We start from the raw sequence: 256,068 nt of genomic DNA, 5'->3' as shown, positions 1-256,068 counted from the left end.
TTAGGTTCTGGTAAATTAAACAACTCACTTTATTTCTTGTTTGGCTTTTGAGCCAAACCCAGTATGCTAGGATTTACTCCTGGCTGTATTCAGGACTCATTCCTGGCAATGCTGAGGTGGACCATATGTGGTGCTGGAGACCAGGGGTTCAACCCAGGTTGGTTGCATGCAAAACGACCATGCACACAGTGCAATCCTCAGTATCCTATATGGTTCCCTGAGCCTGCTAGGAGTGATCCCTGAGCACAGAGCTAGGAGGAAGCCCTGAGCACCACTGGGTATGCATTCCACCTTATCAAAAAAGGTTTTGTCATGTTTTGTTTATTAATAGATTATTATCCATAAAATTTTAATGTGTACACCTCTTTTATATACCTATATATGGAGAGTCACTTAAAAATATCTCAAGTAGAGTGCTCAGGGTACTTGCTGTGCATGCAGCAGACCCAGGTTCCAGAGCCAGGAGTAAGCCCCAGCACTTCCTGGTATGACCAAAATACACCCTTGAAAGAAAGAAACATTTCTCCAGTACAAAGGGGTCTCTGAGGCCAAAATGATATTACAATGGTAAAGCGCTTGCTTTGCATGTGACCTACTCTAGTTCAATCCCCAACATCCCATATGGTCCCCGGTGCATCACCAGCAGTGATTCCTGAGTGCAGAGCCAGAAGTAATATCTAAGCATTGCCCGGTGTGGTCCCCCCAAAACAAAAACAAACCAAAAAAACACAAAGTGGTCTCAGAAAAAGCTTAAGAAGCTCTGCTCTAGAGAAGCAGAAATATGAACCTGATTTATGGGGATCTACTTCTTTTTTTCCCTCCCTTACACCTGATGGTGTCTGAGGGCTTGTGGATCACTCCTGCTGGTGCAGGGGGTTAAACTGGGCCTCCTCCATGAAAGTGTGTGCTCCAGCAGTTCAGCGCTCTCTCTGTCTCTGTCTCTCTGTCTCTCTGTCTATCTCTGTCTCTGTCTCTGTCTCTTTCTCTCTCTCTCTCTCTCTCTCTCTCTCTCTCTCTCCTTCTCTCTCTCTCTCACCCCTCCTCCCCCCTCAACCCCCAGGGACAATTTTTTCAAATTAAAGCAGTTGCAGCCATTGATGCACATACAACACACACAGAAGATGTTTGGTGCCAGGCACTGGGAATCGTAATGAACTGGGAATTGCTATGTCATTTCCTGGCTTTTAAACTATTCCCAGTTCCCAATGACCATATTAGAATCCAAACTTCTCAGTATAGCCTTCAAGGCCCTTTACAATCTAACTCAAATCAGGATCAGGCTGTGCATGTCTACAACAAAGTGTGTCGTCCTGAATTATGCAAATCAATCAGCAGATTATATGTTGTCTTCCCAGCAGGGCTGGAGGCAGACCACAGGAAGCAGGTCTTATTCATTTCCTGTCCTAGATCCCACCCATTTCCACACTCCCAAGCCCATCACAAAACACCTCAGAGAAGGTCTCATTATCTTGAATAAAGTTATTTTCAGTTGTATTTCTCTGTCAACTGGAAATTTTCATTGTACAAAAGAAACATTTTTTTCAAATGTATCTTTTGGGGACAGAGAGATAATACAGCAGGTAAAGGACTTGCCTTGCACTAGGGTGCAAGACCAGGGTTCACATCACATATGGTCCCCTGAGCCCTATCAGGAATGATCCCTCACTGTGAAGCCAAGAATAAGCCTTGAGCACAGCTGGGTGTGGTCCCAACTCCTTCACATCCCGCTTTTTAGCAATTTTCTTCCACAGAAGTGGGGGGGTCAGTATCCCAAACCACGCTCAGACCTGAAGGCCACTCTGGTGATTCATGGTAGACCAGGTCAGATGGTAAACGCTAGGGCCCAGGAATGTGGTACGTTTCCGGCGTGCAGTGCCAGGTACCACCATGACCCCCGGCAGTATTTAAGAGTCTCCAGGACTTCCTTGGCAGTCAATGCACAGGGGACCATGCAGTGCCAGAGATTGAACTGAGATTGGGCCCCTGGAAGACATGCTGCACCTTCACCTGTACTAGGCCCATGCTTGGAGGATGCCCTGTGGCTTCAGGAGACCATGTGGAGTCAGGGACTGAACCTGGCCTCCCCCATACAAAACATGGGCACAGCCCTATTGAGTCATCTCTCTGACCACATTTTTTTTTTTGGTTGGGGGGAGAGGGGTACACCTGATGGTACTTAGGGCTTAACTCCTGGCTTGAGGTGGTGCTTGAGGAATCATGTGGTGCCAGGGACTAAACCATAGTTGGCCTTGTCCCTTATTCTCTCTATCCCTCTCCCCAGCCATTTTTAAGGATACAGTTCAGGAGCATTTAGTATACACATTGTTTTGTGAATCGTCAAATGGAATTTTTATTGTTCTTGTTTGTTTTGGGGTCACACCTGGAGGTTATTGGGGATTACTCTTGCCTCTGCACTCGGGAATCTCTCCTGGAAGGCTCAGGGGACCATATGAAATGTCAGATATTGAACCCAAGTTGGCTGCATGCAAGTTAAGTGCCTGGCCCTCTGTATTGTAGCTCCAGTCCCTCAGCTGGAAATTAAAAAAAAAAATTCCCTAGGGCCAGAGTGATAGAACAGCAGGTAGGGCTTTTGCCTTGCACACAGTTGACCCAGGTTTGATTCCTGGTATCATATATGGTCCCCTGAGCATCACCAAAAGCGATTCCTGAGTGTAGAGCCAGGAGTAACCCCGAGCTTGACTGAATGTGGCCCACAAAAAAAGACTTTCATGTATTGAGGAGAGGTAGAAAGACAGAGAGAAGTCAGCCCCTCACACCCCCCACTTCCCCACACCACTCACACACACGCACACATACACGCACGCACACACATACACACACACACACACACACACACACACACTCAAGCACTTTCTGGAAGCATGGCCAGTTCTTCACCTACTATCCCTATGTGGCCCAATCTTCCTCCCTAGAATTTTCTCTGATGCTGGAGAGCTGCGTACTTCCAGGGCATTTTGGGTCAATCTGGCAATTCAGGGTGCGTCTTCCACCTTCTGGTTTTCACACTCAAACGGCACTGTCTAGTCAGTAGCCCCTTGAAGCCTGATACCCTTCTGTCCCATGACAAGAAGCTGCACGGCTACCTTCGGCCTCATCCTTTCTCCTCTCCCACAGGCATTCCCTTTTGGCCCCTTCCCTTCCCATTTTTGCTGTTGTGGTGCTCAAGGCTTGTGGTGCTCCCAGGGGGCTGAGTGCGCTTGACTGTGATATTTAGGTGATCACACACTTTCATTGTGTGACACTGAAGCACCCAAAGGGCAGTGCTGGGGAATCACACTCCAGACCTCATGCCTGAAAGGCCTTGCTCTGCCAGGAAGCTATCCTCAGGGGAACACCCCTGGCAGGACTCAGGGGATCATATAGGGTCCTGGGGATCTACAACATACATAACAAACACTACCAAGCACCCTACCAACTCTACTGTTTTTTTAATTATTATTATTAGTGAATCACCTAAGAGAACAGCACAGAGTCTCCTGTCTCCGCACCTGGCTGTCCTCATTGGGGCCCCTTGGAGGAGGGTGGGTTGAGTTTCCCTCCCCACCCTGAGCAGAGCCCCGGCAGCTGAAGACCTCTGGTTCCAGCCACAGCCATGCTTAAGACCACTCTCCACACATTCGGACTAGACTCACGCATGAAGGAACCGGCAGAGGAACCCAGGTGTGTGGGATCCAGAGCGTAGATCTCCAAGCCTGCTCAGATTGGGACTGGGCCTCCTCCACCCAGATTCCCCATCTTCCAGTATGTAGACGTTACACCCACCAACTGCCCCTGGCGCCGTGTAATCCCATCAATGGCCAAGACCCAGAAACTATAAAACACAGCTCCTGGAAGCGCACGGACGCATTTGTGGCCACGCACATCTTATTATGTAGTTATTACTCCGGAGAACCTTGCCAGGCTACCAAAAGTATCCTGCCCACACAGCAGAGTCTGGCAAACTCCCTGTGGCGTATTCAATATGCCAAAAACTAATAACAATGATGGGTCTCATTCTCCTGAGCCTGAAAGAGCCTTGAATGTGGCATTTTCTAAAATCTCAGGGCTACGATGAAGGAGATGTAACTGGTGCCTGCTCAAGGAAATTGATGAACAAAACGATGACAGTGATATAGTGATACAGTGAATCACCTTGAGTTACAATTGCACTGTAGCACTGTCCTCCTGTTGTTCATGGATTTGCTCAAGCGGGCACCAGTAACGTCTCACAATAAATTGTGAGCTTGCCAGGCTCTCCAAGAGGGGAGGAGGAATCGAACTCGGGTCGGCCATGTTGGCTGCATGCAAGGCAAATACCCTACCTGCTGTGCTATCGCTCCAGCCCAAGGTACAATTACAGACTTACAAACTTCCATGCTTGCATTTCAATCATACAATGGTTGAGTATCCATCCCTCCACCAGTGCCCATTTTCCATCACCAATGGACCCAGCATCCCTCCCACCATCTCCACCCCGTCTCCCCTCCCCCCACCCCACCTCTGTGGCAGGGTCTTCCCTTTTGCTCTCTCTCTCTCCTTTTGGCACTCTACCAACTCTACTGTTGTTCCCAACCCCTTTTCACTACCAAACCTTCCCATTTCATCTGGAATCATCTCATTCCAACCTAGGACCCAAAGCAGGGGGATAATGTGAACCCTCCCAAACCCAGGCTGACTGGTCCTCCTTCTTCAGAGATCCAGGCTGGGCATTAGGGTTGGGGTCATCTTTAGCCGAATCCCACCTCTCTGCCTGTCCAGTTTCAGTTGGCCTGGTGCACAGAAGAGATCAGTAGTATCGTGGACAGGGGCTGGAACAATAGCACAGCAAATAGGGCATTTGCCTTGCACGCAGCTGACCTGGGTTCGATTCCCAGTATCCCATATGGTCCCCCAAGCACCGCCAGGAGTAATTCCTGAGTGCAGAGCCAGGAGTAACCCCTGGCTTCACACCAGTAGCATCGCCAAGTGTGACCCAAAAAGCAAAAAAATAAATAAATTAAATTAAATTAAAAAATAGTGTCATGGACAGTGCACTTGTCTTGACAACACATATTATCCCCCAGCACAGCCGAGAGTAATCCCTAAGCACAAAGCCAGGAATAAACCCTGAGCATAACCTGGTGTGACCCCCCCCCCAAACCTAAATAAATAAATTAATAAAGAAACAGTGCTAATACTAGCCAACTGCTGAGGATATGCAAACACTGATCACCCAAGTCTTGCTTGAATAGTGGGGAGTGGGGAGTGGGGGAGTGGGAGGAGCGGGTTCTAGGCATAGTTTAAAGGACTGAGTGTGGCTGAACGGCTCCAATTCCAAGAGGTACAGCCCGCCCCCAAGGGCCTGGGTCCCTCTCTGGGCATGCGCAGCTAGAACCAGCCCCTAGAAAGCCGATTTTCAACCCCTGATCTGCATGGGACGGGCACAGAGGCCCAGCTCTGGGCAACAAAGCTGAACGGCTCCAATTCCAAACAGGAGACATTCCCAACTCCTCGCCCAGTGCCAGGGACTCTTTCCGGAGCCGCGGCCGCTAACGTGGCCGCGAAATATTTTCCCTCTACGTATGCCATAGGAACCATAAGCTACCTTCTTAGGTGGAAACTTCTCTATTTTAGCTCAGCCACTAGAAACACAGTAGCCAATAACTCATAAGCCTATCTTAACTCACACTGCATATCAAGCAGAATAGTAACAGTGAACGTGAAGGACTAAACCACACCTCTCACAATGGTAAAGCAACGCAAAAGCCCACCAAACTTTCATATTGAAGATTCTAGCCCAGATGACACCAACAGTACTGTAGTGTTAGACAACCTCTCTGACAAGGAATTCAGAAGGGAGCTACTTAGGATGCTTAGGGAATTAAAAGAAACAATGGAAACCAATGCCAATAGAAGACAAGAGGATCTGAAGGCAGAAATGAGGAAAATGCAATCAGAAATGTCAGACCTGAAAAATCTCGTAGGCGAATTGAAAAGCTCAGTGGAAGGCCTCAGCAGCAGAGTAAGAGCGGCTGAGAACAGAATCAGTGAGCTCGAAGATGAAGTTCAGAGACTCTCCAGAAAAGAGCAGAAAATGGAAAAGAGACTCACAATTCGGGAACAGATGGCAAGAGAAGATCGTGATGAAGCCAAGAGGGGTAACATAAGAATTATTGGAGTCCCAGAGGGACAGGAAGAAAACCTCAATGAAGAAGAAACTGTCAAAGACATCATCGCTACAACATTTCCAGAGCTGAAGAAAACTTGTGACCACATTCAAGAGGCCCGAAGGATACCAGCTAGAAGAAATCCGAATAAAAATACCCCAAGACACATTCTGATCAAAATGACCAAAACCTTAGACAGAGACAAAATTCTGAAAGCAGCAAGATCGAAGAAAGAATCTCTTACAAAGGAGCATCCTTAAAATTCACAGCTGATTTTTCTGATGAAACCCTCATGGCCCGAAAACAGTGGTGGGACATAGTAAAAAAAACTCAATGAAATAAATGCCTCCCCAAAAATACTTTTCCCAGCAAGACTCTCATTCATAATAGAAGGAACAACACACAGTTTCACAGACAAACAACAGCTCAGGAACTTCATAGACTCAAAACCATGGTTACAAGAACAACTAAATGGGCTACTTTAAGGCAAGAAAGGCCCCTCAAATACACCAAATTTTAACAGAACAATGGGACAAAATCCCATAACAATAATCTCTCTCAATGTCAATGGGCTAAACGCACCAATTAAAAGACATGGAGTGGCAGGATGGATTAGAAAATTGAACCCAACATTCTGCTGCCTGCAAGAAACGCATCTCAATAGTCAAAGCAAACACAGACTCAGAGTCAAAGGCTGGAAAACAATCCTACAGGTAAACAGCTCCCATAAAAAAGCTGGGGTAGCCATCCTTATATCAGACCACATCGATTTCAGAGTGAGGAAGGTCATAAGAGACAGTGAAGGCCATTTCTTATTGATCAAAGGATCTGTACAACAGGAAGAACTTACAATAATAAATGTATATGCACCTAATGAGAGACCAGCAAAGTACTTAAAACAACTACTCATAGATTTGGAAAAAGACATCAATAGCAACACAATACTAGTGGGAGACTTCAACACTGCTTTGTCACCTCTTGATAGATCAACCAGACTCAAGCTTAGCAAGGACATACTTCATTTGAGGGAAACAATGGAAGAAAGGGACTTAGTAGATATATACAGGACACTTCATCCACAAAAAGCTGAATACACATTCTTCTCAAGCGTACATGGAACATTCTCCAAGATAGACCACATGCTGAGCCACAAAACATGCCTCCATAAAATTAAGAAGGTAGAGATTGTATCAACAATCTTCTCAGACCATAATGCGCTGAAATTAGAAGTAAATCACACACAAAAACAGAAAACTAAATCAAACACCTGGAAATTAAACAGTGCACTATTGAACAACAAGTGGATTAGACAGGAAATCAAAGAGGAAATCAAAAGATTCCTAGAAACGAATGAAAATGAGAACACGAGTTACCAAAACTTATGGGACACAGCAAAGGCTGTGTTAAGAGGAAAGTTTATAGCTCTACAAGCATTCCTCAGGAAGGAGGAGCGAGCACACATAAGTAACCTAACCTCACAGCTTAAGAGCTTGGAGAAGGGCCAAAAAAAGGAGCACAACCCGAACAGGAGAAAGGAAATAATAAAACTCAGAGCAGAGATTAACGAGATGGAAACCCAAAAAACAATCCGAGAGATCAATGAAACCAAAAGCTGGTTCTTTGAGAAAATTAACAAGATCGATAAGCCTCTAGCAAAACTCACAAAGAAAGGGAGAGAGAAAACCCTAATAAACCGAATCAGAAATGAAAAGGGGGTCATTACAACAGAAACCACAGAAATTCAGAGGATCCTCAGGGAGTACTTTGAAAAGCTTTATGCCACGGAACATCAAAACCTCGAGGAAATGGATAAATTCCTAGACTCCTACAGACTCCCAAGGCTGAACCAAGAAGACCTGGAATACCTGAACAGACCTATCACCATCAAGGAAATTGAAATGGTAATAAAAAGTCTCCCCAAGCACAAAAGTCCTGGCCCGGATGGATTCACTAGTGAATTCTTCCAAATCTTTAAAGAGGACTTACTCCCAATGCTCTTTAAGCTTTTCCATGAAATTGAAATATCAAAAACACTTCCGAACAGTTTCTACGAAGCAAATATCACACTGATACCAAAAGCAGACAGAGATACCACAAAGAAAGAGAATTACAGGCCGATATCCCTGATGAACACAGATGCAAAGATCCTCAACAAACTACTAGCAAATAGAATCCAACTACTCATCAAAAAGATCATACACCATGACCAAGTAGGATTCATCCCAGGGATGCAAGGATGGTTTAACATTCGGAAATCAATCAACATAATCCACCATATCAACAAAAGAAAAGATAAAAAGCATATGATCATATCAATAGATGCAGAGAAAGCATTTGATAAGATCCAGCACCCCTTTATGATGAAAACCCTAGCCAAAATGGGTATAGAGGGGACCTTCCTCAACATATTTAAAGCCATCTACCACAAGCCTACAGCAAGCATCATCCTCAATGGGGAAAAACTGAGAGCCTTCCCTCTAAGATCAGGGACGAGACAGGGATGCCCACTCTCTCCACTGCTGTTCAATATAGTACTGGAAGTACCTGCAATAGCGATTAGGCAGGAAAAAGATATTAAGGGCATTCAGGTAGGAAAGGAAGAAATCAAGCTCTCACTATTCGCAGATGATATGATACTCTACTTAGAGAACCCAATAACCTCCACCAAAAAACTCCTAGAAACAATAGACTTGTATAGTAAAGTTGCAGGTTATAAAATCAATACCCAAAAGTCCATGGCTTTCCTATACGCAAACAGTGAGAGAGAAGAAAGCAACATGAAAAAAACAATCCCGTTCACAATTGTGCCCCAGAAAATCAAGTACCTAGGAATCAGCTTAACTAAGGAAGTAAAGGACCTGTACAAAGAAAACTACAAAACGCTACTTCAGGAAATAAAAGAGGACATGAGGAAATGGAAAGATATCCCCTGCTCATGGGTCGGGAGACTTAACATTGTCAAAATGGCAATACTACCGAAAGCATTGTATAAATTCAATGCAATCCCTATAAGGATACCCATGACATTCTTCAAAGAAATGGAGCAAACACTCCTGAAATTTATATGGAACAATAAGCCCCCACGAATAGCTAAAGCAATTCTTGGGAAAAAGAAAATGGGAGGAATCAACCTCCCGAACTTCAAACTGTACTACAAAGTAGTAATAATTAAAACAGCATGGTACTGGAACAAAGGCAGAACTGCAGACCAATGAAACAGGGTTGAATACACTGACATCTCCCCTCAATCATATGCTCATCTAATCTTTGATAAAGGTGCAAGTAATGTGGAGTGGAGTAAGGAAAGCCTCTTTAATAAATTGTGTTGGCATCACTGGACGGCTACATGCAAAAAAATAGGCTCAGAACTCTGCCTAACACCATGTACAAAAGTAAGATCAAAATGGATTAAAGACCTCAACATCAGACCAGAAACCATAAGGTACATTGAAGATAAAGTTGGCAAAACCCTCCATGACATTGAAGCTAATGGTATCTTCAAAGATGCCACACCACTGGCCAAGCAAGTGAAAAAAGAGATAGATAAATGGGACTATCTTAAACTAAGAAGCTTCTGCACCTCCAAAGAAATAGTGACCAAAATACAAAGACAGTCTACAGAATGGGAAAGGATATTCACCGAATACACATCTGACAAGGGGTTGATATCCAGGATATACAAAATACTGGTTAAACTCCACAAGAAGAAAACATCCAACCCCATCCAAAAATGGGGCAATGAAATGAACAGAAACTTTCTCAAAGAAGAAATCCGAATGGCAAAAAAGCACATGAGAAAATGCTCTACATCATTAATCATCAGGGAGATGCAGATCAAAACCACAATGAGATACAATCTCACACCTCAGAGACTGGCCCACATTCAAAAGAACAAAAGCAACTGATGCTGGCGTGGATGTGGCGAGAAAGGGACACTCCTTCACTGTTGGTGGGAATGTCCACTGGTTCAGCCCTTCTGGAAAACAGTATGGACGATTCTCAAAAAATTAGAAATTGAGCTCCCATTTGACCCAGCAATACCACTCCTGGGAATATATCCCAGAGAGGCAAAAATGTATAGTCGAAGTGACATCTGCACTTGTTTGTTCATTGCAGCACTCTTTACAATAGCCAGAAACTGGAAGAAACCTGAATGCCCAAGAACAGATGACTGGTTAAAGAAACTTTGGTACATCTACACAATGGAGTACTATGTAGCTGTTAGAAAAGATGAAGTCATGAAATTTACATACAAGTGGTACAATATGGAAAGTATCATGCTAAGCGAAATGAGTCAGAAAGAGAGGGATAGACATAGAAAGATTGCATTCATCTGGGGGATATAAAGTAACAAAGTATGAGATTAATACCCAAGAATAGCTGAGATCAGCACCAGGAGGATTACTCCATAATTTAGAGGCCAGCCGGGTATCCTAGAGGAAAGGGCAGTTCAGATAGAGAAGGGGGCAAGAAATAAAGGATGTTTGGAGGATCCTCCCAGGAGGGGAGATGCATGTCGAAAGTAGACTATGGACTGAACATGTTTGCCACTCAATGCCTCTTTTGCAGACCACAACACCCAAAAGGAGAGAGAGAACACAGGGGATTGCCCTGCCACAGAGACAGGGGGGATGGGGGGATGGGGGTGGGAGGGATATTATCCATGGTGGTGGAAAATGGGCACTGGTGGAGGGATGGGTATCTGATCATTGTATAATTGAAACCAAAGCACAAAAAATTATAAATTTACAACTGTAAAAAAAATAAAATAAAATAAAGGGAAAAAAAAAGGACTGAGTGAATGCTTTGCAGGAAGGATGCCCTGGTTCTCTTTTCAGGTACTGCATGCTCCCCTGAGCTTTGCTGCAAGCAACTGACTCCCAAGCAGAGTCGAGGGGTTGGAGAGCGGGTAGGGTGCTTCCCTTGCTATAGCTGACCCAGGTTCAAATCCCCGCACCCCATATGATTCCTCAAGCTCACCAGGAGTGATCCCTGAACACAGAGCCAGAAATAAGCCCTGAGCAATGCCAGGTATGGCCCTCAAAAGAAAATAAGAAAGCCAAAAGAAAAAAAAAAGATAAAAACAAGCACAGAGTTGGGCCTAGACCCTAGGCCTCACTGGGTGTGGTCTCCCAAATTAAAAATAAATAGCTTGGGATGCATTTGCGAACCCAGATGCCTGAGTTTCACTTCCAGGCACCTGATTTTTAAGTATGGGATAAGTCCTAGGATGTGGTTTTGAAAATCTACCCTCCGCTCCCCCCACCCCAAGAATTTGCTCCGCAGCCTCGTTTCCAAACCACAGCCTTTTACCTCCAGTGTCTCATCTCAGTCTCACTGACCTGCTATGGTGGGCAAGGCAGTCATTATTTCTCTTTACGATTCGGACATTTGGGTAGGAGAGAGTACAGCAGGGGAGATGCTTGCCTTGTACCCCCCAGGTTTAATCCCCTGAGCCACATGTGGTCCGCTGAGCATCACCAGGAGTGATTCCTGAGCACAGAACCACATATAAATCTGGAACACAGCCAGATGTGGCTCAAAAACAAAACAAAACAATTCAGACATTTGGTGCGTGCCTTGTACCTAAACCTAAACACATACCTAAATTAAAATAGAAGTGAAACAGCACAAAAACTAAAATTGAAGTGGTCTGGAGAGATAGCACAGTGGGTAGGGCGTTTGCCTTGCATGCAGCCGGCCCGGGTTCAATTCCCAGCATCCCATATGGTCCTCTGAGCACCGCCAGGAGTAACCCCTGTGCACCGCCAGGTGTGACCCAAAAAGAAAAAAAAAACCCTAAAATTGAAGAAAGAGCAAGATTAGCATGGTCCCTGTGCAAAGATTAAACATTTGTACAAGGACCATATTTGTACAAAGTAAATCTTTTTTTTATTTTTTATTTTAATGGGGGAGGTGCCGCACCCAGAGATGCTCAGATCTGATTCCTGGCTCTTGTCCTCTGGGGTCACTCCTGGAGGGTGCTCAGGAGACCTAGGTAGGTCACAGGCAAGGCAAGCATCCAGCCTGCTGTAAAAATTCTCAGGCCCCATGCAGTAAATGTTTAAAAGGATGCAGCACCAACACTTAAAGATAAAATTCAGAGGCCAGAGAGATAGTACAGCTTGTAGGGCTTAAGCTTGGCCTAACCAGGATCCCAGTCCCAGCATCCCACATGGTCCCCTGAGCACTTCCAGGAGTGACTCCTGAGGGCAGAGCCAGGAGTAACCCCTGAGCATCATTGGGTGTGGCCCCAAAACAAAACAAATTAAAAATAAAGATAAGATTTAGAGATTTTCTTTAAAATACCCATAAGAGGAAATTGTATGTTTGGGGGTGGGGGAAGCATAGGGTGGATTTAAGAAAAAAATATAATGGTAACAGAAGAATGTGGATGATGCTGAAGCCAGTTCAAATCTATGGGGATTCCCTCGGGCTTTCTGCATGTTTGAGAGTTGCCATAATAAAAGGCTTTTAAAAGTTGCCCTTGGAGTAGACTAGGAAATGTGCAGTGTTTGCCTTTGCTGTGTTTTCTAAGTTTCCTCCAGGGGAATGAAAACTGTAATTAAGTATAATCTAGTAAAGTTTATTGTGATCCATCCCACGTGATGTTGTCATAATAAGAAATCACAACCTAGAAAAAGAACAATCAAAGGTTAAAACTTTTCTGGGGGAGGGGGCTCTGTTTGGGCCACAGCCAGTGGTGCTCAGGTCTTATTCCTTGCTCTGTGCCAGGGCACTCCAATAGGGCTCAGGGAACCATATGGGGTGATATGAATCGAAGATACAGATTGAACCTGGGTCAGCTGCTTGCAGGGCAAGTGCCTTACCTGCTGTACTCTCTGGTCAGCCCATTGGAACCATTTCACTGTGTCAGTTCTGCCTGAAAAAAGGGCATCTCTTAGTAAACTGGGGAATTCAGCTCTCAAGCCTACTCTTCCAACGTAATTGGAGGACTTTCCATCGCACATTCAAGTCCTCTTAGCTCTTTAATTTATTTGTCTAAATTTAGAAATCAGGGCCTAAGAGATGACTTAAAGGGTTGGAGCACAAGTTTTGCAAAAAGGCGGTCCAGGTTTTTATCCCCAACACTGTATGGTCCCTCTCAGCATCATCAGGAGTGATCTCTGAACACTAAGATGGCAGTAGCCCTGAGCATGTATAGAAAGATAGAGAAAAGGAAAAATAAATAAAAAGAAGGAAGGTAAAGAGGCAAAAACAAAGGAACCAGGGATGTAGCCCCTGGCTTGCATGTGTCAGGCATGTGTCAGGCTCAGGGTTCTCCAGATCAGAGGCAGCACTGTATGAAGCAGAGCTCACATAAATGAGGGATTACCTCGAGGCATGAAAATGAGTGCTAGTCACAGAGCTGGGACTAAGATGCACCACAAATTCCTTAATTGGGAAGGTGGGAGCGGGAGAGGAGTGCTTTGGTCTAGTCTAGCTGGAATGAGGACCTGGGCCTTTCAGAGACCCAACTCTACCGTATGCCCTTGGGCTAATTACATAACCTCTCCCAGCCTCAAATTCCCTCTCTGTAAACTGAGTATGAAGTAAGCAAGTACACCTGATTCATGACATCATGATATGACACAAATGGCCAAAGGACATAGCTGCAGCTCAGTCTGTGGACATACAAAGGACTCGGAGATGACTTGCCTTCTCAAGTTCTGAAATGTGTTCTGCAAAGTCCTTTTGGTCCCTGGAGAAGAGTCTGTGTGATACACATAAATAAAGTGGGTCAGGCCATAGTGCTTTTTGGCTACTTTAAGGGAGCTTCAACAGAGTAACTTCTTTTACTCTGCTATGATAACTGTACTATCGCTCCAGCTCCTCAAAATGAAATTTAAAGAAGTTACTCTGGGGCTGTAGAGTTAGAACAGAAGATAGCACTCTTGCCGTGCACTCAGTTGACCTGGGCTTGGTCCCTAGCATCTCATATGTTCCCCAAGGACCGCCAGGAGTAATTCCTGAGTGTAGAGCCAGGAGTAACCCCTCAGCATTGCCAGGTTTGATCCAAAAACAAAACCAAAAAAAGGAAGTTACTCTATCGGAGCTCCCTTAAAGTAACCAAAAAGCATTATGGCCAGACCTACTTTGTACACACAGGAACTGAATCTGAATAAGACTCTAACAGGTGCCATTACCATCCAAGAGAAGGACAAACCCTCTCTGGAGAGAAGTTCCAACAGGAACAGAAAGTTATGAAAAGAATATGAAGGTAGACACCAAAAGTTCCAAGCTCTTGGGTTGTAGAGATGGTATAACAAGTAAGGTGCTAGGTACAATCAGGGTTTTTTTTTTTTCATTTTATCTTTTTTGGGCCACACTCGGCAGTGCTCAGGGCTTACTCCTGATTCTGTGCTCAGGGATCACTCCTGGATGTGCTCAGGGGGTGCTGTGGATCAAACCCAGGTTGGTTGTGCCCTACCCTCTGTACTATCTCTTCAGCTCTTCAATCAGGACTTGAACCCAGCACATGGTAAATCCTGAGGACACAGCCTGGTAAGGCTCAAAAACAAAACAAAACAAAAAGAACATCTGCCTCATAGAATCATTATAAATATTTAAATGAGAAAAGGGACAGAAAGCATAATGTCTGACACATAGCTTATACTCAATACATAGGAATCGTTCTTAAATTTTTGCTATATATATATACACACACAAACACACTCACATATATATCATGCAGGACAGCAGGACCTCATCGTATGATGTATATTATATAATATTATTATGCATTTTATGTATTTTTTGGTGGGGGGACTGGGCTGCACTCAAACCCAGTGCCTTACCTCATGAGAGATAAGCGCTATACTGCTATTCATTTTTTTAGCACTGCGTTGTAGCACTGTCCTCTCATTGTTCATCGATTTGCTCGAGTGGGCACCATTGTAAGACATCTCCATTGTGAGACTTATTACTGTTTTTGGCATATCGAATACGCCACAGGGAGCTTTCCAGCCTCTGCCGTGTGGGTGGGATACTCTCGGTAGTTTGCCAGGCTCTCCAAGACAGAAGGAAGAATAGAACCTGGGTCAGCCGCGTGCAAGGCAAACACCCTACCTGCTGTGCTACAGCTCCAGCCTTTTTTATTTTTTTATTTATAATAGTGTGTGTGTGTGTGTGTGTGTGTGTGTGTGTGTGTGTGTGTGTGGACGGCCTTTTGGGACCATACCTCTCTCTGCACTCAGGAATTACTCCTGGCATGCTCAGGGAACCATACGGAATGCCAGGGACTGAACCTGGATTGGTCTGGTGCAAGACAAGTCCCTTACCGGCTATACTCTAGCTCTTGGTCCCAAGCATGCTACTGCTGAACTTAACCCCCTGGCCCTGCTTGTTTTCTCTCAAAGGGGCTCTCAGTGGATCCCAGGGGTCCCTCTGGGCTCTGCTGCCAGCAATGATCAGCCTGGCCCCAGACAAGTCAGGGCTCAGGCACGCCCAGTGCCTTCTGTGGGTGAGACACAAGCGTTACCACTTGTGCCACCTCCCCAGATCCAGACAGATTTCTTTTCTTGTTGTTTTTTATTTATCTGTGTGGGCCATACTGCATAGTACTCTGGGAGTCATTCTTGGAGGTCCGTGCAGGACACGTGTGCAAGAGGGGCTGGATCGATAGCACAGCTGGTAGGGCATTTGCCTTTGCATGAGGCCAACCATGTTCTATTCCCAGCATCCCATATGGTCCCCTGAGAACCACCAGGAGTAATTCTTGAGTGCATGAGCCAGGAATAACCCCTGCGCATTGCTGGGTATGACCCAAAAAAGAAAAATAAATAAATAAATAAAGTGTGTAAGAGTCAGACCCTGAAGATTTAAGAGCAATCACCTATTCTGGCTACATAAATCCCTAAGAAACCCTGGGGTGAATCCCTAACAGATACTAGGATTTACAGCCCAGGCCCTGTTACTGTAAAAATCATGCCCTAATCCTGAACCATGTAAAGAGACAATTTGTGAGAGGTGTGACTCTATAACTAAAGATAAGCCTTATTGATGTGTGTCTGTAAACCATATTTTGTTTTAAATATAAGTGAGGACTGTAATCTTTCGTGATCTTGATTAATACTTTGGAACATAATTTTAGAGTATAAATGCAATCTCAGTCTTAGAATCATTTGTTGATTGGGTTTGTGTCCCCCAACCCATCACGGTCCCAGGACCCATCACGGGGAGATAAACTTCAGTCCTCCTCCTCTTCTGTGTCTCAGCTATCTCATTAGTAATGACAAACTCAGGCATAAGATCCCAAGTTACTTTCTTTTGGTTTTGTTTTTTGGTCTACACCTGGCAGTGTTCAGGGCTTGCTCCTGACTTTGTACTCAGAGATCCTTCCTGGAGGCCTTGGGGCACTGTATGGGATACTGGGGATCAAATCTAGGGGAACTGTGTGTAAAGTGAATACTGTACCCCTGTACTATCTCTCCAGCACCCCCTCTTTTTAAATTAATTTTTATCTGTCCCTTCACATGTGAATGGTAACAACTGCTCTTAGCTAAACTTGCTCCTACCCCATTCATACAACATAAGGTCAACAATAAGTCATCCACATTTTGATTTTCTATTTTTTTAAATTTGCTCGAGGCCCTCCCGTTGATCGTCGATTTGCTTGAGCGGGCCCAGTAACGTCCCCATTGGAGACTTTGTTGTTACTGTGTCTGGCATATCGAATACTCTCGGTAGCTTGCCGGGCTCTCCGAGAGGGGCGGAGGAATCGAACTCGGGTCGGCCATGTTGGCCGCTTGTAAGGCGAACGCCCTACCCGCTGTGCTATCGCTTTTTAAATTTATTTTTATTTTTTAATTTTTGGTTTTGTTTTGTTTTGCTTTGCTTTTTGGGTCACACCCAGCGATGCACAGGGGTTACTCCTGGCTCATGCACTCAGGAATTGCTCCTGGCAGTGCTTGGGGGACCATATGGGATGCTGGGAATCGAACCCGGGTTGGCTGCATGCAAGGAAAACGCCCTACCTGCTGTGCTATTGCTCCAGCCCCCTTTTGTTAATTGTTTAAATCTTTTTAAAAAATCATACAATAAAACACCCGTCCCTTCACCAGTGACCATTTTCCACCACCAAAAACCCCAGTATACCCCCCACCCCACACCCTCCCCCTACCTGTGGGGCAGACAATTTCCACATTACTCTCTCCCTACTTTGATTACATTCAATAGTTCAATACCAGACCCACCATTATTATTTGGGATTTTACCCCAACACTCAGATCTGCCGAAAAGGCAACAGTAGACAATTTGTTTTCTATTGACGATTAAGAATAACATATGATATCATGTGGCCACAGTAGTGGGCACGCAATTTTGGAATTCCGAAATTTTAACAATTAAATCTGGAGGGATTTCTGCCAAAACCTGCTGAGTTCTGAGATTTGTTCCTGAGTCTCTTGGATCATCGCCACTAAGCAGCTTGATCAAGAGCCAGAGAAGTTCTTCGTGGGTGGTGACTTGGGGTCTCTTTGGGGCGGGGAAGAAAGGGCTGGCTCCACCCCCATCCCATGAGACCCCGCGTGTCTCCTCACTGCGGGCCCAAACCTGACTGTCCAATGGCTCTGGAGGATGGCAGTCACCGAGCTGCCTTGGAGAACAGGCCAAGGCATGAAACCCATTCCCACCTGGGGTGGCCCGGCACCAATAACCTACTGCAGGGATCAGACGCATTTCTGCCAAAAGCCGCTGGGTTCTGAGATTTGTTTCTGAGCCTCTGGGATCATGGTCATTAAGCAGTTTGATCAGGAGTCAGAGAGGACGTTTGTGGGCGGTGACTCCGGGTCTTGTTGGGGCGGGGAGGAAAGGACCAGCTCCAACCCCATCCCATGAGGCCCCGCGTGTCTCATCACTGTGGGCCCAAACCTGATTGTCCAATGGCCTCTGGAAGATGGCAGCCACTGAGCGCCAAGGGGGAGGAGGTGAAGGGACAAACCTGTTCCCCCCTGGGGTGGTCCGGCACCTGAAACCCATTGCGGGGATGAGATGCATTTCTGCCAAAAGCTGCTGGGTTCTGAGATTTGTCTCTGAGTCTCAGATCACAGCCATTAAGCAGTTCAATCAGGAACCAGAGAGGCCTTACCTCCAATTATACAGCTGAGCCGGAGGTGGTTTGTGGGTGTGTCTCCCACATACCTAACTTTTGGCCGTTTACTTTCTTGGTAAACTTTGCCCCAAGTTTTTGGGATCTAGCCAAAGGCACAGCAGCAATTTTGGGTATCTGGAAGTCTGAAGGTGCCATCAGGCTGCGGACAAACTCGCCTCACAGGTACAGATTGACCTGCTGGCGGCACCATTCCTCCATTGATTTTCTATTTTTTTAACATAAAGCTTTATATTTTAACTGCATCCTCCCCTTCCCTTGGTTGTGATTTGTGTTTGTGATGATGAGGGTCATAGAGTCCTGGTTCTGTTGGTCACAAGGACTCCCATGTTTCAGTTATGGTACTTGCGTGTGTGTTTTGGCAACTGCACTATCCACATTTCTATTTTCTATCACATAACTTCCCCAGTAGGAGCATTCTCCCCTCTCAAACTGGATTAAGATTAAATTCAGATTGGGCCGGAATGGCAGTACAGCAGGTAGGTAGGGTATTGCCTTGTATACCATGCCAATGACCGTCCTCAATTCCTAGCATCCCATGTTTCCCTCAAGCACTGACAGAAGTAATTCCTGAGTGCAGAGCTAGGAGTAACTCCTGAGCATCACCAGGTGTCTCCCAAAAAGAAAAAAGAATTTAGATTATAACTCAATATCAGGACTTTGACTATTATCTTCAAAGAAATTGGGGGTCCTCTGTAAAGTTTTGATCAGAGAAGGTTTACAATCCACTTTATTTTTAGAAAGGATCACTCTGGCTATTGGCATAATAGCCTATAGGAGAGCGGGAAGCTATTTGGGCAATCTAAATTTAAGTACTTGAGAAAAAAGGGGCCTGGAATCCAGTGGTAGCAATTCAGGAGGGGAGGGATGGCTGGATTCTTTTACGGCTCTTCCCCTCATGTTGGGTGGGCTCTCCTGTGCCTGGCTGTGCTGCTCACACAGATTAAGCAGAGATTCTCGGAACTTGAACAGTTGCTCTCCAGGACCTGCACTTCCGGGCCCTGCAGCTCCCACTACTGTTTAGTTGTGGTGCTCACCGGTGGATGCACCCCCTTTTTGAGGTGCTCACACAGGCCTGGCCACAGTCTGGCCAGAAACTGCTGATGGCACCAGGGATGGCAAAGAGCAGAGCTGGCAGGATCTCCCTGGGTGCATGCAGTACCACAGGGATTTGAATTCATATACTTTTGAGTCTGTTGCTTTGAGTCACTGCACTATTTCTCCAGGCCCTGGATTCTATTCTGGGTCTCATTCGATCATGTTCAGAAGCCATTCTCAGCTTTGTGCTTGGGGATCCCTCTCAGCAGTGCTTACAGACCATGAAGTATCAGGGATCAAGCCTGAGCCTCCTATAGTAAGAAAAACATGCACTCAAGCCATTGAGCAATCTCTCTAGCCCACTAGGTCTTAAGTCCTGGAAGTATTTTTCAGGTAGAGCCAACATAAATTTGCTGATAGATCAGACATCCAGGTTAAGAGAAAAAAGAAAAGAAAAGGTTGAATCTAAGAATTTTGGTCACAGTAACTATAAAGATGGATGGGCCAGAGAGATGGGTGTTAGAGCTTGCCTTGCATATGGCCAACCCAGGTTCAACCCCCGGCACTGCCCTAAGCACCACCAGAAGTGATTCCTGAATACAGAAATAAGAGTAAGCTCTGAGCACAACCGGGTGTGGCCCAAAAGCAAACAAGAAACAAAAACACAGGAACTATAAAGATGGATTTGCCATAAACTGCAAAAAGGAAATAATGGGAGATGCATATTTGGAGGAAAAGCAAGATTTTAATCTTGGTGATATAGGTTTATGCACCTCTTGACTTAGCTAAGCAAAGAACAGAATCTCAGCCCTATCCACCACCCCAGTGATTATTACTGGTCAGTCTTTCAGAGATGCTGTGGGGGTCGGTGAGGGAAGGTTACCCACCAGCCAGAGCTCAGCATCACTTCCTGGGACAGCAAGTACCAAGGAGCCCCCCAGTAGTCTCTGCCCTTTGCTGTTCCCTGTATATTCCTTTTTCGTAGTGAGCGGTTTGGTTCATTTGGTCAAAAGACAATGAGAGGAAAGGTGATACGTCATGTTTTATTTTTTTTTTCTCTTTTAGTTTTTTGGCTGTGCTCAGGGTCTACTACTAGCTCTGTGCTCAGGGATCACTTCTGGCAGGGCTGGGGAACCACACAGGGCGGGAGGATGGAAACTGAGTCAGCTGAACACGAAGCAAGCACCCTACCTACCACTCAAGCCCTATAGTACATGATTTTTTTTTGTTTTGTTTTTGTTTTGGACCACATCCAATAGTGTTTGGAGACTGCTCCTGGCTCTTCACTCAGGGATCACTTCTGGCAGGGCTCTGGGGACCATATGGCATGTCGTCGAGGATCAAACTTGGTCAGCTGAGTACAGAGCAAGTACCCAGCCCTCTGTAGTATTACTTCAGCCCCATAGTTTTTAAGGCTAAACCATGAAAGACACTGTGGTATACTCTTCTGGTCTCTACCTTGGTCTCTTAGTCTGGACGAACCAGCTGCCTTGATTTGCGCAATTCTATTGAGGTGTCCACAGGATAAAGAACTGAGGCCACCATGAGTAAGCCTGGAAGTGGAATGTCCATCGCTGCTCCAGTGCTCAGATAGGGCAACCATGACTTGACCTCCCCTCCTGAGCAACTCAGCCAGAACCACCTCCCTGAACACTTCCTAATTTCTGATCCGCAGAAATGATGACATAATATACGCTTATTATTTTAAGCAACACGTTTGGAGAGGTGATGTATTATGGAGTAACTAGCATACCTCTCAACATCAAGTGAAGGGTGTGTTCTTAATCAGGGGCTGGCAGCCTTTGACACTGTTAGCTAGGTGACCACTCATTTTCTCACAGACCAGCAGGAAATGTCTCTAGACCAACACTGGTTCACGGATCCACCATTGAAGACCACGACTCTGGGAAAATCTTGGGGTTCCTACAAGAACAGAGACTGGAGGCTGGAGAAATAGTGCAGCAGATAGGGCATTGACCTTACATACAACCAACCAGGATTTGATCCCTAGCACCACGCAGGGTCACCCAGGCCCTGCCAGGACTAATCCCTGCACACAGAGCCATGAGTAAGCCCTGAGCACTGCCAGGTGTGACCCAGTACCCCCCCACACCCCCTGCCACTTAAGAAGGGAGACAGGTATGTATTGCAAAACCAGACCTCTGCTCAGTTCCACAACTCCTAGAGCAAAAGGAGGAGAGAACAGGATGGAAGTGGATCCACAGGGGAGGGGTCTAGACCAGGGCTTCTTTTTTGGGTGGAGAGCACACCCAGTAGTACTCAGGGATCATTCCTGGTGGGGCTCATGGGACTCTATGCAGTGCTAGTGACTGAACCTAGATTGGCTACTTATAAGGCAAGTGTCCCACCCATTGTATTCTCTCTCACGACCCTAGTCTAGAGCTTTTTAGACTTTTCCCCTTTGGGACTCTATTCATCTTTATTTTGGGCAACACTCTGCAGTGTTCTGGACTTATTCCTGGCTCTGTGCTCAGAGAACATTCCCGGAAAAACTTGAGGAGACCCTGTGTGGTGCTAGGGATTAAAAACTGAGTCTGCGATGTTCAAGCAAACAAACACCTTACTGACTGTGCTATTGCTCTGGCCTTGACCTCTCATTCTTAAAACCACAATGCTGAGACCAGAATGATAGTACTGCAGGTAGGGTGTTTGTCTTGCATGTAGCCGACCTGGGTTCTATCCCTGCATCCCATATGGTCCCCCGAGCATCACCAGGAGTGATTCCTGACTGCAGAGCCAAGAGTAATCCCTGAGAATTACCAGATGTGGCCCCCAAATCAAACCAAAATAAACAAACAAAAACCCCAAATACTACAATGCTGAAGAAGTTTGACCCTAAAAAGAAAGAGGAGAGTAGTCCAGAGCATACAAGCATACCCCCTCCACTCCCCACCAGGCACATACGCTAGGATCCTTCCTCACCCCCATACTCAATGCTGTGGCTGGAGGTTCAAGGCTGGTCAAGGCCCTTCCTCTGCCCAAGTCTCTGGAGCAGAGCCTGGATTCCCAGCCTGGAGAAGGAGGCTAGAAGGGGGCGTAAGTGGGATCAATCAGAAATTAGATGCCAGGATATTTTAAATTTTCTTCTGGGGGTTCTCCTTAGCAGTCCTGTGAACCCCAGTCCCTGGGGCCAGTTTTGGAGATACTTGGATGGAGTGCAGGCCTAACATTTCAGAGTTTTATATGACCATGAAGTGTGCTCAGGTCCAGATGTGCCGGGGACCACCAGGGCTACATTCAGTGGTGCTCAGGTGCCCAAAGGACTGTGTGGTTCTGGGGATTGAACCAGGGCTGGCCACATGCATGGCAAGCACCTTAACCCCTGTCCATTCTCTTCAGTTCCAAAGCCTCGGTCTGCCCATTGAATGATCTCTCCAGCTACTTAACTTTTCTTTCTCTAATTAGTTCATTCTGCATAGCCACTGACTGAACCCAGGGCCTCATATCTGGAAGGTGAGTGCTTTACTGCTGATCTATGTCCCCTGTACTATATTCCTGTTTTGGTTTTTGGGCCACATCTGACAGTGCTCAGGGCTTACTCCTGGCTCTGTAAGATCTGGGATCACTCCTGTCTGGGCTCAAGGAACCATATTGGATGTTGGGTATGGAACCCAGGTCAGCCATATGCAAGGCAAGCACCCTACCCACTATATTGTCTCTCCAGCTCCACTATTTTATTATTTTATAGGGGTCACACCCAGGGGGGCACACAGGGCCATTCCCAGAGACTGTTCAAATGGTAAAGTGGCCCTGAAAATTCAGTGCTCTGCAGCAAAGCCAGAACACCAAGGGTCATTGCTGGCAGTGCTGGGGTGAGGGGAAGGATGAGCATGCAGTGCCAGGGACTGAACTCAGGTCCTTGCATATGCCCATCAGGTGCTCCACCACTTGGAGCCATATTCTCGACTCCAAGATGTCAGTTTTTCATGGACCTGAATGTACTCTTAATTCAAACATCACAGGAAAACTGGGATATATCCAAGACCTTCATCAGGGAGGCAAAAAGGAATTTTGACCCAAATCTATTGAAAGTCTTAATTTTAGAAGGGGCAGGTAAGATATTGAGTCACTTGCCTTGCACATGGTCTACCCAGGTTTGGTCCCCAGCACCCTATATGTTACACCAAGTCCTACCAGGAGTGATCCCTGAGTGCAGAGTCAGGAATAAACTCTTAGCACTGCCAGTGTGGCCCCAAAATCAAATAAATAAATTTTAGACACTGTGATTTATGATACATGATAGTGCTTCATGCGTACAATGTCCTAATATCATACCGTCCACCAGAGTCTCCCCCTCCTCACACCCTCCCTCCACCATCGCCTACCATGATAAGCTTGTACAGGCCTGATCAGATGCCCATCCCCATAAGAACCCATGGAAATTGAGGCGGAGGGTGCCTGGAGGAAGTGAAGGTACAGCTTCTTGAAGTGTGGCATAGGAAGCTGAACCAGATAGATCAGAAGAATGGATATACCTTACCCTATATCTGTCCTCCCCTTACCTTCCTCCTTGGTTTCCCAGGAAGCTGCTACATCAAAGAATTTGAATGAGGGCAGAACCTGGTTATCAGATCTAGTCCCTTAAATTAGAGATAAATAGCCCTGAGGCCCAGCAAAAGAAAGGGCAGCTTCCAAAAGGCATTTGGTGCCTTAGCAATCTTTTGGTTCAAAGCTGCCGAAAGGTGGCCACTAGGGAAGGAAGGGCCCCAGATTATCTCCCTTTCTAGGTAGGACTGAGCATGAATGAGATTCAGGAACCAGGGACTGGCTTGCCTGTTGGGAATTTGGGTGGTACTGTCAAAAGTAGGTCATGCCAGCACTGTGGGTTTTGGGTGTCATTTCCATAGAGAGCATCTAACTTCCACCTCTCCTCTCAGTTTTCCTCCAAAGGGAATTCCAGTGGATTGATCAGGAGCAACACACAAAACTTGAGGGTTTTTTTTTTTTTTTTGGTTACACCTGGCATAAGGGGCTATTCCTGGCTCATGCACTCAGGAATTACTCCTGGCGGTACTTGGGGGACCATATGGGATGCTGGGAATCAAACCCGGGTTGGCGGTGTGCAAGGCAAATGCCTACCCGCTGTGCTATTGCTACAGTCCCTCTTTTTTAAAAATTAAAACAAGATTCATTATCTTTTTTGGCCACATCCAGCTATTCCCAGGACTTACTCCTGCCTCTGCACTCAGGAATCACTCCTGGTATGACTCAGGGGACCACATGGGGTGCTGGGACCAAACTTGGGTCGGCATCATGCAAGGCAGGTGCCTTTCCTGATATACTGTTGCCCAGTGGCCTCCCCCTCCCCTTTTTTTTTCTTTTAAGAAATAGGCTATAGTAGGGGCTTGAACCATAGTACAATGAATAGGGCACTTGCCTTGCACATAGCAAACCTGGGTTCAATCCTTGGAACCCCATTTGACCCCCTGAGCATCCCCAGGAGTGATCCCTAAGTTCAGAGGCAGAATTAAGCTTATGAACTTAACCAGGTGTGCCCCAAAAACAAAAAAATAAATTAAAAAAAACTAAGAAAAAAATAGGCTAGAGTAGTCATTAAATCAAGGAAGAAGTACAGTCTTGTAAAATAATTTTCTCAGTTGGAATTTGCTATATAAGGCTAATGGCTTATACTTCCTCCCTGTTTCTCACGTCTGCTTCCCAACTGTATTCTCCCTGACTTCTTTTAAAGGGAAATCCAACTCATGCCACAAATGCATGTGGAATGCTGAGAACTCCGGATGCAGAGATGACTTGGACACTTTTTTTTTTTTTGCCCTTGATGAACTCTTGGACAAACTGGCAGGCTACCGAATGTAGCCTGCCCACACGGCAGAGTCTGGCAAACTCCCCGTGGCGTACCCAATATGCCAAATACCAGTAACAATGATGGGTCTCATTCTCCTAAAGAGCCTTGAATATAATCTCAGGGCTAGGATGAAGGAGACGTTACTGGGGCCTGCTCGAGGAAATCGATGATTAACAGGATGATTTGTGATTTGTGATTGCGATGGACTCTCGAGCCAGTAGGAACTATTCTCCAGTGCAAAGCAGGGAAGGAAAGAAAATTGAGCAAGCAGGTGGTGTTGGAAAAGTTAACACCCGACCAAACGTGGAGGGGAGAGAACCTTCATTTTCTACTTTATATTCTGTGTTATCTGAATTTGTTGCAATGAACATGTGTAACTTTGGCAATTTCAAAAGCCCTATAAAAGCATAAAAACATCTAGAGTAATTGGCCAGAAATAGTTTCACAGGCTGGAGTCTGTGCTTTGCATGTGGAAGGTCCAGGTCTGATTCCTGACATTGCAAAAGTCTCCCAAGCACCACCGAGAGCCATCCCCAAGCACAGAGGCAAGAGGTAGCCCTTGAGCCCTGTCACTTGTGACTACAAAAGTAAAACAAACAGGGGCTGGAGAGATAGGACAATAGGTAGGGTGCTTGCTTTGCCTTGCCAGGTCAATCCCTGGCTCGTCATAAAGCCCCTCCCTCCCCCCTTGAGCGCCACCAGGTATAATCCCTGAGCACAGAGCCAGGAGTAAGCCCTAAGCACAGCCCGGTATGGCAAAAAAAAAAAAACACAAAAAACCCAAAATTTTAAAAAAGCAAAACAGGGGCTGGAGCCGATAGCACAGCGGGTAGGGCATATGCCTTGCACGTGGCTGATCTGGATTCAATTCCTAGCATCCCATATGGTCCCCGGAGCACCGCCAGGAGTAATTTCTGAGTACATGAGCCAGGAGTAACCCCTGTGCATTGCCGGGTGTGACCCAAAAAGAAAAAAAAAAAAGCAAAACAACAACAACACACACAATACAAAAAACCCAACCGAACAAACAAACTAAATTATATATAGGGCTGAAGATAACTCAAAGGGCTGGAGGGTAGGTTTGGCATGCAGGAGGTCCAGGTTCCATCTCTGACAACACATGGTTCCTTGAGCATTGCCGGGAGCACAGAAACAACCTCCAAACTCTGCACTCAGGAGAGGCCTCTGAGCTGGGCACCGCCCAAACCCCTCCACACCTCCCTCCACCCAAATATATCTCAAAATGAATGAAATAGAATGTGAAAGTTCTGCCCTGGGGGAAGAGAAAGGAGCCCACACTGGTAGAGCAGAGCTTTCAAATACTGGCTCATTCAGTCTTTTCAATAATAATGATTGTCCTCCTCATTATTATTGTTGTGTCAGAAATTGTGCGCTGGCCTTGTACATCCAAGGTGAGTGTGCTACTGCTGAGCCACAACCCGGCCCCAAGAAAGGTCTCTTGATCCTCATCTGAGAAAGGGAGAAATCAAGACCAGCAGAGACCAAGGACCTTGCTTCAGCTCACTAGCTTGCATGGGACAGAGACCAGGACATTTCTCCTCCTGCCATTTCCCATTTGCCAACTAAGAAAGATTAGGAACAATGGCAGTGCTCAGTGCTTACTCCTGACTGGTGTTTGGGGGACCATATGGGGTGCTAGGGACTGAACCCATTTGGCCATGTGTGAGGCAAGCGTCCTACATGCTGTACTATCTTTCTGACTCTTGAGAACTTTATTTAAAGCCTTAATAATAATTCTCTGTTAGCTATCTTGCCCTTCCTTGTCTTTTCTTTAGTGGGAAAGCAGTTGATCTCTTCAAATAAAATACGGTCTTTCCAGGCCAGACAGAGAGTACAGCAGGTAAGGTGCTTGCCTTGCACAGGGTCAACCAGGTTTGATCCCTGATACTCCGTATGGTCCCTTGAGCATTGCCAAGAACGATCCGTGAGCACAGAGCCAGAAGTAAGCCCTGAGCACCACTGATATGGGGAAAAAAAAGAGCAATCTTTCTTTTGGGGAGGCAGAAGGCAAAGCTGGGGTGCTGAGGTAGCCAGTCTTGAGGAAGAAGGGCCCTCCCATGCTGTAGGGACAGGTGGCATCCTGGGTCCATTTGGTCACCATAGCCTGGAAGCTACCTGGGATCCCTCATGGGCGCTTCTCAGCAGGTTTCACTCTCTGGGGACAATGCTAAGTGCTCTCAGATCCACTATAAGGTTCTCCCTCCTCCAGCTGGCCCAGTCTTTTCAGCTTGAACCCCAAGACTCTATAAACCTTCTCCTCTGACCATAGAGACCAAGGGGTTGACATGTTACCTGGATTAGTCCCCAAAGATCACCCAGCCTCCCTTCCTCCCGATCCCTCTCTGCTGCCTCCTTCCAAGGGCAAGAGAAGCAAAGAACAAGAAGAGGGGCTGGAGCTGGGTGGAAGGACAGATGGAGCTCAGGAATGCGAGTCCTCTACAGTCCCTGCTCGATCACTTCCATCGGCATCCTGCTTCCTCTTCCTGTTTACTGAGCGCCCGCCAGAGCAGGCATCACCCACTCAGCTCTCAAGAATGTCCCAGAATCCCAGATCACACAGGCCAAGGGTGCCCAAGTCAGCCCTGCACATGTCTCCAGAGCTATGCTGGAGCCCCAACGAAGGCTCCTGCTTCCTGTGCTCCTGTCCCCGAGTACAACATGTCCTGGGCCACAGGTGCCGGGTAGTCGACCATTGGCTACTGATGCTCCCTCAGCCTGCAGCACGGCTATCCCACTTCCTAGCAGAGGCATAGCCTTTAGCGATTGGAATCCACTGCACTGACCCAATAAGTCTCTGCCTCATGTAGAAATCATGGCAACAAAGAATTAGCTATCAAAATTTAAAAGTTAGCACCAGGGAGAATGGCCCAATGGGCTGGAGTACATGCTTTGTGTGCAGGAGGCCTGGGTTCAATCCTTGACACCACATGATTTCCTGAGCACTGACGGGGATAGCCTCTATGCACCAAGCTGGGAGTAGCCTCTGAGCACTGATGGGTATGATAAAAAGTGAGAGGGAGAGAGAGAAGAAGAGAGAGAGAGAGAGAAGGAGGGAAGGAGAGAAGGAAAGAAGAAAGGAAGGAGTGAAAGAAGAAGAGAAGGAAAGATAAAAGAAAGGAAGAGTGATAGAAGGGAGAAAGAAAACTGTCCCATACCAGGGAGTAGTGGATGCAGCAGACAGCTTCAAGGGCTGAAGCACCAGCTTTGCATGTGGGACCCCAGACCTGATCCCTGAGCACCTCTGCCTAATATCGGGGGAAAAATCATGACACAGCAACTTTCCAAGATGACCTAATGGGGATTTAGGCACTGCTGGGTCCCACTGGTAAGGCTTGTTCTGTCCCTCTGTGGTCAGAAGATCCCCTTCCCTCCCAAAGCACATGCATGTATCTTGCATACACTCACATGTCACTGCAGACACACAAAACAGCCGCAGAGCAGGCTGGCTCATGGATGGCAGCTTTTCTACCCCAGGGCTCCTGCATCAACCAGCCATCCTGCCAGGGCCATGGCAGGCCTTGGGCAGGGAACCCTACTGTCACATGGGAAGCTTCTCTGCCAGGAATTCCCCCTTTGGTGACCCAGCAGTTGGAAGGGGACAGAATCTACCTGTCTGGCTGGAGAGATAGTGTAAGGGGAGGAAGGCACTTGACTTGTATACAGCTGGCCTGGTTCTACCCCTGGTACTTCATATGTTCTCCTGGGCACGACAGGGTGTAGCCCCCAAACCAAACAACAACAACAAAGCATCCTTTGGGGACCAGGGAGATAGATCAAGTGGTGGAGCTTAAGCCCTGAAGTCAATCCTCAACTGTGCGTGCCACCCCCCCCCCCCCACTAAGTACTACAGGGTGTAACCCTGGGGGTCCCCAGAACAAACGCTGTGGATTAGAGCAGTATTGCATGCTCACCCTAGCACTGAACCATGGGACGAGAACCCAAAGTGATAATTCAAAACAAAGTTGGCCCTGGAAAGGCACTGCCCTCAGGAGGTGAGCAGGAGGTCCCAGGATACTATTTCGGTACCTTGTTCATCAGTGAACCCTCAGTGTCAGTGGTGGCTCTTTTTATTAGAGCCATGGGGACTGGGAGAAAGTGCAGTTGGTAAGGAGGCTGCCTTGTTTGCTGCCAGCCCTAATTCGATTCCTGGCACCCCTTATGGTTCCCTGAGCACCATGAATTTCACTTCTGAGCACAGAGCCAGAAATATTTACCCTACCCCAAGCATCACAGTATGTGCCCCCCAATCCCCGCCCCCCCCAGAATAAAGGCTGTCAATGATTTGTTTGTTTGTTGGAGGACACACCTGACTGTGCTTAGGGCTTACCCCCACCTCTGTGTTCAAGGATTACCCCTGGAGGTGCTCAGGGACTATATGGTGTGCTGGGGATTGAACCCAAGTCTACCATATATAAGGCAAACTCCTTACCTGCTGTACTATTTTATCCAGCACCAAGAGTCATCAGTCTCTAAGCCTGTCCCTGAAGGGGCGAGAGGACCAGAAAGGAGAATGTTCAACTGCAGCAGGTATAGATGTTGGGCCACAAGACTCAGTCCTGGAAAGAACCAGCTAGGTCTGAGGCTGGGTGAATGAAGGCTGGGTGAAAAGGGCTTCTGAGATGCACAGGGCTCTACAAGGGGACCCCTCTGAACAAAACCTTCCCCAAACTCTGTTCCTGCCAAAGAAGTGAAGACGTCCGGTGCTGAGTGAGAGAAACTGCTCTTCCCCAAGGGAGAGAGAGCCATCACCTGCCCTTTCTGCCCTTCTCACAAGGAGTTTCCTGATTCTTTTTTTTTCTTTTTGGGGTCACACCTCACTATACTCAGGGGTTAATCCTGGCTCTGTACTCAGATATTACCCCTGGTGGTAATCAGGGTACAATATGGGATGCTGGGAATTGAACCTGGGTCAGCCGCGTGCAAGGCAAACGCCCTACACGCTGTGCTATTGCTCCAGCCCCAGTTTCCTGATTCTCGTTTGCTTATTTCCAGTGCTCTCACACAGGAAGCCAAGTGCTGTCCCATGGAGCCACACTCCTGGACTTCACCTGTCCCGCCTGTAGCTGTCCTCCTAATCTGTGGGAGACGGTTTTCGATTTGGCAGATGCTGAAGGGTTAAAAGCCCTGAATGGATGCTAGCGACAGAGCCAACAGAGCCTAAGTGATTTGGGTTCCTTTTGCTTCCCCTCCATGTCTTACTGCGTTGTAGCTTTTACCAACGGGATTCTGTTTCTCGCTTAGATCACAGGCCCTACGTGGGCAGAGAGACACTGATCATGAGTGTGGCTGTAACCATGGCTGGGGGAAATGAAATGAACTTGAGCAGATGCTGACTCTTTCTTGCAACTCCTTCCACTTTGCCTCCAACTATCTCAAAAGTGTGTTTCTTCCCTTTACTGACTTCTGTCATCGGACTCACTCACTGCATATGCAGAGAGCTTCTGAGGACAGACAGTCTGGAGAGCAAAATAAAAATAGCCAGTCGCTCGATAATAGAATGGGAAGGTCTCTGAGCACGGAGGGGGAGGGGACGAGTGCTCGGGCCAGCTGGAAAGGAAGGAGGCGGGTGGAGGCAGCCTGAAAGCTCTGCTCTAGGACGGGCAGGTGTCTCCTCCTGGGCAGTGGAGGGCAGAGTTCCAAAGGGTCAGCATTCCACTTCTGTGCTGTCTTGGCCAGTGCTCAGTGGAGACTCCTGTACCCTGAAAAACAGGCTGGCTGGACACTCACTGTGAGGTCTGAAGTGAGGCACCTACCTGTAAGAGAATGGTACACAGCATCCCTAGCCCATGGACAGCACTTGTTTGTTTTCCTGATGTTTTTCGAAGTTGGATGAAGAGGTGTTTGGGCCATACCGGGTTGTGCTCAGGGCTTACTTCTGGCTCTGTGCTCAGGGTTCATTCCTGGCAGTGCTGGGGATAGAATAGAATTCGAATAAGGCACTTGCTTTACCCACTATTTTATATCTTTAGATCCTTGCTTTCTGTTTGTGTGTGGGGGTTGGGGCAGGGGGGAGGGTGGTGGTGGTAGTGGAGCACACGCCACAGTGCCCCAAGCTACTCCTGACTGCTATTTGTGGGTCCATTGTGAACAGTGCTCAGGGTATGATGTGGTGCCATTGTTGGTGTCATGGATCAAACCCAATTTCCTGCATGTAAAGCTGTGTTCCAGCCTGTTGGGTTCTCTTCCCAACAGTGCTTGACTTCCTTCCTTCCTTCCTTCCTTCCTTCCTTCCTTCCTTCCTCCCTCCCTCCCTCCTCTTTCCTTTCTTTCTTTCTTTCTTTCTTTCTTTCTTTCTTTCTTTCTTTCTTTTCTGTGGAGGTGGAGCCACATTTAGTGGTGCTCAGGGCTAATTTCTGCCTCTTCACTTAGGGATTACTCCTGGCAGGTTTGGGGGACCATATGGAGTGTCAGGGATTGAATTTGGGTGCGTCACTTGCAAGGCAAACACCCTACCCACTCTAATATCACTCCGGCCCCCTCCACCAGTGGTTTCTTTCTTTCTCTCTTTCTCTCTTTCTTTCTTTCTTTCTTTCTTTCTTTCTTCTTCCTTTCTGTCTTTCTTTTTTTCTTGGGGGGGCACACATAGCTGTGCTCAGGGCTGACTCCTGGTGGGAGTGGTCAGGGGACCATGGTGGATGCTGGGAATCAAACTAGGGTGAGCCACATGTCAGGCAAACACCTTCCCCAGCAGTGCTCTCTCAAAGAAGGCCTCTGCCACCTGCCTCCTCCCACTACACCAAGACTGTTCCTCTGGCTCATATATAGATTCTTTCTGGCTCATGCTGATAGCTTCTTTTATTTGCAAACAGTGTACCAAAAGAAGAATAAACTCAAGTGCTTGTGTAGGGAAGAGAGTAAAGACAATGGCATCTCCAGGGCTGGGGGAGAAAACTTGCTCTGAGACCTAGGGATCAGCCTGGTACCTACCTTTTGCAGTTATTCTGAGGCCGTTTGTCTCTGCTGTTCCCTAACTCGTGTGGGCAGCTGTGGTCTCCCCTGCACCCCTGAGCCCTTGGCACTATGTCCATCCATAGATGCCCACTGACAGTGAGATCAGTCGGGCCAGGAAGTAGCCTGTCATTGTTCAGCCTGGTGCTGCACCTCTCAGCGCCTTTCCACATTCAGACACCACCACGACCATTAAGGGGTTAGGGGCTCGGTCCTGGAAGGGCAGGCAACAATAACACCAGCAGCTTTGTAGCCAAAGAACATTCGCAAAGAATTGTCCTAGGCCAGGGATGTTGCTTGTCTTAGAACACTTCCTTGGTTGTAGGAGATCCTGACCTCAATCCCTAGCATAGGAGAAGAAAAGAAAGAATTGTTTTTTTTTTTCCAAGTTCAGTGCCTATTAGCTGGTCTCACACCTAGGTGGAATGGTACGGGATTATCATCTTTTTAATCGGGAGTGGGGGGTCACACCCAGAGGTGCTGGGGTGGAAAGTCATTCCCAACAGTGCTGCTGGGGGACCATACGCTTTGGACTGAGCCCAGAGATCCTACATGCAAAGCTGCAGCCCTTTGAGTAATTTCTCATGTGTTAACATTATTATTTGGGGTCGGGAGAAGCAGACCAGGTGGTCAACACAGCAGGGCTTTTCTCCGCTTGGTGCTCAGGGGACTATGCAGTGCTGTGGATCAAACCTGAGCATGCTAAGCCTGTGCTTACCCCTTAAGCCATTTCCCAGGTATCAGTGTTCTTGTCCCCCATTTCACAGATAAAGAAACTGCAACTGAGAGACATTACAACTTGCCTTGCCGAAAGTCACACAGCCTTCTTTTTCCTGGTTTTGTTTTATTTTTGGGTTTGGGACCATACCTGGTGTTTTTTCAGGACTCACTCTCAATGATAGTGAATGGCCCAGGGGCTCAGGCTGAGCCTCTCACAGCATAAACAAATAAAACCAGCCCATGAGTTATCTCTTGGGCATAGAGTCAAACATTTAAGCTGAGACTGAAAGGGCGCCTGATTTGGGTCTATGCCCAAGTTCTTCACCAGTCACCCTAGAATAGTATAACACTGTTTTTCCCTTATCGTGTTTGGAACCACACCCAAGTGGTGATCAGGGTCTAATCTCAGCTCTGTAGTCCGGGGTGGCTCCCCGGGATGCTCTGGGTACCAACTGATATTGGGTGTGTGGAGGTGTGGGGGGCGTGGTCCTATTCTGGCCTCTTGCAGGTAAAGCATGTGCTCAGACCCCTGAGCCACCTCTCCAGCCCCTGAGTGTTTTATTCTCTTCACTCTACATGCAGGGCTTTCTCAGAGCATGGGACAAGTAAATGCTGGGCGCACAGTATGTGTTTGTGTCCTAATGCAATGGGCCTAGGTAAGTACGGGTCCGTTCACAAGCGCGCATTTGACATCCTCAGTCCCCACATTATTTCCGCTCTGCTCCTGGAGGCCAAGGCCAAAGACAACCTGGGCTTGAGGGGCGGGGGGCGGAATCTTCTGGCTTTGGGACACGATCGGCGGAAACCTCCGGCCAAACCAGCTCTGAAAGCCTCCCTCAAAAGCCCGCAAGTTCCCTTTTCCCTATCAGGAAAAGCATTTTCTGGTCCCACGCGCGCAAGGCGGGCGCTGCATACCCGCCTGGAGAAGGGCCACCCGCCCGGAGCCGCGGACCGCGGGCGGCCGCGAAGGAATCTCAGAAGCGATGCCCGGCCGGGCTCCCTGCCAGGCCCGGCGCGGCGGGCGGCGCGGGTGGGCACGCGACGCCGAGACGGCGGAGAGGCGGGCGGGGCCCGGGCGGCGCGCGCGAGGGCGGGGCGGGCGCCCGCGGCTCCCGCGCTCCCCCGCCGCTCCACCTTAAGCGCCCGGACGCCCTTAAGCCCGGGCGCTGGAGCCGCGCGTCCGGGGGCGGGGCCTGCCATGCAAATGAGGGGCGTGGGCCGGCGGGGCGGGGCGCTGTCTTGACGTCAGCCCCGCGGCCCGGGCAGTTGGCTCGGCGGCGGCGGAGCGGTAGGAGCGGCGGCGCGAGCGGGGCCGCGCGGCGGGGCGCGAGCGGCGGCGGCGGCGGCGGCGGCGCGGCGGCGGCGGCAGCGGCGGCGGCGGCGGCGGCGGCGGCCGAGCCGGAGCAACATGGCGCCGGTGGGCGGGGGCGGGCGCCCGGGCGGCGGGCCGGCCCGAGGGCGCCTCCTCCTGGCGGCGGCGCTGGTGCTGCTGTGGGCGCGGGGGGCCGGGGGCCAGGGCGACCCCCAGCGAGCGGCGATCCTGGGCATGAGGCTGGCGAGCTGCAACAAGTCGTGCGGGATGGACCCGGATGGCATCATCTTCGTGTCCGAGGGCAGCACGGTGGTCCTGAGGCTCTACGGCCACCGGCTGGGCTCCATCTCCAGCAACCTCATTTCCTTCACCGAGCTGGACAGCTACGAGAGCTCCCACAACTCCACCAGCTGCCCCGAGCTCACCAAGGACCTGGTGGTGCAGCAGATGGTCAACGTGAGCCGCGGCAACACGTCCGGGATGCTGGTGGTGCTCACCAAGTTCCTGCGGAGGAGCGAGAACATGAAGCTGTACGCGCTGTGCACCCGCGCCCGGGCCGACGGGCCCTGGCAGCGCTGGATCGACAAGGACTCGCTGCTCTACATGGTCGAGGAGGCCGGGCGCTTCCTGCCCCTCTGGCTGCACGTCCTCCTCATCCTGGTGCTGCTCGTGCTGTCCGGCATCTTTTCTGGCCTCAACCTGGGCCTCATGGCCCTGGACCCCATGGAACTGCGCATCGTGCAGAACTGCGGTACCCAGAAGGAGCGGCGCTATGCGCGCAAGATCGAGCCCATCCGGCGCAAGGGCAACTACCTGCTCTGCTCGCTGCTCCTGGGGAACGTGCTGGTCAACACGTCCCTCACCATCCTGCTCGACAACCTCATCGGGTCCGGCCTCATGGCCGTGGCCTCGTCCACCATTGGCATTGTCATCTTCGGGGAGATCTTACCCCAGTCCCTGTGCTCCCGGCACGGGCTGGCGGTGGGGGCCAACACGATCATCCTCACCAAGTTCTTTATGCTCCTCACCTTCCCCCTCAGCTTCCCCATCAGCAAACTCCTGGACTTCGTCCTGGGCCAGGAGATTCGCACCGTTTACAACCGGGAGAAGCTGATGGAGATGTTGAAGGTGACCGAGCCCTACAATGACCTGGTGAAAGAGGAGCTCAACATGATCCAGGGCGCCCTGGAGCTCCGCACCAAGACCGTGGAGGACATCATGACGCAGCTCCACGACTGCTTCATGATCCGCAACGATGCCATCCTGGACTTCAACACCATGTCGGAGATCATGGAGAGTGGCTACACCCGCATCCCCGTCTATGAGGACGAGCAGTCCAACATCGTGGATATTCTGTACGTCAAAGACCTGGCCTTCGTGGATCCCGATGACTGCACGCCCCTCAAGACCATCACCCGCTTCTACAACCACCCCGTGCACTTCGTCTTCCATGATACCAAGTTGGATGCTATGTTGGAGGAGTTCAAGAAGGGTAAGGCCTGGTCCAGCGCCTCTCGGTAACCTTTGCAGTTGCCTCTCTACAATTCTTGCTTGTCTTGTGTCAGCTGATCTTAATGTTCTCTGCATGTGACTCGTCCCTCTGCCCATAACTTCTGCTGTCTCTGAGCCGAACTGTAGTTGGGGCAGCAAAGACAGTTTCCTCGCTGTCTGCTGTCTGTTAGCTGCTGAGCTCTGTGCTTCAGGGGAGTCAAAGCTAAGGTGAGACACGCTCGCCGGCTTGGATGACTGGAGGGAGGCCCCAGAGGCAGGCAGGTGTCTGGAGAGACCACCACCAGGCATGGAGAGAAGCCTGGGCCTCCCTGGCTGGGTGGGGTGGGGAAGGCGCTGGGGAGCCTGAAATGGGAAGGCCTTCATAGGGCAGGGAGCACTTGGAGAGAACCTTTGCCAGGTGGGGACACTTGGTGCTTGTGGCCTAGAGGACCCCAGGAGTTCGAGAACCTGATGGAAGGGGCTTGGGGGAGGATAGATGATACACTTGTGGTGCAGCTGGGGACCCCATTCAGCAGTGTGTAGGCTCAGATCAGGAGTGCCTGTGTTATTTGGGGGTTCAGTGGTGAAGAGCCCGAAGAGTGAGGCTGGTGGATGTGCTGGGAGCTGAGGGGGGTTTTGAGCAGGAGTGTGACGTCCCCCGAGCCCCCAGGCGCCGCATGTCTCATCTGAAGGCTTCTAGTCGGCTCCCCTCGTCGAGCAATGCCAAGTCATGCTTTCTAGCAGCAGCAGAAAGCAGCAGGCGCGTCGGTTTGGGTTTTTGTTCAGGCTCTCCCGGGCGCCAGCCTCCTGTGGTCTGCTGGGACTCCTCAGCTGGCTTGCCTTGTTGCCTGGTGTTTTTTTCTCACCCGAATTCTTGGCCCGGTCTCAGGTAGTTAAGAGAGGCGCACAGAGGGTTTACCCACCGGCCTCAAGGCACACACCCCTTTCCTGACTTCCCACCCAACTTTCCTCCCACCTCTGCCACTGTGAAGCCCTCAGTCTCAGTAAACAAGCCAATTATGGAGTAAAAGCGTCCTAGGCCAAAGGGAGTGAGGAGGCAGAAAGGGAAGCGAGGGTTTGCTAAGGGCATGGGGGAGGGGAAGGAGTGCATCCTAGAGCCACAGCCAGGACCACGTTGGGCCAAGACTGTTTTGGCTCCAGCTGGGTTCTGGGTACCTGGGAGTGGTGCCCCTCTGTCCCCAACTCCCCACGGCCTCGTCCCTCATTTCTGGAGTAGAGCAGAGAGCCTGGAGCAGACTGGACTCCTGGGATGATGGAACGGAGCAGGGAGGAGCTGCACGGCCGGGGTTGATGAGAAAAGATGTTCAGCCACCACCCACCAGGAGAGAGCTTGAGCACCTTCTTACTTCAGTTTGTCAAAGTGAGCCTCAGCAGCAGAACTAGAGGCAGAAGTAAGAAGTGTGAGTAGGAGAAGCCTCTGGAAGGCACCCTGAGTGCTGAGAGCACTGGAGGGACTTGGGTGTCTGTTGTTGATGGAGGGCATGAGAGCTTGGGGTGCAGGCCCGGGTACCAAGCCTGGCATGGAAGAGCAGTGTTTTGGAGCTTCGTCCCACACCCCCACCCCACACCCCCTGCAGCCTCCTGGCCTTGACAATTTCTGCCTGTTGGCTGGTCAGGAGTCTGGTTAGAATGCTGGGCACTGGGCAGTTTCTTCTCCCCATCTCTGGGGCTTAGGGCCGGGTGCTAGTGACACACTCTGTCCACACATTTCCTTTGTCCAGCTGGTCTGGAGCCAACCTGGATAGATGGGCTTGGCCAAACTCCTGAGACCTGCCCAGAAAGGCTGAACTCTCGGTGGAGTGGAAGCTCCTCAGGACTGTCTTTGTCTTTTGAACTTTTTAGGGTTTTTTTTTTTCTATTTTGGTCTAAGCACCCAGCAAGCTTGGGGCTTATAGTAGTGCTGCTGGTGGTGGTGGGGGGTAACCACACAGTGCCAGGGACTGAACCCAGACTTCCTGCATGCAGAGCATGTGCTCCAGCCTGTTGAGCTGTCTCCAGCCCCGGACTCTCTTTTTTGGCTTCTCGGCCACACCAGGTGGTGGTGGTGCTCAGGGGTTACTCCTGGCTCCGCACTCAGGGATCGCTTCTGGTGGGGCTTGTTGGAACCTGGGATAGAACCCAGGTTGACCGTGTGCAAAGGCAGGTGATAGTACTCGCTGTACCATCCCTCCAGCCCCGGCCCTGTATTCTCTGTCCTAAAGCTGGGAAACAGAAACCCCGTCACACCTGATAGCTTGTAGTGGACTCTCCTTATCACAGTCCCCTGAAGGGGACACTCAGGAGTCCCTGGAAAGGCAGGCAGGCTTTTGGAGATTTGAGAGTGTTTTGGTGGTCCCTGCTAATGAGCGCACTCTGGGGCTTCATAGTGTCGCTTCCTTCTGGATAGATTAAAATCTGAGGTCATCTGGGGCAGTAGCTTTCTATCTTTTCACACCTGCAGACCAGTCGACCAGCTTGAAAACCAGCGGTCTGGGTTCACGGTCTTCAGCCACCACTTAGCATGTATAGAAAGGTGGAAACCACCATTGGGGCCAGAGAGATAATGCAGTGGGTAGGGCACTTGCCTTGCATCAGCCAGCTCTTGTTTGATCCCCGGTACAGATAGGGTTCCCCCAAGTGTGGGGGTCACTCCTATCACCAGGAGTGACCCTTGAGCACTACTGAGTGTGTCCCCCAAACTGCAGCCCCCCCCCAAATAAAAGGAAAATAAAGACACTGGTCTGTCTTGGCTGTGACTAGTGGTATGTAAGCAGGACAGGTGCTGGTCGGCAGTGAAGAATGCTGGGCCAGTATGTTACACTCCATGTACATCTGCCACATAGATTTTCTTTGTGGATATGGTATTTGAAGGACCTTGTTTGTAGCTAAGAAAAGCAACCGAGCGAGGTGAACAGCAGCGTCCCCACCAGCTCTGGGGCTTCTGCATCTAAGTGGGGTCTTTGCTCTGCTCCTGCACACCTCCGGGGTAAGTGTGGACCCAGCTCGGCCAGAATCTTTCTGCTCTGTGCAGAATCGTCCCCCCAGTTCCTGTCATTTCCTAACAGCTCTGCAGATTATGAATTTATTGCGATGATTGTGTCCTCCCGCATAATATAAGTTCCAAAGGGCCTGGCTCTTCATTTTGCTCTTCATTCACTGCTGTCTCCCTAGTCCCTTTGGGGACATGGGAAGAGCTCAAAGTTTGGGCATGGGTGAAGGGCTTGTCCGTTTTTTTTTTTTTTTGTTTTATTTGTTTTATTTTTTGGGTCACACCTGGAGATGCTCAGGGGTTCCTCCTGGCCCTGCACTCAGAAATAACTCCCGGCGGTGCTTGGGGGACCCTAAGGGATGTCAGGCATCGAACCAGGGTCAGCCATGTGCAAGGCAAATGCCTGCCCCGCCCCCCTCCCCCCCCCCCCCCCCCCCCGTACTATTGCCCTGGCTCCCAGGGTTTGTCAGGTTTGAGAGAGAATTGGTCCTCTTCCAGAAGTCTTAGAATTTTGAGGCACTGAGAAGGATCCAGAACAGCAAGCGCTAGGCTGATGTGCTGGGACTTGCCATTGGCTGCCGTGGACTCTGAGCAGCAGCCCTGCAGACCCAGTGCTCGTGTTCTGGGGTCCCCAGCAGCAGAGTGTGGGGTCTAGAATATGCTGCACGGTCCTTTGGACACTCTCTAGCATGAGTTGAGTCTGCTTTTTGTTGTTGTTGTTGTTGTTCTTGGTTGGCTATTTGTTTTTGCACCACACCTGGTGTTGCTGAGGCTTCCTTGGGTCTGTGCTCAGGGGTCACTCCTGAGGGGCTGTGGGGGGTGCCGGGGATAGAACCCAGATCAGCGGCATGCACCTCAAGTGCTCTACCCGCTGCACTATGGCTCCGGCCCCTGATCATGAGAAGTTTGTACCATGTCCTTCACTGCCTTGATGCAGGCCTGCTGCTGCTCAGAGTCTGTGCAGGTGTGTGTGACCAGGCTTTCCCTGGAGACTGAGGCCAGGGGGCTGCGGCTTCCCAGCTGCCTCCCCACCAGGGCCTATGACAGTCACTGTGTGGGGAAGTCTGCTGTGCTGGAGTGAGGTGGTCAGCGAGAGTAGGATCTGGAGATCCCCGAGACTCACCTGATGACTGGGTCTCACTGGTGTTCAGGGGACCCTCTGTGGTTTGAGAGTTGAACCCTGGTTGGATGCTCAGGAGCATCTAAGGCAAATGCCTGACTCTTGGTATTTATTGGCCCCTGGTTAATTTTTGTTTGTTTGGGGGCTACGCCCAGTGGCTCTGTCCTCCTGGGTCTCTTCCTCAAATCAGTGTGGGGGTGGGGCCCGCAACCCCTGTGGCCTGAGTCTGTTGACTTCTCTATCCTGCTGTGAACACATTAGAGCCCGGATCCTTTGAGTTGAACTCTGCCTGGAACAGTTTGTCCTGTTGGGGGTTTATCTCTGACTTAGTTTCTTAAAGCAGGCTCCGAGTCTACTCCTGTTCCAGTTGCCTGTTTTCTTCATTGCAGACGCCCTCCTAGGCTCTGGAGGCCCAGGGCCGAAACCCACCTTCCCGCTTCCCAGCTTTCCACTGAGCTCTTCCTTCTGGAACATTTCCTGTCCCTCCTACGCACTTAGCCCCATCTTATCTTTCCCCACCCACTTTATAACCTCCTAGCCCCTTGGATGAGCTGGGTTTGAGTTCCACTCCGCCTGGTCATGGCCCATAAGGTGACCTTGGACTTATGACCTGTGGCAAGCTCGAGGATTATAAATGGGAGGGGAAAATGCTAGAAATATTTTGGTTTAAAAATTCCTTCTGTGGGGGCTGGAGCAGTAGTACAGTGGATAGGGCATTTGCTTTGCACTGAGTTTGATCCCTGGCACCCCCATATGGTCCCCCAAGTCTTCCAGAAGTGATCCCTGAGCACAGAGCCAGGGGTAAGCTCTGAGTACTGCTGGGTTTGGTTCCCCCCATTTCCCCCCTAAAAAATACCCCAAGAAACAAAACCCAAAACTCCTTCCAGGGATTGGAGAGAGGGCTGCATGGGCTGAGTGCATGCTTTGCATGAGGGAGGCCCTGTTCCATCCCTGGCACTAATGGTCCCTCTCACATGATTCTCTGCATACACTGGAACTGATTCCCACATCATCCTTGAACCTCCCCCTTCCCGACACAGAGCCAGAAATAGCCCTTGAGCACGCGGGGTGTGGTCCCCAAACCAACAAAAATCTCTCATATTTCCATTTCTGCTACATCATATTTCCCCCATCTACTTCATTTTATTCCAGAAACAGCTTTATAAAGTCAAGGGGGAAAAAACCTGCATAATTTTGCGTTTACTTTTGGTTCCTACCCGCTGATATTCCTACAGATCTCATTTCCCTCTGCTTGTTCATTCATTTGTTCAACAAACACCTGAGTTTTGGAAATCTATGTGTCAGACTCTGTACTAACTGTGGGGACGCAAGACTTCAACAGCCTTATTTACAGAAGTAACAGTCTGCTGGGGAGGTAGACGTGTAAACAGGCCCGGGGAGTACATGTCTCAGGTCAGGAGGGGGTGGGGAGGGTGGTGGGGGTGGGGGAGGAGAAGGGGTGGAGCCTCAGGGAGGCCGAGACCATCCCCTAAGCAGACCATCCCCTAAGCGATCATTCTGTTGATGGTGGAGTAATTGGTCCAGGAAGTAATTTTGGACAACTCAGGCTGCTTTTCTTTTTCTTTTGAAGGGGGGAAGGCACACCCCACAGTGCTTAGGACCTACTCCTGGCAGTGCTTGGGGGACCATATGGGGTGCCAGGGAGGAAACCTAGCTTGCCTGCATGCAAGGCGAGCTTCCTACCTGCTGTAATCTCTCCTCTCCTCCCCTCCGTTTCCCGCCCCTCTGCTCCCCTCTTTTCTTCTGTCTCCCTCTCCTTCCCTTCATCCTGCATGCAGGGTCACGTGGGGCTTCTCGTGGCTGTGCTCGGGGCTGCTCCTGGTGGTGGTGCTCAGAGGGCCCCACGGATGCCAAGGCTGGATGCCAAACCTCCCGTTTGCCAAACATATGCTCCAACCCCTGCGTCTGTCTCTCTGGGCCCCAGAGCTTCAGTCTCTACCTTGGGATTCAGGTTGATGATGTCACTGAGTGGAAGTGAGGAGAGGAAAGCAGAGCCCTTTTGGTGAGAGTGGAGGGAGGGTCTGGTGGCAGTCATAATGTCGTGACCTTTTACTCCCCCTCCGTGCCTCTCTTCCCCTCCCCCCCACATGCCCAGTGTGGCCTGCAGAACTTCTCACACTTGAAGCTGCAGGTGTGAGCACTGTGGGGGCAGGCCTGGCCTCAGCTGCCTTTCCGACAAGACCTAAGGTGATGCCCATGCTGGGCCTGACCCACACTAAGCAGGAATGGTTTGGGCCCAGCGCCTGTGGGGGTGCAGGGCTATAGCTCGAGGCTTCGAAGCCTGGCAGAATGTGCCAGACAGGAAAAGGTCTGGCTGAAGTGGCTCCTTACAGAGCTGGGGAGAAGGTGAGAAGGCTCTCAGGGGAGGTCAGAGAGGGCGCGGGCCGGGCGCTGGGTGCGGACAGACGGCGCGGGGACAGTTAAGTCACACAGGGCTTCGAGAGGGCAGGCGGCTCAGCTGTGCATCTGTGGCTCCACCTGGAAACTGTCTCCAACGGCGCCAGCGATTTAATCTAGAGAAGGTGCCCAGGGCCAACTGGCCTGAGAGTGACAGGAGCTGCCTGTTGGGCAGAGGTGCCAGCCGGGCAACTGACTAAACGCTGGCCGGGCTCCTCCTCGCTTGCTCTTTTGTGAGGTGCTTGTGGGCACGGAGCAGGCCACGGCGAGGAGGCTGGTGCCGTGCCAGGCAGCAGGCCACTGCAGCTCATTCCTTGATTGGCAGCCGAGGAGTAAAAACTGTGCGGCCACGGCTCGCTGGAGCGTCTCTGCACTCAGTTCTCTAAGTCTGCCGGCGGGGCTTGTCTGCTGGCGGGGCCTGTCAGAGGTCTCTAGGTCATGTCCATGCTTCTTTGCCGAGGACTGGCAGGGTTGGAGGGTTGGTACCGGAGCTAAGGTGCTTTCCTTGCGCATTGCAAAGACTCAGGTTTGCTCCCGGCACAGGGATCTGCTGGTTCCCCCAGTCCCTGAGGGGGGAAGTGATTCCCAGAGCCTGGAGCAGGAGTAAGCACACTCCTCTCAAACAAACAAACAATCAAAGCCTGCCCTGTCTCTGGAAGGGAAGCTGTCTGGCCTTTGCTGCCGCAGGAGCCCTATCTCACTTTGCAAACAGAGGGGTGTGTCCTGCAGAATGCCTGAGGGGCCTGGGGAGTGTTGGGAAGCCTGGGCTGCTGCAGATCCTTGTCTTGGAAGTTTGGGAAGATTCTCCAGAGAAGAGGGCCTCCTGGCCGGATCTCTGAGGGTGGCTAGACAGCATTTTCATGGGGCGGCAGGGTGCCTCCCGGGTGGGGAGAACTTGGACTGGAAGTGGCTGAGGATGCCCCCTTTGTCCTTGCTGCGTGTTCAAGCTGGCAGGCAAGTAGGGGGGCCAGAGGACTGTGGGTAGCGGGGATATTGAGGGAAGAAACCCTGGCCTCTGTTGGCCTTGGATGGCTGAGGCAGCAGCCCGTGGACAGATGGGCAGTGTGTCTCTCTCCGTGTGGGCCCTTCCGAAGCCTGCGTCGGCTCTGCGGAGTGTTAGTTCCTGTAGGAGGTGTGAGGGCTGCGGAATTTCCCGGGCCACGACATGGGGCACTGGTGCTGCCGGTGACCACTGGTTCCCTCTAAAGCACAGCTACCCTGGCCAGTGATGTTCCCTGGGGGAGGGGGTGCTAGCCACACCCTGGAGGCAACCTCCAGGTCTGAGCTCTGTGCTCCAGGGCTGCTCCCAGCCATGCTTGGGGGACCAGACCGTCCAGGGGATCACCTGGGTCAGCTGCCTGAAGGTGAGTGCCCTTACTACCCGCTCCTGGGGCACAAGGTACTTGCCTTTCTTGCACCTCTGGTTACCTCTTTGTCACGCCCACATGTATTGGAACATCACTTGGGGGTTGTTTGCAGGACTTCAGGTTTATTTCATTTACTTTTAGTTCTGTCCTTGTTCCATCTCTTATATGCTTTTCTGTTTATTAGTGTTTATTAGTGGTTATTGTAAAACAGATCTTACTGTTAGGCAATTATCCTTACTACTGGCTCAGTGCTTGGGGAATCACTCCTGGTGGGGCTTGGAGACCCTGTGTAGTGCTCAGGGTTTAAACCTGTTCAACTGCATGCAAGACAAGCGCCCTACCCACTGTACTATGGCTCCAGCCCCTGTTATCTTAACTTTAGAAGAAAACATAGAAATTTTATTTTTGGGGGTCCGGGGCAATAGTACAGCAGGTAGGGCTCATGTGCAACTGACTTGAGTTCAATCCTTGGCATCCCATATGGTCCACTGAGCACCAGGAACAACCCCTGAGCACTGCTGGGTGTGGTCCAAAAAAAACAAACCAAAAAAACCCCCAAAAAATAGAAAGGAAATTTCAATTTGTGTTCCTGTTTTGGAGTCACCTGATGGTGCTCAGGGCTCACTCCCGATTACACTCAGGAATCACTCCTGGTGGGGGCTCAGGGCTCCAGGATATGGGATATCCCATATGAGGATATGCATAGGACATGGGGATCTGAGATGCTGGTGATTGAACCCGGGTTGACTGTGTGCAAGGCAAACACCCTACCCACTGTGCTCTGGCCCGAAAACCCAGAAATGCAAAAAAAGCAGTCCGTGAGACTAGGGATGCTGCTCAGTGGCAGAGAACCCTACCTTGAATGGATGAAGCCCTGGGTTGGGTCTCTGGTACCCCTCTCCCCGATAGAAAAAAGTTTCTGGGCATGAGCCACTTCTAGTTGTTTATTGAAGCTTTGTAGAAATGAAGACTTCTTGGTATCAAAAACTCCCTGTGACAAACAGAAACGAAACCAGTTTCCATTTTTATAGCTGTGTTCTCTCCCATTAGCGACATATATGTATTTAACTCTTTTATAGCTGTGTTAAATTAGTCTACCCCATCCCTCAAATGTAACTCTCCCCTCCCTTGTTGCTGTGGTGGTTAGAGGGTCATACTCGGTCACGGTGCTCCCTGGGGATCCCGTGCTGTTCTGGTTGTGCTGGTTCATGCTCTGGGTGGCTGGGCTGGGGCTGCCGTGCTCACATGGGGGCTTGGTGGAGGGCAGGTTTGCTCTTCTGCCTGTGGTGCTTGCCCGTCCCCTCCCTTCCTTACGGAGCTGCTGCTCCCATCGTGACCGGGATTTGCCTGTGTTGGGTTGTGGTGCAATCCAGATGGCAGGAGCACTGGCACTCTCACTGCTAGTGGGTAGCGCTGGGCTTGAACCCACTTCTCCCACTTGTAAGGCAGGTGCTGTTTACTGCCATGCTGGCCCTGGACTTCCTTACCTATTTTGTTTTTTTTCTTTTCTGGCTTTTTTTTGGGGGGGGGGGTGTCCACTGCTACTCAGGCTTACTCTGTGCTCAAGGATCACTCAGGCAAGGCTTGAGAGGGCCATATGGAGTGCTGAGGAGTGAGCCTGGGTTGCCTGCCTGCATGGCAAGTGTAATACCTGTATTTTCATTTGTTTCTTTTTGTTTTTTGTTTATTTTTGTTTTGGGGTCACACCCATGCTCAGGGGTTATTCCTGGCCCTGCACTCAGGAATTACCCCGAGCAGGTTGAGGGACCAAATGGGATGCCAAGAACTGAACCTGAGTTGGCCTCCTGCAAGGCAAGCATCCTACCAGCTGCAGCTATCTCCCCGGGCCTCTGTGTGTATTTTCAATGAATCATTGTCTCTATCGGTTCTGGCCTTGTTGACGGGGGTTTTATATTTCTCCTCCTGTAAGAAGGGTGATCCTTTTTTATTCCTGAAATTTTAGGAGTCTCTGTAAGGATTTTACAGGCTGGAGCTGAGAAGCCCTGTGTGGCTGACAAGAAGGTGAGCCCAGAGGCTGGGGTGTGTAACCACCTGCCTGTTTTGCTGGGGGTTAAGCCTGGTGTTGTGGAACATTCCCCAGAGGTTATAGTCAGAGTCGCTTCCATGCTGCAGGGCCTATTTACTTGACCTGGGTGGGGTTCTCGAAAGACTGGTTTCCCAGCTCCGTGCTCTGCAGCTCCTGGTCTCCAGCCAACAGGCCGCTCTGAAGGAGCCTTAGTTACTAGGAGGCAGACTCACTGCCCCGCAAACCCCCGGGCCGACTCACTCCTAAACGCCTCCTCCACATTCACCTGTTTCTCATCCCCCCACAGCCACACACATACTCCCACGGGCAGGCACACACACACACACACCCACACATAGACACACACGCCTTCCACAGACAGGTACACACAAACTTTCCAGAGTCAGGCACATCCACATCCACATAATCATATATGCCTCCCACAGGCCCGCACATGTATGTGCTCGTGCGCTCACGCGCACATACACACCCCTGTACCTCCCACAGGCACATCCACACAAGCATACACGCTACACGCCTCCCACAGGCACACACACACTGACACACATAAGCACACATGCCTCCCACAGGCGTATACACACACACACACACACACACACACACTCTCCCACACATAAGCACACACGCCTCCCACTGGCAGGTACACATAAACTTTCCACAGACAGGCACATCCACATCCACATCCACATAAGCATATACGCCTCCCACAGGCCCGCGTATGTGCACACACACATATACCTACTCCTCCGACAGACACATCCACACAAGCATACACGCCTCCCACAGGCGCGCACACACACTGACACACATAAGCACACATGCCTCCCACAAGCGTATACACACACACACACACACCTCCCACAGATACACACCTCCCACAGGCACATGCACACAAACATCCCACAGGCAGGCAGGCACACACACACACACACACACTCCCACACATAAGCACACGTAACTGTCATAGGCACACACATACCTCCTCCGGAGGCACGTACAAGGCACATACACTCCCACATGTGAACACACACTTCCCACAGGCGCACCCTGTCAGCCATCAGCACCCAGTCTCCAGCAGGCACTTTCTCTTCCCTGCAGACACATGTCCGTGCACATGCAGTCACGGGTGTCCTGCTGTAATCCTGTGCTCCTCCCCTGACGTCCCGTGCTCATCACACTTCCCTGAGACAAGTTTGTGAAGTGAGCAAAGGTGTGTGCGGTGGAGCGTTTCATGAGGGCCTCAAAATAGTGACTGACTCTGGGGCACCAAAGCGTTTCTCTTTGGCCGCTGGTGATTTGGTCATCTGCATTAATGACAGTGTCCGGCTGGGAGGCTGTGGTGTGGCTGGAATGAGGTAAGGCATGTGAAGCGCTTAGCTCAGTGCACGGCACCATGTCATCATGCAATAAATGTTAGTTATTTCTCAAATTATTGTTATTACTGTCCAGAAGGTGCCCCGCTTGCACCGCGGTTCTCACATCCCGGCTCCTGTGGCCGGCGGCCCCCCTCTCTGGGTGTGGTGCCTTTCTCGGAATTAAGACTACGCTGAGGTCAAAAGAGCCCACTGTATAATTACCTGCTAATTCAGATACCATCTTAACTGGATCCCAGTATGTACATTAAGGTAGAGTTTAAGAGGAAACAAATGTGTGGAAGAGAAACTTAGGAGAGGAAATTCTCCTTGTTTACTGAATGATTTCCGGTGAAGTCGGAGAAAGTCAGATCTCCCGTGGTGCTGGCCCGTCCCTCCAGTTCCCACCGCAAGGCTCCAGGCCCTCTGCTCTGGGGGAGACAGGCAGGGCCACGGGGAGCGGATTTCCCACTGCTCCCTCCCTCACCCCTCGCCTGCCCCCCGCTGCTGTCTGCATGAGGCCGTGTGCGAAAGGCCGTGGACTGGGGAGATGTGGCCTGGACTAGCGCTCTGGGAGTGGGGAACCACCTGGTCAGGAAGGAAGAGGCCCCCTGTTGTTACTCTTTAAGAGGGGCTTCATCAGTGGCACCTGAAACTCACAGTGGGGTGGAGGTTGGTGGACATCAAGGTAACTGTTCTTACTAAGAAGTCCTGAGCTGTCTCCTCCTCCCCCCAACCCCCGTTTGTAACTGTCATTGAGGACTCCCATGGCCTTTATTTCTCCCGACCCTCCCCCCTTTCCCCCCTGTGGTGGCTGCTGTGCCATGTGGTGGTTGTACTCCCCTGGCTGTGTGTTGTGCTCGCATGGGCAGACAGGACTTGCCTTGCACATTGGGCCACGGTGCTTGCTGGGGGCACGGGGGTTGCACACTTTAGCTCTGGTACTGGACACGTTTCACGGTGCATACTGGTACTGGTTATCTTCGGCAATTCTGGCCCTTGTATTTGCTGCACAGGCACACCTGGCTGTGTGCTAGACACGGGCCCTCTCACAGCATGGGGGTCCCGGGAGCTGGAGATGGTGCTTGGCACCTGGTACAGCATTTGGGACATCCTGACTGCAGGACAGGCAGGCACCTTAGCTCTGAGCCGTCGGAGCCCCTCCAAAAGCGTTTTGAAGCTATGTTTGAGTGCAGAGATTCGGCAGTACCCACAAACTGCCTCTGGGCATTTGTTATTCCCCTATTCTGTTTCTTTATATTCCACATCTTGAGAGTCAGTCTGTATCTGACTGTATCTGTCTCTCTCCCTCTGATTGACTTCACGGAGTGTATGTGCTCTCCAGATCCATCTATGTAGTACCAAATTGCATGATTTTGTCTTTTCTTAAAGACCAGTAGTATTCATTGTGTCTACGTGTCGTAGTTTCTTTACCCAGTCATCTGATCTTGGGCGCTTTGTTTGTTCCTGACTTTGGCTACTGTGACTAGTGTTGCAATGAACATAGGAGTGCATATGTCTTTTCTGAATGGAGTTTTTGAGTCCTTTGGCGAGATGCCAGGAAGTGGACTTGCTAGATCACATGAAAACTCCATTCCTGGTTCTTTGAGAAGTGGCCATATTTGTTATTACAAGAAAAGGCTAGACCATTCGATGTTCCCACCAGTAGTAACTGAGGGTCTTGTCTTTCCCCTTCTCCCTCTTTTCTTCCCTCCCCTCCCCCCTTCTCTTTCCTTTATTAGCTCAGTGGAAAGTTTGTCCCAGACTTATCATAAGCAGAGCTGTTACCAATTTTTTAGTATGTCGTGATGGCTACCATGGGACTCACAGACTCGCTAATAACCATCCAGGCCGTGGACTGCTGTGGCCTGGTAACTGGCTGCCCACACAGGATGGAAGGGTAGGTGTTGCCCGGCAGCCAGGGACTGACTCTGTAGAAGGTCGAGGGGGGCCAAAGAAGGGGCACCTCCTGGGTGGGGTTCTGGGGTTGCGGGGAGCCAGATTCTAAGGCCGAAGGCCAGAGGAGCCACTGAGAAGAGAGTATGGGCAGACGGGAGAAGCTGTTTGCTAGAAGGATCCAAAGTTCATGGGACTCCCCAACACACCTGCCCTTGGCTCTAGGGCACTGGCCCTGCCTTTCCTGCTGAGGGTGGATCTTTCCCAGCTTCAGGTTCATTCTTCTGCTTCACAAGGGTCATTCATTCACTGCTTCACAAGGGTCAGAGCCATAGTACAGCAAGTAAGGCACTTGCCTTCCATACATCTCACCTGGGTTCCATACTTGCACCCCATGTGGTTCCCTGAGCCCCAGCAGGAGTGAGGGATACCTGAGTGCAGAGCCAGCAGTAAGCTCTGAGTACCAGGTATGGCCCCCAAACCAAACAAAAATTGCAATAGCTCTGGCTTCCTGTATGGTTCCTGACTTCTCTCTCTTGCCGGGTGGGGGTGGGGGCGGTGCTCCTCCTCGCTCTGTGCTGGGGGTCGCTGCCATCTCACCCTTGGAGATCTCATATCTTAAATGTAAATATCTTAAATCTCATATCTTAAATGTAAATATCTTAAATCTCATATCTTAAATTTGAATGTAAAACAAAATCTTTTGGTTTTGGGGCCACATCCAAGCAGTGCTCAGGGATTATTCCTGACTTTGTGCTCAGGAATTACTACTGGTGGTGCTCAGGGGATCATATGAGATACCAGGTATCAAACCCGGATGCCTGTGTACAAGGCAAACACCCTACGCACTGTATTATTGCTGTAGCCCTAGTAAAACAAAATACATTGATCACAGTGATCTTTATAACGGCTATCAGGAGGAAGAGGGGATCAAGGTTATGTACACTTGTATGAATGAAATATATGAGGCCATTCCATTTTGTAAAAGATTTTTATGACATGGGAAAATACAAGGAATGAACAGTATTTAAAGAGTAACACCCAGGGCTGGGGATATAGTCCTCTGGGGTCGCACTTACCTTGCATGTGGGTTCCATCCCTGAGAGCAAGGAATAGTAATAAAATAAGGATCCACACAGAAAACTCTTTATCTAAGGACCCTGGAGAGAGCACTGCAGGCTGAGTACATGCTTGTCTGCAGGAAGTGGGGGGGGCAGGGGGGGCAGCCCCCTGCACCACTGGGTCCCTCAGCACACAGAGCTGGGAGCAATCTTGCTGCTGAGCCTGGCCCCAAAATAAAGAACAATAAGTAAAACTCCACACATGACAAGGTTTGTAGTGAAAACATACATTGTAATTTTTCCCCCTACAAGTAAAAAGTAGGGAAAAAGGTATAAAAAATAGTTAACAAATCTTAAGAAATGGCTGTTATTAGGCCAGAGAGAGGACAGTGGTTCGGGCACTTGCCTTGCATGCAGCAGACCCAGGTTCTATCCCCAGAACCCCACGTGGTCCTCTGAGCAGTGCCAAGAGTGATCCCTGAGCACTGAACCAGGTGTAAGCCCTGAGCACCATTACAGTGTGGCCCCCAAACCAAACTGTTGTTATTATAAATGATAATGATTTCCTTCTTTTCAGTATCAGAAAATAAATCACGTAGAAATTAGATTGGGCTGGAGAGATAGCTCATCAGGCTGGCAGAGCAGAGCTTCTGCTTGGAAGGTTCAGACCCCAGTCACCACGTGGTACCCTGAGAATCACGTGTGTACACACACGCATCCATACACACACACACACACACACACACACACACACATACATGCACACGCAGCTTAAAAATTTTTTTTTACACTTTGGTGCTGATGGTCTTCAGGAATTCCACATTTAGGTGTAGTACTTCTGTGGTTTTGCTTTTTGTAAGAGCTGTTATCTTTTGGAAGTAGTTATTGAAATTGAAATCACTTTTTTTGAAATGCAAAATTTACAGAAAGCTGACAGATAAAATCTGGCATTAGCTCAGAAATATGCCAGTGGCTGTGTGAGTGGGAGTCTGGGCGGAAACCCTGTTTGTGGAGAGGAGTTAATTGTTTCAGTCAAGTGAAGGGCCCTGAGGGGACAATTATCTTACTTCCTCTACTTTCTTATATGCTTGAGATTTTCCATAATAAAAGGTAGAAAAATTAGAGACTGCTGGGGAAATGCAGAATCCTCACCTGAAGACTTGTCCCAGTGGCTTGTCAGGGTCCCCCATTTCCCGTGCCCAGTTGCATGCCCCCCCCCACACACACACATCACTGAGGGCCAGGAGCACATCAGTACCTCTGAGAGGGTTCCTGTTAGGGTTACCCACGGGTACGGTGGAGCCGGCTCTCAGGCTCCTGGCAGTGCGCCCGCCCTCTGAGCGCTGGCCCCTGTGCACTATTCGGTCCCTACAGTGGATCTCCTGGGGAGGCAGTTTGGAGAACTCTAGCAAATGTGCTGTCGCATGAGCTCTTGCACTGCCAACCGTCTTCACGGCATGGGTCAGATGCCAGAGCAGCATAGTGAGCGGTGGAAAGATCTAGAACCCGCCAGTCTCCCTCCTGGATTAAATCTGGTCTGGTGTCTCTGCCCACGGAGCACAGTCGCACGGGTGCAGAAAGGGGTCCGTGTGCTTCTGCACGAAGCTGCCGTGTCCTGGAGGCGGCTGTGGCACTCTGCTGTCATATGGGGGGGTGGGGGCTGGGGGGCAAACAGCAGAATGCCCACCGCTGGGGTACCAGGAGTTGAGGAGACCCTATCAGGGGAGGTGGGCAACTCAGTCCTGCAGGGGAGGCACTTGTCTTGGGACTGGGGGCCCTGGTCTCCAGCACTCGCAGCTGGCATGGCCTCCGCTTCGCCCTTTGCACCTTATCCAGATGCTTCTGCCCCGAGTCATGCCTGCCCACGGAGTCAGCCTCAGACCCTTACACTGTGTTATAAAAGATCCAAAAAAGTTTTTTAAACATATTTTAAAAGTTCCTCTGGAACGATAGTACAGAGGTTAGGGTGTTTGCTTTGTATGCGGCCGACCCGGATTTGATTCCCAGCATCCCGTATGGTCCCCTGAGCACTGCCAGGAGTGATTCCTGAGTGCAGAGCCTGGAGTAACCCCTGTGCATCTCCGGGTGTGACCCAAAAAGCAAAAAATAAATAAAGTTTCCTCTCACTGTCCCTTCCCTTCCTCCGCCCTTCTCCGAGAGCTCGACAAGCTACCGAGAGTGTCCCGCCCGCACGGCAAAGCCTGGCAAGCTCCCCATGACGTATTCGATATGCCAAACACAGTAACTAGTGTCACGATGGAGATGTTACTGGGCCCGCTTGAGCAAATCGATGAACAACAGGAGAACAGTGACAGTGACAGTGCCCCTTCCCTTGTTATTATGAGGCTGTTGTAATGACTGGGATCACACCCACGCCCGCCTCTGGGGAGCACCAGGGTTTGCCATCCTGTCCTTGTGGCACCTGCCCGTGTGCTCTCTGCGGAGCCTGCTCTCCCAGGTCACAGTTGTGATGCTTGCCAGGGGTCGTATTGTGCTCACTCCAGGGCTGCCCTGGGGTCTTTGTGGCCGTGACGCTTGACCACCTTTCGAGTTGGGGTCCCCTCCTTTTCATGACTGTGGTGTTGCCGGGACCATGTTGATTGCCTGTGGGACCCCAGGATTTGAACTCATGGCCACACATTGTGAAGCAGGTGTTTTAAGTCACTGTATTGTCTTTCAAGCCCCTGCACCGTGTACTTTAAATTGAAAAATAAAAGGGGTACGTGGAGCTAAAGTATAGCAGGGAAGGTGCTTGCCTTGCAGGTGGCCAATCAGGTTTGGTCCCAACGCCCCCTACAGTCGCAAGTCCCCCCAGAAGGGGGGTGAGCTGAAGGTGACTCAGAGAGGACTGTCAGGCCCTGCCCCCACCCCATGGGCAGTAGCTCGGGTGGGCTGGAGGCACAGCCTTGCTCACATCTTCCCATCCAGCCGGGCTTTCCTGACCTGGGTAGGGAGGACCCAGGAGCTGGACAAAGGTGTGGCAGGGCGGAGTGGGCAGGCTCCAAGCCAGGTGTTGGCCCCAGGAGAGCTGGCTGGTGACTAATGAGAAGACCTCCCATGCCACGCCCCGGAGCACGCGTTTCTTTTTAATACAAAAAAAGAGGAAAAGCATACTGTGGCTAGGATGTGGCTCTCTGATACATCACCCGTGTATGTGATCCAATGCAGTGCAAACAAACAGTATTGCTATTGGTGGGCTCATCAGTGCAGCTGGTAGGAGGGCACTTGCCTTGCGCATGGCTGCCCCAAATTCGATCCCCTGCATTGCATATGGTCCCCAAGCCCCACCAGGCGTGAGCACAGAGCCAGGAGGAAGCCCCGCACACTGCTGGATGTGCCCCCAAAACCAAAACAAAATGCTGTTATATGGAACTCTAAATGTCTCTCTTTTTTTAATGTATAAAAAAGAAAACAATGGCTTTCTACTATTTAAGGATACTTATTCCCCAGCTTCCTTGCCCTCCCCCTCCTTTTCTCAAGTTTCTGCTGAACCAGCCAGGAAATTAAAAAAAAGAGAGAGAAAACCAGACTGCCTTATTCCTCCTATTGTCAGGTTAAATCATATGCGATTGATATTTTGACTGGTTTGAAAGAGTCTGCAGTCAGCAATTTCATATGCATCTGCCAAATTAACATTTTGCCATATTTTTTTTTCTTTGCATCAAATGCTTTGAAGACAAGGGGAGGAAATCTATTTAAATTCTTATGTTTCAGGGATTGAGATATTTAGTGCAGCAAGCCTTGTACGCAGATGACCTGGGTTCGATCCATGGTATCCCAGATCTCCCAAACTATGCCAGAAGTGATTCCTAAATGCAGAGCTGGGAGTAAGCCCTGAGTACTAGCTAAAAGCCAAAACCAAAACACAATAAATTTGTTTCATGTTTTATTTCTCTAGCCACCACAGAAATCCAATTATGCAGTTGAGTGGATGCAAACTATTAATAAAATGAGTTAACTCCTTACTATAAAATTTTATATTAGATTTCTGTTTCATATAATGAGAACCATAAATGAACCATAAACCCTTAGTCAATTCACTTGGAAATTTAGATAGCAAATCAGTTAACAGTAATTTCTGATTTATGAAAACTTTTTATTCTTTTTTTGTGGTGCCAGGAACTAAATACAGGACTTCACACACATGAGGCTTGTGCTCTGCCTCTGACCCACGTCTCTGATCCAAGAGGCTTCTTTTTTTGGTGGGGTGGGGGAACACCTGGTGATGCTCGGGGGTTACTCTCGGCTCTGCATTCAGGAATTACTCCTGGTAGTGCTTATGGGATATGGGGGATCCAACCCAGGTAGGCTATATGGGATATATGGGATTTATGGGGATATGGGGTACCGGGGATCGAACCAAGGTCAGCCACAGACAAGGCAAATGCCCTACCTGCCGTGCCATTGCTCTGTCTGCCCCCAAGAAACTTTTTCAGTTGTTTTTGTTTTGTTTTTGGCTTTCGGCCCGGCAAGCTACCCGAGAGTATTCGATATGCCAGACACAGTAACAACAAGGTCTCCAATGGAGACGTTACTGGGCCCGCTCGAGCAAATCGACGATCAACGGGAGGGCCTTTACCTTTTTTACCTTTTGGCTTTCGGGGGGCCATACCCAGTGGTGTTCGTGGGTACTCCTGGCTTAGTGCTGGGGATCTCTCCTGGGGGCCCTTGGGGAACCATGTGATGTTGGGAATTAAATCCGGGGCTCCAGCATACAAAAGCATGTGGTCCAGCCCCTTGGCGCTTGTGGTCCAGCCCCTTGGCCTACACGCTGGCTCCTGGAAACTTCTAACCCTGAATTTCTGTGTGCTGGTTTCTCCACTCTCCCTCCCTTTCCCTACCCTCACTGGTGACCCTTCTGTCCAGGAATGGTCACATGACACTTGTGGGATACTCGACTAGAGAGAGCATGGGCTGGTGCTTGCCATATGGGGCAGCAGACAGAGTCGTGAGCTGTGACCGCCACACGGACGCTGAGCCTATTGTTGACTTTAGGTCATGAACGAATGGCCAATCTAGTGATGTTGGAGGAGGGGATGCAGTGTTGGGGGAGGCTGGTCCTTAGGAGGCCTGGGCAGAGGCCAAACAAAGGGAGTGTAGTGTCCCTGTCTTCCCGGAGAGAGGTGGGAGACTTGGTGAGGGGCTGGCACTGAAGGCAGGGAGGCCCCAGCTGGGGCTGGACTCTGGCTACAGGGAGGGGTCTGCTGAAGGCGCAGGAACAGAGGATGAGGGAACTCGAGAAGGCAGACATAGCCCCCTCATGCCCCTGTCAGCGGGGTGAATGGAGATGGAGGGGCAGGTGTGGGGCGTCCAGCGAGAGCTCTTCTCGTCAGTTGAGTTTCTGAGCCTAGAGGTCACGTGTGAGTGCCGGGCGGCAAACATTGAAGGGTTCTTTTGTCAATTTTTGGCTCTTGGGCCACACCCATAGATGCTTAGGGCTTATTCCTGGCTCTGCTCTCAGGGGTCACTCCTGGCAGGGAACTACATACATAGGTTGCTGGTTCGGCCTCATGCAAGGCAAGTGTCCTGCCCTCTGTACTATCTCTCTGACCCTCAGGGTTGCTTCTGGCCTTGAGAAACTCACCACCTTGTCCTTGGAGCCCCGTGCACCCTAAGACAGCACAGTTTGCTGTCTAGGCCTGCAGGTTCTTCAGCTGGGAGGCCTTGTTCTTGTGGCCTGAAGCCGTGACTTTTCTCTGCTGGGGACACTCATTTCTGGCTCCATGCTAGCTGAGTCACATCAGAAGATCCACCCCAGACTGGAGCGATAGCACAGCGGGTGTGGCATTTGCCTTGCACTTGGCCGACCCGGGTTCGATTCCCCAGCATCCCATATGGTCCCCCAAAGCACCACCAGGAGTAATTCCTGAGTACATGAGTCAAGAGTAAACCCTGTGCATTGCTGAGTGTGATCCAAAAAGAATTTAAAAAAAAAAGATCCACCTCATCCCCGGGGCTCTCCCAAAAGAGGCCTTCTCACCCAACTCACCCAGATTTCGTTGCTCCCCTTAATATTTTCCCTCCTTAACTTTTTCTCAACTAAGCATAGTAAGTAAAAAAAAAAATCCCGAAACTTTTTTTCAACTGAAATATAAATAAAAATATGTGTGTATATATACTTTGGTGGGCTGACGAGAAGGCACTAAGGACTGAGTGCACGCTTTGTGATTTAATTCTCCAGCACCCCATGGTTTCCGAATGTGAACCTTCCCCTTCCCTCAAACCCCTTTTATCTGTCACTGTCCTCCCATTGTTCATGGATTTTGCTCGAGCGGGCCCAGTAACATTGTGAGACTTGTTACTGTGTTTGGTATTTCGGACATGTCATGGGGAGCTTGTCAGGCCTTGCCATGCGGGCGAGATACTCTCGGTAGCTAGCCGGGCTCTCCGAGAGGGGCGAAGGAATCGAAAGTGGACGAATGGAAGGCGGAGGAATCGAACTCGGGTCAGCCGCATCGGCCGCATGCAAGGCAAATGCTCTACCCGCTGTGCTATCGCTCCAGCCCATTTTATATGTGTATAAAATGTTTATTATATAATTAAGTACAATTTGTAATTAAATATGTGTACACACACACACACACACACACACATCCATGCCAGTGAAGTGGCATGGTGAACTGGAGCACATGCTTCGCTCACCGGAAGCCCAGGCTCCATCCCTGCATGGGCTGTCAAGGGGATACTGCCAAGACTGAGCCCCTGCGCTGCCACACACAAAAGCAAACTCTGTCTGGGTACCTGCTGCCTGTCTTTCTGGCTACACACACACACACACACACACACACACACACACACACACACACACACACACAGGAGGGGCCGGGATTTGGCTCAATGGCAGAGCAGGTGTATCACAAGCATAAGGCCTCAGGGCTGGAGCAATAGCACAGCAGGTAGGGCGTTTGCCTTGCGTGCAGCCAGCCCGGCCGAGCCAGGTTCAATTCCTCTGCCCCTCTCAGAGAGCCCAGCAAGCTACTGAGAGTATCTCGCCTGCACGGCAAAGCCTGGCAAGCTACCCGTGTCATATTCGATATGCCAAACATAGTAACAACAACAAGTCTCACAATGGAGACGTTACTGGGCCCGCTTGAGAAAATTGATGAGCAATGGGAGGACAGTGCTACAGTGCTACAACAACCCTTTTCAATCTCAAAGTAAACATGCGCATCCACTAGATTATAGGAGCACATAGAGTAAGGGATAATATTATTATTATCACTCATCCCCCTCCTTTATTCCCAGACTCCCCCCACAGTGTCACTGGTGGTCACTGGCCCCTCTTCCAGACGTTTCTGTCACACTTGAGACTTCCCCTACTTCCGAGCAGACAGAGAGCACCAGGCGTTCTGTTCCAGCACTTGCCTTTCCACTAAATGCATCTTGGGCTCCGGTCCACCTTTCATCTAACCGGCCCAGCAGCATTCTCTGGCCGCCTCGTGGCCCCTGGTCGGCATTCATGCCGCATCACTATTGATTTCCCTGCCTTCTGCTTGAGTGAAGCTGATGTTCCATCCAGTTGCGTTGCCCCTCTCTCCAGGGCTTCAGCCCCTAGCTGTGACCACTTTGTCCAACTGGCCTGTGCTGGTGCCAGGCAGTGAGGGTGGATGGGCTTGAGGGCAGGCAGAAGTCCCCAGAGCTTCTGCGGTGTCTTCCCCTTCCCTGTGGTTTTGGTGCCACCCCCGGCAGTGCTCAGGGATTACTCCTGCCTCTGTCCTTAAGAATCACTCCTAGTGATGCTTGGGGGGGCCATAAGGAATGCCAGGGATCAAACCCGGGGTGACTGCATGCAAGACAAGCCCCCACTGTACTATCACTCCAGCCCCTTAGCCTCCTAACTTTAGAGGTTGAGGGGTACCCTTGTCTAGGTCCAGCCCCACTGGTCTGATTCCGTCACTCGGGAACTGATTCCTCATCTCTGGCAGGGTAGGAAACATTGGGCCTTATGGGCAACCCCATGTCTAGCTGGCAGATACCTGCCACCAACATCCATCCCTCCACCGTCCCTTCATGTTGTCCGGTGGGCCTTGCCCTCCCCAGACATCTGCCAGGGAGGGTCTGGCCCTTTCCATTGCGTCCAGACAGACGGTCCTTAGTTGTCCACCTTTCCACGTAAAAGTACCTCTGGCTTTCTTTTCCATGAAAGCAATGTCTGTATAGCAGAAGCTTTAGGAAGTACAAAAATGGGGTGGGGGCAGGAGAGAACCCTTCCTGACCCACCCCCCGCCCCCAGAGCTTCCTGCCGCCAAAAGCGTCTGTGTCTGCTGCTGCTGGCCGTCTCCCAAGCAGCCCCATGCACCAGGCTGACCCTGCTCTCTGCCCCCCGTCCCCCCGCAGGGAAGTCCCACCTGGCCATCGTGCAGAAGGTGAACAACGAGGGTGAGGGCGACCCCTTCTATGAAGTGCTGGGCCTGGTCACGCTGGAGGACGTCATTGAGGAGATCATCAAATCCGAGATCCTGGATGAGTCTGATATGTACAGTGAGTGCCCCCGTCCAGCTCAGGGCCTCTGTCCCCCACCCCACGCCTGTGTCCCTGGGGGGTTTGAAAGAAAGACCCATGCTGCTTCGGGTGCTGGTGGTCTGGGAGAGGAAGTGACCGTCCTCCCGGGGGTGGCGGGATGGGGGGGAGGGGGGGTCTCCCTGCGCGGGACCTGGCCCTCAGTCCCCAGACTTCATCTCTCGCAGCTGACAACCGGAGCCGGAAGCGGGTGTCCGAGAAGAACAAGCGCGACTTCTCGGCCTTCAAGGATGCAGACAACGAGCTCAAGGTGAAAATCTCCCCTCAGCTGCTCCTGGCTGCGCATCGCTTCCTGGCCACAGGTACGAGCGGAGAAGGGCGCCCCGCTTCCCTCCCACCGGTGGCTGTGGGTTCCACAGTATGCTGGCCTCCTCCCCCCTCCCGGTAAGGAGGCCCCCCGGGGGGATGTTCTGACTGTCTCCCCCGCAGCAGCCCAGGCTCCTCCTGCAGGACTTGTCCTCTGGCTCAGGGGTGTTCAGAGCTCTGTGCCAGCCCTCACTTTCACTGGTCCCTGCCAGGGGTACCTTGTGTGCACCATCATCCCTATAACCATGGGGTCCAAGGCCCAGCCCCCATGTGCTGGGTAGGGGGGGGCGAAGGGTGTCAGCCCGTGTTTGTGCTGCCCCACTGTGCAGACCCTGCATGTGGCAGGGCACAGGGGTGGGGCTGGCATCTTCCCACCCCCCGCCGGATCCGATGCAGTTCTCCCCTCTCCCCCGCAGAGGTGCCCCAGTTCAGCCCCTCTCTGATATCGGAGAAAATCCTGCTGCGGCTGCTCAAGTACCCAGACGTCATCCAGGAGCTCAAGTTCGATGACCACAACAAGCACTTCGTCCACCACTACCTGTACACGCGGAACAAGCCGGCCGACTACTTCATCCTCATTCTGCAGGTGGGCGCTGCTGCCCGACCAGGCTCCCCACCCCCCACATGCACCTACCCCACCCCTGGGCCCCTCCTCCCTCTGTGCTCGGGGCTCCTCTCCACTCTGGCCTGTCCCGTGGCGTTTCCTTCTCACCAGCACCCCCCTCACTGTGTCCTCTCAGGGCAAGGTGGAGGTGGAGGCGGGGAAGGAGAACATGAAGTTCGAAACGGGCGCCTTCTCCTACTACGGCACCATGGCTCTGACTGCGGCCCCCTCAGGTGAGTGGCTGCAGGGAGGAGATGCTGAACGTACCCCCCCCCCCCCCCCCCACCTAGGGCTGCCCACGTCGCACCTCTCCGGGCAGTTTGGTGGGGGGGTGGGAGGGGGCAGTGAGGTCCAGTCCTAATGGTGTGGAGGAGGCTGTGGGAAGGGTTCGGGGGCAGGGAGGTAGGTGGGGACACTCAGAGCCCATTGTGCGGGGTGGGGGCGAGAAGGCCAGGAGGACAGAGAGGAGGAAGGACTGGCCGGGCAGCTCCAGCAAGCCAGAGATCATAATGGGTGAAACCCCCTGCTGGGGTGAGGGGTGTAGCTCAGCGGTTAGAGCACTTGCCTGGCATGCGAGAGGTTCTAGTTTTGTGGTCCAGCATGGGGAAACAAAGGAAAAGAAAGATGAGTGGGAAACTTTTTTTTAATAGATTTTTTTTATTGATTCCCTGTGAGCGGGAAACTCTTAATGGCCTTTGAGTCACAGGACACCTGAGTGTGTTTGGGGCCAAGGAAGCAGTGGGCAGAGACTGAGAAGGTGCAGGGAGCCAGGGGCCACAGAGCTGTGCTTGTGGAGACTGGGTGGGGGTTCGGGCCGGGAGCTGAGGTGTCCAGTGCTCACGGCTGGGTTACTTATATTGCAGAGGGGCTTACCCTTTGGTCTGGGCTGCTGCCCTCTGGTCGGGTGTTCATTGGGACAGTGTGAAGGTACTTGGGGTCAAGAGCAGGACTGGCCTCCCTCCAGGAGAGTCTGGGAAGTCCCAGGAAGGTCATTTGGTCACCCTGGCGCCTTCTCTGCCGCCAGCTCTGTGTGCCGGGTGGACTCTGCTGGAGGCCCAGTCTCAGCTCCGCCTTCACTAGGGGGCTCTGCAGGGGACTGGAGTTGGGCTGTGGTGTGGCCACACAGTGAGGCGTGTGTGTGGTCCCTGGGCCCCAGTACGTGTCCAGGTCCCTGGACATGGGGATCCACGCAGGCCAGGGGCAGAGCAGTAGTCCAGCTGTGACAGTGCTAACCTTGCACGCAACCGACCTGGCTCGATCCCTGGAATCTCACGTGGTCCCCAAGCCCACCAGGAGTGATCCCTGAGCACAGCCAGGAGCAAGCTCTGAGCATTGCTGGGTGTGGCCTCCAAACCAAACAAAACAAAACAGAGGGGGTGAGGGGGGCATGGAGTCAGGACTCCTGAGCCGGGTTTGGGCCTGCCTGACGCCTCACCTCCCTCCCCTGCCCCTGCCTTGCACTCCTAGCATCCAGCTGGGGGCGGGGGAGTCTCGCTCATGTCACAGGCCTCAGGGGACAGTTCTCTGGCCTCTCCTCTGCTGCCTGGGTCAAGCCCTGGCCTGGTCCCTTCCCCGGAGTCCTTCAGTGGCCACTGGGAGAGAGACCACTTCTTGAGGGCTGTGGGGGCTCTTGGGGTACACACGTCCCACTTCGGAGCTGTGCCCCCAGCTCTGCTGCGCCTCCTCTGTGCCCCAGAAACCCTTCCTCCATCAGCTCGGCTTCCTTCTCCCGGTCCCGTGCCCCCTGTCCTGTCTCCCTGACCCCACCCGTCACTGACCTTTTCCTCTTTTGCTCCAGCGCCTTCAGCCCAGGCCGGGTGTCCGCCTGGCAAGCGGAACTCCCTGCTGTCCTGGCTCTCAGGTAACCCAGCACGGCTGGATGCGCCTGCACCGCCACCTGGCGCCTGAGCCCGTGCACTGCAGCCGCTCTGGCCTCCCCGTTCCTGTCCCCTGCTCCCTCGCGCACCTCCACCTGGGGGGGAGGCCGCTGGAGCAGTTGCCTTGCATGTGTGATCCCCAACACTAAAAAAAAAAGCAAAGCAAAAACAAGCCAGCGCCACTCACTCCCTCAGCTTGATCTGAGGCTTGGGGCTTGGGTGGCTTCACCCTGTGCCTGGGAAGCCCCCAGAAGGGACACTTGTACCTTCTGCTCCCCAGCAGGCGCTAGTGTAGCCACTCAGCGCCCAGAATGAGGTTCCTGTCTGGCCTTCAGCAGGATGCGGCACCTCTCAGGCTATTCAAAACACTCACCGCCTTCCCTCAGAGTCTTTGCTTGTCCCCGGCAGAGGGGCCGTGGGCTGCACGCTGCCTGTCAGACTGCGTCCCGGAAGCTGCCTTTCCTATCTGTCTTGATTTCCCGGTGTGAAACGTGGGAGCACTGCGAGTATCCACTGTTGGGATTGCTGGTGGCAGTGAGAACGAATATGAAATGTGTCATGGGAACTCAGTGATTCTCCCTCTTGTCTTTTTAAGCTTTTATTTTTGATTTTTGTTTAGTTTTACTTAGTTTTTGTTTCTTAGGCCACATCCAGCAATGCTCAGGGGTCACTCCTGGCTCTGCATTCAGGAATTACCCCTGGCATTGCTTGGGAACCAGATGAGGTGCAGGAATCAGTCCCCAGTTGGCTGCGTTCGAGGCAAATGCATTCCCCGCTGTGCTATCTCTCAGTCCCCTCAGTGGTTCCCTTTTTACTCAAAGCGACGAGGACGACGGCAACTGAGATGTGACATTGCAGTCAGACAGTGTTCAGGAAAGGGTCAGTCGTTGCTTCTGGCCTTTGCTGTGTGCCACTCAGAGTTCCGTCCCAGGAAGGGTACCGACTGTGTGGGCCAGCGGCGCTGGGCTTCACAGACTTGCAGAGGGAGGCAGATGGTGCTGGGTGTGGCAGTATTCCTGCCTGGGCTGTGAGCCCTAAGAGTGCTGGGTGTGGCGGTATTCCTGCCTGGGCTGTGAGCAGCATCAAGAGTGTCTCTGAGCAGAGGCTGGAGACACAGTGCAGAGATTCAGGGACTTGCCTTCCTGGGCTGCACCTGGGGCAATAGTTTGAATCCCTGTACTGTGTCCCGTCTTTTGAACTACCCAAGTGTGACTCCTGAGCACAGAGCCAGGTGTGGCCAACAGAAACATGTCTTTGAGCAGGTCTTGGGAGGTAGCTCAGAGAGAGACGCGAAGGGATGGAGCAGATAGATGCTTTGCCTGTCAGAGGTCTACGGCTTCATCCCCTCTACCACATGTCCCCTGATTCAAACTTCCTAATGCAAAACCTTTTTCTGTTCTGGAGCCAGAGATATATAGTAAAGGAGGTAAGGTGCTAACCTTGCACATAGCTGGCCCGTTTGGATCCCCGGAACCCCATATGATCCCCTGAGCACTGCCGGGAGGGATCCCTGAGCACAGAGTAGGGAATAAGCCCTGAGCAGCACTGGGTATGGCCCAAACCTACCCCTCCACCAAAAAAAAAAAAAAAAATCCCACCAAAATACTGAATATTTTATGTTTAAGATTATATTTCTTGGGCCACTTGCCTTGCGTGCATTGACCTGGGTTCAATCTCTAGCACCCCATGTGATCCCCTAAACCCCACCAGGAATAATCCCTGAGCTCAGAGCTAGGGAGATAACTCAAAGGACTGAGCATATGTTTTGCATGTGGGAAGATCAAGTTCAAGTCTTTGGCACCAAATGGGTCTCCTCAGCACTGCCAGGAATGACACCCCCCCATCCCCCAGCACTGAGCCAGAAGTAGCTCCTGAACACCGCAGGGTGTGGCCCACAAATTTTTAAAATTTGATATGTTCTATACTTTATGCTTTATTTTGTCCTTTACTCTTTTAGCATTGGAATTGCCTAGCCAAACCTCTCTCAGTTTCTGTTCAAACCTCTTTCAGTTTCTGTTATATCTGTTGTCTGGTTGTAATTCCAGAGGAACATTATTTAGAAAATTGGAACAATAGAAAGTCATAAAATATTAAGAAGCATCATAGTTCATCATTCATAGTTCATTCAGAAACAAACACTCCATATTTTAGTATGTTTATTTTCAGGATCTCTGTTGAATAATCACTGTCACTGTCTTCCCCTTGTTCATCAATTTTCTCGAGCAGGCTCAGTAACGTCTCCGTTGTGAGACTTTGTTGTTACTGTGTTTGGCATATCGAATACGTCACGGGGAGCTTACCAGGCTTTGCTCTGCGGGTGAGATGCTCTCGGTAGCTTGCCGGGCTCTCCAAGGGGGGAGGAGGCTGAATAATATGCCTAGTAATTTCTCTACAACTTAGAGGCATTACTTAAACTAGAATAACTATTATTTTTTCTTTTTTGGTCACACCTGGCAATGCTCAGGCATTACTCCTGACTCTGCACTCAGGAATTACTTCTGAGGGTACTTAGGGAACCAATGCTGGGGATCGAATCCAATTCGGCCGCGTGCAAGACCAAAGCCCTCCCCACTGGACTATCATTCCAGTTCCAAATTAGGATAACTTACACTTGCACATAACCTTCTAATATACTTCTGGAGCGATAGCACAGTGAGTAGGACATTTGCCTTGCATGCAGCCAACCTGGGTTCGATTTCTCCGTCCCTCTTGGAGAGCCCGGCAAGCTACTGAGAGTATCCCGCCCGCACGGCAAAGCCTGGCAAGCTACCCGTGACGTATTCAGTATACCAAAAACAGTAACAAGTCTCACAATGGAGACATTACTGGTGCCCACTCGAGCAAATCGATGAACAACGGGAGGACAGTGCTATAGTGCTACCAAGTCATAGAGTAGCCCGACTGTGTTTTCCTAGTTTTGTGAATGGAAGCTGAAAGAGTACTGCTTAATTCATTCTCACTTTGTGAAGCCTGTTCGTCATTCAGTCACCCAGATACAAAACATTTACTTTTCACTAGTTAATTGTTAGAATAGCTAAGTTGGTAGTTTTCTGAGTATATCAGCATATTCCATTTGCTGTTTGCTTATAATGAACCAGCATACCTCCACAATTTACTTCTTTATGCTTTTTACAAGCAACAATAATTTATGTCTTCTTCGTGTTCTCAAACACAAGAGCTGATGATGTTGGAGACTGTGTACCATCTCTTTTTCAAAATAACCAGTAGCCAGCACCTTCCTTGTCCACCCAGCAGAGGCCTGTGCTGCTCCCAGTGGCAGGAAGAAGTACTACCACCCCTGCCTTAGTTTTCACCTTTTTGTGAGGGGACTGGGAGCTAGAGCTCCTGGGCCTCTGGGTTTCAAGAGACCAGTTTTCTGCCACTGGTGCCACCCAGGAAAGCTAGGTGCAGAACCCATTTCCTTTTTTTTTCTTCCTTTTGCTACACCTGGCAGTGCTTAGGGATCATTCCTGGCTCTGCACTCGGGGAATCACTCCTGGTGGTGTTTGGGGGACCCTGAGTGGTGCCAGAGGTCAAACCCAGCTTGGCTGTGTGCATGGAAAGTACCTTCCCACTGTACTATTGCTCCCGTCCCAGTGAACCCACTTCTGACCTTCTTGCGCCTTCTAAGGTCTGCTCAGGGCGTTGTGCTGGTGGGCGGGTCTTCCTGGTCTTCCCTTTAGTATTGGAAACGCCATGGTCCGCATCCTGGCAGTTACTGAGACAGGCTGTGTTGTTGTCTCCCATGGGAGGGGTTGCTCTGACTAGGTGGGCTGGCAGGTGTCTTCCTGCATCTATGGGGTCTTTGGTTCTTGTTTTCTGCTTTCTTCCGGGTTGACTGTTGTGCTGAGTGTGACGCGCCCTTTGGTGAGCGAGTGAGCCCAGCCCTTGCGCTGGCGCGGCCTCCCCCTTCCTGGTGGGGGTGCTGCCTCCCCGGGGGACATCCTTGGGACTTGGTCAGACCCAAGGCTCGGTGCCTGACAGCCCTCTCTCCCCACAGACCGCTCCCCGTCCCACACCACCCCGCTCAGCCGGTCCGCCTCCCTCAGTTACCCGGACCGCACAGACATCTCCAGCCCAGTTCCCCTGGCAGGCAGCAGCAACCAGTTTGGCAGCTCCATCCTGGGCCAGTACATCTCTGACTTCAGTGTCCGGGCGCTTATGGATCTCCAGTACATCAAGGTGAGCCGCCTTCTGGGTGCTGCCGCTTGCATATGTCACTCAGCAGTCGGCAGCTTCTTTCTGGCACCCTCAGCCCGGTGACCTGGCAGGCTCAGACCTGAGCCTTGTGTCCTTGTTCCTCTTCTGTGTTTTGTCTCTCTCTTTGGGGAGGGGGGTGGGAGGTGGGGGTTGTATCCTGTGCTACTCAGGAGCTCTCCTAGCTTGGTACGTGAGGGCTATTTGTGGCAGTGCTGCAGAGGGAGCCCAGACCTTCAGCCTCCTCTGAGCTGTCTGCTGGCTTCTGCATCTTTCTCCTCCTTGCTCCTGAGACCTCCCACCCCCTCTGGATCTGCAACCTTCAGCCTGCCTGTGACCCTCCATCCTCGGGGTGCAGGCTGGGGTTTGCCGCCCAGGCCCATGCTTAGCCTCCTCCTGTCCTCCGGCAGATCACCCGGCAGCAGTACCAGAACGGGCTGCTGGCCTCCCGCATGGAGAACTGTCCTCAGCTGCCCCTGGACGGCTGCACCATTTGCACAGAGAACATGGCTGAGAAGTCTGAGCTGCCCGTGGTGGACGAGACCACGGTTCTTCTCAACGAGCGCAACTCCTTGCTACACAAAGCTTCCCACGAGAGCACCATCTGACAGGAGGGCCCGGGGTCCCCCGCCCACCCTGCGGGGGCCTCCCCAGTGGGCCCGTCTGAAGATAGGGAGCCTGAGAGGCGAGAAGGGGATGCAGACCGCCCCTCTGACGTGGAGGCCAAGGGCCTTCATCCGGCAGGGGGTCTGGCCTCTGACAGGGACCTCTGAGCCGTGTACTTGGAAGCGGCGCCACCTGGACTGATGGGTGGGCTTGGGGCCGGCTGCCATGAGCAAGGCTGGCTTTTTTTTTTTTTTTTTACAGAATTTCTAAACTAGGCTCATTGCTCCTTTTTTTAGATATCATTGGGGAAGGGAACAGGGAAGGGAAGACAGGGTTAAGGAACTTTATTTTGAAGAGAAAGACTTTTTTTTAAAAAAACAAAACAAAACTGTACAAGGGGGTTGCTTTCTCACCCTGGAAATGATAGCCATAATATCCCGGCCACGACCTCTCTGTCCCTGGCTCAGGGCCCCCACTCCTCTTGCTTCGCCCAGAGGCCTGCAGGGGTAGCACCCCCCCTCGGGAGAATGTTCTTCCGAGCAGGTGAAGAACTGAACAGCGCCGAGAACAGCCACCGAGGCTCAATGAGGCTGGTCTTGCCATCGCCTGGCCCGCGGGGTTCTAAGCAACGGGTGCCCAGAGCGCAAGTGGTGCCTGTCCTGTTCGTCTCACCAGTCACTGGATCTGGCCACTGACTAGGACCCTGGGCTGTCCACGGGCTGGCTGGGAGGTGGGGCTGGACTGAGACTCCATCCTGCATCCCTCGTAGTTGGCCTCAATCCTGCCCCCTAGGACAACTCTTTTCTGTAACAGGACTGACTCAAAGTGTTAGGTGGGGGTCTCAGACCTTCAAGATTGCCCCCTCCCCCACACACACACTCCAGCCCCCCCAGGCCCTGCACTTGCTCTTACCAAAGGTTCTTCCTGCCTGGGTTGGGTGTAGGGGTGGGGTGGGAGGGTACGTGCATTGGAGGTGATTGAACCAGGTGGTTCCAGGGCAGAATACGCTTCTGGGCACCTGTGTGGTCAGCAATCAGCACCGCACAGTGAAAGCCAGGTCTCGCCGCTAAACTATGAAGTCCTCTCTGGACTTTTTACGTAAGAGTTCAAAGCCCACATCTCGGGGCTCATGGGCTGGAGGACATGTGGGAAACCCACCCAGGCAGCTTCTCCAGGCCCTCTGCTCCGTGACAGAGGCCACCCTGATGTGCTCACTCAGAGCCCAGCCGATGTCTCCCACCCAGGGGACCCCGCGTCTGTGTGATCCTCGCGTGAAACCATCATCCTGGCTTCTGTTGGAGTTAGTGGTCCTCCAGGGACCCAGCTTTACAGGAAATTCCCTCCCACCCCCCAGCGCCTTTTCCCAGCCTCGACCAGGGCCCACTGCCAATTTCCAGGCATCTTCTTCCCGGGGAGCCAGGTGGCAGGGGAAGTGGGTGCTTGGGCCCAGGCGAGAGAGACTGGGCCGGCCTTCCCACCGAGTATTATTTATTCACTCCTGTCTTCGACCGTGCCACACCTGGCCCTCGCTGACCTCTGCTCCCAAGACCTACGAATCCTGACTCAGGGCCCCGAGACTTGCCTCGTGCCAGGTGCACTGCTGCCTGGTGAGTCCCAGGTCTTCCCTGGTCTGAGTCTGGCCTAGAAACTGGTGACCTCGGTAGTTTCTTAACCAAAGGGAAAAGGGACAGCAGCCCTTAGCTCCCGGTGTGGGGCAACCCCTTCACTTTCTGAATCTGCCGGAGGCTGGCCTGTCTGGTTCCTGAGAGACAACCATGCCACGCGCAGCATCCCACGTTGGCCCAGACCCAATGAGTGTATGCAAAGGTAGGGGAGCGAGCAAGTGCGCACACTGCCAAGCTACCTCTTTGCACACACAGTGAATACCAACACACAGTGAGATCCCCCTCCTCGCCACCCACTCTGTCCCTTCCTCTTTTTATAATCACTTCTTGCAGAGGGTCCTAATTTTTCCCAAATATTACCGGTCCGATGACTTCCTCCTCCCAGTGCAATTTTTCACTTCCTTTTTTCCAACCTCTGGTTCCTGGGCTGAGCCACACCCTGGGACCCGACACCCCCGCATGTCCTCCCGGGTCTGGGAGACCTTCACAAAGGGCCTCCAGATGGGTCGGTGAGTCACAGCCGCCACAGTGGAAAACTCCTATTTATTTTGCATAAGATTTTAATTTGTATATTTTTGTGATTTATTTTGGCATTGTTATAAGTTTGACTCTCGGGGAGTTTTGTTGTTATGACTCTTGTGTCTTTTGTCACAAAACAATGATAATATTTGCTAAACAATATATGGAATTTATTTTTGATTGGTAATAAAACAATGAAATATGTGTAAATGTCGGTGAGTCTACAGTGTTCCTATCTGAATATGTCAGTAGTGGACCATTTTTGGGGGTGGGGCCTCACCCGGGCGTGCTCAAGACTTACTCCTGGCTCTGCACTCAGGAATCACTCCTGGTGAAGGTCAGGGTACCATGCGAGTGCTGGGAATCGGGCCTGGATCAGCCATGTACAAGGCCAGTCCCTACCCGCTGTACTCTCTGGCCACAGGACCTTGCGGAGAGTTCGAGCTCATGCTTGTGCTTGGCTGTCATCTGTGACAGCCAGGGGTGGGTCCCTGTGGGATTGTTTAGTGAGAGGGAAACAAATCAATCCTATGAAATAGACTGTCAGCAGAGGGAGAGTTCCAGCTTTGGCTGGCCAGAGCAGGCAGCAGGTAGCTCCTGTGTGACTGAGCACAGGCGTAGTGAGTCTGACTCCCTGCACTGCCTGCCTACCCCGCCCCGCCCGAACATCACTGGCTTGGCCCGCCTGGCCCCCAGACCTCGCCCAGCCTCAGCATGATCCCATGGTCAGGCCCGAGCAGGACCTCCTCAGGCTAGCACTGCCAGGCTCATCAGCGCCAGGCATGACCTCAAGCCTTCTGAGCTCCACTGAGGTGACCCCTATAAAATGGAAACAAAAGCACCCTTGGGAGACTTCTGAACAGACACCAGCGGGTCTCCTGGCTGCACATTCAGATGAGCAAGTTGCCCTCCTTCCTGAGCATTGACAAGAAAGGAGCGTGCTGTGAGTCCGACTGACTGTTTTATAACTGCAGTTGTCTATTTTTAGCCCTGCCCAACTCCCCCACCCCCCACCTTCCTTGTTACAGATGCTGTGATAACCATGGATTAGATATCCCTGGCTGAGATGCTTGCACTGTTTAGTGGTGCTCAGCTGCAGTGCTCAATGAGGTTCAACTCCTTTTAGTTGTGCTTGCATGGGTGTGGGAGTGTGCAGTTCCTCAGTTATGTTTTAGTGCTCATGAGAGACAGTGGTGTGCTCACAGAGGTCCTTGCTAGGGGTTGTCCTTCTTGGCTCAGGTGCTGGCTTGCACATCTTTTAGTTGGAAGACTTTGTAGTCTCTTTCATCTGTCATGCTGACACACACCTGGTTGTGGTACAACTAGAAGTCACCTGCAGCTGCCAGGATCATTGGGAGCTGTCAGGATCAACACTCGGTGCATGTGGGGTGCCAGGGGTTTGAACTTGTGACGCATGCTTCCTTACAAGGCACATGGTGCTGTAAGCTCTAAGCTGCTATTCCTCCAGGCCAGGCCCCTGAGAGGACGGTTGTCCATATTTCTCTGCTGGTGGTGTTTCACAGTTGGGTGCTCAGCTCTTGACAAGTGCATCTGAGAGTTACATCTTTGCAGTGGAAGTTTCACTGCTGAAGAATCTGGTGTTGCCCAGGGTGCCAGGCTGTGTAGACATTTGGTGAGCCAGGGGCAGGGGCTCAAGCTCGGGTTTAACAGCAGAGAAACTCAGGACAACGTTTTAAAAAAGGGAGGCTCCTAAGGAAGCAGAAAGGAAAAAAAGAACTTTCCAGATAAATAATAAATGTGAATACTCACATGTAGGAGGGTTAGTGTAACACTCCATGCCTGGGGCACCAACCCCTGAGATGAAGAGGACAGTTCATGAGGGGTGGGGACATGACTTAAAAGGCCTTGGCATTGCATGGTTCCCCAAGAAACCCTAGGGGTAACCCATAAGCTCATAGCTGGGGGTAGCTCAGAAATTTAAAAATAAGCTTTCCCCTTCTGGAGAAACCTCTCTTCTCTCTCAAACTCCTCTCTCTTTCTCGCTCGCTCTCTCCCCTCACATTTCTCTAAGTAAATGTCTCTAAATGAAACTATTTTGCTTCACTAATAAGAGTTTAAAAGGACATTTCATAAGGACCTTTTGACTTGCTCTCTTCTCTGCCTGGGATATTCTGAAAGATTGGTGAAATACACTATTTGTGAGGTTCATCTCTTTATTTTATTTAAACCTCTGTTTAAATATCACTTCTTTCGAGAAGCCTTTCACAATAACCTGGGCCGTCACATCCTTTCCCAGTGGCCAGCTCCTGAATGTTTTTCCCTTTCGTCACATTTGGTGGTACAAGGGGCTACCGGCAGCTGTGTGGTGCTGGGGGTTGAAACTGAGGGTGCGTGCAGGGTATGTGCTCTAGCTCATTGACAGTTTTTTTTTTTTTTTTTTTTTTTTTTTTTTTGCTTTTTGGCAAAAAAAACCCCTGGCGATGCACAGGGGTTACTCCTGGCTCTGCGCTCAGGAGTTACTCCTAGTGGTGCTCAGGATGCACCATATGGGATGCTGGGAATCGAACCCGGGTCGGCCACGTGCAAGGCAAACGCCCTACCCGCTGTGCTATTGCTCCAGCCCCTTGACTGTCTTTCTGACCCGTCTCCTTTATCTTGCCTTGTATTTCTTCATTGCACTTGGGATGTTAAAATACGCATTTCTACATTTTGTTTGTTTTTGTGTGTTTGGGGTAATGTACTCAGTACAGTACTCAGGGGCTATTCCTGGTTTGTTGCTCAGGGCTCTCTCCCTGCTATGATTGGAGTACCACGTGGTGCTGGCAATGGAACTCAGGCCTTCCGCATGCAAAGCAAAGGGCCCAGCCCAAGACTTATATTTCTGTTGTCTTTGTGTTAGATCTGAAGCTCCAGGAAGACAGGGACTTTGTTCCCGTTAGTTGCAGCACGGAAACAGTTCCTAATACAGTGTAGGGACACAGTGTGGGAAATACTTGTCGAACGAATGAATGGACTGGTCTTAAGTACTGGGTGCCTTTTTGGCAGGGGTGAGGGTCAGGCACAGAGGATAGAACTTCCATAACCTTGACCCAAGCTGGTCACGATGATCTAGGTAGGCAGCTGGAAGAATTAAGAATTAGAACATGCAGACTTCAGGACCTAGAGAGAGACAGCACAGGAGCTAAGGTGCTTGTCCTGTGTGCAAGTGATCAGTATTCAATTTCCAGCACCACATGTAGTTCTTTGAGCTCGGCCAGGAGTGATCCCTGAGCACCATTGGGTGTGACTGCCTCATAAAACTAGAATTTTTCAACTTCAGAGATAAACTAATACTAGTCAGTGAAGTCACATGCAAGTTATGGGTTAAGGGGGTCAAAGAGATAGTACAGGGTAGGGCACTTGTCTGATCACGCAGCTGACCCAGATTCAATCTCTGGCACCACATATGGTCCCCTGACCTCTGCCAAGAGTGATTGCTGAGCACAGAGCCAGGAGTAAGCACTAAGCATCGCTGGGTATGGGACACCTCCCCCACCTCTTACCCCTCACCTCCCCACCAAATAAACAAGTTATGGATTAAAAACTCAGGACTGGGAGATGATTCAGAGGCTAAAATGAAACCTTGCGGGCCTGAGACCATGGGTTTGATCCCTGGGGCCCCTGCCATGTGAGTGTGAGTCCGGGGTCTGTGGACACAGCCTGCTGTCTGATCCGTAGTGGCTCTGCAGAGAGAGCACCACAATCAAAGTTGCATGAGCACCTTGGCTGTGAGTGCCAACCAGTGTAAAGCAGAACATGCACAAGACCAAAACTAAAGGATGTGATTTCTGGTGAGCACTGCAGCTGAGTTTGGGAGCACCCCTGCCTGAAGCGTGACTCCTGGTGAGTATTGCAACTAAAATGTGAGTGAGTTTTGGGGCCGGAGTGATAGTGTAGCAGGTAGGGTGTTTGCCTTGCATGCAGCTGACCTGGGTTTGATCCTAGTCATCCCATATGGTCCCCAGAGTACTGCCAGGGGTGATTCCTGAGTGCAGAGCCAGGAGTAACCCCTGAGCATCGTGGGGTATGACCCAAAAAGACCAAAAAAAAAAGTGAGTTTTGCAATCTAGCATGTGTGTAACCTCTGACCAGGGAAATATCAAAAGACAAAAGGAGTTGGGGGGATAAAGTTCAAAAGTAAGTATTTAGATAAACTATGAAAATGTCTGGTAAAAAGTGACCAGTAAGCAAGATAATCCAGGGAGGGCTGGAGAGATAGTACAGGCATTGAGGCTCTTGCCTTATCAGAGGCCGACCCCAGTTTGATCTTCAGCACCACATATGGCCCCTAAACCCTGCCAGGAGTAAGCCCTGAGCATAGCTGGGTTGGCCCAAACTCTGCCTCCCAAATAATAAATAATAAATGGACTGTAAGGTCAAGTCATAATTATCTGCCATTGATTCTATGACTGTAGGGGGTGTGGGATATATCATGATCCAGAGCCAAGGAAGAAAGAAGCAAATAGGTATTGTTGAGGTTTAACAGAACCACTCCATGAGCAACTTTGTGTATTTACAGTTTTGGGGTCACACACTGGGATTTCCCTTGGGCTAATCCTAGTTTTCCTAGTTTTGTGCTCAGGATCACATGGTGCCAGGGATGGAACCAAGGTTTCCTGCATGCAAAGCACGCACTCAGGCCTCTGGCCATTTTCCCAGCCAACACCATGGACAGTTTTTTATGTTTTGGGGTATTGGCTCAGTGAACATTTCTGTTTCCAAATGTGACCCAATTGCTCTCTTTTCCTAAAGTAAAACAACAAAAACAAAACAGTGTTATAATTTTCCCTGAGACCAAGAAGAAAGAAGCGTGTGTAAAGCCAGAGCCCTGTCTAAATCCATCAGGAGCTTTTCTTGCTTTTCTTCTGGAACTGCTCTTTGCTGGTTAATAACTTCACAGGCACATGACTCATTCATCCATTTTATCGCAAGGTCAGCGATAGAACTCAGCCCATAGAAGAATGAAGCAAGATGTGTGTGTGGGGGGGGGGGGGGCGGGATCCATTATTTATTTTCCTCAAAGGAAGCACTCTGATCCAGTGGAAAGGCTAGTATCAGTATCGCTTCTGCTGGTAGCTTTCTATAATCTGCAAGTGAGGCAGATTATCCAGAGGGCAGAGTACCATTTGGACAATGAAATCTGGAAGGCAGGGGATGCACTTGACCCAGCCATAGTGTTGAATTTACAATGCAAAAGACACAATTGCCTTTTTTTTTTTTTTTTGCTTTTTTTGGGTAACACCCAGCGATGCACAGGGGATACTCCTGGCTCTGCACTCAGGAATTACTCCTGGTGGTGTGCAGGGGACCATATAGGGTGCTGGGGATCAAACCCGGGTTGGCTGTGTGCAAGGAAAATGCCCTACCCGCTGTGCTATCGCTCCAGCCCCACAATTGCCATTTTTTAGGGCGGTCTTTCAAAGGGCTGGTATGCATGCCTTACACAGGGAAGGCCTCAACTACCCTTTCAGTAATGTGTTGGGAGTAACCCTTGGGCCCTTGGACATGGCAGGGAGTGAATGGACAAAAAGCAGCTATTATTATTTTGGTTGGGCCACACCTCCGGTGCTCAAATCTTGCTCCTGGCTCTGCATTCAGGGATCACTCCTGGTGGTGCTGGGGAAAAGTGCCTGGGATCGAACCCAGTTTGTCTACAATACAAGGCAATGCCTTTCATATCTACTGTACTGCCTCACTGGCCTTACAAATAAATTTTAATATGAAATTTCTTCTGTTCTTTTGTTATAGATGTATTCCATAGCACTGCACGATAGCGCTATCCTCCTGCTGTTCATCGATTTGCTCGAGCTAGCCCAGTAATGTCTCCATCGTGAGACTTGTTGTTACTGTGTTTGGCATATTGAATACATCACAGGTAGCTTGCCAGGCTTTGCTGAGATGGGGAGATACTCTCGGTAGCTTACTCGGCTCTCCGAGAGGGGCGGAAGAATTGAACCCGGCTCAGCCAACCGGCTGCATGCAAGGCAAACGCCCTACCGCTGTGCTATCGCTCCAGCCCAATGGATTCCATATTTTACTTAATTGTAACCACAGAGCATATATTGTTAATATTATTTTCATGACATAGCAAATGGGTTGCCATAGAACTTTTTGTTTTTGAGCTACACCTTGAGTTGCTCAGAGTTTCTTTGCATTCAGAGATCATTCTTGGTGATTGTGGGGTGCTGGGGCTCAAACCCCAGTTGCCCACGTGCAAGGAAAGTGCCCTACCTGGTGCACTGTCTCTCAGGCCCCTAGAGAACTCTTTATGAGAGTCATTTAAATGAGAAGTTAATTATTTTCTTTGAAAATCTACTTAGAAAATTTGAAGATACTTAAGCTTCAGGCAATATTTATATAGGAGGATTCCGGATACTTTTAGTAGTTTACAGGATAAACAGGTTAGAGGGTGTTAGGTCAACAGGTGTCTAAAACGTGTCTTCTAAGTCCTTCCTCTTAAAACAACTTGTAACACGTCTTAGCCCCCGCGGAACATTATCTTTAGAGGTGCTGAAAATGAACCCAAGGTTCCTTTGTTTGGGGACCACACCCATGGCGCTTGGGGGACCATTTAGTTCTGGGAATCCAGCTCAGCCTCTTGGCAGCTCAGCGGGTTATTCTGCAGGTAAAAGAAAAGGCAAGCAGCTGGGCGGCTGTTTGAGAGATCCAGTTTGCCGCTCTTCCCTGCAGTCAGAGATACTCATTGTCCGGGCAAGGCGGTTCCCATAAAAGCGCAAGCGAGACTTATCTTTTGTCTCCACCAATTTGTTAGGAAGTCCTGTTCCTTCAGTTAGGGTCATATCAGGTAGCCCTGTTCCTGGAGGGCCATAGTTTCAAACACGTCTGCAATCCATCTTAAGTTCCCGCGGCCCAATCACCACCGGGCTCCTCCTTCAGCCCTGCGGGGAGAACAGCGCATCCCCCAAACACCGACCGCTCCCCGCTTTGCAACTTCGGGCTCGCCCGGTGCCCTACTTCCACCGCGGCCCGGGCCTTTTGCCGAGCACGAGCCTGGCCTCCTTCCTGGCCCGAGGAGACGGCGGCTCCGCGTCCTCCGGGACCCGCCGCCCCGACCTTGGGAGCCCGGGCCTAGCCAGCCGGGCTTAAGGCCCACGCCCCCACCCCCGGCCCGCCCCGGGCTCGAGCTCCCGCTTGTTTACTCCCCGGCGCAGCCTAGTCCGAGCCTGGGGCCCGCCCCCGCCCGCCGCCTATTGGCGGAGGCGCGGCGGGGGCCCGGCCCGATTGGCCCGCGGGGAGCGGAGGGTAGGCTGCGCGGGAGGCCGAGAGGGGGCAGCGGGCGATGGCGGCGGCGGCTCGGCTAGGCTGGTGGCTCGCCGCGCTCTGCTGGGGCAGCGCCGCGGGGGAGGCGGCGCCAGGGCCGCGAGTGCTGGGCGTCTGCCTGGAGGAGGACGGCGCCGCCGCGGCCGGGTGGGCGCGCGCCGGGGACGGCCCGGACGCGCCCGCGGCGGCCGCCTTCCGCCTGCGCCTCTGGGGCACGGGCTTCGCCAACAGCTCCTGGTCCTGGGTGGCCCCCGAGGGGGCGGGCTGCCCCGGGGGCGGGCCGGCCGCGGCGCCCGCGGAGGTCGCGGCGCCCGCGGGCGAGTGGCGCGCGCTGCTGCGCCTGCGCGTCGCGGCCGAGCGCCCGCACTGGGCGCTGCTGGCGGCGCGCGTGGAGCCCGCCGAGGAGGCGGCGCCGCCCTGGGCGCTGGGCCTGGGGGCGGCGGGGCTGCTGGCGCTGGCGGCGCTGGCGCGGGGCCTGCAGCTGAGCGCGCTGGCGCTGGCGCCCGCCGAGGTGCAGGTGCTGCGCGAGAACGGCTCGGAGGCGGAGCGCGCGGCGGCGCGGCGCCTGGAGCCCGGCCGGCGCTGGGCGAGCTGCGCCCTGAGCGCGCTGCTGCTGCTGGCGAGCCTGGCGCAGGCGGCGCTGGCCGTGCTGCTCTACCGCGCCGCGGGCCAGCGCATCGTGCCCGCCGTGCTGGGCAGCGCGGGGCTCGCCTTCCTGGTGGGCGAGGTGGTGCCGGCCGCCGTGAGCGGGCGGTGGACGCTGGCGCTGGCGCCGCGCGCGCTGGCGCTGAGCCGCCTGGCGGTGCTGCTCACCCTGCCCGTGGCGCTGCCCGTGGGGCAGCTGCTGGAGCTGGCGGCGCGGCCCGGGCGGCTGCGCGAGCGGGTGCTGGAGCTGGCGCGCGGCGGCGGCGACCCCTACAGCGACCTCAGCAAGGGCGTGCTGCGCTGCCGCACGGTGGAGGACGTGCTCACGCCGCTGCAGGACTGCTTCATGCTGGACGCCGGCGCCGTGCTGGACTTCGGCGTCCTCGCCAGCATCATGCAGAGCGGGCACACGCGCATCCCGGTGTACGAGGAGGAGCGCTCCAACATCGTGGACATGCTCTACCTCAAGGACCTGGCCTTCGTGGACCCCGAGGATTGCACGCCCCTCAGCACCATCACGCGCTTCTACAACCACCCGCTCCACTTCGTGTTCAACGACACCAAGCTGGACGCCGTCCTGGAGGAGTTCAAACGAGGTAAGGGCTGGCCGGGAATGGCAGAAGGGACGCCCGCGACCTCGGGGGAACGGGGCTGGGAGCTTCCTGGCAGCCCGAGGAAAGTGAGCCTCCAGGTTCCCATGTCAAAGACCTTTGACGTGATGGGCCTTTTGAAATGTCAGTTAAAGGCCACGGATCAGAGGGATCGATGATGCGGACTGCAGCGCCCCTTCCAACCCTCTCCCTGTTTCCCTGGTGGGCCTCGCTGTCTCAGAAGGCCAGTCAGCTTGACCACAGCCCAGCCCCTTCTCTCCATGACTGGTCTTGGTCGGGTTTTGTTGCTTTGGCTTGTAGCAGGTCCAAAATCTTGAATAGAGACCAACAAGACAAGAGGATCGGATCGATCCCCAGTAATGGGTGCTAGCATCTACATCGATGTCAAGTAACCTTGGCCTGGGATATTTCCAGGCCTCTTCTCCACTGTTTTGGTTTCCTTTGTTGTAACTGTAGTTTGGGCAGCGAGGTTACAATAGTGTTAATCTTTGAGGCTTTGATGTCAACCCAAGGTTACTGTTGCAGGTTCACAGTCACTAGAGCTTAGGGCATGGCTCTGCTGGGCGCTGTGGGGCTTCTCTCCTGATAATGCTGAAGAGAAAGGTTCGCACATGATGTTTGCAGGTGTGGGGGAAGGAGTGAGCGGCTGCTTTGATTTCCCCAAAGGCAGTTTCACAGAGGCTGATGTAGTCTCTTTTCTGGTGTCTTTTTTTCTTCTTCTTCTTTTTAACCCCTATCAACTCCACTTTCTTGCCTTCACCGGTCTTGGTTCTCTGAGCAACCTTAGGTTGCACGCAGGTCAGCACCAAACCGTCCCAAGACAGTGGTGCTGATGCATCTGCTGCCGTCCATGTTGCTGCCTGGGAATGTGCCCCTGTGTGTAGCTGCTCCCCAGGACCTTGCTTTGCACCCCGAACTTCTGCACAGAGGGGAAGATGCCCAAGTCTCTGGGTGGACTTGGCTAAAGAGTGTATGAGTGAGACCTCCAAGAGAGCAGAGCCCCAGGAATGCCAGCCGGGAGGGTCCCTGTGAGCCCCTGGACTGTCAGGGTCACGAGGCAAGGCTTTGCTTAGTGCTCCACCTGTTCTCCTGCACTTGCTTTGACATGCACGATGGGCCTTAATCCTTGGAAGATCAGGGAAGCCCGAAGGTAAGGTGCCTGGATGGCATCTCTGGCCGCATTGCTAGACACTCTCAGTGCTCCCGGCAGCTTCCTCAGGGGAACCTCCTAGTGGCCTCTGTGATGGTGACTTTGCAGTCTGGGGTCAGAGGGCGAGGGGTCCAACCCAGCCTGCTGCTGCCTGGCTTGTGATGGTGGCGGGGCCAACGGCGCATAGAAGCCTGGACACAAGAGTGTTTGAAGGTGTTTTGTGAGGATTAGCGGAAGACCAGTGAGGAGGAGGTCTAAGGGAGCTGGGTTCCTGGAGACAGTGCTCCGGTAAGGAAAGGAAAAGGCTCTTTAGGTGAGTCTGCGCCACTGGACTTGGGCTGTGGGTAGCCCTGGAGACACTGGCATAAATGGCAAGCGAAAGCTGGCGGCAGAGAGAGGGTTGCACATGGGAGCCCCCTTCTGTCGTGAGAGAAGAGGGTTCTTGCTTCAGTCCGTCAGATCCTGCACCCCAGCCTCAGGCAGATTCCTCCGGCTCTCTGAGCGGACTTGGGTTGCACGTCAGCACTAGGCGCGCGTTCAGCTGAAGGAGGAATCGGGTGGTTGAGCTCTCCAGTCTCTGCTTTCTCTTCAACCAGCTGAGTTCTGGCCCATGTCTGTCAGGAGCCACAGCATTGCCTCTGCTGAGCTGCCAGGCGCGTTCACACGCTGTTTCCCTCATGGGCCCATTGGTTAAAAATTGGAGCCCGAAAACTAAAATAGAAACTCAGCTGGGTTTTCAGAGCACCTTGTCAGGGGGTCTGTGGCACCTGTTGCAAGTGCAGTTACTCCTCTCAGAGAGTGAGCCAAGGGATGCCTCGTTTTCCGAGGCTCCCTTTATGGAAGAAAAACCAACCGTGTGCAGTTGGGGTATACTTGTTGTCAAGTAAAGGTTGCTTTTTGGACAAGCACTGAGTATTTTTTTTCTCTGAAATGGGGGGCAATAGGTCAGATAAGATTGGGAACCACTGCTTTAAAGAGTCTTGCTTGAGGGACTGGAGAGACAGTGAGTCAAAGAAGTGCTTTGCATGTCAGAGAGCTGGGTTCTATCCCCAGCACCTTGCAGCACCCCCAGCATAGAGTCTGGTATGGCCCCCAGGCACAAGACTAAATTGTTGCTCTTTTTTTTTTTTTGCCTTGGATCAACTCCCCAGACTCTACTTTCTCCTTTTGTTCTGGGGGGCAGGTTGCAGAGAAGCCATGCCCGTTCTCTGGGCACTAGAGTGTGAGAGGAGTTGGTCCATGCTGGCACCCTCCTGGGCTGGGCGCAGAGAGCAGGGTTCCTGGGCACTGTGGCTTCCCAACACCCCTCCTGGTGCCCAAATCAGCACCACCTGGAGCATACCCTTTCTAAGATGTCGTTGCTTTCTAGCTTCCGCTCTCCTCACCAGTAGGAAGCACCCATGAGCAGAGAGGACAGAGGGCCACTTGGGCCCCCAGACCGTGGGCTCCGATGGGCCAGTTTCCCCTGTGCCCTGTGAGTCCCTCCGAGTCGACACTGTTCTAAGTCTCCTGCATTTCTGCAGCTGGTGCCCTCACATCTGCTGGCCTGCTTTGCTTTAGGCTGTGGGGGGTATGTGCTTGCCTAGACCATTGGTTTTCATTCTTTGGCCCATGGACTGGTGCTTGTCCCCAGCCTGTGAAAAGGTCATTGTTCTGAAACTACTACATTTCTCAACCCCTGGTCTTTGGGCCGATGGTGTGGCCCACTAGTGTGAAAAGGTGCAACACTGGGACTAATACCAGCGCTGCCCTGGCCAGATAGGTGGCCACACTCCTGGTAGCTCCTTTCCATGGGAGAGTAACGAGGCTCATCTGCACAGCCAGCTGGAGTCTTTGTCGGATCCTGGAGTGTCCTGCTTGGTGGCCACTCTGTGTAGGACCGGCTTGAGGAAGGTGAGTGAGCCTGTGATGGCTGTGTGACCTGAATGTCCCCCGCCCCCAGGGAAGTCCCACCTGGCCATCGTGCAAAAGGTGAACAACGAGGGTGAGGGCGACCCCTTCTATGAGGTACTGGGCCTGGTCACACTGGAGGATGTCATTGAAGAAGTCATCAAGTCAGAGATCCTGGATGAGTCTGAAGATTACCGTGAGTTAGGCTTACAGCATGTGCTGTTGGGGGTGGGGGTGGGGGTCGAGGGGCTGCCAGCTTTGAGTGCCAGGACCGTCCTGGGCCAGAGGGCCCTAGTACCTACCTAGCACCCCCCTGGCATCCACTCGGGACTCTCAGCAGCATCTGTTTTGGAAGGACCCCTCCCTCCGCAGTGATAAATGGGGTGAGAGCCTGACAGACTGAGTATATGCTTCCAGCCCCGGGGACCAGTCTGTCGCCCCCAACTCCCCATCCACTCTCCCTTGGCATTCTTGCCTTCTCACCTCTGTCACTGTGGGAATTCCTCAGAGAACTCCTCCCTCTCCATCACTTCCTCCCTCTTCCTCCTTTTTCCTTATTCCTTCTTCTTTCCTCTGGCCTCATCTGAGGGTGCTCAGGGCTTACTCCCAGCTCTGTGCCCAGAGATCATTCCTGGAGGGGCTTGGGAGAGCATATGGGGTGACAGGGTGGGGGGTGGGGGCGTCAAACCTGACTCAGCCCCGTGCAAGGCACGTGCCCTACCCGTGGAAATGGCTCTCTGGTCTCCCCATTCTGTTTTGACTTCTGGGGTCTAAATACCTTGCTGTGCCCAGGGGACCATGCAGTGCCAGGCCATGAAGCACATGCTCAGACTCTCCAGCTCTCTCCCCTACCCCAGAACCCCATTTTCACTGCTGGGGGGCGGGGGGAGCGGGGAATCTTCCTGAAACAGATGAAGCTGGGTCCCACAGCTGTGCCTCAGACCCTGAACTCTTGGGCGGAGGGCACTGGGGCCACACCTCAAGGCTGGTACCTTGTCCTGACTCTCGGGCATGCATGGTCCACCTCTCTGTTCACCGGAGAACCGCTGTGGCGCTGAGGGTCCCCGGACTGCAGTGGTTTTAGTCTGGCTTTCCAGCTGCTGTGGCCTGGGGCCATGCGCTGTCAGACCCCTGTAACTCTGGGTCCGCACCTCAGACAGTGCAAGGGTCTGTTGGTAGCCAGACTGAGTGTTGATGAGGGTGAGCAACTCTGCTTCCCCGAGCATGGTGTGGACGGGCCCCACTGCCCCCCGTGTGTGTCCTGGGGCCCAGGCTGCTGCCTGGGTACAAGACCAGGCACCCCAGAACCATAGGTGGCAGGGGTGGGGCTGGGACTACCCAACCAGCCTAGCGGACCCCCGCAGGAGACATGCCCGTGAGGAGGAAACCTGCTGCCCTGAGCGCCCCTCCGCGGCGGAAGGAGGAGTTCTCCCTCTTCAAGGTATCTGAGGACGACTGCAAAGTCAAGATCTCCCCGCAGCTGCTCCTGGCCACCCAGCGCTTCCTCTCCCGAGGTGAGGGCGATGGGGGAGCCTGTCCTCGCACCCCTCCCCGGCCCGCCAGGACAGCCGCCAGGCACTCCCTGCCTCTCTGAGCACGGCTGGTGCGTCGTGGAGAGCCAGGGCGGGCCCCAGGACCTGGTGGACACTGATCTGTGTCCACGTGGGCAGAGGTGGACGTTTTCAGCCCGCTGCGGATCTCGGAGAAGGTCCTGCTTCACCTGCTGAAGCACCCGAGCGTCAACCAGGAGGTGAGGTTCGACGCACATGACCGCCGGGCTGCCCACCACTACCTGTACCAGCGCAGCCGGCCCGTGGACTACTTCATCCTCATCCTGCAGGTGACCCCGCGCCCGCCTCTCCCATTCTGGGAACCGGGAAGGAGCTGGAGGGCAGGGAGGACCCCCCCTCCCCCCCACCCAGCAACCCCACTCCCTGAGTAATGGGGGCCGGCTCTTTCTCCCTGTGCTCTCTTCCGGCAGGAAAGATAATTTGTCCACATCTGTGTCTCTCCTGCCCTCCTTCCTCCCCTTTCCCCACACCTCCCAGGGTAGGGTTGAGGTGGAGATCGGGAAAGAGGGCCTGAAGTTCGAGAATGGGGCCTTCACCTACTATGGAGTGTCAGCCCTGACCGCGCCGTCCTCGGGTAAGTCGGGGGCTGGCTCGCCACGGCTCCTGGGTCCGGGGTTCTGCCTCCCTCTCTCAGAGCCGGGGCCCTCTCAGAACGTCTGCCTGGGGGGTCCATGAAGGTTGTGTGGGAGACCCGCCTCTTGGGGTGAGGGCAGGCTGCTTAGCTCCCGTCGTGGTGGTCTTGGCACTGGCACCAACTGCCCCTTCCTGTAGTTCACCAGTCTCCGACGGCCTCGCTCCAGTCCATCCGCCAGGACTTGCCACCCGAGCCCGCTGATGCTACCCGGCCGCCCGCCTACTGCCCAGACTATACTGTGCGGGCTCTCTCCGACCTGCAGCTCGTGAAGGTGACTGGGCTGTTCCCCGCCACAGTTTGTCCCCCCCCCCCCCCCCCCCCCACTGCCCAAGGCCCTGGTCACAGCAGTTGTGTGTGTGTTGGTGGGGCGGGGAGGGGCGGGGTGCAGCAATCCTCTGGACCTGTCTGCCTGGTGTCTTTCTGTTTTTTCGGTTTTCTTTTTTTTTTTTTGGTCACACCTGGCGATGCTCCTGGCTCAGCACTCAGGAATTACTCCTGGCAGTGCTTGGGGGATCATATGGTGTGCCGGGGATCAAACCCTGGTCGGCTGCGTGCAAGGCCAACGCCCTACTCACTGTGCTATCACTCTGGCCCCCAGTATCCTTTTGAGATCTGAGAGTTTGTCTGGGTCTGAGACACAGCTCAAGCACTGCCCGGACCCCAGCACTGGCAGGTGTGACCCTCATGGCCCAGACTGGGAAAGGGCCCAGGCTCTCCCCAGCTGCTCTGCGCTTCTCTGCCCTCTCTGGGCCAGGGCAGGTGCTCGTGGGCAGGTGGGAGCAGGGCGAACTCGCCCCCAGCACCTGTTCCCGCTGCTCTCCGCCCTGCAGGTCACACGGCTCCAGTACCTCAATGCACTCCTGGCGACCCGAGCCCAGAACTTGCCCCCGTCGCCCGAGAACGCGGAACTGCAGATCATCCCGGGCAGCCAGGCCCGGCTGCTCGGTGACAAGGCCGCAGCCACCACTGTCGCAGGTGAGCCCCGAGGGGCCCCACTGGTGGCATCAGCCCGGGGTTTGCAGGGCCCTGGCAGCGCCTGTAGACATCCGCTCAGCTCCACACTCTTCTCTTCCCCCACCCCCTCACCTTCTCCTCAGTCAGCATTTCCTCCTGGAGCCTGTTAGAGAGACGTGGTCAGAGAGGAAGTGTGATGGTGTCACACTGCGGGCTTGGCAGAGCGCAGAGAGCTGCCCCCACCCTGGGCTCCCCAGAGAGAGGGAAGGGGGTGTTGGAAGACTCTGCGGGCCTGGGAGATTCCCAGAGGGCTGGAGCACAGGCTTTGCATGGAGGAGTCCCGACTTCTTTCGCAGGCCCCTCACTCACGGCTCCCTGAGCATCTCCAGGAGCCGCCCTGCAAGCACCAAGCCAGGTGTAGCCCCTGAGCGTTGCCCGATGTGGCCCCCGAAACCAAACAGGAAGGAAGGGAGAGACTTCCCCTTGTGCATGGAGACAGGGCTTTGGGCAGGAGTGGTGGAAGCGGGGCCTTCTGTGCCCTCCTCCAAGAAGGCGCTCTGTCTCTCTCCTGTCCCGCCCCTCCTTTTGCTGGCACTGTGGAGAGCAGAGCTCACGCTCACGTTTGGCTGTGATGCTCTCGGGGCTGCAGTGCTTGTCGGGAGCACACTCCGTTAGTAGCCGTGCTCCCGAGACTGGACGCTCGCCAACAGTGGTGCTACGGGGACCACGTGGGCCTGGCGCGTGCGGGTGGCACAGAGCATTGAACTCCGGGCTAGCTTGCAGGTAGGCGCTGTTTGCTGCCACTCCCCCAGTACTTTTGGTTGAGCTTGGGGCGGGGGGCGGGGGGGGGGGGGTCAGAGATGATCCAGATCTCAGCATTCTTGGAGGAACTGGTGGGACTGCTGCAAGGTCCCTGGCAGGCCTGGCGTGACCAGTTTGTGTTCTCTGCGCACACTCCACTCCCAAGTTGGGCTCAGGGCATGCTTGTGCTGTGCTCCCTGGGAAGGGCCCCACAACCCCTCGTCCACCTGGGGAAACTTCCAGCAGCTCTGTGGAGGAGGTCCGTCCAGATGAGGAGTTGGAGGGAAGGGGTCTGGGCTGGTGGCACGCTACGCACTGACCAGGGCAGTAGGTACTTGGCTGACGCCCTGAGCGGGCCAGGCACACAGCCCTTCTGCACCCACAACCACACTCACATGGGCTCTACCTTTGCAGCATTGCCCACAGCAATGCCACTGTGTAGCCTTATTCACGCCTTCCTTGAGAGCAGGGGATCATGCTTACTGGGCCCATCTAGCCCCTGCCGCGTTCTGGTGATCCCACCTGAAGGCAACACTGCATCTGGCTTAGGTTTGGTTTTCTCCACATGGGCGCTGTCTGTTGTTTTGTTTTTGAACACCTACCATTGTTGTGTTCAGGGATCACGCCTGGTGGAATCTGGGAGTGCCTGGGATGCCGGTGACCAAACCCAGGTCATCTGCCTCCGAGGCAAGTGCCCTACCCGTTGTACTGTTGTTCCAGCTCCCCGTGATGAACCTTTTGGGTTTGGCTTCTCATGTGACCCCTGTTCCCTCCCCCAGCACCACCCCAAGCTGCTCAGGCTGCTGAAGTGAGAGTCAGAAACAGTTTCATTCTGCGCACATGGGCATCCCTTCTATTGTTTATCGCCTTCTCAGAGTTTTTTTCTGGGTTTTTTTTTTTTGGGGGGGGAACAAACCCAGCTTGGGGCTTACTCCTGCCTCGCTCAGGGATCATGCCTGGTGGGCTCTGGGCATCCTATAGCATACGGGGGATTGGGTTGTCTGCGTGCAAAATCCCTCCCCACGGTACTATCACTCTTGCCTGCTCAGTGCTTTTGATGCCCTGTTCTGCTTGCCCCAGCCCTGGAGTGATAGCACACAGGTAGGGTGGTTGGTTGCCTTGCACGCCGCCAACCCAACCAACCCGGGTTCGATTCCTCCTCTCCTCTTGGAGAGCCTGGCAAGCTACCGAGAGTATCTCGCCCTCACGGCAGAGCCTGGCAAGCTACCCATGACGTATTCAATATCTCAAACACAGTAACAACAATTCTCACAATGGAGATGTTACTGGGCCTCCTAGAGCAAATCCATGAACAATGGGAGTACGGTGTAGTGTAGTGCAGTTCTGCTCACACCACCTACAGGCAGTCGTCAGGGACGCGCTCCTCGTGGCTGTGGCCGGGTGGAAATATTCCTTTTCACCACAGATTCCCAAGTCTGCAGGGGCATCCCCTGGATCCAGACAGCCCGTTGCTAACCTCATTGGGGGTCACTACCCCATAAATGCAGCTTGCCCTCTCCCTGCGGCTCTCTGGTGGTCTGCAACCAGACATATCCCTGCCCAGGAGAACTCCGCATTGCCTCCTGCAGACCTCAGAGCCGTGTTCCTTAAATCACTCACTAGATTCCCTGGCAGAGAAGTGCCTACACTGAAATGCTCCTGGAGTAGGAGAGGTGGTACCAGAAGGAAGGTACTTGCCTTGCTTGCAGCTGGGATTTGATCCCAGGACTTCTGAGCAGAGTCAGATGTGGCCAAAAAAGACTTGGAAGATGCGGTGATTGTTTGGGGCCACACTGGGTGGGGCTCGGGCTATTCCTGGCTCTGCAGGAGTCTCCCGTGGCGCTAGTACCTCTGTGGTGCGGGGGGATTGAACCGGGGTTGGCTGCATTCCACCCCTGTACTCTCTTGGCCTTAGGCATAGTTATTTTTGATTTTTTTTTTTTAAGTTTTGGGGCTACACCTGGAAGTGTTCAGGAATCACTGCTGGGGATTGAACCCAGGTCAGCTCTGTGCTAGGCAAAGCACCCTCCCCACAGCACTATCGCTCCAGCCCCAGGTATAGTGATTTTTAACCACCTGTAGCAGGGGCTTGCAAACTGGTCCTAGGCTGAATTAGGCAGCTGCTTCTGCCTTACAAAATAAAGTTTTGGGGTTTTGGGGGGTCCAGAACAGAGGGAGAATAGGTCAGTGCTCAGGGGCTCCTTTCAGTCCTCCCAGTGCTGTATTTGGGGGATGATAGTTGGGAATGGTGCCTGGGCCTGCTGTGTGCATAGCACACGTTCAGTCTTTGAATCTCTCTGGTCCTTGTTAACAGACTTTATTGTGCCCTCCTATCTGTGGCATACGTGTGTGTGTGTGTGTGTGTGTGTGTGATAACTTTCTGGGTTTTTTATCCTGTACACTGGGGCTACTTCCTGCTCTGCTCAGGGGTTACTCCTTGCTTTGTGCTCAGGGAACCAGGCCATGTCTGGGATTGAGCAGACCATGTGCCCATGGCCCCTGTGCTCAACTTTTGTGCTCGAGCAGCCCAGTGGCCCTTGGGATCCAGTTCGCTGAACCCCATCATATGCCAGTGCCAGCGTTTGTCAGAGCAGGTGTCGGCCCTCCGAGGGTGCTGGAGTGATCTGGGAGGAGTGGGTGGGCAGCAGTAGCCTGGGGTGCTGTTGTGGGGGCCTCTTCGTTCTTGCCCTGGGTGGCGGGGGCGGCCTGGGAGGGGCCGTGGGCCCTCTGCTGTCTGGACCATTTGAAGCTTGATTCTCGGGGTCCGCTGCAGATGCTGTGCCCCCTCTCCCCGTGTGGGCTGCGCTCAGCTGCTTGTGTCCTCTCTCCCTCCCTCTCTCTGCTCTCTCCAGACCTTTCCCTCTTTGGCACATTCAGGAACTGCAGTTGATAATGACTGTGGACTAGACTTTTTTGTTTTAAGAGAACACCTGAGGTAATTAGGTAATTATCTGTTCATTTGCTTTCCCTTTCACTTTTCTTGCCCCCTGCCCCCCCTCCCGCCCCCCACTATCTAGCTGCTGGGTGGAGCACTGAAGCCTGCTCCTCCCCCCTCCCCTGCTGGGGGTGTTGTTCCCTGTGTGTGTGTGGGTGGGGGGGGAATGCCCCCCTTTTTTCATCTCTGGGAGACCAGAGGAGGAGTCAGGTGCTTGCTTCCCTGTGTGGATCAGGACTCCCCAGTCGCCACAGCCCACCTTGATGGTGGCCTCCTCTCCAAACTGGCTTCCTGTCGAGGTCTTCAGCTCAGCCTTGCCTCCTCGGCGGGGTCCCGAGACCCCAATCTCATCCCTGTCCCTTCTTGTCCTAAAGGGGATCCGCGTGCTTGGGGTATGTGGAGGAGAGCAGGGACGAGCTCGCTGCTTCAGTTCTGACCGTGACTCTCCCTCTTTCCTCCAGGGTCCAACCACAGCAGACCTGGCCTCCCGTCCGAGGACAGCCCTGGGCGGAACCCGGGGGTGTAAGTGCCACCCAGGCGGCTGCAGGCCCAGGCAGCGGAGAGAGGAGAGAGGCGAGCAGCAGTTTCCTGCCAGAGCGTCCTGCTCCTCCAGGCCACGTTTTAGATGGCCTCGGAGGTGTGGGTCCTGGGTGGTGATCCTCAGTGTTAGGCACAGGTGCCCAGCGCCCCCGGCGGATTCTGTCCCAGGAGCTGGGCTCAGCCTGGGCACTCCCCTTCCTGGCCAGCTGGCGGAAGGAGAGAGGGGAGCAGCGTCCTGTGCAGCACCACGACCTGCCGAGGGCGTGCGTGTGTGTGTGTGCAGGGTCTGTGCCCACACGTGGCTGTGTCCTGGGCCTGCTCGGCTTTTCACTTGCCAACCTTCTGCTGCTGGCAGCACTTTCTGTGGGAACCCCGCACACCAGTTTGGACTGGGCGGGGAGGTGGGGTGGGGGGGTGGGGCAGGATTCAAGTCCGTCACCTTGACCGTGGTAAACTTTGGATTTTTCCTGAAATGTCCTGTTTTGTAGCACATGCCCCAGCCCCACTTTTGTGCCAAACCTTGGAGCACGTGTTCCCCTGAACCCCACCCATTCCCACTCCTTCCTACGGAAGTTTCTCTTCTGACCCCATTCGTGCACTCCATGCCCACCCACCCCCCCAAAAAAAAATTGGCCCCAGGGGATTGAAGCACCTGCTCGATTCTGCCTGTCTTGCTTTGTCACCACTAACAGTATTTGTTATCCTGTGTGCTCTAAGAAGAGGTCACACGAGGAGGGGTTAGCTGCTCTGCCCCTGATCGCTGGCTGGGAGAGCTCTTAGCTGCAAGGCCGTAGGTGGGGCTGTGTTGGGAAGAGCCTCGAGGGCAAGGAAGGCTGGTGTGGCCCAGGGGGCCACCACCACTTTTCTTGAAGGAAGGGACGTGAAATTGAGGTTTCTCTCATATTCCAAATATGCCAAGCTCGCTGCTTTCTGTTCCTGCCTGTGAGGTTTGGAGAGAAGTGGCAACCGGAAGGTATTTCCCCTTTTCCAAACTCTGGTTGACCCCAGCACTTCATGAGCTTGGTAAAACACCAGGAATCAGAGTCTAGATTGGGCAGCAGGGCGGACCTGGAAACTTGGACCGGGAAAGTCAAAGGACAGCGGAAGCTTGGCTTAGAAGTGGGGTTACGGGGGTTCTCGCTAGAGCATCCTACTTCCCGTGCAGGAAGTAGGCACTTTAAAAATCTCTCCAGAGCAACCGTGGTTGCACCTGGGCATCTCCTGGCAGACTCAGGTGCTGGTACCTGGCGCCGACCTGCAGCCTCTGACAGGGTAGCAAGAGTTTTCATTATCTAAGCACCTTTAGATTCGTGGCAGAGCTTCATATGCCCTTCCCCCAGCTTCTGATGTTAACCATTGTCATTTATCAAAATTCAAAAATATATAAAACTATGAACTAAAATCATGGGCTTTTTAATTTTTTCTTTTATTTTTTAATACGGCCAGTTTTTTTGCCCCAGTAAATGTCTTTCTTTCTGTTGCTGAATCTGGACCAGGATGGCAAATGGCAACTTGATCTTCTGCTTTTTTTAAAACTTCTCTACCTAATTTCTGGTCTTGAGATCATCGCGAATTCACAGGCAGTTGCAGGGGGTACGCTGCCCTCTCCTCTCCCTGGCCTTGTGTGCAGCGGGTGTGCGTCTCTCCCCTCACCTAGGAGGAGGCACTGCCCAGCCTCTGTTGGGTTACCCCAGGGTTCCTCCATTCCCTGCCACTGCTGACCTGGTCTTCATCTCTGCTTCCGTTGGGCCTTCCTGTCCGGCGGGATCAGGCAGCAAGTTCTGTGTGGGCCTGGCGTCTGTCCCTTAGAGGATGCTCTGGTGTCCCCTGCTCTCTTGGACCGTGTGAAGTTACTCAGTACTGCAGGGTGTCCTCACTTATCTCATTGAAGGATGTCGGGGTGGTTTTTGGCTAGTTTGAATAAAGCTGCTATGATCCTTTCAGTAGGTTTCAGTGTAAACATGGTTTTTTTCCTCTGAGATTAGAGTTCAGGAATATTGTTGCTAGACCCTGTGGTGTTTACGTTTTGCTGAGTGTGTGCACGTGTGATTTTATGTCTCCCTCTCCTCGTGTGTCTGCATGACCTTGTTTCTCTGGATTCTCACCCGCATTTGGCACCTTGTTATTTTAGCCGTTTCTGGTAAGTCTGTAACAACACAGTGCTGTGGTCTCTCACTTGTCTCCTTAATGTCTGGTGTCTGAATTTTCACTGAATGTTTTATTTTCCTTTGTGAAGTAACTGTCCATGTCTTTGCCCATTTTCTAGTCAGATTGTCGTCTTAACTGTTGAGATTTCAGAGTCCTTTTCATATATATAGGTATATGAAAAACTATATAAAAACATGTATATAGATATATATGTTCACATATATATATATAAAATTTGTGTTTGCTTTTTGGGCTATAACTGATTGTTCTCAGGGCTTACTTTACTCCTGGCTCTGTGCTCAGGGATCACTCCTGGTGGGGCTTAGGGGACCTTATGCGTGCTGGGGATCGAACCTGGAGTGGCTACATGGCAAAACAAGCACCCTCCCCACTGTGCTGTCGTTGCAAGCCTGATATCTATGTTCTTCATCAATACTTGTTTTTGGTGATATCCAGCGCTGCTCGGGGCAGTTCCTGGAGTGGTGCTCAGGGGACCATGCAGTATGGGGAACCCAACCTCTTGCATGCTGAGCAGCCTGTGGTCATCTCCGTGGCCCAGTCTGGCTGTCTTGATTACAGTAGTTGCTGTATAAATGTCTTGAAAATGAGTAGAGCGATTCCTTCCAATTTACTTTTTTCCTTTTGGCCACACCCAATGGTGCTCAGAGCTTAAACCTGGCTCAGGGATCACTACTGGTGGTGCTGGGGACTGAACCCAGGTCAGTTGCATGCAAGGAAGTGCCTTACCCACTGTGCTTTCTGGCCCCTACACTTTACTCTTTTACAAGAATGTTTTAGGTTAACATTTATTGACCTAATAGCTACAAAAATCTTGTTGCAATTTTGGTAGGAGCGTCATTTAACACATTTGATAAGGGGAGAATTGATATCTCTTACTATGCTTTCTCTTCCAGTCCATGGACACTTGTTTTTTTGTGTGTGGCGCAGTGGGTTAACCCACGGCCTCACTATATAATTATTGTATTTCATCAGTGATTTGTAGTTTTATTTATTGTTTTGGTTTGGTATTTGGGCCATACCTGGCAGTGATCAGGGCTTCTAACTGTGCTCAGGGATCATTCCTGGTGGGCTCGGGGACCACCTGTGGCCAGGGATCAAACCCAGGTCAGTTGCATGCAAGGCAAGCACCCTACCTGAGGTTCTATCTTTCTCATTCAGACCCCATTGTAATTTCTAATTTTCCCACTTAAGTCCTTCATGCATGCTTTGTTAGACTTATAAATAAATACTTCATTTTTTGAAGAAATTACAATGATTCACTGTATTAATTTTGGTGTTCACACACTGTTAGGACATAGAAATAAGTTTTTGTGGGCTGCAGCGATGGTACAGACGTACAGAGGTTATGGTTCTTGCGTTGCACCTGGCCAACCTGGGTTCAGTTCCCCAGTACCACATACGGTCCCCCAGCACTATCCCTCAATCCTGCCAGGTGTTAAGGCCAGGTGCCTGCCTTAACACAGCTAGATGTGGCGCAGGAAGGGAAGGAGGAGAGAAGATAAGAGTTTCTGTATATTTTCTCTCATACTGAGATCTTGCTGCACTTCCTGATTCTGGGTGAGATTTAGGGGTATATACCCCAGGGATTCTGATTCAAATTGTCTGAACATCAGCTGCCAAAGCGGAGAACCACTGCTCTGTGAACTTGCCTAGGAACAAGCACATAGCTCTGGAGCACAGCAGCCACTGCCACACACAGGCCTACACAGGCTGCCCCTGGGCCCCTGCTTGCTCTCAGGCTGCTGTGGCCAGTAGGTTTGTGTCTGGCTGTAGTAAGGGTTGGGAGCCGGGAACCCAACAGACGCCATCCCAGTCCAGAACAGATAAGGACGCTGCAGTGGGTAATCATTTTAATGGAACAGAAAGTATTGATGCGTATAAAAAGGTGCTTTTGTCTTTCGTTAGGTGTCCCCATTGTCTAGATGGGGGAGTCGTCTTCTCCATGGACTCGGGCCTGCCTCCCAGCCCCCGCATCCTGAGTGTGTGCTGGCAGCAGGGCAGGGTTGTCCCCTGGAGAAAGGTGCTTGGCCCCTGGGCTGGAGCCCTTGTCATCAGTGTCACAGTCAGAACCGTCTTATTCTGGCCCCAAACAGGCTGCTGCTGCTGCATAGTGGGCCACCACTCTTCTTCCCGCCACTTCTCAGTGCTCTCTGGTCCGCAGGACCCGATCACCCAGCGTGCAGGCCTAGGATAGCACTGCTGGGCCCAGGAGGGGCCAGGAGGGGAGGGGCCAGACCAGGACAGCCAGCAGAGACCCAGGCTGGAGGGATGCACTCGAGAGGAGCAGGAGTGGGGCGCCTGACCAGTCCCTGCTCCCTTGGGGTTGAGGATCTCCATCCTGCCTGGATTTGGGGGAGAGCAAGTGGGTGGCCGCAGGACATTAATGCCTTCCACAGGCCAGGGGCAGCCTCAGCACCCAGACACTTCGGCCCCAATGGGCGCTCCCCAGTGGCCAGCTGGGGTGACCTCCGTGGTCCCGCGTCGGGCCAAGGCTCCTCTGTGCTACTGGGGGGGTGGGGTCTAGCCCGTCATTCCCAGCCCTCTGGGCAACCAAGGGTGGAGCTGGGTTTGTGCCACGGGAAGGCCGCATGCCTGCAGAGCAGCCTCCCAGCTCCAGGCCCGACTCCAGAGACCCTGAGAGTGACATCCAGTACCCCCGCGCTTACCAGGGTTGCTGCTGGTAAGAAGGCCCCAGAGAAACCTGCCTGTGGCCTGGCCGGCTACGGGGTGCTTGGGGAAGCCGTTCACTGTGCAAGACGGAAGGGGGCGGACAGGTGTGACCTGGCCCGCAGCTCCCGGGGACAGACGTCTTGCCTGGACTGCACTCACCCTGGCTTGGCCCCGCCTGGGCCTGTCTCCCACAGTGCTCTACCTCAGCCTCTCCTAGCTGCCGCCCTGGCAGGGACAGTCACCCTGGGCATTTAGCCTCCAGGGAACCCTCTCTCTGCCTGCCTGGGCATTCTCTTCGGTCCTGCAGGGCGCCCTGAAAGTGGAGGGTGGGGGGGCGCTGCAGCTGGCCGGGGCTCCTCTGGGTGAGCCTGGAATGGCAGTGGAAGCAGGGCAGCCTGCCGGTGCGTGTCCTTGCTAGCAGCGGGTCCGCGGGTGGCCCACATGGGCCTGCAGCGCTTCGCGGATGCCCCGCTGCCAGTCTCGTGCTAGCTGCACCGGGGTCATGGACGCCTGTGGACAAGGATGCGCCCTCTGAGTGGGCTTCTCCCAGCTCCACCTCCGAGGCCTGGCACTCCACCCCTTCAGCCCCCCAGACTCCCAGCCCCAGCGCCCACCCCGCTCTGCAACCCTCCCAGCCCCCCTGAGCCCAGCACTCACCCCGCCCTGCATGCCTTAGACCCAGTGCTCGCCCCCATCCTGCCCTGCACACCCTCCCAGCCCCCCACCCAGCCCAGCATTCACCCCGCCCCCATGCCCCCCAGCCCCTGCTCTTACCCCGTTCCGCACGCCCAGCCTGGCCCCGTACAGCAGCAGCACCTTGATGGCCTTGTAGTGGCCGTGCCGCACCGCTTCGTGCAGCGCCGTGTCCCCTTCCTGTGGAGAGACAGGAGAGGTCATGTGGGCGCCTGGGGGTGCCGGGGGTGGGGCCAGCCCTCTGGGAAGGCCCAGCACCCACCTTGTCCTGCGCGTCGATGCGGGCCCCACATTCGATGAGGTGCTGCAGGCAGTCGCAATGCCCCGTGCGTACCGCCACGTGCAGGGGGGTGCTCCAGATCTAGCAGGGGCAGGAGGAGGACGAGGGTCAGCACCCCAGCACCGCTGGCCCCCCCGCGCCTGACACCCACCTTGCCCCCCCCCCCACCTTGTCCTGGGCGTTGATCTGGGCTCCCTGGTTCAGCAGTTCCTTGAGGATGTCTAAGTGTCCTCCTCGGCATGCCCAGAACACGGGGGTCCTGTCCAGCTGCGAGAGCAAAGCAGCACAGAGCTGGCATTCAGGCTGGGCAGGCTGCCCCCGAGGGGTCCCTGCTGCCCCCTCCCCCTCGAGGGGTACCCAGCCTTGCCCACTGCTCACCAGGTCCCGCGCGTCCACATTGGCGCCTGCCTCCAGCAGCTTCTTCACGAGCTGCAGGTTTCCTTTCAGACTGGCCCAGTGCAGGGCAGTGCGGTGGAGCTGGGGGTGGGTCCAGAAGTGAGACATGGGGGGTGGGGGGACAGGCCAGAGCCACACACGAGCCCCCACTCCTGCACAGCTGCCCACCTTGCCATGTCCCCACCCCCGCCCCTGCATGCTACCTTGTCATGGGCATTGGGGTCCCCGCCATCTGCCAGGTACTTGTTGATCGGGGCCTCCTGGTTCTCGGCAGCTGCCCTCAGGAACCTCTCCAGGTCCACAGGCTCCAGCAGGGCCTTGGGCTGCTGCTGGGAAAGATGACAAGCACCTGGTGGCCATCGCCTCTCTCTGCCCTGCCCAGCGCTTCCCAGAGACTTTGGAGAAATGATTCCCCCCGCCCCAGAAGAGGTGGCTGAGTTCTCACAGGGGTGGATGGCTATGGGGCTAACATGTCCCCCTGCATGGTGCCCCCAGGACTGCAGCCGGACCTTGTGGGAACGGAGCTGCTAGATCCAATAAGGGGAGCCCTCCTCTTGCCCGACGGGGTGCACAGGCTCCCACGCAGAGCACCGAGGGGAGGGGACAGCCAGGCTGGAGAAGAGGGATGGCAGCCACCTCTCATGGGAGCCACATCTCACCCCCTGGCAGTGCCCAATTCCAGAAGGGAGAGAAGCGTGGGTCTAGAGCAATAGTGAGAGGGCGCTTGCCTTCCACCTGGCTGACCCAGGTTCAACCCCTGGCATCCCATATGGTCCCCCAGAGCACCACCAAGAGTGATTCCTGAGTGAAGAGCCAGGAGTAACCCCTGAACATCATGGCGTGTGGCCCCCAAACCAAACCAAACCCAGAAAGGAGAGGAGAAACATGGGCTGTTTAAGCCCCATGCTATGCTCTGCAGTCCCGGCAGGGCCACCGGACAGATTCCTTGCAGCTTGAGGGACACAGGTTTCCAGGGCCCACATGCCCCCAACACCCCCCAGCCCTGGAGCTGAGGCATGCAGTCCCCCCACTCACCTCCTCCAGGTGCTCCTGTGCCCTGGGGGGAACTCCTCTGCGCTTCAGTTTCAGTCTCTTTTCTCTGCGTCTCTGAACTAAGTTTTCCAAGTCAGCCAGACTCTCCAGGTTCAGCCTGGAGCTGTGGAACCTCTCCAGCTGGGCCGGGAGAAGACCAGAGTCTGTCAGCCAGAGGCATCCTTGCCTGCCGCCTGCCCCAAGCCCTACCTGCTCAGGCAGCTCCGCGAGCCAGACCCTGGTGTCACTCACTTTCTTCCTCTTCTCTTCCTCCAGCCTCTGTCTCTCCTGGGCATCAGCCTCTTGGGGTCGAAGCCCCCAGCCACTGGGCCGGCCTCCAGGATCAGGAACGCCATGTCTACACGCCAACATTTTCCTTTCATCTCTTGCTCCACTTACCTGTGGAACAGGAGGGCGTGCGCGATAGCACAGGGGGAAGATGCTTTGCCTGACATGCAGCCAAACACAGTTTAATGTCTAGCACCACATACGGGCCCCCAGCCCTGCCAGGAGTGCCAGGAGTGATCCCCGAATACCACCAGGTTTGGCTCCCTAACCCCCATCCCTCAAAAAAAATTTTTTTAAAAAATAAAACCTGCACGTTAGAAGGAGTGGTCAGAGCCATGCACTTCCATGGAACCGACCCACATGAGTTCTGGACCTGAGCTGGGCTGGCCGCCTGGAGCAGGCAGCTCCCTCGGGCTCCCCAAAGAGCATGATGCCACCTCTATTTATACCTCTGGGCTGCTGCCAGACAAGCTCCGAGCAGGTGACATGAGCTGTGTCCTTACATTCCAGCCAGGTCACAGCTCGGGGACAGAGGCTAAGCCTCCTGGAATTCCTGGCTTCTTGTCGCTCAGAAGCAGCTGCCTGTTCCTTGATCAGTAAAGTGGGCTCAAACTAGCTTTCTTACCTCATGCTTCTACTAAGAGTCCAGGCGCTACTGGGGACTTGTGCCCAGGGCAGAAATGCCCCTTCCCAGTGCCCATCCCCCCTCCACACACAGACACAGGATCTGGTCTTTTCTTCCCTTCCCCAGAATTTGGGAGCCCTGTGGAATGAACACATCTTTTGGGTTCTTTTTTTTTCCCTCTGGGGAGAGGAGGGGCGGTCAGGCTTCACTCCTTGCGGCGCTCAGGGGGCCCCTCTGCTGCACTGGGTTCATGGTGGCCATCCAACTGGGTTCGGCCACATGCAAGGCAAGCACCTTCCCTGCTGTACTCTCTCTCCATCCCCAGAATGAAAATGTCAGGGGAAAGAAGGCTGGGTGACAGAGTGGCAAAGCCCAGGGCTCCACGCACAACTCCATCCCCTTCTCCAGCAAACTCTCCACAGACTCACAGATCCCTCCGTAGCTGCCTCCCAGCAGATGCTGGGTCAGGTGGGGGTAACCTTGCTTCCCCGGAGCCCTTACCACCACCCCCACCTCCCCATGCTAAAACAGACATACAGGCATTGTTTTTGTTTGTTTTTTTTGGGGGGGGTCACACCCGGTGATGCACAGGAGTTACTCCTAGCTCATGCACTCACTCGGGAGTTACTCCTGGCGGTGCTCAGGGGACCATATGGGATGCTGGGAATCGAACCCGGGTCGGCCACGTGCAAGGCAAATGCCCTACCCGCTGTGCTATCTCTCCAGCCCCTAAAACAGATATTCTTAAGTCAGTTTTCTCACCCTGCCCCAGGAACTGCAGAGCCCCGGCTCCCGGCTATATGCCCCCAACCTCACCTCTCACTTCCAATCCGCTGCTAGGGAACCCAGAGCATGGCACTGTCCCCTGTGCTCCTGTCCAGCTGACCCACGCAGCACCCAGCGCATAAAACCTGGGGTTCCTGGGCCTGGCAGTTTTCCTGCCCTCTTCCCCCCTTGCTCTCTACCCGCCTTACTGGGGAGCGACAGACCGGAACAGAACCATGTGCTTCCCATTCCACCTCCACAGGAATCTGTCCCCAGAAAATGGCTCCCCGACCCTATTCCCTCACGTGTCCTTACCAAGTGCTGGATGCTGATGAGGTCCATGGTCCCCCCTTCCCTGCACTCACCCCACACTGAGATGCTGAGTTGCTGGTCCCTTTTATACCAGCTCTTGTCCTGGGGGCAGGGTGGGGGCTGGTGTCTGCGACAGATGACTCTGTGGCTCTGTAACACCAACCAAAATATCCCTGTGACACAGAGGCCTGGCTGGTGCTGGCAGAAGGGGCTGCTTGAGGCTGAGTCAGTTGCCACCCCCGGGCCAGCCCCTGGACCCACTGAGCCAGTCTAGTGTTTCAAGCTGGGCCACCAGTCCTGATGCTGCAGGCCTTTCCCCTCGCCTACACCCCAGCTTCCAGATTTCTGTAGGGCTGATGGTCCAAGTCCCACCCAACGGTCTTAGCCAAAGGCCCATACTCCAAGGAGGACCCCACAAGGATGGGGTGTGCAGTGACTCCCGGCAGGGGACCCCATGATGCCTGCACAAGGGACCTCCAGTCTCCAGCCAGTCTCCAGGCTGCCCACGCCACCTGCCTGTCCTCTGCTGATTCAGAGACCCCTCGCTTCAGGGGCTGAGAAGATACTCAGTGGGCAGTAGCGCCTTTGACAATGGGAGACCTGGGTTCCACCGGTATGCTGCAACTGACCCCCCAAGTACTAAGCTAACAGACCCAGAGCATGGCTGGGTGGGGTCCAAAAACCTAAACACCAACCCACTCAAACATAGCCAAACCCCAAGTCAGTCCATCAATAGCACCTCACACATTTGGGGCTGGCAGGTCATGTGCTAGCTCCAGGCCACCAGCTTTCCTGGGCTTGAGGACACAGTCCCTCAGGGAAGCCGGGACAGAGCTGCTCTGGGCCAGGTGCAGGGTGCTGACCATTAACCCGCCCCAGTGTGACTTTCCCTCCCTGTCCTTCAGCCTCAGGCTGTACTCGTCTGACCTTTGAAGGAAACCTGATCACTGGTAAATAATACCTGGAGTTGAAGCTGTAGGAGCTGTGATTGCTGAAAGAACTCGGGGCTAAGGGCAGCCCAAGGACACCAAGGACAGCCCCCAACACACACACACACACACACACACACACACACACAAACAAGGACAGTCCCCAACATACGCACACACACAAACACACCAAGGACCCCAACACACACACACACACACACACACACACACACACACACACCCTTCTTGATAAGTATTTCCTAGTTTGGGGACTTGGGGAATCCAGAGAATTTAAAGGAACTCAGTCCTGAGGCTGAGGGGAGCTCAAAAGGACTTTGCCCAGGAGGTCTGGTTCCATCTTCAGCACTGCATGGTCCTGTGGCTCTGGGATCAACCCCTGAGCAATGACCAGGGGTATTCCCTGAGCACTGCTGGGGAGTCCTTTGCCAAAAGAATGTCTTTTTTGGGTTTTTTTTTTTTTTGGCTTTTTGGGTCACACCTGATGATCTCAGGGGTTACTCCTAGCTCTGCACTGATGGCAGTGTTCAGGGGACCAGATAGGATGCCGGGGATCAAACCTGGGTTGGCTGCATGCAAGACAAATGCCCTCCCTACTGGACTATCATTCCAGCCCCAAGAAAGAATGTTTTAAGGGGCCGGAGCCATAGTACAGCAGGTAGGGTGTTTGCCTTGCACACAGCTGACCTGGGTTCAATCCCAGAATTCTATAAGGTCCCCTGAGCCTGCCAGGAGTAATCCCTGAGCTTAGGGCCAGGAGTAACCCCTGAGCACCAGTGGGTGTGTCCCCTCTTCCCCCCTCCCCTGAAAAATCAGGTATTAAAGAAGAAATTCAGGGGCTGGAGCAATAGCACAGCAGGTAGGGTGTTTGCTGTGCACGCGGTCGACCCGGGTTCGATTCCCAGCATCCCATATGGTCCCCCGAGCACCGCCAGGAGTAATTCCTGAGTGCATGAGTCGGGAGTAATCCCTGTGCATAGTCCGGGTATGACCCAAAAATAAATATAAATAAATAAAGCTCTGCCAAGAGTGATTCCTGAGCATAAAGCTGGGAGTAAACTCTGAGCACCGCCAGCTGTGGTCCAAAACAAAAATCAGAAACAAGAACAAAAAAAACAACCCAAAAACCAGTCAGAAAAGACTTTAGCTCTGAACCCAAATGCTTCTTCAACGTGCAAGCACAAGGGCACGGAGGTGGGGTCAATTAGGGTGTTTGGGGCCACACCCAGTGGTGCTCAGAGCTATTCCTGGCTCTGAGCTCAGGGATCACACTCCTGGCAGGGCTGGGGAACCCTATGGGGTGCCGGGGATTTCAACTGGGCTTGGCCACGTGCAAGGCAAGTAGAGCCTTGACCCTGTACTATCTCTTTAGCCTCGACAAGGACATTTTGTACCAAGTGCCTTCATCTGAAATTCTCAACAGAAAATTAAGTTTCAGAATCAAGGATCTTGCCCAAATGGTAAAATATATCCCTGGCACCTGGCCCCAAAAAACTGCTGGTTTGATAGCACCACCAGGGGGTGCTGGAGTGGCATTGGCAGCATCCTAGGAGCAACCCTGAAGCACCAAGCTGAAAGTAGCCCCCCACCCCCGTACCACAGGGTGTGGCCCCAAACTACCCCCCAAATATTAAAGAAAAAATTATTCCTTTATAAGGCCAGAGCAATATTACAGCAGGTAGAGTATTTGCCTTGCATGCATCTGACCCAGGTTTGATCCACGGCATCCCATATGCCACCAGGAGTGATCCTGAGTGCAGAGGAAGTGCCGAGCACTGCTGGGTAGGGCCCAAAAATGAAAAATGAAGTAAAAATCTGGGGGCTGGAGAGATAGTATGGAGGACAGGACGCTAGCCTTGCTTGCATACTGTCGACCCAGGTTCAATCCTTGGCACCCCATATGGTCCCACAAGTGCTGCCAGGAGAACTCCTGAGCATCGTTGGGTGTGGTTCAATAGCAACAACAAATTCCTTGTGAAAGATCCAAATATAGCTAAAGTCCCGGCTAACCATCTTGCCCCATGGGCGGGGAACCCCCAAGGGCATTTTACAAATCCTATTTCTTCTGTGTCCTGTGAATGTACTTTTCTCTTTTTATTATTTAAAAAATTTTTGGTAAACCTGGCAGTGCCTGTGGGACCTTGTGCTGTTGGGGTCGGCCCCCTGCAGGCAGCCTGTGCTCTGGTTGGCTGCACTCCCTCCCCTCCACACACATATTTTAAGAGGCTCGCAGAGACCGTGACTCAGGATTGTCCACAGTGGCTGACGCCGCAGTTGCTTCTCAACACTGAGTGCTAGAGCGTTCTGTTCCGCAGCCTTGTCCTTGCCCCCCCACCCCCGCCCCATGCTGGGGTGCCCGTGACCTGGGCTCACACCTGCACTTGGCTGTGGTGCTCGCTTGAGGCATTCCTACATGCTGGCACCTTTTTCACTTGTGCTCGTCACATGCCTGGCGTCGGCGCTCTGTAGATGATGCCATTTGCGGTGGCACAGGGATGCCAGAGCCTGCCCCCCACCCCCGACCATGTCTGGACCCATCGCAGCCTCACCCTGACAAGGGAGGCAAGTCTGCCACTGAGCCCACTTCCTCTCTGTGGCACCCACATTGTTGTAAGTGCCTCTAAATAACCAGCTCTGTGTGCACAGATGTTTCTCTGGGTAGCTATGGAGGAATCGAATGAGCCCATTTACATTTCGAAATTAAATGCCAAGTGGTAGGACAAATGCTCCGGCTGTGCATGGCGCTGCTCTCAATCCTCAGCACCACAGGCTCTCCCAACGCCAGGCCCCACACTGTGGTGCGGCCCCCACAACAATTAAAAGCGAAACAACAAAGTTCAAAACATAGCTGTTCTCTACAGTGGCAGTACAATCTCCGTGAAGAGATACCAACAAATAAAGTCAATAGTATGAAAGAGAGATATAGCCAGAACTTAGACTCCGAAACCATAATGTACAACTTCTATGAATCAATAAAAAGAAGAAACAAGTTTAAATGAGCATGGAGAAGTTCAGAGAAGCCAGGTGTTTCATTTCAACAGGAATTAGCCATGCAAAATCAAAGGAATAGCACGTCTAAAATCTATCAGATTTTATTATTATTATTATTATTTTTTGCTTTTTGGGTCACACCTGGCGATACACAGGGGTTAGTCCTGGCTCTGCACTCAGGAATTACTCCTGGCAATGGGATGCTGGGAAACAAACCCGGGTCGGCCGCGTGCAAGGCAAATGCCCTACCCGCTGTGCTATCACTCCAGCCCCTAAAATCTATCAGATTTTAGATACTGACAACTGACCGCAGTGCAAAAGCAAGTATTGGGGCTGGAGGGACAGCATGGGGTTACGGCACTTACCTCGCACATGGCCGAGCCTGGTTCCAATCATCAGCACCATAAATGTTCCCTGAACACTGCCAGAAACAGTCCTGAGCTCCACCTGGTGTGACTCCAACCCTCCCCAGTGAAAAGCGAAGAATAAACCAATGTGGATGAGTGGGGATGCAGCTCAGGAAGAGAACACACGTGTCACAAGTGTGAGACCAGGGAGCTCGAAACAAAGCTAAAAGACCCCAGTATTGATAAGGCTGCCCCCCACCCCCGACTATGTCTGGACCCACGGTGGCCTCACCCTGACAAGGGAGGCAAGTCTGCCCCTGAGCCTGAGCACCCCACTTCCTCTCTGTGGCACCCACATTGTTGTTTAAGTGCCTCTAAATAACCAGATGGCGTCATCTACAGAGCGCCGACGCCAGGCATGTGACGAGCACAAGTGAAAGAGGTGCCAGCACGTAGGAATGCCTCCAGCGAGCACCACAGCCAAGTGCAGGTGTGAGCCCAGGTCACGGGCACCCCAGCATGGGGCAGAGGGGGAGAAGAAAGCTGCAGAGTGTCCCAGAGCACGTGCCAGTAACCAGCTCACAGGCCGACAATAACCTGCATTGGAACACAGCAGATGCTAAGTGACTTTGACCAAGATAATCTGCCTAGACTGCAGTTTTTATTTTTTTAAATTTTCTTGGTTTGGGGGCCACACCTGGCGATACACAGGGTTTACTCCTGCTGGGCTCAGGGCGCCTGGGATGCCAGGGACTGAACCTGGGTCAGCTGCATGCAAAGCAAGGATCCGACCTGCTACACTATCGCTCCAGCCCCTAGGAAGCGGTTTTCAATCAGTCAACATTCCAAAGTTTCTTTCAATAGATCATTTTATCTCCACGTCTGGTCTTTATTCCAACAACTGCTGTGTGTGCGCGGAGCAAAGGCAGTCTATAAGGAGACGAGGCTCAATGCTGTGCTTTCCCGGCGGCTGTGTTTTCCTGCAGACCCGCCATGTACCAGGAGGCAGAGCCACTCAAACCACCCTCGTCTCCATGGCAGCCAGACAGGTCCTGCCCGCGTCCCGCACTGCAGCAGCCAGGAGAGGGTATCCGTGTTCCTGTGTGCCAGCAGGACAGGAGGGGACTCAGGTGGCCAGCAGGTCCCACAGCTCACTGTTGACAGGCAGAAGGTCACAGGCCAGTCTTGCCTTCCGGTCCCGAATGGCCTTCAGGGCCGGGCTGTGTTGCAGCAGGAGGGAGCAAATGTCCACATGGCCCTTTTCAGCAGCCTGGGGACAGAGGCCTGAATGGACAGAGGCCCACCAACAAGAGCCCCTTCTTTTCTCCCTGCTGGGCATCTCTGCTCCTAACTCCCACCTCAGGGAGGGGAAACAGTGGCTGCGGGCATAGGTGGAGATCCCCCAGCTACTGCAGCTCAAGGCACGAGCTTTTGGATTCTTCCTGGGTCTTCCTCTGTCCAGGTCAGGGGGAGCTCTGTGGGTTGGACACAGGCTCTGTAGGCACAAGACCCAGGCTTCTCCCCACACCACAGAGCCCTGTAAGCCCTAGTGGGTATGAGCCCTGAGCACAAAGTGGGGAAAAGCCCCCAGTACAGCTGAGTATGGCCTAAGATCCAAAATGGAAAAGAGAGCCAAGTCCAGAACCTTGGCTATCAAAGTGTTCTCCACACACATGCAGCTCACCCACAAGGTGCCAGGCTGGCCAGCCACAACTCGCAGTAGCAGCGGAGAACAGTTCCTGAGATCCTAGTATGCGTGACAATTCCTCACCTACCTCCTTCATAACAACCCAGTGAAATGATGACTCATGTAGTTTCTATTCCTCAACTTTTTTTTTTAGGGGGGGGGGAGGCAGCACACCTAGCGGTGCTCAGAGCCTCTCCTGACTACAGAGTCAGGAGTCAGGGCTCACTCCTGGAGGGCTTGGGGGACCATATGGGATACTGGGGATGGGACCTGGGTTGGCCAAGTGCAAGGCAAGCGCCCTACCCGCTGTGCTATGACTCCAGGCCCCTCTTCCTCAACTTTCACAGTAACTGCCGGAGGTAGGAACTAAGGCTGCTCTCAGGTTACAAATAAAAAAACAAAAGCGAAGCTTATGAAAGTACATAGGACTTGAGGCAAGGATCAAGAGCAGAGCACACCCCTTGCATGCAGGAGGCCTTGGTTTCCACCCTGACATCAACATACACTTGGAATAAAGGCCAAGTAACTTGCCCAAGGTCACAGAGCCAGCATTGCTGCTGGAAGTTAGACTTCTTTTCTGGCAGTTCCAGAGATCGAACCCAGGGTCTCGGACATGCAAATTTCAAAATCTGAACTCTCTGTACTTGTACTCTAGCATGATATTTCCTGCTATTATCAACAGACATACTATGGACCACAGGAGCTTTTGCTATATCTCAAACATTATTTTTGCTGGGGGAGGGTGGGGTTGGGTGGGGTGGAGAGACAGTATAGTTAAGATACTTGTCTTGCATACTGCTGTTGCTGGCTTGATTCTCAGCAACACAAACAACACCAAGAGTGAGTCCTGGCCACCGAGCCATTAAGTAAGCCCTGAGCAACGCCAGGTGTGCTCCCCACAAGAAGGGGGGGAGGGGATTGGTTTTGGGGTGTTAGGGGGCTCTTCCTTGCTATGTGCTCAGGAGTAATCCCTGGCGGTGCTCAGAGTACCCTCTGCAGTGCCAGAGGTCAAATTCACATTGAGTGCGTGAGACAAGCGCCTTAACCCCTCTAGTATTTCTCTGGCCCCTTAATTCTAGTTTCTACCCACGGGAAACTGCTGGAAGAGTGCACATGAGTCCTCAGCAGTGACAGACGAGGGCTGCCGTCACAAGGGAATCTTCAGTTCCCCACCAGCCTCCCCGCCTGCTGTGGTGGGCGCAGCGGGGCTGGGTTAGCTTGGTGGGCGAGGGGATGTGGTGTGGAGGCCGGGACGCACCTTGTGGAGGCTGGTCATGCCGTCGTCGTCCACCAGCCTGGGGTTGGAGCCATGGGACAGCAGGAGGCGGGCGATATCTGTGTGGCCGCAGTAGCTGGCTCGGTGCAGAGCGGTGGCGCCCCCGTGGGTCTGCGCGTCACACTTGGCACCACTCTCTAGCAGGAACTGGCACACGGCGTAGTGCCCGTTGCGGCTGGCATAGTGCTGCATGGGACAGGCAGGGGGTGTCACACAGCGGAACCCGGGCAGGCATCTGGGGGGTGATGGGCAGTGGCCATCCCCACTGGCTGCAGGCGAGGCAAGTGCCTTCCCCAGAGGTGCCAGTTTCCTCAGCTGGAAAGGGGGGCAGGGAAGGTAGCACTCTCCCCTCCCAGGCTGTTTCCAAATCAGTGACTGGTGCAAAGCACCCCGAGACCAACATAAGAACCCCGTTCATACCAAGACAGAGAAACTGTCCTGGGAGAGAAATGAAGAGGGGCCGGGGCAATACTAGAGGGTCTCACAGAAGGCTGAGTTCGTGCCCCAGCCCCCCAGGAGTCCCCCTCCCCACACCCTCCAACACTGCAGGGTGTGGCCCCAAATGAAAATCAGGAAAAGTCCTGTCCCCACTGAGAAAGGCCCTCCCCGCCAGGCGAGGTCTCTCCCCAAGCCCTGCTCACCAGAGGGGTGTAGCCAGCCGAGTCAGGCTCACTGGGGTCCGTGGACTTCTGGACCAGGTACTTCACTCGACCCAGGTCTCCATTCAGGGCTGCTGACCAGATCCCTGCAGGTGTGGGCAGAGAGCGATGACGAGGGGCCTTTCAGAGCCTGGCTCCCCCTGCCTGTCTGCCCGCTGCCCTCCCATATCTGCGGCAGTGGTGGGGGGTGAGGGGCACCTCAGCATGTGGGCAGTGCCGGGGACTTAACTTGTAGCCTGTCCCTGCAAGGCAGTTGCTCCTCTACTGAGCCAGCTTCTGGCCCTTCCTTTCTCTCTCTCTCTGCTTTTATTGTTGGTTTGCTTTTTTGTTTTTTGTTATACTTGGTAGTGCTCAAGGGTTGCTCCTGGATCTGCAGTCAGCATAAGTCCTGGTGAAGCTTGCTTGGGAGACCATATGGGACGCTGAGAATCAAACCCAGGTTGGTGTCGTACAAGGCAAGCATCCTACACGCTGTACTATCACTCCAGCCCGGTGATCAGGGGCTGGTCCTGGCAGGTTGCTGAGGGTTGCTCCTGGCGATGCTCAGGGAACCACTGTAGAGCAGAGGACTGAACCCAGGCTTCCTGAACGCGAAGCATGTGCTCAGTCCACCGAACTCTCTCTCAGGCTCCTTCACTGCCCTTGTCTCTTTGCTGGGGACCTCAGACCATGGGTGGGGAGGATTGCCCTGGGACCTCCCACCTGCCATCTTCAAAATCCCTTTTCACTGAACCCCTAAACAGAGCTACCAGGACTGCATGCAGGCTTGCATTCATGACTCAGCACTTGCCAGCAAAGGCCTGAAGCCCCCGCACCATCTCCTGGGCTCCCCTTCCTCTTCACCCACACCCTCATCTATGAAACAGTGAGCTTAGTCAGCTCTTCCTGTGCCAGGACTGTCAGAGATGCTGGCGCAGTAGCTGCGAACAATGCAGGTAAGGGGCTCTGTACTCAGTAGGACTGCCTAGATGCAGAAGTTCCTCCTTTCCACAAAACAAGCATTACTTACAAAAAAGCCTAGAATGCATGAACACAGGATCAGAGAGATACTCCTGGAGCTAGGTGGAGCTGGAGACATAGTAAAGGGTCATCAGATACTTTGTAGGAGGCCTGGGTTCAATCCAGGCACCCCAAAGACCCTTGAAGCACCTCCTGGGGTAACTTCTAAGCTCAGAGCTGGGAATAGGCCCCAAAACAAAGGGGGTTAGAGTGTACCCAGAAGCCCACGGTTCGATCCCTGACCCTGACATGGTCACCTGAGCCTCGCTGGGGGGCTTGCCCACAACCACCCAAATCCATAACTAAATAAAACTTAAAAAAAAAAAAACAGGCAGGTGCCAGAGCCAGGGCAGAAAACTCATCCCAACAGCAGGCAAGTGCTGGCTCAACTCCAGAGAGTACTCAGAGGCCGGGGTTGCACTTCCTTCCCAAGCGTCAGGCTCTGAGCTCAATCCTGGCACCCCAAAATCAAAGCAGGATCATCCGGCTGCACACACATCAAGCGGCTTTGAGCGAAGGCTGTCAGCCAGGTGTGTGGCACGGATGGGAGAGGTGGGTGCTGGGCAGTGGTTCATGGAGCATGGGGTGGGACAGCTGAAACTCTCTGCCCTAAACAATGGGAACCACAACCCTGCCTGGCAAAGGCAGAATTCTTAGCCTGCATTGACCTGGGCCAGGCACTGGCATCAGTCACAAGTAAAATACTGACACCCAGATTTAGGCCTAGGGTCCTTACACTTTGTTGCTCTTGTTTGTTTTGGGGCCACAGCCAAATGGTGCTCTAGGGCCACTCCTAGCATAGAGCCTGGGGGTACTCCGCTGGTTTTCGATGTTGAGCCCAAACTTTCCACAGGCAAGGCATGCGATCCAGTCTACTGAGCCATCTCTCTGGCCTTAGGTTTTATTTATTATTTGAAAAACTTATTTTTTTTTTTTTTTTGCGTGTGTGTAACATCTAGCAGTGTTTAGGGCCTGCTCCTGGCTCTGTGCTCAGGGATCACTCCTGGCGGGGCTCAGGCGAATATAAGGGTGCCGGAGATTGAACCTCCCGGAGACTGAACCTCAACTAAATGTATGACAAGTGTCATACATTTAGTACATCAGTATATATCTGATGTACTCTCTGGCCCCTCCTAAAGAAAAAACTTGTAAAGGACAAGAGAAAAAAGGGGGCTGGCAGAAGGCTCAGTGTCTGCCTTGTAGGAGTGAGATGGAGATCTTATTATTTTTTTTTAGATGGAGATTTTAATCCCTGGCACCACGGCATGTTGCCAGGTGTGATCCTGGCAGTGCTGGTGAGATCCTGCTGCCATTTCCAGCCAAGCTGAAGCAAGGCCTGTGCAAGCCCCGCGGCCACAGTCTGCCAACCCCAGGGAACACCACTGCTGAGCGTGCAAGTCCTGATGTGCTGCCCCAAGGCATACCATCACTAAGTGTACAAGCACATGTGTGAACCTGTCATCACAACATCAACAGGGAAGAGGAGGAGAAAAATTCAGTATGCAAGGAGCAAATCCCCTCTCCCCTGCAAAAAAAAAAAAAAAAGAAAAAAATAAAGATGATAAGAGCATATAAAAACAAAAAAGAGTCAGCAGGCCACAGTACAGCAGGTAGGAAACTTGCCTTGTGTGCATGCAGCTGACCCAGGTTTGATCTCTGTCACCCCGTAAGGTCCCCAGATCACCACCAGGAGTGGCCCCTGAGTGCAGGGCCCTTAAGCAATGCTGGCTGTGGCCCAAAGGTCAAAAATAAAACAACAACAAAAAAGAAGATTGTTAAAGAATAACAATCAGATTATCAGTTGATTTCTTCGCAGAAGATAAAGGAATAATATTTACTAAGAACTGAAAGATGTGGGAACCCTTTTAACCTATACCTAACTAAGCAAGCTATCAAAAAACATACCTCAGAAGTAGCAGAGAGAGGTTCATCCTCCCTCCCCCACCACTGGGAGAGGCCCCCCAAACAAATAAATGCCACTTAAAAAAAGAAGAAAAAAAAGAAAGAGAAGAAAATCATCTTTCAGGTCAATGAATCCAGAAAGAAGAAATGGTCTGAAGAAATCCACACCACAAAATAGATAAAGCTCTTTCCAATGTATAGAAAACATAAACCAGCCAGCACGCAACATAATGTCTCATTTAACAGATCTGCTTTGATGAAAGCAAGGCGATGGGGATCTGGTGGTCTTCAGGACACAGCCCCACTCACATGGAGCAAATTTCTCTCTCCACAGCATTGTGACTGGCACTCACATCCAGCCAGATCCTGCACTGAGGGGTCCTTCCTGGGGTCTGGGTCCTATGGGCTATCTCCTTACAGACTGCAGACTGGCACGCCCTCCCAGCCCTGACAGCCCGAAATGTCTCCAGACACTGCCAAGGTCTCTGGGGCCAGAATGGTACACCGCGGAAGCTGTCAGAACGGGGTGCTCAGGGTGGTATATGCTGGAGGCTCAGGAAAGCACCCATGGCCCGGAGGATCATGAAGGAAGGGCACCTGCCTGGTTGATCTCTGGCCGTAGGAACTAGTCCAAAAAAGCCAAGCACCAGCTAACATAAAGCTGTGGGAACTTCTGGCAAGAACATTTGTCTCTGTTCCCTGCTAGGGCCACACGAGACCATGCTTTGTGTGGTCCCAGGGGCTTGCACACCTAGGCAGGTGCTTTCATGCCTCAGCCTTCTCCCCCATCACAGAACAAGGATCTTGGTTTTGTTTTCCGGGTGGGGGGGTGGGGGGTGGATGCCACACCTGGTGGTGGGCTTGAGAGGGCCACATGGGACGCCAGGGATCAAACCCACTATATCCTACCCTTTGAACTATGGTTCCAGCCCCAGGACAAGATCCTGAGGCAGGAAAAGGCTCTGCAAGCTTGAGAATTTGCTAAGAGCGGACCAGTGACGGGAGGAAGAAAAGGAGAAATAAAACGGGGGGGGGGGGGGGGGGGAGGGATACAGAAGGAGGGTCCTTGGGAATTAGCTGACAAAGAACTTGGTCATGTGGGTAGGTAGTGGGTTTATTCTAAAATCAAGAAGAACATCTGGAGGCTGGAGCTATAGCACAGCGGGTAGGGCGTTTGCCTTGCACGTGGCTGAGCTGGGTTCGATTCCCAGCATCCCATATGGTCCCCCGAGCGCCATCAGGAGGAATTTCTGAGTGCAGAGCCAGGAAGAACCCCTGAGCATCGGCGGGTATGACACCCCGCCCCCCCCCCAAAAAAAAAGAAAAAAAAAAGAAGAGCATCTAGTAGAATACTTGCAAGAGGCTCACGGGGTCGGAGGGCGCAACTCCCGCAAACCACAAGGGGGCAGCGCGGGTCTGGCCACTGGGAGGCCACGACGGGCCGCGGAACACTCAGGGCCCGAGGTCCGAGAAGAGGGGCTCGTTTGGCCTTCCTCTCTCCTTCCAGGAGACCCCAGCTTCGTCTGCTGCTCCGGGCCGCTGGTCCCTCCCAACGCTGCCCCCGCTGCCCCCTCGTTGGCCAGGTCCCTGGAGGGCCTGCAGGGCGCCCCCGGCCGCCAGCGCGCGGCCCCTGGCCAGGCCTGACTGCCCCCCGGCTGCGGAGCCCCGCGCGCCCGCCTCACCCCGCTCGAAGTCCATCTCGTCCAGCGTCTGCTGCACGCCGGCCGCCGCCGGGCGGGAGCAACAGGCACCGTCAGCGCAGGGCCGCGGCGCCGCCATGACGGCCCGGGCCCGCCCCCGGAGCGCCGAGCGCCGGCCCCGCGGCGGCGGCGGCCTCCAGCCAATCAGGCGCCAGGCCCGAGTGCCCGAGCCAATGGCGCAGAGGGGCGGGACTTGCCGCGCGAAGCGGCGGCGGCCGCGCGAGGGCGCCCGAGGCTAAGCGGAGTTGCGGCCCCCTCGGGGGGCTGGGGGACGCGCTCCCAGAACCCAGGCCTGCGGGCTCCCGGTCTTTTCCGCCCGCGCCCCCTGCGGGGCCCCGCTTGGCAGCGGTTGCCTGGCGTGCCAAAGCCTGCCCGCTCCCCCCCCACTCATCCCCTATGGGATGGGCCTATGGGAAGGTCTAGGGACAGCCGCCCTCGGGAAGCCAGGGCAAGGGGTGGGCCCCCAGTTCTGGGCACTGCACGGTACACCATATGGAATGTGCATCCGCAGGGGTTCCGCAGACCCAGCCCTCTCCCGTGACCCCTAACTGTCGAGTGCAAGGCACTTCACAGAACCGAGGCTGGACAGTGGCTGCACGTGGACAGGTGCCTAGGATTCCGTGTGAGGCTTCATCCCAGGCGCCACAAAAAAAAAAAAAAAAATCCCCAAACGGAGCACTAAATACGAGCATTTCTGGAGCCTGCGCGGAAAGAGTTTCTCCCTGAGCAGGCTAGATCCGCCTCTCACACTCCTGTACCCCCCCTTCTGGGCATGGCCCCTCACTCCCGCTCCCAGGGTTCTGGGGACCCCCCACCCCCATGCGTGCCTCTCCCTCTGGCCTGAGGCCAAGGCTGGCTCCCTAGAGGCTGTGGCCCTGGTCTGGTTCCCAGCCACACAGCCACTACTGTGGGAAAATGCTTTGCCCGAGCTCTGTCCCTCTCTCGGGAGGGGCACAGGCTGGGATAACCAGGGGCAGCTGCCCAGTACTCAGCCTATGGAGCCTTCCCCAGGTCCCCAGAGGCTTCTGCCCGCCCTCCACTGTGTTTTTCTCGGGGGGCGGGTGGGGGAAGGCATTCAATGGATGCAGAGGGACCCTCCCAGGCCTATGCTGGGGTGCTCATGGGGGTGGGCTGTGTGCTAGACCAGGGCCTTAACACCAGTCCTCTCTCCCTGACCCCACCCACGCATCTTCTCCTTAGTTCATTTTGTTCATTTTATTTGTCAATATAAAAATACTCAAGTATTTACAACAAATAAATACGCGGGGACACAATAAGTTACACTGTTAGCGCTCCTCCTTGGGCTGGCCCGGTGCACAGCAGCCCACCCTCGCCCGCCCCCCTCCCACACAGCCTTTCCCAGCCCGCCAGGGAGGACCAGTATAAAACACCAAACCCCAGGGTCAAGAGGGAGGCCCTCCCCCCACCCCCCCAACACACGGGAGGCTCATCTCCCTCCCCCCCACCCCAAAACATTCACAGCCCTTAGATTAGGGGCCGGCGCCCCTCAGAGCCCTGTACCCCCCAAAGGGGCCCACACCCTGCCCAGCCCCCCCCCATATATACATCACTGCCCACCAGGGACAGATGGGGGCAGGAGAGGCCAAGTGATAACGACCCCTTCCCCTTCATAGCTCCAATAATATACCAGGCGGACCCCCAGCCACAGGAAGACTCAACAGAACAGGAAGACGGTATCTTTCGTCCATGCACACACACACACTCACACACATGCACACGTATGTACAAACACACACATGAACGCACACACCCAAGTCCAACTTTCTGCCTTGGAGAGTTTTGGCTGCTGGGGTCCGTGTGTCCGTGATTCACAGCCCCTCCTGGAGGAGGCAGAGGCTTCCGTGAGCTGGAGCCCTGGTGAGCCACGCTGGCTGGCAGTGCCCATGCTGAGCAGAACAGGTCCTCATGGCCCGATGGCGCGGGGTGGCCTGTCCCAGGCCGAGCTGGCGCCCGGGCCATGTCCCTGAGGTAGCTGGTGCCTGTGCAAAAAAAAGTCGGGGCCATGCCTCCCACGCTTCTGCTGCGGGGCAGCCCTCATACGGAGGACTCCTCGGGGTTGGAGTCCGGCAGGGGCTGGCGCTGCTGCAGTTTGCGCCGCAGTTCGTCCGCGAGCTCAGGCAGAGGGTGCCCAAGCCCGCCCCGGTCTTCCCCTCCGAGCTGTAAGCGCACGTAGCCGTTGGCATTTGAGTTCCGGCCGCCCCCCAGGTGAAGCCGCGTGGGAGACGGCAAGGGCTGGCCGGGGATACCAGGGGGCGAGGAGGGGGGCCCGCCCCCCGGTTGGCAGCGGGCGTGGCCAGGCACAATCTTGAGGGAGCCGTCCGAGTAGTAGTAGCCAACAGGGTCCCAGAGTTTCTCGTCTGTCTCAGGGCCAGGCCGGAAGGGGGGGCTGCTGGGCTCCTTGGGCAGTTCCAGAGGGTAGACCAGGGTCCTCTCCGCAGTCTTGGCACCTTTCTCGAGCTCTTCCCGCAGCCGGCGGCGCAGTGATAGCACCAGCAGGAGCAGAACCAGGCACACGGCACCCAGCGCCACCACCGCCAGCCACACCAGCCCCAGGCTCTCCAGAGGGGCCCGGGCCTCCAGGGTCACCGATGGGTCGGCCACCACGGTCACCAGGTAGTCTTCGGCAGCCAGTCGCGTGCCCTGCTCCTCGGAAAAGCAACGGTAGATGCCCGCGTGGTGGGGCTGGGCAGCCATCACGACCAGGGCCTGCAGGCGGGCGTCGTACAGGAAGATGCCGGGCTGCTCAGGCAGGTCCCGGCTCCTGAAGGTCCAGCGGGCACGGGCCAGGTTGGAAGAGAGGTGGCAGGGCAGCACGAGGTCTGTGCCCGCCACCACCGTGATGTTTTTGGATGTGAGCTTGACTGTTGAGAGAACGGAGACCGAGTTAGTGCAGGAAGGCCCATGGGGTTCCAGGCCACGGGGAGGCGCCACAACGCGGCAGCTCTCACCTTTCTTAGTGCCACGGACGTTACAGATCCCCGAGGTGTCGGAGACCGTCACGTGCTGGAGGAGCAGGGCTCTGCAGAGAGGGGAGAGTGGTGGCCCATCAGCTCCCTCGCCCGCCTGCCGTCCTCCCTGGCCCACTCTGTGCAGAGCCCCACTCACCCCGGGGGGCCACCCACGGCCACACAGCGGCTGGTGTTGACGTTCCAGGCACAGTAGGGGTCGCGGGCGAGGACGCAGTCGGCACAGAAGCGATACTTGGTGCAGTCGGCCAGGGGCACCTGCACCAGCTGAGAGCGGGAGCCGGCAAAGAGCAGCTTCTGCGAGGAGAGGCCGGGCCAGGTGAGGAGGGCCTGTGGTGCTCAGGGATTCTGGCTCGAGGACCCTGCGGTGCCCGGGACCTAACTAACCCAGGTCTCTCCACTTGCTTTGCCTGCACTCAGCCCACTGAACTCTCTCTGGCCCAGTTTTCCAGTCTTGAGGGAAATTTAAGGACCAAGGAACACATGAAGAAAGTGCTTACTATACGCCAGCTACAATCCTAATTAAGCACCTCGCTGCTGTGACCTTATTAGAAAGGCAGGCTCTGTGTGCACACACGCACACAGCTTCAACACAGTACAAAGGGAACAGGAAATCCACTTCCCTGCAGCCCCTCCGCGTCACGAGAGCATCAGCACAGCAGAGAATGTTTTCCTCTGTGTGAACAGCAACTGCCAAATGGTAATGCCCAGAGATTCTCTTTTTGTCATTAATCCTGGTTCTGGGGGTCCACATGAACCACACAACCTAGTGAGGGGTGGGGGGTGGGGTGGGCCCAGGAGATTTCCAGGTCCCCACCACGCCAAGACGGGGAGATGATGCATCATGCCAGGAGCAGGAGAGGCTGGGCCCTGTATTGTATGCCGTGGAGCCCCGGGACAACCTCCAGAGATCTGAAGATGACCGCGAGCAGTTAGTTGCCAAGGCTGGATTCCGGGAAAGCGCCCCACAGGGAGCTGCTATATTTAACGCTGCAGAGCCCAGATTCCGTTAGTTCGAGGATTTCCTGAAACTGCCCCAAGTCAAGAGAGATCCCTGCCCCCCCCCCCACCCAAAAGAAAGGGTTGAGCAGTGGTGGGTGGGACACAATGGCTACCTTTCTCTCGGACAGGACCAAGCTCTCCACAGGCTCCTGGTCGAAGACCTGCAGCTCCTCGATCAGGTGGACCCAGGGCCCCAGGCTCACGGCCTTGAGCAGCGAGCCGTCCTCTGTGGGAGCAGGCAGAGTGAAGGCGTGAGGGCAGGGCTCCTCTGCCCTCCTGGCCCCACCCCTGCACTCCCATGTGGCCACTGTCACTGTCCTCCCGTTGTTCATCGATTTGCTCGAGCGCGCCCAGTAACGGTACCTGTGCCAATAAACAGCACAGTGTAGGTGGTGCCGTCCAGCCCGGTGACTCTGTCAGCAACCAGGTGGGTGAAGTTGGTATCCTTCTTCACCAGCAGTGGCCGGCCCCAGCGAGGGGCCACCTGCTCCTCCATCAGCGGGTGCTTCTTGATGAAGTTGAGAGTGTTGTCGGGCAGCTCCAGGGAACTGGTGTAGCCGTGATGGCGGTGCCAGTTGTTGATACACTGGGAGGTTGGGGCGGGGGTGGGGGCAGTCGTCAGTGAAGGGGGAAAGGCCTGGATGTGGGGAGGAGTAGCGTGCTAGGTGGGAGGTCTCACCGAGCCTGGCCGAGGACTGGGCACTGGGTCAGTATAGCGGCCCCACTTCTGGGCTTCTTCTCGGTACTCCTTGTAGGGACCCTCGAATACCCTCTGGATCTCTTCCAACTGGTACTCACAGACTGCTGACATGTCCACGTCACCCCTGTCACAGCGAGGGGAGGGCCCAGGGGTCAGGCTGGAGTCCTTCCCTTCAGCTCAGGGTCATTAGTAGGAGGGCAGGACCCAGCAGAGATGCCTCACCACTGCCCCCCACCCCAAAGCTTCACAGGGTCCCTGGGGGTCAAGAGACAGCAGAGTGGGTAGGGCATCAGCCTGGCAGGCGGCCTACCCCGGCTCTAATCCCTCAATCCCTGCGACCATATAGCGTCCCCCTGGCACCACAGAGGGCTGGTGTACCTGAGCTGGGTGTACCCCAAAACTCCACAGTAAATTAATCAACCAATAACAGTGCTGGGCTGGGGCTGAAGAGATAGCACAGCGGGTAGGGCGTTTGCCTTGCACGCAGCCGACCGGGTTCGATTCCCAGCATCCCATATGGTCCCCCAAGCACCGCCAGGAGTAATTCCTGAGTGCAGAGCCAGGAGTAACCCCTGCGCATCACCAGGTGTGACCCAAAAAGCAAAAATAAATAAATAATAAAAAATTACAGTGCTGGGAGTGGGTAGCTATGTTAAGTGGCGGCAGGCCGGCCTCTCCAGCTGTGTCAGTACCCCACAGACCTTCACATCGACATATCTGCCACCTGACTTGTTCCTCACCGGCCCACTCACCATCGTGCCCGAAACACCCCAAAGAAGGTGGTGTTGTGCCACGAGGTGGCCTGTAGCGTATAGAGCGCCCGCAGCTGGTTCAGGTAGAGCTGCCAGCGTGGGGCCGCACACACCAGCCGTGCTTTCAGGAATGTGGTCCACTTCCGCTGCAGGGTTCGTGCACCTCCCATATCCCCCTGATGGAGGGCAAGGGGACATGAGTGTTGAGGCTCAGGCCCGGACCACCCCCCGACTCCCCCAGGCAGCCCAGGGGGACCAGTACCTTGCAGACTCGGGCCACACGGGCCACCACCTGCTCAGCGTAGCAGTCGTACTCCACCGCCCGCTCGCTGAAGAAGAAGTAGACCTTGTCGTCGTCCCCCGTGAAGCTCCCCACACTCTCCGGGATGTAGGCAGAGCCCACAAAGTGAGGTTCTAAGGGGAGGGACAGGAGGGGGTTCAGGACCGCACCTCCCACGCATGGCCCCCCCTGGCCCCAGGCACTGGACAGCCTCCTCGGGGCTCACCGTTGAGCCAGAAGGCCAGGTACTCTGTCTTCATGGAGTGGTGAGGCCCCATGTTCCGCAGGATGACAGGCTCCGTGCCCAGGAAGTTGTTGAGTGTGGCTGAGTACAACTCACCATCTGGGAGATGGAAGGTAGAAGGAGGGGCTGGAGCGATAGCACAGCGGGCAGGGCACTTGCCTTGCACATGACCGACCTGGGTTCAATTCCCAACATCCCATATGGTTCCCTAAGCACCACCAGGAGTAATTCCTGAGTGCAAAGCCAGGAGTAACCCCTGTGCATCACTGGGTGTGACCCAAAAAGGGAAAAAAAAAGGAAGGTGAAAGGACCAGAATTAAGGAGAAGTGACTGACCATTAGGGCACAGTCCCAGGGACAATCCCAGCCCACAGCGGGGGACAGTCGCTCACCTACAAGGAGGCCGGTATGACCCTTTGCGGGGTCATAGGGACACTTCCCCTTCCCATCCTCCAGCTCTCCACGCTCCAGGGTGAAGGTGGGCATGTCCTGGGGAAGAGAGAGACAGCAGGGGGTGAGGGACCCGAGCGCGGCAGTGCAGCCGGGTTGGGCGCGGGCCAGGAGGGAGCTACACTCACGATGTAGGTGCACTTGGGCTGGAAGGCGTATGTCCCGCACACATACAAGTGGGACGCGTTGAACGGCTGCAGGAAGCGGATGAAGTTGAAGCACTCCGTCTGTGGGGAGGAAAGCAGCCTGAGTTTGGAGGGGGCTGGAGCACATGTACTGCACGTGGGAGGCTGGGTTCCATCCTCAGCACGACCTGGTCCACTGAGCACTGCGAGGAGTGACTGAGCACCGAGACAGGAGTGCCCCGAGGAACACCAGGTGTGGCCCCCAAATGAAAAAACTAATAATTAAGTCAGGAAGACCTGGGACCCGGGGACGCAGGACAGTGCCAGCACCCTGAGCGGCATTCCTGCACACTGACACTCACCTGGTTGTTCTTCCCTTTCTGGACACAATCAGCCTTTTTCTCAGCTGGCGCCTCCCAAGAGATCTGGGGACAAGGATGGGAGCACATTAGCCCTGGTGCAGGGACAGAAGAGCCTGTGCTATAAGCATGACCTGCAGCGGCAGCGTGGGGACACAGCCCGGCCCTGAGGACACAGGGCCCCTCTCCCTGGGTGCTGTCCCTGGAGAGCAGGTGCCCTGGAAGCCCCCCAGGACAGCAGGGTCCAGTCAGCGCTGCGGGTGGGGAGTGCCACCCGCCCACCTCTAGCCTGCTGCTGCCTCCCATTCCCCCACCTCTCACCGCTCCTTGCAGGTCCAGCGCCTCCACGCTGAGGGCGAACAAGGCCTCCCGGGCCCCCACGTACAGGAGCCCGGACTGCTCAGTCAGCGTCAGGGTCAGGAAGTCTTGGACGCCTGGTCTGGAGAAGCGCCGCACCACTGAGGCCAGCTCTGAGGGGGACACCTGGGCGTGAGCAGGCCTCTCTGGCCCAGTCCTGCCACCCCAGCCCCCCTGCAAGCAGATGAAGAACCCCCCCCACGCCCCTCCAGAAGGGGCCCTGGCTCTGACAGCACCCCTGGGCTGCCTCAGCTCTTCCCAGCCAAGGGAGGAGGCAAATCTGGCCGGAGGAGGAAGGAAGGAAGGATATCTCAGCCGCAGCTTCCGGCCAGAGGAAGCCATAAGAGCCAGGCTCGCCCTCAGGGTCAGCGGCACCTCGGCTGCCTGGCTAGGCATGGCTTCCTAGCCCCCATAGGCAGACAGAGCTGTGCACCCCTCACTCCAGCTGTACCCCGGGTGCGGGGGGCAGCAAGCAGGGATGGCCACATCCCCTTGACGTTCTCATAGTCACAGGGTTTCCACATCAGCCCCCCCAAATAGCTGCAGACCTGTCCGCAGGGTCTCCCTAAATCAGCCTTCTGCAGAGTCAAGCTTGGGTGTAGCCGCAGGCACCTGAGCGGAGCCTGTGGGAGGTGAGCTCATCCCAGTCCCCAGAGCACAAGGGAGGACACAAACAGCTGACATCACTCCTACAGGTGCAGGGTGCGGGAGGCGGGCAGGGCAGAGGCCTGGCCGGCCGGAGCACGTGCACCACACACGATCAGGGCGGCACCTGCAGGAGGAGCCCCTCCAGAGACTGGGGGGCTGCGGGGTGCCCTTCACTTGCTGCCTGTCCTGGGCTCTCGGCGGCTGCTGCTGATGTGGGGAGGGTGACACTGAACGTCTTTCGCCCCTGGGGGGCAGGGGAGCCCCCCGGATCTACTCATAGGAAGGGTGGCGATCCCAGCCCTGGGTCCCGCAGAAGGGACCTTTCTTGGAGCCCCTACAATCCTTAGCCCCCTCCTGCCCTCACCCTCTCCCCAGGGGTCTACTCACCCCCAGGAGACACGGTCTTCCTGGGCACCAGGTTCCACCACACTTCGGCCCCAATGCCCAGGCCCCACAGCCCCACTACCAGCAGCCAGACAGCCCAGTGTGGGGCCATGGCACTCGCCCAGGCTCCAAGCACCAGGCCAGCTGCCCTGCTGGTGGAGAAGAAAGGGTCACAATCAGCCAGAGAAAACAGACCGGAAGGGGGCCAGCCCACACAAACCCTGCAGGAGGCAGTGAGCAGACAGACCAGGCATCCCCAGGAGTGGACAGGGTCCATGGAACCCCCTTCCAAAGGAGCCCCGGAACTCCCAGCGGGAAGAGGGAGTGCAGGCAGGGGGGGCGCGCACTGTAGGAACCCTCTCAGGCCTCCCAGCCCCACCCCCTCCTCATCCCCAACAGGAAGTTGTCGAAGAAAATCAGAAGAGGGTCCCTTCCTTCGCCCCCACCCTCAAGCTGGGGAGATCCCTTACAGAACGGTCACGGATGGCTGGGTCCATGGGCACTCCTCAGGGCCTAATCCTGGGGCGCCTAGCCCTCAGCAGGGTGAGGCTAGGGACGTGAGTGGGGAGCGTGTGGCAGGGAAAGCCCCCCGGGGGCCCTTGGTACAAAGGTGTGCGTATGCTGGGGTCCTGGTCCTTGCAACCGCTTCCCCCACCACAGACAATAGCCTGGCAGAGCCCAGGACCCCGCTCCACCTCGGCAGGGCCCTGGCAGGGCCGGGAGAAAGGGGGCCGCTTCCCCAGGCCCCTTTGTTGCCCGCGGAGGAGGCAGGAAGTGGGTGGGCTGGGCGTGGAAATGACCAGGGCCTCATCCTGTTCCTTGCTCGCCCCTAGATCACTGGCCCCCCAGCGCTCCGGGAGACGGGGATCCGGGATCCCCGGCTGCGCGCAGGCCGGGCGGGGGGCTTCAGGGGGGTCTGCGCGGGCCGGGAGCCGGGGATGCCCGCTCGGGTGGGCTCCGACGACGCTTCCCAAGTCGGGGATGGCGCCCCGGCAGCCCAGAGCCAGGGAGGCCGTGTGCAACCAGTCTCCCCTGCTCCGACCCCCGCGGCAGCTGGGGGGGCCGGGGCACCCCCAAACAAAGGGTCCCTTCCAGGACCGGGTCGAGGGTCCCCCCGCGCGGGCCCTCCCCTCCCCCAGCTCCGGGGATTTGAACGCAAACAAAGCGGCGGCGCGGGGAGCGTGGCGGGGCCAGGGCCGGCGAACGCCCCCTGTCGGCCCAGGAGCCCGGCGCGGGCAGGGCGGGGGTACGCGGGGGCGGCTCGCGGCTAAGTTCGCCCCCGCCCTCCCCAAACACACCCCCAGACCTCCCTCTGCCCCCGGCTCCCCGCCCGGGGCGCACCCCGCAGCGCGCTCCCTGGGACGTGCCGGCTCCGCGGGGCCACCCCCCAGCCCAGCTCCTCCCAGGGCGGGGGAAGCCGGGGCAGCCCGAGGTGGTATTGCAGGGTGCGGCGCCCGCCGCTGCGCCCCTCGTCCGGCGCGCCCCGCGGCTGCAGGCTCGAGGGCTCCGGTCCGGGACGGAGCCCCGTGCCCAGGACCACCGCCTCCCCGGCAGCGGCCGCGCGGGGGGCCGCGGCGGGCAGATCCCACCCCACAACCGGTCCCAGCCCGCCCTAAACTTTCCGAGGGGGCGGGGGGGGAGCGGCGCGGTTCAGGGGCCGGGGGAGGTTCCGGCCCCGGACCGGACCGTACAGGCGGCCCCGTGCCCCTGAGCCCCGCTCGCCGAGGCCGCCCCGCGTCCTCCGGCCCCCTGCCCCGCGCGCCACTCGGAGCCCCCCGCGGGAGGCGCAGCACGGACTCGGGGTGCCCCGCTGTCCTCGCCGCCGCCCCTCCCCGCGCTCCGCTCCCGCCGCGGCCGCTGCCCGGCTCCGGGGGACAAAGCAGCGGCCCCGAGTCCCGCCGCTCGGGCCTCACTCACCTCCCGCTCGCGGCGTGAGTCCCCAGCGCCGCCCCGGCGACCCGCTCCCGCCGCCGAGCGCCCCGGCCCGCGCCCGCCCCGCGCTCCGGCTCGGCTCGGCGACCCCGGCTCGCGCTCCCCGCGCCACCGCGCCGGGCGCCGGCTCTTTCTCCGCCGCTCCCCGCCGCCGCTCTCCGCCCCCTCCTCCTTGACGTCAGGAGGGGGGGTCGAGTGCAGGCCGGGGGCGGGCGGCGAAGGCCCGCCCAGGAGGGCGCCGCGACCCGCAGCGACCCGCCGGCCAGCCCGGCCCCCCGCGCGGCCGCCGCGACCCCCGCCCCGCCCCGCGCCCCGCGCCCCGCGCCGCCGCCCCGCGCCCCGCGCCGCCGCGCCGGGAGGTGGGGCGGGGAGGGACTCGGCGCTGCCGCGGGGGAACCGCGCTCACCGGCTTTCCCAAGTGTCCCCCGGAGGCCCGGCTCGGACCGAGGGGCTCCCTGAGCGGCGGTGACCTGGATCGCCGCCGTGAGCTGCCTCCAGGAGAGAGTCGGAACGGGGCGTGCGGGGTAAACCGAGGCTTCTCTTCGGGCCAGTCCGAGAGGTCCGTCTGTCGGCCCCAGGTGCGGCCCCAGACCCTCGCGCTCGGAAGCCCAGAAGACCCCCGAGTGCCTGCAGTCAGTCCGCCCCGACTGGTGCGCGTCCCGGCGGAGGGATGGCTGGGCGCCCCTAGCCCAGTTCCCCGTGCAGACAACCCTCTACTCAGGTTGCAGAGCGCCTACCCCCAGGCCCTGAGTCTTGCGGGTGCCATGGGGAGGCTAAATAACAAGCGACAAGAGCCCTGATGCTCAGATGAAAGGGGCCGAGGGGGATCCACGCTTGGAGGAGCACCGCCACCTCTGGAAAGCTGCCTCCGCCCACAGCACTCCTCGAAGTAACTTGCAGCCCCGGCCTCCTGGGTGGGGCTAAGCGCTGCAGGCGCTGCTCCTTCCAGCTGCCCTTCCCAGACCCTCAGGTGGCCAGAGGACGTCCAGAGCAGCCACCCCACCGTTCCCCGGGACAGATGCCACCCTCTGGTTAGGTGACCGAACCCAGACTTTGGGGGCGGCTTCCAGCCACACAGCCCTGGAGGGGAGGTACACTTTAGGGCTCAGTCAGCAGATCTGGATTATAAATCAGTCAGGACAGGAGCTTTTGTTCTGGGTTAAAACTTGGCATCTGAGAAGTGGAGACCATAAAGTAGTGGAGAGAATTGGGAAAAGCAGCGTGGTTTGGATTCAGTAACAATTGGGTCTTCGCGGGACACATTAAGGCTCCCCCCCTTCCCAGGGGTGGGTGTGTGGTGGGGGTAGTGGGGGGCTGGGTAGTTTGGCCTTGGAGATGCTGGTGAGAGAGGCCAGCCTGACAATGAGCGTGGAATGAGGAGCGGGGCTGTGTAATCCCCTCCCATATATTTGTCCTGTGCTTCAGACTTCACCTGCTGTCCTGCTGTCTGCAGACCAGCCTCTCCACCCATCTGACCTCCCTTTAAAAAGTAGGTATTGTTTCTCTGATTTGAGAGATAAAATTCTCAGAAAGGTTCCAGTGAAGCAACCTGTTTACTGTCACGTATCTCATCAAGCATGGTCAGAATTTTATCTTTGATGTAAAGAATGATGTAGTGAAGGGAATAGTTTTAAAAAGTAGGAGAGAGGAGGCAGGAGTCCCAGCAAGTAAGCCCTGCTGCGAGACGGAGGAGAGTGGGGGCCCGAGTCAGGCTTGACCATCAGCTCCTGGGCTCCTCCTTCCATGCTCCCCCTGAAAGTCACAGCGTATCCTGACAAGGTGGGAACTTTAAATTCACCATTTCCGGCTGTTTTCCTCCCCTCTCCCCCCACCGTTTAGGTGTGAGGATTATCGGGGGAGACCTGAGCTCCTGGCTCCGCCTGCAAGATGGCCCCAGTGGAAAGTTTCAAAACATGGTTTGGTTTCACTGGCAGGGACAGTCAGCACCTCATGGGGCTCCAGCTGAGATGCTGGTTGCCCTCTCCTCTCCAAAACTCCTTCAAGGCAAGGACACAGCTTCCCGCCCCTTTTCTACCTTTGCTCATTTCCTGTCGAATCCAATTCCTTTCCAACATTGACCTACTCCAAGGGTGGGTGGGCAGGGGAGAGTTTCCTGCATGACTGCTTGCTCATGATTCATACTTTTAATAAAAGCACAGCAGGTGGAAAAGGAGGATTCCTGGGTCTTAAATTAGGAAAAAAGCATTGACTAATGCAAACAACCAACCAGGACAGCCTGAAGGCCCATGGGGCACAGTCTAGGGAAGGGTTCTTCAGGATTTAGGTCTTTGTTTTTGGGTCACACCTGGTGGTGCTCAGAGCTTACTCCTATCTCCTATCTCTGCACAGGGATCATTCCTGGCGGTGATTAGGAGACCCTACGGGGTGTCAGGGATGAGACCTGGGTCAGCTGTGTGCCAGGCAAGTGTGGCTTACCTGCTATATAAAGTTCCTGCTTTAGTCCAAGGTCTAAGTCTTGACAGACTCTCATACGCCACATTTGCTCAACCTCCATTGGTTAAACCACAAGAGTGGGTTGCAGGCCCCTCCCTCTGTTCTCAAAGGGTCTCTGGCAACTCAGAGCAGACCCTGCATTGCCACACACGCATCTTCCTCTTGCCTCTTACCGCTGCAGTCAGGGCATGTGGCACCCCTCACTTAAGTTTCCTACCATCCCACCCAGCTCTGTGGCAGCTTTTTTTGTGGGGGGGTGCACATGTGGCAGTGGTTATAGGGCTACTCCTGGCTCGGTGGGGGCTGCTTACAGGTCTACCACACGCAGAGCATGTGCGCTGGCTGGACCACCACACCAGGGCTCTCAGCCAGGGGCTGCAGTGAAGCCCCTAACCCAAACCTGCACTCCCCTGCACATACACTTCGCACAGGACATGGGAAAGCAGGCCAGTCACCCTTCAGGGATCTGAAGGTCCAGCCAGGGTGAACGGGGACATAGGAAAAGGCTGTCCTCTGCTTCCTCCTGGGGGAGTTATCAAAGGCGTCCACCTGGGAAGCCCTTCCCTTCCCAGCCCCTCCCCGCACCCTCTCCAAGAGGAAGCAGGAAAACATCCGTCATCACAGCCCCGGATGCTGCATTTCCAGAGGCCTCAATCAGGATATCCCTAGGTCTTTTCCCAGGAGCTTGGGATCTGAAAGGGCAAGTGGCGAAGTTGTTGGCCCACTGTGGCCATCTGGCCTGGAGAAGACTGTCCAGACAGGTCTCCAGGTCCGGGAAGGGTCTGGTCAGCTCCAAGCTGTCCCCAGGCCGCAGGGGTGCCCCTGGGTGACCTGGAAGTGTACCCCTCTGCTCAGATTACAGCTTGGTCTCTGGAGGGAGAGCTCTCACCAAGGTCTCTCCCCTGTGCCTTTTTTTCTCCCTAGAGGCTGAAGTGTTTGGGGAGCTGGGGAAGACTCAGTGTGGAGAGAAGGAAGGGATCCCCACGCTCAACCCCTTTCTCAGAGCCAAGGAGGGCGCAGCTTCAAGAAGCGGAAACTCCCAGTTCAGCCTCTCGGGCCTCCCAACTCCTTGTCTGCCCTTGGCAGTGAGAACAAAGGAGGGAAATTTCAAAGGTGATTTCCAGGTTTCCAGAGCAAACCGAAGTGAAATGCTCCCTGAGGCTTAACTGGGAGGGAGGCAGGAGGCAGTGTCCCGACAGGGGCAGCCCCAGGGGCCTTGGAGGAAGGCTGGCTCAGCAGCTCCCACTCTTTTATCAGAGCATCTTTCAGGCCTACCTGATGCCTCGGTGCCCTGGCCAAGGGGCCTGTGACAGAGCCAGGAATGGAAACCAGAGGAGCCAGGAGTGGAAACCAGAACAGCGGCCGAGCCACCTGGGCATCCAAGAGAGCATGGCCCCGTGTTTCTTTGACTTCTCACTTGGCAGAGGTTCCGAGGCACGGGGCCATCCCGCATGGTGACTGGTGACCCGAGCCCTGCTGCATGCTCTCTCTGAATTCTAGCTGTCCCTGATCCATGCTGGGGAGCCAGCGAGGGGAGCAGCTTCCAGGAGGTGAATGAGGCACAGGCTTTCGAGCCAGGAGCCCTGGGTTTGATCTCTGTGCTCTACGGTCTCCTGAGCACTCCCAAATTAATCAACAAATGGAGGCAGGAGAGAGCTCAAAGGACTGGAGCACCCTGAACACTGCCGGGTGTGATCTCTGAGCACTGAGCCAGGAGTAGCTCCTAAGCATGGCCTGTTGTGGAATTCCTCCCCACAAATATATGAAACACATCTAGGAGGGGCCAGAAAGATAGTACAGTGGTAGGGCATTTGCCTTGCACACGGGTAGTCCCAGGTTCAATCCTTGGCACCACACACGGTCCCTGAGCGCAGTCAGGAGTGATTCCTGAACTCAGAGCCAGAAGCAAGCCCTGAGCATTACTGGGTGTCACCCAAACACCACCATCAGCAACCTTAAGGAAACACATCAGGGAAATGACACTTCAGTCTGTAAATGGCTCAGCTGGCCTAAAGGTCCTTGACTTTAGGGAGCCCACCCAAGCTTGTGGCCCAAAAGGGCCGAGCCCCACTCAGTGGTCTGAGGTGGCTCAGATCCTGCGGCTGGGTCTTCCTGCCACTCCCAACATCCAGGTCAGGAGGGGCCAGAGAACAGAAATGTGTAGGGATCTCCTGGGGCACAGAGGCCTGCTCACTTCTCATAGGTGGCTAGGTCCTGGGTGGCACCCCTCTGGGGCAGCAGGCCAAGCGGGCGCAGAAGCTGAACGGCAGCTATCTTTGGGCACCACCCCCACTGCTAAGTCCAGGAGTGGATTTCAGAACTCAACAATAAACTGAATTAAGGGTAATTACAGCCCTGACTCCCAGCCGCTCTACAGCTCCTCCCCAGCCGGGGGCGGGGAGTGGGGAGTGGTCTCAGGTCTGGTCTAAACAAAAGTTTCCTCTCCCTGGCAGCAGGGTCTCGGGGCTGGGGGCGGGGCTGGGATCCGGTCACATGTCATCGGAGGCGAGCCCGTCGGGGGAGCCTAGGGGAGACGCGAGAGTGGGAGTCGTAGGATGCGATGCGGAAAGAAGGCTTTAGTGTGCACAGAAGCTGCGGGAAGCGGCACCGGAGGCTCAGGGGCAGGGAGGAGGAGGGCAGGAGAGGGAGAGGCAGGGTCCCGGCTGCAGGAGCAGGGTCGGCGGAACAGGCGCTGCATGGTCCACAGGGCTGGCCTCCAGTGTTTCCTCCTGGACCCTGAGCCCAAGGCGCTCCTGCCTGCACCATTCATTACGTCTCTTTCCATGGGCTGAAGTACTGGGCCTGTGGCAGAGGATAAGACCAAGACAGTGGCCTGGACTCAGATGATCAGTGGTCCAGTGCTCCCACCACCCCACTTCCCGTAGCCTCAGACACAAGCTCCCAGCCCCCAGCTCTGCCCGCTCCCCTCACCCTGCACCAGACTGGACGGGGTGGGGGGAGGGAGGCCACGAATCACTTTTCCTTCTTAAACAGTTTCCAACCAGTGACAAATGTGATCTGGTTCCTTGGGGGTTGAGGATGAGGTTGACTCTCAGGCTTTCTCAGAGACTTGTGAAATCTGAGCTCCAAGCCGCAGCCTGTGGCCGATGTGTCAGCCCCATGTCAGAGGTTACAGTGGAAGGCCAAGCAGGGAGGTGGGGGCAAAAGTCTCCTGAGACCCAGCTCCTCCCATGCAGACTGGGGTGAGGGGGGAGGGGGCCCTCACGGATCCTGGAGCCAGGAGGCAGCTGTCAGGCTGGGCTGGACCTTGTGCAGGTGCCAGGGGGCAGGCCTGGAAATCATGCTTGTTCTGACATTTGCATGCAGCCTGTGCAACAGGGCTAGGTACTGCACTTCTTGACTGGACAGCACCTTGGTGAAGATGGGCCATCAGGGATAACCTCAGGGCTGCTTGTGGATTCGTGTGGGAAAGGGGCTTCATCCAACACAAACCAGCGCATACGAGGAGACGGGTGCAGAGGCTGCGGTAGCAGCAGCGCCATTCCCCTAGCTGAGGAGGTGACCAGGTCACTGTCATTGTGCATTGTGACACCAGTGCTCCGATGGGCACGGCTGGAAGCTGGTGCTGCTGTTCATAAAGTCCCCTCTCTTCCCAGTCAGCAGTCAGGACGGTTTTCTCTGCATTTCCCCTGAAGCTGCTTTTTCTCTGCTCCCCCCCCCCCCCCCAATACACACACACACTGAGCTTCTTCCTTGAAAACTGAGGAGTCTTCCTGGTATCTCCCCTCAGCAGCTCCCTCACACCTCAGCAGCTGCGCCTCTGGGCAGCAGCCTGACCACTTCCCTCCCTCAGGCACAGGGGCACCACCTGAGGCTGGCAGAGGGCCAGCAGCTCCTGCCAGCGGATGTAGGTCTGGGCAGCCAGGTCCTTGAGCTTGGTGCGGTGCATGGCCTGGGGGCTCTCCCGGATGTGGGTGCTGATGTGGCGGTCCAACTGCATGCACAGCAGCTGCAGCTCGGCCTGCACGGGAGGCAGGGAGGGCTGCTGAGTGCCCCACAGAGGCTGGGCAAGAAAGGGAGGCTGGGCGGGCGTGGCTTGGGGGGGACATAGGGCGCGGGGCACTCAGCCTGCTCCTTCCTCAGTCCCTCCACCTCCGGGTGGGCTACGGGGCTACGGGCCTGAGAGGGCTGGGCACCCCCTCCCCCACCTCCCTGGCCTCAGAGCACTCACCCACTGCTCAGCAGTGATGTCCTGGCAGCTGACCACCACCCCGGCCAGTGTCAGCAGGCTGTGGCACAGGTAGCAGGCCTGCAGTGAAGACGCATGGTCACGTATGTAGGGAGGCACCTCCCGGGAGGGCCCTGGGCCCCCTCTCTCACAGCCCCCGTCTGAGGTGTGGCTTCAGGAAAATCAGGGCTCTCTGACCCCCAGAGCCCCTGACCACAAGGAGGGTCCTGACAGGGCTGGACATTCCCTCCCAGCTGCCTTTGGGGCACTCACCCACTGCTGTGAGTGACATCCTGGCAGCAGAGCCCCGCCCCAGCCAGCCCTGTCAGGACCCACTAGGCCCCGGGAGGGCACATTTAGACCAGGTACCACTGTCCGCAACTGGGGGACATGCCTGCCGGGCCGACAGTCACCCCACGTGGATGGGAGCGGGCAGGGGACGCAGGGAGGCCGATGGGGTACAGTGTACACATGTACACATGTCTCCCACCAGAGCTCCTGCAGGAGAGAACAGAGGGCCAGCCCGCGCAGGCATCATTCTGTGGCGGAGGCCAGGAGGCACAGAGACCTCCAGACAGTGAAGATGCCTGCCCAGCACTCTCAGCTTGGGGTGTGCACCCCCATTCACTTGCCTCTGAGATGGGCAGAGTGGGAGGCACAGCCCTAGGGGCAGGTAACAGCCTTGAGGCGGGGCTGCTGGGGAGGTTCCACGCTCAGTGACACTGCCTGGACCTCAGAACCAGTCCCAGTCCTGTCCCCTCACTTCCCCTGCCCTAATCATCTTTATCAGCTCTCTGTAGAGCACCGCACAGTACCCCAGAAACGACCAGGGTCTCTGCACAGATCCAGGAGGCTCTGAAGGTCAGAGATGGAAGCCACTCGGAGTGCCCAGCATGGATGGCCGGAGAGAGCGCACAGGATTAAGGCATTTGCCTTGTACATGGCCAACCATGTTTCCATCCCCACGACCACACTGGGTTCCCTGAGCACTGCCTGCCATGAGTAGCCCCTGAGCACAGAACCAGGACTGAACACCACTGGGTGTAGCCCCCAAATCAAGCAAACAGAAACAATGCACTTGAATTCAAATGCCAGGTGAAGAGGCCCCCGGGGCCTCCTGTGGCACTGGGGCAACAGGCACTCTCACACAGGTGGTGAGCAGAGAAGCAGCAACAGAGTCAAAAGGGGGCCCCCGTCTTCCAGGCCTGGGGCCGTGGTGCTGTGCAGGCTGGAAAAAGCCCAGCTCCCTGGTCGCTGTGCCCCTGGGTCTTCTTCCCAGGGAGGTCCTTGACCGCTGCAGCTGGGCAGGCGGCTCTCTGTCCCTCCTAGTGCAGCCCAGGGCTTGTGTGCCAGAACCGAGCACCCTAAGGCACGGCCAGCAATCACAGTGGACATTGGCTTCCCGCGGGAATAAGCAGAGAGAGTCTGCCTGCGGTCCTGGCTGTGTGGTGGGTCGGAGACTTCAGGGAGGAAGTGACTAAGCTAGGCTAGGCCTTCACAAAATTAAGGATTTGAGATAAAGCAGCAGGGGGGAAGGGCAGGGTGAAGATGACCACACTGATGCTGAAAACTGCCCTGAGTCCACAGGGTAGGGTTGCTGTGTGTGTGTGTGTGTGGGGGGTGTGTTGGAGAGATGCTGGGGTGGGGTGTGGGTGGGGGGAGAGGGGCTGGAGTGATAGTACAGTGGGCGGGGCACTCGCTTGCACGTCCCTAACGTAATGTTATAGCCTTCATAGCATTGATTGCGAGAGTGAAGCATGGACGTTATAGAGGAGCAGTTGGACTTTTTTTTTATAGGTTGTTCTAGGACCCTTGTAGAAAGGGATATTTTGGAGGCCAGTGATAGTAAAGAGGAATATTGCACTTGCCTTGCACACGGATGAGCCAGGTTCAATCCCTGGCACCATCTATGGTCCCCTAAACCCCACCAGGAGTAATCCCTGAGTGAAGAGCCAGAAGTCCTGAGCACCACCCTTGCAAAAAGAGAAAAAACAAACAGGGGTGTCGGGACAGCTCTGGGTTGGGTTGCAGTGAAACTGGGGAAACCTCTGGGAATGGGGGACTGGGCCTTTTGGGGGATGCAATGAGGCTTTTTGGTTTTGTTTTTAGAACGCATCTGGCTATGCTCTGGGCTTACTCCTGGCACTGCACTCAGGATCACTCCTAGCAGGAATGAACCTGGTCAGCTGAATCCTAGTGCACCCTACTTACTGTACTACTGTTCGGGCCCCAAAATCAATCTCTCTCTCTCTCTCTCCCCCTGCCCTTCCTTCCTTCGTCCCCTGCTCCTCCCTACCTTTTGTTTGTTTTTTGGGGCCATACCTGGAGGTACTCAGGGATTACTCCTTCTCTGTGCTCAGGAATCACTCCTGGTGGGCTTGGGGACCATATATGGTGCCAGGGGTCAAATCAGCCATGTGCAAGGCAAGTGCACTATCGCTCTGCCCCCCCCCCCCCATATCCCTTTCCACAAGGGCCCTAAAACAACCTAAAAAAAAAACCAACTACTTCTCTATAATGTACATGCTTTACTCTCACAATCAGAATGCTATGAAGGCTATAAAGTAATGTTAAGGGCCCGAGTGATAGTATAGGCTTTAAGGCATTTTCTGGTTTGATTCCTACACCTACGGTCCATCAAGCACCACCAGAAAGCCCCTGAGCACTCCTGGGTGTGGTCCACCTCCCCACTGCTCTGCCTGCCCCCACGTAACATTAACCATGGAGATGGTTCAGTTCTTTCTATCCTCTTTCTATCCTTGGCATAGCATGGTCCCCCAACACTGCCAGGTGTGGCCCCCAACCAAAACACCGATATATATATATATTTTTTTGCTTTCTTGGGTCACACCCAGCGATGCACAAGGGTTACTCCTTGCTCATGCTCTACTCAGGAATCATTCCTCGCGGTGCTCAGGGGACCATATGGGATGCTGGGAACCAAACCTGGGTTGGCCGCATGCAAGGCAAATGCCCTACCCTCTGTGCTATTGCTACAGCCCCTACACCAATAATTTTTAAAGAGGTAATGTGAACAGTCACTGACTCAGCCCGAATGCATTAGGGGAAGAGCCCCTGAGCCTTCGGAGGAGCAATGAGCCAGGACTCTCCCGGGCCAGAGTCGCAGCTTGGTGGGGGCCAGAAGGTGGGGAAAGTAGCCTGGAAAGGGTGTGGCAGGGCCCCCAAAAGGGGGGTACCTCTCAGGCCCATTACCCCCAGCCCTCCAATCCCCGGGCCGCTGTGCCACCTGCAGGCTCCAGCTGATCTGTGCTCTTCCAGGCCCCTGGGCTGTGCGCCACAGGAGCCAAGAGGGCCCTGGAATGCAGCCAGACTGAGGCTCGGCGCCCCACACTCTCCTATCCCTCTGTCGGCAGCAGAACTGATCTTTCAAGTAGGGAGGCGTATGTGGGGGCACGCCCCGGTGGGGTTGGGGGCAGGACCTGAAGAATAACGGCGGGGATTTACTGAGAAGAAAAAAAGTGTAGTCTGTGAGTATGAAGTTTCACAACTTTGTTTTATGCTGATTCCCATAACTGAATCTGGAGGGAAAATCCCCGGAAACTGTTGTGTGAGTGGGTGTTGGGGTCAGTGGGGAGGAGGGGCTAGCGAGAAGGAAAGCGAGTCCTGAGAAAAGCCCTGGGAGCCACACTCACTCACTACAGTGATTTTCCAAGTTTCGGGGGAACCCTGCAGTACCTCCTCCAACAGGAGGGGAACCTCTGGCGCGGGCCAAAGTGAGAGGAGGCTGACTAAGGAAAACTGCTCCAACTTCAGGAGAAGGGGGTCGGAAGTGCCCCTCCCAGAGGCTGCAGAGCCCCTCCTGGAGGCCTTAGGCCTCAGCCCAGAGAACCAAGACAAGGTTTGTCTGTGCCTAAATCTGCTCTGACCTGGGCGGGTAGGTCACTTGTTTGGCCCCTGGCACCACACAGATGGTCTCGAAGCCTGCCCTGAGTGATCCCTGATCACAGCAGGGTTTGACCCAAAGACAAACAAAGATCTGCTGTGGCCTGGCGTGGGGGCGACCCGGGAGCTCTGAGGCCCATCGAACTGTAGCCCCCACCTGGCCTGCGCTGGCCCCCTCTTGCCCCTCCTTCCCAAGGTGCAGAAGCCACCTTGAGCGGGCCTGCAGGGAGTACGGGCAGGACGGGGTGGGGAACCTCCAAACAGCCAGGTGTGCTCCAGCACTTCCTGCTCCGTGACCAGCCCCTGAACTCAGCAAGCCCCATCCTGCTCCCGCTCACAGTCCCCCTGCCACCCCAGGCACCATCTTCGCTCCCTTTCAAACCACTGCAGAGGGAGGATGGCAGGCCTGAGGCGCCTCACCCCTGCGGGTGTGAAGGACCCTTCTCCCCTGGTCTCCAGACTCCTGAAGGGGTGTGCACAGGGCCATAACGAAGGCTTCAGAGTCTTGTCGGAGGACTGGGTGCTTGTCAGTACAGATGGCCAGGACCACCCTCACCTCCCCACCGGGTGCGAGTGGAGACTGGGAGCCCCCAGGGGAAACGGGAAGCCTCAGGCAGCCACTCAGGGAGAGGCAGAGGCTGAGCGAGCGCGATGACTGGGACGTGCCTGGACCCAGTGCTGACAGGATGGAACCGTCCCATGGCTGCTGCCAGCAGGGCTCCAGGCTCCCACGTCCTGAGCTCCCGGAATCTGCTGGGAGAAGTTCAAAGCCTGACCCTCCTTCCTGGCCCAGAGCCTGAGCGCCCTAAAGAGCCCCTCTAAAATGGACACGGGTGAGAAGAGTGGGGAGGAGGCGATGTGGCTCTCCTGAGGGTCAGGGGGCTCCCCTTGCCATGCTTCTGTTGTAAGATGAACCGGAAAGGGGTGGACAGTTCCCAGGAACTCTTCTAGAAAATTCCCCTCCAGCTAATGCCAAGGGAGCTGGCCGGGTGTGACCTGGGTTATTTGCTCCAAAGAAGGGAGAAGGGAGAAGGGAGAAGGGAGAAGGGAGAAGGGAGAAGGGAGAAGGGAGAAGGGAGAAGGGAGAAGGGAGAAGGAAGAGGATCCCAGGAAGCCCCTAACAAGGCCCAGAGCATGCAACCTCTCGCCTTCCCTGAGGGCCCGACCCTGAGTCCAGTTTTCCCCAGTCCACAGACAGTCCTACCCTGGACTCAGGGCAGGGGTGCAGGGGGTGGGGCCACAGACCAGGACAGAGGCAGGAGCTGGGTGGGAGCAGGTGCAGCTACGTCTCAGGTCAGATGTGGGGGGCAGGAGGACGACTGACCAGGAACACTGCCGAGGAGACAGGAGGCCTCTCCACAGCTTGGGCCCTAAGGCTCAGGCAGCAGGTGCTCCCCTCCAACTCCCCGGAGCAGCTGCCTCTGTTCACTTCTCGCCTGGCTCCTAGCTCCCGGGGACCTGCGTTCATGCACACTCTCACTAAGCCCCATCTCAAGGTCCTCCAGGTCCAGCTTGGCCTGATGACCCAGGACGGGAATTCAGGGCTGTGTCTGGACCCGCCAGCTGTAGCACTCCGGCACGTGTGGTCTGGGCAGGGCAGGCGCAGTGCTAGCTCCATGGCCATTTCAGAACCAAGGTGCCAAGGTGGAAAGCTGGGGCCTTTGGGCTTCTTTTTTCCTTTTTGACATAAAATTTAGTACAAGTTGCCTGACGGAACCTCAGGTCCATCCCCCACACCACATGGTACCCTGAGCAATGCTGAGCAACCTCCGAGCACAGAATCAGGAGTAGCACCTGAGAACTGTCAGATGGGCCCCCAAAATCAAATTAAACCTGTAGCACCATTTCACAGAGTCCTCAGAGTTGCTTGGTCTGAGGCTACCACAGATGCTTTCTTTCCTTTCAGCTGGAGAAGAGGGGGCTGTGTGTGAGAGTATGAGTGTGTGCATGTGTGAGTGTGAGTGTGCATGTGTGAGTGTGAGTGTATGAGTGTGTGCATGTGTGTGCTTATATGTATGTGAGTGTATATGAGTGTGTATGTGTGTGAGAATTTGTATGTGTACATACGTACCTGTATGAGTGAGTGCATATGTGAGTGTGGATGAATGTGTATGTATAAGAATTTGTGTGTGTTGATGTGAGTTGTGTCTGAGTGTTATAAGGGCACTTTGACACTGGAGCCACCCTCAAAGGCAACCCAGGGAGGGCAGTAGGCCTCAAAGCTGATCCCAAAGGTACAGCTGGCACTGTACCCCAGGTTAGCGAAAACACAACAATGATGAATCATGAGGCAGCCTGAGTGAGGGCCACTTGCAGGACGCAGAGCAGGAGTCTCAGTCCAGCACACAAGAGCCAAAGCCCGGGGCTGGAGCAATAGTAGAGCAGGTAGGGCACAACCCACCCAGGTTCCATCCCTGGCACCATATATGGTTCTGATCCCAACAGGAATGATTCCGAGGCCCAGAAATAGGAGTTATCTGTGAGCAAATCACCTGAAAACAAAAACAAACAAAAAAAGGAAAGAAAAAAAGAAAAAGGAGCCAAAGTTCATCTGGCAGCCTCTCCTCTGGAACCCAAGATGACAGGGGATGCCCTTCTCCATCCTGTAGTATGCCACCTGCTGCCACCTATAAGATGCCATTTTTTTCTGCCCTTAAGAAGGAGCATTCCTTGACCTCTTCCATGACCATTCCATGACCGCTCTAAGGTAATGCTCCCCCAAAGCACCAGGTCTGCCTCCAAAGACTGTGTCTGAGGAAAGGCTGACGTGAACAGATCAACGCCTTCCCGGGGAGCAGGAAATGAGAGGATGCACGCGCAAATCATTAGGAAATGAGCAGTGACATGACACGTCTTCCTCATGGGGTCCCCAAGGGCATAGGGCAGAGAGGCCAAGGGACAGACGTCACAGGCAGACAGGCCAGATTCACCCCGGGAAGGGCGGACAGTGATGCTGCAGAGGACACAGCTTGTTAGGGTGAGGGGGTGGCTGGCACCGGAACGGGGAGCAGTGAGGCCGCCAGGAAGGATTAGGGAGGCAGGCTGGTAGCATCTGGACAGGAACCACTTCCTCCCAGCTCAGCTGCTGGGAACAGCACTGTCCCAGAGGGTGCAGAGTCAGAGGCTGCACGCAGCAGCCCCCTCAGAACTCCCACAGAGGCTCCTGGAGGAAGGGGCCTGGAGAGCTGAGACCCTGAGCCCACTGGAGAGGCTGTGGGATTCTCCCTCAAAACGTGCTGTGCTGGTCCCTGGTCATCAGATCGAGGTTTGGGGCTCGGGGAGACCAAGGCACAGAGAGGCCACTGGGAAGCAGGGAGCTGGACAAAAGCAGGAAAGCCGCGTGTGCACTCAGTTCCCATGGCTGAGCCGCACAGGGTCATCTGGGAGTACCTGACCCATTCCTAGGCCTCCTGAGGCAGGAACTGGGGGGCTGCAGGCAAAGCCTGTCTGAGTGCTCCCACCCAGCCCACCCTTCCTTTCTGGCTTCCTGCTGACCACAGGGGCGGGGCAGCGAGAGGTCATGGTCATGGGGTGCATGACAGCACTTCCTGCTCCACCTGTGAGGTTTAGAGCCCATAACCCTGGTGACTTGGTGGGCATGGACCAAAAGCCCAGCTCAGCCAGAGGGGACACACGTGCAGGAGTTATGTGGGGGGCACCTTGTCTCAGGGGGTGAGGCCAGGGTCGGTGAGGCCAGGGTCAGAGAGGCCTCTCAGCGTCGTCCTCCCTCCTGCAGCTGGGCTCACTCACTTAGAGTCTCGAGTCTCCAAGCGGGCAAGGTCACCTTCCATGTCAGGATGAGAGTCCATGGCCCTATTTTGTGGCTGAAGACCCAGCGGAGGCCATGGCTCACGCCTGGTTTCCAGGCATGCGGGGTCCTGCCCACTCTGTGGTCACAGTGTCCCAGGGTGCTGTCATTTCCTCAGACTAAGCAGCCTGGACCCCGAATCCAGGGCAGGCCACAGATAGGATGGGCCACTGATGCCCAGCAACATGAATGGCTTGGGGGTGAGGGCATCCACAGCGCCAGGCCAGTCAGCCTGAAGGTTCTGGGAGCTTGGCGGGAGACGGGCCTGGGAACAGAGCCGAGGGCTGCAGAGTGCTGCAGAGACAATCCAGGTTGCAGGCACTGCTCAGCCCTGCCTCCAGCAGCTCGACCTTTCAGGATGTGTGTGCGTGCTTCCTTCACTATAGTCTTGGCAAAGACAGGGGACAAGGGACAGGAAAAGGTGAGCAGAAGGGCAGAGGGGGAAGCCATGGCTGCAGGCACTGTCCTCCAAGAGGGGACAGCAAGTGAGGCTCTGTGTGGCGCACTCAGGTATGCGGTGGGGAGTATTGTCTAGTTCGGGGTCCCAGGCTACCCCTGCCCTGGGATGAGGTGAGAAATGAACAAGCCCAGGGCCGGACCCCGGGCTCTGCATGCTGGAGGCCAGCTTCCACGTGGCCTTTGGTACCATGTGACTTTTTTTGTTTTGTTTTGGGCAGTGCTGGTGATCCAGTCCAGGCCTCACACACGAGGTAACCATTCTCCCACTGAGCTGGCCGTGCTGTAGTTCTGGTGACCTGGGAAAGGCTCGAGACTTGCCCTCAAGATGATTCTGTGTATGTGGAAGGTTCTGTTGTTGTTTTTTGGAGATGGGTGGGGTGGGGGGATGGGGGCCACACTCAGACATGCTCAGGGCTTACTCCTGGTTCTGTGCTCAGGGATCAATCCTGGCAGTACTTGGGGGACCAGAGGGGATGCTGGGGATTGAAACAGGGTTGGCCATGAGAGGGTAAGATTGCTGCAGTCGGTTTACGTGTGTGAAGCAATGTTTGGACATGCCACAGGTAGCAGACGGCCCTGACTATAGAAATCCCAGGGCAGATGACAGCCCAGGCACTGCAGGAAGGAGGAGCAGCAGAAGCCAGAACGGAACCCCCACAAGCTTGCGGCGTCTGGGTGTGGGACAAGCCCTGGGGTGGGGGCAGAGCCCGCTGCTCGTTGAGAGGCCACCCTGGAGCAGCTTCTCCCTAGTATGGAGGAAATGAGAAACAGGGGAAGCGACATGGTGGGGCGGAAGGTCTGGAGCAGGCTCCCATGTGGTCCTGAGGAAGATGCGCCAGGGGGCAGGCCAGGAGCCACCCGGTCACCCCATCTCTGGGCACCAGTCTACACAGGCTGGTGTAGAAGCCCACATTCCTGAAGCCTGGGCGCTGGTGATGTGAAGGTGCCAGCAGTGCCCTAGGTGGGGTGTTGTGCGGCCAGGCTCCCAACAGACCCCCTCAGGTCAACGCCAAGCTTCCACTTAGAGGTTTGTTTCAAAGACCGCTGAGGTTCCTCCTCTTGGAGGAAGAGAAAGAGTACCACAGACCAGCAAGGGAACTAACTCGGGATCTGTTTGTCCTGAATATCTGTGTTCTGTTCCTCAAAACCAGTCTGCTTCCTCCCAGCCCTCCTGTTCTTAGCCTGACCATGTCCCCCAGGGCAAGGCCCTCCCAAAGTGGAGGGTGAGGGGCTGGACAGCAGCTGGCCGGCCTGGAGTGGGGGAAAGGGAAAGCTCTGGGGCAGAGGGCAGGGGGCAGGGGGCAGGGGATGGGGAGGGAGGCGTGTGCCTGCAGGTCACCTGGCCAGGGACAGCCTAGCTGCATCAGAGCAGAGCAGCAAAGCGGTGGAACTTGTTCATCCACTCTATTAGCACAGGGCACAGCACAGAGATCTAGGAGATGCACCCCAACACACTCAGAGAGGCCCGTGTGCTCTGCACAAGTGCGGACACCCCAGAATGAGCTCAAAGGAATCTGGGTGACCACCGGGTTGACCTCAGAGCATCAGTGACCAGCTCAGAGCTCACGACTGTCCCTCCCCCACCCCTATCTCTGTTATTCCGCGCGTGCCCCAGCTTGGAGAGGGAGCAATGAGTCCCTTGCGTCTGGCCTTGCTGTCTGGGTGCTGGCCCCATGCTGCCCCAAAAGCAGAAGGGGAGACAGAATCCTGGCGCCTCAATCCAGCCCCAACTGTGGGACTTCTCCTTTGGGGGAATCTTGGTTCACTTCCCATGTAATGAACAGGAGTTCACTTCCTCACCATATCCAAATGGGCAGGACTCCCACCCACCATACAGCTCTGGGTGCACAACCCTTCCGAATCCCAGAGGGAACAATGGAACCTTCTCGCTCCTTCCCGGTAGCAGCTGCAAGCAAAAGGCCTGGGAGGCCTCAGCCAGAAACAACAGCCTAGCGTGGTAAGCAGGAACAGAACAGACTCATCAGATTTAGCAAGAGCAAAACAACCAGGAACGTGAATGGGCCAAGACGCTGCGATTGGACAGAGGCAGCGAGAAAAAAATCAGGTCAAAGCCAGTTTACTCAAGTCAGCTAAAAGGAAACAAAAAGTCCAGGAAAGCCCTGGTTCTGGGCGGGAAGGCTGAGTGGGTCACTTTGAGGGACAGAGGAAAATCAAGACCAGTTACGCAACGCTCATCTGCACAGCAGCCAGAAGCAGGGGCTCGGCCGGTGGTGCTCCAGAAGGGCATGTGGAAGTGATGGACACTGGGCAAAGGGAAGCACCTGAGGCCAGCTCTGGGTGACCGGCCACTTAGCAGGCCTGTCCGGACCCCCGACTTCCCATATGGCTCTGACCTTGAGTTTCTTCTCTACTAGGAGAGGCCAACTCAGGCAGGCCAGCACAGCGGGGCCGAGACCGGGCTCCTGACATGAAAATCTTTACAATTTGCAGGAGAGGGTCCAGGGCACACCAGGTGGTGCTCAGAGGCTGCTCCAGGCTCTATACTCAGAGGTTACTCCTGGCGGTTCTAGTGGGAGCATTGCCAGGGATGGTACTGGAATGGGGCTCATATAAGACAAGTACCTTAACCCCTGTATGGGACAGATATGTGGCTCAGGGGAAGAACACTAGCTTTGTACCTCAAAAAGAGGGGAGCAGGGGCTGGAGCAATAGCACAGCGGGTAGGGCGTTTGCCTTGCACGCGGTCGACCCGGGTTCAATTCCCAGCTTCCCATATGGTCCCCTGAGCACTGCCAGGGGTAATTCCTGAGCGCAGAGCCAGGAGTAACCCCTGTGCATTGCTGGGTGTGACCCAAAAAGAAAAAAAAAAGAGGGGAGCAGAGGGGAGGGGAGGCGAGAGGGAAATCTCTCCAGAGGGAAATTTGGAGCTGGAGATAGTTCAACAGGTTAAGCATGTGCTTTGTATATGGGAGGTCCAGTTTCCATCTCTAGCACTACATGGTCACCCAGCACCTCCAGAGTGACCCCCAAGCACAGAGCTAGGAACAGCCCCTGAGCACTGCTGGCTATGACTCCTAGGAGAAACAAAAGTAGTTCCCATGGCCCAGAAGACAGCAGGGAAGCTAAAGTGCTTGACTAGCATGTGGAGCTGGCTGCTAAGGGCGTTAATCCCAGCGCCACATGTGACCCTGAGCCAGGTGTGCTCCCCGACTCCTGGCGCCCAATTCAATTCAGGGCCAGAGAAGCAACATAGGGGGCTTGCCGTGCATGCAGCTGAACCAAGTTTGATCCCTGGTACCCTATATGGTCCCAGAGACCTGCCAGGAGTGAGCACAGAGCCAGGCATAAACAGCTGTGTGTGGCCCAAAGGCAAAAACAAACAAAATAAAACTTCATGAAGTACTAAAAGTACTGAATTATCTGGCTGGGAAGGGGAACAGGTTAGAGAATTGGGGCCACATCCAGACCCAATTCAAGGACTACTCCTGGCACTGTGCTCAGAGTGACTCATGGTAGTGCTTCGGGGAACATTTGCAGTGCTGGGGATAAAAACTGGGTCGGTCATATGCAAAGAAGTGCCTCACCCCTGTACTATGTCTCTGACCCACTAATCATCTAGTTAAGAAGTGGATTTTGGGAAGAGGGGGAGGGATACTGAGGACACTGGTGGTGGAAAATGTACACTGGTGGTGGACATTGTATGACTGAAACTCAAACATTAAAATTTTGTAACTGTAGTTCACAGTGATTCAATAAAAAAAAGTGGATTTTTATGTTTATTTGCTTCTGGGCCGTATCTAACAGTACTCATTAGTCACTCTTGGTGCAGTGCTCAGGGAACTATGCAGAACTGGGTACTGAACCCAGGGTTCCTGCATGCAAAGCTAGTGCTTGATCCTTTGAACCATCTCTGTCACCCAGAGATGCGACATTTTTTTAGAGGGGAGGAAGGACACTGGACCACACTGGCTGGCTCACTCAGTGTGGTCAAGGGACTGTATGCAGTGCTAGGCATCTAACATGCAAGGCAAGCACATTACTAGTGTACTATCTTTTGGCTTGAGAAGCAGTATTCTCCCAGAGTGCTGCCCTGATTTACTAGGACACTTGGTATCTTTGACCTAGCTGGAACCACCACAGCCTTCTCACTTTTTTTTTTTTGGCTAAATATTCTTATTTAGCTCATTCTTACCTCTGGCCCTTATCCTGGAGGGGCTCAAGGGACCATATAGGGTGCTGGGAACTGAACCTGAGCCGGTGCATGCGAGGCAACCTTACCTGCTCTGGCACTGTCAGCTTCTGCCACCGGAGGACCCCTCTGCCCCCCCGCCCGCCCCACCATATTGTAGCATTTCTTCTACTGCATTTGATGGCCAGGGTTCCCATGCAGGCAGGTCATTGAGTTATAATTATAAACAATGGACCATGATTGGTCCTTTCATAAGCAGGTGATACTTCTGAAGTCAGGGCCTCCCACAGCCTTAGGCCGGGCTATAAACCCTTGTGGCCTTAATGAGACAGGACCTTACCAGACAGATGCTGGTTACAGGGCGCCAGCGGGAAGGAGTTTTCCATAAAAGGGTAGGCGGTTGGGCAAGGGATGGATGGCCAGGACGGAGCAGAAGAGAAGAGCTCAGAGGCAGAGAAAGGCGAACGGCATTCGTATGCCTGTTCCTTCCTTCCTTCACTTATTCACCTAGAGGCGGACATGTCCTGTGAGCCCGGAGACACCAGCTGTGCCCACAGTCTATGTGGGAGACAAATCAAAGGACAACTGCAAAGCCACAGGCATGGAGGAGAAAGCGGTGCCTTGGGCGCCAGCAGCAGCTCGCCAGCTGGGGTGTGTGTGAAGGGGGAGGCCAGGCGCTGTGACTGGACTGCCCCAGGGAGAGGGGACTGGGCCAAGGGCCGAGGCGAGGTGGGGCGGCCAGGAACGGCTGTGGGAGTGATTATCTGCAGGGCTGGCAGGAACAAGAGGGGCCTGGTGCCAACTCCTTCCGGCCAGGCTCACGCTGGCCTCAGTTTCCCCACCATACCGCACCTCACCTCGGAGACTAAAGGGCAAAACTTTGAGCTGCGGGGATGAAAGGCAGGAGGCCCAGACCACCGCTGCCTGTAAAAGCAGGCGGTGACGCCGCTGCTCCTTGGGGCTGCCCATCTTTGAAGATGAAACATGCTGGGGCCTACGGAAGAGTCAGTGGGCTGAGGGGGAAGTGTGGCTGGGCCGAGGCACGCCCCTGTCTGGGGAGGCCCCAGGGTCCCGCCCTTCCTTAGGCAGCCTAATCCCGGGAATATCATTCCGGCACTTGGGGACAGGCACCACACAAGACCTGTTAGCGCCTTCAAGTTCCCAGGCCACGCGGGTCATCTCCATGTCAGAGCAGCCAGGTCGACCCTGTGCTGCCTTCAACGAGCTCTCCAAGGCAGGGACCGCAGCTCGCAGGCGCCCCTCTTTTGGGGTGGTGAGGGGCCGGGGGGCCGGGCAGCAGGGCTGCTAGCTGAGGTCACAGTCGTGGCCCAGAGGGCCTCCAGGTCACTTTGTCACTCAGGCAGACAGAGACGCAGCCTATTCTCACCAACCCCTCTCTGCTCCTTTTCCCTGGCCCCCAGTGTAGGCGCAGGGCCTGGCTACCTACCCTGCCAGAGTGACCACCAGAGACTGGCACCCCCACCAGCCACTCAGTCTCCATCCAGGATCAGCTTCAGCTCCCTGGAATGAGCTCGTAGAAATGAAGGGGCTGGCAGAGAGCAGGTCTCACCCCTAAGGGCCCTGGTATCAGGCACTACCCATAGATAACCTTCCCTCCCAGCTCCAGCAGCAGCACCCGGGGGGTTGGCCTGTCCTCAAAATAGGCCTCTGTGTTCATTAAGTCATTAATTCCGCTTATCTGATCTGCAGAATGATGCCCAAAGGCTGGACTTCTGGCTCCTCAGCAGCCACCCTCCAGGAGCTGCTGGAATTCGCAGGGAGGAAGATGGTATCTGTGCTCTTCATCTACTGAGAGGGCGCCCCCAACCCCTCCTGCCTGCGCCCTGGAGCTGGTTTGGGGTTCCTGCCTGTTTCTGTTGCTTCGGTTTATGGGCTGCCCCCTGTGATGCTCTCTGTGTGCTCGGTGTGTGTGTGTGTGTGTGTGTGTGTGTGTGTGTGTGTGTGTGTGTGTGTGTGTGTGTGCTCGGGGTGTGTGTGTGTGTGTGTGTGTGTGTGTGTGTGTGTGTGTGTGTGTGTGTGTTGGGGAGGTATATAAAGCATGCAGGCCTCTCTGAGCCACCTCTCCAGTCTGGGGCTTCCACCTGGAGTTCCTGCACTACCCTTGCTTGGTCTTGTCCTCAGAGCCACAGACTTAAGCATTCTATATCCCACAACCGGCAGCCTCTGGGACACCTGTCATTCGTGACTGACCCAGGTGCAGCTTTTGGTGGAACTCGCCAGAGCCTGGAAAGTCAGTCAGGGAGAACTCCTCCTCCCCACAGGCTGGCTCTCCCACCTGGACACCCTGCATGACCGCCTCTGTACCCCTTCAGCACCTCAGCTCCTACTCCCTTTCAGACTGCGCTGGGGGCAGAGGGAGGGGACAACCCCCCTCCTTGGGCCTGCAGGCAGCACCTCAGGAGGGGCATAGGTCACAGAGGGGCTGAGAGAGGGAGCAGCTTCTGCCGGGGTGTGCAGGGGCTAGCAAGTCCCACCCGCTGCACCTCGGGTGCCAGGTCTCACCTTGTGGTCGAGCTCGGCGTTGGCCCTGGGCTGTGGCTCTTGGCAGGGCTGCACAGTCTCAGCTCCCAGGTGCTGCCTGAGGGAAGATGGCCTCATGAGGCTGAGGAGCCGGCTGAGCGAGGACAGCTGGGGAGAAGAGGGAGCCCGTCACACACAAGTAGCAAGAGACCTGGGGACACCCTGGCTGGGGGTGCTGCGTCATCACGGTCTCTAAAACCCCTGGTAGCTTCCAAGACCGGGAGGCGCCTGGGTCTTGTGGTGCAGACAGGAAGTTGAGGTCCTGTCTGCACCACAAGATCAGCACAGTTTTCTCCAGGAGAGAAGGATACTCCACATGGAACCTGCCCGGGAGCCCCTCTGAGGCCAGGCAGGAGACTTCCTGGGCTGGAAGTGAAGCCACTTTCCGTGGGAGCAGACAGAGCCAGTCTCCTGGGCACATGCAAGCCCCTGCATCTGTCACTGTGTGTCTGGGTGTGCATGTGAGCACACAAACACTGCTGAGAGGCTGTTCCCCAGACCCAGTGAGCCATGACAGCACATGACACCATCCCACCAGCCCGATTCATCACTACCTCCACCTCTGCCCTCTCACTTCAGAGGTTTTGGTTTGTTTATTTGTTTTGGGGCCACACCTGATAATGTTCAGGGATCACTCCTGACTCTGCAGTCAGGGATCACTTCTGGTGGGGGTTGGGGGACCATATGGGATGCTGAGGAGTGAACCTTGGTTGGCTGTCTACAAGGCAAGTGCCCTATCTGCTATACTATCTTCTAAGCCCCCATACTTCCAGAAATTTTAAAGTAAATCTAAACATCAGCCCATCTTACCCCAAAATTATTTCTATTAGAAAAGAATAAGGATCGGGGCTGGAGAGATAGTATAGCGGACAGGGCATTTGCCAAGCACATGGCTGACCTTGGTTCAATCCCCGGCATCCCATATGGTCCCCCAAGCACCACCAGGAGTACCGCTGGGTGTGGCCCAGAGAGAGAGAGAGAGAGAGAGAGAGAGAGAGAGAGAGAGAGAGAGAGAGAGAGAAAGACAAGAATAAGGATCTCCTCACCCCCATCCAAACACAATCACAGCATCATTCTCCTGACTGACAAAATGTCAAGAATTCCTTATAGGATTCAGCACCTGCATGTGGCTTTACTGGTTGTTCAAACATACAGATGTCTTGGTTGAATGGAGATTCTTCCCCAGGTGCACACACTGCACTTGGCTGAGGTGCAACACATGCATATCACATGTGATCCGCTAGTGCTGCTTCCCTGCAGCCAATGAGGTCGGCACCCCTTCCCCCACCAGGGCCAATGGCTGGTTTTAGTCCAGACATCTGTTGCTGGCCACTCCTTCCAGGTCACACCCTGCTTTGGATAGCCTTGGCTGCGTGGGCCCCAGCAGCAAGGACTGTCCAACTGCCCTGGAGCTAACTTGTGGCTCTGGTCCCCGGGCCCTCTGAGGTGACATCGGCCCTGGGGCAGCAGACAGAAGGAAGAAGCAGGGCAGCAGGGCTCCTGCAGTCTCTTGAGCTGCAAAAGATGCGAGGTGGGGCACAGAGGGCCAAGGCTGAGAGCCCATCCCTAACAGCACACCTGGCCTCCTCTCCTGACTCACCCGCAGACACCTGCTCAGCACCGCAGTCAGCCCAGGGCTCCAGAGCCCACAAGAGCAGCTGGGCAGCCGGGAGGAGTCAGGCCTGGGGCCTTGGCTCCTGGAAAGGATCCAGAGCTTCCTGGTCTACTGTCTGATCCCTTCTGAGGCCAAGAAGAGGCAGCAGGGAGAGGGAGACAAGGGAGGTTCTGGGCGGCAAAGAGAAGCACCACCTGCAGCCTCAACCGAGCTGGCCGCATGCCTGGCAAGCATGCAGGAAGTTTTCCCGAACAGCCCTGCCTGCTTGGGCTCACAGCTGGACAAGCACTGGGGCCAGCCTGCAGTCCACATCCCAGGAGCAGCTCTCTGGCAGGCGGGCCTCGCCCCAACTGGGACCCTCCCAGCTCCCAGAGCCCTGGGTGTGGCAGGACAGGAGCCAGAGGCAGCTCTGAGCTCCCAGAATTCTCTTCACTCCGCTGCGCACAGTTTCACGGGCTCTGAGCAGCTGCAGCTCCTGCAAGCTGCCTGCTGCCATCCAAGGGCGTCCTGGCCCACATACCACGCCAGCCAGCACTGCCTCTGTACACACAGTCCTCTCCCGGCACAGGGCTGGTCTGGGCTGAGTCCTGACAGGGCCAGTGCCCAGCCACATCTCTCCACCTCACCTACTGCTACGAGTGGTCTTTGCAGATGCTCCCCCCAAGGACAGATCATCCCCCAGGGCTGGAGAGCTCAGTGGATGGATCAGTCTTTGCAGGAGGCTCAATCCCCAGCACAGCCGGGACCTCCCAGGACCACAGGAATAGCCCCATTTCCCATTTCCCACCTCCAACACAGAGCTGAGTACTGCCAGGTGTGGCCTCTTCCTCCCTCCCCGGAACAAACCAAAAATAGTCACACAAGAAGATCAACCTGCACAATTCCCGCAGGACAACTTCCCACGCCACTGGTCACTTTTTTTTTTTTGGCTTTTTGGGTCACACCTGACAATGCAATGCACAGGGGTTACTCCTGGCTCAGGCACTCAGGAATTACTCCTGGCGGTACTCAGGGGACCATATGGGATGCTGGGAATGGAACTGGGGTTGGCCGCGTGCAAGGCAAATGCCCTACCTGTTGTGCTATTGCTCTAGTCCCCTCCACTGGTCACTTCTGAGCTCTGTATCTGGCACAGGCGCCCCCTTGCCCCGTGGAAAAGGCCAGGATCAGGGAGCATCTGGAGACCCTGAAAGGCTCTTCCTGCTTCGTGCACACAGCCACTCTCTGCTCAGGCCTCCCAGTTCCCTGACTGCCAATTCCCTACCTGCACTGTCTGATTCCAACAGCACTGACCCCCTTTGGACAGGCATGGAAACAACTTATTGATCAGGTTGATTTTACTATCTTTCCCCCTTTCCTGCCCCAGGACAGATAGTAAAATAGACTAGACTGGCAATTCTGCTCGTTGCAAGGTCCCCAGAGCCCAGAGTGGCACTGGATATGTGAGAGATATGTAACAGATGTTAAAGGGATGAATGAGAGGGGAGGCTGAAGAGTACTCCGAGAGGTGTGTCTGCTGTGCTTGCAGGGAGCTGGGGTCCCTGCCAGGGAACTGTGGGAAACAGCTGCCAAGCAAAGCCAGGTGTGGCATCCCTCCTGGCGCCACTCCCTGAAACAAAAGGCATGAAGGAGGTCCACTCATGGTGGGCCAGGGCTGTCACCAACCTTTCCACAGTAGATGCAAACCCCTGCTTGGTCACTTGAAGCCTCGGTTTTCAAACTCCAGACTAAAAGACCTGACATAAGAGACTTCAAGAGGTGACCTTATGATTCAAGAGGTGACCTTATGAAATCTTATGATTTCTCCTGACTTCTCTGCAGACCTGTTTGGCCTGTATCTCGCCTTGCCTAGAAAAGGCTTCACGCCAGCTGTGCAGTCTGTCTCTCACATACACAGGAGTCTCGGGTTTGAGTCCTGGCACTGCAGGGTTCCCTGAGCAGCCCCTGAGCATTGCCAGGTATGGCCTGAAGGGAGAGAACACACACACATACACATGCCTGGCCTGTGGGAGGCACCAAGGTCCACCTGGGCACTGCATGGCAACCCGAGTATCTCTGGGTATCCCTCACAGCCCCTGAAAAGGACTCAATATGGGGTCAGCACAGGTCACAGTGCCCAAGCACTGCCACCTCCGGCTACACACTCCAGGAATGGCCCCAGGCCTTAAGCATGGTGGGGTATGGCTCCTCATGCAAATTCTGAACAGTGATTAGGATTCTGCTCTTATTAAAACCTTCCAGTGGCAAATCAAAGATGAATCAGGGGCAGATGATGGCCTGTTTTGCTGGCCCGAGGCCTCAAGTTTGATCCCTGGCACAGACCACATGCTGAGAAAGATTCTGGAGCCCCCTTCTCCAGCCTTGTCACTGCAACCACCACAGAGGGAAAGGAAGGGAGAACATGAGGGAGACTGACTGTGGCCTGGCATGCCCAGCAATTCCCCTCACCTCGCACCACAGGGAGTCTGGCAGAGGGATCCCTGGTCACCTGGCTGACTTCCACTCTTCCTGCCCCGCCCCACTTCCTCCCCAACCACAGAGGCCTCCCTGCCCTGGGATGCTCTTCCCCTGGCCTCTGCTGCCCCAGGCCTGTGCTCCATGCCCCTTCTCCAGTCACCCTGGGGAAACAGCCTCCTCCCAGTCCTCTCTCACTTCTTTTCTTTTTTCTTTTTTTTTTTTTTTTCTTTTTGGGTCATACCCAGCAATGCACAGGGGTTACTTCTGGCTCATGCACTCAGGAATTACTCCTGGCGGTGCTCAGGGGATCATATGGGATGCTGGGAATCGAACCCGGGTCGGGCGCATGCAAGGCAAACTCCCTACCCGCTGTGCTATTGCTCCAGCTCTTTTATGTCTTTATTCACTTATTTTGGTTTTGGAGCCACACTCGTTGGCTTTTCTCTTGCTCAGGGGTCACTCCTGGCAGTGCTCAGGGGATTAAATAGTGTCTAGATGGAACTGGAGTCTGGTGTATTGCAAGACTTACCCCCACATCATCTCCCTGGCCCATCTGGCTATAGTTTATTTTTAAAAAACTGGAATCCTTCAAAAATCTTTATTGGCACAGGCGTCTCCTTGCCCCTGGAAAAGGCCAAGATCAGAGAGCATTTGGAGACCCTGCTGAAAGGCTGAAGGCGAGCTGAAGGCACACCAGCATCTCCATGACTGAGGATGAATGCAGACCTGGTAAAGATTCTCTCCATTTGCTTTTCTGAGGTCACTCCTGACAGTGCTCAGGGGAGCATATAGTACCAGGGCTTGATCCTAGGTTTCCTGTATGTGAAGCAGACACTCTCTTTTTTTTCTTCTTTTTAGGTTACCCTCAGCAAAGCACAGGAGTTACTCCTGATTGTGCACTCAGGAATCACTGCTGGCGGTGCTTGGGGGACCATATGGGATGCGGGGAATTGAACTCGGGTCCGGTGCGTGCAAGCCAAGTACCCTACCCGCTGTGCTATCACTCCAGCCCAGGCACTCTCTTGAGTTATGTCTCTGGCCTGCTAATATTCTCTTAAGCAACTACAAAAAAAAAATGTATACCTTTGGGTATACATATGTGTGTGTGTACATATATATATATATATATATATATATATATATACTTATTTTTTCAATGAAAGCAAAATTCTCTAGGTTTGCAGGAAAAAAAATTCCAAAGTGACTTCAGTCCATTAAAACTAGCATGTAGCAGCCGGTGCCATCTTAAAAATCCAATTCAGGACACAAATCCAGAAAGAAAAATATTTCCTCTAAGAGAAAATCTTTCTCCTTCCTGTTCAACTTCCATTTATTCCTAGAAGCAGCCCAACACTCTCTATCTGCAGACACATCCCCACTCAGCCTCTGCCTGCCTGTCTCTGAAGATTCCCGAGGAGGGTTTCTTAGGCATGCTTGCCCTAACGAGCACCCGGAAGCCGACCCCCGCTTCAAAGCCGGCTTTCTGGGAACCTGCATATTACACTCATGTGGACTTCAGCAGTGGCCTCGGGGCTCAGTGCAGGCGCGCCATGAGTGAACCTGGCCAAGATCCAAAGGCCAGGCTGGACAAAGGGGGCCTTTATGGAACAAAATAAAATCAAACACCAGGGCCAGCTCGAGGGCTCGGGGGTATGTGGCCAGGGTTTCACCCCCTGCACTGCATGGTCTCCTGAGCACTCCCAGAGTAACGCCTGAGCAACAAGCCACGAGTAGCCCCTGAGCATCGCTGGATATGGACCTCCCTGCAACATACAACAAAACCACCAACACCTTTTTTACCTCCTGGATAAAAACATGCAGCAGCTGGCACCCATCTCCTAGCTGCAACCAGAGTGTTACCTCTTGCCCCCCTTTTGCTGTGGAGGTCAGAGGAAAGATGATTTGGCTGCAGTTGTTTCCAGGCACTTGGGGCTGAGGGCATGCTTCAGGTCCAGGCTGGCTGAGTATCATCTGGCCCAAGAATACTGATTTCTTCCCTGATGGCGGTGTTCCTCTTCCCTGGTCTATGATTTTCCTACCTTGCCCTCTCTGCTTAGCGTGGCTGTGCATGGGGCATCGCATCCGAGATGCGGGGCTCACACACTTGCTTGTGGATTCTGAGCCCGTGCTGCTGGGCACGTGGACGGCTGAGACTGTGGCCTTGTGCCTGCAAGGCAGATCCACTTCAGGCCTGGCCTGAGAACCACAGAGGAGGAAGGAAGTGGGATCTGAAGCACAGTGGTCCTGACGCTGAAACCCTGCTGTGTCTGGGCAGTTCCCAGGGTTCAGTGGATGACCCCCAGACCCTCAGGAACGCACAAGCCTTGAGGCTGTTACATCCTATCCACCTACAGACACTCTGCCCCTCTACTGGGCCTCAGGGACTCCCCGCCCCCCTCCTGCTCAGCAGCCCTGCAAACTCTCCACCCAGCTGTGCCCCACTACTGCGACATAGGTCTTTGCTCAACCCTGGATAGTGAACACTTGGTAAGGTTGATTGAGCATTTATGCTGTAGGGAGAGGGAGGGACAGGGCAGTCCTGTTATTTAGCACCAAAGCCAGGTACAGGTGGGGCACCCAGGCTAGCCAACAGGGTCCAGGGTGTTACCCACAGGTGCTAGGAAGGGGTGTGGGTCCCAGCTTCTCGACTCTCCATTGCACTTGGCCAGCAGCCCGAGAAGGCCACTCTGGTACCCACCTGTGCAGGGGCCTGGCTTCACTGCCACTGTCTGGGCTGGCAGCAGGGGCCAGGGCTCAAAGCTGAGTGTGGAGGGCAGCTGGGTGGCATGTCCTGAGGGAGAGAAGTTGGGAAAGGGGATGTGGGATGGTGGGGGTGGCTGGGGGTGAGGGGCCCTTTGAAGGTGTGTTCAGAGAATCCGTCTGACAGGCCCAACTGGAAAGGGGAGCGCCCGCAGCCGGGAGAGCGGGAGGCGCGGGAGCAGCTGGGGCTGCAGCCGGCCAGGGGAGCCTGGAGGAGCTACGGGCAGGCCTGAGCGGGCCCTGCCTCCCCGCTCGCAGCCCTGCACGTGGAGCGGCCGCAGACGCCTCTCTGCAGGCTAAGCACTGACTCACCCTGGAGTCTGCTGAGAAGCCGCTGTGCTGCCGGGGGCAGAGCTGGTCCAGAGCCCTCAGTCAGGCCAGCTCATACCTGGTCCCTCATACTCCTGGGGTTCCTGAGGGTCTCACATGCGGAAGGGCTCTGCCCTTACTGGGCCCTGTGATCCTGGACCCTGGAGAGGAGGAGCTCCTGCGGACCCTCAGCGTCCCTCCAGGCCCAGACCCCTCTTTTCCTCCCTCACACCTCCCCTCTGCCTGCCCTCAAGCCTCCCATCCCCCTGTGCAAAGGCTCTGGCAAAACCAAACCAACAAAATTCTGAATCCTGGACTGACCTTGATATCACAGTACCCTCCCTCCCTTTCCTTTCTCCCTTTCTTTCTTCTTTCCATTCCTTTCTTCTCCCTTCCTTCCTTCTGTTTCTGTGGGGCCAGGGGCCCTCACGGTGAGTCCGGCACATGGAGCAGCTGCTGTGGGACTCGCTCACCCCTCTGGCTCTGATGCTCTCCCCCAGGCTGTGCTTAGCCGGCCCCTGGGGACCCCGATGCTTCTCAGCTGCCTCTGCCTTGCAGACTGGGCACCTGAGACTTCCTCATGGAGACTGACTCTGCCATCAATCCCTACTTCTGGGGACCCACTGCAGGCCCCTCCTCAGGTCCCACCTGGGCACTGTCTGCTCAGGCCACCAATGTGTAAGGTATGTGTGAGGGGTGAGCAGAGCAACAGAGCAGAGCAACAGGATCCTCGCTCCTAAGGAGCTGCATGTGTGTGTGTGTGTGTGTGTGTGTGTGTGTGTGTGTGTGTATGGGTGGGGGGCCACACTACGAATGACTGCAAATGGGATGGTGGACTCAGGGCGCTTTGAATGGGCAGTCAGAAAAGGCCTCCGTGGGAGCTGTAGCAAGTGACATATTAGCAGCAACTGGAGCAACAAGTCTCCTGTGATGCCAAGTCCTGAAGAAAGCATTTAAGGCAGAGGCCAGGCGCCTGCCCAGGAGCCGGTGTTGCCCTCTCTGGTCTGGGCTCCGCTGCTGAAACCAGGGCCTTATGGGCTTAGCCACCATGTCCCTGTCAGAACACCCTCCCAGCGCCCCAGGTAGGGGGTAAGTGGCTGGGGTTTTGCCCTTCTCCCACATGGCTGAGTGGGAGGGTTCAGATGTATCCTTGGAGTTTAGATTTTTCCAGGGTGATTCCTGGGGCAGGGTGTGAGCATTTGCCTCCTGGACTCGGAGCTGCACTGAGGGTGAAGCTGGAGTCCTCTGGAGAGACGAGGAACAGGGAAGTGAGGACGGAACCGGGCGGGAGGTGTGGCAGCCATGAGCCGTTCCAAGTGAGTAACATTTATCCTCATCTTTGTTGTTTTTCCACCTACACAGGATAGTATTACCAGGGGCAGGAATAGGAGGGAATGAGGAACTTTCGATGTGCCAGGAATCAAACTCGGAACCTACCACTGAGGGACATCCCTTGTTCTGGGAACTGGTGTTTAGCGAGTTCTGTTTAGGGTGATGGAACTGTCTGGAGACAGCTGCAAGTGACAGATGTACAACAAGATGAATACAGCCAAGGTGCTCAAGGGCTACTCTGGGCTTGGTGACTTGGAGTGCTGAGGATCAAGCATGCACATAGCCTTCAGCTCTCCCAACACACACACACACACACACACACACACACACACACACACACACACACACTAACCATATGCATCTATATAGATATATAGATATACACACATACATACACACACTGTATCTCTAGCTACATATCTATATATCTATACACACACATACACACACAAACATACACACACACTTCACACACTTTTCCTCTCACTGCTCTATCATCAGCCCTAGCACTTAGAAAGAATACAGAAAGTTACAGACCACCAAAAGAATTCCAGTAAGAACTTCAACCTGGGCCCAGAGGAATGGAGCAATGGCTGAGCTCTGGCCTCTGCACGCCTTGGTTATGAGTGCCCTGGAACCAACATTCCCTGTGCAGTTTTGCTGTCTTCAATTTTAGGTACCATAAGCAACTTCCAACTGCACCAGAAGCCAGCTGTGAGTGCCACATAGGGGAGTACCACTCCAGGCAAGTACATCAACTAAGATGATGTGTGAGGGCCAATGAGAGAGAGGGAGACCCAGACAAGCGAGCCCAGAGTCACCAACCATGTGCCTCAACCAGGAGTGGCAGCCTGAGTGACTCACCAGCCTCAGTGAGCAGCACAAAGCTAAACATTCTGAGTGCCATGTCCAGCATGTATGCATGGCGCATGTTCCCATCATCATCACCATCAACAGCAACAAAGGAAGGTCGGTGAGAAGGAAATTTAACACAAAAACCAACCAACACAAATGTACCTCAGCTCTCCTGGTGTGAGGCTGCCAACCTTTGGGGAAACACCAGAGACCGCAGGCCTCAGGCTGAGCCTTCATTCCCTCATAGGCATCCCCCCACAGGCCTCAGGGGTGATGGAGCAGCAGAGCACTCACTCACTCACCTGAGCCTTCTCTTGCCAGACAGGAAGTGTATCTTGTTGGTTCAGCATTCGGGCAATGATCAGGAGGCTGAGCTGGCCGCGTAGCTGCCTGCAAGAGAAGGCCAGAGAGAGGCTGGGTGAGAGCAGTCCCTGCAAGGGTTGTGTGTGGAGATAGCTTCCATGTGGGAGAGCTCCTCTGGGGGATCCTAGCAAAGGGTTTTCTCTCCTGGTTTTTATCATTTTATTTCGAGGCAATAAATATGCATGGGGTTGGGGAAATGCATCCAAGGGCAGAGCAATGCTTTGCATGTGCGAGGCCTAGATTTGACCCGACATATGGTCCTCTGAGCACTGCTGGGAGTGATCCTTAAGCATTGAGCTTGGGAGTAATCCCTGAACACTGCCAGGTACCCCCAAACCACTTCCCTCCAAAGCAAAACCAAAACCAAAACCAAAAACAAAGCATGCATGTTGGGAAAGTCAAATAAATAAGCAAATGAACTTAGTGTTTAGAGAGGACAGAGTAGGAAAGAAGTCAAGGGGAGAAGAGGAGAACAAGAAGTCATGGGTGAACGGGCATCAGGGCTTCAGTTATTTAGTTATCCTGGTGATAGGGTGAGTGTTGTAGCCATATATCCAAAACACAGACTTAACAACACTGAAAACATGAGAGCTGCGATCATCAAAACTTTGTAATGTACAAAGGGATGGGGTTGGGGTTGGGGTGGGGGTGGAGACAGGGAGGGAACATGGAAACACTGGTGGAGGGAAGTTGACACTGGTGGTGGGATTGATCTTAATATATCATATACCTAAAACTCAATTGTCAATAACTTTGTAACTCATAGCTCTTAAGAAAAATAAGCAAATGGAAAAAAGCAGTGACTGGCCATTTCAGAGCAACCACAGTGCTTTTCTTCTCTGTTTTGTGTGCACACCCAGTGGTGCTTGGGGACTACACCCAACTCAGCACTGCCAGGTCACTCCCACCGTGCTCAGGAGAACAAATGGTGCCGGGGCCCCAATCCAGGCCATCTGCATGCGAGCATCACTCAGCCCGGACTCTCTCCCAGCCCAGGCCCCCTTTTCTTTTCTTCCCTGTCTGCGTTGATCTGTGGACACAGAAACAGGAAGTCACAGTGCCTCTCACAGATCCTTGCCGTGGATCTTTTTCACAGCTTTAGAATCTTGAGCCTACATAGGTGGTAGCTATGAGGGACCCAGCATGCAAAAAGAGTCCTTTGGGGAGCCCCTCCCCTAATCTAAGCCAGAGCTCCCGGGTGGCTCATGGTGAGGCCTGTCTTTCCAAGAGTTCCTGTGTCTGTGAGCAGAGGCAGCTATGTGGCCAGTCTAGGTGCCCAGCATGCATAAAAGTAGTGGGCAGGAGAGGACCTCTCTGGCTACTGAGCCTGTGGACGAAGTGCAGGACAGAGGCCTTTCAGGCCTCCAGCCCTAGGCCACAGAGCGGCTTCTGAGTCTAGAGTCCCTTCAGCTCATTCAGCTGTGCTGGGTTCCCGAGTCTCTCCCCAAACAGCCCTGATTCACTCTGGATGCAGCTAACATCTTCAGTGGCAAACAGCTGGGCTGGGCTTCTCCCAGGATGTGAAGGCTGGGAAGGCAGGGTGGGAGAGGCAGGAGGAGGCCTGTGACAGGGAGCCAGACCAGCAGGAGGCCTACAGCCCCTCCTCCCCCACACTCCCGTCCACAGCCCTAAGTGGAGGGTGACATGATCCAGGCACCACCACACACTGCTGGCCCCCGAGGGCAGCAGACACCCACCCCAGCCCCATCCTTGACTCCTGAACAAAGCTGCCACGGGGGATGTCAGGCTTGAAGATGGAGGAAGCGTAAGAGACTATGGCATAGAACTGGCGTTTTTGGGGGTGGAAGTGGGGGGATGGAGTTGTTGAGGCCCACCCAGCAGTGCTCAGGGGCTATTCCTGGCTGCGCTCAGGTGACCATGTCACGTAGGGGATCAAACCAGGGTCAGCTGCGTAGAAGGAACTGCCTTCTAAGAAGAGACGGGTTCAGGTACCCCCCAACACCACCAGCAGATCCCTGGAAGGACCTGATGCATGAACAGTGAGCCTTGGGAAGCCCTCGGGAATGATGTTTCCCTAAGAAAGGACTCAAGGAGCAGGGCTGGACGGCTGCTTCCAAGCTGATGTTGAAAACTCCGTCTGCTGTAACCTTGGGCCCTGCTGCCATAGAGCCTCCAGCGGGGTGTGGGGGGCGTCCTGGGAATAGACCACTGGGGCAAAGTGGCCTCCTCAAAGCTGGGAGCAGGAGCAGGGTCAGGAACTGGGCCAGACCCTTGTTTATTTTTGTAGATAGCACTCAGTCCAGTAAGTCAGCTCAATCAACAAAGCAAGGGCTCCTGGTTAAAAGGAGAAACAACAGGAGACAAGACCAGCAGATAGTAGAAGGGTGGAATGACAAGGGCTGGGATGGTCTCAGCAGTGGGGACACTCACACAGCTGTGGATGGAAGTGGGTGCAGCCACTCTGGTTGGGTAAAGCGACAGAAGCCACCTGAGATACGCATGTGCAGATTCCATGTTCCCAGGAGCTCTGTTCCAGAGAGCAGAGCTGGTGCTCTAGGAGTAACAGACCCAAGGGACAGTCCAGGGGCTGGGTGGGTGAGGCGTTTGCCATGTATGCAGCCAATCTCCCCTCAATCCTGCTATCACATATGGTCTTGTAAACACTGCCAGGAATCAGGAGGAGCCTTGTGTACTCTCAATAAAAGGATGGAGAAATAACCAGGACACTGTGCCGCACCACTCAGCCATCCACGTGAGGATTGTGAAGGAGCAGGACAACACCACAGGACAGGGACGATCAATAATGGTACATGTGAAAGCAGCTAGAAACAAAAGAAGAGCCATGTATGTTTTCATTTATACTAAGTACAAAAGTGGGCAAGACCAGCTGGTGGAAGTCGGGGGCAGGGATGGAGCGGGGAAGGAGCAGGGAAGGGGGAGGGGCGGGGGGCGGTTCTGTTCCTGACCTGGGTGCAGGGGCACAGGGCCATGTGTGGAGACTTGAACCAGGATGGCCTGCCAGGCTGTGTTCAGTTCTCTCTACCGCAGTTCAAGACAACTCTACTTGGGGAAGACTGTCAGATGGGGGGTGGGGGTGGGCATCAGATTTAACCAATAAAAACAGAGGATACACAGCTGCATTTGAATTTCTCAGAACCAAAGGATAATGTTCTTTAATATATGTCTGGCGCGTGCAGCGCTGGTCCAGGGACCAGCCCTCCAAGCCACACACTGACCACCCTGCCTGCCTTCGGGCTGAACCCCTTTTTGCAGAAGCCCGTTCCCAGAGCCCTGAGGAGGGGCAGCCGTCAGCTGGCCGGTCCCATGGGAAAAAGAATGGGCACTCCTTGACCAGCTCTCCATCTTGGACCCCTGCCCCTCGCCCCTGCCCAGTCTCTAGTTTCTCCCTGTGGGGTGTTGGCTCCATCCCTACCCCCTCCCCCGGCTCCCAACAGCCAAGACCTGCTCTCCAGCTGTTGCGGGTGCCCAGCAGCAGCTGGGCAGGAGCACAGTGGGAGGTAGCTGGCCTCTTTCAGCCTGTGAGCAGGAGCAGCCCAGTTAGAAGGACGCATCTGGGCTTCATTAATATCCCCCACCCAGGCCTGCCTGCCAGGGAGCGGGAAGCCGCAGGGTGTGTGTATGTGTGTGTGTGTGTGGGAGGGGTTGGGGGGGATGCTGGCAGCCCTAAGCAGAGCCGGGGGTGGGTCCCGAAGGGAAGAGGCAGGCTGGGTGGGTCAGGGCAAGGCGGTTGTCCAGAAAAGAAGAAAAGTCCCAGAAAAAGCACAGAGGGGATGGACGGATGAGAAGAAACCCACATCTGAGCGGGGCGTGCCCTCGCCGGCCGCCTGCCCACCACTGCCTTTCATTTCATCTCAGGCTGCCCCCTGGACACTCAACTGCCACCAGCTCTCTGCCTTTTGTAACTCAGGGACCAGTTCTGCCCTTCTGAAAACTTACTCCACTGAGAAAGAAAAAGAACTCTGCCCAAATTGTACAGTGGGTAAGCACAGGGCCAAGAGAAGGCGGGTAGGAGACTCTCTCCCCTCCCCCAGCCAAGGCAGTGGGCTGGGGAGGAGGCCAAAGCAGCCCCCAAGGCCATCCCAGTCACTGTCATATAAGGCAACACAGGCAACAGCTCTGTGAGCACCAGGCCACCTCCCCCGGGCCTCCGCAAGACCAGGACACTGGATCAGCGCTTGGAGGAGCCCCCAGACCGCAGGAAGTTCCCTCCTCCAGCACTGGCCAGGAGCAGTCCTGATGGACGCTGATGAGGGGGCTGTCCCAGGAGCGGGAGCGGGGGAGGCCAGGAAGGTGAAGCCAAGCACTTGAGGACAAGCACTCAGGACACTGCTGCCCTCTCTGGCGGCTGAGTCCCTCATCTTCTCTCCTTCCAAGAGGAACACAGCCCTGCCAAGGCTGAACTACCCTAAAAGGCTGTCAGGCATCTGGCCAAAGTGAGCTGCCTTTTCCGTCTCTCCGGCAGTTCAGGAAGCAAGTGCAGGGCCTGTTCCGCTGTGAGAAGGCTGCCCAGGACGCCTCTAGTGGCACCTGTGCCTGAATCCTGTGCCTCCCAGGCCCCCTTCCAGGAGGAGACAGCAACATCTGGGCTCAGAGGCTGGGGGGCATCTCTGGGACCTGTCTGGCCCTCACTTGCACAGGAAGAGGGCCCCACAACCAACCGCTCATTGGCCAGTGAGTCCCAGATTCAAGCTGGCCCAGGAGAGCTCGCGGCAGGTCCATTTCCAGCCAGCTCCAACAGGAGGGACACATCCGGGCCTGGAGGTTGAGGAAGGCTAGGGAGGGGCATGCAGGCTTTTCTGGGGTGTAGGTACCACTTTGTGCTTACAGGTGGCCTCTGCAAAAGGGGACCGAGAAGCCACTGAGGAGATGTCCTTTTCTGAATAAGGTTTATTTATTTATGCAGTGCTGGGCAGGAGCCCAGGGCCTCTCTCGTGCGCATGCTCCAGCTCGAGCCTCATTTTGGTCTCCTGGGAGCATTTCTACTACCTTCGATCTCTGCCCACTATGTGTTCATGAGATTCGCTAGCGCATCAAGCTCATATGCACAGTTGCAGCCAGCGTCCATCCTCTTATCTCCCTCCCTGGCCCCCACTTTGCCTTCCTCCCTTTGGTGTCATAATTCAATCCCAAGAACCCTCAACTTAGAAAGCACTGCAGAGGAACTGGAGCAATAGTACAATGGTGGGGAGAGGAGGGACATCGGACTTGCATGTGTCCAATCCCGGTTCAATCCCTGGCATCCTGTATGGGATCGGGGTCAAGGATGCGGGGGAGGGGCAGGAAAAAGAAGAGAAAGCAAGCAAGCAGTGCAGAGCACAGAGACCATCAAATGTCACCTGCTCCGTTCCTTCCCAGGGTCCCCACGCCTCTCTAGGAACAGCAGTCCTCTCTCTCTCTCTCTCTCTCTCTCTCTCTCTCTGAATCTCTCTCTTGGAATCTCTCTGTATTACTCTGGGGGGCTTAGTCTTACCCTGGTGACTGTCACGTTCCCAACAGAGACAGCCAAGAGAGGGAGGGAGTAGGATCCCCTCATTTCCTGGTAGTACTCTTCTCCCTCCATGAAACTGCGCCTGCAAACAGATTGAGTCCAGAGTCTTTTTCACATGTCTTGCTGTTGGATTCTTTTTCAGACTCAGTTCTTAATTGAGCAGCTGGGACTCTCTTCTCCGCTCAGCTCCCCCATCGAGTGCTGCTGAGGACTTTCAGGATCATTGCTTTGCTGTCAGCCTGGTTTGCCCTTGTGCCCTTAAGGCCCGTTCCAGGACGCTGGCTTTGCTGATCAACTTGAGAGTGACACTGAGCTGGTAGCACCTCTGATGGCCTCCATCTCCCTGCCCACCTTTTAGCAATGCCTCTTGCTGCTGGCCATAGGATGTGATCATCTACCACCCAATGGAGGGCAGCGAGTCCACTCCCGCACTGCACTGGCTGGACTGCTGAAAAGTAAACGCAGGGGCAGAGCAATAGGACAGTGAGCAGGTTACTTGCATTGCATGTGGCTGACCCAGGTCTGATCCCCAGCACCCCTTAAGTGATCCCTGAGCAGAGAGCCAGGAGTAATCCCTGAGTACTGCCAGGCGTGGCCCCCCAACAACAACAACAACCAACCAAAGTAAGCAGCTAGTTTCCACAGTCAGCTGTCCAGGTCCTACCCTTCCAGTCCTTGAGGGAGCACTTCTTTTCCTCCATCTGTGCTCATCACAGCCCCCTCCCTGGGCAGGATCATTCTGAGGGCTGCTCCTTCCCTCATCTCCCTTCTGGAGGCCACCACAGAGGAGGGAGCTCCTCGGTCTCCATTTACCAATGGACGCTCTGCTGGAGGGGCCCACTAGGTGCTGTCATGGTGTCCTCCACTATTTCCTACTTCAAACCCGGTGGATCTATATTTGCAGTCAATGAAACTGCTGAACTGGGCTGGAGCGATAGCACAGCGGGTAGGGCATTTGCCTTGCACGTAGCCAACATGGCTGACCTGAGTTCGATTCCTCTGCCCCTCTCGGAGAGCCTGGCAAGGTACTGAGAGTATCTCGCCCGCACGGCAAAGCCTGGCAAGCTACCCGTGGCGTATTCGATATGCCAAACACAGTAACAAGTCTCACAATGTTATTGGGCCCGCTCGAGCAAATCGATGAACAATGGGAGGACAGTGACAGTGACAGTGAAGCTGCTGAACAGAAGCCAGAAGCCAGGCAGGCACTATGGCACAGAACTCAGCTCTATGTGGGGTTTGACCCGGCCCACCTACGTGGGCTGCCTTTTCAGAACTGTTTAGCAAAAAGTGTTTCTCCCTCTCTCAGAAATCTGGGCCCGTCGCTAAGGATCCTGACAGCCAAGCCTCATGAAGCACAATGGCAAAAGGGGCAGCAGCGAGGGTCCTGGGTCAGACGGTTCCTTGAGGAGACGATGCTGAGCTTGGTCTGTGCCTGGCCGCAGAGGGTGAGGAATCCTCAGCCAGGCCAAGAGCAGGAGGCAGCCAGGAAGGAGGCCTCCAGGAAGGGAGAGGCAAAAGCTCATCAGGAGCTGGGTAGCTGTATTGTTTCAGAGTGAGGGATGGGGTGAGGAAGGCAAAGGGGGAAAGTAGCCACTGGACCCCCATGCCCCAGTAGAGGGTCTGCAAAGGCACCCTTGCAGGGGGCGGGAATGGGCCTCCTTGGCAGGCAGGGGCTTCCATTCCGCACACAATGAACTCAAAGCATTTGTCCACATGATCTGGTGGTTCATGAAAGTCCAGCCAAAAATACTGACCTGGTCACTGGCTGGAGGGGACAGTGAATCCGGTGGTTTTGTTTTGAGTGCTGCAGGGCTTCTCAGGATGGCAAGCGTCTCGTCTCACCTCCTCCAGAGCCCCCTTTGCACCTCTTAGCGTTGTGGCTTTTTCCGGAATGGGGGAGGAGGGGTTTGGAGGAGCGGAGGGTGAGAGCTGTGGGGGTGGGGGCGCCAGCTCGGTGTGCAGGAGGTGGCAGACAGAGGGAAGGAGGATCCCTGCTGTGTCTGGGACTGCAGCGCTGTGATGAAGCTTGGGATCCACCCGGGACCAAGGAGGCTGCAACTCACAGTGGCTCCTGGGCAGAAAGGGTAAGGGATGCAGGGGAGGGGCAGGAAATGTGCTGTGTTCCCATGCAGTTTTCATAGTAGCAGACCTACAGAATGTGTAGGCAACAACTAAGGAATACAGTACAGCTCAGATGAACATTATAGCTCTGTGTGTGTGTGTGTGTGTGTGTGTGTGTGTGTGTACACTGGTCATCATCAAAGAGAGAAAGGAACGGGAAAAATCACGTATTCGTTTTTTTTTTTTTTTTTTTTTGGTGGAGTCAGAGATCAAACTTAGGATTTCACACAAGGCGCATGCTCTACACTAAGACACATTCCCAGCCATTAAAATCTTGATTTAAAAAGCTAAAATGTTGGGCAGGAGACACAATACAGAGGGAAAGGCACACACCTTAACCCAGTTCAATACCCAGCCCTGCTTATGGGCACCACTCCCTTGAGCACCACTATAATGATACTTGGGCACAAGTTAGAAGTAAATTCTGAGCACAGCCAGGTGTGGTCTCAAAACTCCAATAAGTAGACACAAAAAGTAAAACAGGCAATTATTCTTTAAACAAATAACTTAAAAAATCCTAGGCCGGAGTGATAGTACAGCAGGTAGGATGTTTGCCTTGCACACAACAACCTGGATCCCCAGCATTCCATATGGTCCCCTGTGCACCATCTGGAGTAATTCCTGAGTGCAGAGCCAGAAGTAATCCCTGAACATCCCCAGGTGTGACCAAAAAGCCAAAAAAACAAAAAACAAAACAAACAAACGAAATACACTGGAGGGGATGGAGAGGTAGTATAGAGGATAGGGTACTTGCCTTGCATGCATCCAACCTAGGTTCTATCCATGGCAGCACATATGGTCCCCCAAGTTTTCCAGGAGGAATCCTTGAGTGCAGAGCCAGGAGTGAGCCCTGAGCACCACTGGGTGTGGCCCCCCCAAACAAACCAAATAAACATTTCATAAATACCCTAACTAGTCGCTATTCTAGGGTAAGGTCACAGGAGGCCTGTATCGCAGGGGTGGGGTTGGGGGTGGAAAGGAGATAGGTAGCATCTAAAGAAATATCAGGAAAATTTTAACATTTGATAATTGATACACCTGTGAAGAACAAGAGTAGGATGCTTCTAGAGAGCCCCAAGGTGGGCACACATTTGGAAAGGACCATGAGGTGAGGTCTCTCAGCTGGTGACATTTGGTCAGAGAATGCAAGGATGGGAGAATGTGCACTTCCAGCCCCTGCATGAGCACCAGTGTGCAAGTGAGTGTACTGTACTGCGCATGTGTATGCATGGTTGCAGTGCATGTATACATCACTATACATGTGTCTCAGCATACACAACTGCCCATCTGTGTGCCTGTGTGCATGTCAGCACATGTGTACATGACATGATTGCACACATGTAGTCTGCATGTGTGCCTCTGCATGGTTGTACACATGTACCGGTGTGCATAATTTGTATGTTTGTGCATAGTCATCTGTGACTGCACGTGTGTGCCTGACTGTACATGTGTATACATGTATGTCTGCATGTGCATGGTTATAAATATGTGCCTGAGTGTAATACGTATTGATTGTACCTGCATGCATGTTTTGTATGATTATACATATGTGATTAGACCCATGTGTTGTGTACATGACTCGTGTGCCTGACAGCATATGTGCATTATTTCATGTGTGCCTGTGGTCACGGTGGGGCCTGTGTGCCTGTGTGCACTTGACTGTACTGTGTGCATCACTGTGTATGTGTGTGCATGAGTTTATGTGAGTGTACATGTATGTGATGTGTGCATAAGAATGCATGCATATGTGTGTATGTGTGCATGTGAAGTGTGCTGGAAGGATGGGACATCAAGATGCAAGTCCCCAGTGTGCCTAGAGAAAATGAGGGGAAAGACCCTGGCCAAAGGCCGCATCCCAGAGGCCCAATGGGCCTTCTTAGAATGAATGAGAGTCCGGAGGATTTGTGATCAGGGAAATGACTCATTGTGTGGCAATTCTCTTATTGTTAAATGGTTTAAATGTGAGCATTATTGTGCTAAAATGAAAAAGCAAAGCAACTGGGATTAGGGTCAGAGTATGGGGTCTAGTGAGAGGGGAAAGTGGTGAGGGGAGGGATGCACACACACTAGGTGATGGAGCAGAGCTGGCCACTACGCTGCTCACGCCACTTCTCGATACACGAGAATTTTCCTATGAAACTTGTGTGTTTGATTTGGGATCACATGAGGTGGTACTTGAGGAACTCTGTGGTATAAGGGATAGAACCGGGGGCTCCAACATGCAAAGTACATACTTCAGTCCTTTAAGCTATCTCCCTGGCCTGTAAAATAGTTTCAAGTTGTTATATGAGGCTTGAGTGACAGTACAGTGGGAAGGGCTGACCCACGTTTAATCCCCAATACCACATACTCTGAGCCCCTCCAGGACAGATCTCTGACCACAGCACCAGAAGTAAACCTTGAGCACTGCCATGTGTGGTGTGGCCTCCAAAACTAAAAAACTGAAAAAAAAAAAAAAAAAAGCTAAAGCAGGGAGGCCAATACAGTATTTAGAAGAGAAACTGTGCTGGGGATCCAATGCAGAGTTCCCGTGTGCACAGCATGTGTTTTAGCCCTCTGGGCCATCTTCCTGATCCCAGGATATCACCGAGCTTTCTCATCTTTGCAATCCACTGGGCTGCCATCTGTGGGCAACAAGGTTGATTGGAGAGCAATTTGAGGAGGCCTCGGTACATTCTCCATCCTCCAGTTGACGAGGCATCCTGCCCACACTGGTTTCATGTCCCCTCCACTCTGAGGGACACTTGTGAGGTGGAGCACAGCAGGCGATTATGCCACTTCTGGATACCTGAGAATTTTCCTATGAAGCTTATGAATTTTCCAGTGAAACCCAGTGTGGGCAAGATTAGCTAGTGAGCATTCCAGAGGTAAGGGTCATACATCCTGGGTCCCAGGCCCTTCAGCACTTCCATGGAGCAGGGCAGCCCTCAGCCTCCCCCACACAGTGGGTTTGTCCCCATCCCACCAAACTCCGTGGACAACGCTGGTATGGTGGTCCCTCTCCCAGTAGCTCCTTGGCACTCTCTGGAGAGCAGAGCCCCAAGTCCCACAGACTTTCTTCCCAGAACTTCCTGTGCCCCATTGTCCCATTTCAGGTGCATCGCTGTACAGACTCGCACTTCTCAGAGTTAGACTCAACTTTCCTGAAATTAACAGCACCCTCCTTATAGTCTTCATCAACAAAGTGGCGGGGAGGCAATGCGTGTGTGTGTGTGTGTGTGTGTGTGTGTGTGTATGTTTCTGTGTTTGTGTGGGCGCATGTGGGTGCAGCACAAATGGTAGAATTTTTGCTCAGTAGCCTAGGATCGTGACAGCCCCTTGTACAACAATCTGCTTTCCTTCCTGGGGTCACCCTCTGCATTTTGTCCAGTGTCACAGCCACTGATAGGGGGCCTGACAAGGAAACCAGCAAGTTCCTCCAACATCTGCACCCCAGTGTGTGTGTAAGGGGGCAGGAGTGGGGAGTGGGGGCAGGTCACTAACTCAAAGCCACAGCGAGAGGCTGAAAAGAGAACCAGAAGTTATTTCTGATCCAATCTGAGAGACTGCCAAAACATACCGAGAAGCAAAAGGGAGGGCCAGGAGAACAAGCACATAGGCAAGGGGGACAGGCCAGTGGCCAGGCAAAGGCCAGGCACATGCCCCTTATCTGTTCCTGGGCCTTGTGGATTGTGTTCTACTTGAATGCTTTATCTACGTGGAAGAAGAAACACAAAAAGCACTACTCAGGAAAGACATAAATAACCATCTTTTCCAGAGGGGCTGTTCTGTTGGAGGCACTGCCCAGCTCAGGCTGTCTTTGAGCCAGGCCAAGGTTGTTCTGTGTGACTCACTGCTGCATCCCAGGAGCATAGCCCAGAGGCCCTGTCAAGGAGCCCAGTCCCTGAGGTCACTGCTCGCCTTGGAACTCAGACGACATGCATTGTGAATTTACACTTGACAAAGGTAAATTTCACATATGCTGGGAAAGGATGGATTATTCATACACCCCCTCCCCCTCCCCTCTGGGTTTGGGGAAGTGGTTTCATGGTAGAGCACTTTCCTTGCATGTGTGAGGTCTAGGGTTCTACCCCAATTTTTGTTAAGAAAATTTTGGGGGAAGGTTTGATTTTTGGATCACACCTTTGGTGCTCAGGGCTTACTCCTGGCTCTGGAGTCAGGGGCCACTTCTGGCTGGCTTGGGGGTATCATATGGGGTGCTGTGGAACTAACTCAGGTTGGTCACATGCAAGACAAGAGCCCTACCCTTTGCACTTCACTCTGGTGACACCCCCCCTTTATTATTTATTTTTTGCTTTTCCTGTCACACCTGGCTATGCACAGGGGTTACTCCTGGCTCTGCATTCAGGAATTACCACTGGCGGTGCTCAGGGGACCATATGAAATGCTGGGAATCGAACCTGGGTTGGCCGCATGCAAGGCAAACGCCCCACCCACTGTGTTATTGCTCCAGTCCACCCCCCTTTATTTTTAAGAAAAAAATATATATATTGGTGTTAGGTTTACCAGCTCCTATGGGGCAGAAAATAAAATAAAATTAGATCCCGAATTCATGCCTACAAAAAAGTTCCCAAATGGAAGTAAGGATTGAGAGAAAAAATTAACTGAGGACTGAAAGGAAAGAGAACACAGTATTTTAATTAGGAGGGCGTTCCTGTTCAAGACAGATTCAATTACAATAATAAGCTCATTATTATTCATGCTACTTTTCTATATATACAAATTTATTCTAAAATAAGAAGTTTAGGGCTGAAAAGATAGTACAGGGCTTAAGGCACTTGCCTTATATACGGCCAATCTGGGTTTGATCTCTGGTCCCCTGAGCACAACCAAAAGTGATTCCTGAACAGACAGCTATGTTCCAGAACCTTTAGCACCACTGGGTATGGCCCCAAACCCAAGATAAAATAATAAGTTTATTGGAAAAGTATTAGGATTCGGTTTTATTGTAATCCAATGATAATTCTAAAAGTTAAAAGTTTTTAGTTTACTAAAAGGTAACAGTGTCTCTCTCCTTCCTTCCTCTTTCCTTCCTTGCTTCCTTTCTTCCATTTTTCTTTTTTGTGGTCCCATGGCTTGACCCTAGGGTCTAACACATGCATTCAAAAGATACAACCCTGACCCCTCATCAAAGGTAAATGTGAAGGTATTAAAAAAAATTTGCAGCCGTAGAAGAAATAATTGTCTGAAACATATAATGAGCAATATGTAAATTAATATGACTAATAGGAAGATAAGTTAGAAGAAAGAAAAATGGGCAAGGAATATAGAGATCATTTAGAAGAAAAGAGAAACGCAAAAGATCAATAATTATGTAAGATTCTCAATTTCACTGGTAATCACAGATGCTCAACATGCTCTGCTAACAGGCTGCTTTAACTTAAGACCCAGAACATGGAGGTGGTATTGTTAATGGGTAAGAGTTTTCTGGAGACCAAATCTTAAACATATGTAATTTTGTGGGGACCACACCTGGTAGTGCTAAAGTGAGTACCTGCCCTGGGGATGAACCTGGAGCCCCTGCGTGCAAAGCTTGTACTCCAGCCCTCTGAGCATCTTCCTGACTGTTAGGTATACATCTTTTGGGACATTTAGCAATTTTCAGTTCAAGGACTTTATCCTATGGAAATATTTCAAGAGGTGCAAAAAGCTTGTACACTTGAAACCACTAGAGCAATATCCAGTGTTAGAAGACGGGTTGTCCAGATACCAGGGAAGACTACATAGCTATTATAAAGAACTGAGGTTCTCCTCCTATTTGGGGGCAATCAAGCCCCACTTAAGCCGGAGACAGACATAGCACAAGGGTAACGTGTTTCCTTTCCTGTGGTTGATCCTAGTTTGATCCCTGCCACTGTATACAGTCCCCTAAGCCTTGTCAAGAGTGATCTCTGAGTACAGATACAGGAATAAATCCTGAGCATCATCAGATATTACCCAAATCAATGCACTCCAAATATCAAAGAAGTTCTTAAATATACAACTTTAAGTGAAACAACTTGAAACAAAACTAATTTTACTACACATGAATATAAACAAAAATGTCTACAGCTTCTTTTTTTTTTCCAGGCCACAAAAGCATCATCAAATTTCTAAATAGAGACCCCATAATATATACAACAAACCATGTATATCCATTCATTGCTTTCCCATCCTACTCACTCCACTTCAGGGCTGAGTGCCCATCTGGTTCACGGTGCGCTCATCGCCCCACTCTCCCAGGGTTGTTTTTATGTTTGTTTTGGAAAGAGTCCCTAATGGGGCCCATAATTAAAATCTGGCACAAAGGACTCCTTGGTGGTGCTGGGGGCCACCAGGGCTACTCGGGCAATGCTCAGGAGGACTTGTGGAGCTGAGATGGAACCCGGGTCTGTGCACGCCTGGCCCATGCTCCAGCCCTTTGTGCTGGCTCTCCACACACTCTCTAACTGGGACAATGAACCTCCTGTATACACTTTAGGGATCCAGGAGGACAGCTGAGTCCCCCAAGAAAACCTACAGAGTCCAGCGGAGATGCAGTCAAGTGCAAACCCCACACAAATAAGAGTTCCTTTTTTCCCCTCATCAACATTATCACAAAGAAATACTGGATAATGTGTTACTCAAGGGTCCGTTGTAGATTCAAGGAAATGAGCATGAAAATGGTTTGGCTGGAGCCAACTGGCAACTGGGCAATGGGCAACCCAGTCCTGGAGGCCAGGTAAGGAGCTTGGTCTGGACCTTCAGTAGGGTGGGCGGATGGGGGAGGCAGGACCATAATCAGGGACTCCATGAAGTGCAGAGTGAGAGGAGTTCGAGATAGATGCTGCACCAACACCCAGGGGAGGAGCAGAAGGGGCTGATGGGCTCAAGTGACCCAGACGAGGTCCCGCATTCTGGGGTGACATGACAGGCACCTCTAAAGGACACTAGGACTTAGAAGGCCAAACAGAGCCAGTTGGGGACAAACAGTGATCATGAAGTGGGGGCTGGGAGAAATATCTAGAACTATGCATTCTACTGGCAGGGCTATGGGCTCCCCTCTGGGTGCTGAGCAGTAACCTAGATGCCAAGGTATGACACAGAAGGGAGGGAAAGTGTCCTGGTGGGGTCCACGTCTGAAGCCTGGGGGAGAGGTGCCTTCTGCTAAACAGTGGCACAGGAGGGAGAATGGGAACTTGACTTGGCTGTGCTCAGCATAAGGGCAGTAGCTAGATATAGGGCATTAGGCTGAGTCAAAGCCAACCTGCTCCCCAAAGTCGCATTTGGAGGCGCCATGGGTAGCAAGGGAAGGCCCCAGAAGGGTAACTGCAGGGGTGCTGGTGCCGGGGCCAGTGAAGATTTTGATGGTGGTGGTAGGGATACCCCTAAAGGGGCCCCAAGGACAGGCCTGGATGGAAAGGCAACAAATGTGGCATTCTCAGTGGGAAGAGCTACAGAGGCGCATCTGCAGAGAGAGCAGAGATGGGATGCGGTCTGCTGGGAAGGACAAAGAATTGCCCACAGTTGAGGCCAAGTGGAGGAAGAACCCCAGGACTCTGTTTCCCTTATTGGATCATTTGGAATAACTGATTGGGTGTGCCAGGTGGGTCTCTGTGTGAGCAATATGGCTGTGAGCCTGCTGAGAGGCTCTTCATGGAGGGGACACAAAGGAAAAAGGAAAGAAAAGGACAATCATTTCTGGTGCAGGTCTATGCAGAGCAGAAACCAAAACAGAATAAGAAACCACAAGTGGTGGGTGTGGGGGAGGCGGGGAGTAGGAGAATAGGGGGCCTGATTCAGCCCAGGTCTAAATGACAAGCAGGAACCCCTGCAAAGTCGGAGAGGGAGATGTGCGGGAGGAGGGTGGGGCCCAGCAGTCTGAAGCTAATTGTGTGAAGCAATTGTTTTGCTAATAAGAGCATGTTAAGAAAATTAGACTTTTTTCCCCATTGGTAATGAACTCATTAGAGGGTTGTATTTTTAGTTCTTTCTCTGGGTTTGAGATATTGGTGGAGAAGGCGGTTTGTGGAGACTGAGAGAGGGAATTCTGGATTCACAGCCCCACCCAGTCATGGGAAAAGAGTGCGTGTGTGTGTGTGAGTGTGTGTGTGTGGGGGGGGGGGAGGGTACCCACCTGCTCCGAGAAGTCACATCCAGGAAGAACTGCACGAGGGCCATCAGGTTATGGTGGTGATCTGACACGGAGCTCAGGGTCTGGCATAGCTGCTGGAGCTGTAGAGACAGCAGTGAGACCGGTTTCCACCCAACTTTCCACCTCTGCTAGCCCTGGGTGCTAGGGCAGAGCACCTCTGTGTGAGGAGCCGTGGGGGCCTCTACCTTCCCGGGCCAATCCTGAATGTTCTGCAGGAGCAGGAGCAGGAGCTGCTGGAGGTCCGTTTTGGGCAGCAGGCGGAGCCCCGTGTCCAGGCTGACACGGCACAGCAGCTCAATCAGGCCCAGGAGGTCACTGTCAGGGTAGGCCCCCGGCTGGCCAAGGGCACAGAGGGTCAGGATCTGGGCAAAAGAGAGAGCACAAGGTCAGGGGGGCCCCATGAATTGAGATGGCTCAGGGGTGTCCCTATTGCGACACCCTGGGGGTCCCTGGAGAGGGCCTGCACTCTCACCTTATAGATGAAGCTCAGGCTGGTGTCCAAGGCAATCTCCTGAGAGGGGTCCAGTGGCTCAGGCTGGCTCGGGCTGGTCTTGCTTTTCTGCCCTCTTCAGCGGAGAGGAAAACAAAGGACATAATGGAGAGTGAGGTGCAGGGGCCCCTGAGTACTCAGTCAAGGACTCTGTTGGCCTGTATGAGGCCCATTACTGATGCACGAATCCCCCTAAGTGCAGAGGATTACAAACTATAGCTTTGGGGTCTCTCCCACTGTGTGAGGCTCAGGGTTAGGGCCCAAGGTGGTGGCTGGGAGGACAGCACCTGTCCTGCAAGCATGAGGTCCTGACCCCATCTCTGGCACCGCCCCACACTTACTAGTATATGCCATCCCAGCCACAACTGTGCATGCTCCTCAGGACCAAGAGTGTGTCCCCAGCATGGCAACAGAGACAGCAATAACAAAGGGAGAAGAGGAAATCATTCAGTTAGGTTTGGTTTGGGGGCCACACCCAGAAAAGCTCAGGGCTTATTTCTGCTCTGTACTCAAGGATCACTCCTGGCGGGACTTGGGGGGGGACCAACACTGTGGGTTAGCCACAGTGTTAAGGAAAGTGTCCTACCCTCTGTACTATCTCTTGGTCCTGGAAACCCTTATTTAAAAAAAAAATCCCATAAAACCATATTGAGAGAAAAAGGAACCCAGGAGCTGGTTCTGGTTTTAGGTATCTGAGGGAATTTGTCCCTAGGATATTGAGGAGGGGGATAAAGGCATCTTAGGTTTGGGCAGGAGGGCTGTTATAAGCCCACTCCATGGCCCTTGTGTGTTGACTCCTTCCCTGACAGCGGCTTCCCCATGAGTGAAAGATGAAGCATCTTCCAGACCCCTGGCCTCCGAGAACCTGATGGTGGTAGTGACATTCCCTCCTCTCATCTGCTGCTTTTCTTTTTTCTTTTTGTTTTGGATCACACCTGGTGATGCTCAGGACTTCCTCCTGGCTCTGCACTCAGGGGTCACTCCTAGGTGAGGCTCAGGGGAACATGGGGTGACGCTCCCTGCTCTAGTTTTCGTGTTCTGGGACTTATATTCTGTTGTTCCAAGAGTTCTCAGCCCTGCAGCAGCTGTGGCAATCCCAGCCCACATGCAGCATGCAGGCTGATGCCAAGTAGTTCTCACATCAGGTTGGTTTCTGAAGGCAGCAATTAAGGTGAAAACCCAAGAAAGAAAAAGTCCACATGAGCACCCTCCCCTCTGTGGGATCTCCTTGTGTTATCAGTCCAAGCCGGGAGGCCAGAGCCGGGCCTTGTGGGGAAACCTGGTGATGGTGTTCTTCTTTCTCTTCTGATTGGCTTCTGGCCATGCCCAGTGATGCTTAGGAACTACTCCCAGTAATACAGGGGGCTGCTCCTGCTGATGCTCAGGTGGTAGAAGGAACCTGGGCCCCCTGCATGCCCACATGCAAAGCATGCACTCAGCTTAAGCCCACTAAACTCTCTAATCCCCTAAAAGAGATGCTTTTAAAGACCAGTCACGCTGAGAGGCAGGGCAGGAGATGCCCAGCAAGCACACTCAGTGGACCATGGTCTGTGGGACAGCCCTTGCTCCCGTCACATGAGTAGTGGGGACCCCTAATAAGCATATGAGCTGATGACGAGGCCCCCTTTGTGGTCTCATCCACTGCTCCATGTGCGCAATTGGCCTGGAGTGCCTGGTAATAGCAGGTACTGAGAAAAGGGAAGCTCTCAGTGATGACACTTGACAACAGTCTCTGAGGCCACTCTCATGGGCAGCAGCGTCCTGGGAGTTCTGGTGGGCTTCCCGATGCTATTTCTCAACGGGAGTTGGGGGTGGTTGGGATGGGATGGGGGGAGGGCAGAGGAAGCCCTAGCACATGGAGCAGGAGCCAGAAAGCCCAGCTGGCAACAGCAAGGCCTAGGTCTTGGCCCAATATTCTTACCAAGTTTTGCATTTGTTAGGGCCAGAGAGTGAGCAAATGAGCCGAGGTGGCATTGGCACATTTGGGGACACTCTGGGTCTGTGCCGATAGGGGCAGGAAGTCAGGATGGTTGCAGTTCAGGTGCACACACAGGGTGACTTCCCAAGGGGTGGGGGCAGTCGCTATGGCAGTGGCTTCATGGTTGTGTAAAGGGGAGGGAATATGCAGAAAGTGCAGTTGGTTGAGGTCCTGAACTTGGTCCCCTCTCCTAACCCTTCGCAAGCAGAGGGCGAACAGCATTGTAAACACAAGCACCACAGCGGGGCTTCTGTCCGTCTGAAGTGTCTGAGACTGGAGACTGCTGTTACCGGGTGCACATCCGCAGATTCCAGCAGGAGGCCACAGAACCCAAGAAGGTCCTCGTCACAAGCCCAGTAAGCCCATGTTTCCCAATGATCATGCAGGAGGCTCAATAAGTTCATTGAGGCACATTAAGTTAAACAAAGCTATGGATGGTTCTACCCAGGGTCCCTGATCTTGCCTGTCACAGCACCATCTCTGTCACTGCAGTCTTGGGGCCTGCTCACTCTGCTCATCAGTGACACTACTCTTGGGCCCATGCTGTGTGGTCTGTGGAAGATGGGAGGGGGCAGCAGTAGCCCTGCCACTCCCAGGGTCAGAACCACATACCAGCCCACACCCCAGTGACCCAGCTCAACCTGGCTGAGGTTAAGGCAAAGAAGAGGATAGAGGTGAAGTTAATGGCAAAAGAGAAGCCACTTTTACCTGGATCCAATTTCAGGATCTCAAGATAGTCACTTCCTACTTCCCATCCTTTAGCCCCCTTTGATAGGATGCCCTTCCAGTGTATTAACTGGCACTATTTACTGGTTGGCCTCTCATCCCCTGGTGACCCTCTCAGAGACCCAAGGGAAGATGCTTCCAGTTCTTAGCAACATCAGGGCCACTGGTCTTCAGTGGTCAGTCCTATGAGCTGGGTTTTGTAATTGGGAGCTGCTCGGAGAACCAGCTTCCCCTCTCTTTGTTCCCTCTTCTGTTGCCCCTTTTCCCCAGATGCCCTTCCCACAGTAGGGCCTCACTGACTCTGATGCAGGTCTTGATCTGAGGGGCTAGCACCCCATCACTGAGCTGCACTCCCACCCTGAGACAGATCTTTCTGAAAGGAAATCTTTGTTCATTTGCTTTGTTTTGGGGACACACCTAGTGGTGCTCAGGGGTTACTAGTTAATGCTTAGGATCAATGCTTAGGGTCATTTCCAGGTGCACTCGGGGATCATGTGGTGCCGAGGATCCAACCTGGGCCTCCTGCATGCAAAGCACGTGCTCAGCACGAGCTCTCTCTCCCGGCTCCTGGAAAAAAATGTGAGATGCTTCCCTAGGTGGCAAGCAATTTTCAGGACATCTAAGAATGGCACAGTAGTGACTGGTCTGTCAGTCTGGCAGCAGCTGGAAAGGCAGTCTCACTGGGAGGGCAGGCGAATAGACAATCCAGCCCCTCATTTCCCGCCTTGGCTCCTGTGAGAGCTCAGGGCGCCTGAAGGAGTTCATCCCTAGCTGAGCCCTGAATGAGGACCATTCTGGAAATCAACCGAGAAGAAACCAAGTGAACTGAGCCTGGCTAGGAGCTGGTGGAGGAGGCAGCCCCTGCAGTTTCTCCTGCACTTCAAGTATCCAGGAAGGAGGCCATACCCCAAGGAGGAAGACACTGTAATCGCTGGTGCTTCCTGACACTCCAGAGGTGTCCTCTTGCAAGTCACATATCTTGGAGCTTCCCCAAGCACAGCAGCCTGGAAGCAACTCAGAAACCCACCCCCACCCTGAACCCTTCGGGCTCAGGCCTGTCTGCGTCTCCAGGGACTGTTCGTTCAGGCCGGAAAACCTTCCTAGGCCCACCCAGTGGCTTGGCTGCTGGTCCCAGCCATTCTTCCAGAGCTATAACAGGTGGCCATCAGTCACAACTTCCGGGCCAGCTGTGACCCCTGCAGTGTCAACAGTCAGCCAAGGTGTGGACCCATGGAAAGAGGCAGAGGTGTCCAAACAGCCCCGGGGTGCATGACTGCACAGCCCTGCAGTGCCTTGGGGCAAGTCTTGGGACTAGGCAACTGCCTGTGTCCCACGAAGTGCCTGGGAAACTCCAGTCCTCGGGGAAAATATCTGAGATAGTGACCCGAAAGAGCACAATTCCAGTGACCCCTGTCCCCTGTAGCCTCCCCACTGGGTGGATCTGAGCTGAAGCTAAGGGGCAGGAAGTCACAAATCCAGGGCAGACAGGAGGGGAGTGTGGGGTGTATGCAGATCTTTGCAGAGTGCAGGCCCCAGGGCAGCACCTTTGAGCTTGGGGGCCTTTCTGCTTGCCAAGTGAACACTGGGTATGCACCAGTGCAGGGAGCTGGCTTTCCCTAAAGCCCCCCAGGCCCTCACCCCTCTGTGCAGCTCTGTTCTTGAGTGATTCTCTTCCATCTCGGCTGCTGGGGACTGGGCTCGGGCAGGACGCTAGAGACTGAGGAAGCTGAAGGGCAGGCTGGCACATGCATGGGTATTTATAGCAGGGCTGAGTGAGCTTTGGTCTGGTTGGGTTTGGCAGACAATTACTACACACAGCCATGGAACAGGTTCTTAGGAAGACTTGAACCTGACCTCCCTCTCAGGAACACCCACCCACCACAGCCCGGGAACAGCCCTGTAGTTCCTGGGGCCACGCAACAGTCTGTTTAAGCTCCTCACAGGCCCTCCAATCTCAAACAAACTTCACCAAGAATTTGCAAAAGAGAGTTCGGATGCGGTAGGGCCAAGGATGTGATCTGGTGGTAGTGCTCATATCTTGTGCGTGTTAGCCCTGAGTTCGATCCCCAGCAACAGAAATAAAAAATTAAGCACCCCTGCCTGTGGCAGGAATGATATTAAAGGCCTGGGCCTTGCATATGGCTGACCCAAATTTGAATACTCAGCACCACAAAGAGTCCCCTGAACATGGCCAGGGGTCACTTCTGAGCACAGAGTCAAGAATGCCCCTGAACACTGCAGGGCATGGCTCAAAACAACAGTAAAAAAAAATTAAGCCCCCACCTCCCACCAAGCACTGCCAGGTGTGGTTTCAAAACAAAGTGCTTGGATATGCAAATATTCACACAATAAGCTATTAAATATAAATATTTTCACAACTCAGGCCTCACTCACCCACCCACCTACAGGTGACTTATGTCCTAAGGGGTTCTGTCCCTAGAAGACAGAGGTGGGTAAGCATAACAGCATGTCAGTGCATAGACAGAGCACCCATAAAACAAAACTGGCACTCACAAGGAAATGACAAGTCAAGTTTGTCTTGGAGGACATGAGCTGACGCTGTAACTGGGGTAAGCCGGGGAATTTGTTTTAATTTCTGCTATTTTGTGGTGCCATGTTCCCAGCTCGAAGATTTGATTTTTAATGTTTTTTTAAAATGCACATACTGCTCTTCTGAGTACTGCTGGGTGTGGTTCCCAAGCTGGGAAAAAGGTGCATATTAAAGTCCAAAGAGACAGCGCAAGGGTTGAGGTACTTGCATATGCCTGGCCCAGGGTCCATCACTGGCATTCCCTGAGATCACAAGGAGCTCAGAGTCAGGAGTAAGCCCTGAGTGCCCCTCGGTGTGGCCCCTCTCCCAAAAACAAATAAAAATGCAAGTGAGCCAGGATTGTAGTTTAGTGGTAGAGCACGTGCTTCATATGTATGAAAAAGAACATAAAGTAATCACAGAAACCCTTTGGTTCTGATTTCTAACACAAAACTGAGGATGCACCAACATGCTTTGTACAGTTAATGACCAGCTGAAACTACTTTTGCATACTCAAAAAAACTTCAATGTTTTTGACTGATTGATTTTAGTTTGGGGGTCACACTTGGGTTTGCTCAGGGGCTACTCCTAGCTCTGGGCCTGAAGGTCATGAGCTAGCAATGATCAGGGGACTTTTCTGTTCCAGAGATCAAGTCTGAGACTCCCACATGCAAAGTATGTGTTCCAGCCTATTGAGCTCTCTGGACACTTGAAAATACTTTAATATCTCCCAGTATATGTTTAGAAGAACCTTTGTTTGGTGATATGCATTGCTGGTGAGATATGCAGAAATGCAACTGCACATATGTCAGATGTATTTCTACTTACAGGAGCCATTCCCTGTGGTACCTGGGGGCCTCCAGAGTTATAGCAGGTAGTGCTGGAGCTCAAGCCATGTAGTACACGTGATCTGACTCAGCACGCACTCTATCACCCTGAACTACCTGGACCATTTTACATACATTTCGTTAAGTGTTAATACTTTGACATTAATACTAAGATGCAATATGCAAGCACCTGTATGATTTAACATCTATGATTTCATGGGCTTGAAGACAAAAAAGAAGAAAGGACAGTGAGGAGGGGAAGGACTCACCTCCCACACTCCTGATCAGGCTCCTGGGGGAAGAGATGGACATCATGGGCGCCCAGGTTGTGAAATGCCTCCACGATCTCCTGGAGAGAGGGGTGCCACAGGTTCAGGTCTCCCTCTGTCAAGCAAAGAAGGGCAGAGGTGAGGGAGGTGGGGGCTGGTTACAAGGCTCCCACGGAGACACAGGGGTTGATCCTGCCTTCTGAGGCTGCAGGGTGTCATCTGCAGACATGCAGGAGCTGGAGGTTTCCAGGGCTTCCTGAAGCTTAGGGCACTGGCACTTGTAGCCTCTGTTCTTCAAGGGATAGTCACGCTCCAGGCCCAGGGCTGGGGAGTAACTGGGCACAGACAAGCTCAGCAGTCATCAGGGCATTGACCCAGCCAGGAGTTCTAGACCAGACTCCTCAAACCGCAAGACTCAGAAGAGCCCCACCTCACCACTGGCTCTAGCATGGGGCTGACGATGGCTGGGAGTGTAACGCCGACTTCTGCCACCTGGCTGCAACACTGGGATGTGCCCAGGTCCCCAGTCCCAACAGCCTGGAAGGCATCTCCTCAGCCAGCCTCAGCTCCCAGCATCCTTCTTTCATCACTAGTTCAACTGAGTATCAGTGACTATCTGGTCAGGTGAAGCCATCAGCCAACACTCTGGGCTTTCTCTTCTGTAGAACACCAAGGGGCATTTCCAGAAACAGGAGGACAGAAAACAACCAAGCCCAATGTGATCAGTGAATCTCCCAGGAAGGTATCACACAATTCCCACCTGTGTCTGCACTGTGACTTCCCACTCCTGCAAAAGGTGGGCCCAGGTCTCCACCTGTCATCACTCTGCACCATCTCATGTGTGGATTTATCTACTTTTCAATCTACTGGAATGTAAATCCTATGAAGGAGGCTCTAGTCTGAGCTGTCTGCAGACCCAGATCTTAGAGGAATGGCTGCTATGGGAGGGCTTTTTCTTTCTTTCTTTTTTTAAAATAGTGCCAGGGATCGAACTCAGGGCCTCACACATGCAAGGCAAATGCTCTCCACCTGCTGACTGCTATAAAGGAAGATGAACAAATGAATGAAGGAGTGAATGGAGAAAATTCTAATCAAACCTGACAGAGTTGTACGGAGCTATGACTGAAATAGAAAGTTACAAGATAATCTGGCAGTATCAAGAACATAAACGCTGGAGCAGGGTGAGAGAGCTCAAAGGCTAGAACCCTGAGTTTAAGAACAGGCGCTGAAAGGTCCCCCAAGCAACCCAGGGAGTGTAACACCCTCCCCACCACCACCCTCAACCCCCCAGCATCTTGGATGGTGCAAAAAGGAAACAAACATTAAAAAAAATCCGAATGCAGAATTTGATAATGGGCAGTCTTTGCAATCAAGAACTTGGAAACCGAGCATGAGGCTTGTTGGAAGGACATGCTTTGCCATTCTAATGGTTCCCTAAGGGTCCACAGCAATGAGCCCCAAGTGTGGAGGCGCCAAACATAAAGAAGTGCCCTGGGCTGGGGAGATGACTCAAAAGGCTTGCTCAGTTTGATCCCGACACCAAATGGTCTCCCAAGTACTGCCTGGAGCAGCAGCCCAATAAACAAAATAAAGAAGTGGTCCAGTGAAGATCTTGACCTCAGGGAGCTCTCAGTGTGGGAGGGCAAGGATTCCAGGCAAATAAACACAAGGGAGTTTGTGCAAAACCTAAGACAGGCAACAGAAGCAACGGGTACATGCGTGTTCAGAGATCAGGCATTCACTGGGGCAGGGGCAGGGATGGGAGTGGGAAGGAAGTGTTGCAGGCAGATAGGAAGGGGGGGCCCTGGTAAAGTACTTTTGGGAAATAATAAATAAAACTAAGGAGATTGCCTAACCCTGAAGCAGTCCAAGGCATGAAGACCACATGCAAATACTGAGCTCTTTGGAGAAAAGAAACTTAGGCCCCACTCAGAGAAAGACAGTCCTTCAGAAAAGGAGAAGCCACAGAAGAAGCTATGTGATTGTGGCAGATCCATAAACAGAGCAGGCCTGAGATTATGAGCAGACCATCAAGAGTGGAAGGTTTTCCTGTGTCAAAGCCCACATTAATTTTTATGTGTGCAAAAGCTCAGAAAAAAACATTTGGAAGACATGCATAAAAGTTCCTCCTGAAAGCCATTCAGAGGTTGCTCTTTTTCCTTAAACACGTTCTTCCTTTTTTTCTTTTTCCTCTCCTGTTACATCTTTCTAAGTAAGTTTCCGTAAAAACTACCTTGCTTCACCATTTCGCCTCCTCCTGAAATTCTTTTCTGTGAGGGAAAGGAGTGACCTGATTAAAGCCAGGCAATTCCCTGAGCACTGGTGACCGAGATGGGCTGAGCAGAAAGGTAGAAGTACTCTTCCCTAGCTACCTCTCTTGTTCCCCACTTTACCAAATCACCGGTAATAGAAGTAAGAGAAGTATGCACCCAGCAAAGGAACAGAAGTGACCAAGGCAGAGGTGCATGACCAAGCACTGCCCACCACCTCCCCCAACTCTGGCCAGACCCACAGTAAGAAGTGGAGCATCCCAGCCTAGGACTGGAGTGCTCTAAGGCTGGGCATGGCCTTTGCCTCCCGGAGGTCTCTGCTGCATGGCAGCACACAGTACCCCATGCACTGCTACGTGTGACCCAAACACAAAGCTGGGAGGAGGCCCTGAGCACCATGGGTATAGCCCAAAATAAAAAAAAAAAAACTGAAGAAGAAATGGAGCAGCCTAAAGGCATGGAGATCTGGTCACAGCAGACGGAGGAATGGAGGGTCTCTGAGTCCCATCCAAGGACGTTTCCATGGCGTCAAGTGTCTCTCTCTTTGGAAATGTATATGGGTCGGGGCTTACCCAACAAGTAATTAGACTCTTAGAGGAGGAAAAACTTTCTTCTTTTTTTTTCCTCTCCGGCAACTTAACAAGAGATCAGTAATGACAGCCCTTGCCAGCTCACAAACCGGCAGGGAAGGACGCCTGCAGAACACAATGCGGCCCGGCCCGGAGAGAGCTGTTTACCAGAGCCCTCAGGAGCCTCGGCACGTATGTGCATGCAGAAGTGGGCGGCGATGAACTTTCCAGAGAGGGAGAGACACATGTGGAAAGAGAATCAAGCCCAGGGAAGGTCCTGGGAGGCCTGGCTGGGCCCAACATCCTGTCGGTCTCACACCCCGAAGGTCACTCTGATCTGACAGCCCCCCGCCCACAGGGGAATCTGCTACTCTGAAACCTCCCCTCACCTCGGGGAGGGGGCTGGTGCCCATCAGCCTCTACCTGGACCCTGGCCTCACCCCCTCTCCGGCTCCTGCCCCATAGTCACCCTCCACCACAGTGTAATCCCGACTGGGGTGCAGGAGCAGGGGCAGAGACAGGGGCTGGGATGCCTTGGGATCCACCAGCCCCCTGAACACCCCTGGAAGTTGGCTAAGGGAGGAAGGCACTGGGAACCCATAATTAATGCTACCTCTAAAAGCAGGCCACGTGCTCATCTTCCCTCTAAGTGCCCAGTACAAATGAGCGTTTTCTGGAGAGCCAATACAGAAGAAAAGGCGAGCTCAAGGTTTCCAGCTCCCGCTTCTAACTCGGTTTCTCCACGCCCACGGCACAGTCATTTGAGGTGATTTCCCAGGGGAGCACCAGGGCCCTGAGCCTGTTTAAATGCCAGCGCTAACGGAGGGTGAGCATCTGGCCTCTGCTGAGCAGCTGAGCTATGGGCCTCCTTGTCGGCTGCTCTCCCGGGTAGGTAGGGGGAGTGCAGCTTAGGGGAAGCAGTGGAGAAAAGTATCAGGCCTAAAATAAAAGCAACTTTTCCATCTGTGCCTGTGAAGAAGCTGCGACTTCATATAAGGCCACACTGTTCTCCTGGCACTCTCTGTGCAGAATGGGAAAACCACACTCCCCGCGGCCCCCGCCCCCCACCCCGAGTCTTCCCGGAGCCTCTCCAGGTGCCAGCCCCAGCAGTCCTGGCCTGGCCTGGGACTCCAGGATTCTCTCCCACTCTCCCACCTGGTCTATCTTGGTCATAGTGTGAGATGGCTGACTCTCTGTTCTCCCACCACTTCCAACCTAAGTTACCAAGGAGCACTCGTGGGAACTGCCCTGCAGGGCCAAGCAGCTCCATCTGCCTGCTCCTGGCCCTGCCTCTGGACTCCACAGTGCCACAGCTGGAAAGGTCCCCATCAGCTACAGTGGTGAGGGCTGGGCTTCCTCAAGGGGCTCCCAGCCTGCTGGGTGAGGCCTGCTCCGAGCTGGGCTCTAGCTCCAGGCTCACCACATCTAGGGGAGGCCTCAGGTCTCACTGTTGCTCATCCTGCCAAATCTAATTACTTCACTTCTCTCGGCAGTTTGTTTTTAAATTTAAGCTTGCTTCAATATGGCTGGCTTTAGTCAATCAGTTTTAGCTTTAGTTATTTAAAATTTTACCAGTTTCCAACAATTTGAAAGTAGGACATTTCCATTTGGTCTGACTGGCACTACTTCTGGGTCTGGGAACGCTATTATTATGAATTTATATGGAAAAAAATAGAGAGTCCCCATTGCACACCACACACACACACACACACACTCAACCCATCTACAAGTCACACATACACACACACACAGCCCAACCAGACCCCCATACACACAATCAAGTATCTATGTGCATACAACTCTGACCCACTCCTCAAACAACCCCATACTCACATCCCACACACATGCACACACAGAGATCGTGTCAGCTCCTGGTCCACTTATTCATAGGAGTAAGACTGTAAGAGGGTAGGTGCCACTGTCCCTAGGCCACCTTGTAACTCACACCACCACCTGGTGTCAACTAACACCTAATGCACCCAGGCCTCTGGTGAGTAGGACAGACAAGCACTGTGCTCAACATCACATCTATTCGTATTGGTGATAACTAAGTTTAGCTATAAGGAACCGAAAACAAAATAGTAACCCACAAATAGTAACCCATGCTCACACTTAGATAAATGTAAGCATGCATGTATGCACATGCATGTGTGTCTCTGCGTGTGTCTGGTGTGTACCAGAAATCAAAGCCAGGGCTTCACACATGCAAGGCAAGTGTCCTACATGCAAAGCATCCCTGGCCCTAAATAAGTTAGAATTTTATGTCTGAGATGAAAGAGATGTCTCAGTGGGCATCCCTAGTGAAGGGGTGGATTGATCTTTAGGGTCCTGGCTTTCCATCCTCTGCCCTACCCTGCTCAGCAGCATATACCAACCTCTGCCTTCCATGTTTCCCCAGAGTCCAGCATGGCTACTAGAGGCCAGCTATTTACTCTAAGCTCCAGGCAACCAATTCCTGACTTTCTCATCTCAGCAGGTGTGCCTGCACTGGTTTTAAGGATGCAGGCTCCACTCAGGATGACTCAGAAAGGAAATTTTGCAAATTGCTTTCCCAAGTTTAAAAGCAAGAATCTGAGGAGTTGAGGATGAGTTAATGGTATAACACTTCCCTGGCATGTGGAAAGCAATGGGTTCAACTCCCAGCACTACAAATAAGAAAAAGAAGCCAGAAGTTGAGATTGATGTAAACTCAACTGAAGGGCTTCCCAGTAATATTTCAAATTGCATCAGGTTCTCACACTTTGGATTTCAGAACCTGAGATTTTTTTTTTAATATTCATGATCTCTGGAATAAAATGAAATAGAGAACATTAAATGCTGGTAAAGAGAGCAACAGGGACTCTCAATGCCGGTGGAAACACAAAATGGTACAGCTACTTTTGTGAGTCAGACTGGTGAACTTACAAAACTAAACATATTCCTGTGTACAATCCCGTAGTAGTGCTCCTTGGTACACCTCACATCAAAGCATGTGTCCCCATGAGACACTGCATGGCAAAGCTTATAGCAGCTTCGCTCACAACTGTGAAAAACCTGGAAGCAACAAAGATGTCCTTCCATTGGCAAATGGATGAGAGTATAGCAGGAAATCATTCTAGACCACACTATAACACTAATGCACCATGAAAAGACATGGAAAAACTACCCATGCACAGTGCCAAGTGAAAGAGCCAGTCTTTCCCTGCTGAGAAGCCCAGCACCTCACACCCACCCAACATCCTCTGGCATATGGACTGCCCAGCTTCACAGCTCCATGACTAATCTTGAGATTCCAAGCTGCTGAATTGTCCCAGTTCCAGAGCTCCCAGTGCATGCAGCCACAGAGGCGGCCAAGGTGTACTTTCTAATTTCACAGTACTGACAGCCCAGTAGGAGCACAGAAAATCCGATGGGAAAGTTGCATAGAAGGCAACGACACTCAGGAAGCAAGACAGGCTTGGGGGTGGGTGGGAAACTGAGACATTGTGGAGGGGGATTGGTATTGGAACATTGAATTTCTAAAACAACTGTATCATGAACAACAGCGCAGCGGGTAGGGCGTCTGCCTTGCACGCAGCCAACATGGCCGACCCGAGTTCGATTCCTCCGCCCCTCTCGGAGAGCCCGGCAAGCTACCGAGAGTATTTGATATGCCAGACACAGTAACAACAAAGTCTCCAATGGAGACGTTACTGGGCCCGCTCGAGCAAATCGACGATCAACGGGAGGGCCTTTACTTTACTTGTAAATCACAGTGTTTAAATAAAATTCCAAACATTGAAAAAAAAAGCCAGTTTGAAAAGGCTACACAGTTCTACAACACTCTGGGAAAAGCAAACAAGAGAGCCAGTAGAAAGCCTGAGGCTGTCAGGTGCTCAGAGAGAGGGAAGGATGCAGAGGTGGAACAGAGGACTCAGAACAGTGAAATATTCCATGAGACAAGTCAGTGGGAGAGGGCTGCACACGTGTGCTATGGGGAGCAGCCACAAAGTGAAGGGCAGGGTCCACTCTGCTGGAGGAAAGGCCCAACCCATGCCCAGTGCAATGGTGCTAGGCTTGTCTGCTACTTTGGGGTCTATTAGAAGCAACTTGAAAAGTGACCACCTGTCTCCTACTCTCAGTGACTGGTTTTATTCGTGTTGAGGGCATGATGCACTTCAGCTCTGGGGTTTAAAAATATTCTCAAGTGATGCCACTATGAAGTCCAGTGTGGGACACTTTGCTGCTGCAAAGACAGTTCGTGCAACACAGCAACAGTGGAGCAACCCCCACAACCCCAGTGGGTGATGAGAATGCGCCCCTCATCTTCAGTGGGTGGTGGGAGACAGGATAGTGTCAGTCCACAGGAAAAACTCAGGGGGTTCTCAGCCCCAGTTGCTTACAGGGGTCGTGTATGGAAGTCCCAGCAGTCCCCATATCAATCACAAAGGCCAAAAAGTCTTAGCCCTGGCTGAAACTGGGGCAGTTAGAGGCTGAGTCCTGAAGATCATCAACACCCTTGCCTAGAGACAAATATTAAAAAGTTGTCACCACATCAGTCAGTTCAAGCAATTTTCCTCTTTTTTGTTGTTTGCAGTGCCTGTGATAAAACCCAGAGGTGCACAAGTTCAAGGCAGGTGGTGTAGTGCTGAGACATGGCTCTAGCCCTTTGCCCTCAGTTTACCACAGCCAGCTCTGAAAAGCCTTGAACTGGACTGGGGGAAGTGGATTAGCACGGCCGCCTTCTGCTCCATTAAGAGATCTGTGCACTTGGTCTAAGCCTGGACAACCTGGATGCACCATAAAATCACCAGGAGCTTTGAAACGTCAGTGACACGTACCGTGTTCCTGGTGCAAACCCACCTGGGCCTCAGTGGTCGCCACAGAACAGGACACAGGCCCAAGTTGTCCAGGTGGTGGGTTGAAGAGGCAGTGAGGAGGTAAATGCTCCAGAAAGCCAAGGGGTCAAGAGAGGTACTAGGTGCTCACATGTGCACACACACACACACACACACACGCGCGCGCGCGCGCGCGCGCGCGCGCGTGTGTGTGTGTGTGTGCGCGCGCGTGTGTGTGTGGTGTCAAAGCATTACTTGTGCCTGAACTTATGGGACCAGGAGATCCCACAACCTGACCCTGGGGTACCAGACGGCACGTCTGAGGTGTGTGTTTCACACATGCAGCTCCACAGTTCACTGGCCCTTTGTGCTGAGGAGCTGGTGGGAATTGATTCTGGGATTTCTGGGAACCAGGTACCTGCCCTCCACCCATGCAACAAATTTTAGAATGAGTTTGTCATTTTATATCAGAAAAATATTACTGGTCAGGTCAAGAGATAGTATAGGGCTTAAGAGGTACTTGCCCTGCATATAGACTATCCTAATTCTATCCCCAACACCTCAAGAACCACTAGGAGTAATCCCTGGGCCTAGATTCAGAGTAGCCCCTGAGCACTGCCAGATATGGCCCAAACTGTGTCCCCCACCCTCCAAAAAATCCTACTGGATGGTCAGGGAGATAGTATAATGGGTAAGGCACATGCCTTGCACGAGGTTGACCCAGGTTCACTATCTGACTAGCACGCCATATGGTCTCCTGAGCACTACCAGGAGTGATCCCTGTAGAGAACCAGAAGTAAGCCCTGAGCATCATCGAGTATGGGTTAAAAAAAGAAAAATAAGAAGATAAAAAATCTTACTGGAATTTTTCTGGGATTGCACTGAATCTCTAGGTCAGTTTAGGGCAAACATATCTTAACAATATTAACTTTTTCAATTCATGAATGTGAGATGTCATTATGTTTATTTCAATCATCTTTTATTTTTTCCCAACATTTCAGTATATAAGTTTTATAACTCTTTTGCTCAGCCCATACCTAAATATTGCATTGTTTGATGCTGTTGTGAATAGAAGTATTTTCTTCCTTATCCTTCTTTTTTGTGGCTTGTTGGGTCACACGCAGTGATGTTCTGGGGTTAATCCTGGCTCTGCACTCAGGAATTATTCTTGGCAGTGTTCAGGAAACCATATGGGATGCTTAGGATCAAACCCGGGTTGGCTGCATGCAAGGCAAATGCCCTATCCACTGTACTATTGCTCTGGTCCTGAACAGAATCCCTTCCCTCCCCTTCCCCTTCCCCTTCCCCTTCCCTTTCCCTTCCTTTTCCCTTCCCTTTCTTCCTCCCTTCCTCCCTCCTCCCTTCCTTCTTGAATCACTGAGATAGGCCCTAACAAAGCTGTTCTTGATTACATTTCAGTCTGGAATTATTTTCTTAATTTCCTAGTTTTTGATTGTTCATTACTGGTATATGGATATATAATTGATTTTTAAATTCACTTTGATAATCTCTGAGTTTACTAAAAATTTTTATAAGATATTAATGTTGAATTTTGAGGTAATATACCATTTTTCCTCTAGTATTATGGTATTAATTGCATCAAATGATTTCTAATTTTATGCTTTTTATTTTTAATTTATGCTTGCTTTCTGTAGTAAATCCCATCAATTTATTAATATTTTGTATTTTTTTCTTTTTTTGTTTTGGGGCCACACCTGCTCTGCACTCAGGACTTATTCTGGCAGTGCTCAGGGGACCTTATGGGATGCCAGGGATCAAACCCTGGTTGGTCACATACAAGGCAAATGTACTTTCTCCTGCTGTACTCTCTCCAGTCCCTATTTTGTACTGTTATGTATTTATGTTTGGGAGGGGTCTTGGGGTCCTGTTTTGAGTCACACTTGCTGTGCTCACAGTTCATTCTTGGATCCTTGGTTTTTCTTTGTGGTAATATTTTTAATTATTTAAAAAAGCTCATTTAAAAAAAAAGCTCAAATATCACACCTAGCAGTTCTCAGGGGCTGGAGCGATAGCACAGCGGGTAGGGCGTTCGCCTTACAAGCGGCCAACATGGCCGACCCGAGTTCGATTCCTCCGCCCCTCTCGGAGAGCCCGGCAAGCTACCGAGAGTATTCGATATGCCAGACACAGTAACAACAAAGTCTCCAATGGAGATGTTACTGGGCCCGCTCGAGCAAATCGACGATCAACGGGAGGGCCTTTACCTTTTTACCTAGCAGTTCTCAGGGGACCATAATGTGGTGCTGGGGATCAAACAAGGGCCAGATAATAATACCTTAAGCCCTCTATTATTATCTTTTCAGTCCCATGTTTTTTTAAATGTTTAATTTGCCACATATATGTTTAAAACTTATGTTTATAAATCATTTGAACTGTAATGTGTCTGTAATGTGATCTTCTTCACATCAGTATCAGGGTAAAGCTGACCTCACAGAATATGTTAAATATCACTCACGGAGTAATAGAATGGCAGGCAGGGCACTTGCCTTGCATGCAGATGACCCAGGTTCAATCCCTGGCATCCCCAAATATCTCTGCTTTCATTTCTGGATGAGTTTCTATAGAACTTGTCTGTTAAGACATTTTTGCGGGGGTGGGGTAACACTCAGCTGTGCTCAAAGCTTATTCTTGACTTTATGCTCATGGATCACTCATGGTGGGCTTGGGGGACCATATGTGGCACTGGGGATAGAAACCACCTTGGCCACATATCAGGCAAGTGCCCTACCTGCTGTACTGGCAGGTCTGGTCCCCTTTATTAAATGTTTTGTAAAAATTTAAGCCAGTTAACTTATATGGGCTTTGATTTTTTTCTTTGTGGTAATATTTATAACTACAAAGCTCATTAAAAAAAAAAACATGTACTGGGACTAGGATGCGTCTCTGTGGTAGAGCACTTGCCTTGCAGCTGTGAGGCTCTACATTTAATATCTGGCACTTTAAAACATAAAATGAAATAAAAAATAGGCATAAGGCTCTATTGTCTGTTTCTTGAGTGAGCTTTATCAGTGTGTCTCCATTTATCTAAGCTGTTGAACTTACTGATATAAGTTTATTACATACTTTATTATCCTTGTAAAGTCTGCTGGATCATTGATGACTCCTTCCTTATTGAGATGCTGATCATTTGTTTCTTTACACTTCTTCACCGGTCACCTTTACAACTTTATCAGTTTTACTGGTCTGGAAGAACCAACTCTGGACTTCATTGATATTCCTGATAGTTATTATGTTTTATAGATTTTCACTTTATTATTTCCCTTCTTCTGCTTGCTTTGTTTTTGATTTGCTCTTTTTCCTGTTTCTCAAAATAGCAAGTTACAGTGCTAGAGAGAAAGTGCAGCAGGTAGGACGCTTGTCTTGCAAGCGCCTGACCTGGGCTGACCCTTGGCACCACAGGTATTCCCCTGAGCTCTGCCCGAATGAGCCCTGAGTACAGTTGAATGTGGCCTAAAATTGACCCCCCACTTCCAAATTTACTACTACATTACAGGGTAGTAATTTATATCTTAGTAGCTGATCTTTCTTAAGTTCTCCTTCATTATTTTTCAATTATCTCTTTACTCTTGCTTTGCTACTGTGATGATCCCTTTTTGTGGTGCTTACACACACCTGGCAGAAAATCACTTGCAGTACCAGGGATCACAGACGAAGGAGCTGCCAGGATCTTGAAGTGTCTTGCACAGCTGACATTCTCAATCACCACACTGTTGCTCAACTGAAGTTCTCTAATAGGCAGCAGATGTGTGTAGCATATTAGTACTGTGGTACATTATATGGTTTATAAATGCATATATTTGGCTATTTAGTAATAGATATGTATCATCAAAAAGCCTGGAGACCAGTAAAAGAATACCTTGATTCCTGGGGCTCCAGCCTGATTTTTGTTGTTGTTTGTTTTGGTTTTTTCAAAATTTTTCCTTGAGCGTGGACACAGAGGTGCAGACCCAAAACTACATATCAAACCCCATATATTCCAAATTTAATATAAGTACGCACATATTTACCAAGCACTGTAGCACTGTCCTCCCCTTGTTCATCAATTTGCTCGAGTGGGCACGAGTAATGTCTCCGTTGTGACACTTGTTGTTACTGTTTTTGGCATATTGAATATGCCACGGGGAGCTTGCCAAGCTCTGCTGTGCGAGCGGGATACTCTCGGTAGCTTGCTGGGCTCTCCAAGAGGGATGGAGGAATCCAACCCGAATGGGCTGTGTGCAAGGCAAACGCCCTAGCTGTACCACTCCAGCGACAAATAAATATACAGTGCTACAATATATTTACCAAAGTTATCATAAAAATATATGTATTTAACTATATAGTTACCATACAATACAGCATAGCTACATATTCTAAAGGGAAAGTAGATATTCTTCTGAAAACTTGTACAAGAGCTTTATTTTAACAACCCCCAAACTGAAAACAATGAAAATGTTCATCAAGAGTTGACTAGAGGGCCAGAGATGTGTGTTTTGTCTGTGAGAAGTCTGGGTTTGATTCCCTGCACCACATGGTTCAACCCTAGCACCATTCCAGGAGTAGCCAATAAGTACTGCCTGTGAGTTCTACTAAAACCAGAACAAACAAAAACTCAGATGATCGGATGAATTGGTGGATCTAGATAGCACAGTACTATGTAAAGGAATAAACTTGATAAACGTGGATGATAGACAAAGATGAAGATAACTGGGCTGAGTGAAGGAATTTGACTCAGAAGTAGAACACCTATCATATGATGCCACTCATAAAATTCTAGAAAATACAAACTGATGTGAAGTGACAGAAAATAGCCAGTGGATTCTTAGAAATACAAGGGAAGGGAAAAAGGCACAAAAATCTCTGGACAGATCAGAACTATGGCTCACCTGTGAAATATACATCTCATATGCACGAGGTCTTGAGCTCCATCCCTGGAGCCCAAAAGAGAAAGGGCACAAGAGATAGCTCAACAAACAGAGTGCATACTTGACATGTGAGATGCTGGGATCTGCTCCCCAGCAACTTGCAGTATCCCTGAGCATCACCAGGTTGGGGCCTAAAAAGTCTCACTACACACACACACACACACACACACACACACACACACACACACACACTCCACACATTCACAAAAAAAAAAATGAAAAAGGAAACTCTGGATACACTTATCATGCTTATTATCTTGATTGTGGGGCTAGTTGGTGTGCACACAGGTTAACCACAGTCAAGTGTGTATTTTAATGTTAGTGGGCTGGAGCAATAGCATAGCAGGTAGGGCGTTTGCCTTGCACGTGGCAGACCTGGTTGGCCCAGGTTCGATTCCTCCCCGCCCCCCTCCCCCTTGGAGAGCCCGGCAAGCTACCGAGAGTATCTCGACCGCACGGCAAAGCCTGGCAAGCTACCCGTGATGTATTCGATATGCCAAACACAGTAACAACAAGTCTCACAAAGGAGACGTTACTGGGCCCACTTGTGCAAGTCGATGAACAACAGGAGGACAGTGCTACAGTGCTACAGTGTATGGAAATTATTCATCAATAAAATTATTTTAAGATAAGCTACAATGAAGGGTGGCCAGAGGGAACTGGTGAGATAGTGCGGCTGGTAAAGCACTTGCCTTGCGCACAGTCTATCCCTGGTGCCCTGGTACCCAGATGGTTTCCCCAGACTGCAGGAGTGATCCCCGAGTACAGAGTCAGAAGTAATCCCTGAGCACTGTGAGGTGTGGCCCGAAAACAAAAACAAACAAAAAAAAACAGGAGTTATGTGGCTGCTGAGATTAGTAGTTATTGGTAAGGTTTGTTTTACTTTCTCTTTCCTTTTTCCTTTTTTTTTTTTTTTTTGGCGGTACCAGGGACAGAACTCAAGGACTCACTCATGCGTACAAGGCACACCATTCTACCACTGAGTCACATCCCAGCCCTTGTTTTAGTCTTTTGACAAAAAGCCAGTTTATAAGTATTATGTGGGGGGTTGGAAGGAGGGTAAAGCAGGAGGAAGGAGAGAAATGCAAGCACACAATGGCAGAAAGCACTGAGCCGCTAGTCAGGGGAATGTCCACCAGAGCCCTACAGCCCAACAGAACCACAGTATTAGGGCTCCATGCACAAAAGAAAATACATGGGGACCAAGTGAAAGAGAACAAAGTATCCAAAGACACTGCTCATGAAAATGAAAGCAATTTGTTCAGAGAGCTGAAATTCTCGCCCACTTTAAAAATATTCAAAGAATGGAATGGCCAGGGTCATTTTATTTCATTATATTCTCCCCTTCCCACACAAATATCACAGAGGTTGGCAGGGAATGGAATGATAGGTAGAAATGGACTTGTTCTGGAAGCTGGCGTGAAAGAACCTATGAGTTTTATGCTTTTGTTAAACTTGTTTCCCACCCCCTGATGAAGACGGCTTTCTCCAGGCACCGCTGCCTACGCAGTCTTACTGGCACTGGGTTACTGGCCAGTCCTATGTTGGCACAGCCATAGCATGTTCGTTAAAAAAACATGAGGTAATTTCTTTCAAGCAATCGTTGCACAAGAATATGTTTCCTTCAAAACCAAATTCTGTCATAAAAAATGATTAGCGCTAATAACCAAGTTCAACAAGGTTGCATGATACAAGATCAAATACAAACTTCTGTTCTAGTTCCTATAAATGAGCAAAGAAATGTCTTTAAGAAAATTTTAGGGCAATTTATTTATAACAGCTTTAAGAAAAATGAAATACTTAAGAATAAATTTAACAAAAGACAACGTAAATGCTGAAAACTACAACACACCATTGAGAGAAACCAATGAACCAAATAAATGAGAAGACATCCAATGTTAATAAAAAGACACCCCATGCTCGTGGATTGGAAAGCTCACATTATAGAGATGACAATACTGCTCAGTTATTTAGAAATTCTACAAAATGACTACCACAACCCAAGATGTGAATATTTTTTAGGGGGAGAACCACACCTACTGATGCTAAATGTCTATTCCTGGCTCTGTGCTTGGGAGGGAGCCCTGGCACTGCTGGGGGGACCATGTGTGGGGCTAGGATTTAAATCAGGGTCATGGCCACCACAGCCGCATGCAAGAGAAGTACCTTCCTCCTGTATTATTTTTGTAGAAAATGACAAGTTGATCCTAGAAGTTATACATAAGATGCAAGGGATCCAGAATAGCAAAAAGAATTTGGGATTCTGTTTGTTTTTTGGGTCACATGGTGCTCAGGGCTTACTCCTGGCTCTGCACTCAGGGAATCACTCCTCCCAGACATGAGGGAATTCCTAGACATTATCTAGACATTATCTAGGATGCTGGAGATCAGTTGGCCCAGGTTGGTCACAAGCAAGGCTAGCACCCTTACCCACCATACTATAACTCTGCCCACCCCCCAAAAGAATTTTGAAAATACACACAGTTCCAATTTCAAAACTTACTGCTGCATGCTGAAAGTAGACTCTAGACCAAACATGATTGCCACTCAATGCCTCTTTTGCAAACCACAACACACAAAAGGAGAGAGAGAACAAAAGGGTATGCCCTGCCACAGAGACAGGGTGGGATGGGGGGGGGTGGGGAGTGGGAGGGATACTGGGATCCGTGGTGGTGGGAAATAGGCACTGGTGGAGGGATGGGTACTTGATCATTGTATAACTGAAACCCAAGCACAAAAATTTTTACGTCTACAACTGAACCTCATGGTGTCTCACTAATAAAAATTAAAAAAAAAAAACTTACTGCTGGATCGAGTAATCAAGAACCTGGGTTATTGGGGCCAGAGTAATAGAACAGCGGCATGGCACTTGCCTTGCTTGTGGATGATCCAAGTTCGATCCCTGGCGTCCCAAATGGCCTCTTAAGCCAGGAGTAAATTCTGAATGCAGAGCCAGGAGTAACACCTGAGTATTGCTGGGCATAGCTCCAATGCCTAAATAAATAAACGAATAAACTTGGGGACCAGAGAGACAGTGCAAGGGTTAAGGTGCTTGCATGGCATGAAGCTGACTGGTTGGATCTCCAGGTACCCCATATGGTCCCTCAAGCACAACCAGGAGTCATCCTTGATCAGACAATCAGGAATAAGCCCTGAGCACTGCAAGATGTGGTCTCCAAAAGATAAAAAAAAAAAGATCTGGGGGAGGTTTATACTCTAAGAAAAGGTATGAATCAATAAAACATAATTGAAAAACATAATTGAAACCAATGAAACAAGAAATTTATACATGTCTGACAGCTGATTTACCTCAAAGATGCCAAAACATGTTAATAACAAGAGAAAAATCTTTTCATAAATGGTGCTATATAGTTGAGTGGGTTAAGCACATGCTTTGTGTGCAGACATGCAGGAGACCAGGTCTTATCCCTTGGCACTGCATAAAAGCTCAAAACCACCACTAATAACTCCGGAGCACCAAGATAGGAGTAGCCCCTGAGCACTGCTGGGTATGGTCCCCAAACAAAATGAAAACAGGAGCAAGAGTGATGGTATAGCGGGTAGGGCGCTGCCTTGTATGTGGCCAGGGTTTGATTCCTGGCATCCCATATGGTCTTCTGAGCACTTCTGAGTGATTCCTGAGTGGGCATTACTGTGTGCAACCCACAATCAAAACAACAAAAACCCCACAACAAATGATGCTGGGACTTCGTATGCAAAAGAATAAAGGTAGACCCCACCCCACATCATTTACAAAAATCAGCTCAAAATAGATTTAAAAAATAAAAACTAAATGCAAAAGCACAAAGCTTAAAACTCTGTGAAGAAACAAGGTTTTCTCACCTTAGAGTAGAGAATGGTGTGTTAAGTTTGAGAGCAAAACACAGAAAACATCAGATAAACAGATAAAGTTTATCAAAATTGGGTCAGGGAAGACAGCTTAAAGGGCTGGAGCTTTGCATGCATCATGGAGAAAGAGTATGACTTGGGGCTGCCAGGATTTGGGAGGAATGGGAAGCAGGAGGCATCTGCAAAGGCATGAGGCTTCTATTGGTGGGGAAAAGGAGGGGAGAGGAGGGCGATGAAAATGTTCTAGAATCAATTAGTGGTGATAGCTGAACAATGGTGTGAATATGCTGAGTCACGCACTTTAAAAGGGTGAAATTTGGTGGAGGGAAGGTCACACTGGTGGTGGGATTGGTGCTGAACATTGTATGCCTGAAACAACTCTAGTATGACCAACTGTGTAAAACACAGTGTCTTAATAAAGAATTCTCTACCTTAAAAAATAAAATAAAGTATATAGTGAATGATACAGCAGGTGAATGATATTTTAACAGCAATACTATTCTGTCCTGGTCTTGTCAAATATTAAAAACTTCACTCTAGGGGCTGGAGCAATAGCACAGTGGGTAGGGTGTTTGCCTTGCATGTGACAGACCCAGGTTCAATTCCCAGCATCCCATATTGTCCCCTGAGCACTGCCAGGGGTAGTTCCTGAGTGCAGAGCCAGGAGTAACCCCTGTGCATCACCAGGTGTGACCCAAAAAGCAAAACAAAAAAAAAAAACCAAAACAAAAAAAAAACAGAAAAAAAAACTTCACTCTACTTGCACTGGCCACCACTGCTCTGGCCCCAAAATCTGCCAACCACAGGGGCTGGAGAGAGAAGCTCAGCAGTCAGGGGCACACTCTTTGCATGCACCGAACCCGAGTTCACAGTCCAGCCCACCATGGTCCCTGTGAGCACCAGGAGTGCCTCAGGCCTCCTGAGCACCTCTTGGGAGGTCCTTTCAAAGGAAAGGGTCTGGACCCAAACTAGTCTTTTCTCCTCCTGCTTCCTTTAATGAGGCTGTGGAGGACCTCGTCCCTGCAGCCTTGTCTCCCAGCCTGGGACCTCTTTCCCTTGCCCCTTTTTGCACCCAATCCCATCTCTGGGCTGCAAAGAGCAGAGTTCCATTCCCTCTCCGCTGCACACAGTCAGGAATAGGTCTCAGTGCCTCTTCCATTTTCCTTTCTAAAATGAGGTTAGTTATTAAAAGGAGTTTTAAAAGACATCTCCATATTCCAGCTAAAGACAATTTTGCTTATGACCCAACCGGAAGCTAGGCTCCCCTTCTTCTCTGACAAAGGAAGCCTGTATTGTTCTGGCATTTGCTCAGGGAATGTGGGTTCACACCAGCAGACAAATGTCATCTTTGCAGGGCTCTGGGTATTGGCTGCTGAGCAGAAACAGTCTTAGACTCTGTCAGAAGACAACTGTCCAGAAAGCCAATGGCACACAATGGCCAGAGCCTTTCACTTGCTGGCCTTGCTGTGAGTATTGTTAGGTAAAGAAGCTTTACACAGCAATCAGCAGACATTTCTACGCAAACTTTTTTTTTAGTGAAGTAATGGAGTTTTTAATTGAACTAAACTTGCTTAGAAAAGTGTGACAGGAGAGAAAGAGGGGAAATGTGTTCAAGAGAGAATACGGGCTTCTCCAGAGTGGAAACAGGCAAGCAAAGACACACAGAGACAGCAAGTGAGACACGTCTACATGAACATTCCTGTAAAATTCCACATGAATCCAAAGGAACCTGAGCTCCCAGGGTCTGGTATTTGTATAAGGTTTCTTTACTCATTTAAAATAAAGATACAGAAGCCTGGAGGAATGACAAAGAGGCCTGGCGCACCTGCCCTGCAAGCACATGACCATTGAGTCCAGGTCTCCAGTGTCCCACAGGCACTGGGAGAGCGTCTGGCTACTGTGTCGTCTGTCATTCCCAGTACCACCAGTGTCACAGGCCACACCACAGCCAGGTGTGTTTCAAAAACACAAAAAGAGGTACGACATTCTGACCCGTACCACCCACCGAAAAGCTGTGCGAACACCACAGAAGGAAGTGTGAGCCCTGGCAAGCACATATGTGAATGGAGACACTGTTACAACCACAGCTGTGGGCCTGAAGGATAGGGCATGCCCCCAGCCACCCCGGCTGTCCCCCACTGTGAGCACCGAGCATGAGTACAGGGTAAGCCTCATGGAAGGAGTGCTTGCTTTCTGGCTTCATCATGATGCACTGACAGGGTTTTACTCTAATTATCTATTGTGGGCCACACCTACCACCAAGAAGTGCCATCAGTGCACCTAGCAGAGCTTGAGGGGTCCAGGATAGGTACCAAGGACCAAGACAAATTCCCAAACTCTGAGAAGAATTTGGCTTTCTTAACTACTTTGTTATGGGCTGGAGAGATGGTATAGGCGGTAAAACTCTTGCTCAAATTCCCAGCTCCACATATCCTAACACTGTCAAGAGTCACTCCTGAGCACCACCAGGTATGGCCAAACACACCATGACATGAACTAGGCTCACCATTTAGTCAGAATATTTTTTATATAACAACTTTTTCTTCCTGATGGTGCTCAGGGCTAAATCTTGGTGCTCACAGATCATTCCTGGGACCATGCAAGGGATGAAACTGCATGCAAGGCAAGGCAAGTGTCCTACCCACTGTACTATCTCTCCAGCTCCCAGACAAGGATTTTAAAAGAGTTACAACTATCTCAAGGTAGTTATTAAAAATATGCTTATGTAGAATAAATAAGAAATTCCTGAGAAACAGAAACTATTAAAAAATTATAACTAAATGAAAATTTCAAAACCAAAAATTCAAGTATTTGAAAGAATGTGGGAAAAAGTGAATATCCTGGATTCTAGCCTGGAGGGGCAGGTTTCTGGGAATTACTCAGATAGAGGCAGGTGTTCAAAGGGCACCCGTTAGAAAACATGACAAGTGTCCTTCTAAGCCTGTGCCCTAGTTCTGTCAAAAGAAATAGAAATAATGTCCTGATAAGCCTTCTGATAACCTCTTACCCTCTGCCCTTCTTCTTTCTGCTTGAACACCTTCTGAGGAGAATACCTGGAGGATGCCTGGAGCTATGGCAGCCATTCTGCACCCTTGAGTGAAGCAGTGAGAGGGGCAGGCACAGAGGTTAAGCCAAAATCCTGATAAAGGAAGCAGATCTGCCGAACACTGCATGACAACCCCCACCTCTGGAGTTCTCCTGATGTAGACAATAAGCTGCTATTACTTTGCTACTAACACAGCATACTCTTAACTGGTTTCTCTTGAAGAATGAGAGATCTGGCAATACCTGACCTAGCCCAGCCCCTTCCAGGCAATGAGCCTGCAATTCTGCCTCCCCCCCCCACCCCGAGACGGCTCAACTGTGCTCTCTCCTAGAGCACTTCCTGATTCCTGATTCGCCCCCAACCCCACGCCCCACCAACCTCAAGGAGCTGGAGCAGTTCTCCTTCCTGTGCGTTCCCACACATTCACCACTGCCATTTCTCCCCTTCCTGTCTCTTGCTGGAATTGCTCCCCTCCTTATGAGGCAGGGCCCTATTCATCCCTCTCTCCCACTCCCACCCACTGAAGTGCCCGAACACAAACAGGCAGGTATGTCTGCAGGACCCTGATACTGAAGGGACAACCCCTGTGAAGAAGAATGCCAGTCTTCCCGAACATTCCATTACCTACATTCATCCAGGAGGTTCTTCTTCAGTAGTGACACTGCCAGCAGTTCTGGCGGTGGGGGACCACGCAGTGCCCGGGATTAAACTCAGGGCCTCACTTATGCTAGGCACCTACTTTCCCCGTTGAGATCCCCGGCCCCTCATCTGAGGACTTTAATGCATGACTTGTGCTGTTTCTAGTCTGGAAAAAGAAACCCCACCATACCCCAAAATTCCCACTAACCCAGGGCCACTCAGCTCCATCTTCCAGGGTGCATAGAAATCTATGAAGTGGGTACTCATGGGGGTCCCTTCACAATGAATTTCAAAGATCCATAAAATCAAGTTGTGATACGACAAGGGGTGATTCTGTTATGCCCTACCTGGGTGTGGGAAGGCCTGACCCTCCTTCCCCCTTTGGAGATCATTCAGGAGAGGAGCAGAGGAGCTCACAGTGCTTGGGAAGATCTGGATGGCTCGCATGGGTGAGTGAGTGCCCCGTGTATCCTGGTCTGGAGTCCCTGGCCTCATCCAGCCCGGGGGCAGCGCTTCTCTTTTTTAAGAGTCTGTCAGCCTGTCCCGCCGCCTCCTGTTTTCTAAATAAAACTATTTTCTTCCTGTTTTCTAAATAAAACTGTTTTCCTTCAGTGAAAGCCTAAACCTGACAGAGATGGGACTGAATGTTTTCTGTGAGGGGCATCACCGTGTCTCTGAGAATCTGCCCCCAATTCTGGCGGGATGGACCAGCTCCCACACCACAGCGCAGAGTCAGGGGGGCTCAGGGAAAGCTAGGTGGAAGGTCCAGGACCCGGGGCCTGCTAGTGACTCACGTCGGATCACCTCAGCTCTCCCCAGGCAGGAACCGGCTTTGATAAAGGTGGTTATACAAGACTGTTCCCCAGGGAGGTCCGGGAAAAATTGCGGCACCACAAACTTCAGGCAAGAGTGGCCACTTACACATACTCAGATGCCCCCTCAGGGCTGAAGAGAGAGGCCAGGCAATGTGGAAACGCATGCAAGCACGCACCTGGCTCCAGAGCCCTGCCTGGGGCTGTACAGGGATGGGCAGAGTGACCCACACCCGACACTGCTGACTAGCTTCCATTTAAGTTTAGACTGTGTCCTCAACTGGTGGCCTGGCCTCAGTTTCCACTTCGGTGCCTCCACTGCTGGATCCCAGCTCTTAGCTCTGGGTCTGTGTGATTTTAAATTGTTGTAAAAATATAGGTAACAAAACATCCCATTTTAACTATTTTAAGCGTCCAGTTCCTTCGAATTGTTATGCACTTGTTACCTAGTCTATTTCCAGCACCTTCTCACCATCCCAAATGGAAACTCTCCCCATTAAATACCAAGGGCCCATCCCACTAGTCCACTTTACCCAGACTCCTCCTAGGAATGGAATCCCAGTGTTTGTCCTTTTGTGAGGACTGAGAATAACGCCTCAAGGTTAATCTCTAACTTTAAGAATTTCCTTCCTTTTTTCCATTACCACAGGGCTACACCCAGTGATGATGGCAAATGGAGGTGTGGGGGCAGAAGGAAGGGGCTCCTGAGGCCAGTCCCTGTGATGTTCAGCTTGGAGTTTCAGGTTTGATGTTCAATGCCCAGTGGAGCTTGGGGTTCACAAAGACAACACCTGGCAGTGCTTCAAACATGGCAGGCAGTGCTGGGAATCAAACTCTGGGTTTCACGCATGGCAGACATGTATTCTACCACTTGAAACATATGCCTGGATGTCTTTCACTCTTAAGGCTAAGTAATATTCCATTTTGTTTACTGTTCCTGCATCAGCAGTGTCTGAGCTGTTGTGAAGTCTGCTATGAGCAAGTGTGTGCAACAATCTCCACTCAAATCCTGCCGCCTTTACTTCTGTGCATCAGGCCTTGGCCTTGCCCCGATCAGCTGGGATCCTAACTTTGAGCATGGAATTCCTAGGCCAGCTCTCCTCCTGTCAGGCAGGGAGTCCTCTACAGGCGGCACTCTCAGAGATAAACTCCAGGGCACAGAGCATCAGAGCAGAGCTACTTGGTGACTCGAGATAAGTACTGGGTCCCTCCTGATGGAGGAGTGTCAGGGATTGCAGCAAGAAGGGGAGGAGGGAGAGAGAAGGGGAGAGAGAGAGAGAGAGAGCTGTCCCCGCCCCTCCCCCCTGAAGGAGCGGCCACATACCACTGCATGGAGAAGAGCAGAGCTGGACAAGGGAGGCCTCTGTTCCCAAAAGGGCAGGCATGCTGCAGAGGCGGCCCAGCGGCCTGAAAGGGCAGCTCGGGCCACAGGGGCAGAGGTTAGGAAAAGAGAGAGGCCGTGGAGACTGGTACTATTCAGAGAACCTCAATTAGAGGGGTCTCAGCCTGGGGGTGCGGGCTGGAAAATGGAATGCTGTATTTGATAGATGGTGCCAGCGCAGGCAACTTAAGCTGGAGACACACTAACTAGAATTCAAAGGGCTGGGGGTGGGGGTGTCATGGTGCATCTTGGCCCTGTAACTTTGGCCTTCAGAGTTCGGTACTTTAATGGAGTCGTCAGACTCCAACCAGTGGCAAAGGCGAGACACCTAGGGCTCTCACCATCTGCAGTAAGTAACTTTAAACTGGTTACTTGATATTTTTTTGGTGCCTAAGTGTCTAGGCTCAGATCCCCAATGGTCATGCCTGGAGGATACAGCCATAAGAAAGGAAATTCACTGCTTCTGAATGTAAGGCATTTGGGATGACTTGAACACATCCCTTAAAGTCAGGACCAAGGCACAGACTGGAAGCTGCCATTCTAGTTTGTGCTAAATTCAGGGGCTCTTCTGACACCCCAGACACAAGACTACATAAGGCCTGATCCTCCGGTAGGGGAGTAAACCGTGCATGCACACAACACCTGAGTACACAGACAGACAGACAGACAGACAGACACACACACACACACACACACACACACACACATTCTGAGCCTAGGAGCTTTCTGGATATGAATACAAATGCTCCTGAACTCTCCCGGGGACTCTCAATATAATTTTTCTATGCAGAGAATTCCCCTTACAGTCTGTTCAGGGATTTGGCCAGAGTGCGACATGGATCAGAGACCAGATCCAGGTGTCATGGAGCCTGCAGGCTTAGCCATGTACCACTGCCCGAGCCAGAGCTGGGGCCAGCTGGCACCATGGCCCCACGTGCTGCTCGCACCGGCTCTGAGCACAGTCACCACATTACACCCCAGCACTGACCGGTATGACGGAAGAGCTCATCCACACTGAGATCCCACAGCAGATCAAAGGCCCGTGAAGAAGTTTCTGGAGGCCATGTCAGCAGCTAGAAGGAAAGGGTGGAAAAGGTTAGCTGGCTCATTTCCATGAAGAAATAGTAGTGAACTTTTCTTACTCATATTCAATCACTTCATTTAACCCTCACAAACCCCTGTGGCAATCATTATTATCATATGACTGATGAGGAAATCAATTCTAGTTCCCCTGTGTCACACAGCATGTAAGTAAGTAGCAAAGCCAGGATTTGAGCCCAGATCTGTAGAACTTAAAATCTCTTACTCTATTCTACCTCATATTGGAGTCTTGATTTCAAGACACCAGAACTTGGCCTTCTTCCTCCTTTCATACTTTTTTTTCTTTTGGGGGTTGGGGTCACACCTGGCAATACTCAGGGGTTACTCTTGGCTCTGCACTCAGGGATTATTCCTGGCAGGCTCAGGCGACTACATGGGATGTAAAGGACAGCACCCAGGTTGGCAGTGTGTAAGGCAAATGCCCTACCTGCTGTATTACCGCTCTATCTGCTCCTTTTGTGCATCATCCTACCTGAATACTTGATTATTTCCCAATAAGACCATGAACTCAATGAGAGCAAGTGCTACCATCCTGTTTACCCCCTACCAAGGCTCACACTAGGGCTTCAATATGAACGGATATAAATCATGAGCATCAAGGCCAAAGCTTTTTGCTATCCACTCCATCTACTCTGCTCATGCCCTCCCGAGATGGGGGGTGGGATGGGACAACTGGCAAGGCAAATGCTCCTTAAAGAGAAACAGTGTAATGAGGGCTGGAGAGACAGTACAGTAGGTAGGGCGCTGTGGCATCCATCTGTTGTATCCCACCTGGTCTCCCAAGTCCACCAGGACTGATCCCTGAGCACAGGGCTAGGACTAAGCCCTGAGCTGCTCTGAATGTCCCAGGCAGAAAAAGGAGTAAGGACCTAGACCACCTCTAACCTTCAGCCCTGCTTATTGAGCAAAACTTAAAGAAGCCCGAGTCTCAGTTGCTTCCATCTTGTCTTGAACATGAATAGACTACCCTGCTCTCAGAGTTCCCTATTCCCCCTGCAGATTCCAAACTCTGAGCCAGGCATGAGCCCATCCTATGGAAGCGTAAGTTTCACTCAGCCATCATTTCACTAGCACTGCTCACTCTCAAAGGGAGTTAGAAGGTCAGAGAGAGGGCCTCCTTGCATGCAGCAGACCCAGGTTCAATCCCCCAGCACCCCACATGGTGAGCCTGAGCCTGCCAGGAATGATCCCTGAGAGCAGAGCCCAGGAGTCAGCCCTGAGCACTGCCGGGTGAGGAAACAGTGGGATGAGCAAAGTGAACAGTCCTCTAGACCAGGATTCATGCGAGCCACCAGCAGCTCTGGGGACCTACTATAGCTGCCTTTCACTGTGGGGGTGGGGCACAGAACCCCTGTGAGGCCGGTCAAGCAGTACTTCTTGGCTATGGGACCCCAGGAGCAGTGAGGCAGAGTCTTCCTTCCTGTCCTGGAGCCCCGCCACACCCTGCGGCCCCAGCAAGCACCCACAACCACCCGCTGTTTTTTTTCCCCAAGGTGTGTCACACATGTGCTCCTCCATGGAGCCTCATCCGACTAACACCGCCAGCTCTGTCAGAGTCCCCTCCCAGGCAGAGATAGCCCCCAGGGCCATCCCCAAGCATTTTTAACAAGCAGTATGAGGGTATGGACACTGAGCACCAAGACCACCCTCCATGTACCCCTGCCCCCCTTTCCCAGGTCCTGTCCCGAGTGCTGAGCAGTTCTCCAAGGATGTATGAGTGCAGGAATGAATACATTCCACTGGGGCTCCAGGAAGGAAAACCAAACCCTCGGAAGTAGCTAAGTCCATCCTGCTGAGGCCTGTGGAGTGACCACGTGAGGGACCCAGCCAGGCTGACATCAGCCCTAGCCTGTCCTTCCCTCTGGAGACGACAACACTGGGCAATCTTGCCCTTCACTGATCTGCCTGCAACTTCGTGTGTATATGTGTGTGTTGTGGGGAGAGGAGGGGCTCTCAATTTGTCCCTCCTCCAGATGAACCACATTCTTTCTAGATCATGCCCCAGACTGGACAGATCAAGGGAAGTGGGGTGAGGCCCAGAGGACAAAGAAACTCCCAGGATTTCCTCATTTAACCTTCAAGTGGGACTGTGGGCGCCAGGGCACAGGCTCAGGCCCTGCTCTGGAGCTGACCTTCAAACACTTGTCCAAGGTCCCCAGGCGTGAATGGCAATGCTGGTCTCACACCTGTGAGTCACTGTGACACACTGTGACAGTGTCAGGCACTGGGATAGCTCCATGCACTGTGGGGGTCACACAAGAACCCTCTGTGGGTGACATCTCAGATGAGTGCTTTGTGCCTCTAATCCGCATTCCCCCCACCCCCCCGCCCCTTGTGAATCTGTCATATCCCGTGCAAGGAGCAAAGGGAAGTTGCCTGGACAGGGCATAGAATAATGAGCACACTGTTCCCTGCCAGCAACCCCCCACCCCCACCTCATGGGGCCAGGGCAAGAACCACAGACCAGAGCACTGGAGGGCTTAGGGGGCTGATGTGTTTTGGTGGTAGGGAGGAACTGGAGGAATCCTAGAGGGAAGGAGTGGACCCACTTACTCAGGAGGCAGCCAGGCAGCAGGTGGGGGAGAACCTGAACAATAACCCCAATATGACACCTGTATTATTATTTTGTTTTGGGGCCACACCCAACCATTTACAGGGCTTTCTATTGGCTCTGAGCTCAGGGATCACTCCTGCCAGGGCTCTGGGGACCATTTGGGATACTGGGGATTGAGGCCAGCCCAGGGGGATTGAGCCCAGGGTCAGTCATGTGCAAGGCAAGTGCCCTACCCGCTTAACTATCGCTCTGGTCCCTGGCAGCTCTGATTTATAGCTGGGAGTCCTGGCTCCAACTGGCAGGAACAGGACCAGCTGGGAACTTGTGAACGGTGTGTCCCTGGGCAGGGATGGTTCTTGCTGGGGGTCAAGGCTGGCAAGCCCATACTTCACATTCAGATCATAGCAACTGATTGCAGGACTACCCTGCAGGCTTCTAACTTTCTGAGACCAAAGATTCCACACCCCAGGGTGAAAATGTCTCCCCCACCCAGGGCAAAATGCTCCCACAGCAATCAGAAGGAAAGATGCTGTGCAGAATCCTGTGATGAATTCTCTGCTGCCCCACAGCAGGAAGCAAAAACCCAAACACTGAGCACCTCGGTTCTCAAGGCACAAAAGCCTGGACTTCTGTCACAGCCCATGAGCGCCTGTGAGGCGGCCACAGGTCGGCACCTGTGACTTGGGAGATGGCATGAGCTTTGGACACTGGAATCCTGAGAAGCACAATCTGAAACAATGTTGATTCTGGTGGCACTGGAGATGTCCTGGTGACCAGCCTCCCTCCCTCTCTCTGGGACAAACCAAGAAGTACCTGAGGCCAGAAGCAGGAAAGGAACAACCCCTTCTGCCCAGGAAACTGGCTCAAGACCCCGAGTGGCAGGCCTGTGGTCCTCACCTGGAACAGCCACTGCAGCAGGGGCAGTGGGTGATGGGGAGTGTCCAGGTAGATGGTGCTCAGAAGGCCATTGCACAGATAGGACAGCTGCTGGGCCGGCGGGGATCTGTGTGGACAGAGATGGGGGTTAGGGCAGACCTTAGGGCAGCCCTCTTCCTTGACATGTCCGTTTCAGCAAACTGGGGGGATTTTCACAGTTCAGCTTCACTGGGTCTCGAAAACACATCAGAGGCCACTATGGACAAAAAAGCTTTTAGAGTCTGATGCAAGCTGCTGTTGGGAAGGAGAACCCCAGCCCAACCCCCCATGCCCGGCAGAACGCCTGCTGCTGTGAGCAGGTGCTCCAGTGCTTTAAACACACCTGGGCGCACACTGCGTGCTTTCCACCATCACACAGGGAAGCCGAGGCTCTTAGCAGACTTGAGAATAGGATCTGTGCGGAGCTGAGGAGACCCAGGGCTCACACTCCCTAGCCCAGGGCTCCTGCTGCAGCAGGCAGACAGAATTACCCACAGGGCCATCCAGGGCCAGCGTCTGGGGTCCGGTTACACAGAGCATTTCTGCCCAGTCTTGTGTTTTTCCGAAACAAAGGGGACACCTGAGAAGATGGGAAAATAAGAGAAAGGGGCCCAGAAGAGGGAAATCTGGGAAGGAAAGCACCCCTGCGGGCGCCATGCAGTGGCTGGTTCTGAGCTCTCCCCCCAGGCTCATAGACATCCCGACATCCCTCCCCCTCCAGGGCACTGGCATGGAGCAGCTTTTCTATCAGGCCCCTGACCGGACAAGCGGAAACACTGTGTGCTCTAAGGACCTCACTGGGGGATGTCTCGGCTCCCCTCCCTGTCCTCCTGCTCATTCCCCAGGAGACTGGGGGTGGGGGTAAAATTCTTTCTCCTGTCCTGTGCTTTTCAACCTTTTGATTCCTCTAGACAGCTGAAAACCAAGCCTAGACACTCCACAGGTCAATAAATATGGATTCCAGAAAATAAAAAAGTAATTTCGTATCTATCCATACTCAGGGATTACTCTTGGTGGCGCTCAAGGAACCATATGTGGTGCTGATGATGCGACTGAAGGCATGAGTCCTGCCTGCTGTACTGGGGCTTCGATGTCTGTTCTTTGTGATGGCCAAATCCATTTGGAGAACATGGCTGACAACACTTAAAGCATGATTCTAAAGAGAAATTTCCTCCATCAACCCCACCTTCTTTTCTATTTATTTATATTTCTGGTTTTGGGGTCACACCCAGCGGTGCTCAGGGGTTACTCCTGACTCTGTGCTCAGGAATTACTCCTGGCATGCTCAGGGGTCCATATGGGGTACCATGGATCCAACTCAGGTTGGCTGTGTGCAAGGCAAACACCCTCTGCTGAACTATCGCTCTGGCCCCTCAATCTTCTTTTTTAAAAAGACACATTTTACCCTGCCAGGAACGAAATGCTCCAAATCAAAGATTCTCCTCAGAGCCAAGTTACTGTCTCCGTGAGTATGTCCAGGCAATTACAAACTATATTTCTTCCCCAAATTATTTAAGTTCAGAGGAAAAAGCGGCTTTGTTCCTGTTTGTGACGCTGACTGCTTTGAAACAGACCTTTATTTGTACGTGTAAGTACGGGTGCGCCCCACGCGCCCAGTCATGCTCATTTGCTCACACGCTGACTGGGGATACAAGCGTGGATCAAGAACATTCGCCCAAGTGGAAACAGGGCCAAACAAACTACGTCTGGGAGGTCTCCAGACCCGGCAGGACCTGTGAGGGACCACGCAGCAGGGTGCTGCCACTACAGGGAATCAGAGGAGACTCTGCCCTTGGCCCCGTGCTTGGGGAACCCCGCCAGTTCCTCGGTGGGGGAATTGACTGTACAAGCCCCTGCCGGCTCTGATGAGCACATTCCCAACGGCTGCTCACAGGAGAGACACCCCAGGGTTGCCACGTCTCCCTTCTGCTCCACCAGCCCTGCAGCTCAGTTTCTGCCAAAGAAAGGATGCCTGCCTTCGAGTGGCTGCCATGAAGCTGGGTTTAATTTGCAGGACCAGAAGGGAGAGGCAGGCAAAAACGGCCCGGTCCAGCTGTGCCTTGAAGCCCACAGCTTTCCAGGAATCCTGAGCCTGCAGTTCGAGGGGCTGCGAGGAATCTTCCGCTCAGGCTGCCTCAAAAGCCCAGTATGGGTGTGAGCGTCCAGAGCAGGCCTGTGTCACCTCGCCTCTGCTCAGAGGCCCACCAGAGCTCTCCAAAGCATGAGGGTGGGGAAAGGCCAGACCAATAACAGAAGCCACCTCTACCGGGTAGAAGGGTGGGGATAGATGCTCTCTGAGGTAGAAGGGAAAGCCTCCCCCTCTGTCAGCATGAAGAGGTGGGACGTGGGTGTGTGGATTTGTGTGTGTGTTGAAAACTCAAGAATCTCAGCTGTTACAAAAACCCATGTTTCATGTACAAATCAAGAATTCTGACCTGTGGCACAGCCAACACTATGGTCAGAAGTTATCCCAAGAATGCCAGTCAACAAAATGGGAGTGTCCGAGACTCCACTGGCAGAAGATACCATGCAGGCCTGGCCCAGCATGAAATCCCAGCTGTCAGCCCTAAGGCTCCTGGGGAGGGAAGGATAGAAGAGAGGAAGGAAGAGAAAAGGATAAAAGTGGAGGGGAGAGGAGACAAGTGAGGAGGAGAAAAGGGGAGGGGAGGGGAAGGAGAGGAAGGGAAAGGAGGGGATGGAAGGAAGGAGAGGGTTCAACCCAGCCACAGCCATCAGAATACTACAAATCCCCAGGCACCATGGCAAGGACAGTGCCACAGGAACAGAAGGCAGGAAGCGGGGACATTAGCCAGAAAGAAAATCACACAAGACAAGTGGACCCTGTGTGGGTCAGCGTGCTGGACTCCGGGGCAGAGTCCGACCTACTTGGACTCCGGGATTCTGACAATGCCCGAGGTAGGCTCCTCCAGGCTCCCTCCTCTTCCACTTTTCCACGGGCAGCGGTCCCAGAGGGCAAAGTCTCTGAATGCCCTGGGAATCCCAAGTGATGGCAGAGGGATAAACACCCAGTGTAGTTATTTATAAAGTGTCCCTGTCTGTGCCTTTGCCAAGTGGCTCAAATGGAGCTGAGGAGAATGTCGAGGAAGAAGGAACTCAGAAAGGACAGTGCTTGCTTCCTGCTCCTTCTCTGGTCCTTCCTTTCCTTTGTTTGAAGATAATGGAGCACAGCCTGAGTCAGAGGCCCAGGGGCCCAGCTACCACCCAGCTGGCTGCTTCCGGGGCTCTTTATTTTTGGGGGCAGCTGTGGCCAGCTGGGTGACTCAGCCCTGTGAGTGCTGGGGTTCTTTCGCGCAGCTTCACCCCTGCCACACCAGGAGGCGGCGGCAGAAGCACAGGCGCTGCTCCATGGCAGGGGTGGTGCTCAGCACTCGGTGCTCAGGGCTGACATGGGATCTTACCCCACTCGTGTGGGGAGAAACAGAATGCGAGAACCTCTGACTTCCCACAACAAAGGGGAATCATGTGATTCCAGAGATCCTAGCAGCACCCCCTTATCCTTGGGGGGTCTCTGGGATGATGTGAAAAATTCAGCGGACTGCTTCCTCCTCCAGCGCTCACTCCTGCCTCCAAGCCACCCGTGGAAAAAGTTCAGACCTGTCTCAAGGCCACATGCCCAGAGGGCGAAGGAGAGTGGCCCTTCAGGTAAACTCCATTCCAAGGGCTGTGCGGACCAACCTGGAGTTGCTGCCTGCCTGCCCTGTGATCAGAGACCAGCCTGGCCCAGATTTCCCACTCTGTCCCAGAGATAATGTCCCCCAGGCCCCTTCAGAGAAGGGTAAAGTGAATGAATCTTGTCAAGAGGGATTTGTTTTTTCAGTTGCATTCACTTTTTCTACCCTCTAATGATATAAATGTACATTTTCATTATAGAAAACTTAGAAAATACAGGGTGGCAGGATGAGGATAATAAAATGATATGCACTCTCCCAAAGTATTAACTTTTTGTAAGAAGAACTTGAACCAGACTGCTTTTTGAGAGATCAAGTAACCTTTTCTTCTTCCTCAATTTTCCTGTTTCCGGCCGAACACAAGGGGATAATTATTGAACTCTGATGAGTATTCCCACTCTGGTGTCTGCAGTCAGAGTCCTTGGCACAAACAGGAAATAAAAGAGGACCAGAGGCTAAGTGGTGACTTCAGGAAGTGGCCCTTCCCCCACTGCATGGTGGGGGTCTCCTGATCCCACCCAGCACAGTGCAATAGGCACCCTTCCAGAAAGCCCCACAGCTGGGAGGGGCTGGCAACACCCAGGGCCCTGCACTTCATGAGCACCAGTTGAAGGAGGCGGGTCGGAATCTCGAGCTTCAGGGAAGCTTGCTGACCACCTGGTCCCACTTGGCAAGCCATAATGATCACCGGTCCCCGTTCTGTGCTGGGGACCATGTCATCTGTCACACATTTCCTGGCAGCCTTCGTCCAGGACAGAAAATCTGCTGTCGGCACACATCACTGACCAGAGCTTAGCAAGTGCTTCCTTTCTCTTCTTCTGCCACCCCATGCCTAGTGCCTACCAGGTCTACTCCAACCCGCTCACTTTTCCAGCTCCACTCTTGCTTCTTTTGCCTTCATTCCTTTTCTTTCCCTCATTCCTCATCTCACTCTACCACTGTGTGTGTGGTGGTGGTGGGGGGGGGGGGGGAGGGTTAGGCCACACCTAGCAAGATTCAGGGCAAGTGCTCTGCCCCAAGTGTTCACTTCTTGCCCACTCTTTTTTTTTTTTCCTTTTCTAAAGTTCTCGGGCCACATCTGGTATTGCTCAGAGCTTACTCCTGAATCTGTACTCAGGAATCACTCCTGGTACTTGGGGACCATATGAGATGCCAGGGATCAAACCAAAGGTGGCCACGTGCAAGGCCTGCTGCACTCTCTCTGGCCCTCTGGCCCCTCATTTCCTCATCTCTTGTGTTCAGATTACTCATTACTCACTCACATTCACCCACTCTGACCCTGTCCTCTCACAGCACATCTGGATATCCAATCCTGACCTCCAGACAAATATTTACACACAAAGATATTGTCCACCACAATGTTTAGAGTAAGAAAAAGTTGAAAATAACCTACATGTCAAGAAAAGTAAAGAAAAGGATTAAATATCTTGGGGCACAAATGTCATGCAATATTTCACTATTTCTATTAACTAGCTAACTACACTGCCTTAACCTTGTAAAGATACTGATTTGAAAATATCAAAAACAAAACAAAACAAAACACAAGTCAGAGTCCTGAGTGAAAGTACAGTGAGAAGTCTACCTTGCATGTGGCTGACTGTAGATTGATCCCCCAACATCCCATGTGGTCCTCAATTCACCACAAGAAGTGCTTCCTGAGTTCAGAGTCAGTAGTAAACCCTGAGCATCCCTGGGTGTGGCCTCCAAATTAAAAATAAAATAAACACAAAATGGGGGCTGGAGAGAATAGTATAGGGTTTATTCCTCAGCACCATATACACATGTGTGTGGCTGTACACACACACACACACACACACACACACACACACACAAATAATCCTGAGGGGATAGTGTTGTATGCAAGAGAAGAGTTGAAGTAGGATTCATTTTGAGTTGTCAATTGTTGAATCTAGGTGATGAGTATATGAGTTATACTGTTTCCACTATCTTTGTGCAAGCTGAAAATGTTTCATGATTAAAAAGTTAAAAAGAAAGAAAGAAAACAAACAAACACTGTCCTCCTGTTGTTCATCGATTTGCTCAAGCGGGTCCAGTAACATCTCCATTTTTTTGAGACTTGTTGTTACTGTGTTTGGCATACTGAATACGTCGTGGGTAGCTTGCCAGGCTTTGCCGCATGGGTAGATACTCTCGGTAGCTTGCCAGGTTCTCTGAGAGGGGTGGAGGAATCGAACCCGGCTCGGCAGGGCTGGCTTCATGCAAGGCAAACGCCCTACCGCTGTGCTATCGCTCCAGCCCGTAAGAAAAATGTTATTTTTTTTCTATTATGAAATAAGGGGCCAGAGAGCTAGCATAGGACAAGGAACTTGCCTTGCATGCTGCTGATCTCAGTTCTTTCTCTGGAACTCTGTATAGTCCCCTGAACACTTCCAGGAGTGATCCCTGAGTGCAGAGTCAGAAGTAAGTAATGAGCACAACTAGGCCTGGCAACCCAAACCGAAATGAAAGAAGGTGAAGTTAGTCAAAAATCCAACTATAAATAACTTTGAAACTCATGGTGCTTTAATAAAATAAAATTATGGGAAAAAATAAGATGAAGTTAAGATAAATTAAATCGACATAAAAAGCCCAGAATGGGGCCAGAGAGATAGTACAGGGAGTAAGCTATGTATTCGGCTAAGCCAGCCCCACATAAGCCTTCTTCCCGCTACACCCAGAACTACTAGGAGTCACCCTTGAACACAGAGTCAGGAGTACCTGCACACCGCTGACTGTGGCACCAAAACCAAAAGTAAAAGCCGAGAATTGACTGGAAAAGAGAAGAAGATTCCTGTGTTGGAATCCTTACCTAAACTTTGTGCTCATATGTGGAGGGGTGGGCCAAAGACCCTCTCCAAACTAGGGGCTCCAAAGCCAGCAGGACGCTACCTGAGTGAGCGTCCAGTAAATGCTCAGCCACGGCCTGAACCCTGTAGGCCTATACTCTCGTAGATATGAGAACTCACAATTGCAACTGTTGAGTACTGTGACAGAGCTTCATAAAATCTCCTTAAAAGCCACACAGCAGTCACATTGATAAGGGTGGTGGGTTCACTTTTAGAGAAAAGGAAATGGCTGCTGTCCTAATGCTGCAGCAGGTGACCCTGTGGCAGAAGACAAACTTTTCCCTGGTAGCATCACACATGTAGAGGAAGAGGGCAGTATAGTATCTTGAACATGGAGAAGAAAGTGATTGTACTGTGCTCTGGGGAACTGGGCCATGTTCATAGGGACATAACACCAAAAGTATGGATGAGTAAGGTGTCCCATGTAACTGGGGCATGGAGCAGGAACAACCAACATGACCACAGAAGACCAAAATTTTGGGGACCTGTGGATGGGGCGTTTACATTGCATGCAGCCAACTTAGATTCGATCCCTGGCATCCCATATGGTTCCCTGAGCACTGCCAGGAGTAATTCCTGAGAGCAGAGCCAGAAGTAACCCCATGTGCATCGTCAGGTGTTATTCCCTCTCCACTAAAAAAAAAAGAAAGAAAAAGAAACCAGCATTTTCTGTAGCATGGGATACAAAAAGGTGTGTGCATCTAAATTAGTACCTAAGTATTATCACTAGCTATGTGACTACTTCCCTACCTATATCCCTAAATGCTGGTAGAAACCCAGCTCTGGATTTCCTCAGTCAGCCTGCCTCATGAGGAAGGGACTTGGCCAGGCTTACCAACACTTACCTGAAGAACAGCCCTTCTAGGGGGTTCTGTGGCTCCAGGTGTGAACAGTCCAGGATACAAGACTGGGGGTGCTGCCTGGGCAGAAACACAGTTTCGCCCGGATGTACTGTTGGGATGGCCTGCAGTGACACAGAGAACCTTTCCAAAAGCAACCTGGAAAAGGAAGGGTAGCAGAGCCAGGGGTCAGTAGCCGCACCTGCTCCCCAGGGAGGCTGGGAAGGCCAGAGGCTGCCAGTCCAACAGCCCGGCCAGACCCAGTAGCAGGGAGACCAGGGGGGCAGCGCCACCTGCTGATGGTTCTAGAACTCATGAGAGGCCATCACCCACTCCCACCCCCACAGGGCCTGAGGACCTCAGTCCAGAAGCCTGAAGCCCAGGTTCCCAGCCCAATCCCACCTTTCAGCTCTGCTCAATTCAAATTCTGAGTACCATCATGTGTGGGTGCTAGGGGGTGTGGGCTGACCTTGCACCTCAGGGCAAGTGAAAACAAACTGCAATCAGGCACTGTCTTAGAGAAGCATGGGGAAGAGAGGAGAGAGGAGAGAAGGGGGTGAGGGCAGGCAGTGACTGGGAAGGGTTTGGACAATGGGACTGGCCTTAGGCTGGACATCCATCTTCCAGCCCCAGTGATAGCAAAGTGCAGGCAGCAGGGCCCACCCAACCCCGGCCGACTGATTTAGCACCAGGACCATGGGCCCCACAGAGAGGAATGAATAGGGAGAAGAGAGGGCTCCAGTGTTCCAGCTAGGGTGGGAAGGGGCAGTAACGGCAGGACTCACATGACCCACTTATGAGGGAATTGAGAAACGGGAATGGAGTGGGGAGGAGCCAGAGGGTTGGCAGTTAAAATGAGGCAAAGCTCTGTGCCAAGGAAGACAGGGAAAATTACCTGCCCACAGGCCAGAGCTCGGTGGGTGAGAACAGCAAGACGCAGAAAAGGAAGTGTGTGTGTGTGTGTGTGTGTGTGTGTGTGAGAGAGAGAGAGAGAGAGAGAGAGAGAGAGAGAGAGAGGAAGAGAGAGAGGAAGAGAGAGAGTGTGTGCACGCGCATACACAGACGCATGCACACATGCATCTTTAAAACCCAACTATGATCTGAAATCATCGCTGGAGGACAGGATCTGCGGGAAGGGAAGGAAAAGGAGCCATTTCCTGTTTATATCAGACAACTGTGCTCTGTTCCACTCTGTCCTACTATAACATGCATCCAATGACAGCACCACAATAAAACAAACTATATGAGCACTGTACCTCTGCTCCTCCCCCAGAGAACTCACTGAGACTCAGGGCCTGCCCCTGAGACTGGGAGCCAAGAGCTCCCCTAGGTCCTGAAGGTGAGGCCACAGGCCCTAGAGGTGGGTCATGTGGAAAAGTGAAAGACACACTTTCCAGACCAGGGACCCAAGGCGAAGGTGGACCCACATCAGAGCCCGTGCTAAGGATAAAGCAGCATATCTTGTGGGAAAGACATAGAAAACCAGGGAGCTTCGAGTCCCACTGCCTTCTGGAAATAGCCACAGCAAAGCTACACACATTGACAAAGCTGCTTTCTGTTTTGTTCCTTTCCTTGCCACTCTGAATTTTAGAGTGACTTCTTGGGCTGCTTTTATAATGAAAGTAGAAAAAAGCGCACATTGTTAAGTCTTGAGGAATGAGGCTCATCCAGACAAGGGTCTTAGCCCTGTCCCCAAAGTCACCATTCAACGGGAAGTTTGTGATATTAAATATAAGTCGAGCGCACTATGAAGAGGTCAGAGTTGACTCCCACATCTAATTGAGAATTTCCTGCGCAACCTAAAACTGGGAGATAAAGGACGATGTTGTGGTCTGAATCCCTCGCACCCCTGCCCCAGCAGACACAAAGGCTTTAAATGGCATTCAAGATACTGATGCTCATCCTGCTTGGGGGGCACAGGGTCCTTTCTACAGTACCACACTGTGGCAGTCATGTGACTCCTGGACAGAGCAGACTTGTTGGCAAGACTATGGCTGGTCCCTAGTCTCAGACCCATACCCCTCCCGGGATCTGCCCCTTCTCCAGGCCCCACTGAAGAATGGAAGGGGCTGCTGGCTTTGTACATCAATGAGTAATTTTCTTTGAAGCAGAGAGCTGAACAGTGCCATCAAACTGATCCACATCAAAACAACCACCTCAAAGTGGTTGTTGTCAAAAAGCCTTTCTCAACGTACTACTTGAAAATGTCACATGCCCAGAAAATTATCAACGATTTCAAAGCCATGGACACCTTCTTAAGCTGCATGCCCAAAGTGCTCCCTTTCTGGGGATAGTGTGTGTGTAGGGGGAATGGGGGGGAGGATTTAAACTCTTGAAATCTTGGATGTGCTCCCACATTCTTGAATGTGCTCAGCAGAAAGGCAATGAGCTAAAATGTGTCCCTACTACAGAGATTTTACAAAGGACTTTTAAATTCATCCAGTGAATGAAGGGCCTGGAAACCAAATCCATATGCTTCAGCATAAAAAAGAAGATGCTTTTCTGTGTGTGCACGATGCCAGGGACAGAACCCAGAACCTCATACACTCAAGGCAAGCGCTCTACTGCTGAGACACATTCCCAAGAAAACCACTTTTATCACGAAGCCATCCGGGCCTGTAGTCGAAGCCCGACAATTCGGCCTGGATGTGGTGTGGCAGCCTTGTCCCCACTTGCTGTCCTAAGAGCCACAAGGGCTGCACATGGCCTCCTCTTCCTGGACCCCTGGGAGATGTGTGCATAGTCTCTGCCTGGCTGCTCCGATTTAAACATCCACAGACATTCACAGAATAAATGGTATCAGTTAGGAGACCTCAGGGGTGGGGCTTCTTCCTGAGCTAGACAAGGGGTGGGGAACCACAGGTGGCCGGTGCCTGCCTGTTCCTGCAGACAAGATCTCATTGCCAATTGTCACTCTGGGTAGATGCAACAGTGTGTGGGTTGTACAAATACAACAGAGACTGTGGCCTCAAAGACTGAAGCATTTACTATCTTTTAATTTTGTTTGTTTTCTGAGCCATTCCCTGTGGTGCTCACAGTTTACTCCAGGCTTGGTACTTGGGGATCACTCCCAGAGATGCTCAGAGATGTGCCAGGGATGGAATCTGGGACTCCAGCATGCAAAGCACATGCCCTGTCTAGCCCTCCAGGCTCTCTCCCCAACCTCTTACATCTATTTACTGATTCTTGATGTAGTTCAGAGACGCTTATTAGAAAAGTTTAAGAAAAAAGTAATAGTTAACTATTGGGCAACAACAATATAAAGCCTGTTTCAATCCTAAAAGGAGAAGCCTTGCGAAATCTGTCTCAATCAACAACCCCTTCTACGGAGCTGCAGAATACCAACATCGAGTGTGCGTCAACACCTGATCCAATAGTTAATGGGACCAGAGAGACAGTACAGTGGGTAGGGCACTTGCTTGGCATACGACCAACACAGGGTTGATTCCTGGCACTACATATGGTTCCCCAAATCACCAAGGGTGACCCCTGGGCACAGTCAGAAATAGCCCCTGAGCATGGCTGGGTATGGTCCCAACTCCCCCTATCTTGACCAAAAGGGGCTTTTTCTGGAGACCACAAAGGGCCCACCTGCCCCCGGCACCTGGCCAAGGTCTCCTCCCCAAGGGCCACACTAGCACTTAGAATGCCTGCACACCCCTCCCCCTAACATCCCTGCCCCCCACCCCAGCAGCATCAACTCTGTCCCATCAGCCCACCCCTTCAGCTCCTGTCCATTGTTCTTTGATGACGTTCCCTTCAGTCTAGTCTAGTCAGGGTGGCCCCCACAGTCCAGCAGCACTGCTATGGCCAAGGTCACCAAGGTCCCTGCCTTGTCAGTACCAAGCCTGGTCCTCTCCCCCCGACCCACTGTCTGGCATGTTCTTCGCTCTGCTCCCGGGACTGGCTTTCCTGCAACCTGCCTGCTCTCCTGGCTGTTTCCTCTTTCTGAATGCACCCCTGCTTTTGGCACTTTCTCCCTGAACCCGCCCACCTGTGCTCTCTGGTTTTGTGGTTTTAAACGGCATCTGTACTGGTGACTCCCAGCTTGTCTCTGCATGTGACAATCTCCAAAGTCACCTGCTTGATCATGCCCCTGGAATCCCCCCAAAGAGCCTCGATATTATGCCAGCACCCTTCTCTGGCCCAGCTTTCGTCACTCTGTCCCATCCCCGTTTAAAGATAGCGCCCACCTTCCTGCTGCTCCCTTTGGTTCCTTTCTCCCTTCCACGTCCTCCAACTGGCTCATCAACAAGTCTCATCAGCTCTAGCTTGAAAACACTCTGAACGTGCTCCCCTCCCCCCCCCATTTCCGCCCTCAGCCACCCATGCCCCAGTTAGTGCTGGGTCCTCCTGTGGCCCATGACCCTGTGGTGGCTGAGAGTAGAGGTTCAGATGAACAGCAACCAGCACCTTTGGAAGGAAAGCTCTAGCACGAAGCACCCCACCTGGCCCTCCTTGCTGCCCAGCCTGCCTCGAGCCTCTCCCAGGGCTCTGATTCAAAGTCATTTGTTCAGTGAGGAAGTTCAGGGATAAGCTGCTTGCCTTGGGTGTGACTGACACCATCAGTTCCATCCCTAGCACTGCATCATCTCTAGGCCTCAAACCAACAGCCCGCTGGCAGCAGGAGGGGTCCCTAGGGCTCCGGAATACTGCTTGGGCATCCCTTTGCCTCCCAAAAGAAGTCATGTGCTCACACAGGTCTTCCCTGACCTCTCACCCAAACCTTCAACCACCTCCAGCATCTGTCTGCCCCTCCCTGTTCTATCCTGCTCCTCAGCACCCATCACCCCAGCTCCCATCGTCTGGTTCCCTCCCCTGTAAAGCCTTGTAAGAGCAGACACCCGACTGCTTCTGTCCCTGCCAGATTCCAGAGCCCCAACAGTGCAGCACAAAGGCAGTGAGTGAAGGGGGCAGGTGGCTGAGAGCTGCTCACAGGTGACTGGACTTCATCTCTGAGACTCAGGTACAGAAAAGTCCAGACCCCCCGCCCCCCCTCCCACCCACCCCAGTCAGTGCCCAACAGAGAGCACTGAGAGAAGCACCATCTCCTATCCCAGGAAAGGAGAAAGACTGCATGGCCATGTGCTCCGCACTCAAGCTATCAAGTTCAGACCTTTGATTGTGTCGTCCCCTCTCAGACCACCTGCCCCCACAGACTGGGCACACAGGGGCCAGAGCAGGCATGTTTGCTCTCTCCTTTTCCTCCCTCTCCCTTTTCTTGGAAATTGCAAGCGATCCAAGCCTCCGATCAAGACAGCAAAACTACGGGATTCTGGAGCTGTGGCGCCCGGAGAAACCATGAGTGTAAGGTTATCGCGGAGTATAGACAGGTTAAGTAGCCTGTCGTTGGGAGACTCGGCACCTGAACGCAAGTCCCCTTCCCACCAGCGCCACTTTCTAGTGAAGCGAGATATTTTGATGTAGGAAATGTGAAAGAGGAGAAAGGAGAGGGACAGGAGAGATGCATTCAGGAAAGACTATGGCCTTCTGCAGGGAACAGAGTGAGCCCCACTGAGTAAAAGACAAGCTGAGTACCCCAGGTTAGGATGCAGCACCCCTAGAAATGGAGTGCACCCAGCAGCATAGGAAAGAATTAGGCACCAGCACAGAGGGGTGTGGGCTACTCCCAAGGAGTGAGCCTCCTGGGAGTCTCCCATCTCCCTCAGGGGTCCGCTCCGGCCCTGCTCAGAGCAGTGAGCAAATCTCGGTGGAATCCATGAATGAAGGTGGGCTCAGGAGACCACCTAAAAGCGTCCGCCAGGACTGGTGCTGGCTGAAATGGAGGACACTGAAATCCTTCGCCTGGAGAGGCCACAGGGGACCTTGCTGGTGGACAGGCCCTGGGCTCCTCACCTGTGCTCATGTGTGAGAGACACTTCATCTTCCTCAAGATCCAGCGAGTTGATGTCCGGGCACTCCTGCAGAAGCAGCTTCTCCCGTTCCTGTTCCGGAGCCTGTTCCCTGCAGGGAGAGGTCAGTGCCCTGCCTGGGCTGCGGGGATCCCAAGCACACGGCCAGGCCTAGGAGCAGATGGTGGGCCAGGAGTTGTACTGCCTGGCCTCTCTGCACCCGGGCTCCCAAACTCGGACCCGGGGGGGATGAGGGAGGCGGCAGGTGCACGGCAACAACAGTGGGTCTGCGAAGGGCTGAGACGAGCCACTCAGACGGGTCCTCACAATGGGCCTCGCCTTGGCCCTGGCTCACTTGCTCACACATTCTGTGCCTTCCACTCTGCTCCTCCCCAGGTCCTGCCACATTGAGCGGGTGGCACCCTATGCCCTCTGCTTCTTGGAGACCCCGACAGGCCTGCCTCTGAGTTCTGAATGGAGTCCTCCAGTCCCTGTTCCTTCCCTTTCCTTTCCTCGGCTCTGCTTTTCACCCCCAGGTCCAGAGTACCTATTTTCTCCCACTAGCTCCTGAGCACCTTGTCTCCTTTGCTCCCAGCCCTGCCTGCCCTCCTGAGCCCCTGCGCCCCTGTACCCCCTCCTTCTCCCACTGACCATCCCAAATCATCCTCTCTGTGCTTGTGCTGTCCTTGTTCTGCTTCTCCAAGGCTCATGTGGCTCAGCCCACGGGTGCCCTGTTCTCAGCCCAGACCCTCCCCGGGCCGGATATTCCCCGTGCCTCTGGCCCCACAAGTCCAAGTCTGAATTCCTCTTCTCCACACACACCCCAGTGTCCCAGCCACCAGGCCTATATACTCCTCTGCAGCCCCATCACCTTCTTGCCTGGTGTTCTCATGACCACTCACCTGACTTCCTCTCACCCTTCCCTTCCCTCCTCCTTAACGGAGCCCGAGTGAGTGATCTTTCTTAAATACATGAGAAAGCACCACCCTACCCGTTTACAGTATGTTTTGGAGACGCCCACATGATCTAGCTCCCATCATTCTCGGCTGTATGTCCTGTTGTTTACACCCTGAAGCCCTTATTTGCCAGAACCATGAGTTCCAGTCCTTGCCAGCCACCAGAATTTCTGTCCTCTCTCTGTATCAAATCCTTTGTAGTTAATTCCTGTCACTTGCTTGCCCTGCCCCAAATCTTGTCCTTCCAGATTCAAGGACAAGGGCATTCCTAGGGAGTCCTGGCTGATGACAAGTTAGATACACTATTTTGAGCAATTTTACAGCTTGGTAAACATTAAAACAGTTCCAGGAGAGCAGCATGACACCATCAGCCCTGAATCTTCAGTGCCCAGCAGAGAGCCCAGTGAAGAGCAGGAAATGCCCAATGCTGGGGGGATGCTGATGAGTAGGCTGAGTGGTTCCCCACAAGAGTTCATGTTTCTGCTGACACTTTCAAGCCTTTACTATATTTCCAGCACAGTTCTGGGCTCTGTGGAAATAAAGAGTTGTGGCTCCTTTCCTAACTTAGAACGTTTCTGGGAGAAAAATGACTCAAGTATAGCAGCTATAATAGAGGGTGATGATGATAGAGTGAGTTTGAGGGCCACAAATGAACAAAGAATTTAAAAACAATGATTCTCCTCCACTCACATGTTTAACTCTGTCCGCTCAGCACGGACACTGGGTTTGTGGGGAAACCAGAGACAAGGGAGGCATTATTCACCCCAGCAGGAGAGGAGAGACAAGAACCCAAGCAGGAAACAATAGCACTGCCTCTGCTGACACTTAATTGGACTGTGTGTATACCAGGCAAATGTGAAATAGGAGGAGGAGGAGAGAGCACAGAGAATAAAGAAGGTGAGCAATGTTTTCATGCTCCATCAAAGGGCATGTCCAGGAGTAAAGTTAACCCAACCACAGAAGTGCGCTGGCCTGGCTGGTCCCAGCGCCTGCAGGTCCCAGCCTCGAGCAGTGTGAGGAGTCCACTGTGTGGAGAGTAATTCTAGTTCCTTCATTTAAAAAATTTTAATGTTCATGGCAATTTGGATTGTATGGTTACAGTGGATTCTAGCTTGCTCACACAAAATTGGTCCTGAGTGTGAGCTGGCCACTTCTGGCCCACAAGAAACGTGCGCCAGACTATCTCTGCCTCCTAAAGGATCACCCATTCTCATCAACTGGGCCTTCACTCTAAGAAACCAGCATCTAAAAAAATAAAATAAAGAAACCAGCATCTACTTGTGTTTCTAGGAAGTAGCAGGAGAAGGCAGAAATGAGTTAAGGGCTGTGAGAAAATGCCGTGCTCATGTGCTGTGCATTCCAGGGCAGAAGGAAAGACCAATGCTTCACACGTCACTCTCAAGGCACACCTTTGCTCAAGCTTTGTTTTCCCCGTTTCCTTCTAATAGATTTTTTTGTTTTGCTTTTTGTGTCACACCCAGTGATGTTCAGGGGTTACTCCTGGCTCTGCACACAGGAATTACTCCTGGCGGTGCTTGGGGGACCATATGGGATGCTGGGAATCGAACCCAGGTCAGCTGCATGCAAGGCAAATGCCCTACCCGCTGTACTATCACTCCAGCCCCTCTAATAGAATATTTGAATAAGTTGAGAGACCTCAAAACTGTCATGAACTGAGCAGAACAGAGACAGGTGGAGAGAGGACCACTGCAAAGGTCAGCTGTATGTGGTGGGGTCTGCCATAGAGAGTCCCAAGTTGATCTCACTCATTCTTGACAAGAGCACACAAGAGGACTGAAGGGAGCGGTTCTATTCTTCAACAAATGTGCTCAGTGTCTCAGAGGGTGATCCTGCAGATATGTCCACCACATGCACTTTTCCCACACTCACCTCTTCTCCTGCAGTAAGTAATCTAAGCTATTGACGTAGCTTTCTGAGCTCCCCGAGGTGAACTGGAGAAACAGTGTGAAAGGGAAAGAAAGAAAAGGGGAGGGAAATAATAACATATAATTTTAAGTTAAATCTTTATTTTTCTTAACAGGCAATTCATTCACATGAAAAAAAAAACAAAACAATCAAAATGTCTAAAGTCATAGAGTGCTGCCCCCTCATCTGTGGTTTCAGTTAGCCAAGGTCAAATGTAGTCTGAAAGTAGTACATACAATAAAATGCTCTTCTGCTTTCCTTTTAAAATTTTGTTTTGATTTGTTTTGTTTTGTTTTGGGCAACACACCCAGCACTACTCAGGGCTTATTCCTGATCTGTGACTAAGGATCACTACTGAGAGTACCTGGAGACCATATGAGATGTTAGGGATCAAAGTGGGGTTAGCTGCACGTAAGGCAAGCTGCATCATAACCCCTATACCATCTCTCTGGCCGCAATAAGATGTTCTGAGAGAGACTACAATCACATAACTTTTATCATAGCATATTGTTCTAATTGTTCTATTTGATTACTTTTTTTGTTTGTTTTGTCTTTGGACCAGACCCAGCGGTACTCAGGGGTTACTCCTGGCTTTGCATGCAATAATTACTCTGTGCAAGGCTAATGCCCTACCTGCTGGCCCCTATATTATAGTTTTTATTCTCTTAATGTGCTTAATTTAAGTTAAAACTTCATCATAGGTATATACAGAATAGTATCTATACATCATGGTATCTATAGCATTTGGTACCAGTCACAGTTTCAGATACCACAGGGGTCATGAAACATACCTCTCATGGAGAAGGAGGAGGAGGACCACTGTTGACCTCTTATCTATCCACCTCCAACCACATGGTAACCTAGTGAGTTCAATCCTATTTCAAAGCGATTAATACTTAGATATAAAAACAATTTATCATAAACCACACTTGCTTCACTTAACACAAATAATGGCACACTCTCACTCCGAGTTTTGCTCTTTTCAACTTCAAATTGCCTTGAGGATTAAGTCCATATTAACACTAAACAGAGAATTTTGAGAGTCTTTTTGTTCAGGATAGTCTGATATGACAGGAGTGTGTATTTATGAGTTTCCTACTAATTATAATCAGGTCGTCAACACTCTTGGCTATTATAAACAACCAAACTCCTGTTCTTCAAATCCATTTCTTGAATCTATGGGCTCTTAAAACTCCCCACTGTTCACCTAGCCACAGCAGCTGACTTCCAGCTAGAAGCGCCTCACTGCCATTTGCATGTGGAAACCCCAACCACCAGACTCAAGTCAGCCCAAGCTGGAACCTAGACCTGGGCTTGGGCCTCACCACTAAGGGCACTGAGCTCTTTTCCCCTGGGCCATCATCCAAGCTTTACCCATGAAAGTTGCGAGGGCCACACAGGAAGGGCATCAAACAAGGTGTCATTCCCAAGCCATCTGTGAGTGGAAGTACATGGAGAGACCACGGACCAAAGCTCCTAAGTACCAGGGCCAAGAGCTGGAGAGAGGTTGGGGTGACAGATCAGGGAGGTAGCTAAGCAGGGCAGGTGGGGCATGGCTGAAAAATGGCAAAAAAGAGGTTGTCTAGGGGTCACTGAGGCGGGATATCCATGAACGCAGAGGAGGGCAGCCATAGAGTGGCCACTGGCTTACCAAGTCTTGGGAGCTCCCTGGCAGGGCTGCAGCCTTCTGATTCGGGCAGGCCAGGTTCAGGAAGAGCTCCTCCAATGAGTCTAGGCTCCTCTTGGGGTCCGAGGTCTGCTGTTTGGATGCTAACTTCTCAGGCAGCTGGTGGGCCAGTCTCCTCAGATCCTGGGGTCCTGCTGCACCCTTGGCTGGTGGGTTCAGGAACTCAATAGGTGGCGGACTCCAGTCAGTGGGGAACACATCCCCTGTGGCCTGCATCTTGGGCTTCTTGGGCAGTTTGGATGCTGTAGCTGAGGTGGGGCTGCAGAGGCGCCGGGTGGGCCGGATGAGTCCCTGGTGCAGGGAATGCTTATAAAAGCACTTAAGGTGTGGCAGAAGGATGGGCACCGTCAAGGTGGACTGAGTGCCTGTGGATGAGATAGACAGACTGTGGGAATCCCACCCATCACCCTCCCAGCATGGACACCACAAGAGGCATGTCAGGGGCCGCTCCAGGCACTCCGGGCAAGGAGTGAGGCTCCTCTACTCCCTTGTGGCCCAAGTCCTGAACAGAGGCCTGTGTGCAGTGTGAACACCCCCCTTTCTATGCGGAAGGGCCCCTGTGTAGGGTGGACACCCACTTCCCCCTTACAAAGGGGTCCCTGTGTAGTACTGGCACCCACCTCCCCACTGTGGAAGGACCCCTCTGTAGTGTGGACACCCATCTCTCCACTGTGGAAAGAGCCCCTGTGTAACGTGGACACCTACCTTCCTCCTGAGATAGGGCTGGTACTGTCTCCTGGAGCCTGGCCATATGCACACGGCCACTGCTGAAAAGAGAAAGTGTGTGGGTGAAGCAGGCCTCCAGAAGGTGAGATCCAAGCCTATGGATGCCAGAAGGTGCCCTGTCCACCCCTCCCCAGGACCCCGCTTGTGCACCACTGAGTTCCTCAGGTGAAAGGGGCTCCTTAATCCAAAGGTATGCTGGGCAGTTATGGGGAGAAATCACCATTTCTTCAACCAATAGAAGATTCAGTCAGTCTCAGCAGGAGAGCTGTGCTCCGGGACCCCATCATGCCCATCTTCTGGTTCAGCCCCTGGTGAGGCTGCATCTTTGCAGGCAGGGCAAAGGCTTTCCAGTCCCAGCCTCTCCCCAGAGCCAGCACCAGCCAGTTCATCAGGCCTTGCCGAAGAAGAGCAGAGGTCCCAGGGTGAGGGCAGGGGAGCACGAGAAGGTTCCAGTGGCAGAGCGCATAACCAGCACCACAAGCTCCTGAATTCCATTCTGGCACTGCAATGACATTCTGGCACTGCTATATCAGGGTATAGCCCTAGTGACTCCCAAGACACCATCAAGCACCAAACTATCAGTCCTGCACTGCCATAAGAATATCTCCAGGTTGGCCCTGGTTTTGCTTTTGTTTTTGGGCCACACCAAACTGTGCTCAAGCAATGGTGGTGGCTGGGGTTGGGGGTGGGTGCATGTGGCACCAGGAATTGAAGCCAGGTCTCGTACATGCCAGCATGCAAAGCATGAGCTCAGCCCCTTGAGCTCTCTCTTGCTCTGTGGATCCTGTTTATAGTTTGAATGCAGTGTCTATCAGAACCTTAATTACATTTGAAGGTGGAGGGACCACACTTGGAAGTGTTCAAAGTCTACTACTCCCAGTGGTGCTTGGGAGCAACCCTGAGAGTTACGGGAGGTGGGGGGTGGGGTTGTGTAATGATGGGAACTGAAACTGCATGCAGGCAAGCATGTTTCTGGATGGTCTTATTTGGATGGTTTTGGAGTCATAACTGGCAGTGCTCAGGGACTAGTCTGGACTATGTTCAGGAATTATCCCTGGTAGTGCTGAAAAATTAGCACTAGAGTTGGTCACATGCAAAGTATGTTACCTCTTGTACTATCTCTTGGGCTCCAACCAATTACATTTTTTGTAGGACTGGAAAATTGAATCCTGAAGTTCACAAGGTATCAAGTCATTTTGAAAAAAGAGAGCTGAAGGGGTCATTTAATCTAGAAATGTACACCAATCAAAACAAGGTTGTATTAGCTTAGGAATGGATAATTTGTCAATGGAATAAAACTGAGATTCCAGAAATAAAACATCTACATCTATGACACATTGATTTTCCATAGAGTACCATGATAGTTTTCACCATTAATGGGGAAAAAATTTCCTTTACAGAAGTACTGGTACTACTGGACATCTAATTTTGAAAAGAGTGGCACTGGTTGTTGCCTCACCAGATACTATATCTGATAACTAGCTCTATGTAAAAACCCTAAACTGTAAGAACTAAAACGATATGTCTGAGGGGAAAGGAAAGTAAATATGACCAACAGCACAGGCAAAAAAGGAAAAAAATTAATTGGACTTGATCAAAAGTTAAAACTTGTGCCTCAAAGGACAAGTAAGTAAAGAGACATTTTGTAAAATGGGATAAAAGATCGGCAAATTGTAAATTTGGTAAGATTCTAGTATCCAAAATAAATGAAGAATTCTATATCTCAACAAAAGAGGCCAAGGGGGCTGGAGCGATAGCACAGCGGGTAGGGCGTTTGCCTTGCACGCAGCCAAGATAGCAGATATAGGTTCGATTCCCAGCATCCCATATGGTTCCCCGAGCACCACCAGGAGTGATTCCTGAGTGCATGAGCCAGGAGTAACCCCTGAGCATCGCTGGGTGTGACCCAAAAAAGCAAGAAAAAAATTTTTTTAAAAATTACACAAAAGAGGCCAAACACTTGTAATTAAATAAAATGTAAGCAAGGGCCAGGGAGATAACTCAAAGGGCTGAAGTACAGGCTTTGCAAATGGGAGCCCACAACACTTCAGGGAGCAATCCCTAAATACCAAGCTGGAACCCCCAAGTACTGCTTAGAGGTGGCCCCCAAACTAAATTATTAAATAAATAAAACAGAAGCATAAGACTTAAACATATATTCTCCAAAAATAGATATGCAAATGATCAGCAAGAATATGAAAAAAATCCTAAATGTCATTAGTCACTACATACAGTGAATGGTGAAATTTCAAACTAGAAGCACAATGAGGGTCCCTAAGGGTGTGTTCAGTGGAAGAGCACATGCTTTGCATATAAGACCTATGAGTTCAATCCTTGTAACTACCCCTCCCATCATCAAGTGTGATGCTTAATACTGCTGCCATGTCCCCGAGGACCGTGAATTCCATTCCCAATACTCCACACAAAGAGTACTACTCCTGAATACCAGTGTCACAAAATAGGGAAAGCGAGGTCAGAGAGAGAGAGAGCTCACGGGCTAAGCAGCAGGTCCAGAGAGAGAGAGCACGCGGTCCAACCGGGCCCAGGGAAAATACATAGGCTAAGGCTCTTGCCCTGCAGGCAGTTGAGCCCAGTTCACTCCTGGAACCACATGTGGTCCCCTGAGTACTGTTCTCTTAAGCAGGGGAGTGGGTGAGGAGAAAGAAAAGGGAAGAAAAATAATAGTGAGATGTCACATCTCACCTAGCAGAACATTAAAAAAAAAAGAGGGGGACAGGGTGATAGCTCAAAGGCCTATCATAAAACTATACTCATGCTGTAGCCCTGAGTTTGTTCCTGTGTCATATAGGATCCTCCAAGAACTACCAGGAGCAATCTCCAAGCACCACTAAAAACAAAAATAAAAAGTCCTGTGATCCAAGAGAGAGAACAGCTGGTAGTGCATTGCCTTGCATGGCTGATCCTGGTTCAATTCCCAGAACCCTATATGGTTCCTTGAGCCCTGCAAGGAGTGATCACAGAGCACAGATCCAGGAGTAATCCCTGAGCACTGCCAGGTAAAGTCCCCAAACCAAACCAAACAAGTATATGAGCTAGTGAGAGCTGGAGAACTGGAATCTTCCCACACGGCTAGTGTAAATATAGAATGATGCAGTTGTTGTGGAAGACAGTTTAACAATTTCTCAGAAAGTCAAACAAAACTGCCATATGACCTGGCTTATGGAACTGTATATTCCACTCCAAGGAATATACCTAAAAGCTATAAAAACCTTTTATATGGGGCCAAAGAGACAGTATAGTAAGTGGGATGTGCCAACTCTAGTTCAATCCCTGGAATGGCATATTATTCTCTGAGCTGCCAGGGATGATCCCTGAGCTCAGAGCCAGGAGTAAGCCTTGAGCACTGCTGGGTGTAACCCAAAAGCCAGAAAATAAAATAAATAAGAAAAAAAAGGTACGAAAACAGGTATCACACAAATCCTTTAACAAAAATATTTGTGATGATACTAGTCACCAAGCTAAAATGTGGAAACAAAAATATGTTCATTAACTGTTGAATGGATAAACAAAATGTGGTCTACCCATGTGAAGGAATTTAACTAAGGCACAAAAAAGAATGAGGTGCTGGAGAACTAGTACAGCAGGTAGGGCACTTGCCTTGATTACAGTCTATTGAAGTTCTATCCCTGGCATCCCATATGGTCCCCCAAGGTCCTGCCAAGAGTGATCTCTGAATGCAGAGCAGGAGCAATCTCTGAGCACTACCAAGTGTGGTCCCCAAACTAAAACAAACTAAACTAAAAACACAAAAAAGAATAATACCTATAACAATAGATAAACCACAAAAACTTTGTTAAGTGAAAGAAACCAGACACAAAATTGTATTGTGTGATTGTGTACATATATGTTTATATACCTAAGTTTATGTCATTATATACAAATGCCCAAAATAGGCAATCCTCATAGAAACACAAAGTCTGTTAGTGATTACCAAGTATGGGCAGAAAGGAGGAACAGAGGGTAATGCTAATGGTACAGGGTTGCTTTTAGAATCATAGAAATGTTACAGAGGCAGACAGTGGTAATGGCCACATAGCCTGGGTATGTACTAAATACCACTAAATAACATTTTAAAATGGCTAAAATGATAATTTTTACGTGATGTGCACATTACCATAAAAAAGTCATAATAATATCAAAATGGATTAAAGACCTTAACATCAGACCAGACACCATAAGGTACATTGAAGACAAAGTTGGCAAAACCCTCCATGACATTGAGGCTAATGGTACTTTCAAAGATGCCACGCCACTGGCCGAGCAAGTAAAAACAGAGATAGATAAATGGGACTATCTTAAACTAAGAAGCTTCTGCACCTCCAAAGAAACAGTGACCAAAAAACAAAGACAGTCTACAGAATGGGAAAGGATATTCACCGAATACACATCTGACAAGGGGTTGATATCAAGGATATACAAAGTACTGGTTGAACTCCACAAGAAGAAAACATCCAACCCCATCAAAAAATGGGGCAATGAAATGAACAGAAACTTTCTCAAAGAAGAAATCCGAATGGCAAAAAAGCACATGAGAAAATGCTCTACATCATTAATCATCAGGGAGATGCAGATCAAAACCACAATGAGATACCATCTCACACCTCAGAGACTGGCCCACATTCAAAAGAACAAAAGCAACCGATGCTGGCGCGGATGTGGCGAGAAAGGAACACTCCTTCACTGTTGGTGGGAATGCCGACTAGTTCAGCCCTTTTGGAAAACAGTATGGACGTTTCTCAAAAAATTAGAAATTGAGCTCCCATTTGACCCAGCGATACCACTCCTGGGAATATATCCCAGAGAGGCAAAAATGTGTAGTCGAAGTGACATCTGCACTTGTTTGTTCATTGCAGCACTCTTTACAATAGCCAGAAACTGGAAGAAACCTGAGTGCCCAAGAACAGATGACTGGTTAAAGAAACTTTGGTACATCTACCCAATGGAGTACTATGTAGCTCTTAGAAAAGATGAAGTCATGAAATTTACATACAAGTGGTACAATATGGAAAGTATCATGCTAAGCGAAATGAGTCAGAAAGAGAGGGATAGACATAGAAAGATTGCATTCATCTGGGGAATATAAAGCAACAAAATATGAGATTAATACCCAAGAATAGCTGAGATAAACACCAGGAGGATTACTCCATAGCTTAGAGGCCAACCGGGTATTTTAGGGGAAAGGGCAGTTCAGATAGAGAAGGGAGCACCAAATAAAGGGTGTTTGGAGGATCCTCCCAGGAGGGGAAATGCATGTTGAAAGTAGACTATGGACTGAACATGTTTGCCACTCAATGCCTCTTTTGCAGACCACAACACCCAAAAGGAGAGAGAGAACAAAAGGGAATGCCCTGCCACAGAGGCAGGGTGGGAGGGGGGGTGGGGGGGATATTATCCATGGTGGTGGAAAATGGGCACTGGTGGAGGGATGGGTATTTGATCATTGTATGACCGAAACCCAAGCACAAAGATTTGTAAATCTACAACTGTACCTCATGGCGCTTCACTAGTAAAATAAAAAAAAAATGTCATACTCATTCCTCATGGGAAAGTAAATGTAAAATAATGTAAGGTAAGTGGAAGAAAAGAAAATTCAGAAAGAATTATAGATTAAAAAGAAAAAGAGGGCTGGAGAGAGCTCAATGGGCTGATGCATGCTTTGTATGCAGGAGGCCCTGGCTGGATCCCTGGCACTGCATGGTCCCCAAGCAAAAAACCAGCTGTGAACCAAAACCCAAAACAAAAAAAAACAATCAACCAAACAAAAAAAACAAAGATAAAAAAACCAGGGCTGGGGATGTGGCTCAGGTAGCAGAGCAACTGCCCTGCCTGTCTGAGTCCCTGGGAGAGCAGCATCAGAAGACCCTCAAACTCTGCCACTTGTGACCTCTTTTCACCTAATAAATTTTTATATGATCTGGGGTATACAAGTATATAAAATATGTATACAAATAAAGTATCTGCTATAATCAATCACATAATTTTAAACCATTGTATTATTGAATCACTGTGAGACAGATCTTTACAAAGCTATTCATAATTTGATTTCAGCCATACAGTGTCCAACACTCATCCCTCCAACCTCCACCAGTGTACATTTCCCAGTACCAGTGTCCCCAGTTTTCCTCCCATCACTTCCGTTCCCCTCCCCGCTGCCACGCAAGCCCGCCTCTATGGCAAACATTTTTCTTCTCTCTCTCTCTCTCTCTCTCTCTCTCTCTCTCTCTCTCTCTCTCTCTCCACCCCTCATTTTCCTTTTTCTTTTTGGCTTTTTGGGTCACACCCAGCAATGCACAGGTGTTACTCCTGGCTCTGCACTCAGGAATTACTCCTGGCGGTGCTCAGGGGACCATATGGGATGCTGGGAATCGAACTCGGGTTGGCTGCGTGCAAGGCAAACGCCCTACCCGCTGTGCTATCGCTCCAGCCCCCTCATTTTCTTTTTGAGCACTGTAGTTTGCAGTAAAAATACTGAAAGATTATCTGGTATATCCCTTTACCTTTACCTACTTTTAACAATCAGTATTTGTTCAGTGTGATCATTTCCAGTTATTATTGTCGTCCTGGTCCCTTTTCTATCTTACCTAGCCTCTACCCCCCACACACTTGTGCTTGATTTCAACCACTGACCAGTCCTCCTAGACCGTTTTCTTGGCCGTGGATATGTCTTCTAATATATACACAATATATATATAAATATATAAATACATATATATATATATATATATATATATATATATATATATATGGGCTGGAGGGATAGCATAGCGGGTAGGGCATTTGCCTTGCAAGTAGTCGATCCGGGTTTGATTCCTCTCCCCTCTCGGAGAACCCGGCAAGCTACCCAGAGTATCTTACTTGCACAGCAAAGCCTGGCAAGCTACCTGTGACTTACTTGATATGCCAAAAACTGTAACAAGTCTCACAATTTGTTGTGAGACGTTACTGGTGCCCGCTTGAGCAAATCGATGAACAACAGGAGGATAGTGCTACAGTGCTATATATACAGATACATATCACTTGATCACCTGACATCCCATTACTCATTGATTTGCTCGAGCGGGCGCCAGTAACGTCTCCATTGGTACTTGTCGCGTGCTAGAGTAGCCCAATGGCATCTGCTTACTCAGGAACACAAAGAGCCTCAAACTGATCACTCAGGGTCTTGACGAAGAAGTCTGACCATCTCGTAGGTGGGCGGCCACGCGATCTTTTGACTCCTGTGGAATCCAGTCGGTAATGGGTCTAGTCCAGCAGTCATTTCCAAATCACATTATGTGTCCAGCCCATCTGATTTTCAATGCCTTGGCAAACGAGACAGCATCCCTGATTCTTGATCGTTGACGGAGGTCGGAACTCCGGATTCTTTCTCACTTGAGTGAAGCGTGATACTCCAAGCATAGCTCTTTTGATTCCTCTTTGGGAGATCCGAATAGCATTCTCATCCTGTTTTTGTAGGGCCCAGGTCTCTGAGGCATATGTTAATGCAGGAAGAACAGTGGAATCGAAGAGATGTGCCCAGAGCCAGAGGTTCTTCGTCCTCTTAGCTATTTCTTCGACATTCTTGAAGGTGTTCCAAGCTGCTCTCTTCCTCCTGTGCAACTCAGGTGCCAGGTCATTCGTCATGTTGACTTCTCGACTTAGGTACACATAACACATGCATTCGGAGATGTTCATTCCATTGAGAGTGAATGGAACATCAGGAACAAGACCGTTTCTCATAAAATTGTCTTCATGAGATTCAGCTATAGTCCGACCTTTCCACACTCAACAGTCAAAGTCGGCCAGCATTTGTGCCGCTTGGGCTAATGTTTGGTGTTATTAGAACAATGTCATCAGCGAAGCAGAGGTGGTGTAGTTGCGGACCACCTATCTTTACTCCCATTCCTTCCCATTCCCTTCGTTGCATGACATTCTCGAGGGTGGCACTGAAGAGTTTCGGTGAAATGGTATCACCCTGCCGAACCCCTCCTCTTGACATCTATGATCACTTCCTTGTAGAATGGTGAGATCCTGGTAGCGAATCCATAATACAGCTCACAGAGGATCCTGATGTATTGAGTTTGAATGCCCTGTTTGGCTAGGGCTTTGATGATCACTTCAGTTGCAACAGAATCAAAGGCTTTCCTTAAATCAATGAATGTTAGACAGAGCGGCATCTTGAACTCCCGAGAAACCTCAATGAGCTTGGTTATCATGTGGATATGGTCAATCGTGCTGAATCCTTTTCGGAACCTGGCTTGCTCGCATGGTTATCTTTTGTGTAGATATCACAAATTCCATATCTGTCCCTTTCCTTCTGACTCATTTCACTCAGCATGATACTCTCCAAGTTCATCCATTTATAGGCAAATTTCATAATTTTTTATTTGTCTTATGGGCTGAAGCGATAGCACAGCGATAGCATTTGCCTTGCACGCAGCCAACATGGCTGATGCGAGTTCAATTCCTGCGCCCCTCTCGGAGAGCCCGGCAAGCTACCGAGAGTATCTCGCCCTCACGGCAAAGCCTGGCAAGCTACCCGTGATGTATTCGATATGCCAAACACAGTAACAACAAAGTCTCATGATAGAGACGTTACTGGGCCCGCTCGAGCAAATCGATGAACAACGGGAGGACCGTGATTCTTATTTGTCCTATAAGCTGAGTAGTATTCCACTGTGTAGATGTGCCATTGTTTCTTCACCCATTCATCTGTTCTTGGGCACTCAGGTTGTTTCCAGATTCTGGCTATGGTGAATAGTGCTGCAATGAACATAGGAGTGCAGACACTGTTTCTACTGTGTGTTTTTGGACCCCCAGGGAATATTCCCAGAAGTGGTATTGCTGGGTCCAGTGGGAGCTCAATTTCTATTTTTTTTTCTTTTTGGGTCACACCCAACGATGCTCAGGGGTTACTCCTGGCTCATGCACTCAGGAATCACTCCTGGCTGTGCTCAGGGGACCATATGGGATGCTGGGAATCGAACCTGTGTCGGCCATGTTGGCTGCGTGCAAGGCAAATGCCCTATCTGCTGTGCTATCGCTCCAGCCCAACAATTTCTAATTTTTTGAGTAATGTCCATATTGTTTTCTAAAAAGTTTGGACCAGTTGGCATTCCCACCAATGAAGGAGAGTCCGTTTCCCATATCCATGGCAGCACTGGTTGTTCTTATTCTTTTGGATGTGTGCCAGTCTCTGTGGTGTGAGATGATATCTCCTTGTTTTGATTTGTATCTCCATGATTTTTAATTAAAAAAATGACCATTTTTATGTGCCTTTTGGCCATTTAAATCTCTTGAGAAAGTTTCTATTCATTTCTTCTTCCCATTTTTTGATGGGGTTGGATTTTTTTTTCTTAAAGTTCAACCATTGCCATGTATATCTTTGATACTAATCCCTTATTAGAAGGGTTTTGGGTAAATAAACTTTCCCATTCCATGGGCTCTCTGTATCTTGATCACTATTTCTTTTTTAGGTGCAGAAGCTTCTTAGTTTAATTAAGTCCCACTTGTTTATCTTTGCTTCTACTTGCTTCGTCAGTGGTATTTCATCTTTGAAGATACCTTTAGCTTCAATATTGTGAAGGGTTTTGCCTACCTTTTCTTCCAAGTACCTTATGGATTCGGGTCTGATGCTGAAGTCTTTAATCCATCTTGATCTGATTTTTGTGCATGGTGTTAGAGGCCCATTTTTTTTTTTGCATGAAGCTGTACAGTTTTGCCAGCACCACTTGTTAAAGAGGCTTTCCTTGCTCCACTTCACATTTCTTGCTCTTTTATCAGAGATTAAAAATTATATATTTGAGAGTGTGTGTCAGGATATACAACCATATTCCATTGGTCTGCAGTTCTGTTTTTATTACAATACCATGCTGTTTTAATTACCACTGCTTTGTAGTTCAGTTTGAAGTTGGGGAAAGTGATGCCTTCCATCTTCTTTTTTCTCAAGGATTGCTTTAGCTCTTTGTGGGGGGTTTATTGTTCCATATGAATGTAAGCTAAGCTGAGCTGAACTGAGCTGATATTCATATGGAACAATAACCCCTCACCAATAGCTTACATTTGGTAGACTGGGAACACCTGCAGGGATCTCCCAAAAGCCTCTATCTCCCCCCTCCCCCCAGGAGACCCCAGCAAGCTATTGAGGGTACCCAGCCCACACGGCAGAGCCTGGAAAGCCTGGCAAGCCCCCCCCCCCATGTACTAAATATGCCAACAACAGTAGATAAAATGGGTCTCATTTCCCTAACCCTGACAGAGTCTCCAGCTGAGTTGGGAAGAATGAGAGGGCTTATACTAAACAGACGGTGTGCACGTCAACGGGCAGGAAGGCGTCCTGTAAGCAGCTGGTGACCAAGGCGGTCTGCAAGAGCACGCCAGCCATGGGCGGTGTGAAGAAGCTGCACTGCTATTGGTCCAACACCTTGGTGCTACAAGAGATCTGCCAGCTGCCATTCCCGTGGCTGGTGCTCGAGATCACATAGGACTTCAAGACTGACCTGCATCCCAGAGCTCGGACATCATGGCACTGCAGGAGGTGTGAGAGGCCTACATGGTGGGGCTCTTCAAGGATACCAACCTCTGCGCATTCCCCACCAAGCGCATCACCGTTATGCCCAAGGGCATCCAGCTGGCGTGCTGCATCCACGGATAGAGAGCATAAAGATTACAATGCTAAAATCTCAGGGCTGGGACAAATGGAGACTCTACTGGCGCCCACTCAAGTAATAGATGATGGGATGACAGTGACAGTGATGAATTTCAGGAGTGTTTTGTCTATTTCTTTGAAAAATATCATGAGTATCCTTATAGGAACCACATTGAATCTCTGTAATGTTTTGGGGAGTATTGCCATTCTGACAATGTTAATTCTCCCAATCCATAAGCATGGTATGTGTCTCCCTTTCCTTATATATTCTTTCATTTCATGAAGCAGTGTTTTGTAGTTTTCTTTGTATAGGTCCTTTACCTCCTGAGTTAAGCTGATTTCAAGGTACTTGATTTTCTGAGGCAAGACTGTGAACGGGATTGGTTTTTTAATATCACTTTCTTCTCTTTTATTTGTATACAGGAAAGCCATGTACTTTTGTATATTGACTTTGTAACCTGTCATTCTATTATACAAATCGATTGTATTAGGAGTTTTTGCTAGAGGCTTTAGGATTCTCTAAGTATAGTATCATGTCATCTGCAAACAGTGAGAACTTGACTTCTTCCTTTCCTATCTGGATGCCCTTAATGTCTTTTTCTTCCCTAAGTGCTATGGCAAGTACTTCCAGTACTATATTGTATAGAAGTGGCGAAGAGTGGACATTCTTGTCTACCCCTGATCTTAGAGGGAAGGTTTTTAGTTTTTCCCCATTGAGGATAATGATTGCCATGGGCTTGTGGTAGATGGCTTTGACTACAGTGAGGAAAATACCTTTAATTCCCATTTTGTTGAGAGTTTTCATCATAAATGAATACTGGATCTTGTCAAATGCTATCCTGAATCTAGTGATATGATCACGTGGTTTTTATCTTTTCTTTTATTGATATAGTGTATTATGTTGATTGATTTCCTTATTGATAATAATAATTTATTTTTATTTTTTAACTTTAAATTTTAAATAAAATTTATTTTATCATTATCAATAATAATATTGATAATAATAATCCCTTATTGATTGTGAATAAGGGATCTTTGAAAGATTATGAGAAAAGAGATATTATTCTGATTATTAAATTTTGTCACTCAAGAGCTAGGAAATAAAGTAAGATAAAGTAGCCCAGGTATGAGCTGATAAAGGTCTAAAGTATTGAGACAGTGGGAATCAAAGAAGGAACAAATGCAAATTTTAATGTGTTGAAGAATTGACATGATTAATGGCATTCTAAAGCTATACTTGGTAAAATATTAAATTTGAAATCATATTTGTGGGACTGGAGAGATACTATAGAGGTTAAGGCCCTTGCACACAGCTAACCCAAGTTTGATCACTGGAAATATACATTCTCCCAACCACCTCCAGGATGATCCTTGAGCACAAAGCCAGGAGTATGCTTAGGTGTGGCCCTAAAACAACAAAATAATATTTTATGTTGAAAAGTAGGGCTGGAGCGATAGCACAGCTGTAGGGCATTTGCCTTGCATGTGGCCAACATGGCCAACCAGAGTTCGATTACTCCACCCCTCTTCGAGAGTCCAGCAAGCTACCTAGACTATCTCACCCACACGGCAAAGGCTGGAAAGCTACCCATGACGTATTCAATATGCCAAACACAGTAACAACAAGTCTCAGGATGGAGACATTACTGGGCCCGCTTGAGCAAATTGATGAACAACGGGAGGACAGTGCTTTATTGATGTGATGAATTATGTTGATTGACTTGAGACTGTTGAACCATCCTTGAGTCCCTGGGATGAATCCCGCTTGGTCATGGTATATGATCCTTTAGATGAGATGCTCTAATATTTTGTTGAGGATCTTTGCATCTGTTTTCTTTAGGGATATCAGCCTGTAATTCTCTTTTTTGCGGGGGGAGGGTGTCTCTGTCTTTTTTTTTTTGTATCAGGTCACATGTGCCTCATAGAAACTGTTTGGGAGTATTTCTGTGTCTTCAATTTCCTGGAAAAGCTTGAAAAGGACTGGCAATAGGTCCTCTTTAAAGGTTTGGAAGAATTCACTAGTGAATCCATCTGGACCTGTGATTTTGTTTTTGAGAACTTCTGATTTCCGTTTCAATTTCCTTGATAGTGATAGGTCTATTCAGGTATTCCAAATCTTCTGGGTTCAGCCTGGGGAGCTTATAGGAATTCAGGAATTAATCCATTTCTTCTAGGTTCTCTTGTTTTGTAATATATAGCTTCTCAAAGTAATCTCTAATGATCTTTTGGATTTCTGTGGTTTCTGTTGTGATGTCCCCCTTTTCATTTCTGATTTGGTTTATTAGAGTTCTCTTTCTCTTTCTTTGTGAGTCTTGCTTGTGGTTTAACGATGTTATTTTTTCAAATAACCAGCTCTTGGCTTCATTGATCTTTCGGGTTTTTTTTTTCTTTTTGGATTCTAGCTCATTAATTTCTGCTCTAAGTTTTATTATTTTTCCTCATGCCTGGTTTGGGCTCCTTTTGTTGGTCATTTTCTAAGATCTTAAGCTGTGAAGTCAAGCTACTTATGTGGGCCCTTTCTTCCATCCTGATAAACACTTGCAGAGCTACAGACTTTCCTCTTAACACTGCTTTAGCTGTGTCCCAAAAGTTCTGGTAGCTTGTGTCCTCATTTTCATTTGTTTCCGGGAATCTTTTGATTTCTTCTTTGATTTCCTCTCTAATCCACTGGTTGTTCAACAATGGTCTGTTTAATTTACACATGTCTGATTTGATTCTCCATTTCTCTGTGTGATTAACTTCTATTTTCAGTACATCACAGTCTGAAAATATAGTTGACACAATGCCTATCTTCTTGATTTTATTGAGGTATGTTTTGTGGCCCAGCATGTGGTCTATCTTGGAAAATGTCCCATGTGCTTTGGAGAAGAACATGTATCCGGCTTTTGGCAGATGAAAAGCCATATATATATATATAAGCCATATATATATTATATAAGCCATATATATAATATATATATATATATTAGCCCTCTCTCTTACATTTCTTCCTTCAGAGCTAGTACTTCCTTGCTCTTTTAGTCTCTATCAAGACGTGATAAGGTGTGTTGAAGTCTCCTATATCCAATGTCCTTCTTAAAGTCTATTAACAGTTGTTCTAAGTATTTTGCTGGCCCCTCATTGAGTGCATATATGTTTAGGAGTGCAATTTTTTCTTTTTTCTTTTTTTTGGCTTTCTGGGTCACACCTGGCGATGCACAGGGGTTACTCCTGGCTCTGCACTCAGGAATTACTCCTGTCAGTGCTCAGGGGATCATATGGGATGCTGGGAATCGAACCCAGGTGGCTGCGTGCAAGGCAAACACTACCCACTGTGCTATCACTCCAGCCCCAGGAGTGTAATTTCTTCCTGATGTACATATCCCTTGATTTAAGAAATACCCTTCACTGTCCCTTTGGGTCTTGTTCAGCCTGAAATCTATGTTGTTGAATATTAGTACGGCCACCCCGGCTTTTTTTGTTTTTGAAGGAGTTGTTTGCTTGAAGAATTGTTTTTTGTCCTTTGACTTTGAGTGTGTTTGCTCAGACTGTTCAGATGTGTTTCTTGTAGGCAGCAGAATGTTGGATTCAGGTTTCCAATCCATTTTGCCACTGTGTCTCTTAATTGGTGCATTTAGACCATTGACAGTACCAGGAATATGCCCTGAGCACCGCAGAGTGTGGCCCAGAAAAAGGGGGAAAAAAGTAGCAGGAATAATTAAAGATTCCCTCTGATGGGGCTGCAGAGACAGCTCAAAGGGCTGAAGCACATGATGTATGCACATGTCCTAGGTTCAACCTTCAGCACTTCATTCATGCCAGGGGGTTAGTTCAGGACCCCCCAGCACTGAATGAGGCAGGAGTAGTCTATAGCAATAAGGCAGCTGTGACCCTCCCAAAAAACAAACAATAAAAATACTGATGATGCAGCTGAATCTTATTTGGTTGGTTTGGAAGCTACCTCTGACTGCTGAATAGTAGCAGGGATCAAACCCAGGAAAGCATGTGTGCTAGCCCTCTCAACCATCTATTTCCCTGGTCACTGAAGCCGAATCTTCCATAAGAAAAAATAATAGGAAGCCAACAACATGGTAAAAGTAGTTCACGCTACAGATGCAATGAGGACAGTTGGAGACATAAGTTTGTCTTGCACGCAGCTAATCAAGGTTCAATCCTTGGTACTACATATTCTGCCTGGGCTAGGAGGTCTAGGAGTAAATCCTGAGAGACCACTGGGTGTGGCCCACTAAACAATAAAAAGCATCACTAAATCACCCAGAATGAATACTGTTGAGTACCTTGAATGAGAGGGGTAGGATAGAGGTGAGGGTTGTGTCGCTCTTTACTGAATTTTGTTTATTTTTGTTATACCTAGTTGTGCTCAGGGCATCTGGGGTAGGAGGTGGGGCCCTGGGGTCTTCCACAGGAAAGGCACAAGCACTACTTCTTGAGCCATATCTGGTCCCAAGCTGCTCTTTAAAAAAATTTCCCTTTAGGGCAGTTTGGTGAGACACTAGGCAATCTCCCTCTGCCTTTCAGGAGGGCAGTTCTGAGCTAAGGGCTGGCTCTTAAAGGCAAAAGAGGACAGTTAACAACAACAAAACCTTTATTTATGGATCTTGAAGTACTAATTGAGTGTGGAATATTTGCCAAAGACAAGAAAGCCACCCTAAACCAAGCAAATATTTTAGTGGTTAGAAGTCCAGAGAGATAATAAATAAAAGATAAAAAGAATCAAAACCGGCTGTTAGATCCCAGAGAGTAATTCCGTGTAGCAAAGACCTGAGCACAGGGTGGGCTGTGGGTACTTTTAAAAACTGTTTTTTTTTTCTGAGCACAAGTGCTTTCTGTGTCTGCCCTACAACGCCAAGCCCACTACATTTAGGAAACACAACACCAGCCTTTGTTGCACTCCTGAGTGGATAGTTTTGCTGCCCCATTTCTGGCTGTTCCTCAAGATCATAAACCACAGCACGCTCTGGTTTCTGAGAGTTCAGCAGTTCACGGATCCAGATGGAGCACCCAGGGTGGGGGGAGCACTTGAAGGTTTATTAGAGGAGCAAATGCGTAACTGCTGACTGGGAACACCACACCACTTCTCAGCTCCTGTTCCTCATGCTCTGGCACTTCATGCTTTGGGACCACGTTGGTGAGTCTGGAGTCACTTGGATGCAAGACTGTTCTTTCTCTGGTCCACGTGAGGCCACCTCAAAATGGTATCTCAGAAAAATAGGTGCTTGCTGCTATTATACATTTACATGGGTCTTCCTCTGCTTGGGCATCATAACCAAACACTGTAGGCTGGGCAGCTCAAACCAGAGCTTTTCAACCAGAACAGATGGTCCCTGTGTGCCCCCACGATATTCCAAAAGTCCAATTGGATGGAGATCACAGGGAAGATATAAGATGGAAAGGGGGACACAGATGGGAAAAAAAGGTGAAGAAAGCTGGCTCAGACCAGTGGTTTTCAACCTTTTTCTGCAGACAGCCCAGTGCCATGCTCTGTGCTGAGAATCCTCACTGGGTGATCTACCTCTTTATGTCCCAGGACAGTGGCTATTGGCTGAGAAAATGTTTTTCTCTTTCATCATTCTGGAGGTAGAAGTCCAAGATCAAGGTTCTGCCAACGTAGGTGTCTGAGGCCACTTTTTCTGGCTTGTGGGGCCTCCCTGATCCCACAGTGCACATGTGACTGCTGCTTGGTGGGAGGAAGGCAGAGAGAAGTACCAACTTTGCTTATTTCCTTTTTTTCTAAGAATATTAATTCAGGGGAAAGATAAATTACTGCATAGCTGACCCAGGTTGATTCCTGGCACTGTGCTGGGTATGGCTCAACCCTTCTCCTCAGTTAAAGTAACCCGACTTACCCCATCTTGGGGATCCCATCATCATGACCTAATTCAGATCCAATCAACACACTCCCAAAGCTCTCACATCCAAATTCAAAGGTTGCAGCTTCAACACACAAGTTTGTGTGGCCGGAGAGATAGTAGTACAGAGATCAGGCACTCTGCATGTTGCCACTTCGCTATAACCCTGATTCCATCCCTGGCACCTCATATGATCCACCAAACACTGCTAGGAGTAATCCCTGAGCATGAAACCCTGAGTAAGTCCTGAGAACAGCCAACTGTGCTCTTCTTTTCTTTTGATCCCCCCCAAAAAAAATCTAAAAGAAAAAACACAAAAACATACAATTTTCAGAGGGCATATTAATTCACTTAGTTCATAATATGCAGTGTACCAAACAGCACCATGTAAGGTGCAAATCAAATCTACTGACACTGGGCAGGAAAGAGTGCACAGGGCATTAAGGCACCTGCCTTTCATGCAGCAGAGCCCGCTTCTGATTTCTTTTTTTCTTCTTCTTCTCCTCTTCCTCCTCTTTCTCTTCTCTTCTTCTTCTTCTCCTCCTCTTCCTCCTCCTCTCCCCCCCTCCATCATCATCATCTTTTTTTGGGGGGGGTCACACCCAGCAATGTGAAAGGGTTATTCCTGGCTCTGCACTCAGAAATCACTCCTGATGGTGTTCTGAGGACAATATGGAATGCTGGGGGATCAAAGCCAACTTGGCAGCATGCAAGGTAAGTATGCCCCACCCACTATACTATTGCTCTAGGCCCCCACTTTTGACTTCTAGCAGCCCACATGGTCCCCTGAGCACCACCAGGAATGATCCCTGAGTACAGAGTTAGGAGTAAGCTCTGAGCACGCCCAATTTAGACACCCCACAAATGAAACAAAACAAATCTATCAACTTTGCATTGTTATACACACAGAAAAGTGTACCAGGGTAAGAATGTAGCTGGATGAATGTTCACTTAGTGAATTCACCAAAATAACCAATACCCAAGCCCCAAAAGAAGCTGGGTGAGAATTCTCGAGTCTTTATACTCCCTTCCTGTCCATACGGAAACCCACTGCCCCCAAAGGAAGGACCACCATCACAGATTCCTTTTTCCTGTTTTGTCTGTTTTCTTAATTGCATAAACGAATCCCACAGTTCAGCTTCTCTTTTGTCTGGTCTCTTTTGTTCAATGCTATGCTTGTTTGTGTTCACTTTTACTGCTGCACAGTATTTATTTTTTGGTGTTGTTGCTGCTTTGGTTTGCTTTGGGGGACACACCCTGGAGTGTTCAGGGCTTACTCCTAGCTCTGTGATCGGGGATCAATCCTAATGAGGCTCAGCGTATCATATGTGGTATTGGGGATTGAATCCAGGTTGGCGCATGCAAAGAAAGAGCCCAACCTCCTATTATTACCACTCCAGTCCTACACAGTATTTCATGCTACGAATCTTCTTTTTTTTCAAAACATAATATTTATTGAAGTTTTTCTGGTTACAAATATTGAACTTGACAACATATTGAGTGTACTCCATTATTATTAAACATGTTTAACTTGCTTTAGTCACTGTTAATGGTAGGGTTTCTTGCATAAATCATTCTAGTACCACACTTTTCACTAGAGTATCCACTCCCCTCCACCTTTTCCCCAGTGTCCTCCCCCATTTTATTTTTCCCTAACCCTTCATACTCCAATGAACTCCCAACCATGGTAAGCTTCCTACTGAAGAAGAGTTCTGAGTTTCTGTTGCTTTTGGACATTTGCTTCTGAGAAAGCTCATTCTGTGTCTGTCCCTCCTCCAACGATTTTCTCAGTATGATACTCCCCAAAGCTATCTATGTGATTGTAAATTGCATTTCATCTTTTATTACAGCTGGGTATATTCCATTGTATATACATATTATAGTTTCCTTATACAGTCATCTGCTCTTGGACACTTGGGTTGTTTCTAGATTTGACTTTTGTGAATAGTGGAACATTGGCATGGTAATGTCCTTTCTGGATAGAGTTTTTGGGCCCTCAGGTATATGCCAGGAAGTGCAACTGCTAGATAACATGGGTGCTCAATCTTGAGTTTTTTTTGAGAATTGTCCATATTGTTTTCCAAAAAGATCAAACCAGTCACATTCCCACCAGCAGTGAGCAAATGTCCCTTTCCCCCCAGATCCCTGCTAACATATGTTTTTGTTCTCTGTGATATGTGCCTATCTCACTGACGTGAGAGGTTATCTCATTATTATCTGGATTTTCATTTCATGCTATGAATCTTAACTTACCTCTTCTGCTATTGGGACACCAGTTGTTTCTAGTTGTTTGCTGTTATCTAGTAATGCTTCTCAAATATCATGTTTGCCTTTTGTACACATACACCCAAACATATAATCTCACATGTCCCTGGAAATACACTTAGGCCTCAAATTGATGGGCAGTAGAAAAAGGTGCAGCCATTTGTGGAGATAAAACAGTTCCAAAATGGTAGGATGGGGGCCAGAGAGTTACTACAGAGGGTAGGGCAAGCACTTGCCTTGCTTGTGATTGACCCGGAGTCAATCCCTGGCACGGCACCACACATGGTCTCCTGCTGATTTCTCTTTTTCCGGGGGGTCACACCCGGCAATGCAGGGGTTACTCCTGGCTCTGCACTCAGATATTACTCCTGGTGGTGCTTGGGGGACCATATGGAATGCTGGGAATCGAACCCAGGTCGGCTGTGTGCAAGGCAAATGCCCTACCCGCTGTGCTATCTCTCCAGCCCCAGCCCTCCTGATGATTTCTGAGTGCAGATTCAGGAATAAGCCCTGAGCAACGCTGGGTGTTGTCCAAAACTAAGCCAAAACCAAAACTAAAGTGTCAGGATGGTGCCAGAAAGACAGTACTGGGATTAAGGCACTGCTCTGCCCATGCTGGCCTTGGTTTGGGTGCCCTAATCACTACTGGGAGTGACCTGACTCACAAATACCCAAAACAAAAAGATCAAGATGGCAGAATAAATTTACTCTGCTGCCACTCAATTCATCAGTTCCTCTTGTCCCCAGTCCTGACAATATTTGATAATGTCAGTCTTTTAAATGTTTATCATTCTTGGGCCAGAGAGGTAGCTCCATAGCTGGAGTGCAGGCTCTGCATATGGAGGCCTGGGTTTCAATCCCAGCACCACGTGTTCCATCCAGGACTGACAGGAGTGATCCCCAAAACCTATCAGGAGTTAGCTCCTAAGCACAGCTAGGTATAGTCTCGCAACCAAATAAATGTTCACCATTCTAAATGTAAACTGTACTTTCCTTTTGTTATTATGCAGCTTAAAATCTGTATCTTCCTGAAGTCATCCACACTGCACTCTGTGTGTGTGTGTGTGTGTGTGTGTGTGTGTGTGTGTGTGTATGTGTGTGGTGAAGGGGTGGTGTTGAAAGGAAAGGGGGTATTGAGGTCCGTGGGGAAGGGATGGGTATGGTGTTGAAACTCTGTATGAGAAACCACGATTAACAGCACTGTAAACCATGGCTTCAACAACAACAAATTAAAATTTAAAAAATTGCATGTCCCAGATCCTAATGAAACTGGGCACCTTGCATATTTTTCTATCTATTTGAATATGTTCTTTTATAAAGTGACTGGTCAAGTCTATTGTCCATTTTTCTTCTGAATTTTGCTTCTTAAACTTTATTGACTGGGTGGGTGAGAGAGCTCAATGGCCTGGATTGGGATGCTTCGCATGTCAGATCCCCGGGTTTGATTCCTGGCACAGGGTTCCCCAAGCACTGCTGGAAGCAATCTCAAGCACTTAACACTGAGGAGTAGCACCCACAACACCCAGGGATGGACCCAAGGCAAAAGTACATAAAATTACTGAATTATTGATCTATGGTCTTTCCTTCCTTCCTTCCTTCCTTCCTTCCTTCCTTCCTTCCTTCCTTCTTTCCTTCTTGTTATTTTTGTTAAGATGCTGTGATTTAAAAAGTTGGTCACAACAGAGTTATCTCTGACGCACAAAGTTCCAACACCAGTCCCATCACCAATGACCCCTTTCTTCCACCTATGTCCCCAGGTTCCTTCCTACCACCCAACTGCCTTCTTGGCAGGCATATAACAAAGACTTGCTCCAGAAGAACTTAAAGGAATGGCAAATGGAATTATCAGAAAATAACCAAGTCAATTTGTTATGATTCATTACTATATGATTTAACCTATAAAGAAATTCAAATAATTTAATACAATACAGTATTCTCATTTACATAATTATTTTTCAACTCTGACTCTTTGGCTCTGTTGCAGCAACATGGGAAGATGCCGTCATTGACAATATTGATGAGGAATACGATCGAATGATTCAGCACCTCCATGATTGTGCAAGGAATGCCAAGAGAGAGATAACCACAAAAAACCGTCTTTCTTCGAACACTCTTGAACTTATTCGCCAACGTGGCGTGACACGTGCCTCAGGCAACCACAAGCAAACGTCCGAACTGGCAAAACAGTGCAGAAAAGCCATCAAGGATGACCTCAAAAACAGGAGAGCAACAGTACTGGTAGATGCAGCAGAAGCTGGGAAAAACATTCGTAATGCCCGCCTGTCCTTCACCAACTACAAAACCAAGATGACTGCCCTCCGACATCATGATGGATCTATCACATCTTCCAGAAGGGCAATGGAGAAGATTATTCATGAATTCTACTCAGATCTCTTTAATAGCCACATCCACTTGCCCACATACCACATACCACATGATGGATATGTCGTTCCCAATGTTCTCCCTTCCGAAATCCAACATGCCATCTCGTCGGTAAAGAAACAAAAAGCACCTGGCCCAGACAAGATCAGACCTGAACACCTGAAGAACTTACCATCAGTACTCATCAATACATTAGCTCGACTCTTCACACGCTACCTGTCTGAATGCAAGGTTCCATCCCAATGGAAAACCAGCAAGACTGTACTACTATACAAGAAAGGAGACATCCACGACATTGGCAACTATCGCCCAATCTGCCTATTGTCTGTCATCTACAAACTATTCACTCGAGTCATCCTGAATAGGATTAGCAGAACACTAGATGAAGGACAACCATGTGAACAAGCTGGATTCCGAAAAGGATTCAGTACCATCGACCATATCCACACAATAACCAAGCTCATTGAGGTATCTCGAGAGTTCAAGATGCCGCTCTGTCTAACGTTCATTGATTTAAAGAAGGCCTTTGATTCTGTTGAGACGGAAGCGGTCATGGAAGCCCTAGCCAATCAGGGCGTACAAACTCAATACATCAGGATCCTTCGTGAGCTCTATTGCGGATTCACTACCAAGATCTCACCATTCTACAAAGAAGTAATCATCCATATCAAGAGAGGGGTTCGGCAGGGTGATACCATTTCACCAAAACTCTTCAGTGCCACCCTCGAGAACATCATGCGACGACTAGAATGGGAAAACATGGGAGTGAAGATAGATGGTCGGCAACTACACCACCTCCGCTTTGCTGATGACATCGTTCTAATAACACCAAACATCAGCCAAGCAGCACAAATGCTTGCGGACTTTGACCGTGAGTGTGGAAAGGTTGGACTACAGCTGAATCTTACGAAGACAATGTTTATGAGAAACAGCCTTGTTCCTGACGCTCCATTCGCTCTCAACGGAACCACCATCTCCGAATGCAACAGTTATATATACTTAGGTCGAGAAATCAACATGATGAATGACCTGGCACCTGAGTTACGCAGGAGGAAGAGAGCGGCTTGGAATGCCTTCAAGAGCATTGAAGAAATAACTAAAAGGACAAAGAACCTCCAACTACGAGCACATCTCTTTGATTCCACTATTCTTCCTGCATTAACATATGCCTCAGAGACCTGGACCCTACGAAAACAGGATGAGAACACTATTCGGGTCTCTCAAAGAGGAATCGAAAGAACTATGCTTGGAATATCACGATTCACTCAAATGAGAGATAGAATCCGGAGTTCTGATCTTCGTCAACGCTCAAGAATCAGAGACGCTGTCTCATTTACCAAGACATCAAAAATCAGATGGGCTGGACATGTAATGAGGTTTACAGACAACCGCTGGACTAGAGCCATTACTGATTGGATTCCACGAGACATCAAAAGATCACGTGGACGCCCACCTATAAGATGGTCAGACTTCTTCGTCAAGACCCTAAATGATCGGTTTGAGGCTCTACATGTTCCTAAAACGAACAGATACCATTGGGCTACGCTAGCACGCAACCGTGAGGAATGGAGATGTTACTGGCACCCGCTCGAATAAATCGATGAATAACGGGGATTAAGTGATTAAGTGAAGTGACATCAAAAATATATTTCATTAAACTTTATTTTATAGCTACATTTATATAACTAAGTTAAATATATAAATATAACTATATTTATATAACTAAGTGTTCAACTCTGGCATCTAATATATATATAAATATATATATATTTTTTGCTTTTTGAGTCACACTCGGCAATGCACAGGGGTTACTTCTGGCTCTGTACTCAGGAATTACTCCTGCCAGTGCTCAGGGGACTATATGGGATGCTGGGAATTGAATCTGGGTCAGCCGTGTGCAAGGCAAAAGCCCTACCCAATAAATATATCTAAAATATATTTTATTAAATTTTATTTTGTACTTGGATCTTTTTTGTTTGTTTTTGGGACACATCTGGTGGTACTCAGGGCTTGCTCCTAGCTCTGCATTCAGGGATCACTCCTGGTGGGCTCTGGGGACTATATGGGGTACTAGGCACTGAACAGGTCAGTCACAAACAAGGTAAGCTGTTCTATTGCTTCAGCCCCTGAACTTGGATCTTACTGTGGTAATTACTATGTGTTCTCTGTCATAAATAAAGATTTTTTTTAAAAAAATAGTATGCTAATATATTTTAGAGTTTCCATGAAATAGCCAAAACCTACAAATATAAAATTTAGTAAGAGTGAAGAGAATTAAGAAAATTTAAATAGGAAAAAAATATGAATAGGCCTATAAAAGTGCAAAATATAGCACAGCGGGTAGGGCGTTCGCCTTACACGCGGCCAACATGGCCGACCCGAGTTCGATTCCTCCGCCCCTCTCGGAGAGCCCGGCAAGCTACCGAGAGTATTCGATATGCCAGACACAGTAACAACAAAGTCTCCAATGGAGACGTTACTGGGCCCGCTCGAGCAAACAGTTTTATCTTAAGAAAGGAAATACTTTCTATGTCTATCCCTTTCTTTCTGAGTCATTTCGCTTAACATGATACTTTCCATGTAGTACCACTTGTATGTAAAATATTGCATTCATCTGGGGAACATAAAGTAACAAAATAGGAGACTAACACCCAAGAATGGCCAAGATTAGTACCAGGAATTTTACTCCATGGCTTGGAGGCCAGCCAAACATGCTAGGGGAAAAGGGAGCTCAAATAGAGAAGGTAGCACCACATAAAGGGTGTTGGGAGGATCCTCCCAGGATGAGAGAAGCATGCTGAAAGTAGACTATGGACCAAACATGATTGTCACCCATTGCCTCTTTTTCAAACCACAACACCCAATAAGAGAGAGAGAACAAAAGGGAATGCCCTGCCACAGAGGCAGGGTGGGATGGGGAGGATGGGGGGTGGGAGGGATACTGGGATCCGTGGTTGTGGGAAATGGGCACTGGTGGAGGGATGGGTATTTGATCATTGTATAATTGAAACCCAAGCACAAAAATCTGTAAGCCTACAACTGTACCTCATGGTGTCTAATAAAAATTAAAAAACAAAAAAAAAGGAAAGGAAATACTGATTTTATATCAGAAAATATATTATAAATACTGTTTCAGTATCTGCATTAATAAAAGACTGCAATAAAAATCATTGGATGTGAAAAAAAAGATTAGACATGGAACAATCGATATGAATGAGATGATAACTCATTATTGAAAATGTATAAACTCTCTTAGAAACTTAGGAGTAAACATACATTTCTTAATCGAGTAGAGGGCAACCACACATGCTATTAGTGAGTGCCATATTCTGTGCCACATAATGGGAAGTTTCTCCTGTTCTTTAAAGAAGCTCTTTTAGGGGCTGGAGTGTTAGTACAGCAGGTAGGGCACTTGCTTTGCATGCGGTCAGCCCAGGTTCTGCTCATCCCATATGGTCCTCCAAGTACCACCTGGAGGAATTCCTGAGTGCAGAGCATTGCAGGGTGTGTTCCCCCCTACCCACCCCCCCCCAACAACAACAAAAAAGAAGCTCTTTTAACACTTCTTGCAAAATCAATTCCAAGGCTATGAATTTCCTAAGTAGTTGCACGTCCACAAAGTTCTGTATAGTTTAAAATCTGAATGACAATCTAGCTGCATAGAATATTTTTCGTGAGGTGTTCATTTCAGTGAGGTTTTGTTCTATATCCCTCTGAGGTAGGCAGGTAGACAGGGAAAGGCCCTAGGCAATGAAATTTAGGTCACAAAATTTCTGGGAGAAAAATTCTAAGACTGATCCACCCTGTGGATAAGGAAAACAGAGACCTCATAAGACCTTCAGCACTGGACCCTGGAGACTGGACCCCTCCCAGTGAAGTTCCTCAAACTCCTAGATCTCTCCCTTAATCCAATTAACTTTAATGACTCAGCCCTGAGAAGACTCCAGAACTTCCAGATCAAGACAACCCAAGAAAAGCCAATAAAAGCTACCTTGAACAAAGGAAGGACGTGCATATGCTGCCCGAACCCATGTGTTGCTTGTGCCCATGCGGCTGAGCACATGTGGTGCCTGAGCACATGTCCCCTCTTGAGATGTGTACTTCCATGCTTTCCTGTCTAATGCTGGAATGTGTGTAGGGGCTCTCTCAGCCCTTGGAGAAGCCTGGGTTCTCTCTTGAGTGCATTCTCTCTCTCTCTCTCTCTCTGTCTCTCTCTCTTATTCTTTCCCTCTCCACACCTTCAGAAATTCTCCAAATAAAATCTGTCTAACTTCACTGCTTGTCTACTCCTGAAATTCTTTTCTTCGAGCGAGACAAGAACCCAGTAACCCCGGGTCCCAGGTGGCAGAGGTGGATCAAGAGAAAGTGACTGAGAAAAGTGGCCACCCTTCTCTCCTCCCAACTCACGTGAACCAACCGTGAGGTCCATATACATCACCTCCATTCTCTTCTGATTTGTAGTCTCATTTGATAATTCTGCTATGAATATTATGAACTTTCCTTAATAAAGAAGTTCCTTTTTTGATCTTGCTGCTTTCAATATTCTGTGTGTATTTTTGGATTTTGTCATTTTGAGTACAATGTGCCTTAGAGTTTTCCTAGATGAGTATACTCTGGATATGAGTGACTGTATTCCTCAACTCTGGAAGATTCTTATTAATAATTTCTTTAAATATTGTTTCTTCATCATATTTGCCGTTTTGTTCTTCAGAGACTCCGATGATTCTTTCATCATTTCTCTTGAAATCATCCCATAGTTCACTGGAATAATATTCATTTCTATCTTCTGTTGATTCCTAATGGTTTATTCCTTCTCATCTTGGAGCTCCTTCATTTTTGTTCAGCTCCATTATCCCACTGTTCAAAGCTTCTACTGATTTTTTATATAACATCATGCTCTTTATTTCTTTTTGTTGTTGTTGGCTTTTTGGGACACACCAGATACTCAGGGGTTACTCCTGGCTCTGCACTCAGGAAATATTCCTGGTGGTGCTCAGGGAACCATATGGGATGCCAGGGATCAGACTCGGGAACCCCAGTTGGCCGAGTGCAAGGCAAATGCCCAACCCACTGTAACCCTCTGGCCCCATTTCTATAATTTCTGATTGTAGTAGTTTTCTCATTTTGACTCATACATTTTGGGCTTTGCAGACTCCCTCTGTCATTCTTTCTTTGAGCTCATTAAATATTCTCAACATGGTGTCACTATAGTTGCTGTGTGAGGATTTTCTGAGCTGGTTGGTATTATCTGTGCCTTTGGTGATACTGCTTCCTTTCACTGAATTTGGTACTCTTCTACTTGTTTTACCCATTGTTTTTCTAGTGTTCTTGTGTTGGGAATAAATCTTTGCAATCTGACCTGCTGAAAAGCTGAGAGGTTAGGCTGGGGTTGCTCTTGCCCCTCTCAGTTCATCCTCACTATAGCACAGAAAGTATAACTGGAATGGTGGGACAGCAAACATAAGTTCAGGAGCTGTGATGTGGGCCTGCTAATACTGCACAGGTCAGGAGCGGAGGCTGCTGGGACCTAACTGGAAGGGAGGGGCTCTGCCTCCCATTCCAGAGCACATATGGGTATTCTTTTTCTATATTCTCAACAGGAGGAGCATTCTTTCAGTTTTAAGCACTGCAAATACCTTCCCTAATGCATGACTTGTCTTTGGGCCATACCAGGCAGCACTCAGGGCATGCTGCTCAGGGTTTTCTCCCTGGTAGTACTCAGGGGACAAGGAGGTGCTAGGATCAAACCTGGGCTTTCTGCATCCAAAGCAAGTCCTCTAGCCTACTGAGCTTTCTATGTACCCTTATTTATATTTCCCTTTTTGCATGTGTGTGGGGAACTGGAAGTGTGTTCTGCGCAACACCTTATGTTGCTTGGGGGTTGCTTCTGGAGGTGCAAGGGGTCAAAGTGGGGTTAACTGCATGCGCAGAAAACACCTTACATAGAAAACCCCTCAAAACACCTTGTGCTATCTCGAGGATGCTCCTTCCACTTTTGTTGTTTTTGTTTTGGGGTCACACCCTGTAGTGCTCAGAGATTACTCCTGGCTCTATGCTCAGTGACCACTCCTGCTAGGCTCAGGGAACCATTAAGTGGTGCTGGGGATTGAACCTGGGTCAACCATGCAAAGTAACCTTACCCACTGTAATACTCCTTTGCCGCCCCCCCAACCCTTTCACTTTCTTAATATTGTGTTTTGATAGAGAAGTTTGTAAGTAGTATGGATCCCAATATGTCAACATTTTATTCCATGATCAGTGTTGTTTTGTTTAATAAATCTTCCTCCATCTTAACATCATGAACATAGTCACATATGCCCGTCTGTTAGAACTATTTTGCAACTCCTATTTGGATCTATAATCCACTCAAAGACACATTTTTACTTTGCCTTTATCACTGTATAACTTAGACAAGGCACATAAATCTTATTCAAACTGTTTTCACTAATTATGTATAATAATGCAATTATGGTTATCACTATATAATGTAACCACCACACAGATCAAGATAGTAAATATTCTTCACGTCCTAGGAGCATCTCTCCTAGTTCTTCCAGTCAGAAATCCCAAAAGCAAGCTGAAGCAATAGTACAGCATGCAGGCTGCTTTCCTTGTATGTGGCTGTGAATTCCCAGAATCCCATATGGTCAGTACCCCAAGCACTGCTGGAGTAATTCTTGACTGCACACAGAGCCAGGAACTACCCCTGAATACCGCTGGTTGTGGACCCCTCAAAAAATAATCCCCAGGGGCTGGAGCAATAGCACAGTGAGTAGGGCATTTGCCTTGCACACGGCCAACCTGGGTTCGACTCCCAGCATCCCATATGGTCCTCCGAGCACCGCCAGGAGTGGTTCCTGAGTGCAGAGCCAGGAGGAACTCCTGAGCATCGCCGGGTGTGACCCAAAAAGTAAAATAAATAAATAAATAATAAACCTCAAAATAACTTTATTTAAAGACCACTATCAAACATTTTGCCTGCTTTTGAAGCTTACATAGATGAATTCATGCATTTTATCTTTATTTAGCTGTACCAGACCTAACCTGGGACTTCAAACATGCAAAGCAATTGCGCTACCAAGTATATTTTTAGTCCATAAATAATGCATTTTATTTATTTCTTTATTTTTGCATTTTGGACTACACCCAGTAATGCTTGGGGGTTACTCCTAGCTCTGTGCTTGGTGAACCATGTGAAGCTGGGGCTCAAACCCAGGTCTCCTGCATGCAAAGCCTGCACTCAGCCCATGGAGCCATTCCTCTTGCCGCCAAGAGATCATACATTTACACTCTCATGCCTAACGGTGTTTTGCTCAACATTATGCACATTAGGTCCATCTATGTTGCTACATGTTTCAGTATTCATTTTCATAATTATCCCATTATGTGAATAGATGACAACTTACCTACTCAACTTTTGATAAATACTTGGTTTCTGTCTTATTTCAAGGTACTAATACATTTGCTCTTCTTCTGCTGTGCAATATACCAAGACAGAAAATTTTGATTATTTCCACCATATGAAAATAATTTATATTTGCTAAGTTCTCCCTGACAAATTCATACAACATGCTTCTGCTCACACATCTACAATACTTATTGGAAAAAAGACTCTGAAGAACAGTCTTTACCTCTGAAATATTTCAGACTTACCAAATGTCACAATCTGGGTTTGTTCTGATTCTATCCCTGGCTTTGCAAACACTGAATTGGGACTAGGTACAAGTCCTGCAAACCCTGATTCTATCCCTGTGCCGCAAACACAGAGTTGGTAACAGTCCCTGAACACTACCCAAAACTTTGACAGCTTTAATCACTTTGGGTAAGGTGGTATTGACTACCTTTCTCTAATGAAATATTATTTTTCTTTTTACAGTTAATCAGTATCTTATGGAAAGATGCTTTGAGGCTATGTGATCATCCTGATTCTAATCATATTTTCATTTTCTGGTTTAATATTAATTGAGGAGTCGTGCCTGAAACCATTTTCATGATAGTGATGAAAAATTATTTTTGTTTTCAATAGCTTAAAAATATTAACTGTGATAAACAATACTTCAGTACTTTTCACAAATCAAATTAAAATCTGGTGGATCATTGGACACTTACCATAAAAATATCACATATCTCCAAAGTTACCTTCAAAATAGAAAGAGTAAAACTAGAAAAAACTATTGGCAAGACGCAGGGACAGGTGCAGTGTCTTCAAAGCCCTGAAATCCTGAGAGTCAATCCAAAAAGAGAGAAGAAACTCTCCTAAAATCTTCACTACTATATACTTTCAAAACAATCTTGGTGTGGGCCAAGGAAACCAGTACCCAAAGCAACACTGCATCCTTGCAATGCACCCTTGCATTGAACTCTCACACGTTGACTGAGGAATGGCCACAAGGGCCCCTCACACCCCAGCAAAAAAGTAAAAAAAGAAACAACACATAAAAGTTGGCAAAGGTAGGAATAGGAAACGGGGGACAAATCTCAGAGTTCCCAAAGTCTCCCTCCGGCCCATCTCCCTCCGACTGAGATGCAGAAGATAAAATTTTAGCCTTGTACTTCCAAGAGATTTACACTTACCTTTCTACTCTCCCCAGACTTGAAAGTGCTCAACTGTTCAAACACTAACCAGGGATGGAGAGATGCCTCCACAGGCTGGAGTGCAGACTTTACATGCAGAGGGTTCAGGCTGATCTCCAGCAATGCATGATCTCTCTCCAGGGGCGATCCTCAAGTACCAAGCTGAGAAAAGCAAGAGTACTGACAGACGTGGATCAATAAAACAAAAAAAGAATAAAAATTTCTGCAAACACTTGGTGTAAACTACCTACTAAGCGACTATCCTGTGATGACTACTGAGGATCTCTGAGACTGAAATCACCATGTGAAATGACTAATAGGCAGAGTGAAAAGTATAAATCCCCAAAGCTCACTCCACAAAACAAGGGAAGAAGGAAGGGGACTGGAGAGAAATGCAGACTCCAGGTCAGCTCAAATCAATAACTCACACAGGGCTGCATGGAGGATGAAGGGCACAGGCAAACCCTTCATCTGGAGACCGATTCTAAAATCTTCACTCCTATACATTCTAAAAGAGGAAGACTTTCAATAAGGCAATGGTCTTCTAAGATTCCCTTCTGGAAACCCTAATTTCACATTCTTGACTTGTCAGGCATTAGTGCTGAACATGGGGACACCTGGGATTAGGATGATGCTGTTTCTGTCCATGAAAAACTTACAGCAGAGAACGGGTTTGCCACAGGAGAGATACGGCATCAAGAAGACACTGGCAGATGCTACAGCCAGACCCCACTCACTGGTCCTGACTAGCTGCCTGCTCAGGGGCAGCTAAGCCTGGCTACCACAAAACATGTTTCACAAAGATACTGATCCACCAGTAGTTCTTCAGGTCTACCTTGGAAGGATACAGATCCACCAGTCTCTCTAATTTACAAAGGTTATGCTTTGCAAACGTATACCTACTGCCTCCACACTTTCATCAATACTTTTTTCTTATTCATTGAAAATATTAACATTTTCATAGAAGAAATAAAAGATAAAAGTCATATGGTTAATAGGCCAGCTTTTCTACCAGGGTCTCTGACCCTGATACTATCATTACTAAACCAAAGCCACAGGACTAGGGCACTTCATTTGAACAAAGAGGCCACTGACTGATTCTAAGACCACAATGACTTTCGCACTAAAAAAAGTCAACCGAATGGTGGTGTAAAAGAAGACATTACCCACAGTGGGCCAGATCACCTTCAGAGATGTTTATGTGTGAAAAAAAAAAGATGCATACCAGAGACAACTGAAAGTGATGGTTCCAGGGAGCTAGAGAGATGGAACAGTAGATAAGGTACTTGCCTTGCACACAGCTGACCTGGTTTTTTTTTTTCTTAAATTTTTATTAGTGAAACACCATGAGGTACAGTTGTAGACTTACAAATTTTTGTTCTTGGGTTTCAGTTATACAATTATCGAATACCCATCCCTCCACCAGTGACCATTCTCCACCACCACCAGTCCTAGTATCCCTCCCACCCCCTATCCCCCCATCCCACCCAGCTGATCTGGGTTTGGTTCTTGCACTCCAAATGGTTCCCTGAACCCCTCAGGAGTGATCCCTGAGTGCAGAGTCAGGAATAAGTTCTGAGCATCACCAGGGGTGGCCCAAATTTGATACCTACCCACTTCCCTCCCCCCCCCCCCCACCAAAAAAAGAAAAAAACAAAAGTGACAGTAATGGTTAGGCTGATCTACTCCAAGCATATGTGCTAAGTGTCAAGACAGGAGCAAGGGCCAAGACAACAATGTCAACAGCTCAAGGGGAAGATATAGCCAACCTCTAAACGTTACTTCTCCTTCTACCTTCTATCCAAGCCCCACAGCACCAAACCAGGCAGGACCCATCCCTCCTCAGTTTTGTTCCCATTTTTACCATCTTGGAGGTTGATCCCCCTGGCTGAACCACACTCTACCAACTCTAGACCAACCCAGGCTCTCTGGTCCCATCCGTGACATGTCAACCATCTGGAGACTGAGTCAGCAAATCTGAGGCCAAAGATGTTCAGTCTCCCTCTCCAGCCTCTCAATGATTCAACAAACTGATGGCACACTTTCACCTCTTTTGGTTCTTTTACTTTCCTAGTTAAAAGAGAAATACAATAAACTGCTCTAAAATCCTGGTACATAGTCTCCTCCCTGCCCCTCACCTTTAGCCTGTGTCTCATTTTTATGCTCTCTCCCCTCATATTTCTCTAAAGAAAACTATTTTTATTTTTTTTAAAAAAACATTATATCCGTAATGCTGGATAATTATGAAATTCAAAATGCATCAAGCCTTGATACAAAAAGGTCCCAGATTAACTCAGAATAGTACACTGTCCTGTTTGTATGAATACTTCTTTTGCAAGATGTCTAGGCCTAATATCATGCTTCGAAACAAAAATATTTAAGAGTTTAGGAATGTTAGTGAGGGCAGACACTCTGGTCAGCAAGGACCCAGCTTGCAATTTGAAAGATGAAACTAGATGAGTTTTACCCACTAAGAAAAGTCAAACAGTCGCCAGTACTATAAACTTCACATCCATCACACTGGGCAGGGACTAGAAACAGAAAGCCCTTCTAGAAAGAGAATCAGCAGCTACCAGCGTCATGGTAAACATTTGAAAAAATAATACTGGGTCCAGAGACACAGTATAGAAGTTGAGGTGCTTTCCCTGCAACCAGACAACCCTGATTCTATCCCTGGCATGATACATGGCCCCCCAAGGACAACCAGGAGTGACCCCTGAGTATAGAGTCAGAAATAGCCCCTGAGCACTACCAGGATCACTCCTGGTGTGCTTAGGGCACTGCTGCCCTGCCAGCTGTACTATCATTCTGCCCCCAGCCCAGCTTTTTATTTTGCTTTGTTTTGGGGACACACCAGTGGTGCTTAGGAGCTGTGTTGTGGAGTCATTCCCGGTGGTGCTCAGGGGACCATGCAACACTGGGGATCGAATCTGGGTCTATCATAAGCAAAGCAAGCACTCAGACCACTGAGCTATCTCACCAGCTCCCCGACTTCTTCCCAGAGGAGAAGAAGGGTGTGTGAAAGAGGACACTCATAAAGAAACACCAGTTGAGCACCCCAAACCTAAGAGCCCGCACAACCGGGCACCAATGTGGGGTACTGGGGATGGTTCAGAGCTAATGGCTATGGGAACTACCACCAGAAGTGCCAGAGTCTGTCACCATAACTTGTTTTATTTTATTTATTTTTTGAATCATATCAGCTATACTCCGTGATCCCTCCTGGAGGGTACTGGGGGGAGCATGTAGGATTGGCGTTATGCACTGTACCATCTCTCCATCCCTCACCCAGCTTTCAGAACACTCACTTGATGGTGAATTCACTACAGTGTTTTGCTCTGGGGCAATGAGCGCCTGTCTTTCTGACCTTCCCCAGTGTGCCATTCCTGCCCCGCTTTGTCTCCTGTCTTCAGATATTCCTGCGGGTACTACCCCAGAGATGCAGGCTTTTCTGATGTCATCTCTGAGTTCACACTGCACTCTCTGATTTCTTATTTTCTGGACAGCTTGTTTTCACCTGGGAAGGGTGACCTCTGTCTCTCCTCATCTCATTCTCTGAGATCTACTACATCAACTCCTCCACCATGTGGACTTGCAAAAGACACTTTTGGGGGGCCACACCTCAGCCGGGGCCACATTGGGGTGGGTCAGGGTGAGCTGTTGTCATTTGTGTGTGCTAAATTCAGAACTCCTCAGAATGAGAAGCACTGCACAGGTCCTACATATAATCCCACCACAGTCAAGATGCCCCAAGAGGCCCCACAGCAGCTAGGATCCCCCCAACAGGCCCCACAGCAGCCAGGATCCCCCAACAGGCCCCACAGCAAAGGAGGATTGCCCCTAACAGTATCCTCTTCCCTCTTCTGGGTGAGCGGTCAATCCTCAGTTCTCACAGGATACCCTCTGGAGTACATCCTGTAGCCCTGGAGAAAATGTCCATCAACAATCTCTCAGGAAGTACCTCATTTTTCTCTCCACAATGCTCTGGCTGTAATGTACACTCGGGATGGGAACCTTGGCCAGAGGAAGAAAATCTAACTTACAACATAATTCCCCAGTTAGAAAGCAAGGGGGCCCATATCCCTTCTGTTCAAGTGTTCATGGTTCTTAGGGAAAAAAACAGGTTTGTGCAGCTCTTGTAGGTCAATGCCAGTCCAGGGTTCTTGGCCACTACCAAAATAGACTCTCCCCTGGGGAATAAGGACATGTAGGTGTAGTCTGAATAGGTGGCCCTGCCCATTGTCCCCATAATCCCCCCACCCCCACCTCTCATTTCTTTGTGTCCCTCTCCTGGGATTCTGCCCTAACTCCTGGCTCCTAGCCCATTGGATCCATTCTGTTTGTGCCCCCTCAAAGCAGCCCCTGACCTCCAAGGTCAGAAAATCTGCATATAAGTTCCCTTCTCCATACAGGACCCAGCCCATATCACAAGACCTGAACAGCTTTGCAGATGACCCAGTAGCTCTATGGAGGAATTTCAAGATCTAACTGATGTTTTACCTCATGTGGAAAAATTTAGGTGTTATTTTAGGGCAAACTTTCCAGAACAGAGAGGGCGGTATGGACAGATGCAACATATGAGGAAGAGCTGTACATGACTCATCATTCAGGCAACACCAACTATCCCACAAGGCACCATGGCAGTGCCCACCTCGATCTTGATTAGAACTAAAAGACTCCACTAGGTATGTGGAAAAGAAATCATCTGACTCAGTGTCTTATACAAGGTTCTTAAGCAGAGTTAGAAAAAGCAGAGTTATAATAAATTGGTCACAATTAGTAAGTCCTGATGAAAATCCACCAACATTTCTTGAGTGGTGGAGGAGGCTTTGACTCAACACACAGCTCTCAATTCTACTTCCCCAGAAAGGCAACTCAGTCAGGCCCTACTAGGGGGCTGGGGTTACGGGCAACCCTGCACACTGCAGGCAGGATTCAAAGAAAGCTGTAGAACCTGGTCTCAGTACCCAATACTCCCACCACTGAACTACTGAGAGTTTCCAGAAAAGATAAAAGGAAGAGAGGAAAGGGATGGAGTGTGGGAGGGAGAGAAAGCACAGTGGAATGGAGAAAAGGAGTGAGAGGGAGAAGAGGAGGGGAAGGTAGAAAGAGAGAGTAGAGGAGAAGAGGGGAGTTGAGGGGATGGGAGAAGGGAGGAGGGGAAAGGAGAGAGCAGAGCAGAGGAAAGGAGAGGGGAGGAGGATGGGAGGGGAGAGGACGGGAGAAGAGGGGCAAAGGAAAAGGAGGAAAACTGCAGCAGGAAAACATACCAGCAGCAGGATGATCCTACCATGGTCAGACACTGTTTCTCAGAAAATGGCCACCTCTCTGGGAGACACTGGAAGAATGAGTGCCCATGAAAAAGCTGCCATCACGTTTTTCTTGCCTCATCAGCTGAACACTTATCCACTCAAACTGTTCTGAGTCTCCTGTAAGGACTAATGAATGGGTCCGTGACTCCTGCCACTAGTCCCTATTAGGAGACTGGGGTTGAGGGCAACCTTGCACATTGCAGGAAGGATAATTAACTCTGTAACTGAAACAGAGCCACCTACTCTGATAGTCCTCCTTTCCTAGAACTCTCGCCTCTAAATCAATTAAGTGATAGGAGTTGAGGGAACTCCCAGACACCTATATTTTATACACTTTGTCAGTGGAGTGAGACTTAACTCTCTCAACAAATTCTGCTCATGTCTGGATGTCCCAGTCCACTTCTAGGTTGAGATTTCCTGACCTTTAGGCAGGTCTGTTTGGAGGGAGAAATTCCCATAGCCGATGAGGAAATTTGACTAGAACAGCTAACTCTAGAGTCTGAGACAGAGACACATCTGGAAGGGCTCACAAATTTAACCAGTAGTAATCCCAATTTAAAGTCTGAAGACTTTTTAGAGCCAGAGAGGTAATACAGTGGGTAGGGAACTTCCCTGAAGCCATACTCTATTCAACCCCCAACACCACCTATGATCCCTCAAGCATGGCAGAATGACCTCTGAGCACAGAGCCAGGAGTAAGACTTGAACACCACTGGGTGTGATCCAAATTAAAAGAAATAAAACTCTAGATTTTTAAGTTAACCAGAGAAATAATACCAGAGTTCAGATACTTGCATGTGACTGACACTAGTTGGATACGTGGTGCCACATATGGTCTCCCAAGCACTTCTAGGAATGACCGCTCAGCACAGAAATAGGAGTAGCCCCTGAGCACCACTAGATGTGGCTCAAGTCCCCTTCCCAAAATAAAACAAAAATAAAAAATGTCTTCCTATGTCTGATACAGGGCTGGAGCACAGGCACAGCGGGGAGGGCGTTTGCCTTGCATGCAGCCAACATGGCCGACCCGAGTTCGATTCCTCCGCCCCTCTCAGAGAGCCCAACAAGCTACTGAGAGTATCTCGCCCACATGGCAAAGCCTGGCAAGCTACCCATGACGTATTCAATATACCAAACACAGTAACAACAAAGTCTCACAATGGAGACGTTACTGGGCCCGCTTGAGAAAATTGATGAACAACGAGACGACAGTGACAGTGACATGTCTGATACAATAGCCCTTCAATCTAAAAGCCAAAATTGAACTATAGCCATTGACTGATAAAATTTTATTTATTTTTGCTTTAGGGCCACACCCAACTTTGTTTAGGAATCACTTCTGGTGTTGCTCAAGGGGCAATATGTGGTACTGGGGATCGAAATGTGTTAACCACATGCTAGATAAGCACCTTACCCTCTGTACTATCTCTGTGGCCCTCACTGACAAAATTTTAAAATATGATCTTCATATTCCCTGTAATTCTTACAACACTACCATTTTTCTAAAAAAGTAAAGTAAAGTAAAGGCCCTCCCGTTGATCATTGATTTGTTCGAGCGGGCCCAGTAATGTCTCCATTGGAGACTTTGTTGTTACTGTGTCTGGCATATCGAATACTCTCGGTAGCTTGTCGGGCTCTCCGAGAGGGGCGGAGGAATCGAACTCGGGTCGGCCATGTTGGCCGCGTGTAAGGCGAACGCCCTACCCGCTGTGCTATCGCTCCAGCCCAGGAAATGTATTGTAGCAAAAAAATAGATCTTAGAGGAAAAAAATCAGCTGACTTAGAAAAGATGTACATGATATTTCTTCTATGTAAACTTCAGCTAACAAATAGTTACCCTATTTCATGAGAAAAATAAATTTTATTTAATTAATTAATTTATTTTTTGCCGCCGAGTACCTGGATGTACTCAGAGTACCTGGATGTACTCAGGGCTTAATCCTGGCTCAGTACTCAGGGATCATTATGGGTGTCTAGAGGGGACATTTGGGTGCCAGGGATCGAGCCCGGGTCGACTATGTGCAAGGCAGGCACCCTGACCACTGTACCATTGTTCAGCCCCTAGAGAAGGTAACTTTTAAAGAAAATGTGTTTTATGTTAGAAACTAATTATAATCGATGTTCAAATATAATCTGCACAGGACCTAGACATTTCATCTAAATGCACTAAATTGCATTTCTAGATTTCTAAACATGAGGGTTGGAATAAGAAAATTGTATTTTGAGATGTCCATGTTTTCCTACCAGAAGATCAACATCTAAGCAGTGGAGTGACGTCCTTGCAGTTATAGAACTTTGAGTTAAGATCCTCAGTACTGCCCCACAAAAAAAGGACAACCCCTGGTGCCACAACAAAGTGTGCAAACTCTGGTGCATTACAACCCTACCAAAGTATGTGAGCACCTGCAATCAATCCGTGACTTCCCTCCCAGGAGCACTTTAAATGACTGTGTGCTCAAACACAACTGAAGTGTGCAACTCTTAGCAAGAACTGCAACTAAAACTGTGTGAATACCACAACCAGGGACCTACAACAATGGGAAAAACACACAATCAAAATAATGCAAAAGTTACAAAATAGGACCTTAATTTTAATTATATGTTATATTTTACTTAAGCATAAAATATGAATGAACATAGATGAAGGATACTTCCCTAGTTATATAATTGTGGGTATTACACATTTCCTTATATATTTTTTCACAACAAAGTTGTACTTTTTTATATTGTAAGTAATTTTAACTAAAAGCATATATTACTTACCATTTTTCTAATAAACAAAACCACTAGGGGCCAGAGAAAGAGTACAGTGGGTAGGGCACTTGCTCCGCAAGCAGCTGGATTCTATCCCTG

At 51.5% G+C, this 256,068-nt stretch overlaps 6 protein-coding genes and 1 non-coding gene across 14 annotated transcripts; 3 read left to right on the top strand and 4 right to left on the bottom strand.

The window, feature by feature from the left end:
- Positions 1-34,197: 34,197 nt before the first annotated feature.
- On the top strand, positions 34,198-66,140 carry CNNM4 (cyclin and CBS domain divalent metal cation transport mediator 4). 2 transcript variants are annotated; one of them, XM_056123284.1, is made up of 8 exons: positions 34,198-35,613; positions 58,200-58,343; positions 58,550-58,684; positions 59,105-59,274; positions 59,429-59,525; positions 61,091-61,153; positions 65,170-65,351; positions 65,777-66,140. In XM_056123284.1, the coding sequence occupies exons 1-8, from the start codon at positions 34,218-34,220 to the stop codon at positions 65,972-65,974; spliced, it is 2,385 nt and encodes a 794-aa protein (XP_055979259.1). In that variant the 5' UTR covers positions 34,198-34,217; the 3' UTR covers positions 65,975-66,140. The 2 variants fall into 2 exon arrangements, with proteins under 2 accessions (XP_055979259.1, XP_055979267.1); XM_056123292.1 differs by lacking the exon at positions 61,091-61,153.
- Positions 66,141-75,393: 9,253 nt separating this feature from the next.
- On the top strand, positions 75,394-87,495 carry CNNM3 (cyclin and CBS domain divalent metal cation transport mediator 3). Of its 3 annotated transcripts, XM_056123772.1 has the most exons (9): positions 75,394-76,638; positions 79,746-79,889; positions 81,058-81,207; positions 81,364-81,533; positions 81,742-81,838; positions 82,036-82,169; positions 82,729-82,873; positions 86,506-86,588; positions 87,050-87,495. In XM_056123772.1, the coding sequence occupies exons 1-8, from the start codon at positions 75,417-75,419 to the stop codon at positions 86,541-86,543; spliced, it is 2,100 nt and encodes a 699-aa protein (XP_055979747.1). In that variant the 5' UTR covers positions 75,394-75,416; the 3' UTR covers positions 86,544-86,588; positions 87,050-87,495. The 3 variants fall into 3 exon arrangements, with proteins under 3 accessions (XP_055979747.1, XP_055979738.1, XP_055979727.1); XM_056123763.1 differs by lacking the exon at positions 86,506-86,588; XM_056123752.1 differs by lacking the exons at positions 86,506-86,588; positions 87,050-87,495 and adding an exon at positions 83,460-83,648.
- Positions 87,496-91,130: 3,635 nt separating this feature from the next.
- Positions 91,131-96,431, bottom strand: ANKRD23 (ankyrin repeat domain 23). 2 transcript variants are annotated; one of them, XM_056128449.1, is made up of 9 exons: positions 96,362-96,431; positions 94,621-94,767; positions 94,372-94,509; positions 93,540-93,665; positions 93,319-93,417; positions 93,109-93,207; positions 92,923-93,021; positions 92,742-92,840; positions 91,131-92,477 (listed from the first exon to the last, which is right to left on the bottom strand). In XM_056128449.1, exons 1-9 carry the CDS (start codon positions 96,386-96,388, stop codon positions 92,382-92,384), a joined length of 930 nt encoding a protein of 309 aa, XP_055984424.1. In that variant the 5' UTR covers positions 96,389-96,431; the 3' UTR covers positions 91,131-92,381. The 2 variants fall into 2 exon arrangements, with proteins under 2 accessions (XP_055984424.1, XP_055984433.1); XM_056128458.1 differs by having other exon boundaries at positions 93,540-93,662.
- Positions 96,432-101,215: 4,784 nt separating this feature from the next.
- On the bottom strand, positions 101,216-108,958 carry ANKRD39 (ankyrin repeat domain 39). Of its 2 annotated transcripts, none has more exons than XM_056126637.1 (4): positions 108,849-108,958; positions 104,248-104,351; positions 103,589-103,792; positions 101,216-101,913 (listed from the first exon to the last, which is right to left on the bottom strand). In XM_056126637.1, the coding sequence occupies exons 1-4, from the start codon at positions 108,943-108,945 to the stop codon at positions 101,770-101,772; spliced, it is 549 nt and encodes a 182-aa protein (XP_055982612.1). In that variant the 5' UTR covers positions 108,946-108,958; the 3' UTR covers positions 101,216-101,769. The 2 variants fall into 2 exon arrangements, with proteins under 2 accessions (XP_055982612.1, XP_055982623.1); XM_056126648.1 differs by having other exon boundaries at positions 101,216-101,863.
- Positions 108,959-110,351: 1,393 nt separating this feature from the next.
- On the bottom strand, positions 110,352-119,634 carry SEMA4C (semaphorin 4C). Of its 3 annotated transcripts, none has more exons than XM_056122957.1 (15): positions 119,492-119,634; positions 117,157-117,302; positions 116,086-116,234; positions 115,768-115,830; positions 115,409-115,507; positions 115,223-115,319; positions 114,814-114,930; positions 114,570-114,721; positions 114,308-114,483; positions 113,535-113,679; positions 113,219-113,441; positions 112,969-113,081; positions 111,993-112,150; positions 111,836-111,906; positions 110,352-111,748 (listed from the first exon to the last, which is right to left on the bottom strand). In XM_056122957.1, exons 2-15 carry the CDS (start codon positions 117,263-117,265, stop codon positions 110,922-110,924), a joined length of 2,499 nt encoding a protein of 832 aa, XP_055978932.1. In that variant the 5' UTR covers positions 117,266-117,302; positions 119,492-119,634; the 3' UTR covers positions 110,352-110,921. The 3 variants fall into 3 exon arrangements, with proteins under 3 accessions (XP_055978932.1, XP_055978918.1, XP_055978925.1); XM_056122943.1 differs by lacking the exon at positions 119,492-119,634 and adding an exon at positions 119,071-119,228 and having other exon boundaries at positions 117,157-117,305; XM_056122950.1 differs by lacking the exon at positions 119,492-119,634 and adding an exon at positions 119,071-119,218.
- A 4,674-nt stretch (positions 119,635-124,308) lies between these two features.
- On the bottom strand, positions 124,309-228,569 carry FAM178B (family with sequence similarity 178 member B). Its single transcript, XM_056129041.1, has 16 exons — positions 228,492-228,569; positions 217,441-217,750; positions 215,737-215,800; positions 212,895-213,002; positions 207,045-207,197; positions 199,647-199,752; positions 196,083-196,167; positions 172,808-172,922; positions 166,460-166,553; positions 166,173-166,349; positions 165,970-166,067; positions 150,220-150,307; positions 140,572-140,697; positions 125,732-125,809; positions 125,369-125,521; positions 124,309-124,341 (listed from the first exon to the last, which is right to left on the bottom strand). Exons 1-16 carry the CDS (start codon positions 228,567-228,569, stop codon positions 124,309-124,311), a joined length of 1,866 nt encoding a protein of 621 aa, XP_055985016.1.
- A 4,697-nt stretch (positions 228,570-233,266) lies between these two features.
- Positions 233,267-233,401, top strand: LOC130038415 (small Cajal body-specific RNA 11). Its single transcript, XR_008794673.1, has one exon. It is a non-coding gene; the product is annotated as a small Cajal body-specific RNA 11 (non-coding RNA).
- The last annotated feature ends 22,667 nt before the right edge of the window (positions 233,402-256,068 follow it).

This window comes from Sorex fumeus, unplaced genomic scaffold (genome assembly GCF_029834395.1).
Source record: "Sorex fumeus unplaced genomic scaffold, SorFum_2.1 ptg000006l, whole genome shotgun sequence".
Lineage (NCBI taxonomy): Eukaryota > Metazoa > Chordata > Mammalia > Eulipotyphla > Soricidae > Sorex > Sorex fumeus.
This window is presented reverse-complemented; position numbering and strand designations above follow the sequence as displayed.

What these genes read in the sequence shown, in the direction of transcription:
- ANKRD39 (XM_056126637.1), bottom strand. Translation starts at nt 108,945, where the DNA reads ATGGCGGCGCCGCGGCCCTGCGCTGACGGTGCCTGTTGCTCCCGCCCG. An exon ending in CGGCTGGCTACACCCCTCTG is followed by an intron (nt 103,793 to 104,247) that starts GTGAGCAGGGCT and finishes TGTCCCATGCAG; the next exon opens with CACTATGCCAGCCGCAACGG. An exon ending in GCATGACCAGCCTCCACAAG is followed by an intron (nt 101,914 to 103,588) that starts GTGCGTCCCGGC and finishes CTCTGTCCCCAG; the next exon opens with GCTGCTGAAAAGGGCCATGT.
- SEMA4C (XM_056122957.1), bottom strand. Translation starts at nt 117,265, where the DNA reads ATGGCCCCACACTGGGCTGTCTGGCTGCTGGTAGTGGGGCTGTGGGGC. An exon ending in CGCTGGACCTGCAAGGAGCG is followed by an intron (nt 115,831 to 116,085) that starts GTGAGAGGTGGG and finishes CCTTGTCCCCAG; the next exon opens with ATCTCTTGGGAGGCGCCAGC. An exon ending in CGTCCGTGGCACTAAGAAAG is followed by an intron (nt 111,749 to 111,835) that starts GTGAGAGCTGCC and finishes TTCTCTCAACAG; the next exon opens with TCAAGCTCACATCCAAAAAC.
- CNNM3 (XM_056123752.1), top strand. Translation starts at nt 75,417, where the DNA reads ATGGCGGCGGCGGCTCGGCTAGGCTGGTGGCTCGCCGCGCTCTGCTGG. An exon ending in CCTGGAGGAGTTCAAACGAG is followed by an intron (nt 76,639 to 79,745) that starts GTAAGGGCTGGC and finishes CCCCGCCCCCAG; the next exon opens with GGAAGTCCCACCTGGCCATC. An exon ending in ACTTCATCCTCATCCTGCAG is followed by an intron (nt 81,534 to 81,741) that starts GTGACCCCGCGC and finishes CACACCTCCCAG; the next exon opens with GGTAGGGTTGAGGTGGAGAT.
- CNNM4 (XM_056123284.1), top strand. Translation starts at nt 34,218, where the DNA reads ATGGCGCCGGTGGGCGGGGGCGGGCGCCCGGGCGGCGGGCCGGCCCGA. An exon ending in GGATGAGTCTGATATGTACA is followed by an intron (nt 58,344 to 58,549) that starts GTGAGTGCCCCC and finishes CATCTCTCGCAG; the next exon opens with CTGACAACCGGAGCCGGAAG. An exon ending in ACTTCATCCTCATTCTGCAG is followed by an intron (nt 59,275 to 59,428) that starts GTGGGCGCTGCT and finishes GTGTCCTCTCAG; the next exon opens with GGCAAGGTGGAGGTGGAGGC.
- ANKRD23 (XM_056128449.1), bottom strand. Translation starts at nt 96,388, where the DNA reads ATGGACCTCATCAGCATCCAGCACTTG. An exon ending in GCATCGACGCGCAGGACAAG is followed by an intron (nt 92,841 to 92,922) that starts GTGGGTGCTGGG and finishes GTCTCTCCACAG; the next exon opens with GAAGGGGACACGGCGCTGCA. An exon ending in GGCTGGGCGTGCGGAACGGG is followed by an intron (nt 92,478 to 92,741) that starts GTAAGAGCAGGG and finishes CCTTGTCCACAG; the next exon opens with GCGTCCATGACCCCGGTGCA.
- FAM178B (XM_056129041.1), bottom strand. Translation starts at nt 228,569, where the DNA reads ATGGCTGGCGTGCTCTTGCAGACCGCCTTGGTCACCAGCTGCTTACAG. An exon ending in TGCTGCAGTGGCTGTTCCAG is followed by an intron (nt 196,168 to 199,646) that starts GTGAGGACCACA and finishes CTTTCCTTCTAG; the next exon opens with CTGCTGACATGGCCTCCAGA. An exon ending in ACATCACTGCTGAGCAGTGG is followed by an intron (nt 125,522 to 125,731) that starts GTGAGTGCTCTG and finishes CCTCCCGTGCAG; the next exon opens with GCCGAGCTGCAGCTGCTGTG.